This window comes from Leptodactylus fuscus, chromosome 2 (assembly GCF_031893055.1).
Source record: "Leptodactylus fuscus isolate aLepFus1 chromosome 2, aLepFus1.hap2, whole genome shotgun sequence".
Lineage (NCBI taxonomy): Eukaryota > Metazoa > Chordata > Amphibia > Anura > Leptodactylidae > Leptodactylus > Leptodactylus fuscus.
This window is the reverse complement of record NC_134266.1, coordinates 153,561,168-153,849,525: the sequence shown is the minus strand read 5'-3', so window position 1 is coordinate 153,849,525 and position 288,358 is coordinate 153,561,168.

Genomic DNA, 288,358 nt, shown 5'->3' with positions numbered 1-288,358 from the left:
CCAGAATCTAGGGACCTTCTGACTAAACACCTAACTGAATTTTTTGCTGTCAATTCCACTCCGGACACAAGCCCCACTGTGGTGTGGGAGACCCACAAACATTATATCAGAGGCATTCTTATTGCTTTAGGTGCTAAATGGAAGAAACAAAGACAACAACAAGTGGACTCCCTGTTGCAGCAGATTTCGACAATAGAAAGATTTCATAAACGCTCCCAGACAGCCGCTTATTTACAGAAACTCACTGCTTTGCGCACGGAGCTTAAAGATATGTTAGCTGCCAAAGCTGCTAAGAACTTTCTAAACTATAAACAGAAGTTGTTTGCTCACGGGAACAAAGGGGGTCGAATGATGTCCGCACTAATTAAGAAAGCCCAGGCCAGAACGTACATTTCTTCAATTAAGTCTCCCACAGGATCTGTTCTCACCTCTACAGAAGCCATCACAGAGACTTTCACAAATTTTTATTCATCCCTGTACAATTTGCGATCTGGAGATGACGGAAAATCTGCGACGGAGGACACTGGTTTTAAATCTTTTCTTGATTCGGTGTCCCTCCCGAGCATTACACCGGAACAGGCTGAGGAATTGATGGACCCAATTTCAGAGGAAGAGGTTAGATCCATTATTAACTCCCTTCCCCCCCACAAAAGCCCTGGCCCAGATGGCTACTCTCTAATTTACTTTAAGACTTTCCTCAATTCCCTCCTACGCCCCCTGACTAAAGCACTTAACGCTGCCCTCCAGGGCACCCCCTTACCCAAACAGGCTCTCGAGGCGCATGTGACACTGATTGCTAAAGAAGGCAGGGATCCCCAACTATGTAGCAATTACCGCCCCATATCTTTACTCAATCTCGACCTTAAAATTTGGGCGAAATTGCTAGCCCTATGACTCAAACCACTTCTACCACACCTGATCAACGACGAACAAGCAGGGTTCATAAAAGGCAGGGAAGGTAGACATAACTCGTGGCGCCTGTTACACGCTCTACGTTTATCAAAAATAACCTCCAATCCCTTAGTCCTTCTCGGCTTAGACGCCGAGAAGGCATTTGATAGAGTACACTGGGGATTCATGACCTCTACCCTGAAGAAATTTGGTATTCCCACGCCCTTCATCCTAGCTATAATGTCCCTCTATAATGGTCCACACGCCAGGCTAAAAATTAATAGCACTCTTTCACCCATTTTCCAGATCTCAAACGGCACTAGACAGGGCTGTCCCCTATCCCCCTCCCTGTTTATACTCTCCTTAGAGCCATTTCTCCAGAAAATACGAGAACACCCCAACATCTTAGGTTTGCAGTTCAAGGGAGGCTTCCTTAACTCTTTAGCGTTTGCTGATGACGTTCTTTTCTTAATTTCGAACCCCGAATCAGGTTTGCAGTCTACTTTGGCAGTAATAGAGGAATATGGCTTGGTATCAAATTATAAAGTGAATATTGACAAATGTGAAATCCTTAATGTTTCTCTTTCATTGGAGAAAGTGCAGTTATTGAAGTCGGTGCTCCCTTTCCCTTGGGCAAAGTCTCATATAAAATATCTGGGAGTTAGGCTACCTAGTTCCCCAGATGATCTTTATCGCTTAAATTTCGCCCCATTACTCCAAGAAATTGATAGCCTCTTGCAAAGTTATGATCTACCTTGCATATCCTGGTTTGGAAGGAGAAGTTTATTGCATACATATATTGCACCTAAGGTGACTTATATGCTTAGAATGTTGCCAGTAAAACTCCCCTTCTCCTTCTTTAAGGCCCTTAGATCTTCCTTTTCGAGATTTCTCTGGAGAGGGCGGAGACCTAGAATAGCTTATGCAGCTCTGAGCCGACCTAAGGTGGAAGGAGGCATTAATGCCCCTGACCTGCAACATGTATATGATGCTATCCAATTACAACTATGGTCTGAGATTGCTACCACCAATGTATCCTCTCCCTTGGGTAAACTATTAGAGGCCACATACGGACCTTTCTACATTGCAGACTTGTGGTTGCCACCATTGAAAGACCCCTCCCCCCTAAAAGCAACTAAATCTGATGTAATTCTGGGCGGAGCTCTGTCGACTTGGGAAAAATATCAACCGACAGTAGCGCCCACTCCATCACTGTGCCTTCCTACGGGCCTAATCCCGAAGTTACTTCCCGATATGCCTAGACCTATGGAAGACTTTTGGACCCCTCTCTTGAGCATTCCTTTGATTTCTTTTTGCGACTCAGGCCAATTCCCTACCGCTGAAGAGATTACCCAACTGGAAGTTTTCAGTCGCAGAAAACGCCACCTTACATTTCTACATCTCAACCACTATGAGACATGCAGACACAGATTTGAACAGTTATATAAATGGAAGAGAAGGCTGACACACTTTGAACAACTGTATGTTTTAGCTGAACCCAAGAAGTACAAGACCAAGACGATGCTGCACAAATTTGTCAGACCCCCAACGTTGATCAAACCATTTTATTTAACTAGCTGGGAAAAAGATCTCAAAATATCTCTTGACTCTTCAGATGTGAAGAATATCTTATCCAGATCTTTCGGAATTTCAACCTGCTCGCGCCTCCAGGAAAATCATTTCAAATTGCTATCGAGGTGGTACCGTACCCCAGTGTGGTTAGCAGATCATGGCCTCTCCGAATCAAACTTGTGTTGGAGATGTAGCGAAGAACCGGGCTCTCTGCTCCACATTTGGTGGTCCTGTCCCCGTCTAAAGCAGTTTTGGTCCTCAGTAGAGTCTAAAATACGCTCGGTTAGCACAAACCAATTAGAAATAACTCCCGCGCTACTAATATTCTTTCTACCTATGCCAGACACACCTATCCATGTACAGAAACTGATCTTCCACCTGCTCTCGGCAGCTAAAGCACTGATCCCGGCCACATGGATGCAAAAAGAGGCCCCCACCTACGACCACTGGATAGCGAAGTCGAACCAGTTGGCAAGATTCGAGGAAATGCTCAGCTGGACCAGAAGAAGTGGAGCAGCTTTTCGGAAGATCTGGAATCCTTGGCTAAATTCCCGATGAGTGATTACTACCTGACCAGTAGCTTTCTCCCTCTCCTCCCCCCCCCTCCTCCCCTCTTGCCCTATACTGGTTTCCATCAGCCATTATCTGCCAGCCAACTCTCCTACATACCATGATCTCACCATATTTCCTTCTCTCCATCATACCTCCTCATACTTCCATACCATTCCCCTCCCTAATGTGTCTTACCTACCCTTTGTACCCCCTCCCTTTGTCCCCAATCCCCCCCTATTGTATTCCTTGTTGTCTGCTTAATGTTCTTTATAGAAAAACTTTAAAAAGTTGTTTGTTGACTATGCCAAACTGCTGTTCTTTCAATGTTTATTTACCTTGATTATGGGAGGTTGGTGCTGCGCCACCTGACCCACCCACATAAATGCTAGCCACTCTGTACTCATTTCTGTATTATGTCAATAAACTTGAATTAAAAAAAAAAAAAAAGAAAAGGATTATTATATATGATATAGTGATATAACAGTACCATATTCAAATAATGTAGATTAGGAGTAAGAGAATTGCAATCGGGGCAGCAATTCCCCAGTAGTTGCTGGAAACCCTGGAGAAAGGGGCACAAGAGACAGTGAGCCCTAACCTGAAGCCCCCCACTTTCCCTTCCTCTTGCCAGTCCTATTCTAGGTAATAGGTGGCAACTTGGAGATGATCCCTTCCTATATACGTGAAACACAAACCGCAGACAAGACAAACAACAAAAAAGGGAGGTCAGCTAGCCGAGGGTCCAGTAACAGTCGAGCAATGCAGTGCCAAATCGAAGTCCAAAGAATAGTCAATAGGGAAAGCCAAGGTCAGGATAAAGAATACAAGTAAATAAACAGCAAGAAATAGCCAGCAAGCACGAGGCAATAGCAAGCACAGTGTGAAAGTGAGTCAAGCATAAATAGGGAAGAAGAACCCGCCCTGGAGTTAATAGGTGGACAGGCTGTCAATTACACGGCAAGACCAGAATTAACCACTTCATGAACAGAGGCAAACAAGGGCAGAAGACGGGTGTGGTGGAAATTCAATCACAGAACTAGAGCCATGTTCACACAGTGCAACCAAAAACTTTAAGTCAGGAACCAAACTGCACACGCCTCCTGCACCGCCGCATGCGAACAGAGGGTGGCGCAGCGACCCGAACATGCAGAGACGTTACATTAGGGATAAAAAAAAGCACAGCATCATGATGCAAGGATAAGGCTTACAGTCATGTCACAAAACAAATAAAAATATAATGATCTTAAGGCTGAGGTCCGACGTTGAGGAAACACAGTTTTTTTTTGTTGCAGATTTTGTTACATTTTTTTGAGCAAAAGGCAAGAATGGCTACAAAAGGGTGGGAAATATAAAGGGAGTACTTATAATTCCCTTTCGTCCCACCATCAGTACAATACTGGGGTATTTCTGCCCCTATGTGCTGGTAGGACAGAATGGAGTTTTTAATGAACAAGCAAATGGTTAAATATTAACACCTCCTCTTCCTCAATACAAGAAGAAAATACCAACAGTTGGAGGGAAGACTATTCCTTTCCTATAGTGAAGTTATCCAGATTTCTGGATGATTTTCCCCTCTTTGCTCCGGCTTGAGTTCAGTTTGTTTATTCTCCTGTTGTGAGGACTCTTTTTCTGCATTTGGTTCCTGTTGGTACAAAATACAAAGGTTAAAACTCTTTGTCTGTCCTTACCTTTCATCCAGAGTCTGATGACGGTATCTTCATACCGAAAAATGTTTTACTCTACTTGTATATACAAATAAACAAAGAAAATTTCACAGCACAACTCAAGTGTGACGTTCACTTCTTATAAGATATTGTGGGTTGGGACCCTACGTTCAGACGAAAGTCTCCAACTGCATCCCTCTATACTCCTAAAGAAAGCATATACAGATTTCTATCCACAGTGTTCAATTGGTATTGCTCCTAGTGAGGTAGCCAAGAAGCTGCGCTACGGCCTCTCTTCATTGAAAAGAGATATCGATTCGGGGGTCTCCCGGGATAAATTGTTGTTCTCTTTGAAGGGTATAGCCCTTGATGCATATTACCGCAATGAAACTTCTCTTTTCCAGGTGAAGTTATCTGGCAAGTCTATGGCCTTGACTATGGCTGCTCATTGCCCTCTATGGTTATAACCATGGAGGGCGTATTATGCCTCATAATTTAATATCCAGGGGTTGCCATACAAACCAAGTAGGTTACAGGAACACAGGAACACAATGAAATTATAGAAGTACTAGTGGGAAAGAAAGGAAGTACCTTCTGCAATCCTTTCATGGACAGGGCACAGAGTCTTGCAGAAGACAGTCTCTTCAAAGACTGTCACCTGCAAGAGGTCACATGTGGACGTTCCAGGTTCCTGAGTGGGTACCCCAACTGTTGTTTTTTCCATGACAACAGGAAAGTCAGAAAGCCAGGGGCTAGTTTTCTTACTTCAGTGGCCACTGAAATGCTCTCCTGATGAATAGGTTGCACATGCTAAATTCCCATAAATAAGTGCAGTAATATAGCACCTCTCCCAAAATGAGCATGCTGATAGGCTGATTCATCTCATAATATTTGACATTACACTATTATGAACTGTAAGACAGTGTTAAATATATTTGTTGTATTAATTATTACTTTCGTTATTACAATCACTCTATGATTAGAATAGATATAGTAAGTTAAATTTGTAAAATAAATTCTTTGCTCAAGGATCAATCTATGGATGAAGCAGACACACTGAGGAACTGTAAATTGACAGTGAAATAAAGCATCTGAGCATCTAAAGAATGCTAAAGGCAGAAATTGGATCTATGAGATACGTTCTTTTCACATGTGATTTATATTGCTCTTCAAGTGCAAAGAATAATGCATATATTTTTTATTCCAGCAGTCACTGGGTCAAAGTTTCTGCTACCTCTTTATGGTCCGTTGTAAGTGGAACAACAAGAAATGTTAACAACCAATTGATATTTACTTGCTTTTTTTATATTTGGCAGAGTACAGTAAATATTACTTTGTTTTTTTATAACATTTATTTCTATTCAATAACAATTTGGGAATAACAGGCTAGAACCAGAATTATATACTTCATAATGGCTTAGGTTTTTTATATGTTGGTCACCAATGTCCAATTGTGAGGATTCAACATCCAGCACCTCCACTACCCGGCTGATTGAAGGGACCATGGTACAAAAAAAAGTTTTGGCACCCCTATTAATCTTAATCATTTTTAGTTCTAAATATTTTGGTGTTTGCAACAGCCATTTCAGTTTGATATATCTAATAACTGATGGACATAGTAATATTTATGGATTGAAATGAGGTTTATTGTACTAACAGAAAATTTGCAATATGCATTAAACCAAAATTTGACCGATGCAAAAATTTTGGTACCCTTATTTTATTGATTTGAATACTCCTAACTACTTTTTACTGACTTACTGAAGCACAAAATTAGTTTTGTAACCTCACTGAGCTTTGAACTTCATAGCCAGGTGTATCCAATCATGAGAAAAGGTATTTAAGGAGGCCAATTGCAAGTTGTTCTCCTATTTGAATCTCCTCTGAAGAGTGGCATCATGGGCTACTCAAAACAACTCTCAAATGATCTGAAAACAAAGATTGTTCAACATAGTTGTTCAGGGGAAGGATATAAAAAGTTGTCTTGGAGATTTAACCTGTCAGTTTCCACTGTGAGGAACATAGTAAGGAAATGGAAGACCACAGTGACAGTTCTTCTTAAGCCCAGAAGTGGGAGGCCAAGAAAAATATCAGAAAGGCAGAGAAGAAGAATGGTGAGAACAGTCAAGGACAATCCACAGACCACCTCCAAAGAGCTGCAGCATCATCTTGCTGCAGATGGTGTCACTGTGCATCGGTCAACAATACAGTGCAGTTTACACAAGGAGAAGATGTATGGGAGAGTGATGAGAAAGAAGCCATTTCTGCAAGCACGCCACAAACAGAGCCACCTGAGGTATGCAAAAGCACATTTGGACAAGCCAGCTTCATTTTGGAAGAATGTCCTGTGGACTGATGAAACAAAGATTGAGTTGTTTGGTCATACAAAAAGATTCACTGAAGAGCACAAGACTCCTCCCTGCTCATAGAATAGCTAAAATATAACTTTTATTAAGCTCATTAAAATATAAACATGAATATTCCACACCGTGCTCAGTGTATCTGATTTGTGAGTAAAATAAAAAAAAGGGGGTAGGGTAGAATAGTTTACTTCACTTAGGGAAAACCCTTACTCCCTGATTTACAATAAGTGGCTCTGCTCCAAATACTGCTTATCATACAGCACACCTACAGCGGGCTCCAGAATCCAACCCCCCCCCTCTGAGGTTACTGGCCTAATGCCACGCCAACAGAGAGGAAAGTGGTCTCCAAGGCCAGGTGTTCTCAGAGGCAGTAGCAGGAAAAGCAAGACCACCACTAGCTTAAGAAAAGATCCTACACGTTTCTTCTACATTAGGAGATTCATCAGGGGTCAAGTAACATTCCTCACAAAAAGGAAGCAGTAACATGCGCTATTAAAAAAGACGGTGTGCGTTCTGACCGCCGGCAGGACCGCCGCTCATATTCAGTGGTGAGTTGCCCCGCTGTCTTCCGGCTTTTTAAACACACTGCCACGCCTACCAAAATCGTTTCTCCAATCAGGCTTACGTTCCACACACACCTTCACTACGCCCACAAGACACGCCTACTGGTTAGACTCCTGTTGGTTACAATGCTTGGTAATGCCTCCAGCATAACTACGGTCAAATACATGGTCATGTGATCGGACAACTACTACGCCCTCAGGCGGAGCAAGGCTCTACACGAGCAATAAAGTCACATGACTGGACCTCATGTGATGCGGCTGCCAAATGAATCTAAAGCTCCATACACACTGCAATCTATATGGGTATTGATATTTATTGCTTTGGTGTTTGCAATCCAATATGATTAATATAACGCAATCATAACCTCCCAAGGTAAGTATATGTTAAGCGAACCATACTAACTTCCACACTGGTATTACACTTCTATATAGCGGTCTATAACCTCAACAACTTACATATATACGGTATTATGATCAAAACTAATGCTGCGCTCATAAGCAGATTGCAGGCCCTATGCAAGCGGTAGAATCGCATACATAGACCTCATGTGACACAACCACCAGATATATCTTAGGCTTTGCACTCACTGCAATTTCAATCAGCCCATCGGGTATAGATATCTAATACTTTGGTACTTACATACAACTAATTCAATTATTATGGAGCAGACTATACTAACTTACACATGACCTAATGGTTAGGTACCAATACATAGTGATGAGGCTTCTATGAACCTACCAAATCCCGTATCGGTGAGTATCCTTTACAGAAGTTTGCATATATAATTATATGATGGTATTATTTCAGAGAAAAATAAATCTACTAGACTTTAAATAAAGGGCTAAGGTGCCGGGAAATGTATGGTATAAATATTGGGCAGTGATTCGTATTGTTTTGGGATATACAGCAATTCGCTAAATAACAGGATTCATACAAAGAGGCGTTATGCATGGCGTCCAAAAAAAACTGCATTCCAAGAAAAACACTTGCTACCCACTGTAAAATTTGGTGGAGGTTCCATCATGCTTTGGGGCTGTGTGGCCAATGTCGGCACCGGGAATCTTGTTAAAGTTGAGGGTCGCATGGATTCCACTCAGTATCAGCAGATTCTTGAGAATAATGTTCAAGAATCAGTGACGAAGTTGAAGTTATGCCAGGGATGGATATTTCAGCAAGACAATGATCCAAAACACCTCTCCAAATCGACTAAGGCATTCATGCAGAGGAACAATTACAATGATCTGGAACGGCCACCCCAGTCCCCTGACCTGAATATCATTGAACCTCTGTGGGATGATTTGAGACCGGGCTGTCCATGCTCGGCGACCATCAAATTTAACTGAACTTGAATTGTTTTGTAAAGAGAAATGCTTTGAGAAATGCTTGGAGAAATTCCAAAATACCTTCATCCAGGATCCAGGAACTGATTAAAAGCTACAGGAAGTGACTAGAGGCTGTTATCTTTGCAAAAGGAGGATCTACTAAATATTAATGTCACTTTTCTGTTGAGGTGTCCATACTTTTGCACCGGTCAAATTTTGGTTTAATGCATATTGCACATTTTCTGTTAGTACAATAAACCTCATTTCAATCCTGAAATATTACTGTGTCTATCAGTTATTAGATGTATCAAACTGAAATGGCTGCTGCAAACACCAAAATATTTAGAACTAAAAATGATTAAGATTAATAGGGGTGCCCAAACTTTTTCATAGGACTGTACTCTTGAACAGACACCAGAACCGACACTGCTCTATATCATGTGTATTAGCCGTGAAAGGTACTGAATCTATCTCCCATTGAAATTTTGAGAAAAAGCCTTTAGGACGAGGCCCCACTAGGCTTTTCTTTGTTGCAGATTTTACTGCATTTTTTGAGCCAAAGCCAGGAGTGGATTGAGCAGAAGGTAGAAGTATAAGAACTTCCTATATATTTCCCATTCCTTCTATATCCATTCTTGGCTTTGGCTCAAAAAAAAAAAAAAAAGGAAACACAACTAAATCTGAAACAAAGAAGCTGCATTTCTGCAGGGTGGGACCTCAGCCTTAGGCTAAGGCCCCATGTATCGAACCACAGCAAAAAAGCACTGAAGGAAAAACCGCAGTGGAAACATAATGAATTACATTTTTCACTGGAAGATACTCGATGGAAAAAATGGAATGAAGTGGATACAAAACAGATCGAAAAAAATGGCCATTAATGTGTTTTTAAAGGACATTAAAATCCATCAAAAATGTCACTTGAATAAAGCCTAAGTGTATTAAGTAGGTTTAGTTATGTATGCAAGGATTATCCCAAATTGTTATTCCATGGGTAATAAAAGTATTTGCTAAAACAGATACATCAGAAAAGTTGACATGTCCTCTTGAATTCTGTTTGCTAACCTCTCCTCTTTATTTTCTATTATATTTCAATGGAGCCATCCTAGTTTATTTTTTGGACTAGGAAATGTCCATAAGTACCATAATTGCAAGTACCTCGTCCAAATCTGGACCCATAAGAATATGGGCGTGTGTACAACCCCCTCTAATATGTCATTGCACAGTCATTGTATTTTTTGGTTTCATCCTCCTCTGTTACTGTATATGCCTCTTCTACATAAGATATCCTTTTTTTTGGTCACTTGCTTATGTAATGCATGTATTCATTGAATAAATATCTTTGAAACCAAATGTGCTGCCTTTGTAAAATATACATTATACTATTCCAGCAGCACATTTTTTAGATTACAAATGCAACGTTACAAATAATGGAATTATCATATCATCCATGGTTCAAGGGTTTGTAGTATAGCACGTCCTATAATTAAATAGCATGATTTGTCTATTGTGGTGGCTGTATCAGACACCTCTGCCATCACACACAAAGTACCATTTAATAGGATTCAGTCATTTTACTGCTATAGAAATGTTGCGCCAGCTGGTTTTGGTTGATGTTATGATCTTATACAGAGGTTATTCAGGGTAAATCACTGTTATTCTTTTGTGCAAAGTGAAGAGAAGAATGATTTTAGCTGAGAGTATTGTGCAGTAAACTGAGGTGCTATTGTACACAGTGAAATAAAAGTCTTGATCTGCTAGTGAATGGATATAAATGTGCACATAAGTTATGTTAACCTATAAAGACTGAATTCCATGAAAGAAAACATGTTTTTATGAACTTATTGTGGAACTTCAGTTAATGGGCATGTACTGTAGAAAGAATTTATAGTCATTTGGTTTTATTGGCGTTAAAATCAGTCTGTAAACATGTGAAAATAAATAGGAGCTAAAGAAAGCCTTGTCCGTGATACAACTGGATGGGGATTCTGTACCCTAAAGAATAGATTTTTTAATAAACATAAAACACTATGTAGATTCCTAAGTTATCTTTGTATGTAAGCTTAATAAACAAGGTTATCCAGTCTATTAAGCAGACTGGATAACTCTTCATGCCCCTATTAGTGATGGGCATAGGGTAACATACTGGTGCAGGGATTCTTTATCAGTGTTTGTTCCATTACTGAGCTGTACCACTTGACTGTTTGACTGAATCCCACAGCGAATTCACTGTGGACAGAACATTACTTTATGTTTGATTGTTTATTAGAGTAATATTGGTTTGTGTAGGACCAAGTAAGTAAATTGCTACTTCCCGAAAAAACGCTTTAAAGACTTTACATGTTGACACTTTGCAGCAAGCATGTAGGTCAGTATGGAAACCTTTTACTTATCTTTTTGAGAGTTGTTCTACAGTATGGCTAATTTCACATCTGTGCTGGGGGCTCCATTTGGAGCATGCTGCACTACCATTTTGTCAGAATGTCAAACACCATAACAAAAACCCATTCAATTGGGTCTGTCAAGCACTGTTGGTGTCTTCCATATGATAGATTTGGCACCATGGCTTTTCTCCCCATTTTTCTCTTTTTTCAGCTGAACAAAATAACTGTTAAAGCAGCAGAGATGTGAACTATCTTAATACACTGCTAGAAAGCTGACAATGTGCTGAATTCAGCGCTATAGATGCTGCTGTGAGGAAGGGCGTTCCTGACTGACTGTCAGAAACGCCCTTCTGACAGTGAAGAGCTACGGTACTGGCACCGATAGCTCTTCACTGGGGGCACAGAACGGGAAAGCTGATACTACTCTGAAATCAGCACACTGTCGGCTTTCTAGTGGTGTATTAAACTGCATGTGCTCCAGATGGTGAAAGGTCCAATTTAACTACAACCCTAGCTGTTCTAAGCATTGCTGTGTGTATACTGACCAGCTTCCTTTACCCAGGCAGCTCCATCTGTAGTCAGAACTCCCCTCTTGCAGTCTCCTTTCAACAAAGGCTCTTATTAGAACTACTGCAACATGTACTGCTTTTATAATAAAGAATACTAAGATTGATAATAGTGAAACCTAAGACATGTTTTTTGAAAAACTGAGATGGAGGACCCAGACACAGAGTTGGGTTTATTGAAGGAAAATCCAGGCACTCACAGCTGCTATTTTAGGATAAGGCCCCATGTAATTAGATGGAGGGAAAAAAACGCAGCAAATGTGTATTGCATTTTTTTTTCTACAGCGTTTTTCATAGAAAGTCCACACAGAGTTTTCCTCTGCAGAATTTCTCCCTCTACCTATACAGAAACTGCCAATATTTCTGTTGGTATAATTGACATTTCACAAATGTAGCTCTTCTGCTGGAGATTGTTTTCTGCATAGTGTGGATGGGATTAACAACTTTGCAGATTCTGTAATATGCAGCATTTTTTGCTGCAGTGTTTCTGCCGTAGACAAAATGTTGCATTTTTTTCAACATGGGGCCTCAACCTTACCTAATCTGTTGTTGACTGCTCACATCACATTCTATGTACAAAGGACGCATCAATAGAAGATTGATATATATATATATATATATATATATATATATATATCTCAAAGATAAATCAGAGAGAGTGTTCTGAAATTTAAAAAAAAAAATGAGATAAGAAAAAAAAATCCCATCTCTTTAAGTTTATATCATGCTGTTTTGCAAACCTAAAATTTCAAGAGATACATTTCTATTCAATCAATTCCACCATTTTCCTACTGGAGAAAACAGACTTCTCACATTCTGGTTGTGTTGTATTCACTCCATTGTTTTATTGACAGAGGCATTTGCAATGCTCTCATATGAGAGAAAAGAGTATGTTTTCTTTGTTTATCTCTACAGAAAATGTAATTATTTATGAGCCTGCTTTGTTTTTCCCCTAAAACAAGCATTTTGGATAATGAGTCTGTCTTGCTATCTGGGGAAGCTGACTGCATTGTTGTCAATAAAAAGAACTGTTACCGATTTAGGATTAAATAATACTATTTAGAACCGTTACAATCTTTTCTTTTCAGATAGATTTTACTATTAGGATAATATTTGTATAATATCCTTATAATAGTGGCTGTGATTACTTGTATTTAGTATTTGTATACAGAAATGTGATTGATGAAAGAGACAAATGCATATGAAATGCTTAAAAATGATATCCCATAAATGTTGGTGAAAATATATACAGCTAATATGTTTGTTTTTTAAGGCAATGATTTGTTGGTTGTGGGTGTGTTTGGGGGTTGTGTATATATATACTGTATCTCTGTTGGGATAAAGTGAAAGTGAATAAATTAGAATTCTCCAGTGTGATCAATACATCTAAAAACTCCATCTGTGATTGGACTTAACCATAACAAACCTGATATCCTCATCTAATTATAATCTATAAAATTCCTGACTCTGGTCAGAGAGCGCATCTTAAGGTGACACTGTGGAGTTCTGAGGGGTTACCATGGCAGCCAGGAGGCCAAGGAGCTAACATGAATAGGTATGTAATAGACCTTGGCTACAATACAGAATATAATAATCAGAGGCTGAGTGAAGGTGGAAAGAATTAAAAAAAAAACAACAAAAAACAGTGTTACTCATCTCTCCTAGGTTCTGGCGCGACTCCCTTCTGTCTTCAGGCCTCTTCATTTAGGTCACAGGTGTCACCTGGGTCAGGTTGACACCACAATGCATAATGCAGCGTAATCCACATCGTTGACATCAATGAAGAGGGCCGAAGACTTGAGCCTGAGCCCAGGAGAGGTAAGTAACACTTTAATAGTTTGTGGGTGGTGAACCCCAAAAGCTTTCAGGTTCTGCCAAATCTGAAATTTTTACAATATTTGTAACAAACACCGTAGGACCTGCTATGGACATTATACTGTGTGGAAAGGGAGTTACTGAACATTATACTGTATAGAGGCCACTATTAAACATCATACTATGTAAAGGAAATACTTTGAAACATTATACTTGATGAAGGGGGCCACTGTGGGACATTTTAGTAGGTGTAAATGAGACGTTATACCATTTGGAGGCCAAGAAAGTGGCACTATGTGGAGTGGGGTATTTCAATTTATAGATAATTAAATGTTAAACATTTTTGCAAATATACGTAATTAAACATTGTGCAGGGTTTTAAAGATTTTCTCGAAATATCTTTTGGTCACAGTCTTGTGGTCTTGATCGGTTGCCAATGGATACAACCATGAATGCAGAACCTTTCTAAGGTCATGAAATCAGCAATGATTCCCTTATAGTGGTCGGGATATATTCTCATACATGTAGTGTCCCTACCTGATAACACAGCTGCAATAAGAAAATCATGGCTGGGTTTTTGACAAATCCCAGACTATATCAAGTTTCTGCATTTGTGGTTGTATCCATTGGCAACCGATAAAGACAACAGACTGTCACCACTAAGATAGTAGAGAAAATCTTGAAAACTCTGCAGAATTTTTAACTACTTATATTTGCAAAAATGTTTAACTTTTAATTATCTACAAATATAGATATGATTATTTTCACGGGAATCCCCTTTAGAGGGATATTCCCATCTTAAGCATCCTATCTACACTGCTAGGTGATGTAAATTCTAGTTTTCCTAAATATGCAGCTTTAGCAATGCTGCTTTGTTTTCCTACAATGTGAATTTATATTTCCTATTGTTTACACAGCGTTTCCATAGCACCTGTGTGATAAGACAGGACAGATGATGTCACCCACAGCTCTCACTGTTATCTACGGCTCTACCATTCAGCTAATTGCAATTTACTGATAAAGCCCTGTCTGTTATCTATCTATGTAAACACACAGATAACACTGAGCGCCTTCTCTAGAAGCATGTGCATATTATTTGATCTGCATTTATATTAGATTTATAATAATCATAATAGGTATTGTGATACTTCATAGTGTCTTGTTCAGCAAGGCGGGGTTGGAAGGTGGAGAGGTGGCTCTTTTGGAGGTCCAATAGAGGCTCTGACACAGATTTGACTGCATTGTTTCTTCACTTATCAGATGCAATATGCAAAGAAAATGAAATATAAACTTTAACTGAGCAGTGCACCAAAGAATTTAAAAATAATTCCTACATATAAATATCCTGTTTATTAGTTTAAAACCCCCATTGATCTGCCTTTCTAGCACCCCATCACCCCAAAAAGCTAAGTTTCATATCAATAAAAGCAGCAATATCTTGGCAATGGAGGTCCCAATTCACAAAGGGAGAATACCGTTAGATTCAGTTGACCCTAATCTCTCTATCTATGGACCTGGCTTGATATGCTAGGTTCTGGTGATAAAGTCAGGGAAGACTGAGTACAACATTATATCTAGAACCAAATCTTATCTAATATGTGAAAAATACATGTGTGCTGGCAATCCATGCTAATTTATAGACACCTAGTGGCACTAGTAGTACTTATGTCAATGCTACAGCATAAAAAATATTAACTGATTGTTAAGATGTGTGATAAGGGCAAATAATAAGTCAGAACAGTATAATAGCAGAGACATTATGATATAGTATCAGATATTACAGGTATTGCAGAAGTTCAGTGAGTATGATACAGATGCCTGATAAATTCAACACAATGATTAACTTTGCCAATGTTGATCCAAAGCATACTTTGTTTTTGGAGAGTGCCATAAAAGGGAGATAAGATATGGACATGACTGTGGTGATATCTTATAACAGCTACACTGAGCTCCATTAATAGATGCTTATAAACATTATCCTTGTCATCTATCATTGTATAGGGTAAAACTGTAAGTGTATGCAAAAATACATAGTTTTAAACACTTCTTATTAATCTAAAGCAAATTAATAAATGTAATCCGAACTGAATATAATATACAGGGCCCCGGGTCACCAGTTGCTTATAGGGATTACTTTTTATAAATCATTTTAAAACACTTGGCATGGCTCCTAGCTTATGCCGCTAACAGAGGTTTTTAAACTAGGTGAAGTGCACCCTTGGGAACTCCTTTCTCTTTGACCAACCAATTTATTGTGTACTGCAACAAAAGTCACCTTTTGTCCTTTAAAAAAAATAACAAAATAAATACTTGTGCTCTGTAATGCATATTGAAATGAAGGCTCGATAGCTTTGGTGCATTTTAAGTTGCCTGAATTTTACATTTCTTTTATACCTGATAAATTATTACTTTCTTGTGACCTCTTACTGACATTCATTATACATATACGTCAGTTGTAGGTTCTTTAAAGGTGGCACCCGCTTGGGATCTGAGCAGACAGGCACCATAGCCACCTGGTCTCTACTATATAGGACAGCAGAGACAAGGAGGCAGTCTCTGTGATCAAAAGACAACTCTGATCATAGGCACTTAACCACTCATATGCATATGTCTAAAGCGCCTTATAATTATTTGTGAGATGAAGCAAAAAATGTTGATTCAGCATTTCATTTGTTCCCATTATTATATTTTGTTTATATTTATATTTTATATGTACATCAGCATATCTATATGGGGGGAGTTATAGTACAAATTGTAAATCCTAATGGTATTAAAATGAACAACTTTAGTTTGATAAAAATGCTCTGCGTCTCCATTTTCTGACACTCATAACTTTTTAAAATTTATAGCTATGCATGTACAATGTCACTTTAAGGAGACAAGCCATAGCTTTTATTGATATCATTTGGGGGATTGTGTGACATTTAGATTTTTGTAAAGTCAGCTTTTTAGATAGCTAAATCATTGAAAAATGTGATTTGGGAATTGAATTTTGTTTTCTTGTTATAGTACTTACCACATGGAATGGTGTAAATATTAGTATAGGCATTTTCAGATAACAAATATGTTTAGTTTTTGATTATTTTTACATGTAAATTATGTAAACAGGAATGGTTTGTTTTATTTTTTGTTTATTTTATATTGTTATATCCTTAAAAACATGTTTTTTTAACTCACTCAGGGGTCATATTACAATATTGCAGTCCACAAGCAGAGCTCTATAGTAAACATAGTATTGGCAGACCTAGAAGCCTTCAGAAAGCTTCCAGATGTAATGACAACTGAACAACTGCCCCAATCTCATCACAGTGGGACCATTCAGACTCTCGGACAAAAGTTAACGTGAAATGCCTATGATCAAATTTATGTTCTAACACAGACAATGCTGCTGGCTCAGATCTGGTTATTATGGTGCCTGCTCAGCTCCTACAGGTACATTCAGAAAGGAGTTAAAAACCCAACACCCGACGTACATTAGTGTTCAATATTGTGAAGGTGTTAAGAGGCAACATTTAGATTTGTGCAATTTCCATCAATATCAGATGTAAGCTGAATAGTATCTGACATGGGTGTTGGACAGGAAAATTATGATGGAAGGTAAAGTAAAATTAACTAAAATAATTTATATTTAAAATGAGTAAGCCAGCCTGTATACATTGCAATACATATACACTACTGAAACAAAAATTGTTGGTTCAAGTCCCCTAGTGGAATTAAAAAATGTTAAAAGCTTAAAAAAAAGTAAAAGTAAAAAAAAAATTAAAATCAGTAAGGCCCCGTCACCATATGAAATATTTCATTATATGAATTAATATTAAAAAAAAAAGATAAAATATTTGGTATTGCCGCTTCCATAACAACCAGTACAATCAAAATAAAATATGATTTAATTCATATGATGAACATTGTAAAAATTGAAATAAAAAAAAGTTCTAGAAGTGATTGTTTTCCCCATCTTAACTCACAAAAAATGGAATAAAAAGTGATCATAAACTCATGTGTACCCCAAAATGGTACCAATAAAAAGTACATTCTGCCCCCTCCCCCCAAAAAAATTCAACCAATTCCATTGTAGACAGAAAAAACAAAAATATGGCCTCTCATGGTAATGCAAAAACATGATTTTTCTCCCAAAACTTTTTTATAATGCAAAATTAGTAAAACAAACAAAATATATATATAGAAATTAGGTATCGCTGAAATCATACTGAACCATAGAATAAAGATATCATGTTACTTATGCTAGATGCTGACTGGCACATCTATAGTGGACTCATCTTCTATTGGGGGCATTTTGTCACTCTTATGCCTGAGAGTAGAAAACAGATCTTACCTGTGTTACCACCCCTTGTGTAGTAGTGTAACATCTGATAACATATCCATTGGTGTACCTAATTCCTTACACGTTCTCTGACCCCTCTTCTTAAAAAACTTGCACAACCTCAGCTTCCTGGCAAAAAAAAAAGTATATCCTTCACCCAGTTTAATAACTTGAAATCTGTGGTAAGCACAAAAGAAAGAAATTTTGGCTAATGCATAATGGTGCCTTAATATGAAAAAAAAAATTGTTGTGCATTTTCTCCTTTAACTACCTGTGAATATGAACATTTTAGGGCTAAATTAAGGCATTATTAAAAAAAATATATGAAATGTCTTAATTTCACCTCCATTTTGTTTTAATTCCTGTGAAACTCTTAAAGTTCTTAAATATTGTTTTAAATAATTTGAGGGGTACGATTTTGAGAATGTGGTTCTTTATTTGGGTGATTTTTTGTGTGTAATAAATAGACCTTTAAAATCCCCTTCAGAACTGAAGTGGCATCTAGGAAATGGGTTTGGGAAATTTTCTTATATGTTTATAAAATTGCTGTTAAAATTATAAGATGAAGCCGAAATAATACAACTAATTCAAACTGATTTGGGTTACTTCCTTTTCAAAAGTAGAACATTTCATTTTATAAATGGAGATTTTCTATTTTTTTTCCTAAATAAATACAAAATTCTCAACCAACATTTACTGCTAACATGAAATACAATGTTTTATGAAAAAAAAATCAACTCAGAATCCCTTGGGGAAGTTAAAACATCCCAAAGTTATTACCACATAAGATAACACATCAGTTTTGAAGAATGAAGCATGTCCTTAAGGTGTTTTTACATCAATTTTTAAGGGATTAAAATACAATTGGATAATGAAGAAATTTATTGAAGTCTTAAATAAGCATAAATCAATGCTTACAAAGTAGATATAAACAGTCAGCAGGACTTCCAGAAAGATGTATATGGCCAATGTCTAAGTTAGCTGAATTCATTGTGATACGACTATAGAACATGTTTACTAATATTAACATACTGCTGAGTAGTACAGTGGTGTAATATGTGCCCTTTTTCTCAACATATAGAATCTTGAATAAAGGGATATAGCGCATTCTCAGAACTACATCAGATTTCAATGTTTAAATCGCACATTGGATCTTGAAAAATGAAGTATTCAACCAAAGTTTTACTGGCATAAATTGGTAATTCATTGACAATAAAACTATGTATCAATTGAACATGGAAACCAAAATCAACCAGGGCTGTATTCTGAAAATCAAAGAAAAAAAAAATAAATCACAATAAGATCCAATTTGCATGAATTTTATCATGGCATCTCATAACGTGACTAAGTAGTGGGCTTGGTATTATGCTTCCTGACTGAATCCTTAAAACTTATTCTTTATAAGTAATACATTAGAGATAGGGCTTCCAAGCCAATCACATATCCTATACAATGCTACAGGGTATATAGATACTGATGTAGTTACTTTATCTTATTGGGGCTCTTGTATGGGCCCCAAATAGTACCAGATAGCACCTCCAGTATGCCATATCAGTATCCCCTGTATGGATTTGCTGCAGAGCATTAGGAGCCTCTGAGACCATCTAAGCCAGTTATCCAAGTTACATAGAGATCTGTCCCATGTAGTAATGCGTTTACTTGGTGTCATTTTCATTGGCACCAAAGCAGGTAAAAATGGTTCACAAACACTTATGCTTCCTAACTACTGAGACAAAAAGTGGCCTATTCTGATCTTTAGCTGTAATCCAAAATGTGTGATTCTGAGCTACCGAGCGCTTAACCCCTTAGTGACCAGCCTGTTTTGGACCTTAATGACCAAGCCAAATTTTGGAAATTTGCCCTGTGTGACATCAGTAAATAATTCTTTAACAGTATATTGCATCCAAGCGATTCTCATATTGTTTTTTCGGGACATGTTGTACATTACTGAGAAGGTAAAATTAGACTGATATAACTTGCGTAAATTTATTAAAAAACTCACAAATCCTGAAAACCTTGAAAAACTCTTTTTTTTTTCCATTTTCAGCTCTGATATCTCACATATACACAATAATACAGGGCAAAAAAGTTAGTAGTTATATATTTCCAAATGTTCCTTTTGTGTTTCAAGCATATTTGAAATAATTTTAGCATATTTGAGTAATTTAGACAATTTACAAGTTTATAAGCCAATTTTTGAAATTTTGAGTATGTGATTTTTTTTCCTGTACCAATCTATGTTTGCAGACAGGAATAGGTGGCATAATGATAGAACCTCCCATTAAATCACCCAATTTGGAAAACTAGACCCCTTCAGGTATTCTTTGTGGGGTATAGTGAGCATTTTGATCAAACAAATATTGTTTTGCAAGAATTATTACAAATTACGAAAAAAAATACATTTTCATTTTCTTCAAATATGTGTCATTTTAAAGGCAGTTTTTTTGCACACAATACATCAAAAAGAAGAAACACACCCCAAAATATATCACCCCACTTCTCCCGTGATAAAAAAAATGTACACTTTGTGGCCTTAGTCCTATATACGCACGTACAGTAGGGCCTAAGAGGTAGGAAGGGCCAACTAGATTTCAAAACACAAATTTTGCTTGCAGATATTTTAGGCCCATTGCACATTCAAACAAGATTTGAGTTACCAAAGCAATTGAAACTCCCCATAAATGACACCATTTTATAAACTAGACCCCTTAAGGTATTCATTGAGGGGTATAGTAAGTATTTTGAACCATAGGTTTTGAGACAATTTGCGACAAACAAAAAAATAACACATTTTTCTTACACAACGTTTCATTTTATAGGCAGTTTTTTCGTATATAACACATGAAAATGAAGAAAAACACCCCAAAATAGATGGCCCCATTTCTCCCGTATTAAAAAATGTACATGTTGTGTCCTTAATCCTATGTACGGATGCACATTAGGGCCCAAAAAAAAGGGAGCACCAACTGGGTTTCAAGACACAATTTTTGCTTCTAAATGTTTCAGGCCCATTGCGCATTCAAACAAGATTTGAGTTACCAAAACAAATAAAACCCCCCATAAATGACACCATTTTATAAACTAGACTCCTTAAGGTATTCATTGAGGGGTATAGTGAGTATTTTGACCCCATAGGTTTTGAAAAAATTTGCCTCAAACAAAAAAAATCATATTTTTTATACAAAATTGTAATTTTAAAGGCAGTTTTTTTGCAGACATCACATAAAAATTAAGAAACACACCCCAAACTATATCACCCCACTTCTCCCGTACTCAAAAATGTACACTTTGTGGCTTTAATCCTATGTACGGACGCACGGTAGGGTCCCAAAAGAAGGGGGCTCCAACTGGATTTCAAGGGATTCTATCATTAAAATCCCTTTTTTTTTCTCGATCACATGTAGGAATAGCCTTTCTTAAAGAGAACCTTTCATCAGTTGGGGCAGAAGCGGTTTGATATGTTGCTGGAAAGCCGACAGTACACTGAATTCAGCACACTGTCGGCTTTCCCGTTCTGTGCCCCAGGTGAAGAGCTATCGGTGCCAGTACCGTAGCTCTTTACTGTCAGAAGGGCGTTCCTGAAGTCAGTCAGGAACGCCCTTCTTCACAGCAGCGCCTATAGCGCTTTACTCACCGCTCCTCACCGCTCTTACAGTACAACGCTATAGACAGAATGTCAGGAATGCCCTTCTGACAGTGAAAAGCTGCACTATCGGCACCAATAGCTCTTCATTGGGGGCACAAATTGTGAAAGCTGATAGTGCACTGAATTCAGCACACTGTCGGCTTTCCAGCGGTATATAAAACAGAATGTGCCCAACTGATAAATGGTTCTCTTTAAGAAAGGCTAGTCTTCTATCTTTAGATGTCTTCTCCGCGCTGCCATTTGGTAGAAATCCTGTTTTTTGTCTGTATGCAGATGTATGTCTGTATGCTGGGGGCGTCCTCAATGCTGCGATAGAAATCTCCAGCGCTGCTTCCATCTTCTTCAGGAAAGGTCTCTCTGCGCGTCTTTTTGAGGAGCTGGCTTCAAATTTTTACGCATGCGCAGTCAGCTCTGCCGTCGGGTCTAGGGCAGAGCTGACGGCGCATACCCGCCTGGTGTAAGCGACTGCGCATGCATAGAAATTTGAACCCAGCTCCAGAAGAAGAAGTGCAAAGGGCCCTGTGTAACGTTTATTATTGCCCCCCCTCCCCGACTCTATGAGGGTCTCCGATCACCTCTCTGAGCTGCCGGCTGCTGGAGGAAGAGGACGTGGATTAGCAGAGGTCCAGCAGGAGGGTAAGTGGATCCTAAGGTTAGAGTTTTTAGGCCACATCTCCGACATTGATCGGAGATGTGGCCTAAAAACTCTAAACTTAGGCGACGAACTAAAAAAAAAATGGTTATCTTCTCTCTATATTTTCAGAGTGGTTGGTGACAGCAGACAGCAGGGACCCTTCACCTTTCCCTCCTTCCCCAGCCGCTGATCTTCGTGTAATGGCGCCGGCAGCGCCATCTTGGATCTTGCAGCCAGCAGGGAGGGGGTTAAATGCAGAGATCAGTGCAGCGGAAGGTAAGTATAGGCCCAATCTATAGATTATAGATCAATGTTGGAGATTTGGCCGAAAAACTACAGATTTAGCCACAAGGCCTTTCAAGATGGCGGCCGTCACTATTCAATGAATAGTGACGATCGCCGGACTGGGGTCGGGTAATGGCTGGCCCACTGATGTTCACCAGGTTGTCAGCTAACACAGCTGGAAACCTGGTGAATTTTGGCACTGATAGGGTTAAAACCTATCCTGACTGCCCAACGTAATTTTACTATAGAGCAATCAGGAAGGACCTGTCAGTGCTGACATAATTTTATTATGGGCCGGTCGTTAAGGGGTTAAATATGGTATATTATTAATTATAACATTCTATAGTATTGTTCTTTCATTTTGCTTGTCGAGACTCACACTCTCTTCCTTTAAGAAGATTTGCAGCAAAACTACCTTAAGTACATCCCTCAGGCAAGTTATACTTGAGGTACTGTAGTTCCTGAATTGGGAAAGAGTGCTTCATGTATAATAAATCTCATCCCATTCCCATCTGCTGTTATGTGCTGAGACTAAATTTGCTATTTAAGCGCTTCTCAAGCTGAAGTCACACTGCTGCCTACATAGCACTTTGCAGTTTTCCTTACCATTTGAGTGCATTATTTTATTACAAATGCTGAATGATATGTTTCTACTTTTGAATTTTGTTTATATCCACAGTTTTCTGTTATCTCACTTTGACAGTCTCTAACACTTTTTTTTAACCAGCGATATAATCCAATTTAATTTAGAACAATGGCAGTTACCATAAAGTATGTCACGGAAGTCTGAAAAATGTATTTGTGAGAACAGCTAACAAATAGAAAAACATATAGCTTTCTGTAAAATATCTAGGACAGGGAGCTACACAGTATTAAAAGCTATAAGAAATTGCAAAAATTCTAATACAAATTAACCTTTACACACAATTGATGTACAGCATACAGTTACTATCGCAAGTGGCATATATCAATGTATCTAAACTTTATTGTGTTGGCATTACATCCAATCAATCCTTTATAGAGTTTTTAAGCTTGTATTCATTCCTACAAAACAACAGGACATAGGTATGCTGTATCTCATCTGGATAATGAATTATTTTGCTTCCGTATATTGTATGAACTTTAAAGATGTTGTCAATCATTGTCCCACATAGGGCTCACAATGAACGTTCCCTATCAGTATCCTTGCAGATATTGTCTTTAGTCAGATTTGAACCTAAGATTGAGCCACCATGCTGCCCAATGTTTTAGTATTTAAACAGAGGGTAGTCTGTGCAAGTTATTCTTATTTCTTTACTTCCTATGGAGTCACCTGGTGCTTAGGAAATAAAGTTTAGCAAACTACATTCATTCAGTTAAAAACCATACTACTGTACAATATAATGTGTTCTGTGCCTTAGAGATTCTCAGAGAAAAAATAAAATTTAACCTCTTAATTCACATCCAAGACTCCCTTTCCCCTGAACATTTGCTATGTTCATAACACCACAAAACAAATAAAAAAGCTTTTTGTCTGCTACTGGGCAAAAATCATTTGTCCTATACTAAATCGAACATGTGGATTCCAAATCCGAAGTCAGAATTGTTGTAACATGTCAGGTAATTTTGCTATGCATAAGTATGCCTAAATGAATTAAGCACTCGGAAAATATTGAATAATTTTGAACAGAATGAGTTTTACTCCATCAATTTCCTGATCTACATAAAAGTTTTACTAGTAAACAGTGTATGAAAATGTAATGAAATAGCAAAATTTAAAAAAGTCTCATTTTTCAGTGTAAAAGTCTTACTTGAGCAAGGCCCAGGACTGTTAAAAATGCTTCAGGCATCTGCTTTTGAGTATGTGTCATATTGGGTTGAGTCATATTTTTCTGTTGCAAACACCAGCAGTAGCCCCCCCCCCATCATGTTGGGATTCCATCTGTTCTCCATTGTAGAAATATCATTATAAAACCGCTTTCAATGTTCGTCACTTACGTGTCCCAAATTGGGTGGGAAAAAGTCAAGATGGGAATGTTAGAAATGTATTTTCGATGACATTCGGCAGCCGAGTTGTTCATATGCTGTAAGCCTCGTCTATACTAATTCAGCAGAGTTTTCAGCTTGTCTGTTCCCAAGGAAGTTCTTTACTACTAGCACAAATGCATCCCAAGCTGTAAGGTCCAGAGGGTTGAGCTTTGTTCTGAATGTGTCTTCATGCATTAGTTTGATGATTTGGGGGAATAAAAATTCTGCCCTTTATTTTAGCCTCAGTTTTCAGTGTGCTAAACTTCTCCTTCAAGTACTGGAAACCATTTCACGATCAAGTGCAATTACAACATTTTTCATTAAGCCAAATTTTGTTGTGAAGTGGTGGAAGATAAACTTGAAGTTGATCAACCAGTGGTTTATGTGTACTTGACAATGTGTACTTGACAATGAGAGGTCTCTGTCTCATATTGTAATGATTGTTGTCATCACAATTGTTCCATAGGCACAAGAAACAAATATACTCTGTGTACACTAACTGTAGGCCAAGCAGCAATGCTACCACTTTCAGGTCAAAACAAATTTTCCATTTATGTTCTGAGAATTTGATCATTTCCAATTAGCCTCCATTCATCAAATGTGTACCATCTAACTCCATCATAAGACCATTTACACCAGTACAGAAACAGACAACGCTTTTCATTGCATAGTAGGCAGCTAACTTGGTGTGTCTGTGATGAAAGTGTTAAGTTTTGGTGCCGGAGAGGTCTATGTCCATTGGAATATTCCAAATATATTATGCATTAATATTATAACTGAATAGGCTTTACAAACTTAAAATCTAGACGTGTGAGACAAATTCCGAGTTCATATTCATATGTGTAAACCACATGTTTTTCTCTCAGTAGTAAAATCATTGTTTCATGGTGTAATTCCTGGCTTCCATGCAAGGCAGTTAATATTTTGCTTAATAAGAAGCACCGCTGTGACAAGTGTGTACGTGTGGCAATTGTGACTGAGCCTAGTGGACAGTGGTCAATAATGACATATTAAAGATAATTCATGCATGTCCATTCACAGAGAATATAGTGGTATATATTGTGTTATCCAACATGTCTTTTATGTGTTTTTCTCTAGATAACCTTCCAAATTCAAAAATGGTTTCTGATTCCTATAACAAAGTAAAAACAAAAAAATATGTATACCCCGCATGTTTAAATTTGTAGGAGATTTGAAATTGCTACGCCTCACTATGTTACAGCTTATTGACATGACAGAGCTGTGTACTCGACCATCAAAAAAAAAAAAAAATTCACTAATTTGCTATGCATCAGTTCAGAGATCCCCTTAGAAAACTGTTTTTTGATTTATTTTTTTTTACAATTCTTCTGAATGATTTTCCTGACCAAGTTTGGTCTTATTTCACCATTTACACCCTTGACAGGTTCCACTTCACAACAACACTGCTGGTTGGCCATTCATAGATGCATATAGTACATTACTTCCAGACACAATATTGGCAAAATCATCTGACACATTGTGGCAAAATCATTTTTGTCTTGAAAGAGTATTTCAAGACATAAATATCTGGATATGTCTGACACAGTAAACAGTCACAAAAGAACACATCCATATTTAAACATGCCATGTACTCTAAAATGAAAATTTCCTTAAAATACAATGGTTTGAATTTTTTTTTTTTTTTTTTTTTTAAGGAAGTAGACCCCTTTCCACTTTTAAAATTGTTTCTAATTTCTTTAACCATGCTGTATATGCTAAAACACAAAAGACAAAAATAATATTTTGCAACTAAATATTTGACAAAATCCAAGAAACCTAATTGCTGGCTATTTGTATGCCTCATATAACTGGGTTTTCTGGAGAAAATGTTTGGAGCTGGTGCTATATACACGATCATAAACTAAAATGTATATGTACATGGTGGTGAGTTATCTGAGTTTTTGTTTAAAACAAAGACAACTGGTAGAGTTGAGGGGCAAGGAAAGATTGTACAGGTATATAGGTGAAGGGAAAAGGACAAGACTGTAATAATTTGGAGAGTATAGGTAGGTTAAGCACGTTGAGTAGTCCCATCTAGCAGTGGATGAATGCTGCCCAATATATAAACCATAAGAATGACCTTTAATGCCGGGGTCAGTATCTCCACAGTAGCAGGTGCCTTTTTTTGGTTTTCTGTTTTTTCTACCTCTCTTTCTGTGTCTATCTGCCTGGATTCCAGATCCCGTAGATTAATTTACTTCATTGACAGTCTCCTTTCCTATACACAGGATTCATTTTTTGTGTTGTCTCTACATAGTAAATATAGCATGAGAAGCAGTAACAGGAAAGACCAAGCAACACTGATCAGCATACAATACAGAATCTACTAACACAGTTTTTTTTAGTTTTTTTTTTTTTTCCCCTTTGGAAACCTTACTAATGGCTACCTCTATTCTCTGACAGCTGATATTTTTTGTCTTCTGCGAGGGATGCAAAAAGTCCTTCACCAGCACCAATTCAGGTAAGAGACTTTTCTAAGGCTTGGTCTATATGTCCAGAGATTGGTCTCAATAATTGACAGCCTTCCAAGTGGAAGAAAAGCAAATAGAGTAGCACAGAGAGGCCCTATGGGGTCCTTCCAAACTCACAAAGTGAACAGACATTTAGGTTCCCATAATGTCTGTTCAAATCCTCCTCCGGAGCTCCACCAGTCTGCTCAGCTCCCCCTGCTGCAGTTAACGTTGTATACAGACTAATGCGATGGATCCACTTTATTGAAGTTACTTTATTGAAGCTGATTGTTCGACTGTTCGAACGGGTTTCGAACCCCATTATAGTCTATGGGGAACATATACTCGTTAAGGGGAAACCCAAATCCATCTCAGGAGGGTCACCAAGTCCACTATGACACCCCAGGAAATGATGCCAAGACCTCTGCAATGCAACTGAGACAGCAGGGGAAGCATGCCTGGGGGCATATAACAAGCCCAAGTCACAATTTTACCCCACCATCACAGCCTATCAACTACAAACTTTCCACACTCAAAAAAAAAAAAACACTATGAAAGTGGAAAAATACCTGGAAACCTTTACTCCCCAATTGGATAGACAGAAACCCGAATTTAAACTAAAGAAACATTAACAAGCACCCCTTTAAATCACATTGCCCATGACAACCACAGATGGAATAGGCAATGGGAAATCCAAAAGCCTCCACCCTTAACTGTCATTATTCATGTGTGTGTGATGTGGTGAGACCTTCAAAAATTCACTTAAGACCCTTAAGCTGAGCTACCAACAGAGATTGAGGCCCTTCAGCTGACTTCAGCCTTTTACCTGTAGAGTTTTAGGCCCTTTAACTTAGTTCAGCCTTGCACCAGCAGAGATTTGTTGGTCCTTTGGGTGAGTTGAGCCTTTAAAGAGCAGAGATTTAGTTTTTGGCCCTTTGGGTGAGTTGAGCCTGTAAACAGCAGAGATTTAGTTTTTGGCCCTTAGAGCGAGTAGAGCCTTTAAACAGCAGTGTATTTGTCCCTTGGAGTGAGTAGAGTCTTGCACCGGCAGTGTTTTGACCCTTGGAGTGAGTTGAGCCTTGCAACGGCAGTGTTTTTGGCCCTTGAAGTGAGTATAGCCTTTAAAAAGCAGTGGTTTTGGCCCTTGGAGTGAGTAGAACCTTGCACTGGCAGTGTTTTTTTGCCCTTGGAGTGAGTAGAGCCTTGTACCGGCAGTGTTTTTGGCCCTTGGAGTCAGTAGAGCCTTGCACTAGCAGTGTTTTTGGCCCTTAGAGTCAGTAGAGCCTCTAACCAGCAGAGTTTGGGGGAATCAGGGTGGATTGAGACTCTAACCAGCAGAGTTGGGGGGAATCAGGGTGGATTAAGACTCTAACCAGCAGAGTTGGGGGGAATCACAGTGGATTGAGACTCTAACCAGCAGAGTTGGGGGGAATCAGGGTGGAGTGAGGCTCTAACCAGCAGAGTTGGGGGGAAATCAGGGTGGATTGAGCCTAATAGGAGCATAATTGTGCGACGCTGATGGTGCAGGAGGAGGAGGAGGAATTGTAGAGGGTGAGCACACACATGAACCTTCATGTCGGGTTGCTTGACACAGGTGGACATGAAAATGATGGGTCTATCCAGTGGCTGTTCATTTTGATCAGCGTCAGCCGGTCAGCACAGTTAGCTGACAGCTGGCTGCACTTATCTGTAATAATGCCACCGGCTGCGCTAAAGACCCTTTCCAAAAGCATGCTCACGGCAGGGAAGGAAAGGACCTCCAATGCGTACAGCGCAAGTTCCAGCCACAAATCCAACTTCGAGACCCAATAAGTATAGGACGCAGAGGGATCGGAGAGGACAGCCAGGTACTCCCACAACATGCGCCTATACTTGTCCTTCCTGGTGACACTAGGCCCCTCAGTGGTGGTAGTTTGGCAAGTGGGTGTCCCAGACCTTGGAGAGTGTGCCCCTGCCGGGTGTGGACCGGACGGCAGTTGTTCGCCTGTTGGAGGAACTCTCCTGTGTGCCGCCGAGAGTTGATGGAAACATCTCCATCATATTCTGCACCACTTCCTTGTGGCAATGGCTCGTGCAACTGGCCCTCCCCTCTACCGGAATAAAGCTAGACACATTATTTTTATACCGGGGATCGAGGATTGCAAAAATCCAGTAGTTGTTGCTCTCCAGGATTTTGACAATGCGTTTGTCAGTTGAAAAGCACTCCAACATGTATTCAGCCATGTGTGCCAGAGTGTTACTTGGCTGCCCCCACCAGAATGCTCTCCATTTCCTCCTCTTTCTCCTCCCCCATCCACGCTGCAGCAATGAGACGCACTGAACTTCCCCACTAGCCTCCTGTGTGACAATGAGATCTGCCACTTCGTCATCCTCCTCTTCCTCCCTAAATATACGCAGTGAAGTGGACAGGAGTGTGCCCTGACTATCCTGCTGGGATGGTTGTGCTCCTATGCCCGACTCCTCAGCGTCCAATGTGTTATCCCTGATGGCGATGAGGGATTCTCGCATCACACACAGGAGCGGGATTGTGACACTCACGAGTGTGTCGTCACAGCTAACCCTCATGGTTGACTCCTTAAAGACACGCAGATCTTGCATAAGTCTGCCATCCATGGCCACTCATGGTGCAGAAACTGCGGAAGCTGACTCTGAGGGACCCTTGGGTTTTGGAGATGGTACTCCATCAAGGGTCTCTGCTGCTCACACACTCTACTCAACATGTGGTATGTTGAGTTCCATCGTGTGGGGATGTCACACATCAGTCGGTGTTCTGGCAGATGGTGGTATTGCTGGAGGCTTCGGAGGTTAGTAGTGACTACTTTAGACTTGCAAAAGTGGGCGCACAAGCACTGCACTTTCACCAGTAGCTCGGGTAAATTTAGGTACATTTTTAAAAACCGTTGCACCACTAAATTGAACACGTGGGCCAGACATGGAATGTGTTGGAGGTTGGCAAGCTCCAGAGCCGCTACCAGGTTCCGGCCCTTATCACACACAACCATGCCTGATCCCTGGTGCATCAGCGAAAACCATGTTGCCGTCTCATTGAGGAGGGCATCCCTCACCTCGGAGGCAGTGTGCTGTCTGTCCCCCAAGTTGATGAGCTTCAGCATGGCCTGCTGACGTCTCCCCACACCAGTGCTGTAGCATTTCCAGCAGGTAGCTGGGATCGATAAGATGGCGGAGGAGGAGGGTGGTGGTTCAGAGCCCCTGCCAAGGATGTTGGGTGGGGAAATGAGGTAGACCGCCCCAGATTGTGACCCAGTCCCAGCCTCAACTACATTCACCCAGTGTGCCATCAGTGAAATGTAGCGTCCCTGTCCGCATCCACTTGTCTACGCGTCGGTGGTCAAGTGGACCTTTGTGCAAATCGCGGAACTTAGGGCCCACCTGCTGTTGCGTGACACGTGCTGGTGCAAGGCGGGGACAGCACAGCAGGAGAAGTAGTGACAGCTAGGGACGTCATAGCGAGGTGCCGCACTTGTCATCAGGTCATGAAAGATCTGAGTTTCCACAATCCGGAATGGCAACATCTCCTGGGCCAGGAGTTTGGAGATGTGCGCGTTTAAGGCTTGTGCATGGGGGTGGGTAGCACTGTATTTTTGCCTGTGCTCAAAAGTCTGGGAGATGGTGGGTTTCTGTGAAGAGGCGCATGATGGTACAGGAGAAGGAGTTAAGGCAGGAGAAGGAGCTGAGGCAGGAAAAGGGGAGGATGAAGGAGAAGTCTCCAAAGTGGAGGCAGATGTGGAGGTTTCCTGGCTGCTGGTCAGTACTGCAGCACCAGCACTGGCAACAGTGGGAGAGGCAGTGGCGGCAACACCAGACGACGATTGTCCTGCTTTTGCTCTCTGCCACTAAGCCCAGTGCTTGCCTGCCTACCAAATGACGGCGAATGCCAGTGGTCGCAAGGTTGCTCTTTTCAGAGCCCCTATTCAGTTTGGAGTTGCAGAGTGTGCAAACTGCACTATATTTTTCTGCCGCACATACATTAAAAAAATTCCACACCACCGAAGACCGTGGCCTCAATGTGGGAGTTTTTCTAGGCTGGCTACAAGAGGGAACATTTTCGGCCCTGCTGGCTGTGACCTGGCTTCGGTGAAGCAGCTGTCCTCTGCCTCTGGACATGCCTCTGCCTCTAGCCATGCTCTTTGGTGCTGTACTTCCCTCAACATCTATACTGCTCTGCCCACTTGACCCCTCCCTGTCCAGGTCGGGTCAGTGTCCTCGTCGTCCACCACCTCCTCTTCCAATTCCACCTCCTCCTCCTCTTGCACACCGACCATGGCAACAGGTTGCCCTGATGGCAACTGTGTCTTGTCATCGTCATCACTGAGGGCCGATTGCTGGTCAACAACAACAACAGGAGATAACGGATGCTCCAGTGTTTGTGCATCAGGACACAGCAACTCATCTGTTACCTCTGGTGATTCAGGATGTGGTGGGACAGAGAGAGGGACAGTGAATGGACCTGAAAACAGCTCCTGGGAGGTGGGAAAGGTGGGATTAGTTTGATGGTAAGATTGGGCATGTTGTGAGGAAGGAGGACCAGACTGTTGGGTAAGAGGAGGAGTTGAGGTAGAGGCTGACTGGCTGGTGGAGAATGTGCTGGAAGCATTGTCCGTCAGCCATTGTAACACCTGTTCCTGGTGCTCAGGCCTGGTTAGGGTTGTACCCTGCACCCTACTTAATGTGGCCATCAAGCCGGGACTGTGGGGAAGCGCAATGCTTGCTGCCGCAGGGCAGTAGGCACAGTAGACGATGTTGGTTGAGCGCAACCTTGCTCCACATCTGCATTTCCACGCCCCCGTCCTCTTCCCCGTCCTCGTCCCCCGTCCCCTTGCACTAGCATTACGCATTTTTGATGTATAGTAATGCCCTTTTTATGGTCTATACACCCCAGAGAAAAGCTGTTTTTCACGTATATAGCAAGAAGTAACTGCTGTGGTTTCCTGCTATTTTTTGAGGGGACACCCCTAACAAAAGCTTGTTTGCACGTATATAGCAAGAAGTAACTGCTGTGGATTCCTGCTATTTTTCTGGGGGGGACACCTCTAACAAAAGCTGGTGTGCACGTATATAGCAAGAAGTAACTGTTGTGGATTCCTGTTTTTTTTTTTTGGGGGGGGGGACACCCCTGAGAAAAGCTGGTTGGAACGTGTATAGCAAGAAGTAACTGCTGTGGATTCCTGTTTTTTTTTTTTTTTTTGGGGGGGGAGGACACCCCTGAGAAAAGCTGGTTGGAACGTATATAGCAAGAAGTAACTGCTGTGGATTCCTGCTATTTTGTGGGGGGACACCCCTAACAAAAGCTGGTTTGCTCGTATATAGCAACAAGTAACTGTTCTGTATTCCTGTCTTCCACTGTCTGTGGAAAGTTGAACTCCTGTACCTGTTGTTCTTCGGTTTTTCCCTGCCTATCTGAAGCTAATGTCTATCTAGCCCTCAGCAGATATGTTTCTCTCCTTATCTCTGACCGAAAATCTGGCAAATATGGCAGCGGCCATTCTTAGAAATGGGAGGTCACACTAGTAGAAGCTATCTAGCCCTCAGCAGATCTCTCTCTCTCTGCCTATTTCTTTCTTTCTTTTTTTTTTTAAATGTAGATTGTGAGTCCCACATAGAGCTCACAATGTAAATTTTTTCCCTATCAGTATGTCTTTGGAATATGGGATGGAAATCCATGCAAACACGGGGAGAACATACAAACTCCTTGCAGATGGTTTTCTGCCTTTGAACACCAGGACTCCAGCACTGCAAGGCTGCAGTGCTAACCACTGAGCCACCGTGTGGCCCCTACTCTGCCTATTTCTCACCGCAAATGAACGAAGATGGCGCTGGCTATTCTTATAAATGGGAGGTCACATGTTTTCGGCAGCCAATGGGTTTTTTCAATTTTTTTCACTGCCTCCGTTGTCGTAGTTCCTGTCCCACCTCCCCTGCACAGTTATTGGTGCAAAAAACGCGCCAGGGAAGGTGGGAGGGGATACGAATTTTTACTGCGTATGCCGCGTGGTATTCAATTGGGAACGAATACCTCGAACAGCCTGATATTCGATTGAATACCTATTCGATCGAACGGTGTTCGCTCATCTCTAATAAAGAGGTTTATGAATATAAACTGGTTCACGAAGGGGTTAAACCTTTTTTCTCCAGATGAAGGAGGTGAGCATCATTTTTCCATATTTCTTGTATGGGCCTTTTATATATTTATAAAGGTTTATCATTTATCTCCTCAAGACTAAACAAAATTAACTCCATTAATGGTTCCTCATGTTGAGACTAAACTTCATGAATGACATTTATGATAAGCTAAACAATGGTCGTGACTTAAAAACAGAAAAGCATTCATCTACACAGAATACGTCTTATAAATGTAATTAAGAAGCAGAGTGCCGACAGTATCAATAAAGCACATGCTTTACAAATATTAAGAAAGAAGCTGCTGTCATTGTCTGGTCTGTGCCGCTTGTGCCCAGTGATGAATAATTAATGTGAGATAGATGTTTGATCCGCTCTTGTGTGGCAGGATTGAGATAGCTTGCTGAACTTTAAACTGTCTTGCGTTTCATTGATCTTCACTTTTTGAAGATTGTCCCCTGGTAGGCTATAAATCTTTCAAATTTGTTAAAAAGCTCAAATGCTGCCCTCTGATTCAATAAAGCACTTTAAGGGAATCTGGAGAGGACACAGTGTTAAAGATGTTGCTGCTACCATAAGTTATCTGATGTAGTACAAAGACGTTTAACTCTTCAGAATGTTCCTTGTTTTAAAAGCACAATGTGGCCTTATGGAGTCACCTGAATCTAAGTTTTCCTAAATACAGTATCTATAGCTGATCCTTAAAGAGATTATCCAGATCCAAAAATTAACTGCAAATGCATCCACAACAATGCTAAATACTCACTGTTCCTTGTATCACTGTTATTTACACTAAAGGGAGAAGCTGAAACAAACTTGGCACAGTATCTACCCACAAACGCTAAAGTGGGATTCACAGCAATTAAGTCAGGCTGTATCTGCGCAACCCAGCTTTCCGCGGTGGGGATTAAGCTAAGTGGGATACACTGAAATTGTATGCCCATATACCCTATATACGCTTAATCCAGGGTTCAACAGTGTGTTCCCCCCTCCTGAAACTAAGGGGTATACACTGAAATTCTCAGCCCATATACACTATATACGCTTCATCCAGGTTGTCAGTGTGTACCCACAAAAAATCAGTGGGATATACATTCTAATTATCAGGCTATAAACGCTTCATCCAGGTTCATCTATCAAAACTAGCTAAAAATGCGCAAGGCTACCGGTAAGGGACGTGGATGAGGTCGTGGGCAAGGCCGGGGATGTGGGAATGCTTTTGGGGAGCAAGGTCGCGGTGAAGCCACAGCGCATTCCGTGCCTACTCCTCAGGGGCAGCAAGCATTGCCCTTCTCCACAGTCTCCGGCTTGCTGGCCACATTAAGTAGGGTGCAGGGCACAAACCTAACTAGGCCCAAGCACCAGGAACATGTGTTACAATGGCTGGTGGATAATGCTTCCTCCACATTATCTACCAGTCAGTCAGCCTCTACCTCAACTCCTCCTCCTACACAACATTCTGGTCAGCCTTCCTCCCAAAATGCCCAATCTTCCCAGCAGAGTAATCCCAACTTTCCCTGCTCCCAGGATCTGTTCTCTGGTCCTTTAACGGTCCCTCCATTTCCCGATTCCACGGAGCTACCAGATGCCTTACTGTGTCCAGATGCCCAAGCACTGGAGTCTCCTCCATCTCCTGTTGATTTTTTGGTGGTTGACCAGCAACCCACCCTCAGTGACGATGATGAGACACAGTAGCCATGTGCGGTGTGCAGGAGAAGAAGGAGAGAGAGGAATTGGCAGAGGAGGTGGCGGAGGAAGAGGACACTGACCCGACCTGGAGAGGGGGGATGTCAAACAGGGAAAACAGTGTCGATGTTGAGGGAGGTGCAGCACCAAAGAGGGTAGCTAGAGGCAGAGGCATGTCCAGAGGCAGAGGTCAGCTGCTTCGCCGAAGCCAGGTCACCCCCAGAATGGCCCAAGATGTTCCCTATCATAGCCAGCCCAGAAAAACTCCCCCATCGAAGGCACATTCCTTGATGGTGTGGAGATTTTTCAAGGAATGCGCGGAGGACAAATATAGTGCGGTTTGCACAATTTGCCACTCGAAACTGAGTAGGGGCTCTGAAAAGAGCAACGTTTCGACCACTTCCTTGCGTCGTCATTTGGAATCCAAGCACTGGGCTCAGTGGGAGAGAGCAAACATAGGACAATCGACTGCAGGCCATGCTGAAGCTCATCAGCTTGGGGGACAGACAGCACACTGCCTCCGAGGTGAGGGATGCCCTCCTCGATGAGACAGCAATATGGTTTGAGCCGCGGCACCTGGACCCATGCATGGTCGTGTCTGATAACGGCAGGAACCTGGTAGCAGCTCTGGAGCTTGCCAACCTCCAACATGTTCCATGCCTGGTCCACGTCTTTAACCTAGTGGTGCAACTTTTTTAAAGACATACCCAAATGTGCACGAGCTACTAGTGAAAGTGCGGCGCTTATGCACCCACTTTCGCAAGTCTACAGTAGCCGCTGCTAGCCTCAAAAAACTCCAGCAACGCCTACATCTGCCCAAACAACGGCTATTGTGCGATGTCCCTACATTCTGGAACTCAACATATCATATGTTGAGCAGAGTGGTTGAGCAGCAGAGACCTTTGATGGAGTACCATCTCCAAATCCCTAGGGTGCCACAAAGTCAGCTCCCTCAGTTTCTCAACCATGAGTGGCCATGGATGGGAGACCTATGTGAAATCCTACGGGTGTTTGAGGAGTCCACCAAGAGGGTCAGCTGTAACGACACACTAGTGAGCGTAACAATCCCGCTCTTGTGTGTGATGCGAGAATCCCTCATTGCCATCAGAGATAACGCAGATCACACTGCGGAGTCAGGGATAGCAGCAGAACCGTCACAGCAGGAGAGTAGTTCCACACACCTGTCCTCTTTACAGCGTTTAATGACGGAGGAGGAGGAGATAAAGATGTGGCAGATGATATGATTGTGACACAGGTGGCTAACGGGGAAGTTCAATGCATCCCATTCTTGCAGCACGGACGGGGCGAAAGGGAGGAGGAGGAGAAGGAAGAGGAGGAAATGGAGAGTGACCTTTCTGGTGGGGGCAGCGAAGTCATGCCAAGTAACACTCTGGCACACATGACTGACTTCATGTTGGGGTGCTTTTCAAGTGACAAGCACGTAGTCAAAATAATGGAGAGCAACCAATACTGGATATTTGCAATCCTTGACCCCCGGTATAAAAATAACATCTCGTCTTTTATTCCGGTAGTGGCAGAGAGGACAGTTCCTCCATGAGGTGAACAAGTGCTGTGCGGTCCACACCCACAAAGGGTACACTCTCTAAGCTCTGGGACCCGTTAATGGCACCCCCTCGCCAATCTCCCGCCACTGAGGGGTCTAGTGTCACCAGGCGGGAAAAGTATAGGCGCATGTTGCAGGAATACCTGTCCGACCACAGCCCTGTCCTCTCTGATCCCTCTGTGCCCTACACGTATTGGGTGTCAAAGTTGGACCTGTGGCTTGAACTTGCCCTATACGCCTTGGAGGTGTTGTCCTGTCCTGCCGCAAGCGTGCTATCTGAAAGGGTTTTCAGCATAGCCGGTGGTATCATCACGGATAAGCACAGCCGGCTGCCAGCTGAGAGTGCCGACCAGCTGACTTTCATCAAAATGAACAGCTACTGGATAGACCCATCATTTTCGTGCCCACCAGTGTCAAGCACCCCAACATGAATTGTCATGTCTGCGCTCAACCTCTACAATTCCTCCTCATATTCCTCCACCATCTGCGTTGCACAATTCTGATCCTTCTAGGCTCAATCCACCCTGATTTCCCCAAACTCTGCTGGTTAGAGGGGGAATCCACCCTGATTTCCCCAAACTCTGCTGGTTAGAGCTGAATCCACACTGATTTCCCCAAACTCTGCTGGTTGGAGGCTGAATCCATCCTGATTTCCCAAAACTATGCTGGTTAGAGGCTGAATCCACCCTGATTTCCCAAAACTCTGCTGGTTAGAAGCTGAATCCACTCTGATTTCACCAAACTCTGCTGCTAGAGGCTGAATCCACCCTGATTTCACCAAACTCTGCTGATTAGAGGCTGAATCCACCCTGATTTCACCAAATTCTGCTGGTTAGAGGCTGAATCCACCCTGATTTCCCCAAACTCTGCTGATTAGAGGCTGAATCCACCCTGATTTCGCCAAATTCTGCTGGTTAGAGGCTGAATCCACCCTGATTTCCCAAAACTCTGCTGGTAAGAAGCTGAATCCACTCTGATTTCACCAAACTCTGCTGGTTAGAGGCTGAATCCACCCTGATTTCACCAAACTTTGCTGGTTAGAGGCTGAATCGACCCTTATTTCACCCATCTCTGGGCCAAAAACACTGCTGGTGCCAGGCTCAACTAAGTTAAAGGGCCTAAAACTCTGCTGGTAAGAGGCTGAAGTCACCTAAAGGGCCTCAATCTCTGCTGGTAAATAAGCTTATGGGCCTCTAACTTAATTTGGAAGGGCTCATGTTAAAGGCCAGGAAAGTGAATTTTGGAAGGTCTTACCACATCACACACACATCCACAATGACAGTTAAGGGTGGGTACTGTTGGATTTCCCATTGTCATGGGCAATGTGATTTAAAGGGGTGCTTGTTAAGGTTTCATTAGAGTAAAATTTGGGTTTCTGTCCATCCAATTGGGGAGGAAAAAAGGTTTCCAGGTATTTTTCCATTTTCATAGTGGGTTTTTTGAGTGTTGAAAGTGTGTAGTTGATAGGCTGTGATGTTGGGGTAAAACTGTGACTTGGGCTTGTTAGATGCCCCCAGGCATGCTTCCCCTGCTGTCCCAGTTGCATTCCAGAGGTGTTGGCATCATTTGCTGAGGTGTCATAGTGGACTTGGTGACCCTCCTGAGTCGAACATTGGTTTCCCCCTAAACGAGTATTGAGCGGCTACTCGAATCGAACTTCGAACATTTCACTGTCCTCTACCCATGTTTCATCAGCATGCTCTCACTCTATGTACCCCTCCCTTCTCTACTTTCCTTTGGTGCGCAAATTCCCTTCCCGCTACAGGTCTGTTTTATGTTAGTGTCAGTCTTGCGTCTCAGTTCTTCAGTCCATGAAGCCACCTGATCCTGACCAGTCAATAAATTTCTCCCATGGGGGAGAATGATCTAAAAAAAAGAAGAAAAAAAACCCCATATGAATATATTTCTACAGAACAAATATTCAAAAACCTTTTTTTTTTTATTTGTAGATTGTGAGCCCCACATAGAGCTCACAGTGTACATTTTTCCCTATCAGTATGTCTTTTTGGAATTTGGGTGGAAATCCATGCAAACACGGGGAGAACATACAAACTCCTTGCAGATGGTTTTTTGCCTTTGGCAGGATTTGAACACCAGGACCCAGTGCTGCAAGGCTGCAGTGCTAACCACTGAGCCACCGTGTGGCCCCAATATTAAAAAAAAACTTTTATCAATTATTTATTTAATTATTTAATTTGTTATGAGCTGGGTTCAACCAAAATATTATTTCTGGAGTAAAAACTGTTGAGGAATACACTAAATTATATCCTTACTAAAATATAACTTTTATTATTTTAAAATTCATCCCAAAATCCCCCCTACAGATAGTTCAATACCCTTATTAAAAGTTAATTAGAGGGACACAATAATAACTCCCTCAGACAAATTTTAGACCAACTGAGTCAAGTCATGTATGTGGTCCAAAATTCTGTGCATCTGTTCCATACTGGCAGGTAGAGCTATTCCCTAAAATGACATAGTAAAATATTAGGTATCAATTCACCAAGACAACTTCTCTACCTATTATTGAATATTTTCCTGAAATGTGGAGTCTAAAGAACCCCTGATGTCTTCACCAGAGTTTGCTGCAAGGCAGGATAGACTTGGCCACTGAGGACCAAGGTCATCAAGCCAAGACAAGTATATGACAGCAGGTGCATTTGCAGATATAAAGAACAAAATCACTTAACTTAAAGAGGCCTAAGGGAGTAATAAACAAGGTGAAGTTATACCAGGAGTGTAAAGAAACGTGTATCAGAGGAGAGTCCAAGCCTAAGTCAAATTCAAGAGGTCACAAACAAATCCAAATGATTAAACAAAGGAAATTAACCAGAAATGAGAACCAGGAGATCAGAAGTAAACAAGTCTTCTCAAGCAGAATAAGAGCCCACCTGCACAAGAAAATCACAGGCATATGACTGAACTTCATCAAGGTTTATATAACCCACCTTAAGTCTTAATTGGAAGAGGAGGTAGATCTCTGATTAGGTCTGTGTCTTAAAATTCTGACAGGTTTTCCAGACCAAAGTAGAGTTTGTTTGGTGGTCATAGAAACCTTATGGTGGTGACTGCAAACAGGAGCTAATATGCTAGGATTCCTGACATCTACTAAAACACAAAGTGACCAAAAAAATATCTCCCACCTAAAATTTGTTGGGATAGTTTCAACCATCTAGCTGTTGGATTCAAACTTTCCAAACCTTTTTGTTTTTAGAGGAGTTAAGCCACTCCGGTTTTGTACAATACACTGTAAATCCATTATCAATGTAAATAAAAAGGTTGATCTGAAGGTTCCTCAAAGTTATTCAATAAACTTATGAAATTAGCATTTCAAATGTGAGAAACTGGTTTTAAAAAAAGTCTCCAAAGGATCAGACACATCCATACATTGCCGAAAAATACACTCAACAGAAATGCTATTTCACGTTATGGTTTTGGAAATTGCAGTATGTCAATTATAACTGCGTATTTATTCCTGTAGTGCTTTTTTGCTGCTGCCCGCTACGTATGGCCTTAGCCTTAGTCTGACCTGTGGATAGCACCTTGACCATGTGCACCTTATTCTTTCAAAGTCTGAGTGGTACTATAGAGTACTACTCCTACTAATTACTAAACTGGTGACTTTATATGGAAATTGACTATAGAACTATTACTTATATTATTAGGAGTTTCAGTACATTGATAATGACAATAAATATGTAGAATACGGCTTCAGCAAGTTATAAAAATATCACACTGTTTCAATTTATGTAATTAATTTCAATTTCTTAAATGTGACAGCCATTACTTAAATATTGCCTTGAGAGTCGAGTACTATAGATAAGACTTTGTTAAAGGTCAGCACAAATAATTCATCTGTTATCTTATCACTCAAGCAGTAATACAGTGTAAAGGTCTTTAATACTGAAAAAGCTAAATTCTCTGGAGTGTTTTTTTTTTTTTTTTTGCTATGTTGTTAATGAACAGCAAAATGTCAATTTCAATGTATTTCTCACATGTAAAAAGTAGAAGAAATTGTATTCAGTAAAAACATTTTTTTTTTTTTTACTTTTTTGATGGGGACAAATGATAACTCTATGAAATTTAGTTTGCCATCAATTAGTTTACATCACCATATCCTGCAGACATTTCAGTGTCATGTTCTATTTCTAGGATGCTAGTTTAAAACAATACACTATAGCAATACCAGCGATCAGTGAATAATTCAGAAATCCCAGCATCCTGATTGGCTAAATTTACAGGGCTAAGGGTATAGTTGACTTAAAGGAGGTTTTTTGGACATATATCTTGATGATGTATTATTCCATAGGAAAACTTTCCAAGCAAGAGGATTGGGAAAAATTGAGTTAATTACAAAATATAGCGATCCAAATATATAGCAGTAACATTTAGGTCTATTGATTGACCTTTTTACCGACATGGATTGCATCAGAGACTAGAGCCCCATTAGAAAGATGAATGCTATAGTAAGGCGAGTAATGTTGTCAACGCCATCCATATGTGAGAATACTTGCCTTACTATGGTGTTCCTGTTTCTAAGGGGGTGAGGGGTTTGGTTGATGGTGCAATTTATATTTTGAAGATGGTCATCTAAATAACCGAAATATTATTACTACTAGAGATGAGCGAACACCGTTCTATCGAATAGGTATTCGATCGAATATCAGGCCATTCGAGGTATTTGTTCCCAATCGAATACCATGCAGCATACGCAGTAAAAATTAGTATCCCCTCCCACTACGACAACGGAGGCATTTAAAAAAAAAATAAAATTTTTTTAAAAAAACCCATTGGCTGTCGAAAACATGTGACCTCACATTTATAAGAACGGCCGCTGCCATATTCGCCAGATTTGCAGTCAGAGATAGGGAGAGAAACATATCTGCTGAGGGCTAGATAGGCATTAACTTCAGATAGGCAGGGAAAAAACGAAGAACAACAACAGCTCTTCTCAGAGCTATAGACTGCAGGGACAGGAGTCCAGCTTTCCACGGATGGTGGAAAACAGGGATACAGAACAGTTACTTGTTGCTATATACGTACAAACCAGCTTTTGTTAGGGGTGTCCCCACACAAAATAACAGGAATCCACAGCAGTTACTTCTTGCTATATACGTGCAAACCAGCTTTTATTAGGGCTGACCCCACAAAATAGCAGGAATCCACAGCAGTTACTTCTTGCTGTAAACATGCAAACCAGCTTTTATTAGGGGTGCCCCCCCCCCCAAATTTGCAGGAATACAGAGCAGTTACCTCCTGCTATATACGTGCAAACCAACTTTTCAACTAAAGGAGAGTCACCAGGTTCACGAGTAGCAGGAGGAGAGTGTTTAGGAGGAGCGCTGTGCAATTAAAGCACACAGACCCTATTATAGTCTATGGGGTCCATGCGCTTTAACTGCACAGCACTTGCAGTTGCGCTGATATTCCATTCGGGGTGGTCCTCCTGTGGACTCCTTCTGGACGGGAGGCAAGCGCTGATGTGAACCAGCCCTTACTTGTCCTGTAGAACCAGCATTGATTGGCCGAATGTTATACACTGTATAGTATTCAGCAAATCAACACTGGTTCTGCAGCAGACTTGTCCTTGCTAGTCGGGAGGGCTGGCAGCTTGAGGGAGCTTACTTTTTCTCATTGGAATGCATTGACCAGTGTTGATTGGCCAGTGTACAGCATTCGGGCCACAATGGAGAATGCTGTGGTCCAATCTTAGACTTCGCCTCCTCACAGACAAGCCTCCAGCAGAACCAGTGTTGATTGTCCGAATATTGTACACTGGCCATTCAACGCTGGTCAATGCATTCCTATAAGAAAAAGTAAGCTGCCAGCTCTCCTGACTAGCAAGGACGAGCCTGCTGCAGAACCAGCGTTGATTTGCCGAATGCTATACATTGTATAGCATTCGGCAAATCAACACTGGTTCTGAATCAAATCTTTACTGCGAATAGCGATAGTATTCGAATGAGTACGAGTATTTCGAATGCCGTAGTATTCATACCTACTCAATCGAATACTACTCGCTCATCTCTCGTAATAAGCAGAAACAGGAGTTGAATCAATATCCGGGAAACAAGCCAAGGGTCTCGAAATCCAACCAGGAACATCAAAGCCATATCAGGAGGCAAAAAGGGTATCCAGGAAGCAAGTCAGAGGTCAATAAGCAAATAGGTATTCACAGAAATGATGGAAAGCTAAACTAGGAACCAACCTAAATTAGTCTGCACTAGTATCAGGAATGTGTAATCTTATATAGACCTTCTCAGCTGCTTACTGGACCAAGTCAGGACGCCTCTGAAACAACAAAAAGCTTCCCGGGTTGGCATGATAATGTTAAAGGGGTTGTCCCATCACAAGGATCCTATCTATACTGCTTGTTAATGTGAATGTAAGACTTTTCCTAAATACATTGCTTCAGCAAAACTGCTTTGTTTGTCCACTATCTTACTTTATTCATTTTTTTTTTTTTTTTTTTACACATCCCTTGACTTATCTGGTAATAAGTCAAGTGATATATCTGCTGCTCTGAGGGGGGAGGGAGGAGGGGCTAAGTGCATGGGAGCGAACCTGGAGGGGGGGTAGTTTACCCTTTGGGGGGGAAGGGGCCGCCAATACAGACCTGGCATCTGCTGTAATAGAGAGGCGGATGCCGGGGACGGTTAGACGCCGGCACAGATGCCTGCAACATCGCTATGCTCCTGCCCTGCATGAAGCCAGCAGCGGAATAACAGCATCGCTTCTGCCGCTGCTGGCTTCATGCAGGGCAGGAGCATAGCGATGTTGCAGGTATCTGTGCCGGCATCTAACACTCCCCGGCATCCGCCTCTCTATTACAGTGGATGCCGGGTCTGTATTCACATATGCAAAGCCAGCGCCGAGATGCCGCTGTCCCTGCGTGCACGCTCATAGATGGTGAGACCAGTCTAGCCTTCACAATGCGAATACAGACCCAGCATCCGCTGTAATAGAGAGAGGCGGATGCCGGGTCTGTATTCGCATTGTGAAGGCTAGACTGGTCTCACTATCTATGAGCGTGCACGCAGGGCCAGCGGCATCTCGCCGCTGGCTTTGCATATGTAACCCCGCCCACCAATGACGCAATAAAGCCGGAAGACAGAAGAATTTACAGCAACGAAGACTGGTGAGTATGCGACGTGGGAATACCCCTTTAAGGGTGCAACAGCTGGATAGAGGATCCTGACACTGAGAAGAATCACCGCTGTTCCATGTTTTCATGTTTTCATGTCTTTGTAACTTTTTCCAAAGCAACTTTATCATTGGAAATAAAAAACAAAAATTCTGCTTTCTTTTTACCAGATATGCTTTACTTTTTACACTAAGCTTAATGCTATAATACCAAACAAGGGATTTCATTTACTAGAAATCAGCATTTATAATGGAATAAGTAGTGTCCTCTATCACCATTGAACTTCATATCTTCAATTTTTCACTTGAACCCATAGGTTAAGCTATTAGACAGAATCAAGGTATTCAGGGGATTAAAACTGATCAAAGGAAATTTTTAGTAGAAATGTAGATGTTATAACTATTACATGTGCAAATTCTGTAACCTAATCTAAGAGAAACTCTTGATAGATTTCCAAGATTGTCATACTATAAAGTATTGATTACCCAGAATCATTGAACTATAAATATTGTCCATTTGGGAGTTCATATATTGCATTGAAGAGTAACAATTATTAAATCAATTGCTAAATTGGGACAGGCATTGAGATAGTCAAGACCTATAAGTATCTGGGTGTGCTCCTCAATAATAAGCTGGACTGGGCTGATCATTTGGATGTGCTGTACAGAAAGGGCCACAGCATGCTCTACCTGCTCAGGAGGCTGAGGGGCTTTGGAGTCCAGGGGGCACTTCTTAAGTCTTTTTCAACTCTGTGGTTGCTTCAGCCATCTTCTTTGGTATCCTGCTGGGGAGTAGTATACCAAGGACAGAAATAGACTTGACAGGCTGATTAGAAGGGCCAGCTCTGCCCTGGGGAGCCCCCCTGCACCCCGTAAAGGTGGTGGGTGACAGAAGGATACTGTCCGTGGTGAGCTCCATGCTGGAGAATAAATTCCATGTATCAGACCTTGACGACACTTGGCAGCACTGTCAGTGACCAACTGCTTCACCCCAAGTGTAGGAAGGCGCGTTATCGCAGATCCTTCCTCTCAACCACAGTCAGGCTGTATAATCAACATCAGACCAAGCGAAGATCACTCTGCACAGAGAACTAAATAATTCTAAAGTCTTCTTTTCTTTTTTTCTTTAGCTGTTATGGACTCCTAGTATTTTTTTCCTATCTGCTATTCTGAGCTTGTGTGTCTCCTTCTGTAATCTATTATTGTTATTATCCTGTATCCGAATTGTCATGCTGTAGTAACACACTGAAATTTCCCCATGGTGGGACTATTAAAGGATTATCTTATTTTATCTTATCTTATTTTAAATATTTATGAAGGCATGTGGATGGAGAAACTGGCAAACTCACAAGATGAATGTTCCTAAAAACAATGAATCAAAAAATTAAAACCTTAATAATTAGATTTTTATGGGGCATGATACATACTCAGGATCAAGGTGGGATGGGGATCCCAGTAATTTCAGTTTACCAAATCATACAGGAACACACACCTAATTGATAACACCCAGTTGTCAGTTTCTAAGAGGAATAACAGAGGAAATGCATAAATCAGAGTTAAAAGTGAAAATACCCCAGAATTATTATGGCATCGATAGTGAAATTATTTAGTAAAACAGACATGTTAGGTCCTTTTAAAAATTAGCCTTGACTTTCCGACAATGATTTTGCTGTTAAATATAAATGTATCATACTCATACATGTTTATTTCTTGTGAGATACTTCTGAAAGTCTAACTGTTTAGACTACTGAGGTGATTTTTTTTTATTGTACAACACTTTGTTCCAGTTTTAAAAGCTATGAGCACAAATTTTCAAACAAGTGTCAAATTGTCAAAATAACCAGTTGAAGCTGAAATATACAACATACAATCAATTCAAAGCAGATATAATTCCGAAAGCTTCATGTGCCATTAAACTGTATGACTGTCACTAGTAAGGATATAAATATGTGATGCTGTCAAGTAGAAGCTTCAATCACTTGAGCTGTCACAATGAAAAACTTCCAAGCTAATATAAGGTGGTCATAAGAATCTTATTCTGAGGGACTTTACTATTAGCAAAACCATGATTCTATTTTTCAAAACGTTACTATAAAACATAAATTACGAATTAACCATCTTGAAATGAATAACTGAGGTCAATAAATAAGGGAATGTTTTGTGTACATGCTAATTGTATAATTGCTTTGTAAAAGGACCCTAGAAGAAAGAAGAACTAGTCTGTTACTAACAATATTTCCAAATAACAAACAAACACAAACAAACAAACAAAAAAAAAAAAATAGATCCCATAATCACAAATATAGTTACTGTATTTATTTATTTTTTTCCCTCAGGATAAGAATGTTTAAACTAGTGACTGGTGTAAGGCTTAAGTAGTATAGAAGGGGAGTGTAGATTGGGCTGGACTGGGCTGATCACCTGGATGCGCTGCACAGAAAGGGCCACAGCAGGCTCTACCTGTTCAGGAGGCTGAGGGCCTTTGGAGTCCAGGGGCCACTTCTTAGGGCTTTTTTCAACTCTATGGTTGCTTCAGCCATCTTTTTCGGTGTGACCTGTTGGGGGAGCAGTATATCAACCAGGGACAGAAATAGACTTGACAGGCTGATCAGAAGGGCCAGCTCTGACCTGGGGAGCCCCCTAGACCCAGTACAGGTGGTGGGTGACAGAAAGATACTGTCCGTGGTGAGCTCCATGCGGGAGAATAAATCCCACCCCATGTATGAGACCTTGACGGCACTTGGAAGCACTGTAAGTGACCAACTGCTTCACCCCAAGTGTGAGAAGGAGCGCTATTGGAGGTCCTTCCTCCCAACCATGATCAGGCTTTAGAATCAACATCAGGAAATCACTCTGCACAGAGAACTAAATGATCCTGAAGTCTGCCTTCTTTCTTTTCTTCCTTAGCTGCTATTGATTCCTAGTATTTTTTCTCAGCTTATGTGTGTCTATTTCTGTAATATATTACTGTTATTATCCTATATCTGTATTACCATGCTGCTGTAACACACTGAAATTTCCCCATGGTGGGACTACTAAAGGATGATCTTATCTTATCTAGATAGCAACATGGAAACTGTGGGTGGAGCAGAAGGAGGTTTTAGAAAATGCAGAATAGGAATAATCTAAACCACTTAAAGTCCACTCACACTAATGCCATGATTGAGGAATTACAAGTAGGGTTGAGCGATCGGGATCGGAAAAGATCGGATTCCGATTGGCGATCGAGTAAATTTCACAATCGCGATTGGAATTCTGATCCCGATATTTTTAGGTGGGATTGAGGTCAGAGGTTATTTCCCACAATGCTTTGCTACTGGCCAAGCATTGTGGGAAAAGCTAACAATGTTAGCTAGGTCCCATAGGAATGAATGGATGCAGCCGGCACACAGCCTGTGCTGGCATCCGGCCGCTTAAAGGGGTATTCCCACGTCGCATACTCACCAGTCTTCATTGCTGTAAATTCTTCTTTCTTCTGGCTTTGTAGTGTCATTGGTGGTGGGGTTATATATGCAAAGCCAGCGGCGATATGCCGCTGGCCCTGCGTGCACGCTCATAGACAGTGAGACCAGTCTAGCCTTCACAGTGTGACTACAGACCCGGCATCCACTTTAATAGAGAGGTGGATGCCGGGAAGTGTAGACGCCGGCACAGTCTGTATTGGTGGTCCCTTCCCCCAAAGGGTAAACTACCCCCCTCTCCAGGCTCGCTCCCCTGCACTTAGCCCCTCCTCCCTTCCCCCTCAGAGCAGCAGATACATCACTTGACTTATGACCAGATAAATCAGGGATGTGTAAAAAAAAAAAATGAATAAAGTAATATAGTGGACAAACAAAGCAGTTTTGCTGAAGTAATGTATTTAGGAAAAGTCTTACATTCACATTAACAAGCAGTATAGATAGGATCCTTGTTATGGGACAACCCCTTTAACCCCCTGTGCGCCGGCTGCGACAAATCATTCGAATGGGAGACTAGCTAACATCTCTAGTAGCTAAGGCGACAAGAGGAGTGAGAACAGCGGGGACCGGACCAGCGATCTGTGCAGGTAAGTGGACACCAGGTGGGACTAAGTAGCCAGATGATTTTTTTTTTAATCACTACACAGTGTGGAGTCTAACAATTAAAGAGTTACATTTTTAGACTCCATGCTGTGTAGTGAATAGGATCATTTTTTAAAATCCAATCTTCGATTATTAAATAAATCCCATTGACTTGCATTGGGATTGGGTTCGAATGGACAATGATCGGAAATCGGATTTTAAAAACGATCCTGAAATCTCAAGATCGGCTCAACCCTAATTACAAGCGAACATGTTGGAAAGTGAATATAACATAGTGCGGATAAGTGAGACCCAGCTATGACTGGGTTATAAATATACAGGGTTACTATCTCTTTAGAAAAGGATAAGAGTCACCACAATATATTTTCAAGAATTCTTTAATAAGATGATTTGAGGAGTTGGAGGCAGTAGGAAAGCACTAAACCTCAGGAAAGTCAATTTTGATCAGCTAAAGGATGACACACAAACTGGGACAAAAAAAAAAGTGCACAAGCTAAATGGTACATTTAAAAGCATCTTAAATATATCCTTAGAAAGATGAGTACCATATAGGAATAAACCTGTCAGCAAAAAAAGAAAGCCACTGTGGTTAAACAAAGGCAAGACTATCATTTTAATCAGGTTAATACGACTCGCTACGGACAGTCCTTTGCAGCTTTCCAGAACACCGCCAAAAGATGTGGGGACAAAATCTCCATGAATTTCCTATAGTATGCACTGGAGAAGCCATCCGGGCCGGGGGATTTAAGTGGCTTTAACGCAGAGATGGCTTCTTGAACCTCCAGTAGAGTAAACGGGGTGGCTAAAGACCGGGATTGAGCGGGGGAAAGACACAGAATCCAGGAATTGATTAATCTCATCCCTAGTGGGCTGGTACATTCTGGGATCATCTTTAAGGTTGTATAAAGAGCTATAGTAAGAACGGAACTGATCAGCTATATGGCGTGGATCAACTATTTTACCCACTTGGCTGTTAAGTAAAAAAGCTATGCGAGACATATGCCTGGCCTGTTTAATTTTTCTAGCTAGGAAGGCGCTCGCCTTGTTACTATGTACAGTACATACACCTGGCACTGGAACTTTTTGAAGGCCAAATCCTACTGATACACCAGCAAACCCTGCAGTTTGAGTTGAAGATTCCTAATCTCGGCAGACAGTACAGGGTTAGGGTTAAGTTTGTTGGCCGTAGACAAAGAGGTCAGGGATCGAAGAACCGCATCAACTTCCCAAGAGCGTTCTTTCTTGACGTGTGTGCACGCCTGAATGAGAATCCAGCACATGTATGCCTTATGGGCATTTCAAAGGATGTGCGGGTCAGTGGCGGTGGGGGCATTAAGAGAAAAGTACTCCAACAATGCCTTACTGAGACGTTCACTATGGGAGGAGTGGTCCAAAATGTATTCGTTTAGGCGCCACTGAGAAGCCAACACACGAAGCGTCAAAGAGATCGGAGCATGGTCTGGCCATGTAATTAGTCCTATAGAGGACGACTCTGACTGCATCAATCCGACCTTGTCAGTCAAGAAAAAGTCTATCCTCGAGTAGGAGGAAGAAGCATGGGAGAAGAAACTATAATCCCTCTCGCTGCCATGTTGGCATCGCCAGACATCATATAGTCCCTGGTCTAAAAAGGAGGGAGTCAAACGGGGAACACCTGAGCGGATTAGAGGAGTCCAGGGAGTTGTCAACCAAACAATTAAAGCCACCCCCAATTATCAATATTCTAGTAGCAAAGGTCTGCACTTTATTGAGTATAGACTTCCAGTAGGAAGCTTGACCACGGTTGTGGAGGTATACTGTGACCAGAGTATATTGGACATTGTCAATTAAACAGTTAAGGCCCAGATACCGGCCCTTAGGATCAGACAGGAGGATGGATGGATGGATCTGAGCTGGAGCAGAGCTTGGATGAGAGGGTCTGTGGATCTGTGTGGTACAGCAGGCCGCAAGCTTACACAAGGTGCTGGGCTGGTACTGAGAGTTTCTTTGCTGGTTAGCCACGCCCCCTAGTCGGGTCTGTAGAAAGGCCAGGGATCCAGCTGAGGACTACCTGAGATAGTCACTGAAGCAAGGATGAAGCTGGCCGACACACTACAGGACTGGATCGCTACCTCAGTGGAGTCGAGGAGTGCAGTCCTCTGGAGTATGGGCCCCAGACAGCTAGGTCCAAAATCCAAAATGGCAACCTGCACCGAAGAGAAGGTAGGCCGCAAATAAAGTCAGCTTAAGTGTGATGGAGCTGAGAAATATGCACACCGATGTTATCACTGAGGCCTGGGGGAAAGCCTCTGGTTTGTTAAGAGGTCTGATGTCTGCTGATGTCGCCTGTATATCGTGTATTTAACTAGCTATGCCAGGAGCTCCTGATGGATGCTTCCTTGCTCACTGACGGCTAGTCAGTCCCCCCCGCATGGTGATATTTCCTATCACATAGCTCCTTAGAGGATTTGGTCCCCCTAGCGAAACTCCCACTGTTGTACACGACCGCGTTTCTCCCCCAGTTGAGGATTCGCAGTTGGATAGCCAAAGGTCTTTGAAAAATCTCCCATCTCTATAAGAACGATCGCTTTAAATCCTTCTCTGTATTGCGGGAGGAATATGATCTCTGTCACAAGGATTTTTTTTTAATTCCTGCAGCTTAGGCACCTTCTTCAAACCCACGGAGCGTAGAGACTTGTTTTTCCCAGGCTTGCATGGAGACTGTGGAGACGAACTGCACCTCCTAAAGGCGGCATCTCAGCTTTTTATACTTTTTTCTCCACCCGCTCAGAGCGGATCAAACCTCTATGCCTTTCGAGGTGGGAGATGGACCTTGCCAAATCTATTTCTCTGCCTGAGTGGTATGAGGCCTGTGAGTTTGTTAAGCGGGTGTCGAATGGTGCAGCCCACTGGGAGATGGCTCAAAAAATCAGATCTCCTGTGCAGTTGATGCATATTGATGCCTCCTTCTCGAGACTCTGCTGGCAGGGTTGCGGTCGCGAAGGCACTCTATTGCACATGTGGTGGGAATGCCCCCGGTTCAGCCATTTTGGACCGCTGTCTTCGGCTTCATGTCCTTCGTAGCTGGTCTCCCAATCTCCCCCTCCCCAGGGCTGGTGTTATGCTTTCTAGACACTGGGTCTTTCCCCACGGGTATGCATGTGGTGCTGGGTCAGATAATTCTAGCGCCCAAATACATGATAGTGAGGCAGTGGAAGTTTATACCCTGTATGACAACAAATGAGCTGATCCACCAAAAACCACACCTTCTCCAGGTCCTGCTCCAGATGGGCCCTCTGGTCCGCTTTTATGGAAGACAGGAGAAATCCCTGGGCCAAGAATCTCCTCTCCACCGCTAGTGCAATTCCATAACGGGTTACGCGCATCGGATCATGGTTGCTATTATTATTGTTGGTACTCCAATTGTTATTGCCATTTGCACTTCTATTTGTATACTGACCTCCTTATCATTGCCATTCCCATTTGAATTGCACCATTCTGCTCTGAACATGTGGTCTTTCTTTTTTTTTTTTTGCTCTTAGATACTTAGATTGACTTTATTATGCCAAATTTGTTTTTACTTATAAGGGTGCATTCACACAGAGTAAAATGGAGTGTAATTTGGAGTGTAATTTTTACACATGTAAAAAAATGACACGCGTATTTTGGAGCGTTTTTTTTTACACGTGGCGTTTCAGTAGCGTTTACGGAGCGTTTTTTGGAGCGTTTACGTGTTTTAAAAAACGCTTCCGTAAACGCTCCAAAAAACGTTCCGTAAACGCTACTGAAATGCCACGTGTAAAAAAAACGCTCCAAAATACGCGTGTAATTTTTTTACATATGTAAAAATTACACTCCAAATTACACTCCATTTTACTCTGTGTGAATGCAACCTAAGGGTGAATTCACACTGAGTAAACGCTAGCTTATTCTGAACGTAAAACACGTTCAGAATAAGCGGCGTCTAAAGCAGCTCCATTCATTTCTATGGGAGCGGGGATACGAGCGCTCCCCATAGAAATGAATGGGCTGCTTCTTTCACTCCGTGCAGTCCCATTGAAGTGAATGGGGAGTGCCGGCGTGTACGCTCCGGCATGAGCAGAGCTTGCCGTATACGCCGGCACTCCCCATTCACTTCAATGGGACTGCACGGAGTGAAAGAAGCAGCCCATTCATTTCTATGGGGAGCGCTCGTATCCCCGCTCCCATAGAAATGAATGGAGCTGCTTTAGATGCCGCTTATTCTGAACGTGTTTTACGTTCAGAATAAGCTAGCGTTTACTCAGTGTGAATGCACCCTAACAATGTTTGTTTTTTCCCTGCCCTATTCTTCCACCGCCTTCCCCGTCCCTCTCTTCCCTTCCCACCCCCACCCCCTTACCTTGTCCCAGGCCCTGTTCGGAACGTTATTGGCTGCCACTTGAGAACTGATAGGACTACAGTTCATGCTTTTGTAACCATTGTGTATGCTCCTGAGTGCCTATATTAGATAAGAGGTTGTTTGGATTATTGTACTTGACGTATACTACTGTACGGCCCGATTCGGCCACAGGTTTATGTCTTTCCTCCCTTTGGCCCACTGTTGTTTTACTTTTCTTGTATTTTGAAAAAGAAAATTTCTTCAATAAAAATCTAATTTTAAAATAAAAACTAAAACTCTGCTGGTTAAAAGCTCTACTCACCCCAAGGGCCAAAAACTCTGCTGGTTAAAGGCTCAACTCACCCCAAGGGCCAAAAACTCTGCTGGTTAAAGGCTCAGTTCACCCAAAGGGCCAAAAACTCTGCTGGTTAAAGGCTCAACTCACACTAAGGGCCAAGAACTCTGCTGGTGCAAGGCGCAACTCACTTAAAGGGCCTAACACTCCACTGGTGCAAGGCTGAACTAACTTAAAGGGCCTAAATCTATGCAGGTAAAAGGCAAAAGTCACCTCAAGGGCCTCAATCTCTGCTGGTAGCTCAGCTTAAGGGCCTCTAACTTAATTTGGAAGGGCTCACATGAAGGGGCAGAAAAGTAATTTTTGGAAGTCTCACCCCATCACACACACATAAACAATGACAGTTAAGGGTGGGGGCTGTTGGATTTCCCATTGCCTATGTCATCTGTGGTTGTCATGGGCAATGTGATTTAAAGGGGTGAATGCTAAAGTTTCTTTAGCTTTAAATTGAAACAATGAAATTAATAAATTAAGATAGCGGCCAAACAAAGCAGTTTTGATAAAGCAATGCATTTAGGAAAAGTCTTAAATCCACATAAACTAGCAGTATAGATAGGATCCTTGTGATGGGATAACTCCTTTAAATTTGAGTTTGTGTCCATAATATTCTGGAGGAAAGAAGGTTTCCAAGTATTTTTCAACCCTCATAGAGGTTCTATTGAGTTTGGAAAGTGTCTAGTTGATAGGCTGTGATAGTAGGGTAATACTTGGACTTGGGCATGTTAGATGCCCCCAGGCATGCTTGCCCTGCTGTCCCAGTTGCATTGCAGAGGTGTTGGCATCATTTCCTGGGGTGTCATTGTGGACTTGGTGACTCTCCTAAGTCAAAATGTGGTTTCCCCTGAAACAAGCATTTTTTCCCCATAGACTATAATGGGATTCAATATTCGGTCGAATAGTCCAATATTGAGGGTCTACAGTACTCAAAACGAATAACGAATATTGAATATTTCACTATTCGCTCATCTCTAGTCTTAACGTCTGAAAAATATGGTATATAGGGGATTTTTTGTACATGGAATTACAGTATATAAAAGTATAGGTTCACCTTAGGTTGACTGGAGATGGAACTATAAAGCCTGAAAGCTTATATCAATCTCATTTGGACCATCCTATCTACAATTAATAGATCCTCCTATTGTTCCCCTGACAATCTCTTCTGCACTTGAAAGAATCAAAGCACTCACTCGGCAAGTACAAAATATTCTGGTGGGAATTGTACAGTGTTTCTGATGGTTTGCTGAGCAAGGACTATGACAGTTTTTCTTTTTTTGGCACATGTTCAAAGACTTTTCAGGATTGACTTCTACTGTTAAACCGTGATTGATGTATATTCCATTTAAGGAGGTTTGATTTCATATTTGACATTTACTGCCATCTTTGCAAATGCTCTAAAGAGTATACAAAATGAAAGATTTATCAGCTGCAGCTTGTGATGAATATATGACTATTACTGAGCCTCATTTTGTAATGGAATCTGATTTACAGTGACAAATACAGATATATTTCAATTCTACAGCATTAAATTTAACTGCAGAAACATTATGCCTTTTTGTGTTCTCAAGCAAGCGTTTTCTCAGCATTACATTAGTCAAAAAGGCAGAAAAATACTTTTCTTCACTAAAGGCAAATGCGTCCTTATGGTTCGGTTAAATATAATAAGTCAAACTTGTATTTGACCCAAAGAAAGTAATAACTAACTGACAGCATAACACAGCACAAAGAGAACTTTAATTACATAGATATATCCTCAGTACATTGAATAAAGTATGATGCGGCACATAGAAATTCTTTAACAGTGAAAAAAGTGAATAATAGTCTTGAGAATAACTGAGAGATTTGGACAATTTTTGGACTTGGGGATTAATTGGAATGCAGGGATTCTGCCATTATCAACTAATTTATGTACATCCATGCTAGGGGATCATTTCCAATATCTTGAACATATAATTTTGACTAATATTAATGGTTTCTGTAATTAAATTTTTCCTCATTATTATATTATGTAAAATGCAAAGCAAATTTTATTTTACTGATGGAGTCACTTCAATAAAAACAGTGCTGTTTCCTCAATTTTTTTGTTAAATTGATAAGGTCAGAGGCCGTTTTGATGACCAATAATCCTGAGTAACTATCATCTTCCTAATTAATAAAGCTGAGTGCCAGCAGTAAGGAAACGACACTAAACACACAATGTTGGTATTAGTTCCTCTTTCAGCCAAGGAGGAAAAACACTGACACAGTTTATTTAAGACAATATAACGTTAAATAGCAGCAGACAAAGGAAGAGAGATAAGAACAACATAAGTCCTGTGTTCATTCCTGATTGGTGTAACACATCTTAATCACAAAAAGAAAGAAGGTTTAAACAGTTCCATATATAGTCAGCTGTCCGGTGGTGTCTCCTGGCAGTGAGCCAAACATGTGTCTTCACTTGCACACACAGAATCCCACTCTGAAGTGCAGGCACCATCTTGTCACAACATTATTTCAGTTTCAAACATAAACAACTATATCTAGCATTCAGCTTTTAAGGATAACAATTAGAGATGAGCGAACAGTAAAATATTCGATATTCGTTACTAGTTTCGAATAGCCGCTCAATAATCGACTATTCGATTGAATATCGAACCCCATTATAGTCTATGGGGAAAAATGCTTCGTTTCAGGGGAACACACCATTTGACTTAGGAGGGTCACCAAGTCTACTATGACACCCCAGGAAATGATGAAAAAACCTCTGGAATGCAACTGGGACAGCAGGGGAAGCATGCCTGGGGGCATCTAACAAGCCCAAGTAACAGTTTTACCCCAATATCACAGCCTATCAACTACACACTTTCCACACTCAAAAAAACCTCTATCAAAGTGGGAAAATACCTGGAAACCTTCTTTCTTCCCCAAATGGTTGGACAGAAACCCAAATTTAAGCTAAAGAAACATTAACAAGCACCCCTTTAAATCATGCTGCCCATGACAACCACATAGGCAATGGGAAATCCAAAAGCCCCCACCCCTAACTGTCATTGTGTGTGTGTGATGTCGTAAGACCTTCCAAAATTAACTTTTCTGGCCCTTAACGTGAGCCCTTCCAAATTAAGTTAGAGGCCCTTAAGCTGACCTACCAACAGAGATTGATGCCCTTTAGGTGACTTCAACCTAGTTCAGCCTTGCACCAGCAGAGTTTTTTGCCCTGTGGGTGAGTTGAGCCTTGCACCAGCAGAGTATTAGCCCCTTTAAAATTCTTAGCCTCTAAAATGGTGGTTCCAGAACCATCACTCTCATTGTGTTGGATTGATGCAGTGGATTAGACTGAGGACCCAGACATTGACCTTGATTTTGATTGGGAAATTGATACCATTTTGGCATCAAGTCCTGGGGGTAACTTTTATTTAGAGGACCGCAAAGGTGGAGAATTGGCTGCAACTACTACTACCGGTAATGGTCCTCTAATATCAGACTCTACATTACCTCTACAGAGTTCTGATCAGGTGTTAATAGTCCAAACAACATGCTCCAGTACTTTAGATGTATATCAGAAACCACTTTCCCTTCCGACACCAGATTTAACCATGCTTCACCATCATCATCCTGCTGAGATGGAGCCACTAAAGGAAACCTTTCCTTCAAAGGCATGTTCTGGAGCTACGACTAAGCCAAATCTAAACACAGAGTCCTTTGGAACTGAACAAAATTCACCAGCAGTGTTTTTGGCCCTTATGGTGTCCCGTAACATCAGGCGGGCCCTAAGTTCTACGCTAAGTTGCACAAAGTTCCACTTGACCACCGACGCGTAGACAAGTGCATGCTGCTAGGGATGCTACATCTCAATCACGGCACACTGGCTGAATGTAGTTGAGGCTGGGACCGGGTCGGAACTGTGGTGGCCTGCCTTGACTCCCTGCCCAATATTCCTGGAAGGAGTGCTGAAACACCACCCTCCTCCTCCACCGTTAAACCGACCCCAGCTATGAGCTGGAAACACTGCAAAACTGGCGTGGGGAGACACCAGCTTGGACACCTACACATCTGTCTCTAACACATTGGGGAGTTCGCCCTCATCTGCCCTTTTGGCTTGCACCATCATGCACCTCTTCCCAGCCACTCCCCATCTTCTAGGCATTTCATTGCAGGCAGAAGTACAGCGCAAGCCACCCACATGCCCAAGCCATTAACGGCCTTATCTAAAAACTGCTGGCCCTGGAGATGTTGATGTTTATGCTTCTGGATACACAGGCCTTCCGTCACCAGATGGCAACTGGTGCACCTCCCTATGCTGGGCCTAGACGTTACTACTTCTCTTGGTGTGCTGTCCCAGCCTTGCAACTGCATGTGTCCTATAACATCAGTCGGGCCCAGAGTTCCACGCTTTGCTGCAAGGTCCACTTTACCACCGACGCATCGACAAGCACCTGCGGTCAGGGATGCTGCTTATCTTTACTCACAGGCCGGGTGAATTTAGTGGAGTCTGGGCCTGGGGTGCAAACTGGCCTATCTCCTCTCCCAGCCCAAAATTCATGGCATGGTTTCTCTGAAAGCCTAATCCTGCGCTGCAACCTCGACCCCAACTATGAGCTGGAAACGCTGTACCACTAGCGTGGGGAGATGTCAGCAGGCTGTGATGAAGCTCATCAGCTTGGGGGACAGAAAGCACACTGCCTCCGAGGTGAGGGATGCCATCTAGGATGGCAATATGGTTTTCTCCGCTGCACCTGGGCCCAGGTATGTTTGCGTATGTGATAATGGCCGGAACCTGGTAGCAGATCTGGAGCTTGCCAGACTCAAACACGGTCCACACATGGCCCACATTTTCAACTTGTTGGTGCAAAGGTTCTTTGAAACCTACACCATTGTGCCTGATATACTGGTCAAAGTGAGGCCATTTTCGTAAGTGAAAAGTAGCCTCTGCTAAGCTGAAAACATTCAGAGCACACTCCTGTCATCTTTGCACCGTTGGTTGGCAGAGGAAGACGAGGGGGATTAAGTGGCATTTCATGTCACTGTCCCACACGAGGCTTGAAGGTGAAGTTCAGTGCATCTCATTGCTTCAGCACGGAGGGTGTAAAGGGAGTGTAAAATGGAGGAAATGGAGAGTGACCCTTACAGTTGGGGGCAGCAAAGTCATGCCAAGTAACACACTGGCACACATGGCTGACTTCATGTTGGGTTGCTTTTCAAGAGACAAAGGCATAGTTCACATCATGGAGGACAAACAATACTGGATTGAACAAAAAATTGGATTAAGCTGATATAGCATGACTGAATTGCTGTGTATCACACTTAGATTTTGGGGGTAGACCCTTAAAAATTGGATTGACCATACATGGCCTGACTGAATGAATGGCTGTTTCCCTCTTAGCTTCGGGGGATAGACCCTTAAAAATTGGATTGACCATACATGGCCAGACTGAATGAATGGCTGTCTCCCACTTAGCTTCAGGGGGTAGACCCTTAAAAATTGGATTGAGCTGATATAGCCTGATTGAATTGATGTGTCTCTCACTTAGCTTCAGGGGGTAGACCCTTAAAAATTGGATTGAGCTGACATAGCCTGACTGAATTTCTGTGTCTCCCAGGTAGGTTTTGGGGTTACACACCATGAAAACCTGGATTGAGCGTACATAGCCTGACTGAATTTAGGTGTCTTCCACCTAGGTTTTGGGGGTACACACCCTGGATATCTGGATTGAGCATACATAACCTGACTGAATTTAGGTGTCTCCCACCTAGGTTTTGGGGGTACACACCCTGGATATCTGGATTGAGCGTACATAGCCTGACAGATTTCGGTGTCTCCCACCTAGGTTTTGGGGGTACACACCCTGGATATCTGGATTGATCGTACATAGCCGAACCCAATTGCTCTGTATCTCTGTTTTGGGATTACACACTGCCTGAAAATCTGGTTTCCACGTATATAGCAAGAAGTAAATGCTGTGGATTCCTGCTATTTTGTGGGGGACACCCCTAATAAAAGCTGGTTTGCCCCTATGTAGCAGGAGGTAACTGCTCTGTATTCCTGAAAATTTGTGGGGGGGGGCACCCCAAAGAGAAGTTGGTTTGCACATAAATAGCAAGAAGTAACTGCTGTGGATTCCTGCTATTTTTTTTTTTTATATATACTTTATTTAGAACAGGGTTTTTCAATTTTCCATATGAAAATTCCAATAACAATGCGTAAATGGTACAAAATTGTAAGGTTGTGAAACAATGCAATCGAGACATAAGATAAACAAAATAGGAAGTATATGAGTCAAATAAACGTATCAAGGTATAAACATAACAAATAGGAGTTGGTATTTTGAGCAGATGAGGGTTGAAGAAAGAAAAAGTGGAGAGAGGGAGAAGAGGAGTGCAGAAAAGGGAAGGGTGAGGGCAGGGAGAAGAGAAGAAGCAGGTGGGTGGAATGAGAAAGTCAGTCAGCCAGTATCAGTTGTCGTAGGTAGCGGCGACTATCAACAAAGGTAATCCATGGAGACCACAGTTTAAATAACGGTCGTGGGTTCTGTTGGTCCAGCTCACAATTTCTTCGAACTTTGAGATCTGGAACACTTTTTCTAACCAGAGCTTAATCGGGGGGTGGATTTTGTTGTAGCCAGAAAAGAGGGATAAGTGTCTTTGCTGCCTCCACGAGGATAGTTGGTAAGTTTCTTGAGGAGGGACAGAACTCATTTTGCGGTAGGGACAGGAGAACTAGCTCCGGGGTCAGGGGCGGGCAAGACCCAACGATAAGTGAAATATGCGATTCTACTTGTTCCCAGAATGGTTGTATCTTTGCACAAGACCACCATATGTGCAGATGAGAACCGGGTAATTCTTTGCAGCGCCAGCATAAGTTTGAGTCTGTGAGATTATGCCTATGCAACCATAGCGGTGTTCTGTGCCACCTTGCCAAGAGCTTATAGTGTGTTTCTTGGAGTCTGATGCATGTGGAGAAGCCATGAGAATTGGAAAGAAGAGGCAACTTCAGATTCGTCAAAAGAGTGGTTCAGTTCAGCCTCCCAAGCAGCCAAGAAGGGTGGTTTCTCTGTCATTGCAGTTGCGTGAAGAAGTCGTCGACATGTGGAGATGGAAATAGGTACAGTGACAGCTTTTTTGAGAGAGAGTTCAAAAGGCGTAAGTTTCCTACAGGGAGTGCTCAACTTAAGAAGGCTGAGGAGAGACGAACGTATTCTGGCATGGTGGAGAAAGTTCAGAGGTATATCCGGTATTAAAGCTTGGAGGTCTGTGAGAGGAAGAGGTTTGCCATCTACGAATAAGTCAGAAACCTGAAAGTTGCTGAGCTTGTCCCATACGTCCAATTCAACATTTTCCTGCCACGGGAATCTGGACAATGAAGAGGGAATGAGGGGGGCAGGTAGCAGAGGAGACATAGACGGAGATAGTTGATCTCAAACTTTTTCCCAGGTGGCAATGATTCCATCAAGGAGAAGGTCACGTTTAGGCATAGATGTTAATGGGTGGGGAGGGAAGGAGGAAGGAGGAAGCCAAAGAGACCGCAATAGGTCTGGGCCAAAATGTCCGATACGTAAGTCGTTGACCAATTTGGATTTCTGTGGAGTTACGTACGCGCACCATCTAGATAGTTGAATTGCTCTATAGTAAGATTCAATGTTAGGAAGATTGATGCCACCTTCATCTTTCTTTCGAAGCAAGATCGCGTGGGCAATCCTTGGTTTTTTAGAGCGCCAGATAAACGATGAAAATAGATGTCTTACTGACACGAAGAAATGATGAGGAAGAGCAATCGGAAGCATTTGCATCAGATACGTAAATTTCGGAACAACATACATTTGAAGAAGGTTCCGTCGTCCAATCCACGAGAGATACGGCAGGTCATAGTCTTTAAGGAGGGCTGAAGTGGACTTGAGAAGAGGTGCGAAGTTGAGGTCGAAGATCTTGTTCAGATCGGATGTGAGTTGAACTCCAAGATATTTTATAGAAATTGTTTTCCATACGAAGGGGAGGGAGGACATCAATCTCTGTTGAACATCGTAAGGCACTTCAGATTTGGTAGCATTTATCTTGTAATTTGATATCAAACTATATTGGTCAATGACACTCAACAGGGCCGGAATGCTCCGTTCAGGATCAGTAATAGTAAACAGAATATCATCTGCAAAGGCGGTTAAATGCAGTGTTGAATCTCCCGCCCGAAATCCGCCAACAGTTGGGTGCTGTCTTATCTTTAGTAATAAAGTCTCAAGAACCAGGATGAAAAGGGTAGGTGAGAGAGGACACCCCTGACGTGTGCCATTAGTGATGTCGAAACGGTCAGATAGAGTGCCATTAACTTTTCAACGAGCATGAGGAGAGGAATATAGGGACATAATAGCTCGGACAAAATCGGGGGGGAAACCGAAGGCATTCAAAGTAGCGGTCATAAAATCCCAACTCACTCTATCAAAAGCCTTTTCGGCGTCGATTCCCAAAAACAGAAGGGGAATATTTTTCCTACGAGCAATTGAGATAGAGTGTAACAATTTGATAGTGTTGTCCTTCCCCTCCCTCCCACCCACGAAGCCAACTTGTTCTTCGTGGAGGAGGGAGGGAAGCAAGGGTTGCATTCGCCACGCCAAAACCTTGGCCCAAATTTTCAGGTCTATATTTAGTAATGAGATCGGTCGGTAGTTGTTACAAGCTTTTGGGTCTCTACCAGTCTTGTGGATGAGGGTAATATAAGCCTCCTGTGTCTGGGGCTGCATTGGTTGGCCAGCAAGCAGGGAGTTACAGAATCTAGTTAAATAAGGGAGCAGGACTTTCTCAAAGGTGAGATAATACAAAAGGGGGAGTCCATCCGGACCGGGGCTCTTGTTTTTAGCTAAGCTTTTAAGAACTAGCGATACTTCTTCAGAAGTGACGGGCGCAAGAAGGGAGCGCCGCATGTCATCTGTCAGATATGGAAGGTGTAAGGATGATAAAAATTCGTCAGTGAGTTTCTTCTTAGCAAGGGCCTGAGAAGGGGAGTCCGATCGATTTAAATTGTAGAGGCCTTCGTAATAAGTACGAAAGGCATCAACAATTGTTTTCGTGTCACAAGAGTCAGAGCCCTCATGGGTGGTTATGGACGAGATATGCATGGAGGCTCTCTCCTTTTTCAACATAGCAGACATGAGCTTTCCCCCTTTGTTGCCATGTGCATAGAGATTAGCTTTAGAATACAGTAAATATTTAGCTGCATTAAAATTAAGAAGAGATTTAAGTCTCTCTCTTGTTTCTGTCAATTCTATAAAAATAGTCTTTATTTGTGTCAATTTATGCTTGCGTTCAAGAGAAGAAATCTGCTGTAATAGCAAGTCAATATCTTTTTGACGTTGTTTCTTGAGCGCTGAAGCTTTAGTAATAAATAAACCTCTGATGACAGGTTTATGAGCCTCCCAGAGGAGTGAGGGAGGTACATCAGGGGTGTCATTAATGTTGAAATAGGCTGAGAGCTCCTCAGAAAAGTACTGTCTCGTGTTGTGGTCATCTAGAATTGACTCATTTAATCGCCAGGACCATTGCGGCTTAGGGACGTGGGCTAGTCGGAATACTGTAACAACTGGGGCGTGATCGGATAAATCTATAGAACCTATTTTAGAGCTAAGTATGTGCGATAGCAGGGACGTGGACGACAGGATATAGTCCAGTCTTTGATACGATTTGTGTGGGACAGAAAGTGAGGGATTTAAATGTCGCCAAGAGTCTACCAGTCGCAGCTCCCCAAGGTCAGAAATAATTTTCCTTAATCTTTTGTAAGCGAGAGCTGATCTGCCAGAGGAGGAGTCGAGCAAAGGATTCAACGTCACATTCAAATCTCCACCTACAATCACATCACCTTCAGCAAACAGAGAGAGAGCGTGGAGGGTAGCTACTATCCATCCAACTTGGTATTGATTGGGTGCATATAAGGAAGCTATCGTTACTGGTTTAGAGGCAAGCGTGCCTTTGACAAAGATATATCTACCATCTTTATCGGACAACTGTTGCTGCATAACAAAAGGAAAGTTCTTCTTAAAAGCTATAGCTACTCCTTTTGAGGAAGAAGTGGGATGGGACGAGTAGAACCATTGATCAAAATTACCTCTGGGGAAGGAAGGTACTCTGTTTTGTTTATAATGTGTTTCCTGGAGTAGAAGCACGTGAGAGTTCAATTTTTTGGCAAGGCGAAGAATAGCATGTCGCTTACTAGGAGAGTTCATACCTTTAACATTCCATGACGTGACTGTCAGAGTAGCCATAGTTAGCGAGCCATCTTTCATCACGGTGTGAGAAGGTCTTCTCACGGCGTCACTAACATTTCCGGACGAAGCCATAATTTAACCTGCTATGAGATAGGAAAGAGAGGGGATCAGAAGTAAAGGAGAGGCCAGTAAAGTAAAGGAAGTGAGGAAGAGAGGGAGACAGGAACAGGTACAGGGAGGGGGGGGGGGGGAATCAAGACAGATGAAGGAAGACGTGAGATGATAACAGATAAAGCAAAGGAGAGCAACAGACTATGGTGGACTCGGCACCTGCACACTTAGATGATAATATAGGTGTACAGTTACGTAGGTGAGGCACTTGAGGCAAGCACAGGAAGGAGAAGAAGAGAAAGGAGGATAGAGAGGGTAGTATAACAATATCAAAACTGTTAGAAAACTGTTACAAAGAAACTGTTACAAACTATCGGAAGCTGTCAGTAAAGTTGACATAAGTAGCCTCAGTGACTAAGGGATTACAGGACTATAGCGCTGGTGGAGGACAGAAATAAAACGAGGGAGACCAATGCACAGCGCTCTGAGCATTACTTAACAGGGTAGAGCTTGTATGATAAACAATATATAACAAGTAAACGAGTTATAACAAAAACCTAGACAAGCGTCTACCACAGCGGTGCAGGCAAAGGAAACAGACATCATACTAGGGCTGCATCATCCTATGGACAGAAACGCAGTAGAGCAAACAAGTCAACTAGGCAAATAGATGAACTCAAACTATAGTAGATACAGAGGCCAGAGGACTCTCCGTCACATCAGGTTTTCTGTTTCAAGATAGATTTCTTTGCTTTTGGTGAGCGAAAGCGAAAGCTGGGGGAGTCAGCTAGAGGTGGAATCGGGGCCAGTTCTGGCAGCATAGCAGAGGATGCAGTTGGGAGCCAGGAAGGTATATCCAGTGGCTCCATATTTGGTGCAGACCAAACAAAGGCGAGGTCCTTCGGAGTATGGACAGTAATCCGCTTTCCAGAGATGGTTGTTGAAAGGCCGAACGGGTACAGCCAGGCATACTGGATGTTTTGTGCATGTAGTTCTTCCAAGAGAGGTCGAAGAAGGCGCCGTTTAGCCAAAATCGAAGGGGCAACATCCTGATAGAGAAAGACCTCAGCCTCTCCCACCATAACATGTTGCTGAGCTCTGGAAGCAGCCAGAATTGTGGCGGTATCTACATAAGACAAAAGGCCACAAATGACCTCTTCTAGGCGGGTCACTTGCTCTCGGCTTGGGTCTGAGAGCACGGTGTATACGTTCCACAACAATGGATCGCGCTCTGTCCTTGCCTAGGTGGTTTCCAAAAAGGTCAATTGCCAATGTCGGTAGATCTTCAGGCTGGAAAGATTCTGGTAATCCTTTGATACGAATATTGCATCTCCTGCTGCGGTTTTCCTGATCCTCTATTAAAGTCAGTGACCGGTCGATTAAGTCTCTATGTTGAAGAATGTGGTCAGTGGCCAAATCGGTATATTGTTGCATGGCTGAGTGACCCTCCTCCAGCGCCTGCACTTTACAACCAATAGTCTCTATTTTCGTTTCAATGTCCGAGAGTTTAGAGTGGATCGGGGTCAGCGCTTTAGAGAGGGCTTTCTGCAAAAAGGATTTGGATATCTGCATAATAGATTTGTCAGATTGCTCCCCATCTGCAGTACTCTCCGCCTCAGAGTCGTCACCAGTGTCGTAATCATGTCTTTCATCCGAAATCATCTTGGAGGCACGGAATGGAGACTGAGAGTTCTTTTTCTTTAAAAAACGTTGCATATCGCTTTGGTGCGGAGTGGGTTTCGGTGCGCTCAGCAAGTCGTTAGACTTCTCTTTATTTGGTCTGACCATAATGAAGTAATACAAGATAAGACAGCTTCCTCAAGTGTTGCAACAAAGGATGTAATCTTATTTAGGCATGAGGGTCAGTGGGCAGAGCTTGCCCCCACTAGTATAAATCAGAAAGGTTTTATATAGGGCTGTGACTTAGTGGTAGTTATATCCTGCAGATTACAGTGTGCTGTGCTGTTCTAGAAATATAATTCCAGGCTGTGGCTTTAAGAATATGGTGGTGGAGGCGGATCCAGCTGTGTGGGCGGGGCCAGGCCGGAGGGAGGGTGTATTGGGAGAGGAGACAAGGCTACAGAGTGGGACAGGGAGGCAGGTCAAGAAGAGGGGCGGGAAGCCACGCCCCTCGCTGGAGAGTGAGACAGGGAGGCAGGTCAGGAAGATCAGGAAGAGGGGCGGAGCTACAGCGAGCAGTCCGGGAAGCCACGCCCCTCGCTGGAGATATGCGGTCTCTGGGAGGAAAAGTACTTGAGGTCGGGGATCCAGTTGCGGCCTACCTGTAGTGCACGGAGAAGTAGGCGGAGTCGCGTCTGGAAGACCAGGCGGGAGGTAAGTACTGCTGGCAGTGCGGGAGGCTGTGCGGGAGACGGGAGGGCAGCTGGAGGGATCGGGGGTCCGCTGAATTGTCCACCCGCTGTGTTCAAGGGCCCGGAGACGGAGGCTGCAGTGACACAGGAGCAGGGAAAATGGCGGCTGCTGCTTCCTTCTCAGGTGGGGTTGGCGTTGGGGAGGCGCAGGGAGAGCCGAGCTGGAGACAGGGGCAGAGTCCACAGGGCTCCGGAGGCATGCAGGGATGCAAGTCTGCGTCGGATTAGAAGTTATAGTGGAGGACGGCAGGGCCGGTATCCAAGATGGCGTCCGGCATTAGGGACGCGGTAGGCCTCAAACCTGTGGTCGGCTGCGGTGAGGCTATTGATGGTTCGCAGACACCCCAAATTGCGGACTGAGGCTAGGGGGAAGCCTCGGAGTAGTCTGGGTCGCAAATGGCTAGTCTGGGAGTAGAAAAGCGGCGAGTTAGAGCGGTCAGAGCAGGAGCTCACAGATCGTGCGTCTATACTCGCTGCCAGCTAGCCATGCCCCCCCGATTCCTGCTATTTTGTGTGGGGACACCCCTAACAAAAGCTGGTGTGCACGTATTTAGCAACAAGTAACTGTTCTGTATCCCTGTTTTCCACCGTCTGTGGAAAGTTGGACTCCTGTCCCTGCAGTCTATACCTCTGAGAAGAGCTGTTGTTGTCCTTTGGTTTTTCCCTGCCTATCTGAAGCTAATGCCTATCTAGCCCTCAGCAGATATGTTTCTCTCCCTATCTTTCACAGCGAAATTACATGAATATGGCGGCGGCCGTTCTTATGAATGGGAGGTCACATGTTTTCGTCAGCCAATGGGTTTTTAAAATTTTTTTCACTGCCTCCTTTGTCTTAGTTCCTGTCCCCTGCACAGTTATTGGTGCAAAAAACGCGCCAGGGAAAGTTGGACGGATACAAATATTTACTGCGTATGCCGCGTGGTATTCGATTGGGAACGAATACATCGAACGGCCTGATATTCGATCGAATACCTATTCAATCGAATGGTGTTCGCTCATCTCTAATAACAATGTTTTTCACACATTACATGCTTATGACCTTCACAAAATAATTGTCCCAATTACCTTCAAATTAAAATGAATAAAGATTTAAATACTGATTAAAATTTAGAAAAGTATATCATCTTTGGATGAAGGAGGCTTTCAGTACACGATATGAAAATCTATTGTCATCACAAGCAAGATTATAATAAAAAGTTACACTTCTGTTATACGAATACACAACTGACAGTAAGTGATAGTCACAACTTATCTCCACCCTATCCCTGAACAGAGACTTTTTCACAATCTTCCATATAAATCAAGGGGGCAGACTTGTTAAAACTATCTAAAGTATCAAGTGATCAATGTATTATGATTGGCAAATCATAAAAAGTTTGAGAAATGGAAGATACCATTTGCTTTCACCATAGTTACTGAAACAATATTAAAATGCTGATGATGATGATGATGATTATTATTATTATTATTATTATTATTATTATTATTATTATTATTATTATTATTTCAGGCAAATGGGATAAACCAGAACTCAACATTTGATTTTCATTCATTTAGCAGGAGAAAATCAACACTGAAAATAAAACATAGAAATGTCTTTAAGGAACAGAATTAGATTGTATTATCAGGACTAAAAGTTACAAAAGAAGATTGGACAGACTGGACATGTTCATCAAAATGTTCAGGACACTAAAGGGTGATAACATCTATATGCTCAAGATGGCTGAAACCAGACAAAGCAGATTTAATTTCCTGCAGTCGATTAGTTGTAGAAACAAGCAGAGGAAGTAAAGATACTCAGCAAGAGATGTGATAAAATCCTGCTTATGTAACATCACTAGGAAGCACTTCTTACAATTGTTTTGTGCATGATTTTTATTTGTTTGTAATTCCTTAAATAAACGGTTTTATGCATATTTATACCAAACAACATTTGCAAAACTTCATTGATTCTTTTCAACTTTGTATAAGAAAAAATATCCTTGTACTGTGTTAGCCAGTGGATATGAAATGAAAGAAATTTTTTTGAGAGAAGTCCTCAGTAGTTGATACCTTTTTTAATGGCTAACTTAAAAATTTTTTTGATGGCATTCCGAGCTTTCGAGACTCTGTAGAGGTCTCTTCATCAGGATGGTATAACACAATTTCTGAAGTTAGGTATATAAATACACAGAGAAATGGAGTGTTAGATGCAAAATAGATGGAAAACAGAACATGTAAATAAACAGTTAAAAAAACCCATATATATCAGTTCACAGGAAAGTACTCTGGGTTTATGGCTTCTTTTGATCGGTGTCTAGTGGTTATAAAAGGTCATAAAACCCTGTGCCTGATTTAACCCTTCTTGGAGAGTCAATGTGTAGAAACAAGCGTTCACAGCCCTGTGGTTTTTCTCGTGGTCTTAGTGCGAAAAAATATTTTTTTCTGTGTTGTTACAAGTGCACGGATAACCATGGAATCCTGCCGGTGCAGGTGTCAATACAAAATTCGAGAAAAAATCCAATAGTAATCCAGCAACCAGTTTTGCATTAGATTAAAACATTATGTTTTATTAGTCCATTTAAAAAAGGAGTAATTCCTTTGCTTTGACAGAAAACCAGTGACAATAAATATGAAAAATGACACAGCACTTACATGAAAAAACGTGTTCGGATTACATAGGACAATAGACACACGATGCTTAACCGCCTACGCGTTTCAGGGTCCAAGCCCCTTCCTCATGGCGAAGTGAAGGTCACTGGTCACTGTCACTGGTTTTCTGTCAAAGCAAAGGAATTACTCCTTTTTTAAATGGACTAATAAAACATAATGTTTTAATCTAATGCAAAACTGGTTGCTGGATTACTATTGGATTTTTTCTCGAACTTCTTGGAGAGTGTTGAAGGTCATCATTAGTTTAATCTCCCATATGCAGCGATCTTTCTTGTTTCTAAAATTCCCTCTTAGTACCAGGATCTTCATATCCTGGGTCATATTATGATTTTCATTGCAGAAGTGTTTTGGCACAGGGAGGTCCAGTCTCTGTTCTCTAATCGTATGTCAGTGTGAGTTCATCCTCATCCTAAGTGAGTTGTAGTTGTCTTGCAATTTTTGCTGCTGTATTACAGAAGAAAATGGAGTAATTGCTTTGGATCATGCAGTGATAAATAGCACATCTGTGCTTCACTATTACTAAAAATACTCTTCCTTCTGCCCACATCTTTCATTCTGTTTGTGACATCACCACTGACCATGACATCACATGTCCATTCACACGGAGTAAACGCACGCTCATTTTGGCAAAATACAAGTGTAAAGAATACACATGTAAAAATAAGACTCCCATTGACTTCAATTACATATTTTACACATGTAAAAAAATGCGCCAAAAATGTGATTTTTTTTACTTGTGCAAATAATGTCATTGAAGTCAATGGGAGTCTTATTTTTACAGGTGTATTCTTTAGTGGTCTATTTTGCCAAAATGAGTGTGTATTTACTCCATGTGAATGGACCCTAAGGTGTCCACCTACCCCTGATTATACTCTGAGAGGCTATCAGGTGATACCAGGATGTTACACCTGATGGTGCCATATTAGTCACCCGAGATGAATCAGTAGGTATTTGTTTTAATTAAAAAAACAAACTATTAGTAATATTCAGGTTGAACTCAGCTTGTAACATTTGACTTGCAATAAGTGAAAACTTTTCATAAAACCACATTGTGTTTAGAAAAGCAGTTTGACTTGTGTATCACATATCTAGATGTGTCCAGCTTGTATGGCCAGTAACGAAGGACATATCTATAGGGAAGATTTATGAAATATTGCTTTCTCACCATTGCTAACGTGACATTTACACTACTGACTTTTTCTTTTCTTTACAGTAACAAGTTGCAGAGGTACATGTTTACATCTTGAAACTATTATTTTAGTACACCCCAGTATATCGGTACCTTCTTATATAATTAGTAAAATGCCTAGTCCACTGGTTCCCAAAATCAACAGCCATTCATGTAGCAGAATATTGCACAGCCTTCAGGGGACAGTAACTGTTGCAGTCTGTTGTTGGGTGGGGCAGTAGGCTGATCTCCACACAGCCTTCATTTCACAGTGCTATCACAGAAGAGAGCAGAGGGGCAGGTGACGTACAGGAAATAACAATAGTTATTGCAGACTTCCACTGGGCTGGAAATGGGTAGGTTTTAGGATTGGGTCCCGCAGGCTTCCCATCCAATCCAAACCTCGCCCTCGGCGTTGTGCAGTGAGGTGTCTGGAGTCTAAATCCAGCTTTCTCCCCACTGAGCATGCTCAGACATTTTGGAGCCGCTCAGAGGCTAAGTCCCATTTTGGCCATACTGAGCATGATCAGTGACGTCATGCCACCGCCCCTGTTGGGCGGGGACTAGCCTTTATATAGTGTGAGCCGATGCCCGCCTGGTGCTCACACTTTAACTAAAATTGAGACAGGAGGTCAGGGCTAGGTTCCTGTTAATGGCAGGTTGTCAGGTCCAGGATCTAAGCTAGGATACCTTGGCTCTGCCAGTGGGAATCAGATAGCCTATTGGAACTGTCCATTTATATTGTTGCTCCAAGCTGTTTAGGAGCCCTTTGTGTTACTGACCATGGGTGACATTTAACCCCTGCCAGCCATTCCTGTGCAGCAGGCTGAAGCTTGTACTAGTGTCTATCCCTCTGCTGTGTTTTAGCAGAGGTCTTGTGCAAGGCTTCATTCAGCTTCATTCAGCGGCTTTGCACAGGTGCACTCTCCCAGTGAGGTTAACTGGTGAGAGTGTGTTTGCAGTTAGTTCACACCAGAACCACACAAACACCACTGCCAGTGCAGTTAACTGGTGGTTAGCCTTTCAGGCACATGGCCGCCCCACCCCCTGGGGCTTGTGGACCTCACTGCAGTGTCTGCAGTCCAGCGGTTCTGTCATTGTTAAAATATTATTTTCCTATATATAGACAGAACCGTAACAGTAGGCCTATAACTTACTGAATAAGCTGGCACACAGGAGAGCAGGTTGGAGGGGAATATGTGTAAAGCCTGGTACACATCTGCATTTGGTATTTCATTCAGGGAACGGAATACTGAACGTATTGGCTGCACGGTTCATGCGGAGAGAAAACTACTTTATGAACTACTTTCCTCTCTGCATGACTCATGCGGACACTGCACGGAAAACACATGTACCACATTATAGTCTATGGGGTCCATGTGCCTTCATAAGCTCACCAAGTGGACTGCCCAAACAGAATACCAGATGTGAACCAAGCTAAGTAAGTTAAGTAAGTAAGCTGGTAGTCAGAAAATGTGGCTATAGATATGGATATGTGTATTCATGGAATAACCATGGGGTGCAAGTTTTGCTGATAAGAGTACACATGAATGCAAGATCCAATAAAAAGTTTGAGGATATTTATTGGTGCTTGCTAGTCATTTGACACCCTCCTCCTCTGGGACCTCTGGAAATTATAGTCTAAGCAGTGTTTTCTAATTATGGAGCCTCTGTTGAACAGATCTACATTTCCAAGAGGGTCATTGGTATGTTTCTGGAGAACATCTTGTTGTATGCATTGAGACTGTGCTCATTAGATTCATGTATGTGTAGGAATAAGAAATGAACAACTGTAAGGCAAAATTCTGTGGCAAAAATCAGAAAAATAACAAGTAGAGATGAGCGAACACTAAAATGTCCTAGGTTCGATATCCGATTCGAACAGCCGCACACTGTTCAACTGTTCGAACGGATTTTGAACCCCATTATAGTCTATGGGGGGAAATGCTCATTTCAGGGGTTTGCAAAATTCGATAAAATTATACTTAACAAGTCCACGAGTGACAGTCAGGCTGGATTCTTTTTGAAGTCTTCTCCCGGCGCAGGATCCCCACGTCTTCTTCTGGGTGGAATTCACTCTGCCTAGGCATCCGGCCTAGGCAGAGCCGACTGCGCATGCACGGGCATGCACGCGCATGCGCAGTCGGCTCTGCCTAGGCCAGATGCCTGAGCAGAGTGAATTCCACCCGGAAGAAGACGCGGGGACGCAGCGCGGAGAAGACTTTGGAAAGGTAAGAGAAGAACCAGCGTTGATGGGCAGAATGTATAGCATTCTGCCTATCAACGCTGGTTCTGCATCGAACCTTAAACTTCAAACAGCTAGTAGTGTTCGATCGAGTACGAGTATTTCGAATACCGTAGTATTCGATCGAACACCTACTCGATCGAACACTACTCACTCATCTCTAATAACAAGAAATCAGTGGAATAAGATGCTGAAAACAGAACATTTAGAGATTGAATAGAATACTGAGGAATAAGATTAGTGGTCCTACATTGAAGAGAGTGGCCATTATGGCTTGTGTCTGTGAAAGAAGCAGGAGTGTTCAACTGTAAGACGTGCATTGCAGTAGTTAAAACAAAGTAAGAGGAAGAAAATACAATTCTAAAATCCAAAATGAGGCAGAATATAGCGGAACAAATGGAAAAACACAAAAGAATATAGGTAGTATATTGTAGGTAGTGTTTTGGGTTTGTTTGTTTTTTAATGGGCCTAAATACAGTATCGGTAAATTATTACATAAAAGGTGGATCCTGACTTCAGAAAGTTTGGGAAACTTTGGTCTGGACAATTATAATTTACTGTAATTTAGGATTCAAAATAATCATGATATATATAATATTTAAAGGATCAATTTATATAACCCAAAACCCAGTCCAAGTGGCTATAATGTTATTTAATAGAGAAGACATTAATATTCAGTAATTGTCCTCCTAGGAAGCAGATGGACACAAATCCAAATTGTTAGCCTTGCATGAGAGCCATCAAAGTCATAAGAGGGCAGACAATTTGTCAACCTCCGATGGGAATGTGTCACCTGGAAGCTACAGAATGACACATATATAGCAATGTGGAGATAAACTGGAACCCTGGAGACAAACTGAGGAATGTTCAGTGACAATGTTAGTTGTTGAGATCACTTTTCATTTCTCAGTTTTCATCTCGGTTTGCATTCCCAAAGGTGCAAGTGCTCATTAACAAGCATATGCCCACAATGCTCTCTTACCAGTTTGCCTACGTGTCACTTTCAATTAGAATGTGAGGAACAATGCTTGCTAACATGTACAATGCCAGGGAGCAGCTAGTCACATTACCAGCATTCACATTGAGAGGAATACTTGTCAGGCTCATTCATTTGGAAATACTCAGCACCAAATATAAAGCTGAATAAGTCAATAGGCTGAAACCAAGCAGAAAGCTGTGAAACATTCTGAGGTTATAAAAAAATATTTCTTTTACGCTTTTTAAATTCTGGTATTGACCCTATTTACAAAGTACTGATGGAAGTATTAGTGAGCAGTAGTTAGATGTTGTATATGGCCTAACAACTTCAAACGAAGTCGTTTTCTGACAAATCAGTCAGTTAAATCCTAATGTTTACCTTTTACATGCATCTTACAAAGAGAAACATCTTGGCATGCATGCCCATTGCTACCATATAGACACATACTGTAGACAGCAGTTTTATTGGTTACTATTAGAGATGAGCGAATAGTATTCTAAACTCTAGTTTCAAATACCTCGCTCCATAGGAATGAATGGAAGCGGCCGGCGTATGGCCGGCACCGGCGCCCGGCGCTTAACCCCTTGGTGTTCGGCCGCTTCCATTCATTCCTATGGGAGCGAGGTATTCGAAGCTAGAGTTTCGAATACTATTCGCTCATCTCTAGTTACTATGTGTTTTCCATTTTTCAAATGTTACTTGAAACAAACTTGAAACTTAAAGTCCTTTACTAGCATATTAAAAATGTTGAAAAGAGTATAAAAATTTTTATAAATTAAAAAGCACTAAATATTCATTTCCCCTTGTATGACTATTTATTATGTATGTAAAAAGAGAAAATAAAAATCTAACATATAATATGTATTGCCACCTCTGTAACCACCTAAGCTATAAAATGATCAAAAAATTTAAAAATAAAAACTGGTGTCTTTGTCCATTCCACCGCTTAAAAATATTATTGAAAGGTCATATGAACCCAAAAATGGTCGAATGAAAAGTTCAACTAATCTGCTGAAACAAGCCATCATACAACTCTCGATAGAAAAAAAAAAAATGACTTTCAGCATATGGAAATACAAAAATAGTAAAACATAAATAAATCCTATGCATATTTGTATCATCCACACTCACCAGATTCCTTGGGACCACTATATGAAACGATTTACGTGGCCAACATTCCTTGGAAAGGAACCATAGGACTGTTCAAATTTGGAAGCCTTATGCTCCAACATTATTCTATTAGTGTCCACTCTGGTACTTTGATATACCAGTCCAACACTGAACTGACCCACAGAATATAGTTAGCATGCTTAACCCCTTAGTGACCAGCCTGTTTTGGACCTTAATGACCAAGCCAAATTTTTGAAATTTGCCCTGTGTGACTTTATCAATGAATAATTCTGTAACAGTATATTGCATCTAAGCGATTCTGATATTGTTTTTTCGTGACATGTTGTACTTTACTGAGAAGGTAAAATTAGACTGATATAACTTGTGTAAATTTATTAAAAAACTCGCAAATGCTGAAAATTTTGAAAATTTTTCAATGTTTTCCATTTTTAGCTGCGATATCTCACATATACACAATAATACAGGGCAAAAAAGTTAGTAGTTATATATTTCCAAATGTTCCTTTTGTGTTTCAAGCATATTTGAGATAATTTTAGCATATTTGAGTAACTTAGACAATTTACAAGTTTATCAAGTTTATAAGCAAATTTTGGAAATTTTGAGTGTGTGATTTTTTCCTGTACCAAGCTATGTTTGCAGACAGGAATAGGTGGCATAATGACAGAAACTCCCATTAAATGACCCAATTTGGAAAACTAGACCCCTTCAGGTATTCTTTGAGGGGTATAGTGAGCATTTTGATCAAACAAATATTGTTTTGCAAGAATTATTACAAATGATGAAAAAAATTTCATTTTCATTTTCTTCAAATATGTGTCATATTAAAGCCAGTTTTTTTTGCACACAACACATCAAAAAGAAGAAACACACCCCAAAATATATCACCCCACTTCTCCCGTGTTAAAAAATGTTCACTTTGTGGCCTTAGTCCTATGTACGCACATACAGTAGGGCCTAAGAGGTAGGGAGGGCCAAATGGATTTCAAAACACAAATTTTGCTTGCAGATATTTTATGTCCATTGCACATTCAAACAAGATTTGAGTTACCAAAGCAATTGAAAACACCCATAAATGACACCATTTTATAAACTAGACCCCTTAAGGTATTCATTGAGGGGTATAGAGAGTACTTTGACCCTATAAATTTTGAGAAAATTTGCGTCAAACAAAAAAAAATTCATATTTTTTACACAAGTGTCATTTTATAGGCCTTTTTTTTGCACATAACACAAGAAAATGAAGAAAAACACCCCAAAATAGATGACCCCATTTCTCCCGTGGTCAAAAATGTACACTTTGTGGCCTTAATCCCATGTACGGACGCACAGTAGGGCCCAAAAAGAAGGGAGCACCAACTGGATTTCAAGACACAATTTTTGCTTCTAAATGTTTCAGGCCCATTGCGCATTCAAACAAGATTTGAGTTACCAAAACAATTGAAAACCCCAATAAATGACACCATTTTATAAACTAGACCCCTTGAGGTATTCATTGAGGGGTATAGTGAGTATTTTGACCCCATAGGTTTTAAAAGAATTTGCGTCAAACAAAAAATTCTCATATTTTTTACACAAAAGAGTAATTTTAAAGGCAGTTTTTTTGCACATAACACATGAAAATGAAGAAAAACACCCCAAAATAGATGGCCCCATTTCTCCCGTGTTCAAAAATGTACACTTTGTGGCCTTAATCCTATGTACGGACACACGGTAGGGCCCAAAAAGAAGGGAGCACCAACTGGATTTCAAGACACAAATTTTGCTTGCAGATATTTCAGGCCCATTGCACATTCAAACAAGATTTGAGATACCAAAACACTTGAAACCCCCCATAAATGACCCCATTTTATAAACTAGACCCCTTAAGGTATTCATTGAGGGGTATAGTGAACATTTTGACCCTATAGCCGTTTCACAGATTTTACTAACTTAGGGATGTGTAGGTTAAAAATTAGTAAAATGTCCCTTTATCCCCAAAGTTTTCATTTTCACAAGGGGTTAAAGGAGAGAAAGCCCCCCACAGTTTGTTACACAATTTCTCCTGAACACGGCAATACCCCATATGTGGCCATAATCTGCTGTATGGGGACATGGTGGGGCTCAGAATGGAATGAGCGCTATTTGGATTTTGGAGGGCAGATGTTGCTGGAATAGTTTTCAGGTGCCATGTCGCATTTGCTGAACCCCTAAAGTACCAATACAATGGAAACCTCTCAAATGTGACTCCATTTTAAAAACTACACCCATCAAGGAATGTATCAAGGGGTATTATCATTTTGAGCCTAAAAATGCTTCCCAAAAATTAATGTACAAAATGAAAATTGAAATTTTTAAAGAAATATGCCATTTCGGTGCCCAATACGTTGCACCCACTTTGTGTTGTCAGAGACCTGCACTCCTAAAACTATTAAGGGGCCATCCCGAGGGTCAAAAAATTATATATGTGGGTGTAAACTGCCGCTTGGGCACACAGCAGGGCTCAGAAGAGAAGGAGCAGTGCGCTTTTTAGCTATTGGGGTACAGTGTTAGAGGGACTTTCGGGGCGCCATGTTGCTTTTGCAGAGCCCTGAAGGTGCCAGTAAACTGGAATTTGCCAAGAAGTGACCCCATTTTGTAGGGGAAATTTTAGGGTCTCGGCAAATATGACATGGTGTCCAAAAACCAACAATCTAAATCTGCACTCCAAAAGCACATAGCGCTCCTTCACATCTGCGCCCTGCTGTGTACCCAAATGGCGGTGTATGCCCACATGTATGACACTTGTGTACCCCGGATAACGGACTTAATGCCATATGTAGGTAGAAAGGCTGTTTGGGCACAGCCGGGCACAGAAGGAAAGGAGCGCTATATTGGTTTTTGGAGCACAGTTTGGTTTTAGGACACCATGCCACTTTTGCAAAGCCCCTGAAGTGGAATCTGCAGACATGTCACCCCATTTTGGACACTACCCCACTGATGGCATTTATCAAGCGGTGTAGCGAGCATTTTAACCCTTGAGGGTTGCATTTATTTGGTTTCCAGAAATGAAATTGCGGCTGATAATGAGAAGTTAAAAATGAAGTTTTCCAGAGATTCACCATTTCAGTATCTGATATGTTGTGCCCAACTTATGTCAGCAGAGATACACACTCCAAAAACTGTTAAGTGGGTATCCCGGGCATAACAGCTTTCAGAGCGTTCATCTCTGATACGGGTCGGACACAACATATTACGCACTGAAATGACCGATTCTTGGAAAAATTGGCATTTTCACTTCTCACAATCAGCTTTGTATTCATTTATGGATAATATGTTATAGCAACACTTGGGGGTTAAAAATGCTCTCTGTACCCCTGGATAAATCCTTCAGGGGTGTAGTTTCCAAAATAAGGTCACATATCAGGGGATTCCACTTTACTGGCGCTTCAGCTCTGCAAAAGTGTCATAGCATCCAAAAACCAAACCGTCTGTGCTCCAAAAACCCAATAACCCTTCTTTTCCCTTCTGTGTCCGGCTGTGCCCTAATATCAGTTTATACCCACATATGACATTACGTCCGTTATCCTGGGTACACCAGTGTCATACATGTGTCATACATGTGGCATAAACTGCAGTTTGGGCGCACAGCAGGGCGCAGAAGGGAAGGAGCGCTATGCGACTTTTAGAGTACAGATTCAGATGTTTGGTATCCGGACGCCATGTCATGTTTGTAGAGCCTATAACGTACCAGAAAACTGGATTCCCCAAAGGAGTCACCCCATTTTGAAAACTGCACCCCTGAAAGAATATATCAGGGGGTGTAGTGAGTATTAGTATCCCGGACGTGATTGCAGAGGGGATGGCGAAGAGGTAATATATAAGCGGTGCGGAGGACATTGCAAACACCAAATTCCCTACTATGTCCCATGATTGGGGGAGTCACTCTGGGGTCACTTAGGGGGTCACTTCCGGTGTCTTTTCCCTCGTAAGCTGTAAATCTGGGGTGTCCCCTGATATCCGCTTGCACAGCTTATATATTCCCTACCTGACGCAGCCAGTTGTATTCTAATGATTTGGCGATTTTGGGGTTGTTTGTCTTCACATTACTAGATGCTATATTTTCTTTATTTTTCTGGTGACGTGGCCATATAAGGGCTTGTTGTTTGCGGGATGTGATGCATTTTGTAATGACACCATTTTTGGGTGCCTACAACTTATTGAATACATTTTATTAACCATTTTTTGCAGGATTTTTTAAAGAAAAATCAATCCTGGCATTGCATTCTACCTTTTAAATTTTTCACCATGCAGCGTACAATATAAGTAACATGTTCCCTTTATTCTGCGGGTCGGTACGGTTACGGCGATACCTCATTTATAGTATTTTTTTATGCGATACTAATTCTGTAGAATAAAAACACATTTAGGGACATAAATCAATGTTTTTTGCATCGCCATCTTCTGAGAAGCGTAACATTTTTATTTTTCGGTTGACAGTGTTGGTTGAGGGCTTATTTTTTGCGGGACAATGTGCGCTCTTTATTGGTACTGTTGTGGGGTGTATATGACTTTTTGATCACTTTTTATAGCATATTTTGTAAGGTGAGATGGCGAAAAATCACTACTTCCGGTGGGTTTTTTCCGGGTTTTTTTTTCGACGTTCACCGTATACATTAAATATTGTTGGAGTTTTATTGTTCAGATTGTTACGGACGCGACGATACCAAATATGTATTGTTTTTATTAAGTTTTAGGTTTTTTTAATATAATTCATTTTTTATAGAAAAAAGGAAATTTTGGGGCTTTATAAGTTTATTCATTTTTATCAGACACTTTATTTATTTATTTTTCACTTTTTATTTTTTACTTTTACACTTTTTACTTTAGGACACTTGGATTAGTGATGCTTTGATAAAAGCATCACTAATTCTCTATCAGACGCTGCAGGACACAGCTGTCAGTGTCTTGCAGCGTCTGGAGGAAGTCAGATGCAGTGGCTGCCTGCGTCTGACTTCCTCTTAAAGCGGCAGGATCAACCAGGTATTGGGGGTCTTTTGGAGCTTGGGGTCACTGGCCAGACCCCAGGCTCCATGTTAGAGACATCGGCACCCCTCGATCTCGCCGCGGGGGGTGCCGATTCGGCCGGCACCGTCACGGAACCGCTTCAGTTCCGTGATCATGTTTGATCACGGAACTGAAGGGGTTAAAACCCCCCGATCGGAGCCCCCTCCGATGGGGGGTAATGGAGCAGGGTCTTAGCTGTCAGATACAGCTAAGATCCGCTCCAATTACATCGGCACTGACAGGGAATCCTTCCCTGACTGCCCAACGTAATTTTACTATAGGGCAGTCAGGAAGGACCTGTCAGTGCCGACGTAATTTTACTATGGGCCGGTCGTTAAGGGGTTAAATTTTAAGGTGTAGTCTACAAGTTAACAGTAGCAGAGGAGGAAGCCAGCAGCCCCCCAGAGTCACTGGGTCAGGGGTTTGCCGTCGCCCCTGCCTCCACGTGCTACACATAACTTTGTGTAGAAATACATCTCCTTCAGATGTTTCCTCTGCACAACACTGCAACTCAACACCATTCACTGGAATGGGGCTTTAATGCATGTATCCAGCCCCTTTTGTTAATATACAGATGAGACCACACTCAAAGATTCCAATTTGTCTTGAAACCAATACAACACAATATCACAACATGCTAACAAAAGACTTTAAAGGCTTCAATTCACCCTTCCCCATTGGATGGTCAGACATAGACAAAAATATAACAGCATATAGTGATAACTAGTAGAGATGAGCGAACACTAAAATGTTCGAGGTTCGAAATTCGATTCGAACAGCCGCTCAATGTTCGTGTGTTCGAACGGGTTTCGAACCCCATTATAGTCTATGGGGAACAGATACTCGTTAAGGGGGAAACCCAAATCCGTGTCTGGAGGGTCACCAAGTCCACTATGACACCCCAGGAAATGATGCCAACACCTCTGGAATGACACTGGGACAGCAGGGGAAGCATGTCTGGGGGCATCTAACACACCAAAGACCCTCTATTACCCCAACATCACAGCCTAACAACTACACACTTTACACACTCAATACCACCTCTCTGACAGTAGGAAAACACCTTGAAACATGTGTATTTGGCACTTGCAGTGAGGAGAGCTTGTCACCAGCAGTGAATTTGGCCCTTGTAGTAAGTTGAGGTTGGCACCAACATTTGTTTTGAAAATCAGGGTGGATTGAGCCTCTAACCAGCAGAGTTTGGGCAAATTCATGGTGGAGGGAGCCTCTAAAAACCCCAGTTTGGACCAATTCATGGTGGAGGGAGCCTCTAACCAGCCCAGTTTGGGCAAATTCATGGTGGAGGGAGCCTCTAAAAAACCCAGTTTGGACCAATTCATGGTGGAGGGAGCCTCTAACCAGCCCAGTTTGGGCAAATTCATGGTGGAGGGAGCCTCTAACCAGCCCAGTTTGGACCAATTAATGGTGGAGGGAGCCTCTAACCAGCCCAGTTTGGACCAATTAATGGTGGAGGGAGCCTCTAACCACCCCAGTTTGGACCAATTCATGGTGGAGGGAGCCTCTAAACAGCCCAGTTTGGGCAAATTCATGGTGGAGGGAGCCTCTAAAAAACCCAGTTTGGACCAATTCATGGTGGAGGGAGCCTCTAACCAGCCCAGTTTGGACCAATTAATGGTGGAGGGAGCCTCTAAACAGCCAAGTTTGGACCAATTCATGGTGGAGGGAGCCTCTAAAAACCCCAGTTTGGACCAATTCATGGTGGAGGGAGCCTCTAACCAGCCCAGTTTGGGCAAATTCATGGTGGAGGGAGCCTCTAACCAGCCCAGTTTGGACCAATTAATGGTGGAGGGAGCCTCTAACCAGCCCAGTTTGGACCAATTAATGGTGGAGGGAGCCTCTAACCAGCCCAGTTTGGACCAATTCATGGTGGAGGGAGCCTCTAAACAGCCAAGTTTGGACCAATTCATGGTGAAGGGAGCCTCTAAAAACCCGTTTGGACCAATTCATGGTGGAGGGAGCCTCTAACCAGCCCAGTTTGGGCAAATTCATGGTGGAGGGAGCCTCTAAACAGCCCAGTTTGGGCAAATTCATGGTGGAGGGAGCCTCTAACCAGCCCAGTTTGGACCAATTAATGGTGGAGGGAGCCTCTAACCAGCCCAGTTTGGACCAATTAATGGTGGAGGGAGCCTCTAACCACCCCAGTTTGGACCAATTCATGGTGGAGGGAGTCTCTAAACAGCCAAGTTTGGACCAATTCATGGTGGAGGGAGCCTCTAAAAACCCCAGTTTGGACCAATTCATGGTGGAGGGAGCCTCTAACCAGCCCAGTTTGGACCAATTCATGGTGGAGGGAGACTCTAAACAGCCCAGTTTGGGCAAATTCATGGTGGAGGGAGCCTCTAAAAAACCCAGTTTGGACCAATTCATGGTGGAGGGAGCCTCTAACCAGCCCAGTTTGGACCAATTAATGGTGGAGGGAGCCTCTAACCAGCCCAGTTTGGACCAATTAATGGTGGAGGGAGCCTCTAACCACCCCAGTTTGGACCAATTCATGGTGGAGGGAGCCTCTAAACAGCCAAGTTTGGACCAATTCATGGTGGAGGGAGCCTCTAAAAACCCCAGTTTGGACCAATTCATGGTGGAGGGAGCCTCTAACCAGCCCAGTTTGGGCAAATTCATGGTGGAGGGAGCCTCTAAACAGCCCAGTTTGGGCAAATTCATGGTGGAGGGAGCCTCTAAAAAACCCAGTTTGGACCAATTCATGGTGGAGGGAGCCTCTAAACAGCCAAGTTTGGACCAATTCATGGTGAAGGGAGCCTCTAAAAACCCGTTTGGACCAATTCATGGTGGAGGGAGCCTCTAACCAGCCCAGTTTGGGCAAATTCATGGTGGAGGGAGCCTCTAAACAGCCCAGTTTGGGCAAATTCATGGTGGAGGGAGCCTCTAACCAGCCCAGTTTGGACCAATTAATGGTGGAGGGAGCCTCTAAACAGCCCAGTTTGGGCAAATTCATGGTGGAAGGAGCCTCTAACCAGCAGAGTTGTGGGAAAGCAGGGTGGAGGGAGCCTCTAACCAGCAGAGTTGGTGGAAATCAGGGTGGAGGGAGCCTCTAACCAGCAGAGTTGGGGGAAATCATGTTGGAGGGAGCCTAGTATTAGCAGAATTGTGCAACGCTTATGGTGGATGAGTATGAGGATGCGGAGGAATTGGAGAGGTTGAGTACAGACATGGAGTTTCATGTTGGGGTGCTTTACACAGGTGGGCACAAAAATGAAGGCTCTATCCAGTGGTGGTTCATTTTTATCAAAGTGAGCCGGTCGGCACTCTCAGCTGACAGACGGGTGCGCTTGTCAGTGATGATGCCACCGGCTGCACTGAACACCCTCTCAGATAGGACGCTGGCGGCAGGACAGGACAGCACCTCCAAGGCATATAGGGCAAGTTCAAGCCACAGGTCCAACTTCGACACCCAATACGTGTAGGGCGCAGAGGGGTCGGAGAGGACAGGGCTGTGGTCGGAAAGGTATTCCCGCAACATGCGCCTATACTTCTCACGCCTGGTGACACTAGGACCCTCCGTGGCGGCACTTTGGCGAGGGGGTGCCATCAAGGTGTCCCAGACCTTAGACAGTGTGCCCCTCGTTTGTGTGGACCGGTGAGAACTTGGTTGCCTACTGGAGGAACTGCCCTCCCTGCCGCCAACGTCACATGCTGGAAACATCTCCATCATATTCTGCACCAATTGCCTGTGGCAAGCATTGATGCGATTGGCCCTCCCCTCTACCGGAATAAAAGACGAGATGTTGTTTTTATACCGGGGGTCAAGGATAGCAAAGATCCAGTACTGGTTGTCCTCCATGATTTTGACAATACGCTTGTCGGTTGTAAAGCACCCCAACATGAACTCAGCCATGTCTGCCACAGTGTTAGTTGGCATGACTCCTCTGGCCCCACCGGAAAGTTCAATCTCCATTTCCTCCTCATCCTCCATGTCTACCCATCCGCGCTGCAACAATGGGACGATTCGAAGTTGCCCGGAAGCCTCCTGTATCACCATCACATCATCGGACAACTCTTCTTCCTCCTCCTCCTCCTCCTCCTCCTCCATTAAACGCAGTGAAGCGGACAGATGTGTGGACCTACTCTCCAGCTGTGACGGATCGGATGCTATCCCTAACTCCTCTGTGTGATCTGAGTTATCCCTGATGTCAATCAGGGATTCTCTCAGAACACACAAGAGCGGGATTGTAAGGCTCACCATCGCATCCTCAGAGCTCACCCTCCTTGTGGACTCCTCAAAGACCCGTAGGATGTCACAAAGGTCTCTCATCCATGGCCACTCATGGATGTGAAACTGAGGCAGCTGACTTTGTGGCACCCTAGGGTTTTGTAGCTGGTATTCCATCAAAGGTCTCTGCTGCTCAACCACTCTATTCAACATCTGAAACGTTGAGTTCCAGCGTGTGGGGACGTCGCACAAAAGCCGGTGTTGTGGCACATGCAGGCGTTGCTGGAGAGATTTTAAGCTAGCAGCGGCTACTGTCGACTTGCGAAAGTGGGCGCACATGCGCCGCACTTTCACCAGTAGCTCTGGAACATTGGGGTAGCTCTTTAGGAAACGTTGCACCACTAGGTTGAAGACGTGGGCCAGGCATGGAACATGTTGGAGTCCGGCAAGCTCCAGAGCTGCTACCAGGTTCCGGCCGTTATCACAAACGACCATGCCTGGGCCCAGGTGCAGCGGCTCAAACCATATTGCCGTCTCATCGAGGAGGGCATCCCTCACCTCGGAGGCAGTGTGCTGTCTGTCCCCCAAGCTGATCAGCTTCAGCACAGCCTGCTGACGTCTACCAACGCCAGTGCTGCAACGTTTCCAACTCGTAGCTGGGGTCAATCTAACAGCGGAGGAGGAGGCGGTGGCGGAGGAGGAGGCGGTGGCGGAGGAGGAGGCGGTAGAGGAGGAGGAGGAGGGGGGTGTTCTTCTCGTGTCCCTGCCAGGAATGTTAGGCGGGGAGACGAGGTACACCGGGCCAGTTTGGGAAGCAGTCCCAGCCTCAACTACATTCACCCAGTGTGCCGTCAGTGAAATGTAGCGTCCCTGTCCGCATGCACTTGTCCACGCGTCGGTGGTCAAGTGGACCTTTGTGCAAAGCGCGGAACTAAGGGCCCGCCTGATGTTGAGTGACACGTGCTGGTGCAAGGCGGGGACGGCACACCGGGAGAAGTAGTGACGGCTAGGGACGGCATAGCGAGGTGCCGCAGTTGCCATCAGGTCCAGGAAGGCGGGAGTTTCAACAAGCCGGAACGCCAACATCTCCTGGGCCAGCAGTTTAGCGATGTTGGCGTTCAAGGCTTGCGCGTGTGGGTGGTTAGCAGTGTATTTCTGCCGCCGCTCCAATGTCTGAGAGATGGTGGGTTGTTGTAAAGAAACGCCTGATGGTGCCTTTGATGGTGCAGGAGAAGGAGATAAGACAGGACCAGGGGAGGATGAGGTAGAAGTCAACAAAGTGGCGGAGGCAGATGAAGTGGTGTCCTGGCTCGTCCTCTGGAGTGCATCGCCAGCACAGTCAGCAGTGGCAGTGGCAGAGGCAGAGGCAGTGGCAGAGGCAGTGGCAGTGGCGTGAACGGCAGGCGGCCTTTGTCCTGCCGTTGCTGCCTGCCACTGATTCCAGTGCTTGGATTCCAAATGACGGCGCATTGAAGTGGTGGACAGGTTGCTCTTCTCAGAGCCCCTAATCAATTTCGAGAGGCAAATTGTGCAGACAACACTATATCTGTCCTCGGCGCATTCCTTGAAAAAACTCCACACCTTCGAGAAACGTGCCCTCGAGGTGGGAGTTTTTCGGGGCTGGGTACGAACTGGAACATCTTGGGAGATTCCGGGTGTGGCCTGGCTTCGCCTAAGCTGCTGACCTCTGCCTCTGCCTCTAGCTACCCTTTTTGGTGCTGCACCTGCCTCAACATCCACACTACTTTCCCCGCTTGACATCCCCCCTGTCCAGGTCGGGTCAGTGTCCTCATCATCCACCACTTCCTCTTCCAACTCCTGTCTCATCTCCTCCTCCCGCACAATGCGCCGGTCAACTGGATGCCCTGACGGCAACTGCGTCACATCATCGTCGATGAGGGTGGGTTGCTGGTCATCCACCACCAAATCGAACGGAGATGGAGGAGACTCTAGTGTTTGAGCATCTGGACACAGATGCTCCTCTGTTAGGTTCGTGGAATCGTGACGTGGAGAGGCAGGTTGAGGGACAATGAAAGGAGCGGAGAACAGCTCTGGGGAGCAGGGACAGTTTGGGTTATTGTTCTGTAAAGCTTCGGAATTTTGGGAGGAAGGAAGACAAGACTGTTGGGTAATAGGAGGAGAGGAGGCAGAGTCTGACTGGCTGCTGGACAATGTGCTGTAAGCGTTCTCTGACAGCCATTGCAAGACCTGTTCCTGGTTCTCGGGCCTACTAAGGTTTGTACCCTGCAGTTTAGTTAATGTGGCAAGCAACCCTGGCACTGTGGAGTGGCGCAATGCTTGCTGCCCCACAGGAGTAGGCACGGGACGCCCTGTGGCTTCACTGCTACCTTGCTCCCCAGAACCATTCCCCCGACCTCGCCCACGGCCTCGTCCACGTCCCTTTCCGGGAGCCTTGCGCATTTTGAATTCCTAGTTAGAAATTGGCACTGTATACCAGTAGTAAAAATTGTGGGTGCACGTAACCCCAATATATTCTTTGAATTCCCAGTCAGACACTGGCACTATATGGCAGTAGCAAGAAATGAGGGTATTTATAACCCCAATATATTCTTTGAATTCCCAGTCAGACAATGGCACTGTATACCAGTAGTAAAAATTGTGGGTGCACGTAACCCCAATATATTCTTTGAATTACCAGTCAGAAACTGGCACTATATGGCAGTAGCAAGAAATGAGGGTATTTGTATTCCCAATATACTCTTTGAATTCCCAGTCAGACAATGGCACTGTATACCAGTAGTAAAAATTGTGGGTGCACGTAACCCCAATATATTCTTTGAATTACCAGTCAGAAACTGGCACTATATGGCAGTAGCAAGAAATGAGGGTATTTATAACCCCAATATATTCTTTGAATTCCCAGTCAGACAATGGCACTGTATACCAGTAGTAAAAATTGTGGGTGCACGTAACCCCAATATATTCTTTGAATTCCCAGTCAGAAACTGGCACTATATGGCAGTAGCAAGAAATGAGGGTATTTGTATTCCCAATATACTCTTTGAATTCCCAGTCAGACAATGGCACTGTATACCAGTAGTAAAAATTGTGGGTGCACGTAACCCCAATATATTCTTTGAATTACCAGTCAGAAACTGGCACTATATGGCAGTAGCAAGAAATGAGGGTATTTATAACCCCAATATATTCTTTGAATTCCCAGTCAGACAATGGCACTGTATACCAGTAGTAAAAATTGTGGGTGCACGTAACCCCAATATATTCTTTGAATTCCCAGTCAGAAACTGGCACTATATGGCAGTAGCAAGAAATGAGGGTATTTGTATTCCCAATATACTCTTTGAATTCCCAGTCAGACAATGGCACTGTATACCAGTAGTAAAAATTGTGGGTGCACGTAACCCCAATATATTCTTTGAATTACCAGTCAGAAACTGGCACTATATGGCAGTAGCAAGAAATGAGGGTATTTATAACCCCAATATATTCTTTGAATTCCCAGTCAGACAATGGCACTGTATACCAGTAGTAAAAATTGTGGGTGCACGTAACCCCAATATATTCTTTGAATTCCCAGTCAGAAACTGGCACTATATGGCAGTAGCAAGAAATGAGGGTATTTGTATTCCCAATATACTCTTTGAATTCCCAGTCAGACAATGGCACTGTATACCAGTAGTAAAAATTGTGGGTGCACGTAACCCCAATATATTCTTTGAATTACCAGTCAGAAACTGGCACTATATGGCAGTAGCAAGAAATGAGGGTATTTATAACCCCAATATATTCTTTGAATTCCCAGTCAGACAATGGCACTGTATACCAGTAGTAAAAATTGTGGGTGCACGTAACCCCAATATATTCTTTGAATTACCAGTCAGAAACTGGCACTATATGGCAGTAGCAAGAAATGAGGGTATTTGTATTCCCAATATACTCTTTGAATTCCCAGTCAGACAATGGCACTGTATACCAGTAGTAAAAATTGTGGGTGCACGTAACCCCAATATATTCTTTGAATTACCAGTCAGAAACTGGCACTATATGGCAGTAGCAAGAAATGAGGGTATTTATAACCCCAATATATTCTTTGAATTCCCAGTCAGACAATGGCACTGTATACCAGTAGTAAAAATTGTGGGTGCACGTAACCCCAATATATTCTTTGAATTACCAGTCAGAAACTGGCACTATATGGCAGTAGCAAGAAATGAGGGTATTTGTATTCCCAATATACTCTTTGAATTCCCAGTCAGACAATGGCACTGTATACCAGTAGTAAAAATTGTGGGTGCACGTAACCCCAATATATTCTTTGAATTCCCAGTCAGAAACTGGCACTATATGGCAGTAGCAAGAAATGAGGGTATTTGTATTCCCAATATACTCTTTGAATTCCCAGTCAGACAATGGCACTGTATACCAGTAGTAAAAATTGTGGGTGCACGTACTCCCAATATATTCTTTGAATTACCAGTCAGAAACTGGCACTATATGGCAGTAGCAAGAAATGAGGGTATTTATAACCCCAATATATTCTTTGAATTCCCAGTCAGACAATGGCACTGTATACCAGTAGTAAAAATTGTGGGTGCACGTAACCCCAATATATTCTTTGAATTCCCAGTCAGAAACTGGCACTATATGGCAGTAGCAAGAAATGAGGGTATTTGTATTCCCAATATACTCTTTGAATTCCCAGTCAGACAATGGCACTGTATACCAGTAGTAAAAATTGTGGGTGCACGTAACCCCAATATATTCTTTGAATTACCAGTCAGAAACTGGCACTATATGGCAGTAGCAAGAAATGAGGGTATTTATAACCCCAATATATTCTTTGAATTCCCAGTCAGATAATGGCACTGTATACCAGTAGTAAAAATTGTGGGTGCACGTAACCCCAATATATTCTTTGAATTACCAGTCAGAAACTGGCACTATATGGCAGTAGCAAGAAATGAGGGTATTTGTATTCCCAATATACTCTTTGAATTCCCAGTCAGACAATGGCACTGTATACCAGTAGTAAAAATTGTGGGTGCACGTAACCCCAATATATTCTTTGAATTACCAGTCAGAAACTGGCACTATATGGCAGTAGCAAGAAATGAGGGTATTTATAACCCCAATATATTCTTTGAATTCCCAGTCAGACAATGGCACTGTATACCAGTAGTAAAAATTGTGGGTGCACGTAACCCCAATATATTCTTTGAATTACCAGTCAGAAACTGGCACTATATGGCAGTAGCAAGAAATGAGGGTATTTGTATTCCCAATATACTCTTTGAATTCCCAGTCAGACAATGGCACTGTATACCAGTAGTAAAAATTGTGGGTGCACGTAACCCCAATATATTCTTTGAATTACCAGTCATAAACTGGCACTATATGGCAGTAGCAAGAAATGAGGGTATTTATAACCCCAATATATTCTTTGAATTCCCAGTCAGACAATGGCACTGTATACCAGTAGTAAAAATTGTGGGTGCACGTAACCCCAATATATTCTTTGAATTCCCAGTCAGAAACTGGCACTATATGGCAGTAGCAAGAAATGAGGGTATTTGTATTCCCAATATACTCTTTGAATTCCCAGTCAGACAATGGCACTGTATACCAGTAGTAAAAATTGTGGGTGCACGTAACCCCAATATATTCTTTGAATTCCCAGTCAGAAACTGGCACTATATGGCAGTAGCAAGAAATGAGGGTATTTGTATTCCCAATATACTCTTTGAATTCCCAGTCAGACAATGGCACTGTATACCAGTAGTAAAAATTGTGGGTGCACGTAACCCCAATATATTCTTTGAATTACCAGTCAGAAACTGGCACTATATGGCAGTAGCAAGAAATGAGGGTATTTATAACCCCAATATATTCTTTGAATTCCCAGTCAGACAATGGCACTGTATACCAGTAGTAAAAATTGTGGGTGCACGTAACCCCAATATATTCTTTGAATTACCAGTCAGAAACTGGCACTATATGGCAGTAGCAAGAAATGAGGGTATTTGTATTCCCAATATACTCTTTGAATTCCCAGTCAGACAATGGCACTGTATACCAGTAGTAAAAATTGTGGGTGCACGTAACCCCAATATATTCTTTGAATTACCAGTCAGAAACTGGCACTATATGGCAGTAGCAAGAAATGAGGGTATTTATAACCCCAATATATTCTTTGAATTCCTAGTCAGACAATGGCACTGTATACCAGTAGTAAAAATTGTGGGTGCACGTAACCCCAATATATTCTTTGAATTCCCAGTCAGAAACTGGCACTATATGGCAGTAGCAAGAAATGAGGGTATTTGTATTCCCAATATACTCTTTGAATTCCCAGTCAAACAATGGCACTGTATACCAGTAGTAAAAATTGTGGGTGCACGTAACCCCAATATATTCTTTGAATTACCAGTCAGAAACTGGCACTATATGGCAGTAGCAAGAAATGAGGGTATTTATAACCCCAATATATTCTTTGAATTCCCAGTCAGACAATGGCACTGTATACCAGTAGTAAAAATTGTGGGTGCACGTAACCCCAATATATTCTTTGAATTACCAGTCAGAAACTGGCACTATATGGCAGTAGCAAGAAATGAGGGTATTTGTATTCCCAATATACTCTTTGAATTCCCAGTCAGACAATGGCACTGTATACCAGTAGTAAAAATTGTGGGTGCACGTAACCCCAATATATTCTTTGAATTACCAGTCAGAAACTGGCACTATATGGCAGTAGCAAGAAATGAGGGTATTTGTATTCCCAATATACTCTTTGAATTCCCAGTCAGACAATGGCACTGTATACCAGTAGTAAAAATTGTGGGTGCACGTAACCCCAATATATTCTTTGAATTACCAGTCAGAAACTGGCACTATATGGCAGTAGCAAGAAATGAGGGTATTTATAACCCCAATATATTCTTTGAATTCCCAGTCAGACAATGGCACTGTATACCAGTAGTAAAAATTGTGGGTGCACGTAACCCCAATATATTCTTTGAATTCCCAGTCAGACACTGGCACTATATGGCAGTAGCAAGAAATGAGGGTATTTGTATTCCCAATATATTCTTTGAATTCCCAGTCAGACAATGGCACTGTATACCAGTAGTAAAAATTGTGGGTGCACGTAACCCCAATATATTCTTTGAATTCCCAGTCAGAAACTGGCACTATATGGCAGTAGCAAGAAATGAGGGTATTTGTATTCCCAATATATTCTTTGAATTCCCAGTCAGACAATGGCACTGTATACCAGTAGTAAAAATTGTGGGTGCACGTAACCCCAATATATTCTTTGAATTCCCAGTCAGACACTGGCACTATATGGCAGTAGCAAGAAATGAGGGTATTTGTATTCCCAATATATTCTTTGAATTCCCAGTCAGACAATGGCACTGTATACCAGTAGTAAAAATTGTGGGTGCACGTAACCCCAATATATTCTTTGAATTACCAGTCAGAAACTGGCACTATATGGCAGTAGCAAGAAATGAGGGTATTTGTATTCCCAATATATTCTTTGAATCCCCAGTCAGACAATGGCACTGTATACCAGTAGTAAAAATTGTGGGTGCACGTAACCCCAATATATTCTTTGAATTCCCAGTCAGACACTGGCACTATATGGCAGTAGCAAGAAATGAGGGTATTTGTATTCCCAATATATTCTTTGAATTCCCAGTCAGACAATGGCACTGTATACCAGTAGTAAAAATTGTGGGTGTATATAGCCCCAATTCTATTGCTAGGGGACTTGCAGGGTATTTCTGGGGTGAAGGTGGGGGGGCACACCGTTGGAACGGGTATCGGGGTATATATCGGGTATACGGGAATACACTGACAGTGTATTCCATTCAGGATCCTGGGAAAGCTGGGTTGCGGCGATTGAGCCCGTCAGTGCCACGTTACACTGACAAGCTTCTCCCTGGAATTTAGCTCTTACAAGAGCTGTTGGTTGTCTTCTCCTTCCTATCCTAGCCTGTCCCTGCCTACCCAGAATCTAAGCCCTAGCTAGCTGGACGGAAACCTCCGTCCTCGGTGAATTGCAAGCTCAGAATGACGCGAACCTGGGCGGCGCTGTTCTTTTAAATTAGAGGTCACATGTTTTCGGCAGCCAATGGGTTTTGCCTACTTTTTTCAACGTCACCGGTGTCGTAGTTCCTGTCCCACCTACCCTGCGCTGTTATTGGAGCAAAAAAGGCGCCAGGGAAGGTGGGAGGGGAATCGAGTAATGGCGCACTTTACCACGCGGTGTTCGATTCGATTCGAACATGCCGAACAGCCTAATATCCGATCGAACATGAGTTCGATAGAACACTGTTCGCTCATCTCTAATAACTAGGGTTGAGCCGAACTTGAGATTTCAGGATCGATTTTAAAATCCGATTTCCGATCATTTTCCATTCGAACCCGATCCCGATCCCGATCCCGATTCCAATCCTAATGTAAGCCAATGGGATTTTTTAATGATCCAAAATCAGATTTTAAAAACGATCCTGTTCACTACACAGCGTGGAGTCCAAAAATTGAAGGCTTCAATTTTTGGACTCCATGCTGTGTAGTGATTAAAAAAATCCCCTGGCGGAGCAACACGGTGGCTCAGTGGTTAGCACTGCAACCTTGCAGTGCTGGAGTCCTGGGTTTGAATTCCGCCAGGAACAACATCTGCAAGGAGTTTGTATGTTCTCACCGTGTTTGCGTGGATTTCCTCTCATACTACAAAGACATACTGATAGGTAAAAAGAAGAAAAAAATGTACATTATGAGCCCTATATGAGGCTCACAATCTACAAAAAAAAAAAATCCCCTGGATACTTAGTCCCCCACACTTACCTGCAAGAACTGCTGCCGCCTCCTCTTCCGGTGTGTATGTCACTCCCCAGAGCTCTGAGCACCCCGCCTCCCTAGGCTGGTATGACTGATGCTGGGAGAAGGCGGGGCTTATTGTGGCTTAGGAGAGTGTGGGTGGGCACAGGGCAGGGAAACGTGAGTGCATCACTCATGTTTCTCCTCCCTGTACCCAGCCTAGGGAGGCGGGGTGCTCGGAGCTCCGGGGAGTGGCATACACTCCGGGAGAGGAGGCTACGACTAAGAGACAACAGTCTCGAAACGCGTCAGCTCTTCCACCATGTGAACGTGGACTTGGTTTGTTTTTCTTTTCACATTCATGCTCGCTTTTGTCCATCTGTTTTTGCATACTTATGGATATATGACAAGCTAGAAGAAAGTATACATGTTTTTTTGTGTACCGTGTGCCTTTTGGAATGTTTTGAAATTTTTTGTCATTTAATTAAAAGCTATGTTTTAGCGCATTACATCATATGATGCTGGACTATGATCTCTTTTTTCTTGTTTATATTACTATCCCGATCCAGGGGATTGGTCCGTGCACTTTTATGCCAGAATTAATTTGGATGGGCTGTGAACTCGCATTGTAATTTTATGCTTTAATTATTGTAATATGTGATCTTGGATTGTTTGTAAGAACACCGTTTGGTGTGCCTTGATGGTGCATGATTTTACTGGGGTTCTTTTTCTCCCCTGAATATACTAAATTCTCTTCTTTTCTCGGCACACCTTAGGTATTTTATATTTATTTAGGTTGTTTATACCCTATTATTAAAGTTTCTCTTGTATTATTCCATGCTGACTAGCTGGCTTTGATACATTATACCTGGAGGAGTTGCGTCTTATTGGTTGGATATATGGTGTTTTGTGGATGTCTTTTACGTCTCACTTCCCCCTTAATGTTACATGTTTTTTATGCATTATGAAATAAAATTTCTTATACTTTTTAAAGCATTTTTTCAGATGTGGTTGTTCTTCTTTTGGGTTGAATTTCAATTTGTTTAATTGTCCCTCACATCATCGGGTCCTCTTCCTAACTTGCTCTATCAGGATGACCTGTCCGCTTCTCCTTCCTTCCTCTTTGCTCCAGAGCGGCCTCTGCAACCTCTATTATGCCCCACAGTCTATTGTGCCACTGTGGGGTATCATTGAGGCTGAAGGGGATGCTGTGGGGCATAATAGAGGCTGCAGGGGCCACTTTGGGGCATAATAGAGGTTGCAGGGGCCGCTGTGGGGCATAATTCTGTGTGCAAGGGATATTTATAAAAGTGTTCATTAGGGGGCAATATATAAATATATATATATATATATATATATATATATATATATATATGTGGTCAGGTGCGTGGTGAAGTGAGGAGTCAAAGATGTCTGTGTTGCAGAGTCAAGTTACAGCCGGAAGAAGTGGTCATGGTGGTCCAAAGGGAAGAAACAGGAAAAGTGGGAAGACGTTTCCTTTAAGTAACATATTACTGCACTGTATTCACTGTAATATTACCACTCGCACCCCCCAACCGCCCCCCCCCGCTCACTGTTATGGTTCTGGGTATATATATAAAAATAATATTTTTAAAACCACAGAACCTCTTGGGCTGCAAAGGCACTGCAGCGAGGTCCACAGGCCCTATGGGCGGCTGTATGTCTGTATGCAACAGTACGGCGGTACCGCACAGTGTGGACTGGGAGCAACACACGTTCACCAGTTAATCTCACTGAGTGAAGGACAGTGCAGCTCCCAATGTGAACAGGCTGGAAACAAAACACAAGACAGCTGCCCAGGGGTAACACTCACCCCAGGTCAGCGACAAACATAATCCCTGGCAATAGCTAGGGGTGCTCCTGCACACAGCTAGGAGTGGGCAAACACCTAGGACCCTGCAGTAGCTAGGAGAGCTCCTGCACACAGCTAGGAGCTTCCAATGATGTTAGACAGGGCAAGCACGGCTACCTGGGAAACCAAACCTGCTGCAGCTCCACAGGCCGGAACAATGTCTATTGCTCCAGGCCTTGGTGTAGAGCTGTCAGTACATTCATGATTTACAGGTCTAACTAATAGCGCCCTATACTGCAACCTGCCTGACCACTGGAGACTCTCCCTGGGACTACTGTCATTAGGACCAGAAATTTTCAGATAAAGTGTGAGCGCCGGGCGGGCGTCGACTCACTCTTTTTAAAGGGAAGTCCCCGCCCAATAGGGGCGGTGGCCATGACCTCACCGCTCATGCTCAGTTGGATAGAACTGGCACTTAGGCTGTGAGCGGCTCCAAAAAGTCCGAGCATGCTCAGTCGGAGAAAACTGAGTCTTAGTCTCCAGAGACTTCACTGCACGCTGTCGGGAGCGAGGGTTGGATTGGCCCGCAGGTGGCGCTGTGCGCCGGAAGGCAAATCTGCAGGACCCCATCCTAACACTCACTCACAAAAACGCTAACCATCCTCCCCCTCCCTCCCACAGTATTCAGTCCGGGGGTGTTGCGTCTTTTGATCATCCACCTCAGGCAGCAGAGAGTCTAGGTTCACCACTGCACCTATATCCTTAACATCCTCTTACCTAAAAGCTCCAGCATCCAGTAGGATCCCAGGCTGACACTACATATGTAGACCTTGTTTTGTTATATGAATTTCTGCATCATTTCTCTATTTGTATTATTCTTGCTAAGTTCACTCATGTTTTCCCTTCTCTTAAGAAACCTGTTAAGTAGTTTTACCCTTACTTCTTGTGAGTGTATAGTGAGCTTAGGTGGTGGTTTTGTCAGTCAGCCACTAGCAAAAGAGAAAGACCCTCCAGCGTTCCTACAGTGCTCACAGCAAGATTCAGTTGAACGTACTGTGCCACAGTGAGGTGAGAATTACAGTGGTTAGTTGAAAGGGGTCTTACAGTTGCAACTTGTGTGATAAAAGTTATGACAAGTATTAAATCGTTACTTCTAAATAGTATGAATAATTACAATGAGCATTATAGATATGTCTGAGAAATCTAGACAGCAATAATAAGGTGATGTCCTGCAGCACTTGCTTTCCAGGTAAAAACATGTTACTGTAGGTCTAAATTATTTGTACAGCTTCTCACCATAATTCATATTCATGGCACATACCTCAGGACTGAAGGACAGTTCTTTTCCCATTACAAAATAATTCCTTTGTTCACCAGTGATATTGCTCTGCAAACAATTATTGATTGACATAGCTCTCTAGAGTAGCTATTCAATTCTTGCAAGTTAAACGACGAGGAGTTATAGATAGGAAAAAATATGCTATTGTCTACCTAATCTTATTTGGAGATGTACCTGCTGTACTACTTAATCTAGGAGCAAAATAACATTTCTTCCTTTGGCATTGTAAACACAGTGCGCATACAAATATATATGAAGTACGTGATTTCCAAGTTTATTAGGACTATACTTACAGTACCTCACACTTTACTTCCACTTACTGCTTTCATAACTTGGCACATGGGCTTTCAATCATGAGCTTTAATAATGTATATATCTTTAACCTTAGGAACAAAACTTCTTTTACAAAATTATTCTGTTTTTGGGGTAGATTTTAGTTCTTAAGAAGGACCTGTTATATTAAAAAATCCAAACTGATCTGCAAGCAGCTTGATAGAGCAGGAGGTGATGGATAAGATAAGATAATAAGTAGAGATGAGTGAACAGTAAAATATTTGTTTTTCATTTCGAATAGCCACTCAATATTCAAATATTCGAATGACTATCGAACACTATTATAGTCTATGGGGAAAAATGCTTTGTTTCAGGGGAACCCACTATTTGACTCAGGAGGGTCACCAAGTCCACTATGACACCCCAGGAAATGATGCCAACACCTCTGCAATGCAACTGGGACAGCAGGGGAAGCATGTCTGGGGGCATCTAACAAGCTCAAGTCACAATTTTACCCCACCATCACAGCCTATCAACTACACACTTTCCACACTCCAAATAAACTCTATCAAAGTGGAAAAATACCTGGAAACCTTCTTTCCTCCCCAATTGGATGAGCAGAAACCCAAATTTGACGCTAAATAAACATTAACAAGCACCCCTTTAAATAACGTTGCCCATGACAACCACAGATGGAATAGGCAATGGGAAATCCAACAGTACCCACCCTTAACTGACATTGTGTGTGTGTGATGTGGTAAGAGCTTCAAAAATTCACTTTACTGGTCCTTAACATGAGCCCTTCCAAATTAAGTTAGAGGCCCTTAAGCTGAGCTACCAGCAGAGATTGAGGCCCTTTAGGTGACTTCAGCCTCTTATCAGCAGAGTTTTAGTCCCTTTAACTTAGTTCGGCCTTGCACCAGCAGAGATTTTTGCCCTTTGGGTGAGTTGAGCCTTGCACCAGCAGAGTGTTAACTCCTTTAAAATTTTTAGCCCCAAAAACGGTGGTTCCAGAACCATCACTCTCATTGTGTGGGATTGATGCAGTGGATTGGACTGAGGACCCAGATATTGACCTTGATTTTGATTGGGAAATTGATAACATTTTGGCATCAAGTCCTGGGGGTACCTTTTATTTAGAGGACCGCAAAGGTGGAGAATTGGCTGCAACCACTACTACCGGTAAAGGTCCTCTAATATCGGACTCTACATTACCTCTACAGGGTTCTGATCAGGTGTTTATAGTCCAAACAAGATGCTCCATTACTTTAGATGTAGATCAGAAACCACTTTCTCTTCCGACACCAGATTTAACCAAGCTTCACCATCATCATCTTGCTGAGATGGAGCCACTAAAGGAAACCTTGCCTTCAAGGCATGTTCTGGAGCTGCAACTGAGCCAAATCTAAACACAGAGTCCTTTGGAACGGAACAAAATTCACCAGCAGTGTTTTTAGCCCTTAGGGTGAGTTGAGGCTTGCACCAGCATGTGTCCCGTAACATCAGGCGGGCCCTAAGTTCTGTGCTTTGCACAAAGTTCCACTTGACCACCGACGCGTGGACAAGTACATGAGGCCAGGAACGCTGCATCTCAATCGCGGCACACTGGCTTAATGTAATTGAGGCTGGGACCGGGTCGCAAACTATGCTGAAACACCACCCTCCTCCTCCTCCTCCGCCATTAAATCGACCCCAGCTATGAGCTGGAAATGCTGAAGCCCTGGCATGGGGAGACGTCAGCAGGCTGTGCTGAAGCTCATCAGCTTGGGGGACAGATAGCACACTGCCTCCGAGGTCAGGGATGCCATCCTGGATAAGATGGCAATGTTTTTTGTCCTGCACCTGTCCTGCACCTGGGCCCAAGCAGATTGGCGTATGTGATAATGGCCGGAACCTGCTAGCAGATCTGGAGCTTGCCAGACTCAAACACAGTCCACACATGGCCCACATTTTCAAATTATTGGTGCAACGGTTTCTAACAACTTACCCCAATTTACACAAGCTACTGGGTAAAGTGCAGTACTTGTGCTCCCACTTTGGCAAGTCTACAATACCTGGTGCTAGCCTCAATACACTCCAGCAATGCCTACATCTGCCTGAAGCACCGGCTGTTGTGCGAGGTCACCACACGCTAAAACCCTAGATACCATACCATATGTTGAGCAGGGTGTGAGAGCAGCAGAGACCTTTGATGGAGTTCCATCTACAAAACCCAAGGGTTCATCAAAGTCAGCTCCCTCAGTTTCTGCACCATGAGTTTCCATGGGTGGCAGAATTATGTGAAATCCTATCCCATCCTTTCCACTGGACAAGAAACATTACCATGCGCTCATCACAATTCCTGATATGACAGCTGCGTTAAGCAGGTTGCAGGGTACAACGCAGACCAGGCCCGAGCACCAGGAACAGGTGTTACAACGGCTAGCGGATAATGCTTCCAGCTGCTTTTCCAGCAGCCAGTCAGCCACTACCTACAGTCGTGTTCATACCCAAGAGTCTGCCCCTCCTTCCTCCCAACATTCCCAATCTTACCAACAGAGTCATCCCACCCTTGCTCCCTCCCAGGATCTCTTTTAGGGTCCTTTTACTGTCTCTCCCTCTGTTGAACCACTTCCCGAATCCCAGGAGCTACCAGACGACTTTGTGTGTACTGATGCCCAAACACTGGAGCATCCGCCATCACCTGGTGATTTTGTGGCTGTAGACCTGCAACCAGCATTTTCCTTCCTCAGTGATGAATATGAGACAGTTGCCATCAGGGCATGCTGTTGTCATGTCCAGTTTGCAGTAAGAGGAGAGTGAGCAATTAGAAGAGGAGTTAGTGGACGACGAGGCCTCTGACCCTAAATGGACAGGGGTGATGTATAGCAGGGAAAGCAGTGTAGATGTGGAGGCAAGCTAAAGCGGAAAAAAGGTGGCTACAGGCAGAGGCATGTCCAGAGGCAGCAAGGCCAAAGATTTTCCATGTACTAGCCACTCATGCAAAACTCGCCTATGTTGCCAGACTTATGCGAGATCTCTCCGTATCTCTGAGGAGTCCACCAAAAGGGTCAGCTTTGACGACACATTAGTGATTTTAACAATCCTGCTCCTGTGTGTGATGCAAGAATCCCTCATCACCATCAGGGATAACGCATTGTAACTGTAACTGTAACACTGGCATGGATAGATGTCAGCAGGCCATGTTGAAGCTCATAAGCTTGGGGGACAGACAACACACTGCCTCCGAGGTGAGGGATGCTATCCTGGATGATATGGCAATATAGTTTTCACTGCTGCACCTGGGCCAAGGCATGTTTGCATATGTGATAATGGCCGGAACCTGCTAGCAGATCTGGATTGTCCAAAAATTTTATTGAGCTTATATAGCGTGACTGAATTGCTGTGTATCACGCTTAGCTTTTGGGGGATAGACCCTTAACAATTGGATTGACCTGATATAGCCTGATTGAATTGCTGTGTCTCCCATTTAGCTTCGGGGGGTACAGCATTAAAAACAGGTTTGAGCCTACTTGGCCTGACTGAATGAACATCTGTCTCCCACTTAGCATTGGGGGGTACAGCATGTGGAAAGCTGGATGTCCCGTATATAGACTGACTTAATTGCTGTGTATCCCACTTAGCTTTGGGGGGTACAGCATTAAAAACAGGTTTGAGACTACTTGGCCTGACTGAATGAACGGCTGTCTCCCACTTAGCACTGTCTCCTTCTCACACTTGGGGTGAAGCAGACGGTCACTTACAGTGCTGCCAAGTCCCATCAAGGTCCCATACATGGGGTGGGATTTATTCTCCCGCATGGAGCTCACCCCGAACAGTATAGATTAATATATAGGATTGTGAGAAATGATTCTATATCATTTGACATTTATTCATCTAAAACTCTGCTCATTTTGAAGTTAGGAGTCAGGTAAGTGGCCATATCTATTTCTATGTGTAAAGCAATAATAGAAAAGGGGTGGGCTATGCTTATGATATAAAAAATGGGAGTTATCTATCATATGCACAAACTGCACAATCTGCAAACCACAAATCATATGCATATTTGAGATTGAGACTCTCACCCAAGTATATTATAAAATGTAATACTTTATTAACATACACTATGTGATCAAAAGTATCCAGACACCCCCAATAACATACGTTTTTCATATTAGGTGCATTGTGCTGCCACCTACTGCCAGGTACTCCATATCAGTGACCTCAGTAGACTTTAGACATAGTGAGAGAGCAGAATGGGGCGCTCCGCGAAACTCATGGACTTCGAACGTGGTCAGGTGATTGGGTGCCACACATCATGCAGGTCAATGCCAAACGACACCTCGCTTGGTGTAAGGAACGTAAACATTGGACGATTGAACAGTGGAAAAACGTTGTGTGGAGTGACGAATCATGGTACACAATGTGGTGATCCGATGGCAGGGTGTGGGTATGGCGAATGCCCGGTGAACGTCATCTGCCAGCGTGTGTAGTGCCAACAGTAAAATTCGGAAGGCGGTGGTGTTATGGTGTGGCCGTGTTTTTCATGGAGGGGGCTTGCACCCCTTGTTGTTTTGCATGGCACGATCACAGCACACGCCTACATTGATATTTTAAACACCTTATTGCTTCCCACTGTTGAAGAGCAATTTGGGGATGGCGATTGCATCTTTCAACACCATCGAGCACCTGTTCATACTGCACGGCCTGTGGCGGAATGGTTACATGACCATAACATCTCTGTAATGGACTGGTCTGCACAGAGTCCTGACTTGAATCCTATAGTACACCTTTGGGATGTTTTGGAATGCCGACTTCGTGCCAGGCCTCACCGACCTACATCGATACCTCTCCTCAGTGCAGCACTCCGTGAAGAATGGGCTGCCATTCCCCAAGAAACCTTCCAGCACCTGGTTGAACATATGCCTGCGAGAGTGGAAGCTGTCATCTAGGCTAAGGGTGGGCCAACACCATGTTGAATTCCAGCATTACCGATGGAGGGCGCCACAAACTTGTAAGTAATTTTCAGCCAGGTGTCCGGATATTTTTGACCACATAGTGTACAACTAAAACCTAGTTTAAAATTAACACGTTGCTTCCCAACACCATACAACAATAAAGAATATTGAAAATTTGCCAATATTATTAACTGCTACTTCACTAGGTCAGTGGCTGTAACATACAGACATGCCACCAAGAGTAGGTGGTATTACATTATTATACTGTACTATGCCAATGGTATAAATACTGAGTACGAAGGTATCCTATCAGACACTAACCTAACTGTCCCTGGCTGTCCCTACCCAAACTACTGGATGTATGTGATGTAGCAAGAAGCAAATTAAATCCATGAATAGCAGAGGAAAATGCAACAAGAAGGTCAACACACATCACCTCTCTAGGAGGCTTTGTCAGGGGTGCTAAAAATTGCTAAATTATTATGATGTATGTAATAAACCTTACCTACTTAATGACACAGCTGCATATACACGATGCATGCTGAATATATGGTACTCAGCCGGATATAATTGCACAGTGGTGAGGAAATGACCATAGTTAGGAGCTCATAAGTGGAAATCATACTGTGAGCAGCGGCCAATATTATATAACATTTAAATTCAAATATATGCATGTTCCAAATATCATTTGACAAAGTGACATCATTTAACAAATATCATTTGACAAAGTGGTACACAATGTGGCGATCTGATGGCAGGGTGTGGGTATTTTGCGAACAACAGTAAAATTTGGAGGCGGTGGTGTTATGGTGTGATCGTGTTTTTCATGGAGTGGGCTTGTATCACTTGTTTTGTGTGGCACTATCACAGCACAGGCCTACATTGATATTTTACAGCTACAGCTAAAGATTTTCACACAACAATTTTCACATGACTCTCTACGAACATATGGCTTCGTGGTCTACAGATGTATTGATGAATCAGTTCATGGGTCAGTAAGTATCTACACATGTCAGGATGACTAATAGACGTCCCACTAGTACCTATGGGCACCTATTTTTTGGTTGGTGGGAAGAGACACAGGTGTACTCTTCGCCCGCCTTTAAACAGCACATCTTTAAATGGTATTGTTATATAGATTTTGTGCTATTATTGTGGAGAGGTGACCAGGAGTCTTGCAACTTGTTTATTGACAAATTGAACCAGAATGATTTAAACATATATCTAACTAGTAATATCTTTGGTTCCACCATAGAGTTTTTAGATCTCAAACTGATACAAGGGGTACCACTTTGACAAATTTACATGGAAAGGAAACTTACAGTCTACTACATTTTTCGACATTTCATTCCCCTCATCTTAAAAGGGGAACTCCAAATGGACATTATGCAAGACTTTGGAGGATCTGTTTAGAAAACACGGATTCTGATATACAGGCATTGGATATGACAAAGTTATGCAAAGAGAAGGGATATGCCAAGAGTTTGCTGTCTAATACTGTAATTACAACAGTGTAAATGCAACTTGGAGCCAGGATCTTCTTCAAACCAGAGTATGCACACAGTACAAGGCAGTGTGAACAAGCAATGAGTAGAAATGCATACTATATCGGAACACCATTTTACTTACAGATAAAAAACTGAGATCACTCTACTTCTAAAACCAATTGTAACAGCAATGAAAGCCCCTAACCGACACAATAAATCCACTCACAGTTTCTTCAACAATCCACCTGTTTGAACAGAGAATACAAGATATCTACCAATGCGGGAACTGCCGTATTTGTCTATACAATCAAGTACTTACCATGTTTACAAAGGCAGTAGACAACTTGGAGCATCATATTCATGACTATATAAGGCTAGAATTGCTGTTTATGTTTTGGTCTGTTCCTACCAGAAAATTTGTTTAGATTAGACCACACAGGAATTGAGGATTCAGTAACATTTCTCTACTATAAACCTGGAATACAGTGATCAAAACGAGGGGAACAGCTTAACCTTTGTGGCCACAAACTATCTAGTACAACAAAGTAGGTAGTGGTAGACAAATCTCTCAAGATTCATTTCAGTTTTGGTGGTTTGGGTCCCGGGTTCATTTGGGGACAAACTAGTTTGGTACCAACCACATTTTAAATAGGCTAAAAACAGATTGTAGAATACGCTTAGGGAACCCATCTATCCAATTTCTAGCTCTCTAAGGCACACAGATGAAGTTATGTCAAATTGAATATGAAATGTATAGTATGTCTATGGAAAAACCCTGAGAGGTTCCCCTTAATCTTCCCCAAGCAGGCTTTTTCAATGTTGGGCATGCACAGTGACTGGAATTACTATCACCATTGCCACCACCCTCTTCATTTGATGTCAGCTTGTTACCCTGACCTATTTGCCAAATTGCTTTGTCTCTCTGGCTTTGACCCTTGGCTTGCTGACTTAGCTTCTGTGTTTTTGTCCTGTCTTGTTCTGTGTTACACTTATTTATAGGAAGGGTTTTGCTGCCCAGTTGCCATCTGTTACCTATGACAGTTCAGGCAAGTAGGCAGGGACAGGGCTGGGTCGAGTTTAAGGCTCACTGCCTCTGTCTTTCCCTTCTTCCATTGTTCCAGCAGCTAGAACAATGCTGTGTCATTGCTGTTATCTGATTGTAAAATGATTAATACATAGAGGTAGTAGTGTTTGTTGTGTCTTTTGCAACAATCAGTAGTTTATCTTAGAAAATGACATGTGGTTAGTTGTTTTTCAGAAGGAAGAGCAGGGTAAAGGAACATGCCAGCAGCTGGCAGAATAAGGCTGCTGGTGAGGAATGTGACCTAGGTGGGAGTCTGCAACCATGGCTCCCGATGCATGGAGAAGGAGGAGAACATTGATCACATCTCTTGTTGATGTGTGTTTGGTCTCTTGTTGCCAGAACTCTCTAAGGACAGAGTGTAGAGGAGGTAGTGGTTAACTCCTAACATGGGAGTGAAGCTAGGGTTGCTTGTTTTACCTGCCACCACTAGTTGCTAGATTTTTGTATAGTGATTGTTTGTTGAGTGGCTTTCATGATGTTAGTTGAATAATCACTCTGTGCAGTGCTGAATAATGAGCAATGCCAGTACTATGGGATTTGGTTAAGTGGTTGACTAGTGGTCTAGGCCCATGAGGTAGACAATGGTGACCTAGCCAGAAGCCGATCTAGGAATAAACTGGGACTTGTATACCTTAGGTCTTTTGAATAAAGTGAGACTTTGAGTCTTTAGTCATATGAGTAGTTTTGTCAGTGTGTGTCTTAGGTCCTGTGAGTAGCTAGGGTCTTGTGCGTGTTAGATTCTGTGTGTATCTTGGGTGTTGTAAGTCTTGGGCCCTGCAAGTAGCATAGATAGACCTATTCTGTTAGAAATGTAAATGTACTGTTAGTGTGTCTAGGGGTTTCTACCATGCAGCACAAGCAAGTGACTGTGATGTAGCCCTGAATGTGTGTATAATTCTATAAAATTATAATTTTTTTATATAATATAAAATTTTATTTTAAGGAGTAGGAGCTTGATCAGTAGGGCTAGTGTGCCATTTATGTTAGTAGTACATACTTGGATTTGTAGACTATTAATGTGTTAAATGGAGGTTGATGTTAATGGCTGCTGAAGTGCACTGCCAGGTGTATTATCCTAAATTATGCCTTTAATTCATGGCTGATTCTGTTGTATGTTAAAGTACATCTGCAGGTGAAAGACCTATAAATTATTAAGTCTACAGTGTGGTCAAAATATCTCCATAGTGTGGACAAAATGGCAGAGAGAGGGACTTCCTCCCCACAGGGCAGGCAGCTAAAGATGGAGAAGAGCTCTCAGAGAAGAAGAAGAATCTGAGGGCTTGCTTCAACCACTTTCTGCTAAGTGGTAGAAGTAGAAGTATTTCCTACTTCGTATATCCCCAATTCATTTTGTAGCCATTCTTGGCTTTGGCTCAAAAAACAATTACTTGAGATAGCCATGCATATCCTGATATCTCTCTATTAACAGTAGCAAGGGAATGGGGTTTCCATTCTCAATGTAGGTGCTGATCCTTGTAATTATGCAATGAATGAGAATCTTCTTTTAGCTGTCAGCTACTTGAAATAATGTGAAAATGCCTAAATCATATCTGAGAATTTTAGGAATGGATAATGGAAATAAATTAATATCTAAATATTTTACATTTTGCTTGGGATTTGGTTATAAAATTACGAACCAATCTCTTGTATTTCAGGTAGAGTCTGAATGACAAACCACTGTAGCTGTCACTTTAGTGATCATTGGAGATATTAAAGTATAAAGTAACTATAATATACATTAGTTCAGGCTCAATTGAACACATTGGACCAATGCGTTGTATAATTTATCATGAGCAAAGTATTACTCGTCTCTGATATTGTTTTGACCTCTTTGGCAATTGTGGTTACATATGGTCATTTATAGATACTACAAATAGTGTTCTGATTGAATGCCAAAAGCCATTTACAATTTAGATGTGAAGTGATATTAACAACCTCTTTATGAATTGTATCATTTACTGAGAACATGAGCACTGTTATTTTTATGGCTATTCTTTGCCAGTGTTGGGAAATCAAACGGCACTCATTAAAAAATTAATTTGTCATACTCGCGTGATCCGCTTTAGTCAGGCTTAGAATCAAATAACCTCCACCGGAGCACAAGACGTTTCAACTGATAAAACATCCTAGAATTTTTCTACATTGAGTTGAGTGACTTTTTTTCTTAACTTTGTTTTAAGCTGTAGCGGTTTGGGAACATTTCCAGGCTCAGACAGAAAGAAGGATTGCTCTCATTACGATAAGAGACTTTTTTCTCTACTGTTGGATAATAAATATATGACTAATGTTTTCAAGGTAGTGCATAGCACGAGCAATCTAACAGCAGATCAATGGCAGAAAAACAATGTTATCTTAATAAGGTAAGGACAAATTAAGCTGCTCAGCTCTACCTTTACCTTAGTATAGGACTCACTCACATCATTGTGTCCAATGTGAGAAGGTGAAAGGCAAAGTGCTGGAATCACGCTATATCAGCCCCCAGATTCCTTACTTATGTGTGGTCCAGTGCAGGTTTGGAGTAGGCATCAGCCCCAGTTGTGGTTCAGAGGCTCGTTGTTGGGCCATAAACACCTGTCGAGCCTGTACTTCAGGGCAAACCCTGAGAGAAGAGGAGGCTGCTGGGTCTGTCCTGTAAACCTGAGTCTGGTGAGACCAATTTGTGCTTGTGTTTTTCATGTGGCTAGTAGTAATCCACACGTATAGTTGGGTTATAACTTCTATTTAGTCGCTCGGACGAGCAGGAATTTGTTTTATTTTTGCCTGAAGTTAAGGCTGTATTTTGTTTTCGTCATTTGTGCCTGAAGTGAAGGTTTGTTTATTTTTCCATTTTTTGGTAAATAAACCAGTTTACTGCACATCTTTGTGTCCCTGTCTTGACTGTTTGGATCAGCACCATCGCTTCTACCAAGCTACCTTCCACCATAAACTATATGTTCAGAAACAGGAAAGGTTATGATAGTAGGCATAGCAGTAGTTCTGTTGTACCACAGTTCTACTTGACTAACATTTGGGGGGGATTAGGTTATATAGGACTTGCAGTAGAATAATATGTATTCGTTGTTGTAGACAAACATTAGATCCCATACATGCTACTGTATTATTAGCTTGTGCTGTATGAACTTTCAGGGTATGAACTTTCGTCTCATCGTATGTTATTTTATGGATTCATTTGAAATGGCATCATCCAACATATGCTTTATTAACCCCTTCCCAACATCGACTGTACATGTATTAAACACTAGGTAGAAACATTCTCAAGTGAAGTAGTCTGGTATATTTTATTCATCCATCATGAGGAAATATGATGTTCTAGCTCCTCATTGGAGCCATTTTCACCGTACATGTATGGTAGGTGTCAGGTATTCAAACATAGTGCTGGCTGAGGAGATGAACTGTCATGATAGCCATGACTGCCTGCTGTTTTATCTCACAGACAGGTACCAGCAGTGTCTGTGATCAGACACTAATGACTCTTAATCTATGAAGGAAGTTTATCGAGAACCATAGAAGCATAATACTGTCTGTAGTATACAGTTTGGCACAATTGTCAAATCTCAATCTCAATTGTCTTACCATTAGAAGAGCTATAGGCATTTTGGATTACCCTGCTAACAGGCTCAGATTGGTAGAGGTGAACAAGTTATTTCTCTTATGGGATCCAGAGCAAAGTAGGCCCTTACCTCATCCTGCCATAGAAGAGTACACTCATCATACCTCATTCAGATACTCAATATACAGAAACTCAACCAGGCTAAATATATATTGGGCAGATAATTCAAGAAACTACAGAATTTTAATATACTGTAGGCACAATGGATGATTGGGATGACATAGAGTCAGTCCAACAAATACCTGTCCTTCTTGGTTCCCATGATCTGTATCATACTGTAGGTTCTCCAATCATCTTGCAGTGTCTTGTTTCTGCTCTATAAGCACATATCTTGTGCTCATAGAGCTAAGAGGGCCTTAATTCATAGCAAGTGCCAGGCAGGAGGCTACTGACAGGACCATACAACAGAAACAATCAGAGGCATCAGCAAAGCAGGAAGATACTGTTGAAAAAAAAAAAAAAAGCTGGTGACATTTTAATAATCTGTGAATGAGTGTGAGGCAATATTTGCATGTTACTGTATAGCAGGCCCCTAAAATGAATTTTACTGATGGGTCCTAGGTACCCTACTCCATTACTGCATGCAAATTATTAAAAACTAACATCTATAATGCCAGAGGTCATCTTGAAGAAAACGTTGAAGAATGTAAAGTTTGCTAATCAATATTTATATAAAATTGAAATGATAGCTTTGGACATTGACAAAAATAGACTAATTTAATAGTGCAAAAATGGTGAATGCCATATACTAATTTTGTTATGTATTTGATGTGTAGTGTCTAAATGTGTAATATGTATGTGCAATTTTAATGCAGAGAGAGTAGGCTCCATAGCCTTTCTTTACACCATCAAGATAAATCTAATCCTTGAAGAATGTAAAGTTTGATAATCAATATTTATATAAAACAGAAGTGATAGCTTTGGACATTGACCAAAACGAACTATAATTTAATAGCCCAATAACGTTTACATTTTTAATTGAATCTAAAATCTGCACGTTATTATACTAGCTGTAATAACAGCATACCACCATCATTATGTTCAGTTATTTACAATCATATAGTAATACTACTTTTTTTTTTGCTATTTCTTAACACTTTTTGAAGCTACTTCTTTCAAAAAGCTGTTCTTGCTCACAAAAGATTTGCTAGACTATCACTAATTTCAACCAGTATTCTTGCTGAAAGCCTAAATTGTTTGTATTGTGGCTCATATTGACAAAAGCATTTCCTTAGCAGCCAGCACCATGATGCACAAAGTTCCTGAAAATACTGCTATTAATAGCATTCAATATATTAGGTTACATTAAATATACAGGTAGTATGTAGCAGAATGGATTGATGTTGGCCCAATTGCACTGTTTTCCTACTTTCCACAGAGAAAGGTAATACAAGTTCATGAACAAATTTTCTGTTGCTCCCAAAATTCTTGAATCTTGCAAGACAGCAATGAAAAAAAATGAAAAAAGCTTGATCAGTAAAGCTTGCCTCCAGTTAGAAAGAACTTTTCATAAATGAACAAAGCAGGTAAAACTTTGTTATTTATCTTATTGAAGAGATCTGTTTTCTTCACCTTTTATTAGGCTGCTCTCTTGCTCCTTGTCGCCAATCTTATGCTTGGTTCATACCTGCATTCAGATTTCCATTTGTGGGGTCCACTTGCAAGATTTTTCTCTCCACATATTTAAAGCGGAATGGGGAACGTAATCCCCAAGTGGAGATCAGTCTGGACCTAACCTGACTGTTATTCACATAAGACTCTGTCTCTCTAATGTTAGAAGAGCACAAAGTAACAGAGTGTAGCAGCAATTATTTGAGTGTTTATTCTAGCAGTCTCTTCTTCTCCTCTCCCATCATAAACTAATATGCATAAAGTAACTCAGTCTGAAAAGCTATGTTTAAAGTTTTTTATATTACTTTGTTATAACGTCTCTGCCTGTTAACCTCTCTGTGACACCTTCCACTCACACTCTGCAGCACAGGAGGCATGTTCAGTTTGATTCTTTGCTTAGAATATTTTGTTGCTCCGTGTGAACATTGCTCTATTAGAGATGAGCGAACAGTGTTCTATCGAACTCATGTTCGATCGGATATTAGGCTGTTCGGCATGTTCGAATCGAATCGAACACCGCGTGGTAAAGTGCGCCATTACTCGATTCCCCTCCCACCTTCCCTGGCGCCTTTTTTGCTCCAATAACAGCGCAGGGTAGGTGGGACAGGAACTACGACACCGGTGACGTTGAAAAAAGTAGGCAAAACCCATTGGCTGCCGAAAACATGTGACCTCTAATTTAAAAGAACAGCGCCGCCCAGCTTCGCGTCATTCTGAGCTTGCAATTCACCGGGGACGGAGGTTTCCGTCCAGTTAGCTAGGGCTTAGATTCTGGGTAGGCAGGGACAGGCTAGATAGGAAGGAGAAGACAACCAACAGCTCTTATAAGAGCTAAATTCCAGGGAGAAGCTTGTCAGTGTAACGTGGCACTAACGGGCTCAATCGCCGCAACCCAGCTTTCCCAGGATCCTGAATGGAATACACTGTGTGTATTCCCGTATACCCGATATATACCCCGATACCCGTTCCAACGGTGTGCCCCCCCACCTTCACCCCAGAAATACCCTGCAAGTCCCCTAGCAATAGAATTGGGGCTATATACACCCACAATTTTTACTACTGGTATACAGTGCCATTGTCTGACTGGGAATTCAAAGAATATATTGGGAATACAAATACCCTCATTTCTTGCTACTGCCATATAGTGCCAGTTTCTGACTGGTAATTCAAAGAATATATTGTGGTTACGTGCACCCACAATTTTTACTACTGGTATACAGTGCCATTGTCTGACTGGGAATTCAAAGAATATATTGGGAATACAAATACCCTCATTTCTTGCTACTGCCATATAGTGCCAGTTTCTGACTGGTAATTCAAAGAATATATTGTGGTTACGTGCACCCACAATTTTTACTACTGGTATACAGTGCCATTGTCTGACTGGGAATTCAAAGAATATATTGGGAATACAAATACCCTCATTTCTTGCTACTGCCATATAGTGCCAGTTTCTGACTGGTAATTCAAAGAATATATTGTGGTTACGTGCACCCACAATTTTTACTACTGGTATACAGTGCCATTGTCTGACTGGGAATTCAAAGAATATATTGGGAATACAAATACCCTCATTTCTTGCTACTGCCATATAGTGCCAGTTTCTGACTGGTAATTCAAAGAATATATTGGGGTTACGTGCACCCACAATTTTTACTACTGGTATACAGTGCCATTGTCTGACTGGGAATTCAAAGAATATATTGGGAATACAAATACCCTCATTTCTTGCTACTGCCATATAGTGCCAGTTTCTGACTGGGAATTCAAAGAATATATTGGGGTTACAAATACCCTCATTTCTTGCTACTGCCATATAGTGCCAGTTTCTGACTGGGAATTCAAAGAATATATTGGGGTTACGTGCACCCACAATTTTTACTACTGGTATACAGTGCCATTGTCTGACTGGGAATTCAAAGAATATATTGGGGTTATAAATACCCTCATTTCTTGCTACTGCCATATAGTGCCAGTTTCTGACTGGTAATTCAAAGAATATATTGTGGTTACGTGCACTCACAATTTTTACTACTGGTATACAGTGCCATTGTCTGACTGGGAATTCAAAGAATATATTGGGGTTATAAATACCCTCATTTCTTGCTACTGCCATATAGTGCCAGTTTCTGACTGGGAATTCAAAGAATATATTGGGGTTACGTGCACCCACAATTTTTACTACTGGTATACAGTGCCATTGTCTGACTGGGAATTCAAAGAATATATTGGGGTTATAAATACCCTCATTTCTTGCTACTGCCATATAGTGCCAGTTTCTGACTGGTAATTCAAAGAATATATTGTGGTTACGTGCACCCACAATTTTTACTACTGGTATACAGTGCCATTGTCTGACTGGGAATTCAAAGAATATATTGGGGTTATAAATACCCTCATTTCTTGCTACTGCCATATAGTGCCAGTTTCTGACTGGGAATTCAAAGAATATATTGGGGTTACGTGCACCCACAATTTTTACTACTGGTATACAGTGCCATTGTCTGACTGGGAATTCAAAGAATATATTGGGGTTATAAATACCCTCATTTCTTGCTACTGCCATATAGTGCCAGTTTCTGACTGGTAATTCAAAGAATATATTGTGGTTACGTGCACCCACAATTTTTACTACTGGTATACAGTGCCATTGTCTGACTGGGAATTCAAAGAATATATTGGGGTTATAAATACCCTCATTTCTTGCTACTGCCATATAGTGCCAGTTTCTGACTGGTAATTCAAAGAATATATTGTGGTTACGTGCACCCACAATTTTTACTACTGGTATACAGTGCCATTGTCTGACTGGGAATTCAAAGAATATATTGGGGTTATAAATACCCTCATTTCTTGCTACTGCCATATAGTGCCAGTTTCTGACTGGTAATTCAAAGAATATATTGGGGTTACGTGCACCCACAATTTTTACTACTGGTATACAGTGCCATTGTCTGACTGGGAATTCAAAGAATATATTGGGGTTATAAATACCCTCATTTCTTGCTACTGCCATATAGTGCCAGTTTCTGACTGGGAATTCAAAGAATATATTGGGGTTACGTGCACCCACAATTTTTACTACTGGTATACAGTGCCATTGTCTGACTGGGAATTCAAAGAATATATTGGGGTTATAAATACCCTCATTTCTTGCTACTGCCATATAGTGCCAGTTTCTGACTGGTAATTCAAAGAATATATTGTGGTTACGTGCACCCACAATTTTTACTACTGGTATACAGTGCCATTGTCTGACTGGGAATTCAAAGAATATATTGGGAATACAAATACCCTCATTTCTTGCTACTGTCATATAGTGCCAGTTTCTGACTGGTAATTCAAAGAATATATTGTGGTTACGTGCACCCACAATTTTTACTACTGGTATACAGTGCCATTGTCTGACTGGGAATTCAAAGAATATATTGGGGTTATAAATACCCTCATTTCTTGCTACTGCCATATAGTGCCAGTTTCTGACTGGGAATTCAAAGAATATATTGGGGTTACGTGCACCCACAATTTTTACTACTGGTATACAGTGCCATTGTCTGACTGGGAATTCAAAGAATATATTGGGGTTATAAATACCCTCATTTCTTGCTACTGCCATATAGTGCCAGTTTCTGACTGGTAATTCAAAGAATATATTGTGGTTACGTGCACCCACAATTTTTACTACTGGTATACAGTGCCATTGTCTGACTGGGAATTCAAAGAATATATTGGGGTTATAAATACCCTCATTTCTTGCTACTGCCATATAGTGCCAGTTTCTGACTGGGAATTCAAAGAATATATTGGGGTTACGTGCACCCACAATTTTTACTACTGGTATACAGTGCCATTGTCTGACTGGGAATTCAAAGAATATATTGGGGTTATAAATACCCTCATTTCTTGCTACTGCCATATAGTGCCAGTTTCTGACTGGTAATTCAAAGAATATATTGTGGTTACGTACACCCACAATTTTTACTACTGGTATACAGTGCCATTGTCTGACTGGGAATTCAAAGAATATATTGGGGTTATAAATACCCTCATTTCTTGCTACTGCCATATAGTGCCAGTTTCTGACTGGGAATTCAAAGAATATATTGGGGTTACGTGCACCCACAATTTTTACTACTGGTATACAGTGCCATTGTCTGACTGGGAATTCAAAGAATATATTGGGAATACAAATACCCTCATTTCTTGCTACTGCCATATAGTGCCAGTGTCTGACTGGGAATTCAAAGAATATATTGGGGTTACGTGCACCCACAATTTTTACTACTGGTATACAGTGCCATTGTCTGACTGGGAATTCAAAGAATATATTGGGAATACAAATACCCTCATTTCTTGCTACTGCCATATAGTGCCAGTTTCTGACTGGTAATTCAAAGAATATATTGGGGTTACGTGCACCCACAATTTTTACTACTGGTATACAGTGCCATTGTCTGACTGGGAATTCAAAGAATATATTGGGAATACAAATACCCTCATTTCTTGCTACTGCCATATAGTGCCAGTTTCTGACTGGTAATTCAAAGAATATATTGGGGTTACGTGCACCCACAATTTTTACTACTGGTATACAGTGCCAATTTCTAACTAGGAATTCAAAATGCGCAAGGCTCCCGGAAAGGGACGTGGACGAGGCCGTGGGCGAGGTCGGGGGAATGGTTCTGGGGAGCAAGGTAGCAGTGAAGCCACAGGGCGTCCCGTGCCTACTCCTGTGGGGCAGCAAGCATTGCGCCACTCCACAGTGCCAGGGTTGCTTGCCACATTAACTAAACTGCAGGGTACAAACCTTAGTAGGCCCGAGAACCAGGAACAGGTCTTGCAATGGCTGTCAGAGAACGCTTACAGCACATTGTCCAGCAGCCAGTCAGACTCTGCCTCCTCTCCTCCTATTACCCAACAGTCTTGTCTTCCTTCCTCCCAAAATTCCGAAGCTTTACAGAACAATAACCCAAACTGTCCCTGCTCCCCAGAGCTGTTCTCCGCTCCTTTCATTGTCCCTCAACCTGCCTCTCCACGTCACGATTCCACGAACCTAACAGAGGAGCATCTGTGTCCAGATGCTCAAACACTAGAGTCTCCTCCATCTCCGTTCGATTTGGTGGTGGATGACCAGCAACCCACCCTCATCGACGATGATGTGACGCAGTTGCCGTCAGGGCATCCAGTTGACCGGCGCATTGTGCGGGAGGAGGAGATGAGACAGGAGTTGGAAGAGGAAGTGGTGGATGATGAGGACACTGACCCGACCTGGACAGGGGGGATGTCAAGCGGGGAAAGTAGTGTGGATGTTGAGGCAGGTGCAGCACCAAAAAGGGTAGCTAGAGGCAGAGGCAGAGGTCAGCAGCTTAGGTGAAGCCAGGCCACACCCGGAATCTCCCAAGATGTTCCAGTTCGTACCCAGCCCCGAAAAACTCCCACCTCGAGGGCACGTTTCTCGAAGGTGTGGAGTTTTTTCAAGGAATGCGCCGAGGACAGATATAGTGTTGTCTGCACAATTTGCCTCTCGAAATTGATTAGGGGCTCTGAGAAGAGCAACCTGTCCACCACTTCAATGCGCCGTCATTTGGAATCCAAGCACTGGAATCAGTGGCAGGCAGCAACGGCAGGACAAAGGCCGCCTGCCGTTCACGCCACTGCCACTGCCTCTGCCACTGCCTCTGCCTCTGCCACTGCCACTGCTGACTGTGCTGGCGATGCACTCCAGAGGACGAGCCAGGACACCACTTCATCTGCCTCCGCCACTTTGTTGACTTCTACCTCATCCTCCCCTGGTCCTGTCTTATCTCCTTCTCCTGCACCATCAAAGGCACCATCAGGCGTTTCTTTACAACAACCCACCATCTCTCAGACATTGGAGCGGCGGCAGAAATACACTGCTAACCACCCACACGCGCAAGCCTTGAACGCCAACATCGCTAAACTGCTGGCCCAGGAGATGTTGGCGTTCCGGCTTGTTGAAACTCCCGCCTTCCTGGACCTGATGGCAACTGCGGCACCTCGCTATGCCGTCCCTAGCCGTCACTACTTCTCCCGGTGTGCCGTCCCCGCCTTGCACCAGCACGTGTCACTCAACATCAGGCGGGCCCTTAGTTCCGCGCTTTGCACAAAGGTCCACTTGACCACCGACGCGTGGACAAGTGCATGCGGACAGGGACGCTACATTTCACTGACGGCACACTGGGTGAATGTAGTTGAGGCTGGGACTGCTTCCCAAACTGGCCCGGTGTACCTCGTCTCCCCGCCTAACATTCCTGGCAGGGACACGAGAAGAACACCCCCCTCCTCCTCCTCCTCTACCGCCTCCTCCTCCGCCACCGCCTCCTCCTCCGCCACCGCCTCCTCCTCCGCTGTTAGATTGACCCCAGCTACGAGTTGGAAATGTTGCAGCACTGGCGTTGGTAGACGTCAGCAGGCTGTGCTGAAGCTGATCAGCTTGGGGGACAGACAGCACACTGCCTCCGAGGTGAGGGATGCCCTCCTCGATGAGACGGCAATATGGTTTGAGCCGCTGCACCTGGGCCCAGGCATGGTCGTTTGTGATAACGGCCGGAACCTGGTAGCAGCTCTGGAGCTTGCCGGACTCCAACATGTTCCATGCCTGGCCCACGTCTTCAACCTAGTGGTGCAACGTTTCCTAAAGAGCTACCCCAATGTTCCAGAGCTACTGGTGAAAGTGCGGCGCATGTGCGCCCACTTTCGCAAGTCGACAGTAGCCGCTGCTAGCTTAAAATCTCTCCAGCAACGCCTGCATGTGCCACAACACCGGCTTTTGTGCGACGTCCCCACACGCTGGAACTCAACGTTTCAGATGTTGAATAGAGTGGTTGAGCAGCAGAGACCTTTGATGGAATACCAGCTACAAAACCCTAGGGTGCCACAAAGTCAGCTGCCTCAGTTTCACATCCATGAGTGGCCATGGATGAGAGACCTTTGTGACATCCTACGGGTCTTTGAGGAGTCCACAAGGAGGGTGAGCTCTGAGGATGCGATGGTGAGCCTTACAATCCCGCTCTTGTGTGTTCTGAGAGAATCCCTGATTGACATCAGGGATAACTCAGATCACACAGAGGAGTTAGGGATAGCATCCGATCCGTCACAGCTGGAGAGTAGGTCCACACATCTGTCCGCTTCACTGCGTTTAATGGAGGAGGAAGAGGAGGAGGAGGAGGAAGAAGAGTTGTCCGATGATGTGATGGTGATACAGGAGGCTTCCGGGCAACTTCGAATCGTCCCATTGTTGCAGCGCGGATGGGTAGACATGGAGGATGAGGAGGAAATGGAGATTGAACTTTCCGGTGGGGCCAGAGGAGTCATGCCAACTAACACTGTGGCAGACATGGCTGAGTTCATGTTGGGGTGCTTTACAACCGACAAGCGTATTGTCAAAATCATGGAGGACAACCAGTACTGGATCTTTGCTATCCTTGACCCCCGGTATAAAAACAACATCTCGTCTTTTATTCCGGTAGAGGGGAGGGCCAATCGCATCAATGCTTGCCACAGGCAATTGGTGCAGAATATGATGGAGATGTTTCCAGCATGTGACGTTGGCGGCAGGGAGGGCAGTTCCTCCAGTAGGCAACCAAGTTCTCACCGGTCCACACAAACGAGGGGCACACTGTCTAAGGTCTGGGACACCTTGATGGCACCCCCTCGCCAAAGTGCCGCCACGGAGGGTCCTAGTGTCACCAGGCGTGAGAAGTATAGGCGCATGTTGCGGGAATACCTTTCCGACCACAGCCCTGTCCTCTCCGACCCCTCTGCGCCCTACACGTATTGGGTGTCGAAGTTGGACCTGTGGCTTGAACTTGCCCTATATGCCTTGGAGGTGCTGTCCTGTCCTGCCGCCAGCGTCCTATCTGAGAGGGTGTTCAGTGCAGCCGGTGGCATCATCACTGACAAGCGCACCCGTCTGTCAGCTGAGAGTGCCGACCGGCTCACTTTGATAAAAATGAACCACCACTGGGTAGAGCCGTCATTTTTGTGCCCACCTGTGTAAAGCACCCCAACATGAAACTCCATGTCTGTACTCAACCTCTCCAATTCCTCCGCATCCTCATACTCATCCACCATAAGCGTTGCACAATTCTGCTAATACTAGGCTCCCTCCACCCTGATTTCCACCAACTCTGCTGGTTAGAGGCTCCCTCCACCATGAATTTGCCCAAACTGGGCTGTTTAGAGGCTCCCTCCACCATGAATTGGTCCAAACTGGGGTTTTTAGAGGCTCCCTCCACCATGAATTGGTCCAAACTTGGCTGTTTAGCGGCTCCCTCCACCATGAATTGGTCCAAACTGGGCTGGTTAGAGGCTCCCTCCACCATGAATTGGTCCAAACTGGGCTGTTTAGCGGCTCCCTCCACCATTAATTGGTCCAAACTGGGCTGGTTAGAGGCTCCCTCCACCATGAATTTGCCCACACTGGGCTGGTTAGAGGCTCCCTCCACCATGAATTTCCCAAAACTTGGCTGTTTAGAGGCTCCCTCCACCATGAATTGGTCCAAACTGGGCTGGTTAGAGGCTCCCTCCACCATGAATTTGCCCAAACTGGGCTGTTTAGAGGCTCCCTCCACCATGAATTGGTCCAAACTGGGTTTTTTAGAGGCTCCCTCCACCATGAATTGGTCCAAACTTGGCTGTTTAGAGGCTCCCTCCACCATTAATTGGTCCAAACTGGGCTGGTTAGAGGCTCCCTCCACCATGAATTTGCCCACACTGGGCTGGTTAGAGGCTCCCTCCACCATGAATTTCCCAAAACTTGGCTGTTTAGAGGCTCCCTCCACCATTAATTGGTCCAAACTGGGCTGGTTAGAGGCTCCCTCCACCATGAATTGGTCCAAACTTGGCTGTTTAGAGGCTCCCTCCACCATTAATTGGTCCAAACTGGGCTGGTTAGAGGCTCCCTCCACCATGAATTTGCCCAAACTGGGCTGTTTAGAGGCTCCCTCCACCATGAATTGGTCCAAACTGGGTTTTTTAGAGGCTCCCTCCACCATGAATTTGCCCACACTGGGCTGGTTAGAGGCTCCCTCCACCATGAATTGGTCCAAACTGGGTTTTTTAGAGGCTCCCTCCACCATGAATTTGCCCACACTGGGCTGGTTAGAGGCTCCCTCCACCATGAATTTCCCAAAACTTGGCTGTTTAGAGGCTCCCTCCACCATTAATTGGTCCAAACTGGGCTGGTTAGAGGCTCCCTCCACCATGAATTGGTCCAAACTTGGCTGTTTAGAGGCTCCCTCCACCATTAATTGGTCCAAACTGGGCTGGTTAGAGGCTCCCTCCACCATGAATTTGCCCAAACTGGGCTGTTTAGAGGCTCCCTCCACCATGAATTGGTCCAAACTGGGGTTTTTAGAGGCTCCCTCCACCATGAATTGGTCCAAACTTGGCTGGTTAGAGGCTCCCTCCACCATTAATTGGTCCAAACTGGGCTGGTTAGAGGCTCCCTCCACCATGAATTGGTCCAAACTGGGCTTTTTAGAGGCTCCCTCCACCATGAATTGGTCCAAACTGGGGTTTTTAGAGGCTCCCTCCACCATGAATTGGTCCAAACTGGGCTGTTTAGCGGCTCCCTCCACCATTAATTGGTCCAAACTGGACTGGTTAGAGGCTCCCTCCACCATGAATGTGCCAAAACTGGGCTGTTTAGAGGCTCCCTCCAACATGAATTGGTCCAAACTGGGGTTTTTAGAGGCTCCCTCCACCATGAATTGGTCCAAACTTGGCTGTTTAGAGGCTCCCTCCACCATTAATTGGTCCAAACTGGGCTGGTTAGAGGCTCCCTCCACCATGAATTTGCCCACACTGGGCTGGTTAGAGGCTCCCTCCACCATGAATTTCCAAAAACTTGGCTGTTTAGAGGCTCCCTCCACCATTAATTGGCCCAAACTGGGCTGGTTAGAGGCTCCCTCCACCATGAATTGGTCCAAACTTGGCTGTTTAGAGGCTCCCTCCACCATTAATTGGTCCAAACTGGGCTGGTTAGAGGCTCCCTCCACCATGAATTTGCCCAAACTGGGCTGTTTAGAGGCTCCCTCCACCATGAATTGGTCCAAACTGGGTTTTTTAGAGGCTCCCTCCACCATGAATTTGCCCACACTGGGCTGGTTAGAGGCTCCCTCCACCATGAATTTCCCAAAACTTGGCTGTTTAGAGGCTCCCTCCACCATTAATTGGTCCAAACTGGGCTGGTTAGAGGCTCCCTCCACCATGAATTGGTCCAAACTTGGCTGTTTAGAGGCTCCCTCCACCATTAATTGGTCCAAACTGGGCTGGTTAGAGGCTCCCTCCACCATGAATTTGCCCAAACTGGGCTGTTTAGAGGCTCCCTCCACCATGAATTGGTCCAAACTGGGCTGGTTAGAGGCTCCCTCCACCATGAATTTGCCCAAACTGGGCTGGTTAGAGGCTCCCTCCACCATGAATTGGTCCAAACTGGGGTTTTTAGAGGCTCCCTCCACCATGAATTGGTCCAAACTTGGCTGTTTAGAGGCTCCCTCCACCATTAATTGGTCCAAACTGGGCTGGTTAGAGGCTCCCTCCACCATGAATTTGCCCACACTGGGCTGGTTAGAGGCTCCCTCCACCATGAATTTCCCAAAACTTGGCTGTTTAGAGGCTCCCTCCACCATTAATTGGTCCAAACTGGGCTGGTTAGAGGCTCCCTCCACCATGAATTGGTCCAAACTTGGCTGTTTAGAGGCTCCCTCCACCATTAATTGGTCCAAACTGGGCTGGTTAGAGGCTCCCTCCACCATGAATTTGCCCAAACTGGGCTGTTTAGAGGCTCCCTCCACCATGAATTGGTCCAAACTGGTTTTTTTAGAGGCTCCCTCGACCATGAATTTGCCCACACTGGGCTGGTTAGAGGCTCCCTCCACCATGAATTGGTCCAAACTGGGTTTTTTAGAGGCTCCCTCCACCATGAATTTGCCCACACTGGGCTGGTTAGAGGCTCCCTCCACCATGAATTTCCCAAAACTTGGCTGTTTAGAGGCTCCCTCCACCATTAATTGGTCCAAACTGGGCTGGTTAGAGGCTCCCTCCACCATGAATTGGTCCAAACTTGGCTGTTTAGAGGCTCCCTCCACCATTAATTGGTCCAAACTGGGCTGGTTAGAGGCTCCCTCCACCATGAATTTGCCCAAACTGGGCTGTTTAGAGGCTCCCTCCACCATGAATTGGTCCAAACTGGGTTTTTTAGAGGCTCCCTCCACCATGAATTTGCCCACACTGGGCTGGTTAGAGGCTCCCTCCACCATGAATTGGTCCAAACTGGGGTTTTTAGAGGCTCCCTCCACCATGAATTTGCCCAAACTGGGGTGTTTAGAGGCTCCCTCCACCATGATTTTGCCCAAACTCTGCTGGTTAGAGGCTCAATCCACCCTGATTTTCAAAACAAATGTTGGTGCCAACCTCAACTTACTACAAGGGCCAAATTCACTGCTGGTGACAAGCTCTCCTTACTGCAAGTGCCAAATACACATGTTTCAAGGTGTTTTCCTACTGTCAGAGAGGTGGTATTGAGTGTGTAAAGTGTGTAGTTGTTAGGCAGTGATGTTGGGGTAATAGAGGGTCTTTGGTGTGTTAGATGCCCCCAGACATGCTTCCCCTGCTGTCCCAGTGTCATTCCAGAGGTGTTGGCATCATTTCCTGGGGTGTCATAGTGGACTTGGTGACCCTCCAGACACGGATTTGGGTTTCCCCCTTAACGAGTATCTGTTCCCCATAGACTATAATGGGGTTCGAAACCCGTTCGAACACACGAACATTGAGCAGCTGTTCGAATCGAATTTCGAACCTCGAACATTTTAGTGTTCGCTCATCTCTATGCTCTATTACTTCCCCTCTGTAATTGAATTTCCACCATACCTATCTCCTGCACCTTGTTTCCCTCTGTTCTTCAAATAGTTAATCTTAGCCTTGCCTGTTTGATTGACAGTCTGTCTACCAATCAAGTCTGGGGTCATCGGTTTGCTGGCTATTTTGACTCTGTCTTGTGACTTGGTCTTTGCTAGCTTCCTACTTCTCTTATTATTGTATTACTTCTGATCTCTGGCTTCCCTTGTGACTACTCTTTTGGATACGATTTTGCACTGCTTTATCCCTCTGGCTTTGGCCATTGGTTTGCTGACTCCTCTTCTGTGTTGTTTGTCTGTGTTCTGTGTTTCCACTTATATATAGAAAGGGCTTGTCGACCAGTTGTCCTCTGCTGCCTAGGGCAGTAAGGCAAAGGCACAATAGGTGTGAATATGGTCCCAACACAAGTTGTTGCAAAAATTATCAACCCCTCTGATTCATTGTTGATAATTTTTGCAACAACTTGTGTTTGGACCATATTCACACCTATTGCATATTTATCCTGCGGTTTTATGCGTTTTTTTAACCCATTGTCCCCAGAGGACTGCATATCAACATCATATATCAAGGGTATTGGAATAAACGTGGCAGTGAGTGACTATCTGGTGTTTGAGAGAAGATGGCCCCGATTAGGGACACAATAAATATTTCCCCCACGTCCAAACCGCGGCACAACAGATGGGGTATTTGTGCCCCTGTGCGTGTTTTAGGACAGGTGGAATTTTAATTAATTAATTAAATTCAACCCTGACCCCCTCCTATAAGAAGGTAAGAGGAACCTCCTCCCCTTGTGTTTTTTTCTGTCCTGTGTGCAGGACAGGTGGAAGGAGGTTTCTCTTACCTCCTTATTTGTTTCTTTTTTTAACTTTAAGGAACAGGTTTACCTGTCCCTGTGTCGGCTCCAGGCTTGTCGGTGCTCCGGCATCTTCCTGGCTGTTTTCCCCCGGGCCGGCGTCTCTCTCTCTCTGTTCGCGCTGTGCGCGAGCTCTCCCAGGCTCCGGCGGAGTTCTTTCCTTCTGCGCATGCGCGGCTTCTCCGCTGGCGCATGCGCGGTCGGCTGGGAATGCCGGCGGCCGGCCGGATGGGGCGTCTCTGCTCCTCCGGCCGAAAATTAACCCTCTCCCTCCCTGTTGGAGGGAGAAGGGAAGATCTTGGGGGCTCTTTCTTCTGGCCCCTCTTCTCCTTAACCCCAGTTGGGGGAGGAAGTAGAGTCCTTTTGTTATAAAAGGAAAAGTATAAAAAAGTACAAAAAAAAAAAAAAGGGAGAGAGAGGAGGACGTTAGGAGGGAGGTGGGAGGAGCTAGTTCCCTACTCCTCCCCTCCTCTTCCTCTTTTAGGTATTTAAATCTTGTCAGTGCAAGGGTGCAGTTGCTTGCTCTATTTCTGTGGATCAAGCTCCGCTACTCACTGAAAGGACCTAGATCCCTAAGATAGGGTATAAACAAAAAAAAATATATTTATATATAAAACTTCACCTTTATTTAATTTAGTTTAAAAAACTAACTGTATATATAAAAGGTAGAACGTTAATATTGATCGGCCAACCTGACGTTCATAAAGCCAATATACATGTGTACCTTAGTCCATTGGTACACTAGGGATATAGGTATGAAGGGGACCAAGATATTCAAAATGTCCCTATATACTAATACCCTCACTCCCTATATAGTATGTGCGCATGTCAAGGGATCCTGGTTCTGAATACATTTACTCTGAAATCCCATATATCGATATCAGCGAGAGTGCCGATCCCCCCTGAGGATACTGGCCTAATGCCACACCAACAGGGAAGGAAATCGCCACCCTACACCAATGGATATCAGAGCTTCAGACCAGTTGCCCCAGCCACACATATAACTTCTGAAACAGCCCTACGCGTTTCGTCTTATTCAAGACTCTTCAGGGGCAATTTACAAATGTTGTTAATCACGGCAGCATAGAGCTGCATAGATAGATTCTTGGCGGTAGATGTGCTGACCGTCGGCAGGACCGCTCACCGGCAGCGGTGAAGCGTACTGCTCATGCCGATCTATTTAAACCTGTAGCCACTCCCCCCACACCATGCTAAGCCAATCACGCTTAGTATACAAACTCAACCCACTTGTTTGCCCACGTGTGTAGGAACATACGATTCTACATGGGCGGCATTATAGTTGTAAATTACAACTGCCGAACCCTTCTCTAACATCATCCTATATGTACTTCAACTATCCATTCAGGATATAGGGTGCTGGTTATATTCTCCACTTCTGTACATGATCCGTGTCCAATGCGTCCCCAATGAGGTTGACACGCCCCCTTCTTTACGTCACGCGCATGCGCGCGGACCTTTTAAAACAGCTTTTGTTTCTTTTCGCTGTTTCTACTGACAGGAGCTGCAAATATAGGACCGGATCCCGGGAGATAATGATTAACCAATACACAACTTCATCCTTAGTCCCAGGACATTAACACACTATAACAAACAACGGGAAACATATATGTGGGAACCAGATAACTGGCCAGGTTATAAATAATAGGGAAACCTATAAACAGACTCTGATTGTACATAACTCGCTGGACCTACAGCTAAATGACTTAGTGCATCCCAAAGGGATACATTCGACAGATTAAGATACATCTACTAGATACTGTGTAACAAAGGTATACTCTGGTAAGTATAACACCCATCTCAAAACCTATCATGTATACCACTGCCTTATTAAAGGCGGAAATGTGGTAGCCTTAGACAGAGAGAGATACATTGAGATGTGTTGGAGGATGTTGCAGAACACGGAGTGTTATGAGGTGATCACAAGGGATATGGTGGGCGAGTATTCCTCTGAATTAAGAAATATTTTAGATAGAGCCCTCCAGAGGGGACTCATTGATCAGAATGAGAGGGATTTTATGGCGCCTCGGCATCCAGTGCTGGCAACTTTCTACGCACTACCCAAAGTCCATAAAGGGCTGGAACCCCTGAGAGGGAGGCCGATAGTGTCTCAGATAGGGAGTTTGACACAAAATACAAGTATTTATTTGGATAACATCTTAAGGCCATTTGTGTTGGGATTAACATCATATACTAGGGACACTATGGACATCTTACAGAAATTGGAGGGGGTGGTGTTGGAGGAAGGTATGGCGTTTGCTAGCCTGGATGTCGAGGCGCTTTATTCCTCTATTCCACACACCAAGGGATATGAGGCCGTTCGGTATTTTTTGAAATCACGGAGGGTACAGATGCAGTCACATAATGAACTGGTCATGGAACTTTTGTCCTTTGTTTTAGAAAGGAATACATTCTCATTTGAGGGGCGTGTCTTCCACCAGCTGAGGGGGACGGCTATGGGGAGCCCTGTGGCCCCCACGTACGCAAACCTCCTCCTCGGCTGGTGGGAGGAAACAGTGGTATATGCTGAGGATGCCACATGGAGTGAATGTATTGATCTTTGGAGTCGATATATCGATGATGTTCTGATTCTGTGGAAGGGAACTAAAGATCAGTTTGATCAGTTCGTTAATCAGTTGAATGTGAACGAATTAGGACTTAGGTTCACGGCAGAGTTTCATACAGAGCATATGACCTTCTTGGATTTAAAACTTACCAGGTTGAGGGATGGGAGAATATCTACGACCGTCTACCGTAAGCCAACGGCAACTAACAGCTTACTTAATTGGGGGAGTTGTCACCCGGAACCTTTGAAAAGGGGAGTACCTACTGGGCAGTTTTTACGAGTTAGGCGTAATTGCTCCTTAGAGGAGGATTTTTCCAGGGAGTCTCGTGAACTGTCCTTTAGATTACAAGAACGGGGTTTTCCCCAACAAGTGATCAAGAAGGCATATAGAAGGGCGAAGGGGACAGAACGTACTACACTTCTGGTCCCTAGAACACGGGCAAAAGAGGCGGATGTGGCAAGGGTCATTGGGACATATGACTGTCGCCATAAGGAAGTGCGATCAATACTCCAGAAGTATTGGAATATTTTGAGGGCAGATGACGTGATAGGGGGAATAATTGGTGATACACCCAATATCACGTTTAGGCGTGGACGAAATTTGAAGGATAGATTGGTCCATAGCCACTTACCTAGATCACCGCAACAGAAAACTTGGCTAAATGGAAAGAAACCAATGGGTACTTTTAGCTGCGGTAAATGTACAGCGTGCCCCTTCATCGATAAAAATAAGTCCTTCCACAATAGCACTCGGGATATATCGTTTTCCATTAGGGATTTTGCCACATGTACCACTATGGGTGTTATTTACTTGTTGAGTTGTTCTTGTCCCATGCTGTATGTGGGAAAAACAATTAGACAATTGAGGAGGAGAGTGAGGGACCACATCTGTGACATTCAAAATCAGAGGGACACGCCGGTGGCAAGGCATTTTGTAACCAAACATGCTGGAATTGTAGCCGGCCTTAAGGTCCAAGTCATAGAGGTGGTGAAACCCCCGGTGAGAGGGGGGGATTGGGACCGATTGATTTTACAGAAAGAAGCTCAATGGATATACAGATTGGATACTGTATCCCCGAAGGGGCTGAATGAGCAGCTGGATTTTACCTGCTTCATATAAAAAATATAAAAAAGATAACATCAGTTTTAATTGCCATCTGTAAATTTAGTGTAAAACAACATTTTTGAGATGTCACCAATGGTCTTTTGCCCTCTATCTCTCTAGCCCTTTTCCCGAAGTTATTTAATAAGGCAGTGGTATACATGATAGGTTTTGAGATGGGTGTTATACTTACCAGAGTATACCTTTGTTACACAGTATCTAGTAGATGTATCTTAATCTGTCGAATGTATCCCTTTGGGATGCACTAAGTCATTTAGCTGTAGGTCCAGCGAGTTATGTACAATCAGAGTCTGTTTATAGGTTTCCCTATTATTTATAACCTGGCCAGTTATCTGGTTCCCACATATATGTTTCCCGTTGTTTGTTATAGTGTGTTAATGTCCTGGGACTAAGGATGAAGTTGTGTATTGGTTAATCATTATCTCCCGGGATCCGGTCCTATATTTGCAGCTCCTGTCAGTAGAAACAGCGAAAAGAAACAAAAGCTGTTTTAAAAGGTCCGCGCGCATGCGCGTGACGTAAAGAAGGGGGCGTGTCAACCTCATTGGGGACGCATTGGACACGGATCATGTACAGAAGTGGAGAATATAACCAGCACCCTATATCCTGAATGGATAGTTGAAGTACATATAGGATGATGTTAGAGAAGGGTTCGGCAGTTGTAATTTACAACTATAATGCCGCCCATGTAGAATCGTATGTTCCTACACACGTGGGCAAACAAGTGGGTTGAGTTTGTATACTAAGCGTGATTGGCTTAGCATGGTGTGGGGGGAGTGGCTACAGGTTTAAATAGATCGGCATGAGCAGTACGCTTCACCGCTGCCGGTGAGCGGTCCTGCCGACGGTCAGCACATCTACCGCCAAGAATCTATCTATGCAGCTCTATGCTGCCGTGATTAACAACATTTGTAAATTGCCCCTGAAGAGTCTTGAATAAGACGAAACGCGTAGGGCTGTTTCAGAAGTTATATGTGTGGCTGGGGCAACTGGTCTGAAGCTCTGATATCCATTGGTGTAGGGTGGCGATTTCCTTCCCTGTTGGTGTGGCATTAGGCCAGTATCCTCAGGGGGGATCGGCACTCTCGCTGATATCGATATATGGGATTTCAGAGTAAATGTATTCAGAACCAGGATCCCTTGACATGCGCACATACTATATAGGGAGTGAGGGTATTAGTATATAGGGACATTTTGAATATCTTGGTCCCCTTCATACCTATATCCCTAGTGTACCAATGGACTAAGGTACACATGTATATTGGCTTTATGAACGTCAGGTTGGCCGATCAATATTAACGTTCTACCTTTTATATATACAGTTAGTTTTTTAAACTAAATTAAATAAAGGTGAAGTTTTATATATAAATATATTTTTTTTTGTTTATACCCTATCTTAGGGATCTAGGTCCTTTCAGTGAATTTATGTAATGATATGGGTCTCTGATATCCGATTTTCAGTGATTTAAGCTCCGCTACTCCTAGCGTCCTTTGGTGTTACCTTGCTACCCTTTTTTTCAAGGACTAGCACATATTTCATACGGTACTGTTAACCCTAGCTAGGCTATGGTGTTGTTTTTCTGTAAAATACTTAGTGTATTTTCTTTTCTTTGCAGATGTCTTCCTCTCCAAAAGAGGATGAGCCTCCCAGGCGTAAGGGGACGTCAAAACGCAAACATCTGGCGTGCAGAGAATGTAACATCCCGCTCCCTGATGGGTACGAGTACAACAGGTGCCGCCAATGCCGTGCCCCTCCGCCTGAAGAACCCGCTCTCCGCGACATGGTCGCGTGGGTGAAGGAATTTGTTACTGACTCCATGGAGGCCTTTGTCAGCTCGGCCAAAAGACCTCGCAGGGAACCACGGTCCTTATCGTATCCTTCGGAGGAAGGGTCTAATATCATGGACGATTCTTCTGCTGACGAAGAATCTGATGTTCCCAGGACTGCCTTTTCCGTGGAAAAAATGCCTAAGCTCCTCAGGTCCATCCACCCAGGCGGGCGTGATGTTGACGAGGGGTATGCCTCAGACTCCACCAATAGAAGGTCCAGGACCTTCCAAGTGGAGCCCGCCCTGGCCAAAGCAATGAAAGCGGAGTGGAAACGCCCTGAGAAGGCGTTCTTTCAATCAAAGAAATTTAAACTAATGTTTCCCCTGGAGGAAAGTGCCCAAACTAGCTGGATGCCTCCGCCGAAAGTTGATTTTGCAGTGGCCAAGCTGTCACGGCGCACTGTAGTTCCATCGGAGGATGGATCAAACCTGCCAGACGCCATGGACAGACGCGCTGAGTGCATTCTGAGGCGCATTCATACGGCCGCGGCCTCCCAGGCCTCCATCGGCATAGCCTCCTCTGAGGTCTGCAACCAGCTTCATGCCAATCTAGAAAGATTGCGGCAGGATATTGATGACGGGGTTCCCCGGGATGACCTCCTGAAATCTTTTTCCTCCTTGTGTCTGGCTACGGAGTTCTTAGCGGAAGCAGCCACTTACCAAGTGAAGGTAGCCGCAAAGGGCATAGCTTTGTCAGCTGCTGCCAGGAGACCTCTCTGGTTAAAACCATGGAAGGTTGATAATGCTTCCAAGTTCAATCTCTGTGCCCTCCCTTTTGAACCAGGAAGACTGTTTGGGAAACAGCTGGACGAGATCATGGAGGGGCTGGCGGACAGTAAGGGTAAATCCCTTCCGCAGTCTTATGGGAACAGACCAAGTACATCTCGTGGCAGAGGTTCCCAGCGCCAATCTTCATCTAGGCCTCAATACAGGAGGTCAGGGTTTCAGTCCAGAGGATCTGGCCGCCGTTTTTCCAGGGAGGGGCCAAAGAAGCCCTCCTTTTGACAATCAGAGTATCCCTCCAAGGGAGAAATCCCCACCTGTTGGAGGGCGCCTACAGAAGTTTCTTCCAGCCTGGCGTCAGAACATCAAGGACCCTTGGGTCCTACAACTAATTCAACACGGATATCACATAGATTTCGTGTCGCCTCCACCCGCCAGGTATATCGTAACCCGCTCTTTTTCAAGTCGAAAGCAGGCATGTCTGGAAGAAATGATTCAAGATTACCTAAGCAAAGAGGCCCTGGAACCAGTCCCGATGGAAGAAAGAGGCGCAGGCGTATACTCTCCAGTCTTCCTGGTGCCAAAAGCATCAGGGGGCTGGAGAATGATCATCGACCTCAGGTTTCTGAACCGGTTTATCCGAAAAATGCACTTCCGGATGGAAACGATAAAATCTGTCATCGCCTTTCTCCAGCCCGGCGACGTTCTCGCAACTTTAGATCTCAAGGATGCCTACCTGCACATCCCGATTTTTCCTTCTCACAGGAAGTATCTAAGGATAGCCGTTTTAATGCACGGCCGACTGTGTCACCTTCAGTTTGCGGCTCTACCCTTCGGTATCACCTCGGCACCTTACATCTTCACGAAGGTAATAGCCCCTATCGCCGCCTGTCTCAGGCTTCAAGGGCTATTCATAGTCCCATACTTGGACGATTGGCTACTGAAAGCACACTCAGAGGAGTTGCTAAAAAGTCACTTGGATGTCACCACCAGCCTCTTACAAGACCTCGGCTGGATAATAAATTGGGACAAGTCAAACGTGGAACCCTCAACAGAAAAGAGTTTTCTGGGGTTCGTGTTGGATTCCGTTCAGATGACAGTAGCTCTTCCTCTTCCAAGGAAAGAGAAGATCAAGTTAGCTGCCAAACAGCTCTTCCAGAAACGCTGGGGTCGATCCGAACGGCTATGAGAGTGCTGGGCCTTATGTCCGCCTCGGCGGAAGCAGTCCCATGGGCAATGTGGCACATGCGCCCTCTCCAGAGCGAGGTCCTCAAGAAATGGAACCGCAGCCCTCTGAGTCTGGATTCACGCATCCATTTATCCCTCAATACCCGTCAGTCACTCAGGTGGTGGTGCCATCTCAAAGACGGAAGGTCCATGGTCCAGCCGGTCTGGATCTTGTTGACAACAGACGCATCTCTTACCGGTTGGGGAGCCCATCTAGGCGAGATGTATGCAAGAGAGATTTGGAATCGGTCAGAAAGGACCAAGTCTTCCAATTGGCGCAAAATCAGAGCCATTTACCTAGCGCTTCTGCATTTCACCCCCTTCCTTCGGGGCAGGGCAGTGAAGATACGGTCAGACAACTCAACCGCAGTCCTCTACCTGAACAAGCAGGGAGGAACCCGGTCACTCGCCCTTCTGAGAGAGACGGAACTTATCTTCTCCTGGGCAGAGAAAAATGTTACCCATCTCATGGCAGTTCACATCAAGGGAGCCTTGAATGTAATAGCGGACCAGTTAAGCCGGGGTCTGACGGTGTCAGGCGAGTGGTCCCTGAACAAGGAAGTATTCCTCCAAATAACCGAGATGTGGGGAACTCCGGAAGTGGACCTGATGGCCACCAGATACAATGCCAAGGTAGAGAAATTTTGCTCCCTCTACCGGGAAGACAATCCCTTGGCAGTGGATGCCCTGTCGATTTCATGGAGGTTCAGGCTGGCATACATCTTCCCTCCGCTTTCCATGATACCAAGGGTATTGATGAAAGTCAGACAGGAGCAGGCATCCGTGATTGCAATAATTCCATTCTGGCCAAAGAGGGCATGGTTTACCCAGCTCATTCAGATGAGTCGAGGGACATATTGGAGGCTCCCCCCACACCACAACCTGGTCACTCAGGGTGCCAGAGTTTGCCAGGACCTCGGCAGGTTCAACTTGACAGCCTGGAAGTTGACAGGTCCATACCTGGACTAGAATTGCTACCCACAGCCATCAGGAATACCATAGCTCACTCTAGAGCTCCGGCAACTAACCAGGCCTACCATAGGATCTTCACCATCTTCAAGACCTGGTGTACGAAGAAGCGGGTATCTCAGGATAGCCCTTCCATTCAAACCATTTTGGAATTCCTGCAGGATGGCTTGGACAAGGGCCTTACACCGGCCACGCTGAAAGTACATATAGCTGCTTTATCAGCATGTCTGAATAGGCGTCTAACCCAGGACACCTTCATATCCCGGTTTCTTAAAGGGGCAACCAGGTTAAGACCTTCCATAAGGTCACCAGTCCCCCAGTGGGACCTCTCCACCGTCCTATCGGGACTTTGTAACCCACCCTTTGAACCAATGCAGGAGGTGGACTTTAAGTTCATGTCCTTAAAAGTGTCTTTCCTTCTAGCTGTCACATCAGCCAAACGGGTGGGGGAACTTCAGGCCCTGTCGGCCCATGAGCCCTATACAATTTTTTATCCTGATCGGGTACAACTGAGGTTTTTACCGGGGTTTTTACCCAAAGTGCCTTCTTATACCAATTTAAATCAGGTCATTTCCTTACCTGTATTTTTTCCTTCTCCATCCTCTCCTGAGGAGGAGAAGTGGCACACTTTAGACCTAGTCAGGTGCTTACAGATTTACCTGCAACGCACTAACAGTTTCAGAAGAGAAGAAAACCTGCTGGTTTCTTTCTTCGGGCGCTCCAAAGGGTTAAAGGCCTCGAAGCCCACACTATCAAGGTGGATTAAGGAGGCGATAAGGTTATCCTTTGTCTATCAGGGGTTGTCTCCCCCTGAATTTGTTAGGGCCCATTCTACCAGGGCAATGTCCACTTCCTGGGCGGAAAAACATTCAGTATCTTTGGAGCATATTTGTACAGCTGCCACCTGGCAGTCCCATACTACTTTTGTTAAGCATTACCGTCTAGACCTTCAAAGGTCAGAGGCTACTGCCTTCGGCCAGACCATTTTATCATCTGTGTGCCGAGGGGGCCCTCCCTAGGGGTTATCTCGCTACATCCCCATCTGTTGTGCCGCGGTTTGGACGTGGGGGAATCGTGGGTTATGTAGATAACCTGTTTCCCATAGTCCAAACAGCGGCACAAGACTCCCTCCCTATTAAGTTTTTCTTTTTACTGCTAAATTTACTTTTTAACTAACACAAGGGGAGGAGGTTCCTCTTACCTTCTTATAGGAGGGGTCAGGGTTGAATTTAATTAATTAATTAATTAATTAAAATTCCACCTGTCCTAAAACACGCACAGGGGCACAAATACCCCATCTGTTGTGCCGCTGTTTGGACTATGGGAAACAGGTTATCTACATAACCCACGATTACACCTCGATATCTACATATTAACCCTATACTTACCTATGATTTCTTGCCAGCTCGTATACTGTGTGAACAGTGGTTTAGACTCTATATATTTGGGGGTTGAGCACTATTATGTCCATTAGGAAATTATAGATATCCCTTTGATTAATTGATTGATAGAAGATGGCCCTGATTAGGGATATAATAAATATTTACACCTCTGATGGAAGGTATCCCAGTGGGCTCTGGTCAATCTCTTTCACTCACAAGTGGGTAACTCACATAGAGAGTTCTTCTGGACATGTGGATATTAATGTGGAGCTCGTGTATCTTTTTTAATAACAGTAAAGAAGTGTGTACCTTCGGTTTTGTTAAAGATTTAGCAGACAAAGTGTTAATCTGGACGTACAGACGCGAGTCAGCGTCTCTGCTACCATAGCTACCCTGTCCCGCACCCGCTGCCCAATAGGAGTGAGGGGTGTGACTGTTGGCCACGCCCACACTCCGGAGCAAAAGATTGTGAGGACAGGTGAGTGTACCCATAGTCCAGGGTCTAAAGAGGACTGGCTATGGCGCTCTGCCTTTGGCTGAATCTCAAAGTACCTGTGCCTACCATTAAGGTGTGGATAAGGGTAGTTATCACTACCACACCAGAGAACTTTTATACAGGCTAGCTATACACTCTACTATACGACAGCTATAATAGGAATTGTCTGAGCTAGATACTTTGTGGCTGCACAAATATCTCTGAGTGTAGGGAGGCTAAACAGTGTATTTTGTTAATTGCTACATATGAGGCTGCTCCTCTACTATTGTTAGTCTCCTGAGGATTCCCTGCAATGGGAGGAAACATGTAGAATAAACAACACTTTGAGATAAAAATAACACTTTGAGGTAGCCGATTTTGAAATAATTTGGCCCCTCACATTGAAGCCTGGAGCATTTGTATACTGCCTGTGTCTCTTGGTGTTCGTTTTACCAATGCTGAGGGACCTCACAATGTCCATAGTTTTTTTTCTGGACACTTTAAGATTATGTTTAGGGTAATGGGATTAACCCACTGTGGCCTCCATTTCTATAGCCCCATACAAGAGCAGTTAATTATGCCATGGTTTAGACTTATCCTTGCATTTAGGATAGGCCTATAATTAATCACAATTCACACATTAGGAGGTATATATATTTTTTTCATTGTACATATGTATACCCTGGGTTTTTCATTTTAACATATGTCAATAAAGAATTAGTTTTAAATTGTTGCCATTTCAGTTGGAATTAGTACCCCCTGTCATTATGTCTACAGTGCACTGTGAAAAATATACTAGTAACATGTAAATGGAAAATGTAGCATCATAAAACTATGCAAAATAAGGTTGGCATCACCAGGGACCATATCTCAATCAGAGGACAAACTTTAGCATTCCTTATCTAGGAACTGCTCTAGTTGTTTACGCCGTATATTATTAGCTCTGTTGTACATCACTTGTCTCATTTACCATGCTATTATTATGTCCTGTTGTGTATAAAAATGTGAAGCCTCAGATATTGAGTTATGCCATGCCTGATGAAGAAAACTATGTAGTCTGCTTTGATGATGAATAAAATTTCAATCTTGGGAACAAAACTTTGAGAATGGTAAGGGTGGATGTATTTGCAAAGATAGAACTTTAGAAACTAAAGAATTTAGCAATGAGTGTGTACATGGTGATCATCTGGAATCTTTTCTTTAGACATCATGAGTAAAGACCTATACAAGATCTCCGTAGATGTGCTTCGAAATAGTTAATAAGAGTTAAATAAGATAAGATAAGTTATTCCTTTAATAGTCCCACAATGGGGAAATTTCAGTGATACAGTTTCATAGATGGTACAGTAGTATATAACAAGAGAGAAAAAAACACATACAAGCTCATGGCAGATAGAGAAATCCTAGGAATTATAGCAACTAAAAAAGAAAGGAACACAGACACACTGCAGGATCATTTAGTTCTCTGTGTGGAGTGATGTTAATAATACAGCCGGATGTGGTTGGAGGACACGAGGAGGGGTCACAGCATGTAGATATAACAGCCAGAAACATTTTTGCAGAGGTGGGGGACATATGCAGCTATCAGGATTAACATGTGGTAGTTCCTTTGGTAGGTGGTGAGATCTCCTGCTCACAGCTGATAGTTCGGTATCTTGCATCAGTACTATTGTCCATTAACCACAAAAAAATGCCCCAAATGTCCTTCATCACAAGCCCTCCTCCTCCTTCCTTCTTACCACTGTGTTCTACTGCCCAGAGAAGTCTGAAGCCATCCAGGTATACATGGTGCTGCTCTCTTGCCAAGCTTCCATAACTCCTGGGGTAGGTGGGTGATGGTTCCCAGGCTGTAACAGAGTCCCACGTGTCCACAGTAATAGAAAGAAATACCAGTCAGCTGTAGGCATCTTCACACATCAGCAATAGACGCCAAAAATCATCTCCTTGAAAAGAAGAAGTCCACACATCCATGCAGGTTTCTCCTCCATGCCGCATGGTGAGATATGCTGTCCATGCTTAGCTCCTGGGGGGATGGTAGCAGGCACATGTGCACAGGACAGAGTCATTGTTAATGCTTTAACAATAGATATAAAAGGAACAAAATACTCCACAGGGTCTTCCATTCAATTTATAGTTGCTAATTCATATTGCTAGTTTGCTTAGTTACCGGTTTCTTGAAGATACAGAGAAAAAGAGTGAAAAAGGAAAGATAGAGATTGCTCCCAGCTTGGAGCACTGCATCAGGCAGCTAGCCACTCAAGGGGGCGGCGCCTAAATACACATAAAGTGTAGCTTTTCCCTAGTTTTAACTTAATGATAATGTGTTCAAAATACTACTACTAAAATTACCTTTAAGTTGAAGACAAAACTGACAAAAAAATTATAAATTGATAAAAATGATAAATTTGAAAAATAGATGTCTGTTTTCCTGTAAGCAGATATCTCTTATACATAGGGTATATCAAATTGAAAAACTACAGCAATTTAAGAAAAGTGGATTTTGTATTACAGCAAACAGCCAGATTCTCAATTGTTCATTTTTGTTATCTTAGAAGAAAAGTGCACAGTGTTACTGCAAAACAATATTTTATGTTCTATTGGTATATAGCTTTTGCCATATAAAATATAATTAGGTTACTGTACCATTGTACCAGAGGAAAAAATTGATATTCTACTAAAGAACTCTTATGTACATGTAACTAATTTGAAAATTGTATATATACAGCAATTATTAAAAGGATTCTATCATTAGAATCCATTTTTTTAAACTAAGTATACGTTAGAATAGCGTTAAGAAAGGCTTTTCTTCTCTCACCTTTCTTTTTCTGCTCCGCACCGCCGTTCCTGAAAAGTTTCTTATTTCTTCTGTATGTAAATGAGTTTTCAAACAGAACAGAGGGCATTCCCCTTTGCTCAAACAGCACAGGAGGCATCCCCTGTGCTGTCCGAAAACTCTCTAGTGACCCATCTGTCGTCTTCTGCCAGCCACCTCTTGGCCGCATCATCGGCCTCATCTTCAGCCACAAGCACCGACTGCGCATGTCCATCAGCCATTTTCCTGTGGCCTCTTACATGAGCACCCATTCATCCACAGGAAAATGGTCGACGGACATGTGCAGCCAGTGCTTTTGGATGAAGATGCGGCCGGTGATGCGCGACAGAGGCGTCACTGGAGAGTTTTCGGACAGCACAAGGGACGAATCCTGTGGTGTTTGAGCAAAGGGGAATGCCCCCTGTGCTGTCTGAAAACTCATTTACATATGGAAGAAATAAGAAATTTCTCAGGAACAGCGGTGCGGATCAGAAAAAGAAAAGTAAAAAAAAAATTGCCTTTCTTAAGGCTATTCCGACGTGTACTTGGTTAAAAAGGGATTCTAATGAGAGAATGCCTTTAAGACACTTCTGTTATAACAATCACTGCATTGTGATCCTATAAACACAATGCATTCAGGATTTCTGAATGAAAATTGGAATTCATGGATAGGGGCAATATTCACTAATACAAGGACACAAGTCACACTGTTCAATCTTCTTTTCCATATATGAGAGAATGGATATAACATAGATGCTGTAATAATAAATTGGACTGGGCTGATCACCTGGAGGCAAAAGGGTCACAGCAGGCTCTACCTGCTCAGGAGGCTGAGGGCCTTTGGAGTCCAACGGGTACTTCTTAGGGCCTTTTTCAACTCTGTGGTAGCATAAGCCATCTTCTTCGGAGTGGCCTGCTGGGGGAGTAGCATACCAGCCAGGGACAGCGGTAGACTGAAGAATGGAGAAACGAAATAAATAACTCCAAGAAACTCACTGTGTACCAATCCCTACAAAGCAACTACACCATGGCCACCTACCTGGAGAGAATACACCACCCCAAACACAGACAGACCCTGAGCCAGTACAGACTGAGCGCCCACAACCTAGAGATTGAAACGGGGCAGCACAGGCAACTGTACAAGCCACGGGAGAACAGACTGTGCCAGCACTGCGACCAAGGAGCCCTAGAAGACGAGACTCACTTCCTGCTACACTGCACTAAATACTCAGCTGTGAGGGCCGTCTACTACCAAAGACTCTCTGCCCACATCCCAGACTTCACATCTGCAGATGAGAAGAGGAAACTCTACATCCTACTAGGAGAAGAAGAGGCCACTGTGGAGATCGCTGCCCAATACGTGTCCAGCTGTCACCAAACAAGAGGAAGATGAGACGCACGGACTATCAAACACCCCACCCCCAGAGACTATTAAACCCCCCACCCACCACCCAAACACCACTAAGTGCCCCCCATACCCACTGATACCCGCACGCCCCAAACAAGAACGACGAGACCCTAAAGACACTCAAACCCCAACCCAATGTAGCATTAATCTTTCAATGTACCATATATACTCGAGTATAAGCCGACCCGAATATAAGCCAACCCCCCTAATTTTACCACAAAAACTGGGAAAACTTATTGACTCGAGTATAAGCCTAGGGGGGAAATGCAGCAGCTACTGGAAAATTTCAAAAATTAAAATGGTCTGAGTTTTTGGGTGCAGTAGATGCTGGGTGATGGGGAAGGGGAGGGGGTGTTTTGGTTGTCTGTCTGTCCCTTCCCTGAGCTTGAGGACTGAGTTTTTTTTCCCCCACTTGGAATTCAGCCTGGCTGAATATAGGGTATCTGCAGTGCTCCTATTAACCCCTTCCCGACGGAACAGGAGCACTGCAGATACCCTATATTCAGTAGACTGGGCACTGTCAAACACAGGGATACCTAATGTGTATGTGTTTCTCAGTAATTTTCTACTTTTGTATGTATTCTAAGGAAAGGAGTGATTTACAACTATTTTTAAAGCTTTTTTTCCCCACTATTTTTTAGGAGATTCTATACATTGATATTTTGGCTGGTCATAGACCCCCCCACCACCACCCTCCTAAAAAAAAAAAATTAAAAAATTATTATTATTATTTTTTGCTGACTTGAGTATAAGCCGAGGGGGGCTTTTTCAGCACAAAAACTGTGCTGAAAAATTCGGCTTATACTCGAGTATATATGGTACATATGAATTTGTTATTTTATTTGTATTCGATTTTAATTGTGTCTTTCATGGTTTTTCATTTTAGTCACTATTTTATTGTTTCACTGTACACGGCCATCAGCACTTTTATGCTTTGCTCAGTCTTGCACTTTTTCATGTGTTATTCATTTATCCGGAATGGCATTCTGCAACAATTGGCATTCTGCAACAGCAATTTGTCAAGCATTTATCTACATGGTTATTTTGTCAAAGTTTTGCACATGTGCAGGTCCACTGAAGTGATGAGTTCATCATTCATGGAATGAAAAGTATCATCGACGTGCTTCTATGACCCTCTGTAGGATAATAACTACTATCCCTTCGGTAGCCTGCATGCAGATACAGTGCGGATCATATGGCACTATGATGTCACTGAGTCACACTGCTAAACATCCTGTTAATTTTCTCAACAGAAAAGTTAATCATTGAATAAAAAAATGTAATTTCATATATATCTAATCTATAGATAGATTTTTTTTATGTAAGCTAAATATATATACACATACACCACAGATATACTTAGTCCTATAAACAGGTTTTTATTTGTTTTTTTATGTTATTTTTCAGCTGGAAACAGTGCAAATTGCACACACAATTCTTAACAGACCTGGTAGTGCAGGCTTTATGGAGACAGATCAGGTACTACAATGAATTTTGTTATTAGTGTAATATAACTGTGAGATATGTTCTTTTCACTAGCATGAGGCTTTAATAATATCTAACTTTCTCATAAAATTGCTTCTGCCAGATACTAAAAGGCTTTGAGGGATATTTTCTAATCTGACAGTTAATCTCTCGGAAGACATCATGACAAATGAGTAAAGATGACATTACCAATGTTCCTTCTATCTCTACACTGGCTTGGTTTAACAGTCTCCTAATAAATGTGGATGTGTAGGCAGATGCCGACATTCCTCTTGGGCCCACTTGTGAAAAAGTAGATGAAAGTAAAGAATAAAGCTGTTATTCACACTCTTTTCCTTAACATCTGATGACTGGACTGCTGGAGTACACATTGCTCTGATAAACAAGTCAGCTAGGGTATGAGATTTCCTGTATAATCTCATACTGAACTTAGTCAATAAAATACGATAAAGCCATCTGCACAAACATAAAATAATTTCATATATATTTCATATGTATATCATAGGCAACATTTATGGAGACTGCGAGGCCATTAATCCTGTTATGTAATATAATTTCAGCATTTTATATACCAGTTACATGTTGTCCTTTTGTAGCTTCTTGATACTACATTTGATACAGTTAGTGGCCTATTTCTATAATATATCATGTGCTAAAATAAGGGTTCTGATAGCAGATATTAGGTACATTCACATCACATTTTCCACCAATTTAGTACATTAATTTACCGGATGTAAAAACAAATGCAAATGGTTGGCCAAATGACCATCAATTTCATAGACTCGATGTTGAAAAAAATCTGATTCGCATCTGTTTTTCAATTATGACAGACACAAAAGCTGTGATTTGATATACAGAGCTAATTTCTCTTTTTTCATTGACTATGTAAATAGATGTCCATCCCTTGGCATCTGTATTTTCATCTATTAAAAGGATCTTTTAAAAAATCATGTAAATGTACCTTTAGATGTCTGTGTATACATATCACACATACAGTGCGTACGGAAAGTATTCAGACCCCATTAAATTTTTCACTCTTTGCTTCATTGCAGTCATTTCCTAAAAGCAAAAAAGCTCATTTTATTTCTCATTAATGTAAACTCAGCATCCCATCTTGACAGAAAAAAAACAAATGTAGATTTTTTGCAAAATTATTAAAAAAAAGAAAAACTGAAATATCACATGGCCAAAAAAAATCTGACAAAAAAACAAAATAATTTCACACAAAACTCCAAAAATAAGCCAGACAAAATTGTTGGAACCGTTTTTCAAAATTGTGGGTGAATAACTTTCAAAGGGTGTGCAACCAAATTTAAACTTGAGGGTGCGAATAGTTTTGTCTGGCCCGTTTTTGGAGTTTTGCATAAAATTATATAATTTGTGGCTTTTTTTTTTTTTTTTTTTTTGTGTTGTTCCAGAGGAAATAAACATGTGTATAACAAAACATGAGTAATTGCAATAATTTTCTAGGAGAAATACTACATTTTCTGGAAGAATTTCAGAAGTGCCAACTTTTTCCCCATGACTGTATATCACATCATATTCCAATACATTGAATTTGCATGAAACATCGTATTAGTGGTAAAGTTTACTAATAGTGTGATAGTATGAGAATTGTTTTTACAATTTATTTGGTCAAAGTCATATTACATGCTTACGAGACTGTTGAATATGATCTGAAAGATAAGAATTTTATCAGCATTTCATGCACATTAACCATTTCGGGAATCATACCAATCTGCTTATCATATTTGTGCAATTGATTTGGTCATCCGTTGCTAACTTATTGTGAGTCGTGTTAGGTGAGCATTTACCAACATCTAGTTGATGAACAACTTTATTAGTATTTTGCATAAATTACTCACTCCAGTAATAATACTAATTTATTTGATATGTATCATTGATGTATCCTTTCACTAGTTATCCATTGGATTACTATTACTGATTTGTTTATTGATTGGACATATGCTGTGACATGACTAGAACCAGAATCAGATTTCACGGTTACCACTATAGATAATTTGATTTTATTATTATTATTAATTATTATTATTATTATTATTATTATTATTATTAATAATGGCAGTTAGGGTATATACATGCAATCTATAGCAGGTAAAGACTGTTTTACAGAAATTCCTGAACGAGAGTTGGCGCTTGGTTCCATGGATGTATTTCGATTATGTATCTCTCCTCATATCATTCCCTAGACTGAGATATCATTTTCTATTTAGCTTTGTATGCACTAATATGTAGAAATGTGGATTGTGGAAAGAGTAGGGTTCTCAAAGACATTTGCCTAAAAAAATTCTATACTTTATCTAATTTAACTAAAATAGGATTTTCTGCATCCTCAGAAATGGATATTGGCATATCAGTCTGGAATCTCATTTCATAATTGAGACAGCATCAGTTTTTTCAATAACTTACAGTTTCATGTTCTTGGAAATTTCAGCTATATCAAAAGGGATATTGCAGTCTGTTATCCTTCATTCCCTGTTCCAGTGTCTAGTCTCTGCTGGTAGCCATGACATTGACCATTGGCCTATTAGGTTTCCAGGTTTCCTGACACGTATCACCTTTTGATTGTGACCAATTTTTTTCTACAATGGGACTCTATGGGTGACAGATAACACTATACATACAATGACCATAAAGTGGCATATGTTGGTGGTATGAGGACCTTCCTGTCTGACGAATGCTGTGAACAAAAGGCTCAGATACAATGTGCACTGATCTTTCATAATTTAAGTGATAAGATACAATGATCAGCTTTAAGGTTTAATTCTCTTTCCTGAAGAAGCCATGCCATTTTATGTTTTATGTTTATCGCTACAGAATATGTTCAATTTCAGATTCTGGCCAGGGTAAAATTGTACGCAGCAGGTAGACTATTGCTCTCAAACTGACAACACAGCTTATCTAACAGCATGAAATTTGAACTATTTTAACATTTTGTACAATACTTTCAATTTCCTAAATTCCTGTGTTTGTGTGAATTCTAGCACACTGGGCTAGACTGTGACAAATGTATTTTTCTATGGACGCTTTTCCATTATTTTTTTGACATACTGAAATGCATCCTACTAGCAATTGAAGACTCCTATTGCACTTAATAAAGTCTTTGAATGTTTGCTTTAAAATGATGCTTGTGCTCTAGTTATATAAAGCCCTAGATATAGCGCTGTACAACAAACATCCTCTGTGAAGCATGCAAATCTAAATGAGGTCTTGATTCTTTTTAAGTCGAATATCTCTCATGCAATTTAGGTGGCATATGACTGACATTAATTGTAATTTTCTCTAGAACATGACACAATCCTAAAGACATACAGTATAATGTTAATTAATCCTGACGGCTTGACATCATTTTAATTTAATATTTTCCTAAATGGATGACACTGACACAACTATGAGAGGTAGTCATTTCTGATATGAAATTAATGGAATTCACCAATTTATTGTAGGTTCAGAATTCTATTAGAAAATTGAAGAAAATTCTGAGCTTTATTATTTTTTAATTGGTCACCCTTAAAATAGACTAAAATGAAATCGTTATAATGTGCAACAGTCTTAATGCCATAAATGTATATGAGAGTTATGTATTATATAGTTTGGATTTTTTATGTAAACAATATTTTATTAAGCTAGTAGAAACAATTTTGACTAGTCATAAAAACTAACAAACCTTTTCTAGTTTATCAAAATGGATTCCTTAGCTGATTTACTAAAACTTGGTGTAAAAGCAGCATTATAACAGTCTTGTATGTAAAGATCATGATGTTGACAAGCCCCACGTGACTGCTACAACTCTGGTACATGTAACATCAGCCAGGATACTGGAAGAAGAATCCAAGGGACCACCAGATGCTATGAACTCAAAGAAACAAAGAAGAAACAGCACCAAGCTGCATATGGTGAAGTACTTCACAATACCGGTTTGGTAATATCAATAAATAAACTCTCACCTTTTATAGTTGTGAAAAATTCACAACTACTATGATGCCGGTAGAACCGATTAGACGAGGATTATTCTCTGAAGTTGGGAAACTGCAAGGTATGGACACCCAAGGGTGCTGTAGATAAATACCAAGGACAAAATGAAGATTCACCTGGAATTGTCGATGGACCGCGCTTCTACAGGATGGTTGATTTAGTAGAAAATCTTTATTGAAGTCACAACACAACGCACGTTTCGGGGTATAGACCCCTTTCTCAAGTGTTAATGGATTAGCGCTATGCTTTTTAATTTTTTTTTTACCAATTTCCTCCATGAGTGTGGCTGATACATAAAACCCAGTTACAGGAGGAATGCAGCCTACTATCACTTATTGCAGAGATGCTCTGGGTCCTCTATGGCCTCTAGCATCATGGCGGCTCATTGATTGCTGTGTACACAACATTTGGGAAGGCAGAGATGGTAATAAACCATCCTTGTCAACCCTACAGGAGGTCTGACTGTAGTAACAGGCCCCTACATGAATTAGTGCAGCTGCTTATCACTGCAAGGAACTTTATATACATCTTTGCAGTGTTAAGAGTTGTACGCCGAGACCAGTGGTTTGGAAGCAGTTAAAAAATGAAAAATGAAATAAAAATTACATAAAACTAATCCATATATATATATGAGACTAAAAAAGACAAATTATTTGAATAACCTAAACAAAAATTTGTTGTAAATATGGTGAATACAGCATTCAGTAGTCCAGAGGTTTTCATAGAGGTACTCAATCTGTGCTAAAATGTATAAAGTAAACTCCAGAACTCTTACCTTACACCCTAAAACAAAAAGTTTCAGTCTTGCATCAGACCTTCATCAGTTTGTACAAGCCTGCCAGATGCAGTCAGGAATAAAGGGCAGAATAAGTCATGTTGATGCTGAGTAATTGATAAGAACCTTGCTGGCCCTTTTCAACTGCTCTACAAGACCATAAAAAATGTTATAGCCTTTAAAACTTCATGAAAAACCTGAAAATTTCAGGTCATTAACTGGATAAAATTGTATAGTCATGATTAACATCCCCTTTGAGACTAAAAAATAATATAAAACAATGTTTTATAAAAAAAAATAAAAAATAAATAAAAAATGTAAACATTAATTTCCCCCATTGTTTTGTAAAAAAAACAACAAATATACAAAGATAATTAATTAATAATTAATTGCAATAATCTAAGCTACAGAACTGCCCTGTTATTTATCCTGCATGTTAAATAGCATAAAACAATAACAAATAATGACATAATTGCTGATTTTATTTGCCTGCCACAGAATAAAGTTTAAAGGGATTCTACCACTAAACTAACATTTTTTCTAATGACCACGTCGGAATAGCCTTAAGAAAGGCTATTCGTCTCCTACCTTTAGACGTGGTCTCCGCCGGTAGAAATACCAGTTTTAACCGGTATGCAAATGAGCTCTCCGCAGCAATGAGGGCGGGCCCCAGCGCTGAAACGCCGGTGAGCGCGTCCCCGTTGCTGCCCGAGAGCTGTTTCCAGTGCCACCTCCTTCTTGAGCAGCAACTCCTCCTCTTCTGTCTTCTGATGCGGTCCAACTTCCGATGCCTGCGCAGTAGGTTCCTGTATTGAACTACAAGAGCAGCCTCCCAAAAATGGCCACCAACCGCCGGACATTTTTGGGTGGCCGCTCTTGCAGTTCAATACAGGAGCGGCCAGTGGCCTTTTTTGGGTGGCTGCTGTATGCTCCTGTATTGAACTACAAGAGCAAGAACTCTTGTAGTTCAATACAGGAGCCTACTGCGCAGAAGTCGAAAGTTGGACAGCATCAGAAGACAGAAGAGGCCGAGTTGCTGCTCAAGAAGGAGGCGGCACTGGAAACAGCTCTCGGGCAACAATGGGGACGCGGTCACTGGCGTTTCAGTGCTGGGGCCTGCCCTCAGTGCAGCGGAGAGCTCATTTGCATACCGGTTAAAACCGGTATTTCTACGGAACGGCGCGGCGGAGACCACGTCTAAAGGTAGGAGACGAATAGCCTTTCTTAAGGCTATTCTGACGTGGTCATTAGAAAAAATGTTAGTTTAGTGGTAGAATCCCTTTAAAAAAGTGATCATAATGTCACCATGTTCCACGTAATGTCACCAATAAAAATGTCAAGCCTTACTTAATTAAAAAGATACCAAACTAAAAAATGAATGGGTCTTGCAAACAGTAATTTTAAAACATTTTTTGTTATAAGGAAAAAGTTTTTATTGTGCAAAGGTAGTAAACTTTTTTTTAAAATAAAGGAAGTTATACATTTGGAGTTGAGGCAATCGTATTGACCAAGAGAACAAATTTGCTATGTCATTTAGACCAGAGAGTTAATGGTGGAAATAATGTCATATGCTATATAATATAGCATATTAAAACATTGGTAGAATTGCTTTTTTTATTCTCTCAAAAAAATTTTTTTATGAGAAACACATTTTTTATTTACTAAATCTTAAGTAAAAATATATAGCTTTTTATTTCAATTCCCCCCCCCCCAGAAAGCTAGAAAGAGTTAATACAATTAACGATGGAACAAAGCAAAAATAGTGCCAAAAATGCAAAGAATGATTTGGTCATTAAGGCCTAAAACAGACCAGACACTAAGGGAAAAAAAGATATACCTCTTATACTGTACCTTGCATGTTGAGTAAATGGTAGGTTTGAGAACACACCTGCGGAGAGTGAAATAGCACTTTTTCATGTTAGAGGAATAAAGCATTTAGAATTTTTCTACACCTGTTGCTTTGATGGTGTCATTCTGCTTTATCCTTGTGTCTTTGGTTATACTGTACAGTAAGCCAATGGGATCCATATGAGCATTGATTCATCCTAATAAATACAGTGTTGGTGAAAAGTATTGGCACCCCTGCAATTCTGTCAGATAATACTCATTTTCTTCCAGAAAATTATTGCCATCACAAATTCTTTGGTATTATTTTCTTCATTTAATTTGTCTTCAATGGAAAACCACAAAAAGAATTGTCAAACAGTCAAATTGGATATAATTCCACAGCAAACATAAAAAAGGGGGTGGACAAAAGTATTGGCACTGTTTGAAAAAATCATGTGATGCTACTCTAATTTGTGTAAATAACAGCACTTCTTACTTACCTGAGGCACCTAACAGGTGGTGGCAATAACTAAATCACACTTGCAGCCAGTTGAAATAGATTAAAGTTGACTCAACCTCTGTCCTGTGTCCTTGTGTGTACCACATTGAGCATGGAGAAAAGAAAGAAGACCAAAGAACTGTCTGAGGACTTGAGAAGCAAAATTGTCAGCAATCTCAAGGCTACAAGTCCATCTCCAAAAACCTGAATGTTCCTGTGTCTACCGTGCGCAGTGTCATCAAGAAGTTTAAAGCCCATGGCACTGTGGCTAACCTCCCTAGATGTGGACGGAAAAGAAAAATTGACTAGAGATTTCAATGCAAGATTGTGCGGATGGTGGATAAAGAACCTCGACTAACATCCAAACAAGTTCAAGCTGCCCTGCAGTCCGAGGGTACAACAGTGTCAACCCGTAATATCCCTCGGCGTCTGAATGAAAAGGGACTGTATGGAAGGATACCCGGGAAGACCCCACTTCTTACCCAGAGACATAAAAATGCCAGGCTGGAGTTTGCCAAAACTTACCTGAGAAAGCAAAAAACGTTTTGGAAGAATGCTCTGGTCAGATGAGGCAAAAGTAGAGCTTTTTGGGAAAAGGCATCAACATAGAGTTTACAGGGAAAAAAAAAGAGGCCTTCAAAGAAAAGAGCACGGTCCCTACAGTCAGACATGGCGGAGGTTCCCTGATGTTTTAGGGTTGCTTTGCTGCCTCTGGCACTGGACTGCTTGACCGTGTACATGGCATTATGAAGTCTGAATACTACCAACACATTTTACAGCATAATGTAGGGCCCAGTGTGAGAAAGCTGGGTCTCCCTCAGAGGTCATGGGTCTTCCAGCAGGACAATGACCCAAAACACACTTCAGGTCAGCACTAGAAAATGGTTTGAGAGAAAGCACTGGAGACTTCTAAAGTGGCCAGCAATGAGTCCAGACCTGAATCCCATAGAACACCTGTGGAGGGATCTCAAAATGGCAGTTTGGAGAAGGCACCCTTCACATCTCAGGGACCTGGAGCAGTTTGCCACAGAAGAATGATCTAAGATTCCAGCAGAGCATTGTAAGAAACTCATTGATGGTTACCAGAAGCGGTTGTTCGCAGTTATTTTGTCTAAAGGTTGTGCTACCAAGTATTAGGCTGAGGGTGCCAATACTTTTGTCCGGCCCGTTTTTGGAGTTTATGTAAAATGATCAATTATTTTACTTTTTTTTCATTCTCTTTTGTGTTTTTTCATTGCAAGCAAAATAAATGAAGATATTAATACCAAAGAATTTGTGATTGCAATCATTTTCTGGAAGAAACTGAGTATTATCTGACAGAATTGCAGGGGTGCCAATAGTTTGGCCAACACTGTATATGTCTATTAATAAAAGAAACAATTACTTCTATATCGCTCTCTGCAATTTATTCATTTTTTTTTTACTTTTTAAACTGTGCTATCAATTAAATGTCTTCCATTTATGATTTTTCTAAGTAATAATATTGCAGTGACCTTGTTAGCTTCCATTTAGATAGCGCTGATAAACTATGTGGGTTGTCCGTGTGTAAAGTACATAAGATTGTAGAATATTTGAAGAATGTTTAAATCACGGTGTTTGCTACTGTATATGTGATTTTAATTGCTTTAATATAAAAGAAAGCAGTGTTCATCCTTTTATGAAATTTGATTTAATGACTTTAGCACATTCATTATTAGTTCATTATGGTTCTGAGGAATTGAGGCCTCCTGAGCTAAAAGTATGTCCCACACTAATCTGGCCTCAATTAAATCATAATCATTTTGTGCTAAATTCAAAGACTTGTGATACGAGGTGTGGAAAGTCTGCCTATGCACAGGGAGATAAAATAGATATTAATAGAAAACCACTGTTACTTTTTTCTATTAATGTTTAAAAATTAGAACTAAAATTAAATGCTACTTTGAACTGTATTAAATTTCAGTAAGTTAAAATGATAGACATAGGAAAGCAAATGAAGGAATAAAGTAACAGAAACTGTAATCTATTAAACTTAATGATAAGGTATTTGTAATCTAACATTTTTCTCTGGTCATCGGGGAAGGATTCATATGAGATTTGTTTTTAAATGTCACATGGTCTAATGTTCACATACCCCCCTTCTCCTTCCCCATCATTAGAAATCATTAGAAAGACTGTGAGGAGCCACAGTGCTTAGAGACCATGCTGTTAAGATAATATTTCACCACCTCCATCAAATCCAACTCCTATGATTTTTTTTGTCTAGTGCCCACCATTTCCGAGCAATCATTTCTGGTTCTTCTGTCACCCAAAATGTTACTCAGGATCTCTACAGTCAAGTGGATTGGTGCTAGGCTGTTTGCTCCTGCCCAGGGCCACCCACCTGATAGTAGAGACAGAAGCCACACCATAGGTTATTCAGTTCTGAAACTAACAGTACTCAGGATTCTTAGAAACCATGGAAAAAAATCCCAACTAAGGGCTCGTTCACATCTGCGCCCAGTCTCCGTTCTACAGGTTTCCATTTCCTGCACAAAACAGAGGCAGGAGACGGAAACCTGCAGGACTCTTTCTCATTTATTCATTTGAATAGGTTTGAAAGCTGTCCGGCCGTGAGCGGCGGTGAGCGTTTTATGCTCTCCGCAACGAAACCGTTTTTTTTTTATCCGGACACAGAGTCGGACATGTAGTACTCTGTGTCCGGTTTAAAAAAAAAAAAAAACGGTTTTGCGGCGGAGAGCATAAAACGCTCACCGCCGCTCATGGCCGGACCCGGTCTGTGGTTTCCGTCTTCTGGCATGCAGAAGACGGAAAGCACAGAACGAAGACCCGAACGCAGGTGTGAACCTAGCGTAAGTCACAATCAGCTGAGCAGTACCAATAGCAGGATGTAAAGAGTTGATGCTGTTGGCAACATTTCCTTTTAATAATTACAATATTTATGGCAGTAGAAACTCTTTACTTGCCAAGTGAGCCAAAGAAACATTTTATATTAGCACAATAGATGCTATTTGTGCCACTGAAAAGTAAAGGATATTTCCCTTAATAAGACTAATATAGACCACTGACCGTGTTATAACAGCAGAATAGATTTGCATAAATGTATTTCAGGTACATAGTTCTTTGTGTTCTGTTGAACATGCTAGAAAATATTTGGTAGTGTAATCAAAATCATTGTTATCATTATACTGTACAATCATATTGTGAAATTTCACTTTGACAAGTAGTTTAACTGTGTATATACTTACTTTTAGAGTGCTAACATAATCTGCTGCTCTATTGTCATGACTTTTGGCCCACAATCTAAATTCTCTATCCCATGTAAACATGGGGAGTATATTCAAACTCCACGCAAATATTGTCATTGACTGGATTTGAACCTAAGGCTTCAATGCTGCAAGGCCACAGTACTACTAACTTCTTCTGGCTACTGAGCCAATACTTAGAGTCTTTCTTTAGCAATCATCAGCTATAGAAGTATGTAAATAAGATAAAACTTCATAAGGGATAGAAGATTTAGATGAAGATATTATTGTCAAATAAGAGATAAAACATATAATGAACATATAGGGAATGCAGTATGAAGAATAAAGTCCAAGAGCTGTTTTTTTATTTTATTTTTTTAAACTATGACAGCCATATTGTTCTGTATCCTGTAAACTAATAACATTGTACATACCGATGTGTCCTACTGTTCCTTGGGTAGACATATTCAGATACAGTATGTGTGCCACAAGTTAAGTGGCTTTCTAAACACAACTTGATTTAATGACACGTTATAACAGAGTGACATGCTTACTGTCCAATCTGTGCTTATGTGTTACCCTCCAGTCGGAGAGCAGCCATTGCAGGCATTTGTTAGCCTGTTGAGATAGTGTTGAACTGGTTTCAATACAAAATAGAATTTGTAACCAAATTATAGATCAGTTGAGTGTAGACACAGCGGTACAAATTTAGCATTGCTTAACTTCATGTCAGCAATGTTTAGGATTGTCTTGTATCTCAGTGTCCTTTACTTACATTGACATGGTAATTGTTACTACCTCCTTATATGTGTAGGAAGAGGAAGAAAAGGAAAGTGAAAAAGGAAGTTCAACAGGGTAATGCTTCCAGAGAAAATTATTCCAACAGCAGGTAAAAGAAACACTTCATACAACACATAAAAAGCAAACATGGTATTTAAGCAGAGCCGGCGTCAGCACCCGGCATACCCGGGCAAGTGCTGGGGTCCCAGGGTCCGGAAGGGGCCCACTCGACTGCCAGGTGCTGACTCTTACACTTTGCTTCATTTGGAGTGCCCATGATGTTTTCTTATTTCTTTTAATCTTAGACAAAGTGATGTTGGTGGGCAGACTGATGCCATCTAAACCTAGATGCAGAGCCTAAGGAATCAGCTGATTTTCATCCTTGAACTTCCAATGTGGGTCTAAAATCTGACATAGCTCTTGGTCTGCTGAGCAGCTTTTTCCTTGTTAATCAAAGTGACAAGGGAAGACATGAACAATATATGTGAAGTCAGGGTCGCCGATAGGCCAGTACTACTGCTACTGGCGTCAGGGGCCCGGACAAATTTAAAAATTGGGGGGGGGGCCCGGACCCCCTGGCGCCGGCAGCAGTCATTGTAAGTCCTATACACTTACGCGGCTGAAGCAAGGAGCTGACACAGGTCAGCTCCTCGCTTCGCTGCTGCCACCTCTCTCGCTGACATCGCGTCTACACTGCCGGGTAGCCGGTGGCAGCGGCGAAGCGAGGAGCTGACACAAGTCAGCTCCTCGCTTCAGCCGCATATGTGTCAGCAAGAGAGGCGGCAGCGGCGAAGCGAGGAGCTGACACAAGTCAGCTCCTCGCTTCAGCCGCATATGTGTCAGCTCCTCGCTTCGCCGCTGCAGCCTCTCTCGCTGACACATATGCAGCTGAAGCGAGGAGCTGACCTGTGTCAGTTCCTCGTTTCGCCGCTGCCGCCGGCTACCCGGCAGTGTAGACGCGATGTGATGACGTCACATCGCGTCTACAACTGTGTGCCAGTAAGAGAGAGAGGCGCGCAGAGAGCAGCGGGGGAACGAAGGAGAAGGTAAGTGTAATGTGGAACGTGAAACTGGGGGCAGATGAAGGAGAGGACGGCATGACACTTGGGGCAGAGATGTAGGGACATAAATCTGGGGGCAGAGATGGAGGGGACATGGATCTGGGGGCAGAGATGGAGGGGACAGGAATCTGGGGGCAGAGATGGAGAGGACGGCATGACACTTGGGCAGAGATGGAGGGACATGAATCTGGGGGCAGAGATGGAGGGGACATGAATCTGTGGGCAGAAATGGAGGGGACATGGATCTGGGGGCAGAGATGGAGGGGACATGAATCTGTGGGCAGAGATGGAGGGACATGAATCTGGGGCAGAGATGGAGGGGACATGAATCTGGGGGCAGAGATGGAGGGGACATGGATATGGGGGCAGAGATGGAGGGGACATGAATCTGTGGGCTGAAATGGAGGGGACATGGATCTGGGGGCAGAGATGGAGGGGACATGAATCTATGGGCAGAAATGGAGGGGACATGGATCTGGAGGCAGAGATGGAGGGGACATGAATATGGGGGCAGAGATGGAGGGACATGAATCTGGGGGCAGAGATGGAGAGGACGGCATGACACTTGGGGCAGAGATGGAGGGACATGAATCTGGGGGCAGAGATGGAGGGGACCTAAATCTGGGGGCAGAGATGGAGGGGACATAAATCTGGGGGCAGAGATGGAGGGGACATGAATCTGGGGGCAGAGATGGAGGGGACATGAATCTGGGGGCAGAGATGGAGGGGACATGAATCTGGGGGCAGAGATGGAGGGGACATGAATCTGGGGGCAGAGATGGAGGGGACATGAATCTGGGGGAAGAGATGGGGGGACATGAATCTGGGGGCAGAGATGGAGGGGACATTAATCTGGGGGCAGAGATGGGGGGACATGAATATGTGGGCAGAAATAGAGGGGACATTAATCTGGGGGCAGAGATGGGGGGACATGAATCTGGGGGCAGATGAAGGGTGTATATGAAGCTGGGGGAGAGACGGAGGGGGGACATATAATTTACGGGTGACTGTAGGAGGATTATACAGTGTGCGGGCACATGAAAAATTAATGAGTGGGCGGAGTCAACATAACAGTGGGTGGGGCTAAATTTCTTGCGGCACGCAAAGCGCGCCGCACATTTTGTCCCTCTTTTGATTCTTCAAAAGTTGGGAGGTATGGGTACAGGTGGCAATGGAAAGATGTTAGAGGGTAGACGGGGGGGGGGGGGGGGATTGTTGGGACATCGGGTGTGCGGCACTGCGGAGAGGGAACTGGGGCAATAATATATAATATATAAGTTTTTAGCTGGAGAATAATAATGATGTAGGCATAGCATAGCAGCCTGTTTGGGGGTGGGACTTTCACTTTAAAGGAGAATTCACGTTGCGTTTTTGGCCTCCCTTGCTGGGATACGTTGGTAACCAGTCACAATCAGCTCCCCACTTATCCCTGCACGGAGAACTGCAGGCCCCCCTTTTTTTTTAATGGCCAGTTCTTCGTGCAGGGATAAGTTGACAGCTGATTCTGACTGGTTACCAACGTATCCCAGCAAGGGAGGCCAAAAACGCAACGTGAAAAAGCCCTGAGGATTTATTAGGAGGGCTCTTATAGATGGTGTTGGCTCTCTATAGGCGCTTTCACACGTAGCAGATTTTACCTGCAAATAGAATCTGATTAAGCCTTGTAATGCTGCTAAATAAAGGGAAATGTAATACAGAATTGGTATGACGCAAAATAAGGTAGTTTTAAAATGGCGTGTGTGTGGGGGGGGCAGACACTTAGGCTGTATGGGGCCCCAAAATTCCTGATGGCGGCCCTGTGTGAAGCAAAGAACAGAAGCAAGAATCAAGTTACGGGCATTGAAAGTGCCACATGAGCAAACTAGAGGTTCTTGAAGGTACAGGTAGAGTGTTAAATACAGTCTTTAATGATATATTCAAGGAGATTCAAAGCATTGCATGCCAATGATAAATCAGTGTCATATCAGAATGCTGGAAACAAGAAGACTTGTGGTTGGCTAAGATAAGAGACCATTATGTTGTCTGTATAAGCCAAACTGTTGTCCTGCTCCAACCCTTCAGATAGATCAGGCTTAACTGGAGCAAGAAGAAGAGAAGCAGGAAGTTAAGTTTAATATTTATGATGATGCATTTTGTAGCAGAAAGACTAAACTTCCTAATTGGCTTTCGACATGGCTGATATACATTGAATATACAGTAGTATTGCTGTACATACCTGTAATGTTGAATTTGTCTCTTTTACAAGTTCACTTCTTTTTACTCTGGTGGAGCACTCTGTCAAGCAGAGGAATGAGCTAGAGGATACAAGAGGGAAAACATTGAGGATATACATAGGAATGCTTTGCTCCTCATGTTTTAAGTGTTAAATTATCCCTGACTTTTAAATTTCCCTTAGGCACACTTATGTAAAATCTTACTAAATTATCTGAGGAGTGTTAAGGCATCACTCTGAGAGAATCAAAGGGAAAGTTGGAAGGAGACAGTCTTTGTTTATGAAATATAATGATTCTTCCAATAATTGAACGAGCAGAAATATGTGTATAAATGTTTTGGCTTCAAGCTAAGTTAGCTGTGAACTGTGCATTCAATATTAATCTGACAGTTATTATCAGAAAACTCATAGGGGAAACTAACTTCTCATTATATAGTAAGTTTGAGAAAATGTCAGACGTTTATCTTACTACTGGCATTTATGCCATAGACAATAATTATAAATCAATTTTAATGCAAGTAGGTGATAACAAGTATACTCAAACTGAAGGAATATTTAGACTGGGAAATAAAACATTATAATTATAATTTATACATTGTATGAAGTGAAGTTATAAAAGAACTGCAGTTTAGGGTAAACTGAAAAACATAGACATTATTGTGGCAAGAAGAACATTGCTATCAGATATAATATGTTAATAGCCGATTAGCCATTAAAAGAAATCATATAACTAACAAAGGTAGGAAGCCAATAACAATTGAGACCATCAAACAGGCATCAAAGAACTAGAATGCCTTCATAGCCAGATATAAAGCAAAGAAGGCAGGGCTGCCAAATATAAGGGGGGGGGGGGGCTTAATTAGTAAATTAGTACATTGTCACCTGGCTATTCATTTATTTTCTTTTTATTTCTATTTTTAACCTATGCCATCATTGCATGGTACAATTTATATGGTATTACAGTTTTAAGCATGATTTTAGCAATACACATTAAGTTTTATTAAGATTTTTTTTTCTTCCCATGATTTTCTGTGATGTGTTTTTGACGTGTGCAAACTAGTAGTTCTCAACAATGTGAATTGCTCCATTTTCTTACAGGTTTTTTTTTCTTAACGCATCTGTGATGAAAAAATCTCACTTGTAGGGGCCACACGGTGTCTCAGTGGTTAGCACTGCAGCCTTGCAGTGCTGGAGTCCTGGTGTTCAAATCCCGCCAAGGGCAAAAAATCATCTGCAAGGAGTTTGTATGTTCTCCCCGTGTTTGCATGGATTTCCATCCCGTGTTCCAAAAAGACATACTGATAGGGAAAAAATGTACATTGTGAGCACTATGTGGGGCTCACAATCTACATTAAAAAAAAAAAGAAAAAGATCTCACTTGTGTATATATGATTAGTGAATTTTATTACTTATATACATATTGTATATCATTATTGAATATATTGCTTATGCAAGTGTCATCAATATATTACATTGGAGTGTGGGTTATAAGGGCCTGAAACTGGTTAAGGGTGGGATATTTCCTTTCTGTATGCACAGGATCAGACACCCTACCAGTTTATTACCTGACCTGGCAGCAAGCTCTTTGAAGTGATATAGACCAAGTTTACGGCTTAACAACTCTGTCACTGACAGGCTCACTCAGGCCTAACAGAAGGGGACTTATTAACCTTGGAGGCCAGAAGGGACCCAACTTTACTGGATGAAGAGAGAACAATTCTTGCCCCAACTTTAAGAGGTGCTTTTGAATTACCTCATCCCTCACCTAAGGGAGTAGGAGGAGGGGGCCACTCTGGCAGGAGGCATAGCTGAGAACAAGTCAGAAGCTTTGCCTTACAAAGGACTGAGAATTCCTTTGAAACTTTGTCACACCGTTGGCGCCAGCTAAGCTAGGTGCTGGCCATCTCCATTCTTATACGGGATACTTGGCCTACAAATCTTGACAAATATTGCACTATATAAAGTCTGCATTTCTCCCTAAAACTAATTTAAACAATCTATAAATGTATTAAAATACCAATTTAGTGATGGCATAATTGTAGCATCCTCAAGGGTACCTGGGCTGTGACACAGTCTAGCGCATTACTGGCAAATTATATAATATCTTCTGATGTTATGGGAAGGGGGTTATATATCAAGCATAAAATCAAAGTCTTTTCTCAAACACATACCTCCCCAATAACAATTATAGACAAATCTATACACAATCACCACCAACCAATAGAGACTACAGATGCAAGACTTATTATCAGTTTAACGCAATCATCTCCATTGCACTATTTGCTTATAAATCAGGTCACTGTATTCATACTATGATCATAGCTGCTGAGTCGAAGTCTGAAATGTGAAACAATACTCATGACATCAGACTCTATGCTGCTTCTGCCACTATGGTTATCTCAGTCGAACTACACTATTGCTGGGTATTCAACCAGGTAAGTATGATGCAATGAAATGAAAAAATATATATAAAAAACTTTCGATTTCTGATATGTGTTCTATGTTCTATTGTGCATAAAATATAGTTATATGAAATTTACAAATCATTGCATACTTCTTTTCTTTACATTTTAGACAGCGTTCCAATGTACCAGTTTTTTTTTTTGTAATTAGGATTGTACATGCACAGACATGGGATGATGGGAACAATGATATTTTCTATATGAGGGGACAATATCACAGCATACATTGGGGTTCAGTGTAATGACTAGAGATGAGCGAACACTAAAATGTTCGAGGTTCGAAATTCGATTCGAACAGCCGCTCACTGTTCGAGTGTTCGAATGGGTTTCGAACCCCATTATAGTCTATGGGGAACATAAACTCGTTAAGGGGGAAACCCAAATTTGTGTCTGGAGGGTCACCAAGTCCACTATGACACCCCAGGAAATGATACCAACACCCTGGAATGACACTGGGACAGCAGGGGAAGCATGTCTGGGGGCATAAAAGTCACTTTATTTCATGGAAATCCCTGTCAGTTTGCGATTTTCGCAAGCTAACTTTTCCCCATAGAAATGCATTGGCCAGTGCTGATTGGCCAGAGTACGGAACTCGACCAATCAGCGCTGGCTCTGCTGGAGGAGGCGGAGTCTAAGATCGCTCCACACCAGTCTCCATTCAGGTCCGACCTTAGACTCCGCCTCCTCCGGCAGAGCCAGCGCTGATTGGCCGAAGGCTGGCCAATGCATTCCTATGCGAATGCAGAGACTTAGCAGTGCTGAGTCAGTTTTGCTCAACTACACATCTGATGCACACTCGGCACTGCTACATCAGATGTAGCAATCTGATGTAGCAGAGCCGAGGGTGCACTAGAACCCCTGTGCAAACTCAGTTCACGCTAATAGAATGCATTGGCCAGCGCTGATTGGCCAATGCATTCTATTAGCCCGATGAAGTAGAGCTGAATGTGTGTGCTAAGCACACACATTCAGCACTGCTTCATCACGCCAATACAATGCATTAGCCAGTGCTGATTGGCCAGAGTACGGAATTCGGCCAATCAGCGCTGGCTCTGCTGGAGGAGGCGGAGTCTAAGGTCGGACCTGAATGGAGACTGGTGTGGAGCGATCTTAGACTCCGCCTCCTCCAGCAGAGCCAGCGCTGATTGGCCGAATTCCGTACTCTGGCCAATCAGCGCTGGCCAATGCATTCTATTAGCCCGATGAAGTAGAGCTGAATGTGTGTGCTTAGCACACACATTCAGCTCTACTTCATCGGGCTAATAGAATGCATTGGCCAATCAGCGCTGGCCAATGCATTCTATTAGCTTGATGAAGCAGAGTGTGCACAAGGGTTCAAGCGCACCCTCGGCTCTGATGTAGCAGAGCCGAGGGTGCACAAGGGTTCAAGTGCACCCTCGGCTCTCCTACATCAGAGCCGAGGGTGCGCTTGAACCCTTGTGCAGCCTCAGCTCTGCTACATCAGAGCCGAGGGTGCGCTTGAACCCTTGTGCACACTCTGCTTCATCAAGCTAATAGAATGCATTGGCCAGCACTGATTGGCCAGAGTACGGAATTCGGCCAATCAGCGCTGGCCAATGCATCCCTATGGGAAAAAGTTTATCTCACAAAAATCACAATTACACACCCGATAGAGCCCCAAAAAGTTATTTTTAATAACATTCCCCCCTAAATAAAGGTTATCCCTAGCTATCCCTGCCTGTACAGCTATCCCTGTCTCATAGTCACAAAGTTCACATTCTCATATGACCCGGATTTGAAATCCACTATTCGTCTAAAATGGAGGTCACCTGATTTCGGCAGCCAATGACTTTTTCCAATTTTTTTCAATGCCCCCAGTGTCGTAGTTCCTGTCCCACCTCCCCTGCGCTGTTATTGGTGCAAAAAAGGCGCCAGGGAAGGTGGGAGGGGAATCGAATTTTGGCGCACTTTACCACGCGGTGTTCGATTCGATTCGAACATGGCGAACACCCTGATATCCGATCGAACATGTGTTCGATAGAACACTGTTCGCTCATCTCTAGTAATGACCATAAAGTGGTAGATACTAGAGCTATACAGGGCTATGCAAAACATTTAAGCAAACACAGTACAGGAAAAATTTTGAAACTTATAGATGACATTTCTGATTGTAACTGTACACATTTCCCATCTCTTCCATCTGGACCAGACCACCATGACCAATTATTCCAGTTGTGAGTTGTCTCTAGTCTGCAACACAGACATCATTGGCTCCTTATATTTCCAAGCACACAACCCACATTTTCCTCACCTACACAATGTCCCTATACTTCTGCTACCCACTATTTTAAAATGGAAAATACAAGAATCCCCAGAAAATGAATAATGCCTCCAATGTCATGCCCCTGCGTGAGACTCAACTAATGACTCCTGTATTCAACTTTAAAATAAAAATTATAATCAATTAATAATAACTCTTGTGTGGCCTCTCAATTATTAATACTTCCTGTGTGTCCTCTTTAATAAAACCTCTATTTTTCCCTGTAGGCTGATTACCTCTTGGACATGTGATCCAGCCTCTTTCTGGAAACCATCTCTTAGCTACACAGAAGGGGAGGCGTTCCTGCTGCTCAGTTACTCTGGCAACCAAATACACTAAAGGATGTCGCACTACCTGATAGTTACTACCCCTCCATAACCCCATCCACATATCATCAAATATGTGGGCGTGGTTATGGCATAGCATATTGCGTTATATTCAGCACCATAAGGTTGTATTGGCATTACTCCTTACGGAGCCTCCATGGGAAGTGATATGCATAGACCTCCCTCTACTGCATCTTGCCGGCCATGTTTGGTTATCTTCCCCAGTCCAGAATATAATAGTAATATTCACCTGTCTGGAATTGGTATGCTTGGTTATCATGTATGTTCTGCATAGCCTAATTCTGAGTATTTGATATATCATTGTGTTTTTTTTTTTCTCCAGCAGTTTCACCTTACATTATAGCCATCATATAATGTAGTATATTCAGTGAGGGTTGGTATTACAGCATTTTTGTGGTACTAGAATGCACTTTGTATTTGTAACATCTCTACCTGTTTGGGTCACTGCACCACCCTCGACTCGCACGCTGTGGCGTAGGGGGCGAGTTCAGTTTGATTCTTTGCTTAATGTTTTTCTTGCAATCTGTGAACGCTGCTCTATCTCTGTAATTGAATTCCACCACACCCATCTCCTGCACCTTGTTTCTCTATGTTTTTCAAATAGTTAATTCTAGCCTTCCCTGTGTGATTGAAAACCTATCTTCCATTCAAGCCTAGGGCGAGTCTTGGACTTCCTATGTACTGGAGATCATCCCTCTCAGACTTGTTGACTATTGTGACTTTGTCTCTGTTAATCTCCTCTTCTGCTTCTATTGTATTGCTGACCTCTGTCTTACCCTTTGACTATTCTCTTGGATTTTGATACTGTACTGCATAGCTCGACTGTTACTGGACCCCTGGCTAACTGACCTCCCTTTGTTGTTGTGTGTCTTGTCTTCGTTCTGTGTTGTCACTTATATAGGAAGGGCCCATCGACCATTTGCCGCCTATTGCTTAGGATAGGACCGGCAAGCAGGAAGGGACATTGGGAGGAATTCAGCTTAGGGTTCACTGTCTATTGTGCCCCTCCCCCCAGGGTTCACCAGCAGCTACTGGAGAATTGCCTCTTTAGAACTTCCTCTGTGTGAATGCCCCCTTACATAGGTCATATAATGTACATGACCCATTCCTCAGCTTGCTGACTTTCTCTCCATGACAACATTTTGATCTTGCTGGATGGTGCCACTCTGGCAGTTCTGGACATTCGCGTCTTTGTTTCAGGAGACCTACAGCACAGCTGCCACTCAGGTACCTATTACTTGCTCCAGTTTACATGAATTAAGCCATCTTAACATGATAACATTAAATAATTACACCTGTAATAGGCAGACAGGCAGCTGTGAATAGAGGCAATATTCGTGAATGGAAGAGTAATCATAAGAACTGTACTCCTTTACATCCTAATCTTTCCCATTATAAACCCTAGAAACGTAAAAACAGGCCCAACATATAATAATGAAAAAATTATTATTTCTGGTAATAGTGGTATCACTTCATGAGCATTCAGCACGCATATAGGAATGTATGTGTATTTACATATTTGAGCTCAGAAAACACCTTTAAATAGGGAGAATATGATTCCATAATAGAAAATTTCATAATTAGCAAATCAGTTAACTTGCAAAATATCATAGTTTCACTTTTACAGCTAGTTATCACCCATATGTTGTTACTTATTTAATAAGTCAGTAAACATTACAATATTAAGTGATGCAATATTCTTAACATTTCATGAAAGTTGAATACTCAGGGACTACCTTATCATATAATAAAGGGGTTAGAAATATTACTGTTTAATGATTACATGAGTAGTATCAAGTTAGTGACAATTTTCTATTCTTTATAAGAAAAAAGTCTTTATAGGGTTTAATTAATAGGTAAGCATGCTGAGTATCATGAAAGCTGATCATAAAACATATGAATAAGTTATGCAATATTGGAAAATCATTTCAATACTGGCTTAAAGGGGTTGTCCCATCTCAAGGATCCTATCTATACTACTAGCTTATGTGGATTCAAGACTTTTCCTAGAGACATTGCTTCAGCAAAACTGCTTTGTTTGGCTACTGTCGAAGATTATTCACTTCATTGTCTACACTGTGTTTCCATAACCACAGACCTGAGGATGGTCTTATCTCTTCGCCCAGGGAAAGTGACATAGCTCACTGCTCTCAGGAGGGGAGGGGGAGCTGAGTGCTCAGAGTGAGCTTGTATTTCTGAGCTGTTTATCTCCTGCTCTTCCAGTTATCAGATCTGTTATTTGAATTTTGTTGATAAGGGCTGAGACATGGAGTCTGTTACCTCTGTATGTAAACTCAGACCTAAAATTCAGTTTATTGCAAGCCAACTCTTGGTCCTGCAGCATGTAAGTTTGTTTTTCTCTCCCACCCCATGTAGTATAATAGTGAATCCCCCCCCCCCACACACACCGATTTAACGAGAAAACCAGGAAGTCAACAGAGCATAAAGCCTGCAAGTTGGTGAGCAGGCGAGGTGGGGAAAACCTCTTTAAAGTAAAATTATTACTATATCTTTATCTGTATCTTCTGGTAAAATGTAGTTTTCAGTGGCAGTCTAGTTACTGAAACAGTGTTTGTAGGAGTGGTTTAGGAAATGCTTTGTAGCCAGAAAATTTCATCTGATGCTTCAGATCACACTACCATCTGCACATTTAGGTGGTAAGTATACCTTTAGGCCAGGGCCCCATATGATATAACCACTGCGGTTTGCCCACACATTGGAAAAATATGCGCTGCGGACATGCTGCCATTTCCAGCATGTAAATTACACTTACCTACCCTATAGGTATAATAGAAGCAGAAAGTCTGTAGAGGAAACCTCTATGGACTTTCTGTGGAAAGCACTGCAGTTTTGCTGCAGCCCACTATTCAGGGCTTTAGCTTTAAATCATCTGCATTGATAATGCTGGGTTAATTATACATTTTGGGCTTCAGTAACTATATAAATATCATAAATTAACTTACATCAGTATTAGCAACAGTTTCATGATTTAGATGAAGAATTTTTGCAGTTAGACATTTTCGGAAGTTACAAAGTAAATAGGATGGGTGATGCTATTAATAGACAATCTTCCTCCGCTGTGCCTGTTATAGCAAGTATTCATTAGAGCACTTAGAGTCTTCTACTTGTAACTATACTGAATTCCTGCTTGAACTAAAGACAAATCACATAACCAATAATGTTCTAGAAGACTTTATTTTTTGTGAAATAAAACTGAGTCTTTGCACCACACTATCATTGCAATGATTAAATGCCTCAACCTTTAAAAAAGAAAACAAATGTAATTTTTATACTTGAAATTGAAAAGTACCTAAAATATCAATTATCCCAATTATTAACCAAATCAAAAAGCAGTTTAGATGTGTTTATAGGGAGCAAGATGTTCCCAGGAACTATCAAATCACATTTCATTTAATCCACATTAACATCTCTTCCACTAGCAATGGACCTGAAAGTAATTTACTGCGTCCTTTTAAATAATGGCTATGTCAATGCTTTCTCTGTAGTGCCAAGTAAGATTGGCTGAAGTGATGTAGGGAGACTACCGCCAGAGGCAATAACTGCACAGAGCTGGAAACAGAAGGCACAGAAGGGTTACTAGTAGGAGGCTGACTGTGAGCCAAAGGTAATATAATAAAGTATCCATCAAAGATTATTTAATACCTGGGTTCAAAGATATCTAAACAAATTGTCAGTTTATATATGAAATGTATGGTTTCCTATAAATGTTATTGTTCAGTCCAACTCTTGGATAATGTTAATCATGCATATTTTTGTTTGAAGACAATAGTTAATATATGTTTTGTATCTTTTTAGAAATGTTTAGTTAATGATGAGGAAATTATTAAGTTAGGACATTGCACATGACTGCTGAGGCCAATTCAATGGCCTCAGCTGTGACTGGGAAGGACACAGTGACGTCACTCACATACAACTATTTCTGTGTACTTTAATGGCTACATGCTGCCCAGCAGCTGAATTAAAAGTTGCTTAGATTTTCCTCAAGATGCCCCCACAAATTATATCCCTACAGCACCCATACACTGAACTAAGGTCCCAACTAAGTGCCAAACCCAACAACAGAAAGAATCTGAATGGCCTAAAGAAACTTGAATCCTCCCCCAACCCCACCCCACCTACCTTGGAACCCCAGAATGACTGCTCTGATGGGCCACTCGGGTGATCTTCAGTGAACATCCAATTTTCACAGGTATGCCCTTAGAGACAAAACAGAAAGAAGAGCAGGGATCAGGACCTGGATGTACCCAAGAATACAACTGGACCCCCAGGCCTGAGCTCAAAACCCTCTGGCTTGTTATCGCTGTATGACAACACAAAAAGAAGGGATTGAGAACCAACTAAGAAAGCTTAGACCCATGACAAGACTCCAATCAAGGATGTCAGTCCGTGAGATACCACCATGCTGCAGATCACCTGAGGGGAAATTGAGCCAATGCCTGCCCAGCCCACACACATTAACCAGGAAGCAAAGCTCTGAGCCCAAGGATTGGAGAATCGGAAAGCCCCCAAATAATGATGAAGCCAATGAGAAGTGGAGCAGTTAAAGTCAAGATGGAACAGACAGGCCTCCGATTGATGCTATGTATGCCCAAGGATACTCACCCAGCCTATCAAAAATATTAAGCAGACGGGAGCGTAACAGTCTGTGAGTATAGCCCCACAATGAGGGCAGCACAAAGAGGCCAATCTTACACCCCCCAGACCAAACACATTAGATTTTTTGCATTGCATTTTAGTTATTCTGTCAGTCAAGATCTTGCTTGCATTGGTTTTAGCAGATAATGGAGGGATGTACACAATCACCACCAGGATTGCAGAGACATCAATAGGTAGTATGGTTGTAGGCTCAGCACCATTAGTTTGATGTCCCTACAGCAGAAGCATTCCTTAACAATAATGTGGAATAGGTTGGAATTTTAAAGGCAGAATTTCATTACTATACTTGACAACTATGTCAAAGCTGATGAAAGGACTGAACTCTATTCTATTGGCAGCCCATACTAAAAATGGCATCAGGGAGAGAGCTCTGTCGAGAATGCTTGGGATGTCTGATTCTGCATTGGATAATTAGGGTCCAGTCTGCTGATTGGGGCATAGCGACTAGAGATGAGTGAACACGGTTCGATCGAATAGGTATTCGATCAAATATCAGGCCGTTCGAGGTATTTGTTCCCAATCAAATACCACGCAGCATACGCAGTAAAAATTTGTATCCCCTCCCACCTTTCCTGGCACGTTTTTTGCACAAATAACTGTGCAGGTGAGGTGGGACAGGAACTACGACAACGGAGGCAGTGAAAACAATTGAAAAAACCCTTTGGCTGCCGAAAACATGTGACCTCCCATTTATAAGAACGGCCGCTGCCATATTCGCCAGATTTGCGGTCAGAGATAGGGAGAGAAACATATCTGCTGAGGGCTAGATAGGCATTAGCTTCAGATAGGCAGGGAAAAAACGAAGAACAACAGCTCTTCTCAGAGCTATACACTGCAGGAACAGGAGTCCAGCTTTCCACGGATGGTGGAAAACAGGGATACAGAACAGTTACTTCTTGCTATATACGTGCAAACCAGCTTTTTTTAGGACTGTCCCCCACAAAATAGCAGGAATCCACAGCAGTTACTTCTTGCTATATACGTGCAAACCAGCTTTTTTTAGGACTGTCCCCCACAAAATAGCAGGAATCCACAGCAGTTACTTCTTGCTATATATATGCGAACCAGCGTTTCTTTGGGGTGTCCCCCCCACAAATTTGCAGGAATACAGAGAAGTTACCTCCTGCTATATACGTTCAAACCAGCTTTTATTAGGGCTGTCCCCCACAAAATAGCAGGAATCCACAGCAGTTACTTCTTGCTATATATGTGCAAGCCAGCTTTTCTTTGGGGTGCCCCCTCCCCCCCCACAAATTTGTAGGAATACAGAGCAGTTACCTTTTGCTGTATACGTGCAAACCAGCTTTTATTAGGGGTGTCCCCCACAAAATAGCAGGAATCCACAGCAGTTACTACTTGCTATATATGTGCAAACCAGCTTTTCTTTGGGATGTCCCCCCCCCCCAAATTAGCAGGAATACAGAGCAGTTACCTCCTGCTATATACATGCAAACCAGCTTTTCTTTGGGTGCCCACCCCCACAAATTTGCAGGAATACAGAGCAGTTACCTCCTGCTATATACAGTACGTGCAAACCAGCTTTTATTAGGGGTGTCCCCCACAAAATAGCAGGAATCCACAGCAGTTACTTCTTGCTATATATGTGCAAACCAGTTTTTCTTTGGGATGCCCCCCCCCCCCACACACACACACAAATTTGCAGGAATACAGAGCAGTTACCTCCTGCTATATACGTGCAAACCAGCTTTTCATTGGGGTGTCCCCCCACACCACAAATTTTAAGGGTCTACCCCCCGAAGCTAAGTGGGAGACAGCCATTCATTCAGTCAGGCCATGTATGGTCAATCCAATTTTTAAGGGTCTACCCCCCAAAAGCTAAGTGTGATACACAGCAATTCAGTCATGCTATATCAGCCCAATCCAATTTTTGTTCAATCCAGTATTGTTTGCTCTCCGTGACGTGAACTATGCCTTTGTCTCTTGAAACGCAACCTAACATGAAATCAGCCATGTGTGCCAGTGTGTTACCTGGCATGACTTATAATGAGCTTCTAACCAGCACAGTTGGGGGAATCAGGGTGGATTGAGCCTCTAACCAGAAGAGTTTGGGGGCATTAGTGTGAATTAAACCCAGTAGGAGCAGAATTGTGCAACGCTGATGGTAGAGGAGTATGAGGAGGAGGAGGAAGAATTGTAGAGGGTGAGCACACACATCAAACTTCATGTCAGGGTGCTTGACACTGCTGGACATGAAAATGATGGGTCTATCCAGTGGCTGTTCATTTTAATCAGCGTCAGCCGGTCAGCACTGACAGCTGATGGCTGGCTGTGCTTATCCGTGATGATGCCACCAGCTGCGCTGAAGACATTTTCCGATAGCATGCTGGTGTCAAGGCAGGAAAGGACCTCCAATGCGTAAAGTGCAAGTTCCAGCCACAAATCCAACTTGGAGACCCACTAAATGTAGGGCGCAGAGGGATTGGAGAGGACAGGGCTAGGGTTGGCCAGGTACTCCTGCAACATGCGCCTATACTTGTCCCTCCTGGTGACACAAGGCCCCTCAGTGGCGATAATTTGGCCAAGGGGAGCCATTAACATGTCCCAGACCTAGGAATAAGTCTTGCAACAGGGTAGAGTTTTGCATGTCTTTGTCTCTAGCCAACATTTTTACTGCTTAGCTTCCCTCCACATCTACACTGCTTTCACCCCTAGACATCACCCCAGTTTATGCCTCTGTTTCTAGACGCCTTTTTTGTTGATTTAGCTTCTCTCCACATCTAAACTGCTTTTGCCGCTAGACATCACCCCTGTTCATGTCGGGTCAGTGGCCTCGTCGTCCACCAACTCCTCTTCCAATTGCTCACTGTCCCCTTACTGCAAACCGCACATAACCACAGCTCGGGCCTGGTCTGCCTTGTACCCTGCACCCTGCTTAACTCAGCTGCCATATCCGGAGTTGTGATAAGCGCATGCTAATGTTTTGTGTCCAGTGGAAAGGATGGGATAGGATTTCACATAAGTCTGCCACCCATGGAAACTCATGGTGCAGAAACTGAGGGAGCTTACTTTGATGAACCTTTGGGTTTTGTAGATGGAACTCCATCAAAGGTCTCTGCTGCTCACACACCCTGCTCAACATACGGTATCTAGAGTTTCAGCATGTGGTGACCTCACACAACAGCCGGTGCTTCAGGCAGATATAGGCATTGCTGGAGTGTATTGAGGCTAGCACCAGGTACTGTAGACTTGTCAAAGTGGGAGCACAAGCGCCACACTTTAACCAGTAGCTTGTGTAAATTGGGGTAAGTTGTTAGAAACCGTTGCACCAATAATTTGAAAACGTAGGCTATGTGTGGACCATATTTGAGTCTGGCAAGCTCCAGATCTGCTACAAGGTTCTGGCCATTATCACATATGCCAACTTGCACCTGGGCCCAGGTGCAGTGGGGCAAAAAACAATGCCATCTCATCCAGGATGGCATCCCTGACCTTGGAGGCACTGTGCTGTCTGTCCCCCAAGCGGATGAGCTTCAGCACGGTCTGCTGATGTCTCCTCACAAGTAGAAAAAGTTCCAGCACAAAGGGCAATATTCAATAAAACTTCACATTTTATTCAGGATCTGCAATCATCTCACCCCCATGCCCTGCTCCTAGTGTCTGGAGACTTCAACCACGTCTCCCCAGCATCCACTCTACCAGGCTTCACCCAGTATGTAACCTGCCATACAAGAGACAGCAAAACACTGGACTTGCTCTTTGCCAATGTAAGGGTGCATGCACACTACGTAACGCCGGGCGTGTATGAGAGCCGTACACGCCGGCATTACAGCAGACTGCCGAACACTTCCCATTCACTTCAATGGGAGCGCTCGTAAACGCCGCTGTTACGAGCGCTCCCATTGAAGTGAATGGGAAGTGTTCGGCAGTCTGCTGTAATGGGGCCAGTCTGCTGTAATGCCGGCGTGTACGGCTCTCATACACGCCCGGCGTTACGTAGTGTGCATGCACCCTAAGGGATGCATATAACTCATCTGCCCTACCACCCCTAGGCAGATTAGATCACAACCTGGTACATCTGCGACCCACATACACTCCACTGGTGCGCAGAGAACCGGCGGTTACCCATACAGTGAAGATTTGGTCAGAGGGAAGTGTCGAGTCTCTAAAGGACTGTTTTAATATAACTCTATGGGAAGTATTTCAAGACTCATTTCCAGAGGACATTGAGGGACTCACACACTGCATAACGGACTACATTAATTTCTGTGTGGACAGCATGGTACCAACTAGGAAGGTGAGGTGTTTCTCCAATAACAAACCATGGATCAACTCTGAGATTAAAACTCTTCTTAAGGAAAAAAAAGCGAATTTTTAGGTCTGGGGACAAAAATGGCCTGGGGGCGGTGCAGAAACAACTAAGACAACTTATCAGAGAAGGGAAAGCCAACTACAGGCGGAAGATGGAACTACAGATGGGGGAGGGTAGAGTCTCAAAGGTCTGGGACAGCCTGAAGGTGATATCTGGACATAAACAACAACAAATGGCAGCTCATCAGATTGAAGGTGACAGGAAGTGGCTTAATGAGCTTAATCTATTCTTCAATAGATTTGACTCCAAACCAACTCCCCCCTCACAAGCAACCCCCTCCCCTCACACACCAAGACCCAGCCCCCACCGACTGGCAGTAAATCGCAATCCGAATGTCTGATCCTCAAGGAGTCTCTGGTATGTCGGGAAATTAAGAGAATTAAGGCAGACAAGGACGGCGGACCCGATGGGATAAGCGCAAGAGTTCTTAAAATGTGCAGTGACCAGCTGTGTGGTATTATTACGCACATGTACAATATGAGTCTAAAGCTGGAAGTGGTACCTCAACTGTGGAAAACATCTTGTGTGGTACCAGTCCCAAAGAAACCCAACCCGATGGACTACAATGACTACCGACCCGTAGCACTGACATCCCACCTGATGAAGGTTCTAGAGATACTGGTCCTGATACACCTACGCCCCCTAGTGAGCTCCGCTCTGGACCCCCTCCAGTTTGCCTACCGGCCGGGCATTGGCGTAGATGACGCCATCATCCACCTTCTTCATAGAGCTCTCTCTCACCTGGAGAAACCAGGGAACACTGTGAGAATAATGTTCTTTGATTTCTCCAGTGCGTTCAACACCATTCAGCCAGGGCTACTGAGGGAGAAGCTGAACCTTGGTGGAGTGGACCATCACCTGTCCAACTGGATCCTAGACTACCTGACAAACCACCCTCAGTATGTGAGAGCCCAGGACTGTGTGTCTGACACTGTGATCTGTAGTACGGGGGCACCACAAGGTACAGTTCTTGCCCCATTTCTCTTCACACTGTACACTGCTGACTTTAGGCACAACTCCTCCAGCTGTTACTTACAGAAGTACTCCGATGACTCTGCTATAGTCGGCCTTATCACTGATGGCGACGATAGGGAATACAGAGACTTAAATCGGGATTTTGTTGAATGGTGCCAGCAGAACCAGCTCAGGATTAATGCTGGGAAGACCAAGGAGATGGTGGTGGACTTTAGTAAACGGAGAGGTGCTCCGGCCCCGGTGGAGATCCAGGGGACATGCATTGAGATAGTCAGGACCTATAAGTATCTGGGTGTGCTCCTCAATAATAAACTAGACTGGGCTGATCACCTGGAGGCGCTGCACAGAAAGGGCCACAGCAGACTCTACCTGCTCAGGAGGCTGAGGGCCTTCGGAGTCCAGGGGACACTTCTTAGGGCCTTCTTCAACTCTGTGGTTGCCTCAGCCATCTTTTTCGGTGTGGCCTGCTTGGGGAGCAGTATATCAACCAGGGACAGAAATAGACTTGACAGGCTGATCAGGAGGGCCAGCTCTGTCCTGGGGAGCCCCTTGGACCCAGTACAGGTGGTGGGTGACAGAAGGATACTGTCTGTGGTGACCTCCATGCGGGAGAACAAATCCCACACCATGTATGGGACCCTGATGGGACTTGGCAGCACTGTAAGTGACCGTCTGCTTCACCCCAAGTGTGAGAAGGAGCACTATCGCAAGTTCTTCCTTCCAACCGCGACCAGGCTGTATAATCTACATCAGACCAAGCGAAGATCACTCCGCACAGGGAACTAATGATTATGAATGTCCTCCTTCTTTCTTCTCTGTTCCTAAGCTGCTATGGACTCCTAGTATATCTTTCTCAGCATATGTGTGTCTACTACTTCGGTAATATTTACTGTGTATTACCATGTATCTGTATTACTATGCAGCTGAAACATACTGAAATTTCCCCACTGTGGGACTATTAAAGGATTATCTTATCTTATCTTATGTCTCCTCACGCCAGTGTTGCAGCATTTCCAGCTCCCAGCTAGGGTCGATTTAATGGCGGAGGAGGAGGAGGGTGGTGTTTCAGCACTCCTGTCAGGAATATTGGGCGGGGAGACAAGGCAGGCCGCCACAGTTTCCGACCCGGTCCCAGCCTCAACTACATTCAGCCAGTGAGCCGCAATTGAGATGAAGCGTCCCTGGCCGCATGCAATTGTCCACGCGTCGGTGGTCAAGTGGAACTTTGTGCAACTTAGCGCAGAACTTAGGGCCCGCCTGATGTTACGGGCCACGTGCTGGTGCAAGGCTCAACTCACCCTAAGGGCCAAAAACACTGCTGGTGAATTTTGTTCCGTTCCAAAGGACTCTGTGTTTAGATTTAGCTCAGTCGCAGCTCCAGAACATGCCTTTGAAGGCAAGGTTTCCTTTAGTGGCTCCATCTCAATAGGATGATGATGGTGAAGCTTGGTTAAATCTGGTGTCGGAAGGAAAAGTGGTTTCTGATCTACATCTAAAATACTGGAGCATGTTGTTTGGGCTATTAACACCTGATCAGAACCCTGTAGAGATAATGTAGAGTCCGATATTAGAGGACCATTACCGGTAGTAGTAGTTGCAGCCAATTCTCCACCTTTGCGGTCCTCTAAATAAAAGTTACCCCCAGGACTTGATGCCAAAATGTTATCAATTTCCCAATCAAAATCAAGGTCAATGTCTGGGTCCTCAGTCCAATCCACTGTATCAATGCAACACGATGAGAGTGATGGTTCTGGAACCACAGTTTTAGGGGCTAAGAATTTTAAAGAGGTTAACACTCTGCTGGTGCAAGGCTGAACTCACCCAAAGGGCAAAAAACTCTGCTGGTGCAAGGCTGAACTAAGTTAAAGGGCCTCAATCTCTGCTGGTAGCTCAGCTTAAGGGCCTCTAACTTAATTTGGAAGGGCTCACGTTAAGGGCCATAAAAGTGAATTCTGGAAGGTCTTAACACATCACACACACACACACACACACATCCACAATGACAGTTCAGGGTGGGTACTGTTGGACTTACCATTGCCTATTCCATCTGTGGTTGTCATGGGCAATGTTATTTAAAGGGGTGCTTGTTAATGTTTCTTCAGCTTAAGTTTGCATTTCTGTCCATCCATTTGTGGAAGAAAGAAGGTTTCCAGGTATTTTCTTACTTTGATAGAGGTTTTTTGAGTGTGTAGTTGATAGGCTGTGATGGTGGGGTAAAACTGTGACTTGGGCTTGTTAGATGCCCCCAGGCATGCTTCCCCTGCTGTCCCAGTTGCATTGCAGAGGTGTTGTCATCATATGCTGAGGTGTCATAGTGGACTTGGTGACCCTCCTGAGTCGAATGGTGGGTTCCCCTGAAACTAAGCATTTTTCCACATAGACTATAATAGGGTTTGATATTCGATCGAATAGTCGAATATTGAGCGGCTATTCGAAACGAATAAGGAATATCGAATATTTTACTGTTCGCTCATCTCTAATTGTGACCCATCCCCCTGAACATCCAACCCCTCTTTACTTCACAATAAGATTCTTACAGAATATTTTAGGTAATAAAGTCTGTGCTATGAAGAATAAAATGATGTTTTCATATAATAACACTGTTTTGAAAGTCATCAATAATCTCTTACTTAATTAACTGGGGGAAAAACATCTACATGCAGTTAATTAATTGCAATTTCTAGGATTAGTGATAACAGTTTGGCATCTTGACAGGCAATATGTAATGGCAGCATCAAGTATTTAAGTCAAGCAAAGTCTATGAGAAATATGCTATTAAAACCCAAGCCTGATTTAACACTTAATAGCTTTACTTGGACAGTATATATTTTACAAGATAGCTACAAAATGAATCATTTTCCGAATATACATTAGACCATACTTCAGTTTAATACATTTTATTGGCATCTACTCTTTTAAGCCAAGTTTGCAATAGCAGATTTCCATTTATTTTGTTATAGTCAATGACCAGCTGTGGTTTAAAAGAAACCAGTTTTCCAAGTTGTTTATGCTACGGATAACTAAATATTCTATAAGATCCTAAATACTATATATTTTCTTTTAAAAGAGGCAAAGACATACTGTAGAGAAGGAGACAATTCCTGGCTGAGCTGATACAAAAACAGTACATTGTATTATATATACAGTCATGGCTGTAAGTGTTGGCACCTCTGAAATTTTCCCAGAACATGAAGTTTTTTTTTCCGAAAAAATAATTGCAACACATGTTTTGTTACATACATGCTTATTTCAAGTGTGTATTGAAACAACAGCCGGGGGGGAAGGGGGTCAAAATGTTCACTATACCACTTTATAAATGCCATGAAGAGTCTAGTTTCCTTTGGGGTTTCCATTGTACTGGTACTTTAGGGATTATACAAATGAAACATGACACCTGAAAACTATTCCAGAATAGTTTTCTTTCCAAAAGCCAAATAGCTTTTAGTTCCGAGGCCAGTCATATACTCATACAGCAATTTATAACCACATATGGCGTATTGCTGTGCTCAATAGAAATTGCATAACAAATGATCTGATGCATTTTCTCCTGAATTACAAACTTATTTTATGTAAAATATTTTCCCCATACAGTGAATTCTGTAGAGGGTAAAAAAAATTCTAAAGAGCCAAACCACCATTTTTCTAACCTCCCTAAAAAATATGAATAAAAAGCAATAATTTATACTCCAAACTAGTATAAATAAAAAGAATCTGCAACCACAAAAAAGAAGCATTACAAAGCCCAACATACAGAAATATCAAAAGTTCCAGATGTCAGAATAAGGCAACTCCAAGTAAATTTTTTTGTTTTGTTAAGACATAACAAAAACTATATAAACTTGTCATCTCTGTAATCGTGCTGACCCACAGAATATAGGTAGCATGTCATTTTGGCCAGACAGTAAAAACAAGACCCATAAAAAGTGGGGCAGAAGCAGTTTTTCTCTACTTCCAGCTCATTCAGAATTTTTTCCCAGCTTCCCAGTATAGGAGTATTGAATATTAGGTTCGGGTGATAGCACTGGTGATGGTAGTTGCAGACATGTTTCTGCTGTTGCTAATGCTGGCAGCAGCAACTACACATGGTCATCTGTCATGTAGGAATTTTTGTTTTACATTGTCAAAAGATAAATCCATGGTAAGGTGAAAAATCTGCAAGCAGAAACTTAGCCGTGGCTGTGGAGGAACAATTGTAGGAATGACAGCTGTATGTACTTACATGAAAAAGTATCACTCTCTTATTTGGAAGTGGCACTGGCAGAAGAAGTGAGCAAGGCTGTTCTACTAATCCTCCCCATGATCTTATATATAAGCAAAATACAATCAAGACCAGTCATCCAAATGTAAATACACAGGAAAGACGAAATAAAATCAATGGATCCGCGCTTACCCTTCCAACGATTTTTATTCAGCATACAATAGACAACACACAACGCGTTTCGGGACGCAGCCCGTCCCTTTCTCAAGTGTCCGTTTTTGTCCTTTTAAAACATTAGCAAAATATGCTCCTTTTATAGCAATATCGAACTACCGGAAGTGATTTGTCTCCAATTTCACTTCCGGTAAATAAACTATACAAACATTTACCACAAATTCAAATTATCACACAGATGGCTTAGTAATGTATACTACCTTCATTGGTGGCATTCCGGAATGTCATTCCGAGGGCATGTCTACAACAAGCCCCTCAAGCACTACATACACTGCGAACGGCACCATCGGGTCCGCAGTGGAACGCATATGCGCTCCACCAAACCGGAAGTGTCAAGAGCGCATGCGCCGGAAGAAGATTGTATACGTCCGGCTTTCACCATACGACTGGTGGAACGCAACTGCACCCCAACTACCTGCGCATGCGCCAATCAGCTAAGCTGAATGATGGAAATCTGCACATATGTCAGAAGTGAACTACAAATAACCGACTCGCTCCCAGATGACAGGTAAAACGCATCAGGAGAAGTGCTCGAACACCCAAAGTATCGATTAATTTAACCATATCTTATATGACTCAAATACATATGACTAATAAAGCAAAAAATTGCCTAGTATTTCAAGTCTACATAAATACTTGCAATTATACATATTTTGAGTGTTCTTTTAAAAAGCATAAAAAGCATAATGCAATATATACATACATATACATAAATATACACACACATATATACACGCATACATATACGTTTGTCACATAATAACAAATATTTAACACACAAATCTATAAGTCCTTTCAGGTCAAAATATATGACTATTAAAAATAGATACTAAAATATATAGAGATATAAAAATATAAAGATATAAAAAAACATACCTTTAAAAAGTGACCTCATTTTTCTAAACTTGTTCTCAAAATTTATAGCTAGCTATCTTTGTAATAAGACCCCGTGGTTCTAGACTTATTTTCAGTGCATATAAATAACCATCTGAAAACCATAGAGCCAGTTTTAATATCACGTTATCTATACATAATGAGCGTCATAAAAGACATATATAATACAAAAAATATAAATTCTTATATATTGGACTAAATGGACATAAAACTAACCCCAAAAGTATAAAGAGGGAGGAGGAGTTAGGACGTTACATCCTCTAACATCTCATTAAGACCCTCTGGGCATAAAGTATTAAGTTGATATATCCAGTAGATCTCTCTACGTTTTAGTGTTCTGAACCTATTGGGCTCATCTGCCGAAATATGATCTATAGGTGTAACCCTAAACCCACCGAAATCTTTATTGTGTTTTGATGCAAAATGACGGGACACACTATGCTTCGGGTAACCATTCAGTATATTTGACCTATGTTTGTTAATACGGGTCCTCAGGCACATAGTGGTCCTCCCTACATATTGTAACCCACATGGACATTCCACCAGATAGATAACAAACCTACTGGAGCAGTCCATGTGGAATCTGAGATCAAAGGATCTTTCGGTAGTTCGACTTGTTATTCTAGTAATACTGTGGCTAATACAGTCACAGCATTTGCACCGTGAGTGTGCACATCTAAAACTACCCCTATTTATATTTATATCAATATTTCGTTCTTCAGGTAGATGATTAACGGTGACTGCTTTTAATCTACTGGGTGCTATAATATTTCTGACATTTCTAGCACGTCTAAAGGTCATCTTAGGTTTTTTCGGGATAATCTTCCTAAGATATTGGTCACTTTGCAATATGTGCCAATGTTTCGTCAAGATGGTACGTATAGTGTCATGTCGGCTGTTGAAAGTAGTTAAAAATAGATAAAAATAGTTAAAAAGTTGCATCTTATATATAAGCAGACCCCAATGACACCTGGCACATGATCACAGTCATTATCATCATCACCAACTGTTCCTCCCAATACTCCTTCTCTTCTTCCACGGCAGTGTCAGCCATCCATAAGGGAATGTGTGGTAAGAAAACAGCAATATGTGCTTTGTCACCTGGTATCTAAAAAAGTCATCGCAAGCTGCTGGTGGTGAAGTCGCTGCTGTAAGACCTAGTGGATTTCACTGAATTTTGACAACTGATGGCATGTGTCAACATTAAAGGGAAACACTAGGAAAACTGTCCCTGCTTTATATTACATCCATCAGAGAATATGAGCCTTTCTTGGGATATGTCAGTCTTGGAAAAGGTACACACTACTATCAACATGCAAAGAAACAATTATAGGTAAGGACAATACATAACTTTCATGGCCACAGGGTCAATGTTATAAGCAGCAGTGGCCGTAATCCAGAAACGCAGCAAGGACAAGTGCTAATTCCATCCCAATTGTACAGGACCAGTTCCAACATCATGAATGGCCCATGTTCTGTGGATCCTACTCTCTTGACCGATTACACCCATTATCTTAACAGGGAAAGGCGTTATTTCCATTCCTCTTCCTCCATTCTCATTTCATTGGTGTAAGGCGAAGTGTTGTCATGCGGTTTTACAGTTCATAAACCTGGAACAAAGGAGGCACAAAGCAGAGGAGCTGCCTCGCTGTATCCTGCAGCAAGTATCCAGCTGGATGGCTACTTACCAACTCCAAATGGGTAGTGATGTCATCAACAATGATACCAATATTGTTGCTACGCTGCAGTTAGGATTGAAAACTCACTGTCTATGTTTGGCAGATGGCCTTAATCTGTTGGTTCGTCACCTTATTAACTTGTATAGTGGCTTAAAAGAGTGCTCCCCATGGCCCGTAAAATCTCTGCGCATTTCAGCCATTCTTACACAGCAAAAAATAACCTGCTCGATTTGCAGCAACAAAATATTGTCATTGCCTTTTCACCACCTATAATGTTCCAACTCAAAGGAACTCGCGCTTAAACATACTGGAGCTTTTGTGTGAGCAGCAGAAGAATGTGAATGATTATTGCATGCAGCAGACCACAGGGACAATATGTGATTTTGAGAAATATCATTAGAGGCTCATGAGGGAGGTGTGCCGACTTCTCAAACTCTTTGAAGAAGGCACCAAATTTGTCACTGGGGATAACAGCAGCATCAGCAATGTGATCCATCTGTTGTACTGTATATCTTATAGGAAACTCTTACATTCATGCAACGAAGGATGGAAGAGGAGGAACACATGTCAACACGTCATTGCCCTCTGTTGATGAAGGAGGATGAGGATCCAGGTCAGGGTGATTGTGGTAGAATATTTAGGACTCCTTAACTGGACAGGGAGGGAGTGGAGTAGGAGGAAAACTCTACCTTGGACGTAGAGAGGGGCCTTGATATGCCACAGACACAGCCATGTAGGAGGCTGAATTTTATCTGCTTCAATATTATGATGATGATGACGGCCACGCTAGCCAAAAACACTAACCATGGAAGGCGTCCAGGTCTGCGCTTATGCTGGCGACCATGCTAGGCTGTATGCTCAGGAGTTGACCCAGTTTGCCATTAGAGTTTTACATTGTCTGGCATCAAGTGTTATGGTCAAGTAGGTGTTCAGTGCTGCTGAAATGATGAGTCTGTTCACAGGTAGCATGGAAAAAAATTACTTTTGTCAAAATGAATCAGGAATGAATTGATTTGAAGGACTTTCAAACAGCTCCAACTGATGCCTCTAAATAATGGTGACTTCATCACAACCCCCTAAGGTGACCATCCCCCTTTCTTTGTCTTTGGCATACTTAGTACATGTCTACGGTAAAGCACTAGGTACCTGCGTGATGCTTTTGTCTTTGTATTTTATACGTCCTCCATTTATTTTACTGCTGCTGACTTCTACTTCTAAACAACTACCAGCATTGCCTCTACTCAGACAGAAATGCCCTATCTGGTCCATCATATTACACTCTGCCGTACTGCCACAAAAGTTGCCACAGCTACCACCACTCAGCTGGACATGTCCTGAGGTCTGGTCCAGCATCACATTCAACTATACCACAATGTTGGTTTTAAAAACAAAAAAAAATATTTTAATTTCCTATCTGCTCTCATCACAGGATAAGTGGCTTTTAGTACCTGAGCTCACCATCAAAACAACTCTGGGAACTGCAGTTTTCACACCAGTTTTCTTTATTTTGTTAGTGATTTTGATATGGTTGCTCTATACTGCTCCTAATGACCCCTAATTTATTTTAAAACTTGGGAAACACATTAAGCATTGTGTTTCTATTGGAGTAGGGGTACCCATTGAACGCATGAGGGGCTACTCCTTTTAGATGAATTAATTTTTTTGGGGGGGAAACTCTGCTATTTGCTATTTATTTTTAAGGGTTCACATTCCTCTCCTTTCCCATTCATCATGAGAGTGGATCATTATAATTTTTGATTGATAATCAGTTAGATAGTGATCCAGAGGACAGATAAATGGGGTGTACCTACATTTATCACCCCATACTGTAGTCTCATACATTGAAGCTATTGAGTACAGACTATGATAGTTAGATGTATGAGTATATATTCTGCTCAACTATATAAGAGATTGTAATCTCTCAGAAACAAATTCTGTAAGGGGCCTGTATTGCTTGCACCTCTTGCCTTTGATGTCTACCCAGCTATCCAACGCTGTTATCGATTTTATTATTACTGAGTGTACGTCCACATGTCACTGATTTTGTTCTACATTACTCTTTTAATTTGAAGTTACAATAAAACTTATGTTTAACATTTTCTTTTTTTGTTTTATCATTCCTTTCTGTGATTGTTCCCAAATAACTAGACTATAGCACTTACAAGTCATCAAACTTGCTATTTTTTCCACAAAACCATTGCTTTTTACACTATAACCATCATGTGTGTCTAAAACACCGCAAGCACCTTTTCCGTAAAAGCACTTTCCATGAACATCTTAATTATATATTTCCTGAGCTTAAATTCATGTTACATCATGATGGTAATAGGATGAATTTCCTAGATACCATGGTCAGTGAAAGCATGATGGGTCATAAAGAATTTGACCTGTACATGAATCCCACAGACATTTTACTCCACTACACCAGCAACCATCCTCCCACCACAAAGAAAGCATTGCCACACTCTAAATTCACTCAAGTCAAGCACATAGTCTGCAACCCCGAAACCCGTACAATTAGACTTCAAGAGATTATGAAAAAATTAATTAATTGTGGTTAACCGAAACAACTTCTCACATCAGCCACCACAACTCCAACACAGGATTTCAACTCATATTGGTAGCTTATCAAAAATTCCACACCAGACATTTCTCAACACATAACACAGAGACATTTCCCTGCCTATATTGTGTTCAATGCGCTGCAGTATTTAGAGGTGACACATTCTCACACCCCAGATCTAGTCATCGGTACCCCATTAATCAATTTTCCCCCTGCGATTCATCAGTTATTGTTTCCCTTATCATATGTCCCTGCAGTCTCACATATACAGTCTCTAAACACAAATCTACAATCAGAAAAGGTATTAAAGGGGCTCTATCACTAGGAAAAGTCATTTTTAACTAATCACACCTTTGCATAGCCCTTAGAAAGTCTATTTCACACCTATCTTTTGTATGTAGATTGCCTCAGTGGTTTCTGAATAAGTCCGTTTATATTCATATGCTAATTAGACTAGTGCACGATAGAAGGTGCACACCTCTCCTATTGTCTTCTATGGGAGACGGCTCCTGCTGCTGCTGATGACTCGCTTCCTGTTTGCTTCACACACATAAAAGATACTAGGAGAGAGGAGGCTGCTGGGAACTTCCTGTACTGGCTGGAGGCTCATTAGCATATGAATAAAAACTGACTTATTCAGACACCACTGAGGCAATCTACATACAAAAGGTAAGTGTGGAATAGTCTTTCTAAAGCCTATGCAAGCATGTGTTTAGATAAAAATGACTTTTCCCAGTGATGGAGCCCCTTTAAAGGGGTATTCCCATGAACATAATCATATCTATATTTGTAGATAATTAAAAGTTAAACATTTTTGCAAATATAAGCAATTAAAAATTCTGCAGAATTTTAAAGATTTGGCTGATTTTCTGACTTTAGAAAGTTTCTGCATTGGTGGTCGTATCCATGGCAACCAATCAGGATAACAGACTGACACCACTAAGAAAGTTAGAGAAAATCTTTTAAACTCTGCAGAATTTTTAATTACTTATATTTGAAAAAAGGTTTAACTTTTAATTATCTACAAATTTTAAAATAATTATGTAGATGGGAATACCCATTTAACATACTTCCCATTCCTGCACATTTCAACAATAAGAAACACAATGTGGCTCAGCTTCGATTTCAAGTAATAAAACATGTTCCAGCTCCTAGAAGAAGTGGCAACAGGATAGCGAAGAGAGTCATATTAGATTCACACACTCAGTACGATTGAGCGATCTGGATTGAATTGTTCATACGACTCCACATGCTATCAGTAATGACCTACATTTTGTTATTGTCATTGTTGTAAATAGTATATCTGTGTATTGCATAATGATTAGAGATGAGCGAACACTAAAATGTCCGAGATTCGAAATCCAATTCGAACAGCCGCTCACTGTTCGACTGTTCGAATGGATTTCGAACCCCATTCTAGTCTATGGGGGGAAATGCTCGTTTCAGGGGTAGGCAGCATTCGATAAAATTATACTTACCAAGTCCACGAGTGACGGTCGGGCTGGATCCTCCGTGCAGTCTTCTCCTGGTGCAGTGTCCCCGCGTCTTCTTCCGGCTGTAATTCACTCTGCCTAGGCATCGGGGCCTAGGCAGAGTCGACTGCGCATGCGCAGTCAGCTCTTCCCGGCCCGACGCCTGAGCAGAGCCGACTGTGCATGCGAGGGCATGCCCGCGCATTCGCAGTCGGCTCTGCCTAGGCCGGATGCCTAGGCAGAGTGAATTCCAGCCGAAAGACGCCGCGGGGACGCTGCACGGAGAAGACTTCTAAAGATAAGAGAAGAACCAACATTGATTGGCAGATTGTATAGCATCGTCCTATGTATTTAGATGTTACTCTTTTCTATATTCATATCACTTTTGCATGGGCAATGTCTGTCATACTATATTTGGTTTTATATATATATATATACAGTCCTATGAAAAAGTTTGGGCACCCCTATTAATTTTAATCATTTTTAGTTCTAAATATTTTGGTGTTTGCAGCAGCCATTTCAGTTTGATATATCTAATAACTGATGGACACAGTAATATTTCAGGATTGAAATGAGGTTTATTGTACTAACAGAAAATGTGCAATATGCATTAAACCAAAATTTGACCGGTGCAAAAGTATGGGCACCACAACAGAAAAGTGACATTAATATTTAGTACATCCTCCTTTTGCAAAGATAACAGCCTCTAGTCACTTCCTGTAGCTTTTAATCAGTTCCTGGATCCTGGATAAAGGTATTTTGGACAAACAATTCAAGTTCAGTTAAGTTAGATGGTCGCCGAGCATGGACAGCCCGCTTCAAATCATCCCACAGATGTTCAATGATATTCAGGTCTGGGGACTGAGATGGCCATTCCAGAACATTGTACTTGTTCCTCTGCATGAATGCATGAGTTGATTTGGAGCAGTGTTTTGGATCATTGTCTTGCTGAAATATCCATCCCCGGCGTAACTTCAACTTCGTCACTGATTCTTGAACATTATTCTCAAGAATCTGCTGATACTGAGTGGAATCCATGCGGCCCTCAACTTTAACAAGATTCCCGGTGCCGGCATTGGCTACACAGCCCCAAAGCATGATGGAACCTCCACCAAATTTTACAGTGGGTAGCAAGTGTTTTTCTTGGAATGCTGTTTCTTTTTGGACGCCATGCATAACGACTTTTTTTATAACCAAACAACTCAATCTTTGTTTCCAAAATGAAGCTGCCTTGTCCAAATGTGCTTTTGCATACCTCAGGCAACTCTATTTGTGGCGTACGTGCAGAAACGGCTTCTTTCTCATCACTCTCCCATACAGCTTCTCCTTGTGCAAAGTGCGCTGTATTGCTGACTGATGCACAGTGACACCATCTGCAGCAAGATGATGCTGCAGCTCTTTGGAGGTGGTCTGTGGATTGTCCTTGACTGTTCTCACCATTCTTCTTCTCTGCCTTTCTGATATTTTTTTTGGCCTGCCACTTCTGGGCTTAACAAGAACTGTCCCTGTGGTCTTCCATTTCCTTACTATGTTCCTCACAGTGGAAACTGACAGGTTAAATCTCTGAGACAACTTTTTGTATCCTTCCCCTGAACAACTATGTTGAACAATCTTTGTTTTCAGATCATTTGAGAGCGGGCTGTCCATGTTCGGCGACCATCAAACTTAACTGAACTTGAATTGTTTTGTAGAAAGAAATGGTCCAAAATACCTTCATCCAGGATCCAGGAACTGATTAAAAGCTACAGGAAGCGACTAGAGGCTGTTATCTTTGCAAAAGGAGGATCTACTAAATATTAATGTCACTTTTCTGTTGAGGTGCCCATATTTTTGCACCGGTCAAATTTTGGTTTAATGCATATTGCGCATTTTCTGTTAGTACAATAAACCTCATTTCAATCCTGAAATATTACTGTGTCCATCAGTTATTAGATATATCAAACTGAAATGGCTGTTGCAAACACCAAAATATTTAGAACTAAAAATGATTAAGATTAATAGGGGTGCCCAAACATTTTCATAGGACTGTATATATATATGTGCTTAACCTATTTTACCTACTTTCTATCACATTGTTTTCTACTTTTCCACCAATTATCTGTTTCACCTTTCTTCTCCACTATAACCTTTCTTCCTCATCTGCCAGCTGCCATCCCCTTTAGTCACATGATCATGACATACACATCCCTGGTGACTCGTGACTGACTCTGATGAACAGGCCCCGCTTCCCCTCACACATGTTATGCCTTGCTAGATACTTCCCCTTGGTTCTCCGCCCCTATAAAATATCCACTGGAGTACGCGCCATAAGACGTGACAGACGCTTACTCCTCCTCCTGGCTTCTGGAAACAGCATGACAGGCATAATACACGTGATCATGCTTACTCCTCCTGACTCCTGGACATATAGCGTGAAAGACATAATACACGTCATCACCTTACTTCTCCTCCTGGCTCCTGACCATACCTTCGCTATCACTTGACTTCCTTATTTGTTTTCTGATGACCTATATTATTCTTGACCTTAAACAGCATTAAAGTTATATATTGATGCCTTATCATCCATTTGGGCTCTCACTAAAGCATGCATTAATAATATTATTATACGTGGTTCATCTGCAGTATATACCTTAGCATTGAAATTGGTTATCTATCTATCTATCTATCTATCTATCTATCTATCTATCTATCTATCTATCTATCTATATGTACTAAAATCACCGTTGTTTTGCATGTCCCTGCACAATTATGTATTGTGGATAAATTTATTGCACATTGGTGGACAATCTCATATTCTGTTTTTGTGACAATACAAAACTTTTTCACTGTACAGTACTAAAGAATTGAGTGCCGTGGTATTATTACATGTAAAAAAATAAAGGGTCATTTTTGGAGTATTTTAAACGTTAAAATGCATAAAAGCGAGTTTTAGCTCAGTGTATGGATGTAATTAGAGTTTGCATTAACTGCTTAGGGCTCGTTCACATCTGCGTTCTCCTCTCCGTACTGCAGGTTTCCGTTTCCTGCATAAAACAGAGCAGGAGATGGAAACCTGCAGGACTCTTTCTCACTCATTCATTTGAATGGGTGAGAAAGCTGTCCGGCTGTGAGTGGCGGTGAGCGTTTTATGCTCTCTGCCGCGAAACCGGGTTTTATAATCCGGACACAGAGTCGGACATGCAGTACTCTGTGTCCGGATTTAAAAAAACGGTTTCGCAGCAGAGAGCATAAAACGCTCACCGCCGCTCACGGCCGGACCCGGTCTGTGGTTTCCGTCTTCTGGCATGCAGAAGATGGAAAGCACAGAACGGAGACCCTGAACGCAGGTGTGAACCTAGTGTTACCAAACTTTTTTTTCCATAGCCAGATAGACAGATCACTTTCACTTTGACATAACTTCGGCTGTGTTTGCCTTAGGATACGTTCACATGGAATGGCTTTGTCTTAGGGTATGTTAACATAATAATGGCTCGTCAGTGACAAACCCCAAAACCTTTGAGTTCAGATGATCCTGAAGTTTAAAAAAAAAAAATCATAACAAAAACTATAGGGGTTGCTATGGTATGTTATACTATACGAAGGGGCAATTGTGGGACATTATACACTGTCTACCAATAAGTATTTGGAGACCTGTAGTAGAATAGAAAAAGAACATTTATTCATATTCAATAGTTGGTAGAGCCTCCACGAGCGGTAATTACAACTTATGAATGAGATAAGAAGTACACACGGATTACTCGCTTTGAGTGACATTACACCTCCAATGTCCCTTTTTGAGGGACGCATACATATCATATTTGCAAAATAATAAGCAAATACATAATTAATCATATTGTAGCTGTACAAAGGGCTGCTGTTGCTGATAAAGGGTAAGGGTCTTCTTTAGCCCCATTAATTTAAGAACAAAGCAATGGGCATCCTATATCAGACCCCCTTTTAAATGTGTCCTCTTTATTATAATAGGCCAATTAAATATTTATTCTTCAAGTATCTACTGAGTAGAATGTGAATATAGGGCATAATGAATTGACTGGATATTCCCAGCGAGTGGCCTGTATTTTAATTACACTGCCTCTCCTCCTGTTTCCCTGTTTACCCCTACAGATGTTGGAGTAGACATATTCGCTTTGATATGAAATGTACATATGCTTCTAGGAATTAATTATTTTTTATCTATTCTGACAGCCTACAAAAAGGATTCTTCATTTCGGCTTTTGACAAATGTAATTATTGTAGATACTGATTAAACAAATCTGTCGTTTTAAAATACAATGCTCAGTAGCAAATCCAAAAGCACATTCCTATAATGCATGTGCTACTCTTATTTATGTTTGTGTTGTTTAAACCCTGTAAATCATTATTTTTCATATCATTATTATTACATTTTAACCTATTTCTGCCATGTTCCATATTAGTACATCATGCCTGGATGATACCTAGAGTTTGCTGCTGAGCTATTGTGGTGCAAAGATATTTCAACAGGAGCTCTCCCTGCACCACCTTTAGCTGGTGACAGCTGTATGATAGACTCCCCATACTGTCAGGATCAGAGACAACTCTGATCCTGGCTGCTACCCTCCTTAGATGTTACAGTCATTGTTGACCTGTGCATCCAAGTGGTTAGAGAGAGGGAGGGGTTTCTCTTTTCAACTCCATCAGCATAGGGTCCAAAGTGGGTATGATTGCAAACAGATACCTAACAATAGTTTAAATATTACAGTGTATTATATGATCTTTAATGCAATAAAAGGAACACATCAGTAAAATAATGATTTCAAAACTTATACTAATATTAAGTACAATAGGCTTGCTGCTAGCTCTGTATTAAAGCTGGAGCTCTCAAAAATATGATCTGTGTAATGCCCTGTTCACATCTGCATTTGGATTCCATCGGGGGGAGTTCGCATTGGAACCCCCTGAACAGAATACCAAACGCCATTGCAAGCTCTGTGCTGTAAAAGCACATAGGCTATAATGGGGTCCGTGTGCTTGCCGCCCGCTGTCTGCACGAATCACGCGGACAGGAAAGAAAATTGGGAACTACTTTCTGTCCACAAGATCCCTGTGGAGATATGGTGGCAAGTACACGGACCCCATTATAGTGTATGGGGCGTTTTCCGGACAAAAACTTTTGAAAAAAAAAAATATATATTTTAGTGCTATTAATGGGTTAATAATTGCACCAAAATACCTTTAGCAGTGTTTTGAGTGATTTCTGGCTTTCTCTGGAAGCTCCAGGCATCCTCTGCATTTGTTTACATGCTTCCCTAGCTTTCTGCTGTCTTAGCCTACAACTCCCATGATCTCCCTTTCTCAGACCCCATCCCTATTTCTCTAGCCCATGGACTACTAGCCCTATCTATCTATCTATCTATCTATCTATCTATCTATCTATCTATCTACCTACCTACCTCACTCAGCCCCAATCCCCCTCACAATTATACAAACCTGTCTTCTGTGTCCTGGAGATCAGCATCTTTGGTCCTGTCACCATCTTCTTCTGTGGACTTCTTGCACATGCGTGGTATGCACTCTTTGCTTCTGCCAGCATTTGTACAATAAAGCTTTATTGCACCGGCAGAAGAAGAGGAAGTGCCGCTTGGTGCCAGAAGGATGAAGATGGGTAAGTAGGTAAGGAACGGGGTCGAAGGAGTTTTGGTTATGCTTCGTTTCCGGAAATATGGAAACAAAACATCACCGGATCATCAGAAAATGTGCCTGAGGCAGACACGTGACCACCCCCGGTATATAGGTAAATAGGGATTTATTTATTTTTTAAAATTAAAGTCAATTAGAAGTAAGGCAGGGGGAGGGAGTTTAGGGACTGATTTTCTATTTATCCTGGACAACCCATTTAATCTGATGCTGATCTAATATGAACGTCTTTGTGATCCCTAGATTCCCAGAATACCACACATTATATGATCCTTTCTGTTTTTCTCCAGTGTTAATCTTTCACTTCAAAAAGTTGGCCAAGTACAAAATAGATTAAAGGGATTCAATCATTAAAAAGCAATTTTTTGTCGCTAACATGTAGAAATAGCCTTGCGAGAGAAATCTCCAGCACCGCCTCTATCTTTGCCTGGAATGGCCTCTCCCTGCATCTTCTTCCAGCGCTGGTTTCAAACTTCTAGGCATGCGCATTCGGCCCTGCCGTCGGGACTCGGGCAGAGCCAACTGCACATGCCCACTGCAATTTTCCTGTGGCTGCTTACACAGTAAACTGGTGTAAGCAGCCATTTTCTTGTGGCTACTTACACAGTAAGCTGGGGTAAGTGGCCACAAGAAAATGGCCACGGGCAAGTGCAGTCAGCTCTGCCCGAGACCTGACAGCAGAGCCAACTGTGCATGCCTGGAAGTTTGAAGCCAGCGCCGGAAGAAGATGCAGGGAGAAGCCGTTCCAGGCGAAGATAGAGGCAGCACTGGAGATTTTTCTCGCAGCATTGGGGATGCGCCAGTGCTGTTTGAGCACTGGGGATCGCCCTCAGTGCTGCAAGAGAACTCATTTGCATACAGACGAAAATCAGGATTTCTACCGAACATCGGCGTGGAGAAGACATCTAAAGGTCAGAGAAGAATAGCCTTTCTTAAGGCTATTCCTACATGTTAGGGACAAAAAATTGCTTTTTCATGATTGAATCCCTTTAATGTAAGTAGTTGGCGCATAGTTGACAGCTAGAGGTTGATGAGGTATCATGTCAGAGGTACATACTGGGTAGTGAAAGACCTATTGATTCTAATAATGCAAGTAAAGATATACATGGAAAGCAACAACATATTTTATTCAATTGTTTGAGTTCTGGACCTTATCCATAATTGAAAGCCACATACAGTATGCACATGCTAGATACTCATCTACTGCTCACATGTGGAGATTAGAGATGGAGAAACCTTTGTGATATGTTTTGTTTTGGTCTAAACTTGTTCAGCCCCAACTGAAAGAGCTTTCATTATACTCCAGGATATTTTCAGACAAGAGAGGTGATGAAATTATTATTATTTTTTCACACCTCCTCTGGGCCTATGATTATTATACTTTGGATCTCACGATACCTCAGAGTAATAATGATTCATGTGTTGCAATTTTTTTGGAAAAACTTGTAACAAACCCAACTCATTATTGACCAATTCACTATCTCTGAATGGCACAGCCTTCCTTAGCGACTATCAGGAGAACTCTGTAATGCGGTGCTCATCAGCATACATAGTCCATTTTGTCCATATAAACAAATAAAATTGTGGCAACATTGACGTAAATTAGATGCATTTAAGGAATGCACAAGATAGACTAAGGGGATGTTCACACTATTATTAAAAATGTCCATTGCTCTCATCTGTCATAGGCAGCGATAAAGTGATGGATTCAGTTGAATCATCCTCTGTCTGCCGTTTGTTCACATGCAGTCCAATGTAAAAAAAAAATGTCCAGCTTTTTCTTGTGTGAGAAAAGTAAACAAAAATGACAAAAGAAATATTACTCCATATATTTTACATTACAGTGAATGCAGACAGATGTTTGGATCAGTCATTCTATCACCATTAAAGTTTGTTGCTCTTAACCTTCGATGGATGACAGCAATGGACATTAATAACGGTAGTGTGAATGGTAGTGACTTATGTTCTCATAAGATGCCTTGTCAATAAAGTGTACTGAATAATAGTGGTGAGTGTCACAACTTTATTCACTTATGTGGATGACGAAAGGTTGAACAAAGGTGCTAGTTTCTGCCTTTTACACATTGATAAACAACTGTTATGGAAATGGAAATTGGAAATGCTTTAAATACCATATGCTTGGTTTACTAACCACATGTATTATTTTGGTGACATTTATTAAATGGGTATTTCCATTTAACCCCTATAACTGAGATAAGAATACCTGACCATATGCAGTGGCCACAGAAAGGTATGAATGGGAAATAGCATACCTGGCTGTACTGCATTGTTTCTATAATTCCCATAGAGGTGAATGGAGTTGCTAAAATGACAAAGCACAGCCAGCTACTATGTTTATGTAGCTCACTAGCTATGGAAACAATGCAAACTGCAGGTTCTGTAACTCTGTTAATTATCATGGATTACAATATCCACATCAATACATCAATGATACATAAGGTATAAACTATACACAAACTACTGGCATTTACTGATATTGATACGCTAGGGCTATGTCATGAGTATGTCAAACTTACTAGATATTGGAAGTTTTCTATATATCGAGAACATCCAAGTATCTAAAAAAAACACCTATATTTTTTGTATAGTTTTAAAACAGACATGAGCGGACAAGCATACTGGACAAAGAAGACTGACACAGAGGCCTGGTGAGGGGCCCCTGACCGCTAACATGACACCTTTAGGATAGAGGGATGGACACTGACAGCTGATGCAACTATTCTGCATTTTCCTTTATCTACTTGAATTTTTATGAAAAATTAAATAAATTTTCAACTTGTATCAGAAATTTTAAGAATTACAGAAGGCTGTTCATGACAGATTAACCTCGGGCTGTCAGTAGAGAAAATGTAAAAGATTAGTTACAACGTATCAATGTTTAAATTATTGGACAACTCACATCAACACTGGAACAAAGGAATAAAATACATAAAATAAAATATAAAGTTAACTTTATATTCAATGCATTAACTACCCCATGGTAGAGAATGTTATCCTAACTTTTTAAATGGTTTCTCAAAGGCTTTTGTTGTCCGTGTCATGTTAAACTTTGCTACATCTTGTAGGTAGAGATAAATGAATTTGTAATGAACCAATTCAATGGATTGAGGAAACTTTTGTGATTCACTTTGGACAAATTGGATAAAATACCACTGCAACATGAAAGCAGAAAAGCAGAGAGACAAAAGATCACAAGGCATTTAGGACCAGACAGGCTTCCACATAGTGCATTGCAAGCAAACCCCTAGCTAAAGTTATACATCAAATTGGTTTATTGTGCAAAAGCAACAGTTATACAATTCTGTCAAATATACTGTGATCAATGTTTAGGCCAGGAGAAAATGGCTGCTTACAATACTATGTAAGCAGCCATTGTTCTTGCGGCCACGAGCATGCGCAGTAGGCTTTGCCCTAGGCCTGAGGTCTAGAAGTTAGAAGACACAACGCCGGAAGAAGACACTGTGAAGACCTCGTTCCAGACGAAGATGGAGGTGGAGCTGGAGAGTTCTCTCACAGCATTGGGCCCCAGTGCTGTTTGAGTGCTGGGGCCCGCCCCCAGTGCTGCAAAATAACTCATTTACATACCGACAAAAAATGGGATTTTAGGCGAATGGCGGTGCAGAGAAGACAACGAAAGGTAGGAGACGAATAGCCTTTCTTAAGGCTATTCCAAAGTGTTAGTTAGAAATAAAGGGTTTGAAAGATAGGATCCCTTTAATGACGCTCATCACAAATTTAGTTGCATAATGTCCAAGCCAGATTAGATGTATTGACTGCTGCAAAATACCCTTGAACTGCCATTAATTATGCTTTGATTCATTCTACACTCACCGGCCACTTTATTAGGTACACCATGCTAGTAACGGGTTGGACCCCCTTTTGCCTTCAGAACTGCCTCAATTCTTCGTGGCATAGATTCAACAAGGTGCTGGAAGCATTCCTGAGAGATTTTGGTCCATATTGACATGATGGCATCACACAGTTGCCGCAGATTTGTCGGCTGCACATCCATGATGCGAATCTCCCGTTCCACCACATCCCAAAGATGCTCTATTGGATTGAGATCTGGTGACTGTGGAGGCCATTGGAGTACAGTGAACTCATTGTCATGTTCAAGAAACCAGTCTGAGATGATTCCAGCTTTATGACATGGCGCATTATCCTGCTGAAAGTAGCCATCAGATGTTGGGTACATTGTGGTCATAAAGGGATGGACATGGTCAGCAACAATACTCAGGTAGGCTTTGGCGTTGCAACGATGCTCAATTGGTACCAAGGGGCCCAAAGAGTGCCAAGAAAATATTCCCCACACCATGACACCACCACCACCAGCCTGAACCGTTGATACAAGACAGGATGGATCCATGCTTTCATGTTGTTGACGCCAAATTCTGACCCTACCATCCGAATGTCGCAGCAGAAATCGAGACTCATCAGACCAGGCAACGTTTTTCCAATCTTCAATTGTCCAATTTCGATGAGCTTGTGCAAATTGTAGCCTCAGTTTCCTGTTCTTAGCTGAAAGGAGTGGCACCCGGTGTGGTCTTCTGCTGCTGTAGCCCGTCTGCCTCAAAGTTCGACGTACTGTGCGTTCAGAGATGCTCTTCTGGCTACCTTGGTTGTAACGGGTGGCTATTTGAGTCACTGTTGCCTTTCTATCAGCTCGAACCAGTCTGGCCATTCTCCTCTGACCTCTGGCATCAACAACGCATTTCCTCCCACAGAACTGCCGCTCACTGGATGTTTTATCTTTTTCGGACCATTCTCTGTAAACCCTAGAGATGGTTGTGCGTGAAAATCCCAGTAGATCAGCAGTTTCTGAAATACTCAGACCAGCCCTTCTGGCACCAACAACCATGCCACGTTCAAAGGCACTCAAATCACCTTTCTTCCCCATACTGATGCTCGGTTTGAACTGCAGGAGATTGTCTTGACCATGTCTACATGCCTAAATGCACTGAGTTGCCGCCATGTGATTGGCTGATTAGAAATTAAGTGTTAACGAGCAGTTGGACAGGTGTACCTAATAAAGTGGCCGGTGAGTGTATGTCCAGGTCACAATTTTTGTTCACCTAAATTTTATTTTATTTACCACTCCTAGTGGTAAGGGAGTGTCAATGCCTGCCAACCTTAGTCAGTGTCCAGATGCAAAGATTTTTTCAAATTTTATTCGAAATCGAAAGGAGTTTTTTAGGCTAAGATTTTTGATGACCTGTGCTAAGCATAGATCATCAATATCAATTCGATGAGTGTCTGACACCTGGTACCCCCATTGATAAAGTTGTTCAATCCCCTAAGCATTTCCACTTTCATAACTTTTTACATTTTGTTTCAGTCGAGCTTTAGGACACCTTGCGGGTACATATAGCTTTTTGAACATTTTTCATTACTTTTTGATTTTGAGAGGTGCGATGATCAAGAAACCTCAGTTAGGGCATCTGAATTTTAAGATTTATTGCTTATGTCATATAGAATAAATACTGTTCAAATTTTATTTTAAAGTTTATTAAAGATGTGGCCATACCAATGTTGTGCTTTTTTCATTACCAAGGGTGAAAAAGTTTAATTTAACTTTTTTGTTTCTTTAAAATTACTTAGATATAGTTATTTGTATAAGAAGTTAAATTGCAAGTATGCTTTCTTGTTGTTAAAGGGTAGAAGGGAATTTAAAAAAAACCATGCTATTTCCTCCCCTGGGAAGGGACATGAGAATAAAAAAAATATCCTTTTCTCAACTGCACTGTCAACTGCTCACATTCTCCTGCACACTCATTAAAATGAAGCTGTGAGTATATGCAGGCCGGGTTCATGTGACGTCAGAGACGTCAGACAACAAGGAAGGAGGCCTGGCCAGGATCGTGGAGAGGTAAGTAACAGTGTTTTTTATGTTTCTTACCTCTCCCGGTCCGAAAAGACCCCCGAGTATAATGATAGCAGCGGTAGCGGCTGTCACCGGGCCCCTAATTCCCCAGGCCCTGTGGCAGCTGACTCTGCTACTATGGGGGTAGTTACGCCACTGCCCTGCAGGTAGAATATGATTTTATTTTGTAAAAACAAAAACATGCTAATGGTATGGTAGAGATATTTTTAATACTTTTTTGCACTCTTTTTCCAGCAGCAGGTAAAATGTAGCTTACAATACATAATGTAGAGCATTAGTTTAAATCTATTCATCTAATAGCAGCAAAAGATTAGAGCAAACTCTATCAACATTAATGATAAAGAAAAGGTTGCGCGTGTCACTGAATGATGTAGTCAATATATTCACAGACATAATCCTTCCCTTGAAAATAAAAGAAAAAGGAGACAGATCCTTTGCCTTCCAGCTGATTACAGTACACAGAGATGTGTGTTACACTTAGCTAACAAAACCACTAAAATATGTATCATTAAATCTGTGGGCAGACAGTCACTTTCACTGCTCCCGACAAGTCCCTTGGCTGTCTCATTCAGCAAGGATTGAAGATACTTTAAGAATTCAAATTATCACTTTCCAGACAGATGCGAAGAGGCACATTTACTCTCAACACAGCCATCTGGAATTAATAACAGGGAGTGTTGGATATAAACAGCATGATCAGAAACTGATAAAGTCACAGAGTCCTATATGGAGCTTAAATAGAGTGCTGCAATTATTCTCGGTACTATCAGTCCTAATAAGTACTGCATACAGTATCAATTCAAGAGTGGGAAATAGTAATAATCTACTTCCAAATGTCAGTTGTCAGGCTGGAAAAAGAAAAAGAATCGTCAATAAGCCATAATAAACTGGATTCATAGAGCTAGAATAAGAGCCCATACACTTGCATAGTTGTCAGTTACATACTATAAATCTCGTAGGTCACAAAGAGTGATAAAACGATCATGTTCATAAGCTCCTAAAATACTTGCCCATGGAGTTTAGCTGTAAATGAGTTTGTAGTTCATATATCCATAAATTTTGCTATTAATTAACTATATTTTTTGTAACTTTACTCCAAAAAATTTTATAGTTTAAGACTAAAGAACCTAAAATAAGATTACATCTTTAATCTTCTATTCTTTTAAATACAGCAAACACTGTTTGGTCAGAAAAATTAATAAAAATTCTAATCTCTAATCTTTGAGGTTTATCTAATTTCTAATATTTACTGCTAACATCATTTTAGAACTTTTCCTACTATTTAATATACATAATTAGAGATGAGCGAACAGTGTTCTATCGAACACATGTTCGATCGGATATCAGGGTGTTCGCCATGTTCGAATCGAATCGAACACCGCGTGGTAAAGTGCACCAAAATTCGATTCCCCTCCCACCTTCCCTGGCGCCTTTTTTGCACCAATAACAGCGCAGGGGAGGTGGGACAGGAACTACGACACCGGGGGCATTGAAAAAAATTGGAAAAAGTCATTGGCTGCCGAAATCAGGTGACCTCCATTTTAGACGAATAGTGGATTTCAAATCCGGGTCATATGAGAATGTGAACTTTGTGACTATGAGACAGGGATAGCTGTACAGGCAGGGATAGCTAGGGATAACCTTTATTTAGGGGGGAATGTTATTAAAAATAACTTTTTGGGGCTCTATCGGGTGTGTAATTGTGATTTTTGTGAGATAAACTTTTTCCCATAGGGATGCATTGGCCAGCGCTGATTGGCCGAATTCCGTACTCTGGCCAATCAGTGCTGGCCAATGCATTCTATTAGCTTGATGAAGCAGAGTGTGCACAAGGGTTCAAGCGCACCCTCGGCTCTGATGTAGCAGAGCTGAGGCTGCACAAGGGTTCAAGCGCACCCTCGGCTCTGATGTAGGAGAGCCGAGGGTGCACTTGAACCCTTGTGCACCCTCAGCTCTGCTACATCAGAGCCGAGGGTGCGCTTGAACCCTTGTGCACACTCTGCTTCATCAAGCTAATAGAATGCATTGGCCAGCGCTGATTGGCCAATGTATTCTATTAGCCTGATGAAGTAGAGCTGAATGTGTGTGCTAAGCACACACATTCAGCTCTACTTCATCGGGCTAATAGAATGCATTGGCCAGCGCTGATTGGCCAGAGTACGGAACTCGACCAATCAGCGCTGGCTCTGCTGGAGGAGGCGGAGTCTAAGATCGCTCCACACCAGTCTCCATTCAGGTCCGACCTTAGACTCCGCCTCCTCCGGCAGAGCCAGCGCTGATTGGCCGAAGGCTGGCCAATGCATTCCTATGCGAATGCAGACTTAGCAGTGCTGAGTCAGTTTTGCTCAACTACACATCTGATGCACACTCGGCACTGCTACATCAGATGTAGCAATCTGATGTAGCAGAGCCGAGGGTGCACTAGAACCCCTGTGCAAACTCAGTTCACGCTAATAGAATGCATTGGCCAGCGCTGATTGGCCAATGCATTCTATTAGCCCGATGAAGTAGAGCTGAATGTGTGTGCTAAGCACACACATTCAGCACTGCTTCATCACGCCAATACAATGCATTAGCCAGTGCTGATTGGCCAGAGTACGGAATTCGGCCAATCAGCGCTGGCTCTGCTGGAGGAGGCGGAGTCTAAGGTCGGACCTGAATGGAGACTGGTGTGGAGCGATCTTAGACTCCGCCTCCTCCAGCAGAGCCAGCGCTGATTGGTCGAGTTCCGTACTCTGGCCAATCAGCGCTGGCCAATGCATTCTATTAGCCCGATGAAGTAGAGCTGAATGTGTGTGCTTAGCACACACATTCAGCTCTACTTCATCAGGCTAATAGAATACATTGGCCAATCAGCGCTGGCCAATGCATTCTATTAGCTTGATGAAGCAGAGTGTGCACAAGGGTTCAAGTGCACCCTCGGCTCTCCTACATCAGAGCCGAGGGTGCGCTTGAACCCTTGTGCAGCCTCGGCTCTGCTACATCAGAGCCGAGGGTGCGCTTGAACCCTTGTGCACACTCTGCTTCATCAAGCTAATAGAATGCATTGGCCAGCGCTGATTGGCCAGAGTACGGAATTCGGCCAATCAGCGCTGGCTCTGCTGGAGGAGGCGGAGTCTAAGATCGCTCCACACCAGTCTCCATTCAGGTCCGACCTTAGACTCCGCCTCCTCCAGCAGAGCCAGCGCTGATTGGCCGAATTCCGTACTCTGGCCAATCAGCACTGGCTAATGCATTGTATTGGCGTGATGAAGCAGTGCTGAATGTGTGTGCTTAACACACACATTCAGCTCTACTTCATCGGGCTAATAGAATGCATTGGCCAATCAGCGCTGGCCAATGCATTCTATTAGCGTGAACTGAGTTTGCACAGGGGTTCTAGTGCACCCTCGGCTCTGCTACATCAGATTGCTACATCTGATGTAGCAGTGCCGAGTGTGCATCAGATGTGTAGTTGAGCAAAACTGACTCAGCACTGCTAAGTCTGCATTCGCATAGGAATGCATTGGCCAGCCTTCGGCCAATCAGCGCTGGCTCTGCCGGAGGAGGCGGAGTCTAAGGTCGGACCTGAATGGAGACTGGTGTGGAGCGATCTTAGACTCCGCCTCCTCCAGCAGAGCCAGCGCTGATTGGCCGAATTCCGTACTCTGGCCAATCAGCACTGGCTAATGCATTGTATTGGCGTGATGAAGCAGTGCTGAATGAGTGTGCTTAGCACACACATTCAGCTCTACTTCATCGGGCTAATAGAATGCATTGGCCAATCAGCGCTGGCCAATGCATTCTATTAGCGTGAACTGAGTTTGCACAGGGGTTCTAGTGCACCCTCGGCTCTGCTACATCAGATTGCTACATCTGATGTAGCAGTGCCGAGTGTGCATCAGATGTGTAGTTGAGCAAAACTGACTCAGCACTGCTAAGTCTGCATTCGCATAGGAATGCATTGGCCAGCCTTCGGCCAATCAGCGCTGGCTCTGCCGGAGGAGGCGGAGTCTAAGGTCGGACCTGAATGGAGACTGGTGTGGAGCGATCTTAGACTCCGCCTCCTCCAGCAGAGCCAGCGCTGATTGGTCGAGTTCCATACTCTGGCCAATCAGCACTGGCCAATGCATTTCTATGGGGAAAAGTTAGCTTGCGAAAATCGCAAACTGACAGGGATTTCCATGAAATAAAGTGACTTTTATGCCCCCAGACATGCTTCCCCTGCTGTCCCAGTGTCATTCCAGGGTGTTGGTATCATTTCCTGGGGTGTCATAGTGGACTTGGTGACCCTCCAGACACGAATTTGGGTTTCCCCCTTAACGAGTTTATGTTCCCCATAGACTATAATGGGGTTCGAAACCCATTCGAACACTCGAACAGTGAGCGGCTGTTCGAATCGAATTTCGAACCTCGAACATTTTAGTGTTCGCTCATCTCTATACATAATGCAATACATTAACGATTATGTAAAAACACAATATTACAGTAAAAGTTATCTAAAAGATCTGTTGAGATGCATGCTGGTCAATATCTTTGAAAAAATTATCAATGTATGTTTGGTTGTCTTCAAGAGGTTTAACTGTACTTTATTTATGTTGCTATGAGCTTGGGTTATTATTAGAAGTGCATTCTGGAAGTTGCTATTGGAAAAACTAGAAAAGTCTTAAAACTTTTTAGTACCCCTAATGCTCAAATCCTGGTTTAAAAACTTTCTAGAATGAAAATTAAAAAAGAAAACATTAAAGGGGTTATCCGACTTCCAAAAATGATCTGCACATAAATCCACAGCAGTGCTAAATCCTCACTGTTCCCTTGTGCAGGCTTTTCTTGGTTTTATTTTACGTGAGACTCCTTGTATTCCTTGTTATCACATGCAGTGAATCTATGAACAAACTACATTTCCCATGATTCATCACTCTCTGTGTACCAATCCCTTCTGTACTCTCTGAAAATCACAGATAATAAATCACTCCCACATCTAACGTCACATGATACTATGACGGTTTGCTCAAGCTCACTCCCACCTCCCCTCTGTGAGGAGCAAACACACAATGTGAGAGCAGGCAGATCATGGTGAATGTAGTTTCTTCACAGATTCACTGTATGTAAATAATACGTCTCAAGTAAAATCAAGCCAAGAAAAGGCTGCACAAGGAAACTGTGAATATTTAGCACTGCTGTGGGTGAATTTGCAGCCATTTTTTGGAAGCTGAATAACCCCTTTAAACCAGTAAAGCCCCCAACTCTGAAATATCAATATGTAAACTAGAAAATGTTGCTTAAAAGTCAACAGAGATATTTACGTAACTAGAATGAAATTTGTAACAATCCTTTTTTTTTTCAAAATTATAAACACCATTTATTTTAAAACACATTTAATATAGACATTTCATGTAATAACTCATATTAGCTAATTACATTGGAATAGTCTGACAACAAAATAAATGAGAAGAACAGGAAATGTAAGAAAACTGAATCTGTACACATGCCATGAATGTAGAGAGAATTGTTCTTAAGTTGTTACTTTTTATGTCAAAACATATGCACAATTTAATGTTCAACATGAGTTTCTTAATTTTCTTGTATTTGGTTATACTGTAAGGTGCAACTGTTCATACATCACCTTGGTAATAGGGTTGAGCTGATCTTGAGATTTCAGGATTGTTTTATAAAATCCAAGTTTCAATCATTTTCCAGCCGATCCCGATTGTGATTGCGAAATTTGCTTGATCGCTGATCGGGATCCGATCTTTCCCGATCCCAGTCGCTCAACCCTAGTAATGAAATATTTATGAACAGGGTTGAACCAATCTTGAAATTTCAGGATCGTTCTTAAAATCCGATTTTCAATCATTTTCCAGCTGATCCCGATCACGATTGTTAAATTTGCTTGATCGCCGATCAGGATCAGATCTTTCCCAATCCCAATCGCTCAACCCTACTTGGTAACTGTTCCAAAACTGTTATTACAGTTATATTACATTAAATGGCATATAGTTATCAAACAAACGAGGTTCTTGCCAACTGAATATTTACACTGGACTTATTATATTTAAAGACATTGTCCAGTCTCTGGTCGAAAACATTTATACGTGATAAAGAAAATAAAAACAAAACATTTAATAAAATACATATTTCTTCCACCTATCCTGTATAATTGCATTGTGGACTATATAGCAAAATTTCAGCCCAAAAAAATCTCTCACGCTAGTCCACCCTCTTCACCATAAAAGAATGTCCAACACAGAAATTACAAACTTGTCTACAAATTCCAAATAAGATAGAACACTGGGGAAATAGTCCCCCCCCTTCTCTAATACCCAAGATAGAAACTGAATTAATGGCTTCTGCTTATGTGGGTTATATTACTCCACCAAATATGTCACCGGCCCACAGCCATGTACCATTGTGGGACCTGAGTTAAGCCACTTCAATAGCAGAGGAAATCTCTTGCTTGATGATTCTCCTCAACAAAAGGCTCAAAATCCTCCACTGCTCTATGAAGGCTGCACTGCCCCTTATTGCTGAAAACTTGCAGAAAATTGGGTTGAAAAACCCAAACTGGCATCCTAAGAAATCACCATCTCCTCCCTAGAGCAAGCCTTAACCAGATGTCACAATACTAAGGTCGCTCTTTAGGAGAAACTGGAGGACTTAGAAAACCTAAGCTGAAGAAACAATCTTAAATTTATAGGCATTCCAGAAACTATTTGGTGATAATTTTCTGGCCCTTGTAAAGGAGGATATCCCCAAAGCCCTCATCTTCCATCAATATGTTGAAAAGCTCAACATGGAATGGGCACACAGAAGTGGCCTACTCAGAAATCAGGACGGGAGGAGGGTGCTGTTTTGATACTGTGTTTTATTTGTGCCTCTGTTCTGGCTTGTTGTCATCCCAGAGATGTTCTATCTACTAAGTTTCCCTTGATTTTTCTGCTGTTCCCTACATTTAATTAACTCAGATGATTTTAAAACATTCTTGAAAATGTGTTGGACCAATTATTTAGATGATAACCTGGTACATATGGAGGATACCCCCCTACTTTTTAAAGCAGGGTTAGGTTATAAAAACATATCCCAAGCTTTGAGCCTCCCACAGAGTGCTGTTCAGTCCATCAGCCAAAAATGGAAAAAGTATTCTACAACTGCAAACCTATCAAGACTTGGCCATCAACCTGAACTGACAGATCGAGCTAGGAGAACACTGGTCAGAGAAGAAGGCAAGAGGTCCATGGTCATTCTGGAGGACATGCAGAAATCCACTGCTCAGGTGGGAGAATCTGTCCACAGGACAACTGTCATGTACTCCCCAAAGCTGGCCTTTATGGAAGAGTGACAAGAAGAAGACCATTGTTGAAAGAAAAACATGAGAAGTGTATGTTTGCAGTTTGCCACAGGCCATATAGCGGACACAGGAAACGTGGAAGAAGGTGCTCTGGACAGATGAGACCAAAGTTGCACCGTTTGGCCTAAATGCAAAGCGCTATGTGTGGCAGAAAAGTAACACTGTTCATCGCTCAGAACACACCATCCACACTGTGAAACATGGTGGTGGCAGCATCATGCTGTGGGGTGGGGTGGGGTGGGGTGGGGGGGCTTTTCTTCATCAGGGACAGGGAAGCTGGTCAGAGTTGATGATGTGCTACTTTGTGTTTGTCTATCACTTAAAACCTCAATAAAATACATTTAAGTTTGTGGTTGTTAGGTGACAAAATGTGAAAAAGTTCAAGGGGGTATAAATACTTTTGCACGGCACTATATACACTGTGATAGAAGTTTCAGTAGTAGAATAATGCTTAGCACTGTATTCATTCTAAGACTCATTTTTCCATTCCCAGAACCATATGAGGGCTTAAATTTTAAGGGACAAATTGTTCTTCATGATGCTACCATTTATTATTCTGTACAATGTACTGGGAAGCTGGAAAAAATTCTCCACGGGGTGGATTTGAAGAAAAAAGTGTATTTGTGTGACTTTCTTATGGGCTTCATTTTTACAGTGTTCACTCTGCAGCCAAAATGAAATGTCACCTGTGTTCTATGTTTCGATTTGATTTCAGGGATATAAAACTTATATGGTTTTATTTACATTTTAACCCCTTAACAAAATTCTAAATCTTTGCAAAATTTATTTTTCTAAAAGTCGCCATATTTTGATACCTGTAACTTTTTCATATTTCTGTGTATGTAGATGAATAGAGCATCTTTTTTTGCAGGATCAGGTGTGTTTTTTATTTATACCATTTGGAATGTCTATTGCTTTGATCACTTTTAATTAAAATTTTTATCAGTGGTGAAACAGTAAAAAATATTGCAACTTGACACTTTTAATTTTTTTTCCCCGCTACGGCTTTACTGTACAGGAAAAATAGTTTTAGAAATTTGTAGACTGGGCATTTTTGGACATAGGGATACCTAATGTGTATGTGTTTTACAGTAATATTTTACTTTTATATGTATTCTAGGAAAAGGGGGGTGATTTGTACTTTTTGTTTTGTTTTTGTTATCTTTTTAAAACTTTTTTTTATTTTTAATATTTTGTTAGCCCCTACTCCCAGGGGGCTTTAAGGGAGCATTCACACGGAGTAAAGTGGCACGCTATTTGGCGCGTTTGCGCCCTGTTTGCGCCACGTGTTTGACGGTGCGTGTTTGCGGTCGCCTTACCTGCATTTGATTTAACCTCATTTGACTACAAGTTGCTGTGGAGGCTGCACTGCAGCAGAGCAGCCGCCATCTTTAAAGTCCTGACATCAACCCTAAAATCAGGACTGATGTCGGGAAAGGGTTAAATTTACTGAGGACCTTATTATGAGGTTTTGCATTAATCAAATGCAAACTATTCACTAGAGATGGATAAATCAGTTTATAAGGAGTCAGTCAGGAGTAGGTCAGTTTTTAGTAAAAATGAACAAATGAAAATTCACTTCAGATGAACAAAAATGGTCCCTTTACAAGAAAATGGCTGCAGCCATGTGCTAGATCAGTTTCAGTTGGTGTAATGGTTACCATGCAAAGACATCTGTGTTTTATCTCACTGCAACTCATAGCTATTCTATTAGCTAGACTATAGCCAACACAAGTCAGAAAACTGAACAGTAGTCATATTGTATAGTGCATGTCCTTAATCTGGGGGCTTTCCACTTTGTTAACGTGTATAGCGGCTTAAAACAGTTGCTCCACATGTTCAGAACAATTTCTGCTCATTTCAGCTGCTTGTACATCGCAAAAATATCCTGCTTGATTTGCAGGAACAAAATGGTCTGCCTTTGCACCCACTTGTGTCAATCCAATTTGGTGGAACTCTACCTTAAACATGTGGCCTGTTCCATAATATCATGTCCTGACACACTTGTTGGCACAGCTGCCAAGTGCCTAACACCACTGTCCCCGATCAGACAGACATGTTCTATGACCTGGTCTTTCATATTATGCCCTTCTGCACTGCCAGACATGTTGCCATTGCTGCCGAATTCCTTCCACCACTGCCACCACTCCTGTGGCCTGGTCCACCATGACGTTCTACTATAGTGCACTGTTGGTGCCACTACCACTGGGTTGGTATAAAAATAAATAAATACAACTTTTATGCCATATTGACCCCATCACAAGATCTTTTTTTTTTTAATTTTGAACAGCCAATTCTTCGTAATTCTTCATCACACTTCAAATGTCTGACAGCCACAAATTTGTCTCTCAAATACCAATAAGAACCTTTAACACTTAAAAGCTTACAGAACAGACTCATTTTCTTCAAACCCATTGCTTTTTGCAATATAACCACCATTTGTATCTAAAAAGCCATAGGGACACACATTTCCTAAGAAATTGGTAATTTTTTGGAAAGTTTTGAATGTTAAATTTGTAGTGCAGTGTATGGTTAATCTCTGAGTTTGTATCCTGTGCTTTTCATTTGTTATTCCATAGACATACAGGTCATAACTTTGGCTGTGTTTGGCTTAGAGAGCTAGAAATTGAATAGATAAGTTCCTATGAGCCTGAAGAGTATCCTACACATGCTGTCAGCCAATTTAAAGCGTGATTCATTTGGACCAGAGCTGCCAAAACAGAACAAAACATTTTGAGAGCTTTGCCCAGCTCTACTATTGACCCTTTCTGAGTCATATTTAGATTTTTAAAAGTTAAGTATAAATTAGAATATTATTATTTCTGTCCTTATTGGCCAAGAATTTAAATGTTCTCTATGTCAAGAGAATATGTGAAGCTCCCAACAGAGTTATCATCAAAAAGCATGTTACTGCCAAGAGTTCTTCTCATTAGGTTACTTTTGTTGAAATGGATACAGCTCTGCGTGAAATCAAAGACCAAACTCTTCAAGTCACATTTGTTCATAAGTGAAAAACAAACCCATGTACAGTAAATCAGTTAAAGCTAAAATAAAATACATATTTCATGACTATTAAGTGTAACTTTTTACTATAATAGAGTATAAGTCTAATTTTTACAACCTTAGAAAAGGAAGAGATTAAGAGAACAATGGAAAGAAGAATAGAAACAAGGAAAGACATATGTATCATTTATTGGATGAGAAGAAAATTAGAAGGGATAGATGAAGAATGGAAGGTAATAGTAGGGCAGAAAAAAGAGGAAGAAAGGAAATGTCGCCTCTGGTACAAATTTACTGAAGAAGAAGGAAAAAAAGACTAAAAAAGATAGAAGAAAAAGATCAAGAAAAGAGGGGCACAATGGTAAGGGCTAGTTTAGACGTGGGGCGCCCGCACGGGTTTTGACACAGAGAGAGACGCGGTGAGCCGCGTCTCTCTCTGGTCAAAACCCGCCTGCCACAACCATCGCGGTCGCAGCTTTCCCCTCCTATGTCGGCTCAAATGAATGAGCCGTCACAGGAGGGTGCTGCTGCTAGGTGGAAGTCGCAGTCCAGCCCGCCGCGGCTTCCACCTGAAGAAAGAACATGTCGTTTCTTTTCTCCGCTAGCAGCAGCCTGCCGCTAGCGGAAAAAAGAAGCCCGGCGGTCTGCATAGACCACCATTGTAAAGGGGGCGGATTTTGAAGCAAAATCCGCTGTCAAAATCCACCCCTTTGTTCACGTGTGAACGAGCCCTAATAAAGAAAGCAAACGAAAACAAAATTAAGAAATTAATGGAGCCAAAGCCAAGAACTGCTACAAAAAGAATGGGAAACATATAGGAAGTACTTATATACCTTCTGCTCAATCCATGTGGTGTTTTACGGTCACAGCAAGGTGGATGGGTTTCTAGCAACTCCCATCCACATATTATATATATATAACTATAACTATATAGTAACTATATACTATAACTAAGTTTCCAAACTGTTGCAATTTTGTAAATTGCAGCATGTCAATTATACCTACAGAAACACCAGCGGTTTCCTTACAGATATAATGGAAACAGAAAGTTCACAGAGGAAACTTTTGTGTGACAAGTGCTTTAGGAAAAACTGTGATGTGTTGCCGTCATGGTTTTTCCCACAATGCTTTTTTGCTGCGGCCTGCTTCATGGGGCAACAGCCTAAAGCAGCCTTAACATGATAATGTTTTGTGATAGATTATCACAAAGTGATGTAACTGTCCTATTTGTATCCATGTGAGACCACCCACTAAGTAAGAATGAATTACATGCAAAGATATAGCATAGAACAATAGAACGATATAGGACAAGGATGGAGGAAAGGATATAAATCTGAAGAAATGTGCTAAATAAAGGGAAGAAAGGAGAAAGTGAAGAAATTAAGGAAAAGAAAAATAAAGTTTGAGGGAAATAATGAAGGAAACAGATTAACAAAGGCTTATTAAAGATGATATTAATTAAGACAGAGGATAAATTAGAGAAGAGGAAAACAGCAAGCAGTAGGAGTTAATATTTAATAGTAAAACGTAACCTTTATTGAGGTTAATGTTAAAATAGAGAAGTGAGAACAATAAAATAAGTGTGTGGCAGTGACACTGCAAATAATGGTGGGTGCTCTTCACCTATCAGGAATAGTTCTTGAATAAAAAAAAAAAAAAAAAAAATTTTTACAACACATGAATTTTAATGTCAAAAATTTTATTAGAATACACAAAACTAATCGATTAAAAGAATCCTAACTAAAAACAAGTGATATAAAGGCAAGGTCACGGTGTCACAAATATGCATCACATGAAAAAGAATAAACATATATCCATCATCTAATACTGTATAAATATATAAAATAACCCCTCATACAGCAAAACAGTCATTATCATCCAGGGCCGGCTTGTACAGAGACAAACAAATATAAATAAATAAATAGGCATCCTATAAAGGTGTGCACACCATCCTATCAAATCACTTGTCTCTTGTTACAATTCAAAGCCCGTTATGCAGAGGAATGGCCAAATTTAGATAAATGAATATACAGATAGGTACCCCATAAGGTTTTACACACCCTCATACACCATGTCTCATATAGCTTAATATCCACACAGTCCCTGCTAACACAATGCTGAAAAAGGGGAAACATTATAAATAAACATAGATATAAACTAATACAGAGAAACTGCACCAGTATCTTACATATAGTGACACAGTGACCTCCACAAGCATTGTGTTAGCAGTAGAGATGAGCGAGTAGTACTCGATCGAGTAGGTGTTCGATCGAATACTACGGTATTGGAAATACTCATACTCGATCGAGTACCACTCGCTGTTCGAATGGAAAAGTTTGATGCAGAACAATCATTGATTGGCCGAATGCTATACAGTCGGCCAATCAATGCTGGCTCTTCTCCTACCTTTAGAAGTCTTCTTCGTGTAGCTTCCCCGCGGCATCTTCCAGCTCTTCATTCACTCTGCCAGGCATCGGGCCTGGGCAGAGCCGACTGCGCATGTCTGCTTGTAGTGCGGGCATGCGCAGTCGGCTCTGCCCAGGCCCGATGCCTGGCAGAGTGAATGAAAAGCTGGAAGACGCCGTAGGGACACTGCAAGGAGAAGACTGCACGAAGGATCCAGCCCGACCCTCACTCGTGGACTTGGTAAGTATAATTTGATCAAACATTGCCTACCCCTGAAACGAGCATTTTCCCCCCATAGACTATAATAGGGTTCGATATTCGATTCGAGTAGTCGAATATTGAGGGGCTACTCGAAACGATGTTCGCTCATCTCTAGTTAGCAGCACAAAAAAACCTTCCTTCAGGCGGATTCCGTCTGCAAAAACCAACGCAGTCAATGGGAGGCGGAAAAAAGAAATGTCATGGATTTGGGTGCGGTCCATACACTGCTGGAGGAAAAAAAACAAAAATACAAAAACACTCAAAAAACGCTCCAAAAACTGCTTCAAAAAACCATTTCCTAATTCCTAATTTTTTCCCCGCCAAAAAACTCTGTGTGCATTGACCCTCACACAATGATTCCTTGGAAATGGTTTGGGATAGAGAAAAAAAAATTGACTTTGCCAGAATCAGTGGAGCAGCATCTATTGAAGGTGCAAAGTTGGAATTGGTGGATATGGTAAAAAGTCCCCTTTAGGTTTATGCCATTAAAATTGAAAAAATATGGAGTCTTACTTTAATTTCTAAATGGTTTGATGCCTTCAAAAAAACGCAGTTGAACACTGGAAACAAATTCTTCTAGAAGCACAGCAGTAAAGACTTCGTTATGAGTTGTCCTGCATTATGCATCATGCTCAGCCATGTTTACAGACTAAACATATATCTCAGAAAAGTCAGCCCCCTAAATCCTCCTTTGTAAATTTTCATTTTCTTTTTCTTTCTTTTTTTTTTTTTGGCTATTTCATAAATATTAAAATGCAGTCAGTCTTTTGCTGCTTGATCTAACACCAATACTTGTCAGCTGTTATTGCTTTACACCGGTATCATAATCACATTGCATTAGTACACAATGTGCTTTTGAAGAATAAACAAGCATAATCATGACATGCGACGCAGACTCCTTTTTGAATCAAGCTGCTCTTTTTTGTTCTCTTACAGTAAACTGCACAAAACCACAGAACACGTTGAATATAAAGGGTTCCACAACAATATGCTGGTTAGAGAATAAGTGCCGAAAGCTCTTTCACAAAGAATGTCTTAAGGTACTCAGCATGTACTCATTTCATGGCAAGATGAAAACAGAGCTTTTGACAGCGGCATTTGAAAAAGTTAAATGTGTAAACAAGTTGAACTGCTGGATAAATAAAATATAGATTTTAAAAAATCTAAAATAAATATAGAACTAAGAAAATTTTTAAAGACATAACTGTAAGACGACTAGGCTTATATTCTTTTTATCTTTCTGGCCACCAGAAATTCTAGATTGAATAACAGTTCCATGTTGGATACAAGTGGCGGGTTTGCAGACTTTTCGGGAATTATCAAAATCTTAGGTTAAGGAGTTTCCCTGTACGTAAAAAAAATGTCTTTAGCCACTTCAGTACCGGGACAATTTCTGGTTCGGGGCAAGACATATTTTTGGGTTTATATGCAGTTTTGAGGGCTGTAACAATTTTATCATTTGGGTTATTCAACAAATTTCTGCGTCTTTTTTCAGTGACACATAGGGCTTTATTTTATGTTATTTTTATTTTTGCATGTGTTTCAATTTTTTTTATATCTGGGAAATACAAACAAAAGAGGTTTTTCACTTTTTTTAATTTAATAACCCAAAACGCTACTTAAAAAACTTTTAAAAATAGTTTTTACTCTCCATTACAGTAATTTTTAGATGGTGTTGTTGGGGTGGGGCTAGAGCCTTTAATAAGGGCATTATTATTAGCATATTATTTTTTTTTTTTATTATTTTAATTATTTTTTTTTCTCTATTTTTTTTTTCGCATTGTGTCCCCATAAGGTCATAATAGACCTTTGGGGACATATGATCACTATTTCTTTTGTAGGGGAGGCTGATTTCTCCGGTAACTGGGGCTGGTACATTTAACCCCAGCTGCTGGAGCAACACAGCCTCCTGCGCATAATTATAGAGCTGATCTTGGTACTGTAGGACCAAGCAGCTGTTACAGATGCTGATCCCGATGCATCACGCCATCACGGGGTTAGAGGGAGCCGCATCATAGCAGTGCCCAAAGCGGTGTATACAGTGTTGTTTGTGCACTTAATTCACAGCGATCAGGACAGAAGGATTGGTAATAAAACTTCACTGCCTTCTCTCTGGGAGCTCCAGCTAAAGTTACTCCTGGCCCCCCATTTCAGCAGCTGCCTCTGCTTCTATAAAGGGATAGTTTTTTATGAAGTTAGTTCTTTATCACGCCACTTTTCAATTGGAAAAGACACTGACAGTCTGTCAATTCTTTCTTCAAATTCTCTATTTGCCAGTGCTATTGTTGCTCTGTTTGGATAATAAGATAAAAAAAAAAAAAAAAACACCATTGCTTTTTCCAATACCAACACAATGCTGGTAGCGCATTCTGCTCTGATAAAGGGATCATTTTTGGTGGCTTTTTCTTTTTTTTTTTAAATCCAATTTTTCATCACTGTCAAGAATGTTACTGGCTAATTAGTTTGCAATTTCCTGCTTGGCTACTAAGGCCCTGTTCACACGGGGCGCAGATGGCGGATTTTGGTCCTGATTCTGATGTGGGATATTTTTGTACGTCCTGAAAGTATACACTTCAATTACATCTCAATTTCTCAATAAATTTTTTATTTCTCCGCTCTCAGAGCCATATAAGGTTTTAATGTTTGTGGGACAAATTTTTCTTCATGATGCTACTATTATTTTTTCTGCATAATGTACTGGGAAGCTGGAAAGAAATTCAGAATGGGGGGATTTGAAGAAAAAGGGTATTAGTGCGATTTTCTTATGGGATTCATTTTTACGGCGTTCACTGTGCAGCCAAATTGACATGTCCCTATATTCTATGTTTTGGTATGATTCTGGGGATACCAAATTTATATGGTTTTATTTACGTTTTAACCCCTTAACAAAAATTCAAAACTGTGCCATTTTTTTTTCTAAAAGTCGCCATATTCTGACAGCCGTAACTTTTTTATACTTCCGTGTACAGGGATGTATAGGGCGTCTTTTTGGGGGGGCCAGGTGTACTTTTTAGTTCTACCATTTTGGGGAATGTCTTAGGGCTAGTTCACACGTGAACAAAGGGGCGGATTTTGACAGCGGATTTCGCTTCAAAATCCGCCCCTTTACAATGGTGGTCTATGTAGACCACCAGGCTTATTTTTTCTGCTAGCGGCGGGCTGCCCCTAGCGGAGAAAAGAAAGGATATGCCCTTTCTTCAGGCGGAAGCCGCCGGGCTTAGCCGCGTGGCTTCCGCCCCCGGCAGCTCCCTCCTATGTCGGCTCATTCATTTGAGCCGACAGCGGAGGGGAAAGCCGCAACCGCGATGGTCGCGGCAGGCGGGTTTTGACAAGAGAGAGACGTGGCTCGCCGCGTCTCTTTCCGTGTCAAAACCCGCGCGGGCAGTGCACGTGTGAGCTGACCCTTATGCTTTGATCATTTTTTTATTCAAATTTTTATCAGAATAAAAACAATAAAAAAATGGCGGTTTGGCACTTTTGACTTTTTTTCCTGCTACGGCGGTAAAATACGGGAAAAATAATTTTATAGATTTGTAGAGATGGCGTTTTTGGACACAGGGATACCTAACACAGTATTTAACTACTTTTATATGTGTTCTAGAGAAAGGGGGATGATTTGAATTTTTAATACTTTTTAATTTTATTATTTTATTTTTCTTTAACTTTTTTTTCTTGCATTTATTAGAACCCCTAGGGGGGTCTTCAACCCCAGGGGGTCTGATCACTAATGCAATGCATTACAATGCTAATGCTTTGCAATACATTGTAAAAGATCGTCATTTCTTTTGCAGGTTGTATAGAGCAGCCTGCAAAATAAAAGCACTGCAGACAGGCCAGGGAGCCTTTACAAGGCTCCTGGCTGTCATACCAATGTGACATTGGCCTTGGATCTTGCTCCAGGCTCTGGCGATCACTGGCAAAATGGTGGGGCCCGTGTGCCGCCGGGAAAATGGTGCCTCGGTCAGCTTTGACCAAGGCGCCAGAGGGGTTAATGCCCCCAATCGGTGCAGGCACCAACCGGAGGCATTAGTGCTGGGTGCCTACTATGTAAACTGCCCGACTCCCGGGCAGCAGCCATAGTTAAACACCTAGTACGGCGGATGTCGGAAAGGAGTTAATTAGTGCCTATGAAATCATCAGTAGCCTCTCTATAGGCCCTTATGATTGACTAAGAGGCTAATTCAAGGGATCATTGGAAAATGCTCTTATATCACAAATCATGTGATCTTCATGTTTTCTGCATATTTCACATGGAGTCAATGGTTTTTGGTCACGTTGAATATAAAACACAGAAATGTGTTGTAAATTGTGGGTTGAATGTGGTTCATTATGAACTGGTCCTCCCATCCCATCAATCTGTATGCATCATGCTGTTAAGTCTGGGACAACAAATAATATATTTGTCTTGCATGGACATATACAATATTTTAACAAGTAACCATCATAACATCAACATTCAATAAGTACTGAGGATTATTCTTTTCCTGTGTAAAATATTCCAAACTTGACAATGTATCATGTTAAGGTGACAGAAGAAGTCTGCAGAAATAGAATTCCTGACCTTATGTTCAGTTACATTTGAATAGCAATGTGTAATTAAGCAAAATGTGCAAACAATATATTAGTGTCACTTCCTATAGAGAGGTCGACATTTGTTTGTAATTGCTGCAGACAGCTGTGATATGAAAGTCTCAGAGGAGGAAGAAATCATCATTCATTCAGTCTTACTATATACATCATTGAGCTGAATCCATTTTCACTGAAGAAATAAGAGGAAATATATAGACTTAATAAGAGACCAAATGGAATGTGATTTCACATTAGTATTAGTAATACTTGTACAATTTCATTTCTGTTGAAAAGAGTATCTATCTATCGGAAAATAAAATAGAAGGCAGCACCCCAGGATTCAATGAAAAACACATAATGTGGTTTATTCACCCAAAATGCAACATTTCAGCTCAGCAATAGAACCTTTTTGAAGAATGTGTCAGTGTACAAGTGCGAATAAATAGTCCAATATTCAATAACTCTACTGTGAATGCCCAAACTGCCAATGTTCGCGCATGTGCATTATAGAAAACTATATTTGCTGCCCTCTTTGTGGAGGTAAATGCAATTAATTTAATTGCCACTATTTATCAACATATACCTGTTTGACAGTGGTGAAGCTATGTAGTAACCAGGGAATATTAGTGAACACAAGAACATCTATATATTAATAAGTAGATAGCTAAAAATTGGCAATTGAATGATCTGCAAGATGGCCACAAGCACAGTCATTATACACTGTCTACCAATAAGTATTTGGACACCCATGCAAATGAAGATATCCGTGGTCGTGATGTACATTATACCTTCTGCCGTTAAAGGAAATAGCATTGGCATTAGTGTATTGGCATTAGTCACATGCAAGATGCCACGAAGTGCAGAGTTGTTCAATTTCGAGAAAGGGGTAATTGTGGGATAACACAGAAATGGTTGACCCTTAAGGGACATAGCAAGCGAACTGAATTACCCAAAATCAACAGTGGCCTATGTGATTATGAAATGGAAGGTGACCAGTGATTGTTGGAATATGCCCTGAGTCAGCAGACCCCCGAAACTTCCGCCATCCAAAATCGGTGAAAGAACTTACCTGTCTTCTCCAAGCCGAATGGAATAAAATACCACTAGTCATCATATGAGGACTTGTGGAAAGCATGCCCTGGAGGGTTGAGGCTGTATTTGCTGCTCATGGAGGCTCTACCAAATATTGAATATGAATAAATGTTAGAAAACCATAAAAACCACCAGGTAACAAAATTTTTTAACAAAAGTGACAAAATCTTTATTAAAAAAGACAATACAACATATAACAAAAAACAAAAATACAAAGGAGGGGGAACTGAAATACCCAATAAATAGGAGTGAAGATAGGGACTACGGTAAGTATGCACAATACAAGACAAATATAAAAAGCATCATGATAGGCCAAAGGTAGTAGATGTATATAAATATAAGCAGCAGATATATCACAACCGCAGCACAGAAAGGGCAGAATATAATGCTAGAATTGCAACAGCCACATACCACAGTTGCTAGCCACCTGCCAATGTAAAAAACCTAGAGGCCCATAAGAGATGAAAAAGTGAAAAATAAAGGTGATAGCATACAGACCGTATAGGCCCTAAGGCCAGATATCCCACTCCACTTCCACACCCGACGCGCGTTTCGCCCGTTAGGGCTTTGTCAAGGGATATTGCATTAGGGCATCATGGGAGTATATATAGTGCTCTACAATACACAGCTGTGTGAAATAATATATAATTACAATAATATGGCCCATACATACGGAGGCAAACCTTGTTCAAGGAGAATACTGCAGGAAATGGCCGCATTGATGGTCAGTGCGCATGCGCGAATAAAGAATCTGAGCCACTAGAGGAAAAACTACATTTGTGGACCAAGGTAAAATGGCCGCTAGATTCGCGCATGCGCAAAAACTAAATAAATGTGCGCGATCAAATGATCAATGCGCATGTGCGAAGAAGAGAATGCGAGTCACGGAGCAAAACCATATACAAAGGTCTGAGTGGCAGCTCAGCTCGCGCACGCGTGAAACCCCGACCAATGTACATGATGTTAAAAGATCTTAAACAGGGGTATGTAGATAAGTGGCCAATCTAGTATATATGAAGACCAAGAACCGAATCCATATGCGCCAAAGGAATAACTATATGAATAAAAAAACTGGACGAATAAATATATATGGCAAGTGAACAAAAGTAATATACACTTATATTGTATAAGCAAGTGACATGATTTGAACCATATAGTGTACTGATATAAAATATAATATATAGGATGTCCAACAAACAAAGGACATTGATTGAAAAAGCACAATATGCAATAAAAATAAAAAAATAAAAAATAATAAAAATAAAAAAAATAAAAAAATAAAAAAATAGTGATGGGTGAAAGTGCGCAGTGCGAGTGAAAGTGAAAAAATAGTGAGGTGAGCACACAAAATATGTATAAAACCATATAATATTTAATCCATAAATATAAAATAAAATAAATAGTAAAAATTCCTCCGCGAACAAGAAGCATATGTTGTTGCAGACGTAATGGACCAAATAAGGGAGCATAAATCTGAAAAAAATGAAAAACTGAAGACAGTGAACTCATCAAGACAACACATAAAATGATAAATACCAACATGATACAAAAATGAAAAAATAAAAAAATAAATTAATCAATTAAAATAACGCTAGTGTGGAGACAATCGATGCGAAAGTATAGACACAGTGCAGCAAGATGCACCTCATAGAAAAGGCGAGAAACTAATATTCTCATTGAGACCTTTAGGGTGAATGGTTTTCAAAGTGTAAATCCATCGGCTCTCTTTTTGTGCTAAGAGCCTTTTCCAATTGCCCATACGTGGACCCGGGATAACTTGGTCAAAAGCCCTGAACCGGAGTAGTTCAGGATTAGAGTTATGGAACAATTTGAAATGTTTAGGGATTGTGGTAAGAGTGTCAATATTCTCCAAATCCCTAGCATTTGATATCCCCAACACATGTTCCCTTACTCGGCGGCGAAACTCACGAGAGGTCATACCGATGTATGTGAGATTACACGGGCAAATTGCAGCATAGATTACTCCCACTGATACGCAATTGAGGGGAATACTTATTTTGTAAGTACGCTCTCCTGACGAGTCAGCAAATGTATCCACCGACTCCACATTAATACAAGCCACACAGTGGCCACAGGGCCTACTACCAGGCCTTGGACCATGTGTGCTTATAGTTCTCTGAACTGAACTCTCCTCAAAATGACTCCTAACCAATGAGTCCCTCAGATTCCTAGCACGTCTATATGTGACGGTAGGGACCCGGTTGAGGTATTGCCGTAAAATTGGATCTAATTGCAAAATGCCCCAGTGTTTTTGTAACACTGCTCTTACTCTTCCCCAATGTGAATTGAACGTAGTGATGAACCTAACCTGGGATGAAGAATCCAGTCCATCTGAGGTTTTCTTCTTTTGATGTTTGAGAAGAGTTGTCCGATTTGCGGATTTGGCACGATTGTAACTTCGTTTGATGGTATGTATATCATATCCACGTGCTAAGAACCGCCGTTGTAAGTCGGTTGCTGCCATTTCAAATGATTCATCTGTGGAACAAATACGACGCGCCCTCAGGAACTGTCCAGTAGGAATGTTTCGAAGGAGTGGTCGGGGATGTGCAGAACTGTAATGAAGAAGAGAATTCGTAGCAGTTGGTTTCCGATGTAAATTTGTATTAATATAACCATCATCATTGACAGTGATTTTAATATCTAGAAACTCAACTTGATGCCGACTGTATGTCCATGTGATGTAAATATTCCTATCATTTTGATTCAAGAGTGTCATGAATTCATTCAATTCCTGGATAGAACCCTGCCAGATGAATAGAATATCATCTATGTATCTCCACCAATTTTGTACATGATCTACAAGAGGAATAGGGTCAGTAGAAAAAATGATCCTCTCCCACAGCCCCAGGGAAAGATTAGCATACGAGGGCGCACAAGACGCCCCCATAGCTGTTCCCTGGAGCTGCAGGTAGATCAACCCTTCAAAAAGAAAAAAATTGTGCGTAAGCACAAATCTGAGGAGGCGCAAAAGAAACTCACCAAGAGGTCTATCAATGCTGGACATATCCAAAAAGGTTTTAACTGAAGATAGACCATCCTCGTGGCGAATCGAGGTATACAATGCTTCCACATCGCATGTAACGAGATACATGTTTTCATCTAGATGTATTCCATCCACTTTAAGTAGGATATCCGAAGAATCCCTAATGTAAGAGGGAAGAGTTTCCACTAAATTTTTTAAATGATAATCTATGAATTTACAGGCAGGGTCACATAAGCCTCCCACCCCTGAAACAATAGGCCTACCTGGTGGACAATCATAGTTTTTATGCAGCTTAGGCAGCATATAAAAAGTAGAACAAGTTGGAAATTCCGGCAACAGGTAAGTGAATAAATGTTGTTTTGTAGTCTACCACAAGTATCTAAATACTTATTGGTAGACTGTGTATATAGTGCACACGCCCAAACATGTGAAATAGTGTTGCTGGTGTCCTCTGCTAGTGAGCAGGATAGTCTTGCCTAGTAGATACAGTCAGATACTGGAGATGGCATGCTCTTCATTTACATTGGGCTGGATTATTCTTACAGGGGCCAACAAATTCAGAATAAGTGATTACTTTTCAATACTGTTCACTTTTCAGGTGAAAAAGAGAACAATTTTTGGTTTGGTCATTTAGAATATTACATTTTGCTGGTATCTTTTTTTTTCCCCCTCATCTATCTATCTATCTATCTATCTATCTATCTATCTATCTATCTATCTATCTATCAATAATCTGTCATCTATCTATCTATCTATCTATCTCCTATCTATCTATCTATCTACTATTATATCTACAGTATCTAAGCACATGCACAATACCTTTCTGTCTTGTAGATTTTCCATGCATCGAGTCAATGGCACATAATTCTATACATCTAGTCATGTACAAATAAGAAGGTTCAACATAAAGATCAAACGTAATGTAAACAGGATTTATCATAGCTTTAGTAGTCAAGTGATCTAACTAACCTGTAATGCACAAAATTGCTGCAGCTATGAAAACCTGTAATATGTATAAATATCCTGGAAAAAATCCTAATATGTAGTAATGTAGCAAGTAAAGGAAAGTAAATAGTTATATAGAAGATGTAATTCAATATTTTCATATATATATACATATATATATATATATATATATATATATATATATATATATATATCCAGTATATATATATATATATATATATATATATATATATATATATATATATACAGTATATATATATATATATATATATATATATATATATATATATATATATATATATCTGTATATGTGTGTAAAATTTAAAACATATGTAAACTAAAATATATTCAAAAACATAAAATGCATTTTTTAACATTGACAGTGAGAGCACATACCACCCCAACCTTAATGGTACCCAAAATATAATCCAGATGTCGTTGACATATCAAAATTTGACAGGGGATTTTCGTCTTCTCATTGTGTGCTGTATCTAAGCAAAGATGTTTCATTTCACACAGATTAGAAGTTAATTCAGGTCAAATAAGGATTAATTAGGCTATGTAAACCAGCGATAGACATGAGCATACTAGTGAAGAATGCTTTGAAATTAGTTGTTATTATTGCAAATCTGCCTAGTCTCATGTCTAGACCTCTGCTGCATTATAAATTCCCCATCAGGTAGTCTTTAGGGATGGGAAATGATGAAATCTTGAAGCGTGCACTGTATTTAAAGTCATCGAAAGCTTCAGTGCTTTATCTAAAAACAAACAAAAAAGGATAGATTATATGCACCTAGCTGAGCGTTACTAATGTTCAGCAACAGCTGATGATGGAAGGCAATCCAAGTATTCTACAGTTTAGAAGAGTAGAAAAACAAATGTATAACCAATAAACTAGTATTAGGAGACTTTTATGATACGTAAGAGAAACTCATCTCATTACATACATTTACATCCCTGACAGCACAGTAGGGTTTCAATGATGGAAATTGTCAAATGGAAGTGTAGCACCAAATGGAGCAAAAAGCCGTAACGGATCAGTACCAACTGCTAAGGAATAATCATTCAGGAGCATGTGATACACTATGGCTCTGTTCACATTAGATAAAAACTGGTTTTAGTTGGGGCTGCACAGAATGTAAACGGCATAATTTGCCTGTGGCAGAAACATCACGATTTTACAGTACAGGCAAAGTGGATAGGATTCTAGCGATTTCCATGCCCATGTTGCGGTAAAAACCGCCGTGCAGTCACACCGCGATTTCCCAGGCCTGTGCAAATTTAGGAAATTGCACCATATCAATTATTCCTACTGAAACACCAGCGGTTTCCCCATAAGTATAATTGTAACAAAAAGTCAGTGTAGGAAAACTCCGCTAACATTTTTTTTTAGACAATCGGGAGTGGCTTGAAAAAGGAATGTAAAATATAAAAGAAGCATTTAGACTAGGGGTTTTTAACCCCTTAGCGACCCTTGACGTAACTGTACGTCATGGGTCGCATGGGGATGTATGGAGCGAGCTCACACGCTGAGCTCGCTCCATACACGGCAGATGCCGGCTGTATCATACAGCCAGGACCTGCCAATAACAGCAGCGGTCGGTGCCCGAGCCGATCGCTGCTGTTAACCCTTTACACACTGGGGTCAAACGTGACCGCAGTGTGTAAACGGCGCCGGCGGCATGGGCGCCGCCATGTTTCCCCGATCGCCGCCCTCCTGAACGTCACAAGAGGGCGGTGATCGGTTGCTATGACAGCCGGAAGCCTATTGAAGGCTTCCAGGCTTGTCTCTGCACGAGATCTATTAGACGATGCCAGAGGCATCGTCTAATAGAAGTGCTGGGATTCTGCTATTCACTGCAGTACTGTAGTATTGCAGTGAATAGTATGAGCGATCAGACTCCCTAGGTTTCAAGGTACCTAAGGGGTCTGATCATAAATGTAACAGAAGAAAAAAAAAAGTTTTTAAAAGTATTAAAAAAATAAAAAAAATATAAAAGTTCAAATCACCCCCCTTTCCCTAGATCAGCTATAAAAGTAATTAAAGAACATTAAACATAAACATATTAGGTATCCCTGCACTCCAAAATGCCTGAACTATTAGAATATTAAAACATTTATCCCGTACTGCGAACGGCGTAGCAGCAAAAAAAATAAAAACAGCCAAAAAGCGTTTTTTTCAACACTTTGCCTCCTATAAAAAATTGAATAAAAAGTGATCAAATCATCGGATCTTTCCCCAAATGGTATCAATAGAAACGTCATCTTGTCCCGCATAAAAAGACACCACAACCAGCTCCATACATGGAAATATGAAAAAGTTACAGGTGTTAGAACATGATGACACAATTTTTTGTTTCTATTTTGCAAAGTTTATCATTTTTTTAAAAGTATCAAAAAATTTCAAATACTATATAAATTTGGTATCACCGCGTTTGTACTGACACGTAGAACACAGGTAACATGTCATTTGTACCAAACAGTGAACGCTGTAAAAATTAAACCCATAAGAAAATGGCGCAAATGCATTTTTTCTCCAATTGCACCTCATTCTGAATTTTTTTCCAGCTTCCCAGTACATTGCACAGCATATTGAATGGTGCCATTACAAAGTACAATTTGTCCCGCAAACAATAAGCTATCATGTGACTCTGTGAACTGAAAAATGAAAAAGTTATGGCTCTTGAAATGTGAGGAGGGAAAAACGAAAATGCGAAACCAAATAATGGCCTGGTCCTTAAGGGGTTAAACAGGGGGCCAGTTTTAAAAATTAAGATTATATGCTCCACAGTAGCAGCCCCCACAGTGTTATACACTCCACAGCAGGCCCCTCACAGTATTATATGCTCCTCAGTATGCCCTTTGCTACATATTAACACCTTAAAAAATCAAAAACTTTGAAAAAGTTATTATTTATATATTAAGGGGCTGAATAAGGGGCCAGGCAGTAACTACCGTGGTAGCAGCAGTAGCTGCCATAGGGGCCGGGACATCAGGGGGCCTGGTAACAGCCGCTACTGTTGTGTTTTTTTTTTTTTTTTTTTTAATAGGCCGTTACTGGCTGGAGATAATGGGCCGCATTTACTTACCTCTCTTGGCTCTGGGCAGGCTTCGGGCCTACTAGTGTGACGCCCCTAATGTCACATGACCTTGGCCTGCATCCTTATACGTCGCAACACAGGCCCTGGTCATGTGACGTCCTGTATGTCATTGAAGATGGCCGACATCAGCGAGGAGTGCAGCGAAGCTAGGGATAGGTAAGTAACAGTGTTTTTTTATGTTTGTATCCTCCCTGGGTATCCGATCACTATACTCGTGGGTCTGAAAAGACCCCAGAGTGTAATAATTGTTCATGGGTGTCCACAATGGGGCATAATACTGTGTGCAGTGGCCACTATGGGGCATGGTACTTTGTGCAGGGTTCACTATGGGACATAATAGTGCATGCAAGGAGGGGATGTCGGTGGTCAGGGTCTTCGGCGTTGGTCTGGGGAGGCCCCATGTCAAAAGTTCATCATCATTCCTAGTTACACCACTGGGGCCAGGTGTACTTTATATTTATACCATTTTGGGGAATGTCTGATGTTTTTATTGCTTTTTATTCATATTTTTATGGGAAGTGAAATGGCGCATGTTCCGTACGAAGACCATGCGGAAAGCACACAGACCCCATTATAGTCTATGGGGTCCATATGTTTTCACTGCACACTGCTTGCCAATGCATTCTGTAGTCCCCATGCGGACTCTCCCGAACGGATTACTAACGCAGATGCGAACGAGGCTTAACAGAGGAGGTTGTGGAAGGTGAACCATTAAAAAATATTATACTCAGCTGTGCCTGTTTTCTACCAGCGATGTCTGTTTGGACACGACTTGTTCCACCCTGCAACACCGCATTCACAGAATGTAGCTTACAGGGCACGGCTTGGGAGTCTGTACTTTTCAGAGATTAGTCTCCGTACATTTGCGGGTGTACAGCCCTTCATGTGCTCTAAAGAGTTAACAGCCAAGAAAAATTTTTGCAACAGTTTCCAGAAGGTATCGGCTGTACAATACAGCTAACATCCATTCACTATTCATATTGCATGGTGTCCACGCCATATATTTACGGTAAGCAACAAAAAATCAAAACGTGGTTAAAAAGAAATGCAGGTCTACTTTTCATTTGTAACATTTATGCTAGTTTTGTCGAGGAGACGTTAATCGCTGTGTTTAACTATATACACTGATATGGTAAAGACAGTAAAGGCATCATTCACTGCCAACAGCTGCAACTTGATAAAAAACATATGTCTTATTTTCGTGCAGTCCTGATTTTACCTATCATTAATCAGTAGACATATGTTCTAGTTACCGACTCTTAGAACCTACAACATAGGCGGATAGCAGCAGCTCATTTTCAAGTCTACCAGCTTTAGCAAAACTTCCCAAGATGTAACATAATATGAAGTATGTGCTAGTGACATTGTCACAAACAGTATGGAATCTTTCATGTGCGATGTGTGTTATTCTCAGGTCATGCGTAGTTCATATTCAGCAGGAACACCGACAGAATCTGTGCCATATTGTTTTCTGTAATAACCAAGTAGAAACTGTTAACAGATCTTCTGACACATTTTTCTTACCACTAAATTAATATGTAATTTATGGATTTGAAATATGCAAATGTTACCAAATGTAGTTTTTAATGCCACATAGAATTTCCCCTTGGCCAATATTAATGTCTGAGAGATGGCAGAGACAAGGGGTCTCCAGGGTGAGTGAGACTCTGGCCTGGGGGGGGGAGAGAGGAAGAGAGGCCATGAAGCTCACTTGAGAGTTCAGCCCCGATTGCAGTGGAGCTGAGCAAGATGAATGATTCTGAGAGTGACTGGGAGAAGTCTCCGTAGTCAGATGAGACAAAAATTGAGCTCTTTGGCATTAACTCAACTCACCGTATTTGGAGATAAAGAAAAGCTGCCTATGACCCAAAGAACACCGTCCCCACTGTCACTGTCACTGGGGTGCTTCTCTGCTAAGGGCACAGGACTACTTCACCGCATCAATGGGCGAATGGATGGAGCCATGTACCATAAAATCCTGAATGACAACCTCCTTCCCTCCACCAGGACATTAAAAATGGCTCATAGCTGGATTTTCCAGCAGGACAATGACCTAAAACATATGACCAAGGCAACAAAAACAAAGGAGTGGCTCAAAAGAAGCACATTAAGTTCATGGAGTTTCTTAGCCAGTCTCCAAACCTTAATCCTATAGAAAACTTATGGAGGGAGCTAAAGTCCCGTGTTGCCAAGTGACAGCCTCAAAATTTTAATGATTTAGAGATGATCTGCAAAGAGGAGTGGACCAAAATTCCTCCTGACATGTGCGCAAACCTCATCATCAACTACAAAAAAATGTATGACGGCTTTGCTGGCCAACAAGGGTTTTGCCACCAAGCATTAAGTCTTGTTTGCCAGAGGGATCAAATACTTATCTCTCTATGCAAAATGCAAATAAATTTATAACATTAATACAATACAATTTTCTGGATTTTATTTTTGATATTCTATCTCTCACTGTTGAAATTAACTTACCCTTACATTTACTGACTATTCCTGTCTTTGTCAGTGGGCAAACTTACAAAATCAGCAAAGGATCAAATACTTATTTCCTTCACTGAATATATATATATATATATATATATATATATATATATATATATATATATATATATATACACGCTCACCGGCCACTTTATTAGGTACACCTGTCCAACTGCTCGTTAACACTTAATTTCTAATCAGCCAATCACATGGCGGCAACTCAGTGCATTTAGGCATGTAGACATGGTCAAGACAATCTCCTGCAGTTCAAACCGAGCATCAGTATGGGGAAGAAAGGTGATTTGAGTGCCTTTGAACGTGGCATGGTTGTTGGTGCCAGAAGAGCTGGTCTGAGTATTTCAGAAACTGCTGATCTACTGGGATTTTCACGCACAACCATCTCTAGGATTTACAGAGAATGGTCCGAAAAAGATAAAAAGAAAAAACATCCAGTGTGCGGCAGTTCTGTGGGCAGAAATGCGTTGTTGATGCCAGAGGTCAGAGGAGAATGGCCAGACTGGTTCGAGCTGATAGAAAGGCAACAGTGACTCAAATAGCCACCCGTTACAACCAAGGTAGCCAGAAGAGCATCTCTGAACGCACAGTACGTCGAACTTTGAGGCAGATGGGCTACAGCAGCAGAAGACCACACCGGGTGCCACTCCTTTCAGCTAAGAACAGGAAACTGAGGCTACAATTTGCACAAGCTCATCGAAATTGGACAATTGAAGATTGGAAAAACGTTGCCTGGTCTGATGAGTCTCGATTTCTGCTGCGACATTCGGATGGTAGGGTCAGAATTTGGCGTCAACAACATGAAAGCATGGATCCATCCTGCCTTGTATCAACGGTTCAGGCTGGTGGTGGTGGTGTCATGGTGTGGGGAATATTTTCTTGGCACTCTTTGGGCCCCTTGGTACCAATTGAGCATCGTTGCAACGCCAAAGCCTACCTGAGTATTGTTGCTGACCATGTCCATCCCTTTATGACCACAATGTACCCAACATCTGATGGCTACTTTCAGCAGGATAATGCGCCATGTCATAAAGCTGGAATCATCTCAGACTGGTTTCTTGAACATGACAATGAGTTCACTGTACTCCAATGGCCTCCACAGTCACCAGATCTCAATCCAATAGAGCATCTTTGGGATGTGGTGGAACGGGAGATTCGCATCATGGATGTGCAGCCGACAAATCTGCGGCAACTGTGTGATGCCATCATGTCAATATGGACCAAAATCTCTGAGGAATGCTTCCAGCACCTTGTTGAATCTATGCCACGAAGAATTGAGGCAGTTCTGAAGGCAAAAGGGGGTCCAACCCGTTACTAGCATGGTGTACCTAATAAAGTGGCCGGTGAGTATATATATATATATATATATATATATATATATATATATATATATATTTACATACTGTATATATATATATATATAGAGAGAGAGAGAGAGAGAGAGAGAGAGAGAGAGAGAGCAATGAAACTTTCAGTTTGTAGGAGATACTAATGTGTTCAGTGGCGTAACTACCACCATAGCAGCGATAGCAGCTGCCACAGGGCCCGGGACATTAGGGGCCCGGTGACAGCTGCTACTACTGCTATCATTATTCTCGGAGGTCTTTTCGGACCCCCGAGTATAATGATCGGGGCCCCCTGTTGGTGGAATACTTTCCACCAACAGGGGGCCCCGAAGCTGCAGCAACGGCTGAGACACAGGAGCTGCAGCTCTGGCTCCTGTCAGCGCTTCAGGACGCTCCCCCTCTCTCCCTCTCTCTCCCCCCTCCCTTTCTCTGCTGTCCTCTGCCCACCAATGAGAGGAGGAGGCGGGGCTTATCCCTGCCGAGCTCCTGCCGTCCTGCACTGGAGGAAGAAAGGAAGAAGGAAAATGAAACTAAAGCTACACAGGTACATACTGGGGTTACTTATTAATGTCAAGCATATGGGGTGATTACTTGTGTTTTAGTAACTCCATGTGCCTCATATTAATAGAAGTTAACCCCATCATCTCCCTCACATTAACCCCTGTGTGCCTCACCATAAGAGTTACTGATATGTGAGATATATGGGGGTAATAATAATGAAGATACTTTATTATTACCTCCATGTCTCTCACATATCAGTAACTCTTATGGTGAGGCACACAGGGGTTAATGTGAGGGAGATGATGGGGTTAACTGCTATTAATATGAGGCACATGGAGTTACTAAATTGTAATGCACATGACCAGATTTTTTATCCACAATTTGTCCTGGTATAGTGGTCAGCGGGTGACGTGACAGTATTTAGTCCTGTAGGGGCCACTAAGGGACATAATACTGTGTGCAGGGGCCACTATGGGACATAATACTGTGTGCAGGGGTCACTATGGGACATAATACTGTGTGCAGGGGCCACTATTGGGTATAATACTGTGTGCAGGAGCCACTATGGGACATAATACTGTGTGCAGGGGCCACTATTGGGTATAATACTGTGTGCAGGAGCCACTATGGGGGATAATACTGTGTGCAGGAGCCACTATGGAACATAATAGAGCGCGCAGGAATGCGTAGGATGGACTCGGTCTAGATCTTCGGTGTCGGGGGGGCCCCATGTCAAAAGTTCGCCACGGGGCCCCGCCATTCCTAGTTACGCCACTGAATGTGTTACTTATTCAAAATGCACTGTAGATCACTATGTAGAAAGTAATGTACCCTGCAGTAACCTACAAAAAAATAAAATTTTCTTGTTTTCATATACGAATCAAAACGAGCTCTAGAATTTGTAAACAAATGAAAAAATATCCCTTTGTAAAATCAAAATGAGCATGCGATTATATGATATTATCAACCAGATTCGCTGAAGGTTAAGTCACTTCAAGCATTTCTCTTGTAAGTACTCTCCAGTGATACTGGTAAGTGCTCTTAAAGATATTCCCTAGTGTGACTAATCAATAATGTATGAAAAATACTTATGTTTTTTAAGAGCGCACACAGGCCTTGAAGTAAGATCCCAATATAGTACAGGAAAATTTTTATTTTAAAACATACTTATTAACCTAGTCTTTGTTAAAATTTTGAACATTCTTTTTATTAATTTCCAAAATACCATATAACATGCCATAACATATTGGACACAACAGAACAACATATACATAATTTAACATTGAATAAACTATACCCCCTCCCCCCCCCCCCCCCCAACTTCTAATTTGCTTTTTTTTTTTTTTTTTTTTTTTTTAAAAAAAGCATGATTATCCATATCCCTGGGGTGGTCTGATAATTCGGTGATGTTTCATTTCACTGCTTCCAAAATGGAACGTCACCATTACTCTCACAGTACTCTCCCACTCCCTCCCAACCTCGTCAATGCATGCCAATACTTATCAATGCTTACCAGCCTTTCTGTCCGGGAACGGCTCCTCTCCTCTTCAAACACTTGCTGGAGGCTGGAGACACTGCGTCTGCACCATGTGCAGTAGAGATGGCTCTACATCTCTCTACATCTACATCTCTCTACATCTACATCTCTCTAGAGATGGCTCTACATCTCTACTGCACAGGCCTTGCAGGTACTTCCAGTCTGTGTGCAGCAACTCCAGTCTGTGCACAGCGACAAAGGGCTAGTAGTGGGCGGGATAGCATAGCTAGGGAGACAAGTTGGGCCTAGTAGTGGGAAGGATAGCTTAGTTAGGGAGACAGGGAGAGGGATAATGGAGTGAGAGAGGAGGGAGGAGCAGTGACAGGGAGGTAGTGTGGAAGATACAACAGGAAGCTACATAGCAAGAAGCTAACACCATGCAAACAAATGTAGAAGATGCCAAGAGGCCCACAGAAACCCAGAAATCACTCAAAACACTGCTAAAAGTATATAGGTGTACTTTTAATCCATTAATGACACTAAGAGACCTTTTTAAAAAAAAATGCTCAAAAAAACCCTTTAAGCAGGCCATACACATTAGATTTTAGACTGCCATTGTCTGTCTTTAGTTGGTCATATGGTAACTGTCCAAAAGGAAAAAACAACTATGAACCTTTCAAAGAGCGTTTGACTACCCCAGACATTTGGAAAATTAACAGATGATAGTTGTTCAATGCTAATGAATTGCTGAAAACTGGAAATGGCAGACATTTGGTGGGTGTATTAGTTGTACAAACACGTGTCAACATACAAAAATCTCCCAGAGATCTGTCAGCCTAGCTCATACTAGCTCATTTAGTTGACGGTTGGCTGTATGGATGAAACGTCATAGGTTTATATATGACCAACCAACAGCAGAACAGTTCAAAATCTGCTAATTCAGCAGTCTAAAATCTACTGTGGATGGCCAGCTTAAGTCTGTACATAGAGAAATGCAGCTAAAAAATGTTGCATTTTTCACTGTTTCCTCTGTATTTCCATTTTTGCTTCTACTCATATAAGAATATGGCAAAAACAGTGATTCCATAGGTAAAAAATAACATGGTACCTTTGTATAAACTATTGGGAGACTAGATAGGAACATAAGGCCTATATTCCACACAATGTGTAAAGAAAACACTGCAGAAAATGCAGCATAAGAATTTTACATGTGGAATTGCTTAACCCTAAGATTTATATAGGGAGAGGCAAAAAAAAACACATGTATCGACCACAAGTAGCGAAGCACTGATGTAAACTACTCCAGAAAGTAACGCAGTGGAAACAGAGTAAAAAAAATCCCAGCAAAATGCCGGCATTTTTCATTTGTTTTCCTGCTGCATTTTAGCAGTTTATACCTACATTTCGCTAAGTGTGGCCTTTGCAGTAGGAAAAAGTGGAGCATTTTATAGTCCCTTCTATTAAATCTCAATGGATCCATTTAATGGATCATTTAACGTCAGTTAGAGTCCGTTATTTTTTATACTGTTAATTTTTTTTTTGTTTTTTTTCTGCTTTCTGAGCATGTGCTGAAAACAATGGACACAAAATAACAAACAGTAACAAACAAACGGACTTCTGACGGATTGGGTTTAAACGGACACTAATGGACAAAAGATAAAATCCCATTGAAATGAATGAAAATCTTAATGGATTTTTGACAATTCAGCTAGTGTATGTTGCTAAAATCTTATAACAGACAATAGCTATGGACACTACTGATGGTCACCAACGGTAGTGTGAACGTCCCCTTACAGTATGGAGAATACAGTCATAAGTAGAGATGAGCGAACACTAAAATGTCCGAGGTTCGAAATCCGATTCAAACAACCGCACACTGTTCGACTGTTCGAACGGATTTCGAACCCCATTATAGTCTATGGGGGAAATGCTCGTTTCAGGGGTTGCAGTTGGCTCTTCCTAGGCCGGATGCCTGGCAGAGTGAATTCCAGCTGGAAGACGCTGCGGGGATGCTGCACGGAGAAAACTTCTAAAGGTAAGAGAATAATCAGCGTTGATTGGCAGAATGTATAGCATTCTGCCAATCAACGCTGGTTCTGCATCGAACCTTAAACTTGGAACAGTTAGTAGTGTTCGATCGAGTACGAGTATTTTGAATACCGTAGTATTTGATCGAACACCTACTCGATCGAACACTACTCGGTCATCTTTAGTCATAAGTACTGAAAATACTGATAAGGTAGTTTAAGAATTTAGCAGGTTTTTGAAAGCGCTATTTTAATGATTTTTTACTTTTTCATGAAAAATAGACATTTCTAATTATACAATGTGTATATAGATATGTATTTATTTTTTAGTTATTATATTGTTGTGAAATTTGCAAACATATGTTTCTTCTTTCTTTTCATTTATCTCAATAGGTCAGTCACAAATGATGATTTTTATGCAGAACTTGAATGATTTTGGGTTTCTGGGGGTGAAGCTTTACTTTTCTGCACTAAGCACCTGGAGATCATATGATCTATGTTGTGACTATTAGGGTACGTTCACACTGGGATTTTTAAACCGGATTTTGATACGGATGTCACCTCAGAATCTGGTCCAGTGCACTTCCCTCCTGTCTAAGTCCATTTATTTGGCCTAATCCGGAGCAGAATGCTGCGACTAGATGCCAATGCAGTGCCGTTTTTTGGACCGGATTCTGAGGCAGCCTCCGCATCAAAATTCAGTCCAAAAGTCCCCATGTGATCTTAACCTTACAGCTAACAGAGGACAAGCCAATAAAATACCGTTGCAGCTCCATTTAATTTATAGACTGTGTTAGCATCTAATGCCCAAACCTGTCATGATTATTGAAGTGCATTCTTTGTAATTGACGCAATACATTGACTTGCCAGTCCTAATAGTCTGTTCATAAGGTGAAACTGAAGCTGCAACGTCTAGAGGACTATTTCCTAAGGAATCTGCCACTTGTGTGTGCACAGTACATAAAAAAATAGTTTCAGCACATGTCACATATTAAATATTATGTTTGCATGGCTTTAAACATGCGGATTAGAATGAATGAGACAGTCTGTAAAACACCTCCCTAGATACATACATGAATTTTAATATACATTTTAACATGTCTTACAATTGAGAAACTACCTAGAAATATTACCACTGGGCAATACTGCAGCAAAGCCTATTGGTATTTTAATCCACATACTGTACATGTACATTGAACACTCTGTAAGTGCTCAGGATACAAATAGGTTTCCTGAAAATAGGAAATACATTTTCTAATTCCATGCATATCAGTATTCTGAAAGAGCGCCAACACATCAGGGATCTTAGAGACTATGCTCCTGCATATATCTGTAAATTTGGTGTTCACTGTACATCACTTTTCTAAACATATGTGTGATGCCTAAGGTTAAATTGCCATCCCATGCAGTCCTGGTAGGCTACCATATTAAAGAGGGTTTTTTTTTTTTTTGCTTTTTTTTTGTTTTTCAAATTTGTGTTGTACAGTTGATGAGACTGCAAGGTATCTGGACTCAATAGTCTTCCCTGTTTCGTCAAAGGATCAGAGGGAGGTGTTGGAAGCCATCCTGACTTTGTAAGTGCTGGTAGCAGTCCTTAAAGATCTTCAATAAATAAGACCAGGTTTTGAATTCATTCCACACAAGGGAAACATCTATTACTGGAAAACAGTGCTACAACTCATTGAAATTGAGTAAACTTATGTCATCTATGAGGAAGCGTTTATTATCTTGATTCTGAAGACAGATAAGAATCTAACATGTTTGGATTGCTATCGGTCTATTTCCATTTTGAATTACAATTTTGAAATTTTGGCCGAAATTTTAGGCTTATCGTGATAATTCCCTCTGTGCTTGGTTCCGATCTGTCTGGATGGCAAACCTTTTTTACTTTTTGCAAGCTCAGGAGGGCTCCAGTTTAGTACGCTGATGTTTGAGCAGGATGCACTCTTGTCTTTGGACACAGCCAAGGCTTTTGATACAGCACAGTAGAGTTTCCTTTTGTACTCTGCAAATTTCAATTTAGTGAAAAGTATATTTTAATGGATTAAGTTGCTTTATTTTAATCCTAAAGCTTAGATGGTTATGAGAGTTTCTGATAACTTTTTTCAATTGTCACAGGGCACCATCCAGGTACCGCTGCTATTCAATTTACTTATTCAAACCTTGGCTGCAAGAATAAAATGTAGTCTCTTGAAAAGAGCATTTCCTATTGGGGATGCAGAAGAAAAATGTTATCAGAATGCTTACAGCATGTTATTGTTTCTGAGTGATATTCCAGATACAGGACATGTCATGCTTTGCCATTGCTCATTGCCATATATAAACAATTTGGTCTTTGCACTGTAATAAAAATGAATTGGGATAAGTCTATGCTGCTGCCCCTTGGTTCTAGAATAAAATACCTGAGGACTTGAGGGTTTAAGTTGTTGCCTCTATTATACTGTACATGTATGGAAAACGGAAGCATTTCTGCTGCAGATTTTTTTCTACAATGTGCAGGTGGGATTATCCAGAATTCTATTCATTTGCAGGTAATGGGGGGCCCCGGCCTAAAACTGGAAAATGACTTATGTATATTAGTTGATAGTAAATTTAAATGTAGCAACCAAATCATGTGATACATCAAAAAGTGCATGACGGTAACATTGTTCAATCACTTTACATGTTACTAAAAAGAGTAGAGATGAATTAATGAATGAATTACAGAAAGAACCAGATTCACCATAATTTTTTTTTTTTAAATTAATATTGCCTCTGATATGTGGAAAGCTAATAGCATCAGAAATAGAAGGTTGACATTTTGTGGGGATAGAGGCAAGAGAAGGGCAAAAATCAGACTGAGAAACATCACAGAATAAACGTACTTACAAATAATGGGGCAAATTTGTTAAGACTGGAGTTTCATATGCCAGGCTTAATAAAGTCACTGCCTGATGCAGGACACAGATTATTTATGAGGAGGCTATGACTAGTTAGGAAAACTGGCGTGAGGCATAATGAATAGAGATGAGCGAACAGTGTTCTATCGAACTCATGTTCGATCGGATATTAGGCTGTTCGGCCTAATATCGAACACCGCGTGGTAAAGTGCGCCATTACTCGATTCCCCTCCCACCTTCCCTGGCGCCTTTTTTGCTCCAATAACAGCGCAGGGTAGGTGGGACAGGAACTACGACACCGGTGACGTTGAAAAAAGTAGGCAAAACCCATTGGCTGCCGAAAACATGTGACCTCTAATTTAAAAGAACAGCGACGCCCAGCTTCGCGTCATTCTGAGCTTGCAATTCACCGGGGACGGAGGTTTCCGTCCAGCTAGCTAGGGCTTAGATTCTGGGTAGGCAGGGACAGGCTAGGATAGGAAGGAGAAGACAACCAACAGCTCTTATAAGAGCTAAATTCCAGGGAGAAGCTTGTCAGTGTAACGTGGCACTGACGGGCTCAATCGTCGCAACCCAGCTTTCCCAGGATCCTGAATGGAATACACTGACAGTGTATTCCCGTATACCCTATAAATACCCCCGATCCCCGTTCCAACGGTGTGCCCCCCCCACCTTCACCCCAGAAATACACTGCAAGTCCCCTAGCAATAGGATTGGGGCTATATACACCCACTATTTTTGCTACTGCCATATAGTGCCATTGTTTGACTGGGAATTCAAAGAATATATTGGGGTTACGTGCACCCACAATTTTTGCTACTGCTATATAGTGCCATTGTCTCACTGGGAATTCAAAGAATATATTGGGGTTACGTGCACCCACAATTTTTGCTACTGGTATATAGTGCCATTGTCTGACTGGGAATTCAAAGAATATATTGGGGTTACGTGCACCCACAATTTTTGCTACTGGTATACAGTGCCATTGTCTCACTGAGAATTCAAAGAATATATTGGGGTTACATGCACCCACAATTTTTGCTACTGGTATATAGTGCCATTGTCTCACTGGGAATTCAAAGAATATATTGGGGTTACATGCACCCACAATTTTTGCTACTGGTATATAGTGCCAGTTTCTGACTGGGAATTCAAAGAATATATTGGGGTTATGTGCACCCACAATTTTTGCTACTGGTATATAGTGCCAGTTTCTGACTGGTAATTCAAAGAATATATTGGGGTTACATGCACCCACAATTTTTGCTACTGCTATATAGTGCCATTGTCTCACTGGGAATTCAAAGAATATATTGGGGTTACGTGCACCCACAATTTTTGCTACTGGTATATAGTGCCAGTTTCTGACTGGGAATTCAAAGAATATATTGGGGTTACGTGCACCCACAATTTTTGCTACTGGTATATAGTGCCAGTTTCTGACTGGGAATTCAAAGAATATATTGGGGTTACGTGCACCCACAATTTTTGCTACTGGTATATAGTGCCATTGTCTCACTGGGAATTCAAAGAATATATTGGGGTTACGTGCACCCACAATTTTTGCTACTGGTATATAGTGCCATTGTCTCACTGGGAATTCAAAGAATATATTGGGGTTACGTGCACCCACAATTTTTGCTACTAGTATATAGTGCCATTGTCTGACTGGGAATTCAAAGAATATATTGGGGTTACGTGCACCCACAATTTTTGCTACTGCTATATAGTGCCATTGTCTCACTGGGAATTCAAAGAATATATTGGGGTTACGTGCACCCACAATTTTTGCTACTGGTATATAGTGCCATTGTCTGACTGGGAATTCAAAGAATATATTGGGGTTACGTGCACCCACAATTTTTGCTACTGGTATATAGTGCCATTGTCTCACTGGGAATTCAAAGAATATATTGGGGTTACAAATACCCTCATTTCTTGCTACTGCCATATAGTGCCAGTTTCTGACTGGTAATTCAAAGAATATATTGGGGTTACGTGCACCCACAATTTTTGCTACTGCTATATAGTGCCATTGTCTCACTGGGAATTCAAAGAATATATTGGGGTTACGTGCACCCACAATTTTTGCTACTGGTATATAGTGCCAGTTTCTGACTGGGAATTCAAAGAATATATTGGGGTTACGTGCACCCACAATTTTTGCTACTGGTATATAGTGCCATTGTCTCACTGGGAATTCAAAGAATATATTGGGGTTACGTGCACCCACAATTTTTGCTACTGGTATATAGTGCCATTGTCTGACTGGGAATTCAAAGAATATATTGGGGTTACAAATACCCTCATTTCTTGCTACTGCCATATAGTGCCAGTTTCTGACTGGTACTTCAAAGAATATATTGGGGTTACGTGCACCCACAATTTTTGCTACTAGTATATAGTGCCATTGTCTCACTGGGAATTCAAAGAATATATTGGGGTTACGTGCACCCACAATTTTTGCTACTGGTATATAGTGCCATTGTCTGACTGGGAATTCAAAGAATATATTGGGGTTATAAATACCCTCATTTCTTGCTACTGGTATATAGTGCCATTGTCTGACTGGGAATTCAAAGAATATATTGGGGTTATAAATACCCTCTTTTCTTGCTACTGCCATATAGTGCCAGTTTCTGACTGGTAATTCAAATAATATATTGGGGTTATAAATACCCTCATTTCTTGCTACTGCCATATAGTGCCATTGTCTGACTGGGAATTCAAAGAATATATTGGGGTTATAAATACCCTCATTTCTTGCTACTGGTATATAGTGCCATTGTCTGACTGGGAATTCAAAGAATATATTGGGGTTACAAATACCCTCATTTCTTGCTACTGCCATATAGTGCCAGTTTCTGACTGGTAATTCAAAGAATATATTGGGGTTATAAATACCCTCATTTCTTGCTACTGCCATATAGTGCCATTGTCTGACTGGGAATTCAAAGAATATATTGGGGTTACAAATACCCTCATTTCTTGCTACTGCCATATAGTGCCATTGTCTGACTGGGAATTCAAAGAATATATTGGGGTTATAAATACCCTCATTTCTTGCTACTGCCATATAGTGCCATTGTCTGACTGGGAATTCAAAGAATATATTGGGGTTACAAATACCCTCATTTCTTGCTACTGCCATATAGTGCCAGTTTCTGACTGGTAATTCAAAGAATATATTGGGGTTACGTGCACCCACAATTTTTGCTACTGGTATATAGTGCCATTGTCTGACTGGGAATTCAAAGAATATATTGGGGTTACAAATACCCTCATTTCTTGCTACTGCCATATAGTGCCAGTTTCTGACTGGTAATTCAAAGAATATATTGGGATTACGTGCACCCACAATTTTTGCTATGGGTATATAGTGCCAATTTCTAACTGGGAATTCAAAATGCGCAAGGCTCCCGGAAAGGGACGTGGACGAGGCCGTGGGCGAGGTCGGGGGAATGGTTCTGGGGAGCAAGGTATCAGTGAAGCCACAGGGCGTCCCGTGCCTACTCCTGTGGGGCAGCAAGCATTGCGCCACTCCACAGTGCCAGGGTTGCTTGCCACATTAACTAAACTGCAGGGTACAAACCTTAGTAGGCCCGAGAACCAGGAACAGGTCTTGCAATGGCTGTCAGAGAACGCTTACAGCACATTGTCCAGCAGCCAGTCAGACTCTGCCTCCTCTCCTCCTATTACCCAACAGTCTTGTCCTCCTTCCTCCCAAAATTCCCAAGCTTCACAGAACAATAACCCCAACTGTCCCTGCTCCCCAGAGCTGTTCTCCGCTCCTTTCATTGTCCCTCAACCTGCCCCTCCACGTCACGATTCCACGAACCTAACAGAGGAGCATCTGTGTCCAGATGCTCAAACACTAGAGTCTCCTCCATCTCTGTTCGATTTGGTGGTGGATGACCAGCAACCCACCCTCATCGACGATGATGTGACGCAGTTGCCGTCAGGGCATCCAGTTGACCGGCGCATTGTGCGGGAGGAGGAGATGAGACAGGAGTTGGAAGAGGAAGTGGTGGATGATGAGGACACTGACCCGACCTGGACAGGGGGGATGTCAAGCGGGGAAAGTAGTGTGGATGTTGAGGCAGGTGCAGCACCAAAAAGGGTAGCTAGAGGCAGAGGTCAGCAGCTTAGGCGAAGCCAGGCCACACCCGGAATCTCCCAAGATGTTCCAGTTCGTACCCAGCCCCGAAAAACTCCCACCTCGAGGGCACGTTTCTCGAAGGTGTGGAGTTTTTTCACGGAATGCGCCGAGGACAGATATAGTGTTGTCTGCACAATTTGCCTCTCGAAATTGATTAGGGGCTCTGAGAAGAGCAACCTGTCCACCACTTCAATGCGCCGTCATTTGGAATCCAAGCACTGGAATCAGTGGCAGGCAGCAACAGCAGGACAAAGGCCACCTGCCGTTCACGCCCCTGCCACTGCCTCTGCCTCTGCCACTGCCACTGCTGACTGTGCTGGCGATGCACTCCAGAGGATGAGCCAGGACACCACTTCATCTGCCTCCGCCACTTTGTTGACTTCTTCCTCATCCTCCCCTGTTCCTGTCTTATCTCCTTCTCCTGCACCATCAAAGGCACCATCAGGCGCTTCTTTACAACAACCCACCATCTCTCAGACATTGGAGCGGCGGCAGAAATACACTACTAACCACTCACACGCGCAAGCCTTGAACGCCAACATCGCTAAACTGCTGGCCCAGGAGATGTTAGCGTTCCGGCTTGTTGAAACTCCCGCCTTCCTGGACCTGATGGCAACTGCGGCACCTCGCTATGCCGTCCCTAGCCGTCACTACTTCTCCCGGTGTGCCGTCCCCGCCTTGCACCAGCACGTGTCACTCAACATCAGGCGGGCCCTTAGTTCCGCGCTTTGCACAAAGGTCCACTTGACCACCGACGCGTGGACAAGTGCATGGGGACAGGGACGCTACATTTCACTGATGGCACACTGGGTGAATGTAGTTGAGGCTGGGACTGCTTCCCAAACTGGCCCGGTGTACCTCGTCTCCCCGCCTAACATTCCTGGCAGGGACACGAGAAGAACACCCTCCTCCTCCTCCTCCTCCACCGCCTCCTCCTCCGCCACCGCCTCCTCCTCCGCCACCGCCTCCTCCTCCGCTGTTAGATTGACCCCAGCTACGAGTTGGAAACGTTGCAGCACTGGCGTTGGTAGACGTCAGCAGGCTGTGCTGAAGCTGATCAGCTTGGGGGACAGACAGCACACTGCCTCCGAGGTGAGGGATGCCCTCCTCGATGAGACGGCAATATGGTTTGAGCCGCTGCACCTGGGCCCAGGCATGGTCGTTTGTGATAACGGCCGGAACCTGGTAGCAGCTCTGGAGCTTGCCGGACTCCAACATGTTCCATGCCTGGCCCACGTCTTCAACCTAGTGGTGCAACGTTTCCTAAAGAGCTACCCCAATGTTCCAGAGCTACTGGTGAAAGTGCGGCGCATGTGCACCCACTTTCGCAAGTTGACAGTAGCCGCTGCTAGCTTAAAATCTCTCCAGCAACGCCTGCATGTGCCACAACACTGGCTTTTGTGCGACGTCCCCACACGCTGGAACTCAACGTTTCAGATGTAGGGTGCCACAAAGTCAGCTGCCTCAGTTTCACATCCATGAGTGGCCATGGATGAGAGACCTTTGTGACATCCTACGGGTCTTTGAGGAGTCCACAAGGAGGGTGAGCTCTGAGGATGCGATGGTGAGCCTTACAATCCCGCTCTTGTGTGTTCTGAGAGAATCCCTGATTGACATCAGGGATAACTCAGATCACACAGAGGAGTCAGGGATAGCATCCGATCCGTCACAGCTGGAGAGTAGGTCCACACATCTGTCCGCTTCATCGCGTTTAATGGAGGAGGAGGAGGAGGAGGAGGAAGAAGAGTTGTCCGATGATGTGATGGTGATACAGGAGGCTTCCGGGCAACTTCGAATCGTCCCATTGTTGCAGCGCGGATGGGTAGACATGGAGGATGAGGAGGAAATGGAGATTGAACTTTCCGGTGGGGCCAGAGGAGTCATGCCAACTAACACTGTGGCAGACATGGCTGAGTTCATGTTTGGGTGCTTTACAACCGACAAGCGTATTGTCAAAATCATGGAGGACAACCAGTACTGGATCTTTGCTATCCTTGACCCCCGGTATAAAAACAACATCTCGTCTTTTATTCCGGTAGAGGGGAGGGCCAATCGCATCAATGCTTGCCACAGGCAATTGGTGCAGAATATGATGGAGATGTTTCCAGCATGTGACGTTGGCGGCAGGGAGGGCAGTTCCTCCAGTAGGCAACCAAGTTCTCACCGGTCCACACAAACGAGGGGCACACTGTCTAAGGTCTGGGACACCTTGATGGCACCCCCTCGCCAAAGTGCCGCCACGGAGGGTCCTAGTGTCACCAGGCGTGAGAAGTATAGGCGCATGTTGCGGGAATACCTTTCCGACCACAGCCCTGTCCTCTCCGACCCCTCTGCGCCCTACACGTATTGGGTGTCGAAGTTGGACCTGTGGCTTGAACTTGCCCTATATGCCTTGGAGGTGCTGTCCTGTCCTGCCGCCAGCGTCCTATCTGAGAGGGTGTTCAGTGCAGCCGGTGGCATCATCACTGACAAGCGCACCCGTCTGTCAGCTGAGAGTGCCGACCGGCTCACTTTGATAAAAATGAACCACCACTGGATAGAGCCTTCATTTTTGTGCCCACCTGTGTAAAGCACCCCAATATGAAACTCCATGTCTGTACTCAACCTCTCCAATTCCTCCGCATCCTCATACTCATCCACCATAAGCGTTGCACAATTCTGCTAATACTAGGCTCCCTCCACCCTGATTTCCCCCAACTCTGCTGGTTAGAGGCTCCCTCCACCCTGATTTCCACCAACTCTGCTGGTTAGAGGCTCTCTCCACCCTGCTTTCCCACAACTCTGCTGGTTAGAGGCTCCCTCCACCCTGCTTTCCCACAACTCTGCTGGTTAGAGGCTCCCTCCACCCTGCTTTCCCACAACTCTGCTGGTTAGAGGCTCCCTCCACCCTGATTTCCACCAACTCTGCTGGTTAGAGGCTCCCTCCACCCTGCTTTCCCACAACTCTGCTGGTTAGAGGCTCCCTCCACCCTGATTTCCACCAACTCTGCTGGTTAGAGGCTCCCTCCACCATGAATTGGTCCAAACTGGGCTGTTTAGAGGCTCCCTCCACCATGAATTGGTCCAAACTGGGGTTTTTAGAGGCTCCCTCCACCATGAATTGGTCCAAACTGGGCTGTTTAGAGGCTCCCTCCACCATGAATTGGTCCAAACTGGGGTTTTTAGAGGCTCCCTCCACCATGAATTGGTCCAAACTGGGGTTTTTAGAGGCTCCCTCCACCATGAATTTGCCCAAACTGGGCTGTTTAGAGGCTCCCTCCATCATGAATTGGTCCAAACTGGGCTGGTTAGAGGCTCCCTCCACCATGAATTTGCCCAAACTGGGCTGGTTAGAGGCTCCCTCCACCATGAATTTGCCCAAACTGGGCTGTTTAGAGGCTCCCTCCAGCATGAATTTGCCCAAACTGGGCTGTTTAGAGGCTCCCTCCACCATGAATTGGTCCAAACTGGGCTGGTTAGAGGCTCCCTTCACCATGAATTTGCCCAAACTGGGCTGGTTAGAGGCTCCCTCCACCATGAATTTGCCCAAACTGGGTTGTTTAGAGGCTCCCTCCACCATGAATTGGTCCAAACTGGGGTTTTTAGAGGCTCCCTCCACCATGAATTGGTCCAAACTGGGGTTTTTAGAGGCTCCCTCCACCATGAATTTGCCCAAACTGGGCTGTTTAGAGGCTCCCTCCATCATGAATTGGTCCAAACTGGGCTGGTTAGAGGCTCCCTCCACCATGAATTGGTCCAAACTGGGTTTTCTAGAGGCTCCCTCCACCATGAATTGGTCCAAACTGGGCTGGTTAGAGGCTCCCTCCACCATGAATTGGTCCAAACTGGGCTGGTTAGAGGCTCCCTCCACCATGAATTGGTCCAAACTGGGCTGGTTAGAGGCTCCCTCCACCATGAATTGGTCCAAACTGGGGTTTTTAGAGGCTCCCTCCACCATGAATTGGTCCAAACTGGGGTTTTTAGAGGCTCCCTCCACCATGAATTGGTCCAAACTGGGGTTTTTAGAGGCTCCCTCCACCATGAATTGGTCCAAACTGGGGTTTTTAGAGGCTCCCTCCACCATGAATTTGCCCAAACTCTGCTGGTTAGAGGCTCCCTCCACCCTGATTTTCAAAACAAATGTTGGTGCCAACCTCAACTTACTACAAGGGCCAAATTCACTGCTGGTGACAAGCTCTCCTCACTGCAAGTGCCAAATACACATGTTTCAAGGTGTTTTCCTACTGTCAGAGAGGTGGTATTGAGTGTGTAAAGTGTGTAGTTGTTAGGCTGTGATGTTGGGGTAATAGAGGGTCTTTGGTGTGTTAGATGCCCCCAGACATGCTTCCCCTGCTGTCCCAGTATCATTCCAGAGGTGTTGGCATCATTTCCTGGGGTGTCATAGTGGACTTGGTGACACTCCAGACACGGATTTGGGTTTCCCCCTTAACGAGTATCTGTTCCCCATAGACTATAATGGGGTTCGAAACCCGTTCGAACACACGAACATTGAGCGGCTGTTCGAATCGAATTTCGAACCTCGAACATTTTAGTGTTCGCTCATCTCTAATAATGAATATGAAACTGATATTTAATGTGTGAGGATTAGTGTGGGAGGAGATAAGAACAGACAGACTTATGCTAGGTTCACACTAGCACTTGGGAACCCAAAAACAGAAATCTACTTAAAAAGCAGTTACCCGTGGAAACTCACAGACCCCATAGATTATAATGGGGTCTGCCAGGTTTCCGTCTGGTTTCTGGTCGAACAATCAGATTCAGCGATGGAATCCCAGAACAGAGTGTGAGTGCTAGTGTGAATCCAGCCTTAGTTATATGGGTTTTATGGGTTCCAAACCTCTTTAAAAAAAAAAAGCTTCCCTGGTCTATATGTGTTCCCTGAAAGCATCCTGCATAACTTATTTATAAAATTGCCACCCTGAGATGCTGCCACAGTCCCATCATACGCTGGGATTCTTTACATCCCAAATATCCAGCTAGTGTACTTCTAAGACCTTGCTACTACAATTTCTAGAAGCTCTGCTTCTATCCCACTCAAGAACGCCAGCCCCTGGACTTTAGGGATATGGGATATACAGATGAGCGAACAATGAAATATTCGAGATTTGATATTCGTTTTATTCGTCTATTCAAACGAATATCGAACCCCATTATAGTCTATGGGGAAAAATGCTTTGTTTCAGGGGAAGCCACACTTTGACTCAGGAGAGTCACCAAGACCACTATGACACCCCAGGAAATGATGCCAACACCCTGCAATGCAACTGGGACAGCAGGGGAAGCATGCCTGGGGGCATCTAACATGCCCAAGTAACTGTATTACGCCACTATGTCGTCGGGATCCCTGTCAGCTTGCGATATGTGGGAGCTGACTTTTTCCCATAGATGTAGAGATGTAGCGATCCAGAGATGTAGCAGAGCTGAATGTGAACTGAGCTCTGCTACACCCGAGATGTAGCAGAACTGAGTGTGCGCTGAGCTCTGCTACATCCAGAGATGTAGAAAATCTGAGTGTGCGCTGAGCTCTGCTACACCAGAGATGTAGCAGAGCTGAGTGCCGGAGGAGGTGGAGTCTAAGATCGGTCCACAGTCTGAGCTCAGATGTAGCAGTGTTGAACGCACAGCTCTGCTACACCTGAGATGTAGCAGAGCTGGCCGTGTGCTTATCTCTGTTACACTCGAGATGTAGCAGAGCTGAGTGTGCGCTGAGCTCTACTACATCCAGAGATGTAGCAGAGTTGAGTGTGCGCTGAGCTCTGCTACACCCGAGATGTAGCAGGATTGAGTGTGTGCTGAGCTCTGCTACACCCAAGATGTAGCAGAGCTGAGTGTGCACTGAGCTCTACTACATCCAGAGATGTAGCAGAGCTGATTGTGTGCTGAGCTCTGCTACATCCAGAGATGTAACAGAGCTGAGTGTACGCTGAGCTCTGCTACACCCAAGATGTAGGAGTGGAGTCTAAGTTCGGTCCGCAGTCTGATCTCAGATGTAGCAGTGTTGAACGCACAGCTCTGCTACACCTGAGTTGTAGCAGAGCTGACTGTGTGCTGATCTCTGTTACACCCGAGATGTAGCAGAGCTGAGTGTGCGCTGAGCTCTGCTTCACCTGAGATGTAGCAGAGCTGAGTGTGCGCTGAGCTCTGCTACACCAGAGATGTAGCAGAGCTGGCCATGCGCTGAGCTCTGCTACACCAGAGATGTAGCAGAGCTGGCCATGCGCTGAGCTCTGCTACACCAGAGATGTAGCAGAGCTGGCCATGCGCTGAGCTCTGCTACACCAGAGATGCATCTCTGGTGTAGCAAAGCTCAGCGCACACTCAGCTCTGCTATATCTCTGGTGAGATCGGACCAGAATGGAGACTTCTGTGGACTGATCTTAGACTCCGCCTCCTCTGGCAGAACCAGCATTGATTAGCCAAATGCTGTACTCTGTATGGCATTCAGCCCCAATCAACGCAGGTCAATGCATTCCTATGGGAAAAAGTCAGCTCCCACATATCGCGAGCTGACAGGGATCCCGACGAGATAGAGCCCCAAAGAGCTGGGTGAGTGACATTCCCACCTAAATAAAGGTAATCCCTAGCTAACCCTGCCAGTACATCTATCCCTGTCTCACAGTCACCTAGTTCAGTCTCATATGACCCGGATATTAAATCCACTATTCGTATAAATTGGAGGTCACCTGATTTAGCCAGCCAATTACTTTTTCTGATTTTTTTTCAATGCCTCCGTGGTTGTAGTTTCTGTCCCACCTCCCCTGCGCAGTTATTGGTGCAAAAAAGCACCAGGGAAGGTGGGAGGGGATACAAACTTTTTGTGCATTTGCCTCGTGGTATTTGATTGTAATCGAATACCTCGAACGGCCTGAGACTCGATCGAATATCAATTCGATCAAAAGCCGTTCGTTCATCTCTATCTATTAATCCTTTTTGAGAAATGGAGTAATGGATTTTTGAATTTGTGGTGGCACCGAGGTAACAGTTATACACTGCCGTTACTTATACTGAAAATCAACACATAGGAAAAATTCTACGTAAAATTGATGTGTTGTCTGCAAACAACAGTTATAATAATGCTGCTAATAACATTGCAATTCAGTGTTCAGTTAAAAAAAAGTCATTTACAAATCTACATTAAATCGGTGTATTATCTATGCCAAACCAACAGCTATACATCACCATTAATTACACTTCTGTGCAGCGTCTGTTAAAATTTGGATGACAATATTTTTTTTTTTTTCATTTTTCCAGCCAAAATTGATCTATTTTCTGTTGTAAAACACTTTTTCTTTATTGCCATTAATTGTACTGTGTCCAGTGGAAATGTTTTTTCTTTCACCTACCTTTTAACTCAAATGCAATTTAAATCCTCAGTCCTAGTAGCAATTTTCTAATTTTTTTTTTTTTTTAATATTTTGTTGTTTGGCAAATTTCGATTTATACAGGACCTTAACTCTTTGTCCGAATGACAAATTTTCATTGAAATTTAAGTTCTCCTCTTCCATTTTTGGACCAATGCTGAAGTAATAGTTTGGCCTACTGCCTTCTGATTAAATTACGTCTTTTCCTTCTTCAGAACATGAAAATGAAATCATCTTCCTCCCTGTCTGGACCAGTGCTGAAGTGATAGCTTACCACACTGCAAGTTCCTGTTAACAAAATGACATATTTCAATGCTGCAGAGTTTAAATTATTGAAAATTGAAATATAAATTCTCTTTGTCCCAAACAAATTTTGTACAATGTCAAATTTGAATTTATACAAAGCTATTACACTAGTTTCACACTGCCGATTGACTATCTTTCATTCAGGTCCACATGGAGACCGGAGAGATGGAGAGACACCTGTAGACTCACAACTGCAGACCACATTAACTAAAATTTGGATTGATTGAATGAGGAATGAGGAACTGGGGCATGGTCATTATGATGGAGGAACTGGGACTCCTATACTGGAAGAGGAGGAAGAAGAACTCTCCTTTTAATGCAGAGTGGGCCCTTGATATATCACAACCGGGGGAGGAAACTGACGCTTATTTCTGCCAATATGATGATGATGATAATAATAACCACGCTTGTCCAAGATTACCACCCATGACAAGCACCCGGATCCGCGCAAATGATGGCAAGCATGGCAGGCTCTATGTTCCGCTGCTTACACAGTGACAAGCATATTATTAGCATTAAGCAGAGGGATAAGTACTGGATGGCAGTGTTCTCATATTTTTGTTATAAAGCCAAAATGTGGGAATTCTTCCCTGCTTTCCTAAGCAAAAAAAGAAAAAATGCAATATTATCAGGATAGGTTGCTTACCCAAGCTACCACAGCATTTAGGGAGACTATTTGCACGTATAACTAGGTGGCCTCTGCCAGCTTTGTCTGCCTCACTCAGCCAGTGCTCCTTCTCCTCTGCCAGTGCCATGGCTCTACAGAGATAGTCCACAGAGAGAACCTCATATAATTTGACTTGTTATCTGTTCTGATCAGACACAATCTTTTTTTTTCTGTGTTCTGCTATAATTTCCATCTTAATTCAGTACAGCACCACATGTACATCTACAGCATGATGCAAGGATGAGGAATATGGTTTCACTCCAATCCCAAAATTGCAGTGCATCACCCCATTACTTATTTCCCCCCACCCCCAAAACTTACTTTCCCATAACAACCATGGCCCCATTGCTGGATTTAAAATTTGGCCTATAAGGCCAATTTATTTAACAACGCAATTATATAACACTGTAACATTTACATAACATACCACCAGAACGTGGAGGTATATATAAATATCAATTTAACACATACTATAGACAAACAGATAAAATATAACCGTCATATATTATAAAAGTGCACCAACTGTCTCGGTAAGAGTAAAATTCACCCCCCCCCCCCCAATTACCCAGGTGCAAAACCTCGCCTCGGTAAACCTTCAACTGCTAACGACCTTCAGCCTAAACCCCATTAGGGACCTAGCCCAACCAATAAAAAAGGGGTGGGCAAGTGGGCCATTGCTTTCCAGTAACTATCCTTGGCTGACCCCAGAATGACCTCTGCTCACCTCTTAATACCTCTTATTTTTCTGCTCAAAACTCTTTACCTTAACCCCTTCATTCACCAATCCTCTCTCCTGTCATGCAGGCCCCATCCCTTATTGTCTGAGGCCTTTTCCTCTTTGCCTATTTGAAATCAGAGCAATTATCCTCTTTATATTTCCATAAACATTATAACACACCATGAGTATAGCATACTCTAGATGAGAAAAATAAACAGAGTTGCAGAAAGCATGACTGTACAATTGGTAATGATGCATTAGATAAATAGAATAGACAAATCAAGCACAACAAAAATACGTACGAGATATTTTTGCATATATGTACATGAGGATACCTAACAGTTTTTTTTTGTTTGTTTTTTTTTTGGGGGGGGGTTTACATTGTATTTTATTAATGGAATAATGGGCTTTCTAAACTCTTTAATATTAGAGATGAGCGAACACTAAAATGTTCGGGGTTCGAAATCCGATTCAAACAGCCGCACACTGTTGGACTGTTCAAACGGGTTTCGAACCCCATTATAGTCTATGGGGGGAAATGCTCGTTTCAGGGGTACGCAACATTCGATCAAATTCTACCAAGTCCATGAGTGAGGGTCGGGATGGATCCTCCGTGCAGTCTTCTCCCTGTGCAGTGTCCCCACGTCCTCTTCTGGCTCTGAATTCACTCTGCCAGGCATCGGGCCTGGGCAGAGCTGACTGCGCATGCCCGCATTACAAGCGGGCACATACCACATGCCCAGGCCCGATGCCTGGCAGAGTGAATTCAGAGCCGGAAGAGGACGCGGGACACTGCGCAGGGAGAAGACTTCTAAAGGTAAGAGAAGAACCAGCGTTGATTGGCCGACTGTATAGCATTCTCCCAATCAATGCTGGTTCTGCATCGAACTTTTCCATTCGAACAGCTAGTAGTACTCGATCGAGTACGAGTATATAGAACACCGTAGTATTTGATCGAACACCTACTCGATCGAGTACTACTCGCGCATCTCTATTTATCATTTGTTGATTTTTAATTTTTTTTTATTTCATACCTGTCCCACAAGGGGACTTGAACCATTTGGCAAAAATAAATGTTGTGATGAAGACATTGCAACACTGCAATCTTTTAACCTGTAACACGGTCAAACAAATGATATAGATCTAAGGGAGACTTCACACGGAGTTTACGCTCCGCTCATTCTGAACGTAAACTCGTTCAGAGTGAGTGGCGTAAAAAACAGATCCCATGGACTTCGATGGGTGTCGGCATACGTGCGCTACCCATTGAAATCAATGGGAGGCTTTTTCACCATATTGCTTTCCCTGCAAAGTGGAATCTAGTGAATCCCATCCACAGATTGAGGAAAAATATGCACAGCGGACACATGGAAATCACAGCACGTCAATTATACCTATGCTGGCAGTTTCCCTATAGGTATAATGGAAGCAGAAAGTCTGCAGAGGAAACCTTTGTGAATTTAATGTGAAAAGCAATGCAGGAAAAACAGTGATGCGTTGCCGCTGTGGATTTTTCCGCAGTGTCTTTCTTCTGCAGCAAAAGTTTCTAAAATGATACATTCTTTTACATGAATGAAGAACTAATAAGCATAATGTCTCTAGGTACAAGAATTATTTTCAATTATTGTGTGGCCAACCGATATACTAATGGAAGGTACTTATGGCCTGCTGCTAGTGGCAATATTATGAATTTGTTCTCAATTTCCATCCGTTCCTCACATGGGTGGATGTCATTCTTTAATGGGCAAGCTGTTTCTTTTGCAGTTAGTTTCTGCTGCCTAAAAACCCTGCAGTCTCACATTACCACATGTTTGTGAGTTTCACTTTGATTTTATGTTTTATTTTATTTTATTTCGTAGGAATTACCTAAATTGCTCTGACTTACTCATTTCTGATTTATTAAATTCCCTCCTATGGTCCCAAATGAGTTGTCACAGCAGAAATGAAACAGCTTCTAAGATGCACAGCATGAAACCCTGCAGTGGGACATACAAAACAGTGTGGAGCTCGATGAGGCTCAGCATTTAAAGTTTGGAAAATACATTTTATAAAGTTTCATGTATATTAGCTTAAAAAATATACAAGTTATCAGAAATATAAAAAACATAATAATTATATCAAATGAAACAGTTTCACAGGCAGGAAATATACGTTTTGCTGTGAAAGGTTGGATTAGCAATAACTTTACTAGATAAAAAATTACGTGTAACAATTAAAATGGAATGTTCTTCAATTAGACATGACTATAAGCGACACTGTATAAGGGCTCATTCACATCTGCGTTGCCCTCTCCGTTATGCAGGTTTCCGTTTCCTGCATAAAACAGAGCAGGAGACGGAAACCTGCAGGATTCTTTCTCACCCATTCATTTGAATGGGTGAGAAAGATGTCCGGCCATGAGCGGCGGTGAGCGTTTTATGCTCTCCGCCGCGAAACCGGGTTTTTTAATCCGGACACAGAGTCGGACATGCAGTACTCTGTGTCTGGATTAAAAAAAAAACAGTTTAGTGGCAGAGAGCATAAAACGTTCACCGCCGCTCACGGCCGGACCCGGTCTGTGCTTTCCGTCTTCTTGCATGTAGAAGACGGAAAGCACAGAACGGAGTGCTGAATGCAGGTGTGAACCTAGCGTAATACAAGTGAAGTATATGTTAATTACAAGTATGGATCACAGGATCCACTAGGAAAAAAAATTAAATTTTCTTACGTTTTGCACTAAACTGCTGATAAACATTACACCCCAAAGGACTTTTAGTATATCATTATTGAGTTACACTACCTAGTACATGAGGCTGATGGGTAAACCATTTGAGCGATATCAATGTCTCTCTATATACATATATAGTATTTCCCACCACACCCATCTCCTTCACCTTCATTTCTCTCTGCTCCTCTACTAGTTAAACTTATTCTTGCTCTGTGATTGACAGCCTGCCTTCCTATCAGGTCCAGGGTGGGTTCTTCCTCCCTATTAAGTTTTGGCTCACATTCACAATGGTGCTTGTTATTGCTTTGTGCATACTTGCTTTTTCTCTGTTTTCGCTGTTATTACTTATATTCTGATTCTTGACCTCTGCCTTTCCCTATTGACTATTCTTTTGGATTCCGATTTTGACACTTCATTGTTGTTACTGACCCCTAGCTAGCTGACCTTCCTTTATTGTTATTTTCTTGTCTGCGTTTTGTGTGCCATGTATATAGGTAGGGATCGTCTCCAAGTTGCCGCCTACTGTGTAGGATAGGGCCAGGCAAGAGGAAGGGACAGTGGGGGGCTTCAGCTTAGGGCTCACTGTCTCTTGTGCCCCCTTCTCCCCAGGGTTCATCTACGCACTTGGAGAACTGCTGTCTGCACTTCCCTAACACTGGTACAGTTTTCATTAATTTGCTCCATTGTTAGGCCTACTTTCTGGGGGCCATCACAGACAAACTATTATAATTATAACATAAAACAAAAGAATCAAACAGGTAACTAGCGAGCCCAAAAATGTTTTAATGCTCCAGCCACAACTAACAATTGCAATAGCAATTGCATTGAATAAGCAAAGGATATATTGTCCATGAGTGCTATATATTGTAACTTTGTGACCTGGGCCATTTCTAAAAGCTATGATGTTTTTGAGGCCGGGGCCTCATGGGACAGAAGGCAGCGATTTGCCTAAAAAGGACGTTGCTCCATCTGTGTTATATATGTGGGCCGCATGAATAATTCTGAAGGGCTTGGTTTTTTTGGTGGGACAAAATGACATATCAGTTACATTCAGTGGGCTGGTGCGATCACGACGATAGCATTTTTCATTTTTTTAAAAGAAATTCAAAAGATTAAAAAATACAAAAATTTAAATGGCGATATTGTGACAACTTTTTTATTTCTGTGTACAGAACTTTTTGTGGGGCAAGTTGCAGATTTTATTTAATCCATTTTAGGTGATGTCTAATTTTCTGCTCATTATTTCAGCAATTTTGTAGGAAGGTAAAACAATGAAAAAACACAGATTTGGTTATTTTTAGAGATGAGAAAATAGTGAAATATTCGAGATTCGATATTCGTTTCGAGTAGAGCCTCAATATTCGACTACTCGATTGAATATCGAATCCCATTATAGTCTATGGGAAAAAATGCTAGTTTCAGGGGAAACCACTATTCAACTAAATGAGAGTCACTAAGTCCATGAGTAGCAGGAGGAGAGTGTTTAGGAGGAGCATTGTGCAGATAAAGCGCACGGACCCCATTATAGTCTAAGGAGTCCGTGTGTTTTAACTGCACAGCGCTTGCAGTTGCGCTGATATTCTGTTTGGGGGGTCCTCCTGCAGACTCCTTCCGGACAGGAGGCAAGCGCTAATGTGAACCGGCACTTACTCATCCTGCAGAACCAGAATTGATTGGCCGAATGCTACACACTGTATAGCATTCAGCAAATCAACGCTGTTCTGCAGCAGGCTCATTCTTGCTAGTCGGGAGAGCTGGCAGCTTGCGTTTATGCGGGAGCTGACTTTTTCTCATAGGAATGCATTGACCATCGTTGATTGGCCAAATGCTATACAGTGTACAGCATTCGGCCAATCAACGCTGGTTCTGTCGGAGGCTCGTCTGTGAGGAGGCAGAGTCTAAGTTCGGACCACAATGGAGAATGCTGTGGTCCGATCTTAGACTCTGCCTCCTCACAGACGAGCCTCTGGCAGAACCAGCGCTGATTGGCCGAATGCTGTACACTGGCCAATCAACGCTGGTCAATACATTCCTATGAAAAAAAGTCAGCTACCGCATAAACGCAAGCTGCCAGCTCTCCCGACTAGCAAGGACGAGCCAGCTGCAGAACCAGCGTTAATTTGTTGAATGCTATACACTGTATAGCATTTGGCAAATCAACGCTGGTTCTGAATTCAATCTTTACTGCGAATAGCGATAGTATTCGAATGAGTACAAGTAGTTCAAATACCTACTCGATCAAATACTACTCGCTCATCTCTAGTTTTTTTTTATCTTTTTCCCTGCTACTACAATTCAATGTATGAGATAAATATTTTAATATTTTTATTTTTTGGGTACATGTAGATATCTAGCGTCTTTGTTTAATTTATTTATTTTATATTTTTTAAACATTTTTTTATAACCTTTTAAACTGAACATTAAAAAAAAAACTTTAGGCACATTAGATTGCTAGTATAATATACTCCAATTCTACTTTATTGCAGTCTATGGAAAAATCCTCTATAACTTTTCAGCTCTGCCACAAATAAGATATGAGAGACAGAGAAATATGAGAAACAGGATTTTTTGAGATGAGCCTTTCGGTATTCGAGAAATGTGCTATGTATAATATCTAAGATATGTCTTTTAAATACCATTAGGTTTCTTTATTGATCTAATCAACTTCGTTTCACAGTTTTTCAAACATGCTATTTTTATGCACATATGAATACACAATATTTCATCTTCAAATATATGAAACACAAACTAGCAGAAGTACTGGTTTATGATCCAATGTGGCAGAGGAAAAATACCAACTGTAATAGGTCAGCACAGCATTACAGTAAAAATATAGATTTCAAACTGGCCAAGCTTTACAGCACTGGGGAAGTAGCTTTATTGGTGTAGTCTGTAATAAAAAGATATGGCAGTAGATTCTGAATACCGCAGACCTTATATTAGCGTTGCTTGTAGTTTCACTGGCTTCTAAGTTTCAAAGATTTTTATTTCTTCAGCCCATTTATCTTAACAAGAAGTTGTGTCAGTCCCTTTTAGCTGGTAAAGAGTGTATAAAGAGAGAGCACATGGCTGTATAATAAAGTAAAAGTCATGTAGTAACTTAAGACAGGACATTAAAGGGCAAAAGAAATAGGGCAATAGAAAATTATTGTGTACACAGAATGTGCTGGCACAATAAATCCAAGCAATAAATAGTTTTCATATTCCCTTTATACAAAAAGCAACAAAATAGATATCTGCATTGATAGCAACAGTGTTGTAAGGAAGTAGGCGCAATATTTGTATTGCCAATCGATAATACTTTATCTAGAAGGTTTTTTTTTTACTTATCCTTAAAACATTTCTTAACCACTTCCAGACATCCGTGTACTAGTACGGCGGATGCCGGGTGTTTAACTATAGCGGATGCCCGGGCGACTGCCATAGCTGCCTGGTGTCTGCTGTTTCATACTGCAGACATCATGCGCTAATGCCCCCTGGTAGATGCCCACATCGATCATGGACATTAACTCTTCTGGTTTCTCGGTCAAAGCTGATCGAGGCACCATTTTGCTGGTGATCGCCGGCTCCTGGAGCAAGCTTTGGGACTGACGTCACATCGGCATGACAGCCAGGAGCCTTGTAAAGGCTCCCCAGCCTGTCTACAATAACTTTCTTTTGCAGGCTAATCTACATAGCCTGCAAAAAAATTGCCGATTTTTTGCAATGCATGCAACGCCATAAAAACGAATCCCATAAGAAAGTCGCACAAATGTACTTTTTCTTCAAATCCACCCCATTCTGAATTTTTTTTAAAGCTTCCCAGTATATTGTACAGAGTAATTAATAGTACTATCATGAAGAACAATTTGTCCTGCAAACAGTAAGACCTCATATGTCTCTGAGTGCGGAGAAATAAAAATGTTATGGCGTTTGGAAGGGGGGGGGGGAGTCAAAAATGAAAAATGAAAATCGAAAAATGTACAAGTTATTTTAATTACAATTGAAACTAAGTATTTGTAAAATACCTAATATAGGGGTACAAACTAAAAGAGACTAAAAGAGACACAACTCCTCCGTAGACAGCTGTAGGTGTTTACTAAAGTAGGCTGAAATGTTGTATGTCACCTCTATATTTCTGTCATTTAAAACTAAACTTTTTAATTCACATTCTACAAGAAAAACTTAGAACTACAGTACCCCTAAAATATTTCTTTATTTTATTATCATTTAAAACCAAATACAAACAAGAGATAGATGAAAACTGCTTAGCAATATGAAAAGCATATATAAGTTCATACATAGAAGACTTACAGTGTAAGCAATGTATGCAAATCACTGTGGATTACTTGGAAAAAAAAATGAACATATCCTGTATATCTTCACAAGCCTTACATATCGCTTACTACTGTCAAGTATTGTTACATGCATAACAAAATACAACCTATTAAAGGGGCTCTATCACTGGGAAAAGTCATTTTTAACTAATCATATCCTTGCATAGGCTTTAGAAAGGCTATTCCACACCTACCTTTAGTATGTAGATTGCCTCAGTGGTTTCTGAATAAGTCAATTTTTATTCATATGCTAATGAGCTTCCAGCCAGCACAGGAAGTTCCCAGCAGCACTCGTCCCTGCTATTATCTCCTATGTGTGTGTGTGCAAACAGGAAGCTGAGTCATCAGCAGCAGCAGCCTCCCATAAGTCAGTATTTTTATCAGTATTGATAAGCTAAGCCTGCAAGTGAAACCTAAAAATGAAAGAAGTGCAAATTGTTCCATTATAGTCTTTTACTGTTTGTTTTCCACTCCTGGATTTGGCTTGCAAATACTGATGCATAATACTGAATATTGCCATCTGAGGCTAAGGGCCCACATAGTGGTCTGCAGCAAAAACGCATTGCAGGAAAAAACACGACAGCAACGCATTGTGGTTAAATCCTGATGCATTTTTCAATTTCTGCTTTAATTATACCTAACTATGCCTCTGATTGGAAGGTATTGGTTTATTCTCCTGACCATAATAGAAGTAAAAAGGGAAACTATAGGGAAAACTGTATAACATCACAGATCAAATCAGGGAGGGCATTTCTCCTAGAGTAAGAGGCCATGGTAGGTGGTCCATAGCGAGCGGAGCCCTCTCCATATATCTCTGAGATAGGGTATCAATGAGAGTTAGGATTTTAGGAGGAGAGAGTAGGGTTTAGGCTGCAAACTATTTCCTATACAGTGATGGTAGCAATTTTGTTGGAAGGAATCCCCCAAGTAACTGACAGTATGGAATAGATATGAACAGCAGAACCACTAGTACAGGTGAGCCTGTATCCAATGACTGTTGTAATAAATAAGTAATGGATCATGTCTGTGGCTGTGCAGTCATTTTTTTCTTGAGCCTGTTCATGTAAGGATGGTCCAACATTCTTGCCAAGTCTGGTAAATCGCGGTGTGTCTAATAGTTTCTGTTTCGAGTACATAGCCTTGCCAAGTCAAATGTAAGATCTCTATCAGACACTTAAAATGTTTGTGAAACAGATAAGAAGTCATTTTAGTGACTCCAGTTGTGCAGTTTCTGCCCACAGATTTATCTTTACAAGTTAGGAAAATTAGGTTGCAAGCCCTAGTGTCAACGGGAACTGACCACAGTGCTGAATATGTAGCAATAAATAAGGAATAAGAACTAAGATGTACTGCTAAGGTGATTTCATCAGCATTACCATCCAGGTATTTGTAAGAAGGGATCCCCACAGTGTTACTAAGTGATGTATTTTGTGATGGTACCTTGCCAATACACAAGACCACCTTTAACAGTTGTCTCCATTCCCTCTATATCCCTTAGCAAAAAGCCTAGTGTTTTCCTGTCATTTCTTCAAAGCACTTATTCGCACAGTATGTATTTTCTTTATGATCAGTAAGGCATGCACTGGTTTTGTTAGCTTTACAACTCAAAAATAATAGCTAACAATGTGACTGATTGCATTCACTGCAAGAGAAAGATCATGGGAACTGAATTATAGCTTTTATTTTCTCTGTTATCTGGAAACCTTTCAGGAATTCGGGATGCAAAATTGTGAAGAGAATGTTTTCTTTTTTGCTCTGAGCAGTGAATGTAGAATTAGAGATAAGCAAATAATCTTGGCATTAAAACAAAGTACTTGCAAATTACTGAAATATCATTTCAACAAGGAATACATTTACATAGCACTTCTAATTGTTAATTAAAATTGCTCTAAACATGTTGGAGTGGGCAAAGGTATGTAGAATGACATTGAGACAGATTACTTCATATTTATACACCTTCACTCTTTCCAAGGATGCCTGGGAGATAATAAGTCCATATGCTTAATAAAAAGAACAAAAAAATAACTGTGTATAAAGTAAAATATGCAAATCTGTTTTCCTGGATGCAAATAGGAAAATGATGTCTCTGATTGCTGCTCCCTTAAACATCATACATGACTTTTTCAACAAGCCTTATACTATGATGCTAGGTTTAGCCAAACCAGTAGATCTATTCCAAAAGGAATAGAATTCCAGCTGTGGACAGCGCTTTTTCAATCTGTGTAATCTCATCAGCACAGCATAGGGAAAACTGGTTTGGTGATGAGAGACTAATAGATCAGGTTTTGGGGAAAATATCATTCCTTAAGGAGAGAGCACTTTTACAGGTGTATGGAGACTTACAAAGCCATTTTCGCTCCACTGGGGGATTATGGGAAATATGCTAATCTGTTTTCCAGGACATAAATAGGCAGAGACATCGTTTTCCTATTTACATCCTGGAAAACAGATTTGCATACAAAAAAACTCTCCAAAATAGGTCAGTACTGCCAAATAATGTGAACAAGAAATGCAGATGCGCATTGCTGTCGCTGCAATACACATAAGAATGCCAAAAAAGTTAATAGCACTCTGCTAGCACCAAAAGCATTACCACAAATGTCTACTACAAGGATCCATGAAAATGAGGTTCTTGGTGATTACACTTTGATCAAACTGTAATTGTAAGCCCACCTGCCAGGACATCCATCTTTCCAGGGCTGATTAATTAGAGCTTAATATGGGTGAATTATACACTGTATTTAGTAAGTGTAATAAATCAGTTATGCAATGTGATACAGCAGGATGATCCGTGTGTAAGATCTTGTCCTTGAGTCAATGACTGGAAAGATTTATCAGTTTGATTTCTAGAATTTTCTTTCTCTGTCATTCTTAAAATTATTTTTCATTATTAAGACTTCAGTCTTTTATATATTTATATGCAGCATTGCAGCTCATCTTCAATCAAGTGAATAGGGATGAGATGAAATAACAGATACTGTTATGGAAATGAGTGGTACTGTTTTTAGAATTAAATCAGTTTTTTTGGTTTTATTCTATAATCATAGACAGGCCACATATTTTATATTTATGCATTCCATGAATTTATACCCTTTTCCTGTTAATACTTATCAGTCACAGTTTAACAATCCCTTTTTCTTTATTAACCTGCACTAAGGAAAATTTTATGAATGCTTTAACACATAATAATTAGATGCTGGTAATATATAATGAAGTTACAACTTATATTCAAAGAGCACTTTTTATGTTAGATGTCTGAAATTTCGTAGCTCTGGAAATGCTTTCAAGTGTACTTCAAATACTGTTTTGGAGATCTACTGAAGGAAAATGTCATTGATATTTTTTACATACACTTCTAGTATCTGGTATTTGTCTTTCTTCACATTGTGTCTATATAGTTGTTCATCTTATTTAAATGTAATTACTTCAATATAAACATACAAAGGGGACTTCTGTAATTTGAAGACTTTGTTGGTCTGCAACAGATCATAGAGATGAACGTTTGACCCAAAAGGGACTGCTTACAACAAGAAAAACTACTAATGTAGGGTCCAGAAAATGATTAAGAATGTCCATCATTACATGGCCTCTGGGCAGCTGTATGGTCATTTCCTATGTGTCAAGAGGACCCAGGAAGTAACGGCTAGTCGGGCACTAAGGGCTAGTTCACACGGGGCAATATATTTTTCGTGGTAAGCTGAATCCACCTCAAAATCCACCCCAATATCCACCTCAAAATCCAAAATAGCAATTCATTTAGAACCTGACTCAACCCAAAGTTCACAGAAGTTTAAGATTCACTCCAGTAAGCACTATTACAGTCTGGGTCTACTTAAACTCCAGAGTATTAATAAGTGGAGAAATAACAAACACGGTCCCCTGGTGGTCCCCTGTCATGACGCTCCACGGACCCCTTGTGAATGCAGAGGCTCAATCAAAGGCCTCAACACTGACCCTATGGTGCATGATGTTATACAGAGGCCTGAAGAAGATGCCAGGGACTTCCAGACACCACAAAGATGCACAGGAAAGATGAGGTGAGATGAGCATAAGTGTTTGTTATTTTTCCTCATCTCCCCTTGGCCTCAACTTATTATACTGTATTATGGGTCTGAAAAGACTCCAGAATATAATAACACTACAAGGTCAATACAAAACGAACTGGAGGAACAAACTTACCAATTATTCACAAAAATAAATCTTGTATGGTTTGCCAATTCCTATTCCCTACTAATATGAGCCTTTTTAATGTATTTGGAACAGCCTTTTTAATATTCAGGTAAAAGTCAACCATACATCAATTCATAAATTCATCCAGAAATATGCAGCTCTTGAATGTCTAGGTCAGAGCTCAGATCTCAATTTTATCGAGTTGTTATGGGGTTATATATAGTATAAACAGGCCCAGCATACATAAAACCCTCAAAAATACACTACTGAGAAAATGAAAGGGAAAATATTGTACAGTAAGGGTAAGTTCACATGGAGTAAAATGGAGTGTATTTTGGAGTGTAATTTTACACGTGTAAAAAAAATTTACGCGAGTATTTTGGAGCTTTTTTTTTACACGTGGCGTTTACGGAGCGTTTTTTCGAGCGTTTACGCGTGTAGAAAAACACGCTTCCATAAACGTTCCAAAAAATGCTCCGTAAACGCTTCGTAAACGCCACGTGTAAAAAAACGCTCCAAAATACGCGCGTAAATTCTTTACACGTGTAAAATTACACTCCAAAATACACTCCATTTTACTCCATGTGAACTTACACTTAGGTCTAAGTCAGTTCAAGGAAACACCTGCAAGGTTTGTATGGTAACTGTCACAAATAGAGATGAGCGAGTACTGTTCGGATCAGCCGATCCGAACAGCACGCTCGAATAGAAATGAATGGACGTAGCCGGCACGCGGGGGGTTAAGCGGCCGGCCGCCGTCAAAGCGGAAGTACCAGGTGCATCCATTCATTTCTATGGAGCGTGCTGTTCGGATCGGCTGATCCGAACAGTACTCGCTCATCTCTAGTCACAAACACTCAAAAATAAAAGAAACTAAGGACGTACCTTGCAGTATCCCTACTGTATATTTATCATCTCATATATTTAAACATGGCTTCCATATTCTACCTGTAAATCAGATGGCTTGGGAAACATGAGTTATTAAAGAATTACTTGTATTCTCATGAACTAGGATAAGGAATTCTTGGAAGCATTGATTTCGGACAGCCATTTAACTCTATCACCTTTGCTGTTGTGATTTCTATAATAATAGATTTTTCCTGGTAAGCCGTCTGCCTGAAACAAATGCCGCACAGCACATTACTGTGCAATAATAAAGGTCATCGCTACCACACTGTAATTCAAGCTCCATCAATAAGTTAAGGTGTGCGTTTTTCCCGCTGCATACCCCTTAGGCAGCACAAAATTGAAATCCACTTCTATTTTTATACATGCCCACTGGTGCACATGTTTTCCTGACTTTACATACTGTCTTCCTCTCTCTATTTATTGCACCCCCATTATTGTTTTTATGAAAACGGAGTGTAGAATAATAGGAAGAAAAGAAAAGAAAAAGCTGTCATTTTTTAAACAAACAATTTGTCAAAAAGGTTTGTAGAACAATGCGTGATGGAATTGGCTGCTTCTCCCAGTGATCATAAATAAATGCCATCTTTGGGTAACATGAGCGTCCATCTTTTCACTTTAACTATATCCTCTTTTCAAACACTATTTCCTTTTTCATCTTACAAGCAGCACAAAGTTTTGTGAGCAGCAGATATCTGTGTCACAGCCTTTTTCTAAAGCATAAAAGCAATACATCTTTCTTTCTGCACCTATATTGACAGGATACTTTTAGATCTTTTACTTTCAACCACACTGGCCCCCTTAATCCATTGTTTCCATGACAACGACCACTGGACAGCATAGTCCATTCCTTTGATGTGATCAGGAGACTTTAGATGAGGAAGGGTGTATTTTATGGTGCTTCAAAATATATCATTGATGAAAGAATTGACGTATAGTCTTTTTGTACTATACATTTGATTTGTAGGTGAAAATTACAAAAATATGTATTTTTTTATGTATAACTTCTGTATAAATACTAAAACCATATATAACAAATAGAGATGAGCGAACAGCGTTCGACCGACAATATGTTCGATCGGATATCAGGCTGTTCAATATGTTCGATTCTAGTCGAACACCACATGGAAAACTCACTAAAAATTTGATTCCCCTCCCACCCTCCCTGGCGCTTTTTTTGCACCAATAACTGCGCAGGGAAGGTGGGACAGGAACTACAACAACGGAGGCATCGAAAAAAAATCGGAAAAAGTAGTTGGCTGGTTAAATCAGATGACCTCCAATTTATACGAATAGTGAATTTAATATCCGGGTCATACAAAACTGTGAACTATGTGACTGTGAGACAGGGATAGATGTACTGGCAGGGTTAGCTAGGGATTACCTTTATTTAGGTGGGAATGTTATTCACACAGCTCTTTGAGGCTCTATCTGGTCGGGATCCCTGTCAGCTTGCAATATGTGCAAGCTGACTTTTTCCCATAGGAATGCATTGACCAGCGTTGATTTGCCGAATGCCATAGAGAGTATAGCATTCGGCCAATCAACGCTGGTTCTGCCGGAGGCTCGTCTGTGAGGAGGCGGAGTCTAAGAATGGACCAGAATGGAGACTGCTGTGGACCGATCTTAAACTCCACCTCCTCCGGCAGAACCAGCGTTGTCATAGGCCAAATCAATAATCAATAAGTTTGAGCACTCGGGAAACAGACTCAGACACCAGTGTATCTCAAGCAAATGTTTCAGTTTTTTGAATCATCCAGTGGATACTTATAGGAAGAATGATATACTACAGTCACAGGGTATATTCCCTAAGCTTCCGGGACTAGTTTTATGACATGCAGACACAAGAAGAACTGATAACAGCGTACATCTGCTTCTTTTCCCAGCTTTGATATCACTATGCCCTAGACTGGCTGGCAGTGTTGACCTGTAAGGTCAGCACTATGATCACAGCAAGCTACTATTCTACTATTTTTCAAGAACAAGAATTATTATTATTATTATTTTAACCCTCACACATTCCTATGCCGAGATGTAGCGGAGCTGGCCATGCGCTCAACTCGGCTACACCGGAGATGCAGCCGAGCTGAGCGCACGGCCAGCACTGCTACAACGGAGATGAAGCAGAGCTGGCCGTGCGCTCAGCTTGGCTACTCTGGAGATGCAGCTGCTGAACCCTTCTGCACACTCAGCTCTGCTGCATCAGAGATGTAGCAGGACTGAGTGTGCGCTGAGCCCTGCTGCACACTCAGATCTGCTGTATCTCAGATGTAGCAGAGCTGAGTGTGTGCTGAACACTGTACTGTGTGAAGGGGTCACAGTAGAGCATATGATCCTGTATGGCGGCCACTGTGAAGCATATAATGATGTGTTGGGGGCCATTGTTGAGCATATAATACTATCTGAGGGCCAATGTGAAGCATATTATATTGTGTGGGGCCACACAACCGTCATTATCAAGAATTTGCTGTAGAGAGGAGGTAGGGGGGCACTGGGACCCACAAGACTTTATTTACACCACTGGTCCTTAACCAAATTTGGTAATGATGGCTACTTCTGTACATGATGACTTAACCCCTTTCTGCTTACCACTGTACTATTACCACACGTCATGGCCTACAAGTGGTTAAAGGTCCTTTGGACACCCTGCCAAATGATTAGCATGTCTGCCAGAAACACTAAAAATGTCCTAGAGGCTGTCCTATGTTGATTTGGTCCTACCAGAAACACAACCTTACCGGCACATGCAGAAATGTAATATAATGTACCGTAATACAGAAAATCAAAGGTTGATCTATCCACATGCAAAAAAGTCTGAACTCTTAAAATATAATGATATTTAACCAGTTTTTTGTACACCATCCAAAAATGTGATTAAAATTGTATGTATTAGAAAATAGAAGAAGAAGTGTTAAGGGAATATGCTACCCTAGGCAATTTCTTTTTAGTAAAAGTCGTAAAACATAACAAAACCACAGGAATATGGAATTGCCTTAATTTTTATGATTAGAGATGGACAAATGAATGTGTCATGACATGTATGGAGCAAGAAATACATAAGAGACGAATGTCTCTTTATTTAAGCATTTTTTTGTTGTTTACACAATATACATCTAGCAGCAGACTACTGGGGCCTAGCAGTCTAGCAGCCTCCGCTAATTTGAAAAAACAAAACAAAAAAAACTGTTATTTAAAACGGACTTTTCCTATTTGCTTGTAAAAAACAAAACAAAACAAAAAAAACCCCACACACATACAGTGTCAGAATTATTATCAAACACTATCATATGTAAGCAGTGTACATTAAAAAAAATGACTGGAGAAAAACAGGGCGGAGGACAGGAAAAAGGAGTGAGGGAAAACACCCATGCAAGCACTAGCAATAAGAATGACCACAGGTCACAAATGAGACAACAGCAACACTACAAGTTTTGGTGGTAGCCGCAGGATTGTTGCACTTCCTGAGAATGAAGATGAGGTTTTTGATTACTTAGCTTGCTTATCTCAATCAAAGGAGGATATTGCATCTAAGAGTAATGTGAACTTGATCCAGAATGCTGTGTTTTTCCTCCTACTTCTCCATAACATTTAATTTACTTCAGGCCCTTTCTGCACATCTTGTTCCTATTCTTCACTGACACAGATCCCTGGTAGTGATGTGGCTCCTGTTGAGAAAACTATTTCTCCTAGTCAGAGAAGTCTTCCTCCTCTTTTTGATGAGCTAGATGAGAACAATCAGCATTTTGTACAAGCAGAGGAGGAAGACATGACTAGTGGTGATGGATTTAGTAGCGACAGTTGGTGTAGTACTACTACTGGTATTATAGCTAAGGGTAAATTTGTAGGTGGAAACTATAAAAGCAGGAATCCCATGGCCATTATGTGCCAGAAAAAAATGAGAAAGATAATAGTATTGCCAATGATAGAGATTGTTTTACCGATAGGACCTGGAAAATGGTTCAGGGTGACAAGGTGAAATCAGATAAAGAGAGAGGTGGCAGTGGTAATAGTAACAAATCCAGCCATGGCGCAAGTTCAATATCTGAAAAAGACTACAGGCAAAGCGTGTGGGGTGGAGACAATGGTGATAATGGTGGTGGATGTGGCAGGCACATTTATGCTGCTGCTGATCTTAGTGGCAACAACTGCACACAGTCATCTCCCATGTGGAAATTTCATTGTACATTGCCAAATGATAAACCTATGGCAAGATTGATCAGTAAAAACTAGAGATGAGCGAACACTAAAATGTTCGAGGTTCGAAATTCGATTCGAACAGCCGCTCACTGTTCGAGTGTTCGAATGGGTTTCGAACCCCATTATAGTCTATGGGGAACATAAACTCGTTAAGGGGGAAACCCAAATTCGTGTCTGGAGGGTCACCAAGTCCACTATGACACCCCAGGAAATGATACCAACACCCTGGAATGACACTGGGACAGCAGGGGAAGCATGTCTGGGGGCATAAAAGTCACTTTATTTCATGGAAATCCCTGTCAGTTTGCAATTTTCGCAAGCTAACTTTTCCCCATAGAAATGCATTGGCCAGTGCTGATTGGCCAGAGTACGGAACTCGACCAATCAGCGCTGGCTCTGCTGGAGGAGGCGGAGTCTAAGATAGCTCCACACCAGTCTCCATTCAGGTCCGACCTTAGACTCCGCCTCCTCCGGCAGAGCCAGCGCTGATTGGCCGAAGGCTGGCCAATGCATTCCTATGCGAATGCAGACTTAGCAGTGCTGAGTCAGTTTTGCTCAACTACACATCTGATGCACACTCGGCACTGCTACATCAGATGTAGCAATCTGATGTAGCAGAGCCGAGGGTGCACTAGAACCCCTGTGCAAACTCAGTTCACGCTAATAGAATGCATTGGCCAGCGCTGATTGGCCAATGCATTCTATTAGCCCGATGAAGTAGAGCTGAATGTGTGTGCTAAGCACACTCATTCAGCACTGCTTCATCACGCCAATACAATGCATTAGCCAGTGCTGATTGGCCAGAGTACGGAATTCGGCCAATCAGCGCTGGCCAATGCATTCTATTAGCCCGATGAAGTAGAGCTGAATGTGTGTGCTAAGCACACACATTCAGCACTGCTTCATCACGCCAATACAATGCATTAGCCAGTGCTGATTGGCCAGAGTACGGAATTCGGCCAATCAGCGCTGGCTCTGCTGGAGGAGGCGGAGTCTAAGATCGCTCCACACCAGTCTCCATTCAGGTCCGACCTTAGACTCCGCCTCCTCCGGCAGAGCCAGCGCTGATTGGCCGAAGGCTGGCCAATGCATTCCTATGCGAATGCAGACTTAGCAGTGCTGAGTCAGTTTTGCTCAACTACACATCTGATGCACACTCGGCACTGCTACATCAGATGTAGCAATCTGATGTAGCAGAGCCGAGGGTGCACTAGAACCCCTGTGCAAACTCAGTTCACGCTAATAGAATGCATTGGCCAGCGCTGATTGGCCAATGCATTCTATTAGCCCGATGAAGTAGAGCTGAATGTGTGTGCTAAGCACACACATTCAGCACTGCTTCATCACGCCAATACAATGCATTAGCCAGTGCTGATTGGCCAGAGTACGGAATTCGGCCAATCAGCGCTGGCTCTGCTGGAGGAGGCGGAGTCTAAGGTCGGACCTGAATGGAGACTGGTGTGGAGCGATCTTAGACTCCGCCTCCTCCAGCAGAGCCAGCGCTGATTGGCCGAATTCCGTACTCTGGCCAATCAGCGCTGGCCAATGCATTCTATTAGCTTGATGAAGCAGAGTGTGCACAAGGGTTCAAGCGCACCCTCGGCTCTGATGTAGCAGAGCTGAGGGTGCACAAGGGTTCAAGTGCACCCTCGGCTCTCCTACATCAGAGCCGAGGGTGCACTTGAACCCTTGTGCAGCCTCGGCTCTGCTACATCAGAGCCGAGGGTGCGCTTGAACCCTTGTGCACACTCTGCTTCATCAAGCTAATAGAATGCATTGGCCAGCACTGATTGGCCAGAGTACGGAATTTGGCCAATCAGCGCTGGCCAATGCATCCCTATGGGAAAAAGTTTATCTCACAAAAATCACAATTACACACCCGATAGAGCCCCAAAAAGTTATTTTTAATAACATTCCCCCCTAAATAAAGGTTATCCCTAGCTATCCCTGCCTGTACAGCTATCCCTGTCTCATAGTCACAAAGTTCACATTCTCATATGACCCGGATTTGAAATCCACTATTCGTCTAAAATGGAGGTCACCTGATTTCGGCAGCCAATGACTTTTTCCAATTTTTTTCAATGCCCCCGGTGTCGTAGTTCCTGTCCCACCTCCCCTGCGCTGTTATTGGTGCAAAAAAGGCGCCAGGGAAGGTGGGAGGGGAATCGAATTTTGGCGCACTTTACCACGTGGTGTTCGATTCGATTCGAACATGGCGAACACCCTGATATCCGATCGAACATGTGTTCGATAGAACACTGTTCGCTCATCTCTAGTAAAAACGTATTTGTGGCCATGCAGGAACAAATGTAGGAATGACATCTGTATGTGCTTACATGAAAAGGTATTACTATCATATTTGGCAAAATACTAGACTGGGTAGTCGCACTGGCAGGGGAACTGAACAAGACTGTTCTTCTCCTCCCTGTGATGTTTCTTGTAAACAGGCCACATCTACTCCTGAATAGAGATGAGCGAACAGTGTTCTATCGAACTCATGTTCGATCGGATATTAGGCTGTTCGGCATGTTCGAATCGAATCGAACACCGCGTGGTAAAGTGCGCCATTACTCGATTCCCCTCAGGAACTACGACACCGGTGACGTTGAGAAAAGTAGGCAAAACCCATTGGCTGCCGAAAACATGTGACCTCTAATTTAAAAGAACAGCGCCGCCCAGGTTCGCGTCATTCTGAGCTTGCAATTCACCGAGGACGGAGGTTTCCGTCCAGCTAGCTAGGGCTTAGATTCTGGGTAGGCAGGGACAGGCTAGGATAGGAAGGAGAAGACAACCACAACAGCTCTTGTAAGAGCTAAATTCCAGGGAGAAGCTTGTCAGTGTAACGTGGCACTGACGGGCTCAATCGCCGCAACCCAGCTTTCCCAGGATCCTGAATGGAATACACTGTCAGTGTATTCCCGTATACCCGATATATACCCCCGATACCCGTTCCAACGGTGTGCCCCCCCACCTTCACCCCAGAAATACCCTGCAAGTCCCCTAGCAATAGAATTGGGGCTATATACACCCACTATTTTTGCTACTGCCATATAGTGCCATTGTCTGACTGGGAATTCAAAGAATATATTGGGGTTACGTGCACCCACAATTTTTACTACTGGTATACAGTGCCAGTTTCTGACTGGGAATTCAAAGAATATATTGGGGTTATAAATACCCTCATTTCTTGCTACTGCCATATAGTGCCAGTTTCTGACTGGTAATTCAAAGAATATATTGGGGTTACGTGCACCCACAATTTTTACTACTGGTATACAGTGCCAGTTTCTGACTGGGAATTCAAAGAATATATTGGGGTTATAAATACCCTCATTTCTTGCTACTGCCATATAGTGCCAGTTTCTGACTGGGAATTCAAAGAATATATTGGGGTTACGTGCACCCACAATTTTTACTACTGGTATACAGTGCCATTGTCTGACTGGGAATTCAAAGAATATATTGGGGTTATAAATACCCTCATTTCTTGCTACTGGTATATAGTGCCATTGTCTGACTGGGAATTCAAAGAATATATTGGGGTTACGTGCACCCACAATTTTTACTACTGGTATACAGTGCCAGTTTCTGACTGGGAATTCAAAGAATATATTGGGGTTACAAATACCCTCATTTCTTGCTACTGCCATATAGTGCCAGTTTCTGACTGGGAATTCAAAGAATATATTGGGGTTATAAATACCCTCATTTCTTGCTACTGCCATATAGTGCCAGTTTCTGACTGGGAATTCAAAGAATATATTGGGGTTACGTGCACCCACAATTTTTACTACTGGTATACAGTGCCATTGTCTGACTGGGAATTCAAAGAATATATTGGGGTTATAAATACCCTCATTTCTTGCTACTGGTATATAGTGCCATTGTCTGACTGGGAATTCAAAGAATATATTGGGGTTACGTGCACCCATAATTTTTACTACTGGTATACAGTGCCAGTTTCTGACTGGGAATTCAAAGAATATATTGGGGTTACAAATACCCTCATTTCTTGCTACTGCCATATAGTGCCAGTTTCTGACTGGTAATTCAAAGAATATATTGGGGTTACGTGCACCCACAATTTTTACTACTGGTATACAGTGCCATTGTCTGACTGGGAATTCAAAGAATATATTGGGGTTATAAATACCCTCATTTCTTGCTACTGCCATATAGTGCCAGTTTCTGACTGGGAATTCAAAGAATATATTGGGGTTATAAATACCCTCATTTCTTGCTACTGGTATATAGTGCCATTGTCTGACTGGGAATTCAAAGAATATATTGGGGTTACGTGCACCCACAATTTTTACTACTGGTATACAGTGCCAGTTTCTGACTGGGAATTCAAAGAATATATTGGGGTTACAAATACCCTCATTTCTTGCTACTGCCATATAGTGCCAGTTTCTGACTGGTAATTCAAAGAATATATTGGGGTTACGTGCACCCACAATTTTTACTACTGGTATACAGTGCCATTGTCTGACTGGGAATTCAAAGAATATATTGGGGTTATAAATACCCTCATTTCTTGCTACTGCCATATAGTGCCAGTTTCTGACTGGTAATTCAAAGAATATATTGGGGTTATAAATACCCTCATTTCTTGCTACTGGTATATAGTGCCATTGTCTGACTGGGAATTTAAAGAATATATTGGGGTTACGTGCACCCACAATTTTTGCTACTGGTATATAGTGCCAATTTCTAACTGGGAATTCAAAATGCGCAAGGCTCCCGGAAAGGGACGTGGACGAGGCCGTGGGCGAGGTCGGGGGAATGGTTCTGGGGAGCAAGGTAGCAGTGAAGCCACAGGGCGTCCCGTGCCTACTCCTGTGGGGCAGCAAGCATTGCGCCACTCCACAGTGCCAGGGTTGCTTGCCACATTAACTAAACTGCAGGGTACAAACCTTAGTAGGCCCGAGAACCAGGAACAGGTCTTGCAATGGCTGTCAGAGAACGCTTACAGCACATTGTCCAGCAGCCAGTCAGACTCTGCCTCCTCTCCTCCTATTACCCAACAGTCTTGTCCTCCTTCCTCCCAAAATTCCCAAGCTTCACAGAACAATAACCCCAACTGTCCCTGCTCCCCAGAGCTGTTCTCCGCTCCTTTCATTGTCCCTCAACCTGCCTCTCCACGTCACGATTCCACGAACCTAACAGAGGAGCATCTGTGTCCAGATGCTCAAACACTAGAGTCTCCTCCATCTCCGTTCGATTTGGTGGTGGATGACCAGCAACCCACCCTCATCGACGATGATGTGACGCAGTTGCCGTCAGGGCATCCAGTTGACCGGCGCATTGTGCGGGAGGAGGAGATGAGACAGGAGTTGGAAGAGGAAGTGGTGGATGATGAGGACACTGACCCGACCTGGACAGGGGGGATGTCAAGCGGGGAAAGTAGTGTGGATGTTGAGGCAAGTGCAGCACCAAAAAGGGTAGCTAGAGGCAGAGGCAGAGGTCAGCAGCTTAGGCGAAGCCAGGCCACACCCGGAATCTCCCAAGATGTTCCAGTTCGTACCCAGCCCCGAAAAACTCCCACCTCGAGGGCACGTTTCTCGAAGGTGTGGAGTTTTTTCAAGGAATGCGCCGAGGACAGATATAGTGTTGTCTGCACAATTTGCCTCTCGAAATTGATTAGGGGCTCTGAGAAGAGCAACCTGTCCACCACTTCAATGCGCCATCATTTGGAATCCAAGCACTGGAATCAGTGGCAGGCAGCAACGGCAGGACAAAGGCCACCTGCCGTTCACGCCACTGCCACTGCCTCTGCCACTGCCTCTGCCTCTGCCACTGCCACTGCTGACTGTGCTGGCGATGCACTCCAGAGGACGAGCCAGGACACCACTTCATCTGCCTCCGCCACTTTGTTGACTTCTCCCTCATCCTCCCCTGTTCCTGTCTTATCTCCTTCTCCTGCACCATCAAAGGCACCATCAGGCGCTTCTTTACAACAACCCACCATCTCTCAGACATTGGAGCGGCGGCAGAAATACACTGCTAACCACCCACACGCGCAAGCCTTGAACGCCAACATCGCTAAACTGCTGGCCCAGGAGATGTTGGCGTTCCGGCTTGTTGAAACTCCCGCCTTCCTGGACCTGATGGCAACTGCGGCACCTCGCTATGCCGTCCCTAGCCGTCACTACTTCTCCCGGTGTGCCGTCCCCGCCTTGCACCAGCACGTGTCACTCAACATCAGGCGGGCCCTTAGTTCCGCGCTTTGCACAAAGGTCCACTTGACCACCGATGCGTGGACAAGTGCATGCGGACAGGGACGCTACATTTCACTGACGGCACACTGGGTGAATGTAGTTGAGGCTGGGACTGCTTCCCAAACTGGCCCGGTGTACCTCGTCTCCCCGCCTAACATTCCTGGCAGGGACACGAGAAGAACACCCCCCTCCTCCTCCTCCTCTACCGCCTCCTCCTCCGCCACCGCCTCCTCCTCCGCTGTTAGATTGACCCCAGCTACGAGTTGGAAACGTTGCAGCACTGGCGTTGGTAGACGTCAGCAGGCTGTGCTGAAGCTGATCAGCTTGGGGGACAGACAGCACACTGCCTCCGAGGTGAGGGATGCCCTCCTCGATGAGACGGCAATATGGTTTGAGCCGCTGCACCTGGGCCCAGGCATGGTCGTTTGTGATAACGGCCGGAACCTGGTAGCAGCTCTGGAGCTTGCCGGACTCCAACATGTTCCATGCCTGGCCCACGTCTTCAACCTAGTGGTGCAACGTTTCCTAAAGAGCAACCCCAATGCTCCAGAGCTACTGGTGAAAGTGCGGCACATGTGCGCCCACTTTCGCAAGTCGACAGTAGCCGCTGCTAGCTTAAAATCTCTCCAGCAACGCCTGCATGTGCCACAACACCGGCTTTTGTGCGACGTCCCCACACGCTGGAACTCAACGTTTCAGATGTTGAATAGAGTGGTTGAGCAGCAGAGACCTTTGATGGAATACCAGCTACAAAACCCTAGGGTGCCACAAAGTCAGCTGCCTCAGTTTCTCATCCATGAGTGACCATGGATGAGAGACCTTTGTGACATCCTACGGGTGTTTGAGGAGTCCACAAGGAGGGTGAGCTCTGAGGATGCGATGGTGAGCCTTACAATCCCGCTCTTGTGTGTTCTGAGAGAATCCCTGATTGACATCAGGGATAACTCAGATCACACAGAGGAGTCAGGGATAGCATCCGATCCGTCACAGCTGGAGAGTAGGTCCACACATCTGTCCGCTTCATCGCGTTTAATGGAGGAGGAGGAGGAGGAGGAGGAGGAGGAAGAAGAGTTGTCCGATGATGTGATGGTGATACAGGAGGCTTCCGGGCAACTTCGAATCGTCCCATTGTTGCAGCGCGGATGGGTAGACATGGAGAATGAGGAGGAAATGGAGATTGAACTTTCCGGTGGGGCCAGAGGAGTCATGCCAACTAACACTGTGGCAGACATGGCTGAGTTCATGTTGGGGTGCTTTACAACCGACAAGCGTATTGTCAAAATCATGGAGGACAACCAGTACTGGATCTTTGCTATCCTTGACCCCCGGTATAAAAACAACATCTCATCTTTTATTCCGGTAGAGGGGAGGGCCAATCGCATCAATGCTTGCCACAGGCAATTGGTGCAGAATATGATGGAGATGTTTCCAACATGTGACGTTGGCGGCAGGGAGGACAGTTCCTCCAGTAGGCGACCAAGTTCTCACCGGTCCACACAAACGAGGGGCACACTGTCTAAGGTCTGGGACACCTTGATGGCACCCCCTCGCCAAAGTGCCGCCACAGAGGGTCCTAGTGTCACCAGGCGTGAGAAGTATAGGCGCATGTTGCAGGAATACCTTTCCGACCACAGCCCTGTCCTCTCCGACCCCTCTGCGCCCTACACGTATTGGGTGTCGAAGTTGGACCTGTGGCTTGAACTTGCCCTATATGCCTTGGAGGTGCTGTCCTGTCCTGCCGCCAGCGTCCTATCTGAGAGGGTGTTCAGTGCAGCCGGTGGCATCATCACTGACAAGCGCACCCGTCTGTCAGCTGAGAGTGCCGACCAGCTCACTTTGATAAAAATGAACCACCACTGGATAGAGCCTTCATTTTTGTGCCCACCTGTGTAAAGCACCCCAACATGAAACTCCATGTCTGTACTCAACCTCTCCAATTCCTCCGCATCCTCATACTCATCCACCATAAGCGTTGCACAATTCTGCTAATACTAGGCTCCCTCCAACATGATTTCCCCCAACTCTGCTGGTTAGAGGCTCCCTCCACCCTGATTTCCACCAACTCTGCTGGTTAGAGGCTCCCTCCACCCTGCTTTCCCACAACTCTGCTGGTTAGAGGCTCCCTCCACCATGAATTTGCCCAAACTGGGCTGGTTAGAGGCTCCCTCCACCATGAATTGGTCCAAACTGGGGTTTTTAGAGGCTCCCTCCACCATGAATTTGCCAAAACTGGGCTGTTTAGAGGCTCCCTCCACCATGAATTGGTCAAAATTGGGGTTTTTAGAGGCTCCCTCCACCATGAATTTGCCCAAACTGGGCTGGTTAGAGGCTCCCTCCACCATGAATTGGTCCAAACTGGGCTGGTTAGAGGCTCCCTCCACCATGAATTGGTCCAAATTGGGGTTTTTAGAGGCTCCCTCCACCATGAATTGGTCCAAACTGGGCTGTTTAGAGGCTCCCTCCACCATGAATTGGTCCAAACTGGGGTTTTTAGAGGCTCCCTCCACCATGAATTGGTCCAAACTGGGCTGGTTAGAGGCTCCCTCCACCATGAATTGGTCCAAACTGGGGTTTTTAGAGGCTCCCTCCACCATGAATTGGTCCAAACTGGGCTGGTTAGAGGCTCCCTCCACCATGAATTGGTCCAAACTGGGTTTTTTAGAGGCTCCCTCCACCATGAATTGGTCCAAACTGGGGTTTTTAGAGGCTCCCTCCACCATGAATTTGCCCAAACTGGGCTGTTTAGAGGCTCCCTCCACCATGAATTGGTCCAAACTGGGTTTTTTAGAGGCTCCCTCCACCATGAATTGGTCCAAACTGGGGTTTTTAGAGGCTCCCTCCACCATGAATTGGTCCAAACTGGGGTTTTTAGAGGCTCCCTCCACCATGAATTTGCCCAAACTGGGCTGTTTAGAGGCTCCCTCCACCATGAATTGGTCCAAACTGGGGTTTTTAGAGGCTCCCTCCACCATGAATTGGTCCAAACTGGGGTTTTTAGAGGCTCCCTCCACCATGAATTGGTCCAAACTGGGGTTTTTAGAGGCTCCCTCCACCATGAATTGGTCCAAATTGGGGTTTTTAGAGGCTCCCTCCACCATGAATTTGCCCAAACTGGGCTGGTTAGAGGCTCCCTCCACCATGAATTGGTCCAAACTGGGCTGGTTAGAGGCTCCCTCCACCATGAATTGGTCCAAATTGGGGTTTTTAGAGGCTCCCTCCACCATGAATTGGTCCAAACTGGGCTGTTTAGAGGCTCCCTCCACCATGAATTGGTCCAAACTGGGGTTTTTAGAGGCTCCCTCCACCATGAATTGGTCCAAACTGGGGTTTTTAGAGGCTCCCTCCACCATGAATTTGCCCAAACTGGGCTGTTTAGAGGCTCCCTCCAGCATGAATTGGTCCAAACTGGGGTTTTTAGAGGCTCCCTCCACCATGAATTGGTCCAAACTGGGGTTTTTAGAGGCTCCCTCCACCATGAATTGGTCCAAACTGGGGTTTTTAGAGGCTCCCTCCACCATGAATTGGTCCGAACTGGGGTTTTTAGAGGCTCCCTCCACCATGAATTTGCCCAAACTGGGCTGTTTAGAGGCTCCCTCCACCATGAATTGGTCCAAACGGGGGTTTTTAGAGGCTCCCTCCACCATGAATTTGCCCAAACTGGGCTGGTTAGAGGCTCCCTCCACCATGAATTTGCCCAAACTGGGCTGTTTAGAGGCTCCCTCCACCATGAATTGGTCCAAACTGGGCTGTTTAGAGGCTCCCTCCACCATGAATTGGTCCAAACTGGGTTTTTTAGAGGCTCCCTCCACCATGAATTGGTCCAAACTGGGGTTTTTAGAGGCTCCCTCCACCATGAATTGGTCCAAACTGGGTTTTTTAGAGGCTCCCTCCACCATGAATTTGCCCAAACTGGGGTGTTTAGAGGCTCCCTCCACCATGAATTTGCCCAAACTCTGCTGGTTAGAGGCTCAATCCACCCTGATTTTCAAAACAAATGTTGGTGCCAACCTCAACTTACTACAAGGGCCAAATTCACTGCTGGTGACAAGCTCTCCTCACTGCAAGTGCCAAATACACATGTTTCAAGGTGTTTTCCTACTGTCAGAGAGGTGGTATTGAGTGTGTAAAGTGTGTAGTTGTTAGGCTGTGATGTTGGGGTAATAGAGGGACTTTGGTGTGTTAGATGCCCCCAGACATGCTTCCCCTGCTGTCCCAGTGTCATTCCAGAGGTGTTGGCATCATTTCCTGTGGTGTCATAGTGGACTTGGTGACCCTCCAGACACGGATTTGGGTTTCCCCCTTAACGAGTATATGTTCCCCATAGACTATAATGGGGTTCGAAACCCGTTCGAACACACGAACAGTGAGCGGCTGTTCGATTCGAATTTCGAACCTCGAACATTTTAGTGTTCGCTCATCTCTACTCCTGAATAATGCTGGATAAGTAATGTAAATTAACAGAGTGTGGAAGGGATCTAAATTTAATAACTATCACTGAAAAAATCCTTATATATAAAATGTCACATTTATTGATATTCCATTAAAACTACTGTAGATATTGTGCAGTGTATGGAATTAAAAGGTACAGCAGCCACAAAGAAAGAGAAAGGGGGCAGCCCTACTAATATCATTAGACTACTATTCAAATCCTGGATATTCACCCATCAATTTCACATCGAGTAACTGACTGTGAAATAATAGACCCAGTGTGAACTGGTACCTAGCGAATCATCTAGGTTCTAGAACCATTACACAGACTGGCTATAACCAGCACTGGGGGACCTTATGCATGTTGAGATCTACTATACTGGGTTACCCGATGTGAAATTGAAGGGTGAATATCCAGGATTTGAATAGTAGTCTAATGATATTAGTAGGGCTCCCCCCCTTCTCTTTGTGGCTGCTGTACCTTTTAATTCTATACACTGCACGATATCTAGTTTTAATGGAATATCAATAAATGTGAAGTTTTATATAGGGATTTTTTCAGTGATAGTGGTTAAGTAATGCATTGCTCAGTTAATCCTACACCCCCCCACACACTCCTCTTCCATGCCAACATCAGTCATCCATAAGGGAATATGTGTCCAGTTTATTGCATCCACATGAGAATATTTGGTTGCAACATGTATGGTAGTGTGGCAGTGCATAATATGAGGGATCGGGCTACAGGACATGTCTGGCTGAGTGGTGGTAGTGGCAGTTGCAGTGCAGCTTGGAATACTATGATGGAATGGGCTGCAGCACTTGCCTGTCTGAGTGGTATCAGTGTTGGTATCTGTTTAGGAGTAGCAGGCAGCATCAGCAACTGTACACTACATCGAACATGATAATAAAGGGAGTCAGAGACATCAACTTTTAGAGGCCTCAATGATCCATGCTTGATTCATTTTGACAAAAGTAATTTTTTTCACAATAGCTGTGTACACTTCCGGCCAATATAATTGAGTCCAGACAAGATAAATCTCCCATTGCAAGCTTGGCCAATTCCATCCACTGTCCTAACCTACTAGTGCAGAATTCTGTGTTGTCAGAGTTATTTTTTGAAGTAGAGATAAACTATAGGTATGACTGTACCTGCTGGTGCAGTCAGTGGGTGTCAGTTGCCTGATGTGACTTTGGTTGGTGCTGCAAGGTAAAAAAAAAAATTCTGTTAACCATGTTCCAGAATCTGTATTGGGCCTGGCTGCTGCTGCTTTTACTCCTTCTGACACTTGGAGTTATGGCGCTGGGAGAAGAGGTGAAGCGCTGACTGAGAGAAGTGGACTGGAAATAGGCAGAGGTCACCCATGAGATTTGCAGTTGCAGTGGTCTCTCTAAATGCTTCAGTAAGTTGTGTACACAGCCTATCCTGATAGTATTTCAATTGTTTCTTCCCTTTCAGAAGCGGGGAAGAATTCTCCCATTTTGTGTATATAGCAAGGGTTTAAGAACACTGCCATTCATCACTTATGCTGCTTGATGCTAATAATATGCTTATTGCTGTGTAAGTATCAAAGCATACCGCCTGCCATGATTGACAGCGTATGCTGACAGCGTATGGTTGGTGTTTTTGGCCAGCATGGTTGTTAATATCATCATCATTTTTGAAGAAATAAGGTTCAGCCTCGTTCCTTGACAAAAGAGAGTCTTCCTCCTCCTCTTCTAGACTAGAAATTCCAATTTGTCCACCATAATGATGTTGACCCAGATCCTCCTCCTCCTGCATCAACATTAGGAGATGACTTCGACAAAGAGATGGAAATTGTTTCTCCTCTTCCTTTGCTTGCTTCTTGAGTGTAAGTTTTTCTTGTAAGATATACAATAGATGAATGACATGGCTGATGCTGCAGTTGCCCTGCTAACATATTTGGTGGCTTCTTCAAAGGGCTTGAGTAGTTGGCACACTTTGCTCAATAGCCACCAATTATTTTTCTTGAAATCACAGATTATGCCTGTTGTCTGCAGCATAAAATAATCATTCTATGCCTTCTGCTGCTCCTACAGATGCACTTTGAACTGAATTTATTATTTGTCAATGTACACAAAAAGTTCCAACATGAGAGATAACAGCTTGTAGTTGCTGCCACCAGTATCATGGTCAGTCTACCACTACCATCACCAGTGTCACCACCCAGTGAGTTAGCCCTAGGTGCACCATGGGCAGACTTTTTTGAATTTTGCCTGTGCAATATTCTCCACCGTATTTATTTGATGTCACCTTGCTACCCTGATCTGGTTGCCAGGTACTATCCACAAAAAAATCATCTTCGACAATGTCATTATTATAATGTATATAAGTAAGTTTAGTATAGTAGTTGTTTTTGAATGCCTCAGTCTCAAGCCCAAACAGCAGCACAACAATGTTCTATCTCCTATCTATTGATCTCTATCTATAACCCGCCTGTATAATTGCTTGAATCTAACAAATTCTCCTATTCTGGCTATTGACTGTAAGTTTTTTAGAATTGTGCTCTGTATGATGCAGTGAGATGAATTACAGATCTTTCATAATTTCCATTACTACAAGAAGCTTGTAATGACATTTGCAGCACCTTATAGTGTATATGACATAAGCATTGCTAGATGTCTCCCTACCATTGTCTATTGCCTGGGAGGCTGTCAGTTGATGTCAGGTGTTGCTAGAATATCATAGTCTGAGTCATACAAACGTGTATCTTCTGTATTTCCTGCACATGTGTGAATATGCAATTTCTTAGGTGCCACTGAAAATCGATCTACTGGGAATATTCAGGTGGAACCTGGTACTTGATGAAGCTGTTCACCACTTTCTAACCATCTTTGTAAAGACCACCACCTGGAAGACAATTTTTCAGTACAATTTTGGCTTTCTTTGTTAATGCAGCAACTCTCTTGCCCATTACCAGTGCTCTACACCTTTGTAAAAGTTCAACAAATTAAGTTTAATCTATGAAAAACGTATAATTGGTCTATATGTTGTATCATGTCATATAATGTCTCCTTTCTTTAATGTTGTATGCATGCTTTCTAAAATGCTAATATCCATATACAAAGATGTTGGAATATACTTGAGTGTAGTGTATATCTTATTTACCTTATGCAACAATGAGGTTTACAGCATACAAATATAACTTTCCCAACCATACAGGAATTATTCCCTGCTGTCATAATACATGGTTTCAATACAAAAATTCTATGTGATTCAGTGCTGGAATTGATACCTGTAGAATCTAATTGTTAGAACCACAAAGAATTACTTAAAATGGAAATGTTTACAGTAGGAAATGTTTCACATATTTTGACTTTTTCGGTCAAATATTTTTTAACAGTAAATAAATCCATAAATTCATGATTTGTTAATTTGTATGACTTAGGCTGGGGCCTTCATACCCCCTTCCTCTCTTCCATAACATACCAAGGTGAAATTTACTATCTACATCATTTGTGCACCTCTTAAAGAGGACCTTTCATGAGATCGGGCACTTGCAGTTTTATATACTGCTGGAAAGCTGACAGTGCGCTGAATTCAGCGCACTACCGGCTTTCCCGATCTGTGCCCGGTGTAAAGCGCTATCGGTCCCGGTACCATAGCGCTTTACAGTCAGAAGGGCGTTTCTGACACTTAGCCAGGGACTCCCTTCTGCCCAGCAGCGCCTATCGCGCTGTACAGTGTGAGCGGGGAGGAACTCCCCCCTCCCCACCTGATAATACTCATCTATGGATGAGCTGTGTGAGCAGAGGGAGGGGGCGTTCCTCCCCGCTCACACTGTACAGCACGATAGGCGCTGCTGGGCAGAAGGGCGTCCCTGACTAACTGTCAGAAATGCCCTTCTGACACTAAAGCGCTACGGTCCCGGGACCGATAGCGCTTTACACCGGGCACAGATCGGGAAAGCCGATAGTGCGCTGGATTCAGCGCACTGTCAGCTTTCCAGTAGTATATAAAACTGCATGTGCCCGATCTCATAAAAGGTCCTCTTTAAGTTGTACATGCTCTTTCTTAAGTGTATTTTCATACACTTAATTTACTAAAAAGCCACATGATGTATAATAAATCTAGTGCCAATTCACCCCAAGGAAATTGTAATTCCACTGCTTTCAGACATATATTTTTATTTTACGTTGCCATTTAAAAAAAAAAAAAAAGTATGTTACAAAATGTTATTCCATATAAACCATGCAGACTTTACAGTGAAAAAAAACAAAGTGAAAATACGGTCCATGCAAAACAGATACATCCTGTCTATAAAACAAAGAGAAAAATAAGTGAAGCGCAGATTAAGAAGAAAACAGGTTGAAGAAGTTTAATAAATATCCCCCATTATGCGTGTTTGTTGGCCAAAATCTCGCAATACATGTCCCCATCCATCCTCCTTTTAATATGGTGAAGTCATTCTGTCCCCTTTACAGAAAAACACCCCCAAAGTATGATGTTTCTACCCCATGCTTCACGGTTAGGATGGTGTTCTTGGGGTTGTACTCATCTTTCTTCATCCTTCTTCTTCCTCCAAACATGTGAGTGGAGTTGATGCCAAAAAGTTCTATTTCAGTCTCATCTGACACATGACCACCTCCCATGCCTCCACTAGATCATCCAGATGGTCGCTGGTGAACTTCAAACAGGCTTGGACATGTGCTGGTGTGAGTAGGGGGACCTTGCGTACCATGCAGGATTTTAATCCATGATGGTATAATGAGTTACTATTGGTAATCTTGAAGACTGTGATCCTAGCTTTCTTCTGGTCAATGACCAGGTCCTCCCATTTAGTACTGGGCTCATTCCTGACCTTTCACAAATCACAATGGTTTTGGAAATCAGAGTGTATCTGCGGCATGTATTTTTCCACAATGTGTATGTAAATGGGATTCTCTAGAATCCCATGCACTTTGCATGGACTGTAAAATGCTGCAGTCGTTGCCATGTTTCCAATGCGGCCAAATAGCGATATTTATGCCATGTGGGGTCTAGGCCTTATGTTGGAAAACTGAGGTCTAGACACGCATGCAAGAAGAATAGTATAGGACATAACTTATTGCCCCATGTCATAAAGCAGTGAATTACTAAATAAGCAGGAGAGAGCGATGGAGTAAAAAAAGGTGTTAAGAGAAAACCATATAGGTGTGGGAATAGCATTAAAAACAGTGCACAGTTAGAGCAGAGTAAGTATCTGGTTGATATCAGAGAGCAGTACAACTATTTGTTTAAATCTTATACCACCCTGACACCCAAACCCCTTCACCAGCGCCAGCTGCAAAGCCATAAGGAATTGTGCTGAATTTGGGGTCCGAGTTATCACCACAGAAACTGTACAAGAAATAAACAATCCACAATCAGAAACCAAATCAAAATTTACTAAACAGATTGGAATCAGGAGGACAAATCAGGAAAGTGAATAACCAGGCCAAATGTCAGTTCAGGAGAAAAGTCAGCCAAAATCAGCAAATGGTTTTGCGGCATCAAGCCAAGGGTCAGTTCCTAGAGGTCATGTCAGAGCCATACTCAGGACACAAGCATTTTCTATGATGTCCCACTTCCTTTTCTTAGGCCACTGAGGCTACTGCTTAGCTTCAATGGTCACGTGACTGTTGACACCAAACAGCAACGTAAGGAAAGGGACACCGGACATCATAGCCAGTGAGGACTTCCAGCAAAATAAGACAGTCAGGCAGCAGGACCAGAACACACTGTGAGGCACCAAAGCATCTGGGGACAGGTGAGTTTTTTTGTTTTGTTTTTTTAATCTTTTCACCTTCCCTGGCCTAAATATCTTTTTTTTCCTGCACACCCTCTTTAAGCCTGTGCTGACTGCCTCTGGTAAACATTTTAGTCCTAATCCACCAGCCTCTGCTATAACCATTATCTATGTTGTGAACTGCAGACTTTGAAAGGGAATACAATTCACAGACTTAAGGTCAGAAGTGACTAAACCACAGGAATTCTACTAAGTGAATTGTCAGGCCCAAGATTTTTTTTTCTTAAATATGTCATATTCAGCACATATACACACAAATCAACAATACAATTCATTGTCTGAAATATATCCAAGTGAGGGCTTTCATTACAAACATGATCTTGTAATATTCTGTCAAAAGCTGCTTATCTTTTATGTGGCATAGTGTGTCCAATGACCACCTAAAAAGAGTTTTGCTAACATGTCCCAATTATTCTTACATGTATAGTGCCAACATATTCTATATGCCCAACTGTCTCCTATCTTGTAAGATCACTATGGCAACACGACTCCTTGATTACTTACACAAAGTGTAATCGAAGTCATGAGTGAAGTTGGAGAACACTTAGTTCCCCATCCCACTACATATGATTCCCTGGTTTCCAATAGGTATGCAGCCCAAAACCTCTATTGAACAGCTACTCTTTGTCATGACATACATTATATCCTTCTGTAAACTAAACCTAACCCGAATAGGGCTCTTCTCTATGGACAGCCCCTTGATTCCCATGACTGATAATAGGGTGTTCCAATTGGCACTGGCACAATCCTTTTTAGGATGATCTTAACTCTATTTGAGGATACTGTAGTTTGAGTTTCTCAGGCCTTAAGCCATATCGGGAGTTGGTCACTAAGGGAGCTTGCTCCACTAAGATACAATGGGAGTATACCCAATTTCACTCTGCTCCAGATCCTAGCGCAGATCCTTGAACCTCGTTTACGACCATTTTCCTTTGAGAAGCAACGACACCCTCAGATAAAGCAGTCTATACAGTTTAAGGCTTCCTTTTAGAGGGTGTTTCCTCATATCTGAGTGACTTGGAGAGGGAGCTGGGGTTTTCCCCATTATCAGAAGAATGGAAGGATGCTTTTATGTTGTGCCGCAAATTCTCAATGTCATGCCCATGGCTCAAGTGATAAACCTCAAAATATTGACAGATGGTAAAGGCCCAATGACACTTAATATCTGGTATCCCTTGATGTCTGAACAATGCTGGCACTGTGGGCAGGCATGTGATACCATGCTACATATTTGGTGACAGTGTCCCCCCTCCTTTTTCCATTTCTGGTCTCAAGTGGTGGAGCTCATACAGCGCCTGACAGATGTACCCATCACCGATGAGCCAGTTCTGCTGTTACTACGTTTGCTGCCCAGAGTTATTCTCTCTCTATCATATAGGAATTTCCTTTATTGATTTTTTTTCTTGTCCTTGCTTTATGTCAGTGTTTTCTAGGATTATGTACACATCTCTCAAGCAGTTTTTATATTGGCTTAGTCTTAGTCTGATCTGCTGGACCAAATTGTTGAATACAGAATAGATTTATATGTTACATGCTTTACTTTCCTAGCTGTTACATATAAGGAAAACTTTTATTGATTAAAAAGAATGTTATATAAAAAAAAATCCTTCCTAAAAATAAAGGTTCTAGACATGCTCCTTACATAACACTTATGACATAGTCATTAGAGATGAGCGAACAGTGTTCTATCGAACTCATGTTCGATCGGATATTAGGCTGTTCGGCATGTTCGAATCGAATCGAACACCGCGTGGTAAAGTGCGCCATTACTCGATTCCCCTCCCACCTTCCCTGGCGCCTTTTTTGCTCCAATAACAGCGCAGGGTAGGTGGGACAGGAACTACGACACCGGTGACGTTGAAAAAAGTAGGCAAAACCCATTGGCTGCCGAAAACATGTGACCTCTAATTTAAAAGAACAGCGCCGCCCAGGTTCGCGTCATTCTGAGCTTGCAATTCACCGAGGACGGAGGTTTCCGTCCAGCTAGCTAGGGCTTAGATTCTGGGTAGGCAGGGACAGGCTAGGATAGGAAGGAGAAGACAACCAACAGCTCTTGTAAGAGCTAAATTCCAGGGAGAAGCTTGTCAGTGTAACGTGGCACTGACGGGCTCAATCGCCGCAACCCAGCTTTCCCAGGATCCTGAATGGAATACACTGTCAGTGTATTCCCGTATACCCGATATATACCCCGATACCCGTTCCAACGGTGTGCCCCCCCACCTTCACCCCAGAAATACCCTGCAAGTCCCCTAGCAATAGAATTGGGGCTATATACACCCACTATTTTTACTACTGGTATACAGTGCCATTGTCTGACTGGGAATTCAAAGAATATATTGGGAATACAAATACCCTCATTTCTTGCTACTGCCATATAGTGCCAGTTTCTGACTGGTAATTCAAAGAATATATTGGGGTTACGTGCACCCACAATTTTTACTACTGGTATACAGTGCCATTGTCTGACTGGGAATTCAAAGAATATATAAGGAATACAAATACCCTCATTTCTTGCTACTGCCATATAGTGCCAGTGTCTGACTGGGAATTCAAAGAATATATTGGGGTTACGTGCACCCACAATTTTTACTACTGGTATACAGTGCCATTGTCTGACTGGGAATTCAAAGAATATATTGGGAATACAAATACCCTCATTTCTTGCTACTGCCATATAGTGCCAGTGTCTGACTGGGAATTCAAAGAATATATTGGGGTTACGTGCACCCACAATTTTTACTACTGGTATACAGTGCCATTGTCTGACTGGGAATTCAAAGAATATATTGGGAATACAAATACCCTCATTTCTTGCTACTGCCATATAGTGCCAGTGTCTGACTGGTAATTCAAAGAATATATTGGGGTTACGTGCACCCACAATTTTTACTACTGGTATACAGTGCCATTGTCTGACTGGGAATTCAAAGAATATATTGGGGTTATAAATACCCTCATTTCTTGCTACTGCCATATAGTGCCAGTTTCTGACTGGTAATTCAAAGAATATATTGGGGTTACGTGCACCCACAATTTTTACTACTGGTATACAGTGCCATTGTCTGACTGGGAATTCAAAGAATATATTGGGAATACAAATACCCTCATTTCTTGCTACTGCCATATAGTGCCAGTGTCTGACTGGGAATTCAAAGAATATATTGGGGTTACGTGCACCCACAATTTTTACTACTGGTATACAGTGCCATTGTCTGACTGGGAATTCAAAGAATATATTGGGAATACAAATACCCTCATTTCTTGCTACTGCCATATAGTGCCAGTGTCTGACTGGGAATTCAAAGAATATATTGGGGTTACGTGCACCCACAATTTTTACTACTGGTATACAGTGCCATTGTCTGACTGGGAATTCAAAGAGTATATTGGGAATACAAATACCCTCATTTCTTGCTACTGCCATATAGTGCCAGTTTCTGACTGGTAATTCAAAGAATATATTGGGGTTACGTGCACCCACAATTTTTACTACTGGTATACAGTGCCATTGTCTGACTGGGAATTCAAAGAGTATATTGGGAATACAAATACCCTCATTTCTTGCTACTGCCATATAGTGCCAGTTTCTGACTAGGAATTCAAAGAATATATTGGGGTTACGTGCACCCACAATTTTTACTACTGGTATACAGTGCCATTGTCTGACTGGGAATTCAAAGAATATATTGGGGTTATAAATACCCTCATTTCTTGCTACTGCCATATAGTGCCAGTTTCTGACTGGTAATTCAAAGAATATATTGGGGTTACGTGCACCCACAATTTTTACTACTGGTATACAGTGCCATTGTCTGACTGGGAATTCAAAGAATATATTGGGAATACAAATACCCTCATTTCTTGCTACTGCCATATAGTGCCAGTGTCTGACTGGGAATTCAAAGAATATATTGGGGTTACGTGCACCCACAATTTTTACTACTGGTATACAGTGCCATTGTCTGACTGGGAATTCAAAGAATATATTGGGAATACAAATACCCTCATTTCTTGCTACTGCCATATAGTGCCAGTGTCTGACTGGTAATTCAAAGAATATATTGGGGTTACGTGCACCCACAATTTTTACTACTGGTATACAGTGCCATTGTCTGACTGGGAATTCAAAGAATATATTGGGAATACAAATACCCTCATTTCTTGCTACTGCCATATAGTGCCAGTGTCTGACTGGGAATTCAAAGAATATATTGGGGTTACGTGCACCCACAATTTTTACTAATGGTATACAGTGCCATTGTCTGACTGGGAATTCAAAGAGTATATTGGGAATACAAATACCCTCATTTCTTGCTACTGCCATATAGTGCCAGTTTCTGACTGGTAATTCAAAGAATATATTGGGGTTACGTGCACCCACAATTTTTACTACTGGTCTACAGTGCCATTGTCTGACTGGGAATTCAAAGAGTATATTGGGAATACAAATACCCTCATTTCTTGCTACTGCCATATAGTGCCAGTTTCTGACTGGGAATTCAAAGAATATATTGGGGTTACGTGCACCCACAATTTTTACTACTGGTATACAGTGCCATTGTCTGACTGGGAATTCAAAGAATATATTGGGGTTATAAATACCCTCATTTCTTGCTACTGCCATATAGTGCCAGTTTCTGACTGGTAATTCAAAGAATATATTGGGGTTACGTGCACCCACAATTTTTACTACTGGTATACAGTGCCATTGTCTGACTGGGAATTCAAAGAGTATATTGGGAATACAAATACCCTCATTTCTTGCTACTGCCATATAGTGCCAGTTTCTGACTGGTAATTCAAAGAATATATTGGGGTTACGTGCACCCACAATTTTTACTACTGGTATACAGTGCCATTGTCTGACTGGGAATTCAAAGAGTATATTGGGAATACAAATACCCTCATTTCTTGCTACTGCCATATAGTGCCAGTTTCTGACTGGTAATTCAAAGAATATATTGGGGTTACGTGCACCCACAATTTTTACTACTGGTATACAGTGCCATTGTCTGACTGGGAATTCAAAGAGTATATTGGGAATACAAATACCCTCATTTCTTGCTACTGCCATATAGTGCCAGTTTCTGACTGGTAATTCAAAGAATATATTGGGGTTACGTGCACCCACAATTTTTACTACTGGTATACAGTGCCATTGTCTGACTGGGAATTCAAAGAGTATATTGGGAATACAAATACCCTCATTTCTTGCTACTGCCATATAGTGCCAGTTTCTGACTGGTAATTCAAAGAATATATTGGGGTTACGTGCACCCACAATTTTTACTACTGGTATACAGTGCCATTGTCTGACTGGGAATTCAAAGAATATATTGGGGTTATAAATACCCTCATTTCTTGCTACTGCCATATAGTGCCAGTTTCTGACTGGTAATTCAAAGAATATATTGGGGTTACGTGCACCCACAATTTTTACTACTGGTATACAATGCCATTGTCTGACTGGGAATTCAAAGAGTATATTGGGAATACAAATACCCTCATTTCTTGCTACTGCCATATAGTGCCAGTTTCTGACTGGTAATTCAAAGAATATATTGGGGTTACGTGCACCCACAATTTTTACTACTGGTATACAGTGCCATTGTCTGACTGGGAATTCAAAGAATATATTGGGGTTATAAATACCCTCATTTCTTGCTACTGCCATATAGTGCCAGTTTCTGACTGGTAATTCAAAGAATATATTGGGGTTACGTGCACCCACAATTTTTACTACTGGTATACAGTGCCATTGTCTGACTGGGAATTCAAAGAGTATATTGGGAATACAAATACCCTCATTTCTTGCTACTGCCATATAGTGCCAGTGTCTGACTGGGAATTCAAAGAATATATTGGGGTTACGTGCACCCACAATTTTTACTACTGGTATACAGTGCCAATTTCTAACTAGGAATTCAAAATGCGCAAGGCTCCCGGAAAGGGACGTGGACGAGGCCGTGGGCGAGGTCGGGGGAATGGTTCTGGGGAGCAAGGTAGCAGTGAAGCCACAGGGCGTCCCGTGCCTACTCCTGTGGGGCAGCAAGCATTGCGCCACTCCACAGTGCCAGGGTTGCTTGCCACATTAACTAAACTGCAGGGTACAAACCTTAGTAGGCCCGAGAACCAGGAACAGGTCTTGCAATGGCTGTCAGAGAACGCTTACAGCACATTGTCCAGCAGCCAGTCAGACTCTGCCTCCTCTCCTCCTATTACCCAACAGTCTTGTCTTCCTTCCTCCCAAAATTCCGAAGCTTTACAGAACAATAACCCAAACTGTCCCTGCTCCCCAGAGCTGTTCTCCGCTCCTTTCATTGTCCCTCAACCTGCCTCTCCACGTCACGATTCCACGAACCTAACAGAGGAGCATCTGTGTCCAGATGCTCAAACACTAGAGTCTCCTCCATCTCCGTTCGATTTGGTGGTGGATGACCAGCAACCCACCCTCATCGACGATGATGTGACGCAGTTGCCGTCAGGGCATCCAGTTGACCGGCGCATTGTGCGGGAGGAGGAGATGAGACAGGAGTTGGAAGAGGAAGTGGTGGATGATGAGGACACTGACCCGACCTGGACAGGGGGGATGTCAAGCGGGGAAAGTAGTGTGGATGTTGAGGCAGGTGCAGCACCAAAAAGGGTAGCTAGAGGCAGAGGCAGAGGTCAGCAGCTTAGGCGAAGCCAGGCCACACCCGGAATCTCCCAAGATGTTCCAGTTCGTACCCAGCCCCGAAAAACTCCCACCTCGAGGGCACGTTTCTCGAAGGTGTGGAGTTTTTTCAAGGAATGCGCCGAGGACAGATATAGTGTTGTCTGCACAATTTGCCTCTCGAAATTGATTAGGGGCTCTGAGAAGAGCAACCTGTCCACCACTTCAATGCGCCGTCATTTGGAATCCAAGCACTGGAATCAGTGGCAGGCAGCAACGGCAGGACAAAGGCCGCCTGCCGTTCACGCCACTGCCACTGCCTCTGCCACTGCCTCTGCCTCTGCCACTGCCACTGCTGACTGTGCTGGCGATGCACTCCAGAGGACGAGCCAGGACACCACTTCATCTGCCTCCGCCACTTTGTTGACTTCTACCTCATCCTCCCCTGGTCCTGTCTTATCTCCTTCTCCTGCACCATCAAAGGCACCATCAGGCGTTTCTTTACAACAACCCACCATCTCTCAGACATTGGAGCGGCGGCAGAAATACACTGCTAACCACCCACACGCGCAAGCCTTGAACGCCAACATCGCTAAACTGCTGGCCCAGGAGATGTTGGCGTTCCGGCTTGTTGAAACTCCCGCCTTCCTGGACCTGATGGCAACTGCGGCACCTCGCTATGCCGTCCCTAGCCGTCACTACTTCTCCCGGTGTGCCGTCCCCGCCTTGCACCAGCACGTGTCACTCAACATCAGGCGGGCCCTTAGTTCCGCGCTTTGCACAAAGGTCCACTTGACCACCGACGCGTGGACAAGTGCATGCGGACAGGGACGCTACATTTCACTGACGGCACACTGGGTGAATGTAGTTGAGGCTGGGACTGCTTCCCAAACTGGCCCGGTGTACCTCGTCTCCCCGCCTAACATTCCTGGCAGGGACACGAGAAGAACACCCCCCTCCTCCTCCTCCTCTACCGCCTCCTCCTCCGCCACCGCCTCCTCCTCCGCCACCGCCTCCTCCTCCGCTGTTAGATTGACCCCAGCTACGAGTTGGAAACGTTGCAGCACTGGCGTTGGTAGACGTCAGCAGGCTGTGCTGAAGCTGATCAGCTTGGGGGACAGACAGCACACTGCCTCCGAGGTGAGGGATGCCCTCCTCGATGAGACGGCAATATGGTTTGAGCCGCTGCACCTGGGCCCAGGCATGGTCGTTTGTGATAACGGCCGGAACCTGGTAGCAGCTCTGGAGCTTGCCGGACTCCAACATGTTCCATGCCTGGCCCACGTCTTCAACCTAGTGGTGCAACGTTTCCTAAAGAGCAACCCCAATGCTCCAGAGCTACTGGTGAAAGTGCGGCACATGTGCGCCCACTTTCGCAAGTCGACAGTAGCCGCTGCTAGCTTAAAATCTCTCCAGCAACGCCTGCATGTGCCACAACACCGGCTTTTGTGCGACGTCCCCACACGCTGGAACTCAACGTTTCAGATGTTGAATAGAGTGGTTGAGCAGCAGAGACCTTTGATGGAATACCAGCTACAAAACCCTAGGGTGCCACAAAGTCAGCTGCCTCAGTTTCACATCCATGAGTGGCCATGGATGAGAGACCTTTGTGACATCCTACGGGTCTTTGAGGAGTCCACAAGGAGGGTGAGCTCTGAGGATGCGATGGTGAGCCTTACAATCCCGCTCTTGTGTGTTCTGAGAGAATCCCTGATTGACATCAGGGATAACTCAGATCACACAGAGGAGTTAGGGATAGCATCCGATCCGTCACAGCTGGAGAGTAGGTCCACACATCTGTCCGCTTCACTGCGTTTAATGGAGGAGGAGGAGGAGGAGGAGGAGGAAGAAGAGTTGTCCGATGATGTGATGGTGATACAGGAGGCTTCCGGGCAACTTCGAATCGTCCCATTGTTGCAGCGCGGATGGGTAGACATGGAGGATGAGGAGGAAATGGAGATTGAACTTTCCGGTGGGGCCAGAGGAGTCATGCCAACTAACACTGTGGCAGACATGGCTGAGTTCATGTTGGGGTGCTTTACAACCGACAAGCGTATTGTCAAAATCATGGAGGACAACCAGTACTGGATCTTTGCTATCCTTGACCCCCGGTATAAAAACAACATCTCGTCTTTTATTCCGGTAGAGGGGAGGGCCAATCGCATCAATGCTTGCCACGGGCAATTGGTGCAGAATATGATGGAGATGTTTCCAGCATGTGACGTTGGCGGCAGGGAGGGCAGTTCCTCCAGTAGGCAACCAAGTTCTCACCGGTCCACACAAACGAGGGGCACACTGTCTAAGGTCTGGGACACCTTGATGGCACCCCCTCGCCAAAGTGCCACCACGGAGGGTCCTAGTGTCACCAGGCGTGAGAAGTATAGGCGCATGTTGCGGGAATACCTTTCCGACCACAGCCCTGTCCTCTCCGACCCCTCTGCGCCCTACACGTATTGGGTGTCGAAGTTGGACCTGTGGCTTGAACTTGCCCTATATGCCTTGGAGGTGCTGTCCTGTCCTGCCGCCAGCGTCCTATCTGAGAGGGTGTTCAGTGCAGCCGGTGGCATCATCACTGACAAGCGCACCCGTCTGTCAGCTGAGAGTGCCGACCGGCTCACTTTGATAAAAATGAACCACCACTGGGTAGAGCCGTCATTTTTGTGCCCACCTGTGTAAAGCACCCCAACATGAAACTCCATGTCTGTACTCAACCTCTCCAATTCCTCCGCATCCTCATACTCATCCACCATAAGCGTTGCACAATTCTGCTAATACTAGGCTCCCTCCAACATGATTTCCCCCAACTCTGCTGGTTAGAGGCTCCCTCCACCCTGATTTCCACCAACTCTGCTGGTTAGAGGCTCCCTCCACCCTGCTTTCCCACAACTCTGCTGGTTAGAGGCTCCTTCCACCATGAATTTGCCCAAACTGGGCTGTTTAGAGGCTCCCTCCACCATGAATTGGTCCAAACTGGGCTGTTTAGAGGCTCCCTCCACCATGAATTTGCCCAAACTGGGCTGTTTAGAGGCTCCCTCCACCATGAATTGGTCCAAACTGGGTTTTTTAGAGGCTCCCTCCACCATTAATTGGTCCAAACTGGGCTGGTTAGAGGCTCCCTCCACCATGAATTTGCCCAAACTGGGCTGTTTAGAGGCTCCCTCCACCATGAATTTGCCCAAACTGGGCTGGTTAGAGGCTCCCTCCACCATGAATTGGTCCAAACTGGGTTTTTTAGAGGCTCCCTCCACCATTAATTGGTCCAAACTGGGCTGGTTAGAGGCTCCCTCCACCATGAATTTGCCCAAACTGGGCTGTTTAGAGGCTCCCTCCACCATGAATTTGCCCAAACTGGGCTGGTTAGAGGCTCCCTCCACCATGAATTGGTCCAAACGGGTTTTTAGAGGCTCCCTTCACCATGAATTGGTCCAAACTTGGCTGTTTAGAGGCTCCCTCCACCATGAATTGGTCCAAACTTGGCTGTTTAGAGGCTCCCTCCACCATGAATTGGTCCAAACTGGGTTTTTTAGAGGCTCCCTCCACCATGAATTTGCCCAAACTGGGCTGTTTAGAGGCTCCCTCCACCATGAATTTGCCCAAACTGGGCTGGTTAGAGGCTCCCTCCACCATGAATTGGTCCAAATGGGTTTTTAGAGGCTACCTTCACCATGAATTGGTCCAAACTTGGCTGGTTAGAGGCTCCCTCCACCATTAATTGGTCCAAACTGGGCTGGTTAGAGGCTCCCTCCACCATGAATTGGTCCAAACTGGGGTTTTTAGAGGCTCCCTCCACCATGAATTGGTCCAAACTTGGCTGTTTAGAGGCTCCCTCCACCATTAATTGGTCCAAACTGGGCTGGTTAGAGGCTCCCTCCACCATTAATTGGTCCAAACTGGGCTGGTTAGAGGCTCCCTCCACCATGAATTGGTCCAAACGGGTTTTTAGAGGCTCCCTTCACCATGAATTGGTCCAAACTTGGCTGTTTAGAGGCTCCCTCCACCATGAATTGGTCCAAACTTGGCTGTTTAGAGGCTCCCTTCACCATGAATTGGTCCAAACTTGGCTGTTTAGAGGCTCCCTCCACCATGAATTGGTCCAAACTTGGCTGTTTAGAGGCTCCCTCCACCATGAATTGGTCCAAACTGGGTTTTTTAGAGGCTCCCTCCACCATGAATTTGCCCAAACTGGGCTGTTTAGAGGCTCCCTCCACCATGAATTTGCCCAAACTGGGCTGGTTAGAGGCTCCCTCCACCATGAATTGGTCCAAACGGGTTTTTAGAGGCTCCCTTCACCATGAATTGGTCCAAACTTGGCTGGTTAGAGGCTCCCTCCACCATTAATTGGTCCAAACTGGGCTGGTTAGAGGCTCCCTCCACCATGAATTGGTCCAAACTGGGGTTTTTAGAGGCTCCCTCCACCATGAATTGGTCCAAACTTGGCTGTTTAGAGGCTCCCTCCACCATTAATTGGTCCAAACTGGGCTGGTTAGAGGCTCCCTCCACCATTAATTGGTCCAAACTGGGCTGGTTAGAGGCTCCCTCCACCATTAATTGGTCCAAACTGGGCTGGTTAGAGGCTCCCTCCACCATGAATTTGCCCAAACTGGGCTGTTTAGAGGCTCCCTCCACCATGAATTTGCCCAAACTGGGCTGTTTAGAGGCTCCCTCCACCATGAATTGGTCCAAACTGGGTTTTTTAGAGGCTCCCTCCACCATGAATTGGTCCAAACTGGGCTGGTTAGAGGCTCCCTCCACCATGAATTGGTCCAAACTGGGGTGGTTAGAGGCTCCCTCCACCATGAATTTGCCCAAACTGGGCTGGTTAGAGGCTCCCTCCACCATGAATTTGCCCAAACTGGGCTGGTTAGAGGCTCCCTCCACCATGAATTGGTCCAAACTGGGGTTTTTAGAGGCTCCCTCCACCATGAATTGGTCCAAACTTGGCTGTTTAGAGGCTCCCTCCACCATGAATTGGTCCAAACTGGGGTGGTTAGAGGCTCCCTCCACCATTAATTGGTCCAAACTGGGCTGGTTAGAGGCTCCCTCCACCATTAATTGGTCCAAACTGGGCTGGTTAGAGGCTCCCTCCACCATGAATTTGCCCAAACTGGGCTGTTTAGAGGCTCCCTCCACCATGAATTTGCCCAAACTGGGCTGTTTAGAGGCTCCCTCCACCATGAATTGGTCCAAACTGGGTTTTTTAGAGGCTCCCTCCACCATGAATTGGTCCAAACTGGGCTGGTTAGAGGCTCCCTCCACCATGAATTGGTCCAAACTGGGGTGGTTAGAGGCTCCCTCCACCATTAATTGGTCCAAACTGGGCTGGTTAGAGGCTCCCTCCACCATTAATTGGTCCAAACTGGGCTGGTTAGAGGCTCCCTCCACCATGAATTTGCCCAAACTGGGCTGTTTAGAGGCTCCCTCCACCATGAATTTGCCCAAACTGGGCTGGTTAGAGGCTCCCTCCACCATGAATTGGTCCAAACTGGGGTTTTTAGAGGCTCCCTCCACCATGAATTGGTCCAAACTTGGCTGTTTAGAGGCTCCCTCCACCATGAATTGGTCCAAACTGGGGTGGTTAGAGGCTCCCTCCACCATTAATTGGTCCAAACTGGGCTGGTTAGAGGCTCCCTCCACCATTAATTGGTCCAAACTGGGCTGGTTAGAGGCTCCCTCCACCATGAATTTGCCCAAACTGGGCTGGTTAGAGGCTCCCTCCACCATGAATTGGTCCAAACTGGGGTGGTTAGAGGCTCCCTCCACCATTAATTGGTCCAAACTGGGCTGGTTAGAGGCTCCCTCCACCATTAATTGGTCCAAACTGGGCTGGTTAGAGGCTCCCTCCACCATTAATTGGTCCAAACTGGGCTGGTTAGAGGCTCCCTCCACCATGAATTTGCCCAAACTGGGCTGTTTAGAGGCTCCCTCCACCATGAATTTGCCCAAACTGGGCTGGTTAGAGGCTCCCTCCACCATGAATTGGTCCAAACGGGTTTTTAGAGGCTCCCTTCACCATGAATTGGTCCAAACTTGGCTGTTTAGAGGCTCCCTCCACCATGAATTGGTCCAAACTTGGCTGTTTAGAGGCTCCCTCCACCATGAATTGGTCCAAACTGGGTTTTTTAGAGGCTCCCTCCACCATGAATTTGCCCAAACTGGGCTGTTTAGAGGCTCCCTCCACCATGAATTTGCCCAAACTGGGCTGGTTAGAGGCTCCCTCCACCATGAATTGGTCCAAACTGGGGTTTTTAGAGGCTCCCTCCACCATGAATTGGTCCAAACTTGGCTGTTTAGAGGCTCCCTCCACCATGAATTGGTCCAAACTGGGGTGGTTAGAGGCTCCCTCCACCATTAATTGGTCCAAACTGGGCTGGTTAGAGGCTCCCTCCACCATGAATTTGCCCAAACTGGGCTGTTTAGAGGCTCCCTCCACCATGAATTTGCCCAAACTGGGCTGGTTAGAGGCTCCCTCCACCATGAATTGGTCCAAACGGGTTTTTAGAGGCTCCCTTCACCATGAATTGGTCCAAACTTGGCTGTTTAGAGGCTCCCTCCACCATGAATTGGTCCAAACTTGGCTGTTTAGAGGCTCCCTCCACCATGAATTGGTCCAAACTGGGTTTTTTAGAGGCTCCCTCCACCATGAATTTGCCCAAACTGGGCTGTTTAGAGGCTCCCTCCACCATGAATTTGCCCAAACTGGGCTGGTTAGAGGCTCCCTCCACCATGAATTGGTCCAAACTGGGGTTTTTAGAGGCTCCCTCCACCATGAATTGGTCCAAACTTGGCTGTTTAGAGGCTCCCTCCACCATGAATTGGTCCAAACTGGGGTGGTTAGAGGCTCCCTCCACCATTAATTGGTCCAAACTGGGCTGGTTAGAGGCTCCCTCCACCATTAATTGGTCCAAACTGGGCTGGTTAGAGGCTCCCTCCACCATGAATTTGCCCAAACTGGGCTGTTTAGAGGCTCCCTCCACCATGAATTTGCCCAAACTGGGCTGTTTAGAGGCTCCCTCCACCATGAATTGGTCCAAACTGGGTTTTTTAGAGGCTCCCTCCACCATGAATTGGTCCAAACTGGGCTGGTTAGAGGCTCCCTCCACCATGAATTGGTCCAAACTGGGGTGGTTAGAGGCTCCCTCCACCATTAATTGGTCCAAACTGGGCTGGTTAGAGGCTCCCTCCACCATTAATTGGTCCAAACTGGGCTGGTTAGAGGCTCCCTCCACCATTAATTGGTCCAAACTGGGCTGGTTAGAGGCTCCCTCCACCATGAATTTGCCCAAACTGGGCTGTTTAGAGGCTCCCTCCACCATGAATTTGCCCAAACTGGGCTGGTTAGAGGCTCCCTCCACCATGAATTGGTCCAAACTGGGGTTTTTAGAGGCTCCCTCCACCATGAATTGGTCCAAACTTGGCTGTTTAGAGGCTCCCTCCACCATTAATTGGTCCAAACTGGGCTGGTTAGAGGCTCCCTCCACCATGAATTGGTCCAAACTGGGTTTTTTAGAGGCTCCCTCCACCATGAATTTGCCCAAACTGGGCTGTTTAGAGGCTCCCTCCACCATGAATTGGTCCAAACTGGGGTGGTTAGAGGCTCCCTCCACCATTAATTGGTCCAAACTGGGCTGGTTAGAGGCTCCCTCCACCATTAATTGGTCCAAACTGGGCTGGTTAGAGGCTCCCTCCACCATGAATTTGCCCAAACTGGGCTGGTTAGAGGCTCCCTCCACCATGAATTGGTCCAAACTGGGTTTTTTAGAGGCTCCCTCCACCATGAATTTGCCCAAACTGGGCTGGTTAGAGGCTCCCTCCACCATGAATTGGTCCAAACTGGGGTTTTTAGAGGCTCCCTCCACCATGAATTTGCCCAAACTCTGCTGGTTAGAGGCTCAATCCACCCTGATTTTCAAAACAAATGTTGGTGCCAACCTCAACTTACTACAAGGGCCAAATTCACTGCTGGTGACAAGCTCTCCTCACTGCAAGTGCCAAATACACATGTTTCAAGGTGTTTTCCTACTGTCAGAGAGGTGGTATTGAGTGTGTAAAGTGTGTAGTTGTTAGGCTGTGATGTTGGGGTAATAGAGGGTCTTTGGTGTGTTAGATGCCCCCAGACATGCTTCCCCTGCTGTCCCAGTGTCATTCCAGAGGTGTTGGCATCATTTCCTGGGGTGTCATAGTGGACTTGGTGACCCTCCAGACACGGATTTGGGTTTCCCCCTTAACGAGTATCTGTTCCCCATAGACTATAATGGGGTTCGAAACCCGTTCGAACACACGAACATTGAGCGGCTGTTCGAATCGAATTTCGAACCTCGAACATTTTAGTGTTCGCTCATCTCTAATAGTCATCAGAATTGAATAGACCAAAATGCTTTGACATACAGTTGTTGGTCAACACTTAAAGTGAACAAATGTCCTGAATAGGTGCATCAAACGATTGATGTGAAACATCTCATCTTCTCACCTCTATAGTAAGAAAACAAAACTCTAAATCTGAGAATTAGAAAGCACACATCCTGTATAGGTGTTAAGAGATATGATAACTAGAGATGAGCGAACACTAAAATGTTCGAGGTTCGAAATTCGATTCGAATAGCCGCTCACTGTTCGAGTGTTTGAACAGGTTTCGAACCCCATTATAGTCTATGGGGAACATATACTCGTTAAGGGGGAAACCCAAATCTGTGTCTGGAGGGTCACCAAGTCCACTATGACACCCCAGGAAATGATACCAACACCCTGGAATGACACTGGGACAGCAGGGGAAGCATGTCTGGGGGCATAAAAGTCACTTTATTTCATGGAAATCCCTGTCAGCTTACGATTTCCGCAAGCTAACTTTTTCCCATAGGAATGCATTGGACAGCGCTGATTGGCCAGAGTACGGAATTCGACCAATCAGCGCTGGCTCTGCTGGAGGAAGCGGAGTCTAAGATCGCTCCACACCAGTCTCCATTCAGGTCCGACCTTAGACTCCGCCTCTTCCGGCAGAGCCAGCGCTGATTGGCCGAAGGCTGGCCAATGCATTCCTATGGGTATGCAGAGACTTAGCAGTGTTGAGCCAGTTCTGCTCAACTACACCGTGTGCCGGTCAGCCCATCAGATGTAGCAGAGCCGAGGGTGCACTAGAACCCTTATGCACACTCGGCTCTGCTACATCAGATGTAGCAGTGCCGAGGGTGCACTGGAACCCCTGTGCACATTCAGCTCACGCTAATAGAATGCATTGGCCAGCGCTGATTGGCCAATGCATTCTATTAGCCTGATGAAGCAGAGCTGAATGTGTGTGCTTAGCTCAACTACTCCACCGGCGTAGTTGAGCTAAGCACACACATTCAGCTCTACTTCATCGGGCTAATAGAATGCATTGGCCAGCGCTGATTGGCCAGAGTACGGAATTCGACCAATCAGCGCTGGCTCTGCTGTAGCAGATGATGATGTATCTGATGTAGCAGAGCCGAGTGTGCATAAGGGTTCTAGTGCACCCTCGGCTCTGCTACATCTGATGGGCTGACCGGCACATGGTGTAGTTGAGCAGAACTGACTCAACACTGCTAAGTCTCTGCATTCCCATAGGAATGCATTGGCCAGCCTTCGGCCAATCAGCGCTGGCTCTGCCAGAGGAGGCGGAGTCTAAGGTTGGACCTGAATGGAGACTGGTGTGGAGCGATCTTAGACTCCACCTCCTCCAGCAGAGCCAGCGCTGATTGGTCAAATTCCGTACTCTGGCCAATCAGCGCTGGCCAATGCATTCTATTAGCCCGATGAAGTAGAGCTGAATGTGTGTGCTTAGCTCAACTACGCCGGTGGAGTAGTTGAGCTAAGCACACACATTCAGCTCTGCTTCATCAGGCTAATAGAATGCATTGGCCAATCAGCGCTGGCCAATGCATTCTATTAGTGTGAGCTGAGTGTGCACAGGAGTTCCAGTGCACCCTCGGCTCTGCTACATCTGATGTAGCAGAGCCGAGTGTGCATAAGGGTTCTAGTGCACCCTCGGCTCTGCTACATCTGATGGGCTGACCGGCACACGGTGTAGTTGAGCAGAACTGGCTCAACACTGCTAAGTCTCTGCATACCTATAGGAATGCATTGGCCAGCCTTCGGCCAATCAGTGCTGGCTCTGCCGGAGGAGGCGGAGTCTAAGGTCGGACCTGAATGGAGACTGGTGTGGCGCGATCTTAGACTCCGCCTCCTCCAGCAGAGCCAGCGCTGATTGGTCGAATTCCGTACTCTGGCCAATCAGCGCTGTCCAATGCATTCCTATGGGAAAAAGTTTATCTCACAAAAATCACAATTACACACCCGATAGAGCCCCAAAAAGTTATTTTTAATAACATTCCTACCTAAAAAAAAGGTTATCCCTAGCTATCCCTACCTGTACAGCTATCCCTGTCTCATAGTCACAAAGTTCACATTCTCATATGACCCGGATTTGAAATCCACTATTTGTCTAAAATGGAGGTCACCTGATTTCGGCAGCCAATGACTTTTTCCGATTTTTTTCAATGCCTCCAGTGTCGTAGTTCCTGTCCTGTTATTGGTGCAAAAAAAGCGCCAGGGAAGGTGGGAGGGGAATTTTTTTGGAGTTTGCCACGTGATGTTCGATTCGAATCGAACACATCGAACAGCCTGATATCCGTTCGAACATGTGTTCGATAGAACACTGTTCGCTCATCTCTAATGATAACATATAGAAAAGTTCTTGTATCCATCATGAGGGATGGGACACGTTTTGGAAGCCTATACAGTAGAAAGATGACAAGAACACCATTTCATCTTATGATAATCCTCATATTGTAATTCACCCCAATCATCGAGTAACATTTGAAATTTAAATTGTATGCTTAAATGTAGTAACATTTAGAGTAAAGCCATAGTATTTCACCTGTGGCAAGTTATTACAGTACATGCTGTATATCTTTTCCAATGAAAAGAAAAATACTGTAAAATAATGGCAGGCTATGCAATCGAAGTATATTTTGTCTTTCTGAAAAATAACATATACTATTCTGCCTTTTGAGCTAACATTTTTTACTTTAATATGATAAGATCTAAGCTAGAGCCATAACATTGTACTTGTGTCAAGCTTATAAAGCCATGGTGTTTCACAATACATGCTGTACATACTTTCCAATGAAAAGGTTAATACTGATTTCACATTTAATATTTA